The sequence below is a fragment of the Strigops habroptila genome, chromosome 5, assembly GCF_004027225.2.
Source record: "Strigops habroptila isolate Jane chromosome 5, bStrHab1.2.pri, whole genome shotgun sequence".
NCBI lineage: Eukaryota > Metazoa > Chordata > Aves > Psittaciformes > Psittacidae > Strigops > Strigops habroptila.
In genome coordinates, this window is record NC_044281.2 from 34564346 (window position 1) to 34852703 (window position 288358).

Sequence of the window (288358 nt, forward strand, 5' to 3'; positions counted from 1 at the left end):
AATCCTGCCAATGCATAGCAACTAGCAACAAATTAATTTCTTTTGCAACAGTGGGGGGGGGCGAAGGGGGGAAGAAAACCCTGCTTTGCTATGCAAAGCTCAAAAAGGTAAATAGATATTTAAAGAGAAAATAAGGTTACTCGTTCTGAAAGTGTAATCTGTAAGCAAAGAACAGAGGATTAAACACACATTTGCTCTCTTTTCAGAATCTGTGTTCTAGCCTTCTCTTAATGTATTCAGCTAATTAAGGGCTGCAGTGACCTTGTGGCAGATTTTGAAGTCTAGGAATTTCTTTTTTTTAATTTATTTTATTTTTATTTCTTTAATGCTGCCTCCCCCACAGAGCTTAATGCAATCTGTTTCAGGTCAAAGTCTGTTTATGTCAGCAATGTTCATACTACACAACTAAAATGTTTTAATGCATTTATCAACTGGAAAATATTGCAAACATTTCATTTCCTTTGATACAGACACAAAAAACCCTCTGCCTTCATTGCAAATTCTTGTTCATATGAATCACTCTGAGTAATATTTGCTTTAACTTTCGTGTGGTTCTACAAACAGCCTTTATATGGCTGGACTTCAAAGCTGGTAGAAATAAAGGTTAGAAATGTGATAGGAGTAATCTATTATTAGGCATGAAACATTAAACCACTTTTAGTTATAAGCCTTAAAACCTGAATAATCTGGGTTTTTAACTTGCTGCATATTTATTGTGTTTTCAGTTACTTAAGTCGTTTAGCGTGGAGGGACTGTTTTGAACAGGAATATTTTCCATAGGGATACAAACCACAATTGGGTTTAATTTTTCCTAATATTTAATTTAGAAAAACTCCAATATTATAACAGACGTCTCATATGTCAAAGCTGAAATACTCTGCTTGGTGTTTCTTGCACTGCAAAATTAATCTCTTACCAGCACACTGACCCGAGAGGCAGGTTCTAGTAAAATAGGCACAGGGTGAAGGGAGGGGGGTGGGAAGCGAAGATAAAATCTGGTTCTCCAAATAGCAGGGAGGGAGGAGGGGAAATAACGCAGAGGAATGTCACAGCCCACCATTGACATCAGTGACAAAACCTGACCTAAATATGTGTGTGAGAAGTTTCTTTGACCCAAACACCCCACGCTATGCGCCATTCATCCCCAGCTGCCCCGCGTGGGGATGGTCATTGTTAGTTCTGCACAGGGGCGTTGCTTGGGCAGGAGTGCCTTGGTCTGAGAGCTAGATGTCGGGGGGAATCGCAGTGGGGTTGGGGGACTTCGGACTGGTTCAGCTGATCAAGCGGTAGGAAGCACATTCCACGTTGGCAATGTTTTGTTCTTGGTGAAGTCTGTGTACTAATACAGTAGATTAAAAATAAGCCTGACAGTCAAAAACACATAACAGTTCAAGCCAAACAGGTCAGCCAGAAATAAACCACCATTTGAAATCCAGATTTTTAAATCCTCATTGGTTTGGGAAAGCGCAGGGGTGCAGCCTGGGCCCGATCCTGGTCCCACAACACCAGTGGGAATTTTACCATTGACAACGTGAGCCACACTTTTTTTTTCTGTTGATACCAAGCCTAAACAATTGATTTTGTTTCCACAGGTCCTGCTGTGCCAAGTAACAACGACCGCTGGCTTTCTGGCTGCCCTGCACAGGGTGGGACAGTGGGATTCGCTTACCCCTTCCCAGGAGGTATAGCGGACTCAGCACCACCATGGGCCCCAGCCCCTCATCAAGACATCAACTGCCTTGGGTCACATCACCAGAGAGACCTCATCAACATGGAAAACCAACCCAAACCATCATGCTGAGTGGATAATATTCAAATTTACAGCATGAGCATGGCGCAGGCAGTGTCTCAGGCTGCCATGCTCTCCCATAGGCATCATGGGATTTTGAGGAATTTGGTGGCTTCCCTCACAAGTGCATGTATGATGGTCTCCAGGCAGTCCCTGGGTCCCCAGGATGGTCCCCAGGGTCCCACCTGGACCCAGGTCTGAAGGAGGGAGGTGTCTCGGGACTTTTAGACTGACTGGGCAAAGTCATCTATGTGTGAAAGCTGGGGGAACCAAGCGAGTCCCCTATGGCATGGTGTCGGAAGGGCTCCCTTGGCAGCAGTTGTCCCGCTGGGGAGTGGAAAACTCTAGCTGGCTATTTATATTTTGGTCAGTGGACGAAAGAGGCCACACCCCCCCACCTCATTAGTGTAAAAAAAGCATCAACAGCACTGTAGTCTCCACCTTTCTTTCTCCCGTGCTCCTGTATCGCACCTGGTCCTGAGCCAGCCCAGTTTAATAGGTTATCCTGCAAACACGGAGACTGCGGCGCTGTGCAAGGTTGCACATTCACATGAAGCATATGTGCACAGAGCCGTAACAGTAGCAGACTAAGGAGCGATAGCCCTGGCCAGCAATGGCAAGAGATGTTAATATTGCTGGGGAAGGTGGAAACATAATTGAAACCATTTATTTGGGGGCATGTGGGATTGGATGAGGCGATAGTTTCTGAGCAACAAATATCTGTAATTCACTTGTACCGGTCTTACAGACTTTTAATTTGCTCTACAAATTCGGTTAGTTGGAGAACATGTAAACACCAAGAACTGTACAGGGCAATCCATTAAACATTAACTTATTGTAGACTTAAAAAAACCCCAACCACTCTTATGATATTAAAAACATAAGGGGAAAGAGATGCCAGGCTAGTGAATGAAGCCAGCTGACTGCTGAGAAGAGGCTATGGTTTTGCTCCATAGCTTTGCTGTTTTCAGTAATCTGACTCACTGAGGTATTTTTAGACACAGTAACAACCTCCATTGTTAAGTAAATTTCATTTGAATTTTCCTCAAATTATGCTATCCTCTTGGCCCCCAAATTCCTTTCTTCAGTGAGATAGTGCTGCCCTCCACGCCCTGAGGAGGAAGGGGAGCTGTGGGAGGACTCTGGTGATTCGGACCACATGGTGGAATAAGATAGATCTCAGCATCAGGCTGGCAGGATATTTCTCTTTCTTCAAAGGTCTCCAAACCCAGCAAGCTTTTCTTTGATATCTTTCCAAACGGATTTATCAGCATTGGGGCATACATTTGTTTAGATTGTTCCTGTAGGGTGGGACTTTCAAAAGAGCAGAAGAGTGCCAAGTGCCAAATTCTCACCAAGTTCTCCATAAAGATTTCCTTAGCTTCCTTTGAAAATCCTAGCTATGTTCCACACCACTCTGCGCATCCCCGCTGGAAAGGTGCCTATGGTACCCTCACAATGTGGGCACAAGGGATACAGGAAAGGTCGTGACATTTCAAAAAACAGGCGAAGGAAGAACTGGCTCTAGACAGAGGAAATGCATGAAAATGTGGAGGTTGGGAGGAAACAAAGAGGGAAATGGAGACCATATTCCCTAGACCCATCATCTTTCTTTTTCTTTTTTTATCCTTCCTCTCTGTTTACCATTTCTCTTGTTGGTTTTCCCCAACATGTTGTTGTTACAAGAGAGGGGAGCATACACTGTGTATTGAGAGCATGGGCAGAACTCAGATCCCACAGACACCTGCTCATGCTCTGGGCTTGAGCAAGTTGGAACAGATGCGGGTGACCTGATGGTGCCAGGCTGGCCCTCCTTTGGCCTCCTAAAGAAAAAGCAGAGGCTGCTGCACTAGGACAGAGGCCACAGAGGTTTGGCTTCTGGTCATCTTACGTACTTTTCATTAAGTAGTAGTTAAGACTGCGCCAATTTTTACGCACTACCTCAGGAGTAAGCAAGACATCTATGAGGAGCTGCATAGGAACATCCAGGCTAATAGCTACTGAATAACAAATGCACTGATCGCCAAGCAAGGGCTGCCAGAGCTATTGTTCTCCTGCCCTGGGGAAAGGGCCTGATGAGGGCTGTTTGGAAGGGATGTCAGAGAAGGAATTTTTATTTTATTAGTAAGGAGATACAGTGGCCATTTCTGATCTGTTGTAGGTGTGTTAATGATTTGTGAGCTACAGCAGGATTTGTGAGTCCTCTGGTTTTTTGGGGGTTTTTTTTCAGATTGAGAAGATCCTTCCAAGTTGTCTAATACCGTATTTGTAGTCATGTACCTAGCTGGTTTTTTTTTAAATAGTAAGTACCTAAAGATTGCTGAGAGCCACATCATGTCTTAAATCTAGTTTCTCCTTACTGCCTCTTGGTTTCCAGATAGAATTTCAGATGATTTTGCTCCCAACCCCTCATGGATTGGTCTTGGCAAGGAAAAGTGGTTCTGTTAAGATTGGTTGTAGATTACGAGCTCAGTAAGCCTCAGCACATCCCTTCTTGTCCCATGTGGATCCAAGGATTAGATGTCAGCTCCCTAATTCAGCAAGGTTGGGCACAGACCTACTACAGCAGCTGTGCCTGGTGCTTCTGAAGAGGGCAAGGGCAGTGGGGTGCTGGGGCAGGGAGGGCAGAGGGACCCTTGGGTCTGTATCTCTCACAAAGAGCCAGGGGGGCAGAGGTGAGAGCCTGGAGGGAGCTCTTGGAGAGACTCCCCAGTTTGCCACTGGGGCACTGGACAGTGCTGGCACCTGGCTTGGGAGGTTCTCAGAGCCCAGGAACTGGTGTTTGACAGTAAGCTTTGGGAAATCAGATTTATTTCAAATCAAATCCCTTTGATTTATTTCAAACATTCAGCTGCCAAGAACAAGATTGGGACGTCTCTTACATGTTTTGGAGATCTAATAAAACATACAAGTCTGCAAAAGTCCTTTGCTGTGTCCAATCAAACCAGCATTGCAAATCTATCTGAACATGGAGCTCCAGCATCAGCCTCCAGATGACATGTAATGCGTTTGTGGTTTGATGGTCTTCACTCAAAATGCTGGCTAAAATATTTTTATCTTTAGATTTATTTTTAGAGTTTATGGTTGAAAGATTTCAGCTCTGGGCAGCCCTTCCTGTGGCTTTGAGCAGCGACACTTGCAGTTGTGTTTCACATGATTAAACAGCCAACAATACTTAATGAAGAAATAAATAACATCAATAAAGTAGTAAATAATTATATGCAGGCAAACACCAAAGACATTATCCATCAGGCAACAGCTGTGAGCATTAGTTTTGATTAATCAATAATGTTGTACAATAGGAGCAGGAATGCTGGCCAGGCCTCTGGGGGAATCACCTACGCTTTTCTAAGCAGCAAGCTTTGTGATTTTAAGCAGAACTTTCAGCAGAATCCTTAATTAAATGTAACAGCCAGGAGCTACTCCATCAACAAACTCTCCACTTCTCAAAGCAGACTGAGCAGCAGGAGTTTAACCAAGACCAATTTAAAGCCTCGTCTGCATTTTGTTGGTATATCTGTGTTGGTGGGATGCTAATGGGGATCCACATCCATTAGCAAAGGCACTGTTTGGCTGAGGATGCTTCGGCAGGGTCTAGGCAAACCTTCTGGCAAGGGGCTGGCAGTGCCTGGCTTGTGCTGCCTGGGAAAAACAAGCCAGCACTTTTTGGCTGTGCCTCCACAAAGGTGCCAGCCCAGCCTGCAGCTGGTGGCTGCGGGGCCTTATCCCAGTCCAGGCAGCTACTGGAGCAAGCGCCTGTTCTGTATTTGGTTTCAAAATGTAAATACGGCTGGAGTTTTGCACATGTGCTGCGACTCCTCTGGAGCCCAGCGAGGGCAGGCTCATGCCGGAGTCTGGTTCATCTTTAAGCATCCCTCCTGGACAGAGAAGCCTTAACGAAGCTTTCAGGAGAAATGGATCTCCTCCTGAGCACATCCCTCTTCCGAGCACTCCTGCCATCAGCTCATTGATTTCTGCGATGCCACTGCCTCCTCAGGCAGCAGCCCTGAATTGTGCTGAGAGGTTCCTCTCCAAACGGCCAGCTGGACTGCGGGCTTCTTCCTTCCTTTTTATTTTTTTCCTTCTTTAATATACAGAGAGCTTTAAAGAATGCAAACCTTTCAGAAAGACTGATCACAGCATTAGATCCCAGCCTAGATAACAGGCACAAGGTTTTATAGCCCTTACCCCATTAAAAGAGAAAGAGGAGAAGGGACAGGAGGGGTTTCTGGCGTGTCAGGGACAGGTTTCAAGAACCCATGATGGCTTGTTCCTCATGAAGCCAACCATTGATGACTTTCTGGCATCTGAATAAACAGCACCACATCACTTCCACCGTAAATGCGATACTGGTGATACCTGTCTGCCAGCAGAGATGGGAGCTCAAGGAGAAAGACAGGACCAAAGCAAAGGGCTGCTGCTTGGCTTGAAAGACAGAAACAAAACAGATGTGCAGACCTGCATCTGAAGGGTCATTTTAATTCTGTGTGATGGCAGGTGCACGTACGAATGTCGCAAGCCTGAGGCACGCAGATTTGTTGAGCTAGAAATGGTGATGCTTCCGAGAGGTATGGACAGGGAAAGCCCTCAGCTCTTGTTTGAGAAATGGAGGTTTGCAGAAGACAATGGAGGAAACGTGGTACTGCTTAGAAGCCCAAACACTTCCCAAAGAGCCATCGTGGAGTCATTTTTTCCAAACTCTATCAGGGGGAGGCCAGGAACAGAAATCTTGCATAATAATTGCTGATAGCGCAACAAAACCCAGAGGGTTTCCTTACCCACTTCTCAACATGCAGGGTCTAATAAACTGCTGTGATAACATTAATACTCCTGATAGTCTCTGTGGACTTCTACCAAATGTGAATTTCATTACCATCTGCAAAAGCGAATTACATGGTGAGTGTTTAAAGGTGTAGCCTGTATATTGTGGCATTGCTGCCTGTTCACAGCCCGTCATATAATCCATTTTCAAAGCACCTGCCAGCCAGGTATGGTAGCACTGACTGCACTCCTGGGTCTGGCACAGCAAATAGGTATCACCAAATCTGTGCAAATCCAGTTCGGTCCCAGATAAACAATACCAAGTGAAATCCAGTGAAAAGTGCTCACAGTTCCTCTTCAAGATCAAAAGATACGATTACAGGTCTCCTCCTTCACCTGTAAAGGTTATTTGGCTTACTTATCCCAGTAAAGCACGTTTGGTGTAGCCATCCCCTACGATATCTGTTGTGCATCCAGGGGCACAGGGTACGAACACACATTTCTCTGTATGAACACTAAGGCTGGTGAGGATAAATTGAATTTGTTTCCTGCAAAACAAATTAGCATGTTTTAAACATGTTTAAAACAGCTGCATGTTTTAAAATAATTAATACAGTGTAGGTAATGTATAAAATTTCATGTCTTTTCCTTTCCTTAGAAGACAGGAAAGCATATCAATAAGACAAAGGTAAGGGCAGGGTTTTTTGAGTTCTTGGTCAACTTCTTTCACAGAGCACCCCCACTGGCTTCAGGGACAGTATTTATGGAAGCTATTGGTTTGTTCAGTGAGATAAATTTAAAAAAAAGTACAGACAAAGAAAAGCTTTTGGTAAGATATGGATCTCTCTCCAGAAATCATCTTAGTAACAGATAACATATTAGCATCACTTAAAAATAAATCCTTATTCTAGGTCCAGAATAAGTACCTTAATAAGTACCTTATTATTTAAGTACCTTAAATAATATTTTTTTCTTAACTGGAAAGAGGTTTTTGCAAACCTTTTTTCCCAAGCAGACAACATTTGACGTCTTGTGCACTGCATCAGATAAGACAAGTGGATGATATTCAGGTATTTCTCTGCAGTCCTGTTATTCCTGCTTTGTTTTATTGAGATGAAGCCCTGTATTTCTAAAGCCAGGAAGGGCAGATGTCAGCAGGCTGCCTCCTTTCTCACTGTCCTGAGCCTGCAGTTCCCATTGACTCTGCTCAAAACAGGTTTTCCCTTAAGTTAGTGTTTTCTGATTGTTTTTTGTACAGGGTGGAAGCGGTCCCCCCAGGTGCACAGTGTCAGGCAGCCAGGTCTCACCTCGCCCTCAGCTGATGATCATGAGGCTGCCACCGTGGACCTAACTGCCCTCTGATTTCACTGAAATTCCAGGTTTGGGAATAAGATCTTTTTGAAGAACTGCAGTTTTCGGAGCCCTTTTTATTGCAAAGCTAGGTAAAGCACCTCTCAGGATCGTTATTCAAATGTGGCATATGTTTTGCTGTGAATTTTCAGTAGAACTCTCTCCAGTGATTTCCAAAATAAATGAGACTTTGCATAGTACTTTTTCTGTATTTAACACTGCCTTCCCAGCGTGGCAGCCAAGGCTTCCTTTTAAAGGCATGTGCATGAGATTATGCAATCGTAGTATTCCGGATACCCAAAGCAATTAAAATAAATCAGGCTAGGTATAATGAAGATGAGCCAAAGCATCTGTTTCTCAAGAGGATTTTTTAAAAACACACCAACTCTATCGTCCCCGGAGGCTTGGATCCATGGTGGTTAGACCTCAGAGATCCTTGTACTTCGGAAACGTGTCCAGCACTCACTTGGGTAAGAAAAGCTGGAGCTCGAAAGGACAAAAAGACTTTCTGGTATGGCAGATACCCGTGCTCCCTGGAAACAGCAGCTGGATAATCCCATGTGTTTGGCAGAGCTGGGCTTGCAGATCAATTCCTTTTCCCTTCTAGTATTTTAGTTTGATGTGTGTACCTGAATTGAGAAGAGGAGGAATGATTTCCACGTCCTCTCCAGTGTTTACCAGACAAGTCCTGTGTTTATAATCAGTAGTTATTTCAGCCCGACTGTAGGGCCGGTTCAGCCGGAGGTGCAGAAATCACTGTCCCCTCTGACACGAGCGCCAGGGACCACAGCAACCTGGGACAGAGGAGCACTCTCTTATGGAGCTGGTTGTCCTGCAAGGCAAGAAATGGCCTTCAGAACATAGAGCTGAGGTACCAGGAGTTATTTTGCTTCGTTTCTCTCCTGCCGCCACTTGGTACCAGACGCCAATAGGCTTTTTCAGGCAAAATTCGGGAGGAGGGGAGTTGCTGGGCAGTCTCCAGCAGATTGTTTGCTGAGCTGCCTCAAGTATGTACTTAGGTAGGAACGGCTTGAAGACAGCTTAGCCAAAGGTTAAATGTTGCTAAACTGTGCTAGATGATTGACTCACCAGTTTTGTTGCATTTGTAACTCAGATAAAGGATGAAGACATGGGAATAAATGTGTAGCAGTGACTGCACACAAAGGGAAGAGCAAGGTTATGGTGCGGGACACACCAGCCCTGTGTCCTCCAGCTGTGAGCACAGGACTGGCCAGGTGCCCTGCAGGTACTCAGGGGTGTCAGGAGCCATTTCTCTGTGTCATTGTATCTCATCCTAGTGATGTTAAAAAAGAGAGATCAAATGCCCTTGCATAAACCAAACTAGCTAAAATCAGAAAAACTCAATCCCTAAACAGGAAAGCATTAGTCGTCAGAAGCTCTTAGACATGAGCAACGCATTCAAAGTCAATGAAGATGTAAAGCCCCCACTTTCAAATGAGAGCAGGGCTGAAAAAAAGCCAATTTTGAGTTTGGCTGGTGCATCCCCTGCCTGGGAAACCCACCTTGCTCTCCCCGGCTTGCTCTCTGGTAGCACTGGCTGTTCCCCCTGAGATAGCTGCTTACTCCCCTCTGGGGCCCACCAAATGTATAAAACAAAAAGAATTTTCTTTGAAAAAAGGCCATGACGGCTGAGACCTGCTGAGGGGAAAGAGGTCAGCTTGTTTACTTAAACCGGTTTAAATCTGGCACACCAAGAATAGCAACTTGCTTTGACCACTGACTTGGGTAAATACGGTCTGGCATTCTTAGGGCGATATTTCCAGCTCCAGCTATCCACATCACGCAGGGATATATATTCATAGGTATATTTTCAGTAAAAACAGTTAAGGTAAATTATTTGACAGGAGCTGGATGTGAAATGTCTGGTGTGCATTTCCTGCACATCGTTTGGAAACTGAAGCCCATCTAAAGCCCTACCAGGTGACTTCCCCTTCTGAGCTTTATGATTAAAAAAGAAATAGTTTTGGTCCAGTGGAGAGATTTTATTTGGGATTTTGTGAGAAGGCAGCTATTTTTAGCAGATAAATTAGCATGTTTTCTGAAGTGATATAAGCAAGGAAGGATAGACAGGGATAGCTGGCTGGACAGTGACGGTGTTTCAGCTTTGAAATGACAGTTCGGCCCTTCCGACTTGAGATTAAATGATCTCTGTGCCCTCGGCTCCCCTCTTTCTTTCACAGCCGTCCACACTACCACCGCACATAACAAGACATAATTTTACATAAGTAGAAGACTGTGCTCTAAGCCAATACACAAGTCATACCTGATTGAATATTGCCATTTCAGAGCCGCCATCTAATCACATTTTTCAGGCTGTGTGAACAAAATAATGTTGTTATAATTACACACACTGTTTGTGTGTATGCGCGCGTGTGTATTATATATGTATAATGACATTAGGATGATAATATAGCTGTTTCTATTAGCTCTGTGGTATTAATAAGGTATGACAGAAAGTTATTTGATACCATTTGAAATCCCACTTGCATTTTCATATTGCTCTCAGATGTAATTCAGGGACTTGATTTTTATGAGTTATGGCTCTGATGTCACTTGTATTTTTGCCCGTAATAGGTCCCACTGGAGCAAAATTCATCAGACTCAATTAACAGCATCTGAAAAGTGTATCTTGGTTAGCAACCAATCAGGCAGAAACTGCGTGGGCTCTGTTTTAGCTGACCCATCACCCTGTGCCACTACATGAAACCAGCTTTCCAGGCAGCAGGTAGCAGCCGCCTCAGCTTACTGTTACCAGGAGACTTAAGCAAATATTTTCGGGGCTGCTGAACTGCTCTTCCCGTCCCATGGCTGCATCCCTTGTTACGGGGCTCCTAATGCTCTGCGACCATCCGGGCACCCTCCTAGTTTCTGCATTTGCAGGTGATTCATCCCACCAGTCACTTTTTTACCATTAAATCTCTCAATACGCAGTGATGATTATTTTTCTTAACCAGCCTGGTCCAGAAGCCCTGGGCCAGCGGGGTGTTGCTAATAGTCCTACAGGGGAGCTTAAAAATATGGTGCCAGGACAACAAAAAGAAATGCAAGGTAAATAAAAATAACTCCAAATGCACATATGAATTAAAGGCTGGGATTTGAAAGCCAATCTCACGTGGGGTTTTATGCTCAGTTAGGTCACTCATTGGTGCTAGTGGACTTTTTGGAGGGAAGATAAATGCTCTGACTCTTGGTGTTTTTAATGCTTCAAGCTGGTGATTCGAATGTCTGAGCTAAAGGGCTCCCGAAGCAAGAGACCAATCCCGAAACCTGCTGAAGTGAATACAGAGCCTCTGGGCAACGTCAAAGGGCTTTGCATCCCACCCCATGCATGAGCAGGAGCAGGGGCTGGCATCGCCCTCACAGCTCCACCACGGCTCCAGCTCCCATCCTGAGCACTCACCGTAGAATTCCTCCATGTCTTACAGGCCTGGAAGAGAAAAGCTCCAAATAATAGAAAATCAACAAGTGAGCTAAAGCACCCCACAGCAACGCTGGCTCGCCAGCCCTGTGCCAGCACAGCCCCGCTCGCAGAGTGGGTCAGGCTGGGTTTCCTCGCAAGCATAAAACCAGGCTTGAAGACTCCAATTGCTTCCTGCCTCCCAACATGCCTGACCACAACTATTTTTAATTGTAAGGCATGAAAATAAAGTTTTCTAATAAATTAACACTTTGAATATTTTTAGTTTGACTGTTTATTAGGACCAGCCTTATGTGGCTTCTATGCATTCAATTCCAGCTACCTCTCAGTCTGATCCTCATCTTATTTGCTTCATAATCTACTGATCTTCTGTTGTTATCATTGCTGTGCTTTATGGTTTTGCATTACTTTATTGACTCGGCATAATGTAGGCTGCTTTTTTTTTTCTCCTTCCACTGAAAATAGCCTTTTATGAGAAGCTTAAGCAAAAGCCTGGAATGTCCAAAGGAAAGCGCAGAAACATTACAACATTTTGTACATTTCTTTTGGCCAGAGAAAGCTACAAAATATTCATATGAAGAAACTTATCCAGTGCCTGCAGGACAAAATCCAACTTTTGATTATATGTGGAATTTCAATTTCTGCTATAAACAGGCTGTGTATTTTTCTTATTTATTATTTTGAAGTATGAAGAGGTTTTGGGGAGGAGAAGGCTCCTACACAATTGATGCAAGAGCAATGATGAATACCCTTGCTGCCAGGAATATGTACTCCTCAGCACTGCCACAGCCTCTCTTGCTATCCCATTCAAAATGCTACCAACAGTAGAAACTCAAGCAGGATGCTGCAGGTCCTACCAGCCAGCAGCACTGGCCGAAGAGGCACCACGGGCAGGGGGCTGGAGCTGTGGGGATGGAGGGTGAACCCCTCTTTTTGCCCACGCTGGGCCCCTTCCCCTGCCCCACAGAGACTGGGTTGGGGTGGCAGGGAAGGGACCTGTGGGATGATGGATGAATGGACATACACAACTCATCCTCTTCGAGCGAAGCAAAGCTATATCTGCAGGAGACTAGGTGTCCCCCGTGAGTGGTGACTGGCCCTCAGGAATTGCCTTTTGCTGGTGTCTAAGGCATGAAGTTGGGTCACTAGCTCACTCTCGGCACCAAACCTTCAGATAATTGAAGTTTGGTGAGAAGAAACCTACCTACTCAGAGGACCTTTTATATCTGGGTCTTCAAGTGAACATCAGATTGTCCCACCATCTGATTTCTGGCTTTAGATGTAAACTTTACAGACGTAAGCTCAAGTATGAACTTTGGAGTTGAGCTCCCCAGAATCTGGAGGTGAGATGGAGTCCTGCAGAAGATCAGTTCATGCGGCGGTGGCTTGGATCTCATGCATAACCCCTGCTTCCCAGCATGCTGCACAGATAAGCAATCCCTGTAGAGAGGACCAAAATGTGCCATTGCGTGGTTATCCAGCCTCACCACCTTCTTAGTAACAGCTATAATGCCATGGCTTGGAGGGATGCTCGCTTCCCAGGGAGCAGGATTGTGGTTGGAGGGAAGGATGGGGCTCTGCAACTGTCAGAGCCCCAAGTTATGCTCCATGCAGTGGGCAGGAGCTCAGAGCCAGCACTGAAGCTGCCAGTGACGCCTGGGCCCCAGATGCTGGAGCGGAAGCAGAGAGATTCAGGCACAAATGGAGGTGGTAAGTTCTCTTTGCTACTTGATTATATATTGTGGGAAAGGAGCAGCCCTACCTGCCTGAGATAAAGAAAATGAATAAACAAATGAAAACCTGTTCGTGCCCAATATATTGCAACAATCCTTTGAGGATGGTTTTATCTGTGTGAGAACACAAGCCTGATTAAACTTACCAAGGTCAGTGAAAACAAAGGTGAATTTCTGAAGAAATGCGAGTTGTTCCTGATGGGGATTCACTGGGGGTGAAATGGAGCAGCGCTTCCCGTTCTGTAGGGATGTGTTGAGGTGTGGGTCTCACTTGCATCACCTCCCATACCTACCCAGCCTCTGCGAAACATCCTCCTCTGCTGGGGAGATTGAGCTCCCGAGCACAACGTGTCAGGCTTTAGTGGTCAAAAGAGCTGCTATGCATAACTCTCCTGAACTGTTCTGCTGGTTTTGTCCATCCAGGACACACACAAGCCAAGTGTGTGTCCAAGTGGCAGGTGAAAGCCCACCTGCCCCATCCAGTGTCCCAGCTACTCCTGGTGCTCACAGCCCAGCTGTTCTAGTGCTTGTCCTGCCTGCTCCTGCTTTCTGAAGCCCTGGGAGAGCACATCAGCTTTCCCACAGCCTGAGCTCCAGCGTCTTCACCTCTGGCTTGCCAAACACTGGAAGCAAATTCCCCCTCCCTGACACAGAAGATGCTATTCTTCCACCTCGATGCAGTACAAGCTCAGAGGCTCTGAGGCCATAGACTGGACAGATGCCCAGGGCATCTTAGAAGCACGTAGGGTAGGAAACATGAAATATTCTACAAACCAGAAGGAAGAAATTGGTATTTCTTCCAGAGCAACCAGAAGAAAAGCAGACTCCTCCTGGAGAAGCAACCAACATCCCACGGGAGCCCAGAGCAGGTGCCCAGTCAGACGTGAGCACCAAAGATGTCAGAGTGAAGTCCCTTGCCCCCCCATGGTGCCATGACAAGTACTGCCCAAATTCCCATGCCTTCTCCATACCGTCTGCCCGGGACCAGGAGAGCCTTCACCCACTCCTCGCACAGGGCTTGCTCCTTATTCCCCCTCACCAAAAATCAACCTCTGCGGCTCACAGCGGGGTGGCCCCACACGCCCAGCGAGGTGCCTAGAGTGCTGAGGCAGCACCGGCTGTTGGCACGTTACGCTCTGCTTCATCAAACCCGTTTTGCCCATATGCACAACACATGAATCCAGTTTTGTGACGCGGAAAGCGCGTTTCTGTGCTAAATGTAACCAAAAGCGCCGCGCAACGGGGCTCACCAGGGCCGCACCCGCCGAGCCACGCTGCCCGCGCTACAGCCGGGGCGGCGGCGGCCCCGCGGTACGGCGGGCGGGCGCCAGGGGTCGCCCCGGCAGAGGCGCCGCCGCCCGCACTTGTTGCTGCCCCCCGCGCCGCGCTGTGTCGTGATGCACGCAGGGCTGACGTCACCGCTGCCGTCATTATTAAGGATTTTTATTTATTTATTTATTTGCGTCTGTATTTATTTATTCCCGTCCCCGCTGTTTCGCGGCGCCAGGGCCGGACTCGGCCCGCTGCGGCAGCTTCGAGAGGGGTCTGTCCCTCCCCGCTCCTCCCTGGGAGCAGGGTCCGAGGAGGGCGGTTTGCGGGGAATGAGCCAAAAAAGGGGGAGAAAGTGCCAGTACTGGGGAACGGGGGGGAGGCAGGTCCCTAAGTAGCCGCTTCGTACCGCCCCTCCCCCGCCCCGCGGAGCCGCGGTTGGCTGCGCTGGCGCGGAACGAGGCAACACCCGAGGAAAAGGACTGAAGCCCCCAAAGTGACCCGCACGTCAGTGCGCAGGGGTGGGTGGGGGCTCCGCGGGCGCGGAGGTCTGCGCCCCGCCGCTGGCCGCACCGGCATCTACCTGCGGGGCTGCAGCTCATGGGGCCCCGATGGAAACTTTCCGTCCCCGGTGCTGCGGAAGACCCTTGCGCGTGTGCGTTGCCGGCATCGGCACTCTGGCGCAGCCGCGTGCCCCCATGGAGCCGGCAGAGCCCCCCCCCAACTCGGCGGGGCTGTCCGCAGCCGCAGCTCCGCGGCGGTTCCCCAAGCTGACCGAGTTAGCGCGGGGCCGCGGAGGCTCCGCGGGATGCGCAGAGCCCTCGGCTCTCCCCGACGGGCGGCGCCGCCGCGGCCGGGGGGGTCGGGTGGGGCGCAGGTGAGAGGCCGTCCGACCTCCGCGCCTGCGGAGCCGCCCCACCCGCCAGCCCGCGGACCCTTCCCGTCCCCGCGGTGGCGGCGGCGGCGGCGGCGGCGGCGGCGGCTGCAGCGCCCGGCGGATCAGCGGTGCCGGCACGTCCCGCTGCGCGCTTCGCGGGTGCGGAGGGACCGTGCCCATCCCCGCCGCGCCGGGACGCGCCTCCCCGCGCCCCCTCCCCCTGGTTCGTTGCTTTTTCTGGCCGAGCCGCGTCCCTCCGCGCAGCGCGGCGGCGCATGAATATTGATGTGTTTATATAATCGATAACCCACTTTTCTCCTTTCCCGGAGAAAAACGATAAATAAATTACGGACGAGCCGCCCGCTCTCCGAGGCCCACCGGGGCTGCCGGCGGGGCCCGCGGGGAGGGCCTGGGGGCAGGGGGCCTGGCGGCCGGGCAGCCCCCGCTCTCCGCGCTGCTCCGCGCCGCTCCGCAGACACCGCCGGTGGGAGCGCGGCGACCCCGCCGGGCGCGCGCGGGCACGAGCAGCGCCCCTCGCGCCGCAGGAAATGGTCTTTATATTAGACATATACAAGCAGGTCCTGTCAGATCCGCAGCGCACTCGCCCGCCCTTTCGGCCCCCCAAAAATCGCCGGGCGCCGCGAGAGCCCCCGCCGCCGCCCCGCCGGCCCCGCGCCGCCCCCCCGGGGCCCGCCGCCGCCCCGCGGCATTTTTGCCGGGCCCGGGCGGGCGCCGGGGGTCCGGCCGGCGTCGGGCGGCGGCGGCGGCGGGGCGCGGCGGGGCGGCGGCGGGGCGGCCGGGCGAGGGGCGGGCGGCGGGGGGAGGCGTCGCCGTGCGCCGCGGGGCGGGGGGCGGCGGCGGCGGCTGGGCGGCGCGGGGGCGGCGGCGGCGGGGGGCGGCGGGCGGCGGGGCCGGCTTTGCCCTGCCAGGACCTGCCGGGCTCCATTCACGCCAACAAGTTTGGGAGAATGTTGAGTTCAATCACGCCGGAGCCGCGATGGAGCGCAGCGCACTGCAGGTACCGCGCCGCCCCGCGCCCCGCCCCGCGCCCGCCGCGCGGAGCCTCCGCGCCGCTGCGCGCCCCCTCCCCTTCCCCACCGCCCTCCTGCGCGCCCGCCTCCTTCCCTCCGCCCGCCCGCCCTCCCTCCTCCTGCGCGGCGCTGCGCGGCGCGGCGCGGAGCCGGCGCTGATGCCGCTGCCGTGTTGTTGTTCCCCGCAGTGGGTCGGCGCCCCGTGCGGCTCGCACGGCCCCTACGTCTTCTACAGGGCGTTCCGCTTCCAGCGCCGCGGCGGCGGCCGGGCGCGGGTCCTCTCCCTCGGCGACTTCTTCTTCGTGCGGTGCCGCGCGGAGGAGCCCGCCTGCATCGCGGAGCTGCAGCTGCTCTGGGAGGAGCGCACCAGCCGGCAACTTCTCTCCAGCGCCAAACTTTATTTTCTCCCCGAGGACACCCCCCAGGGCAGGACCAGTGACCATGGCGAGGTGGTAAACGCAGCGCCGGCTTCCCCCCTCCCTCTCCCGCGCCCGTCCCCACCTGCATGCCCAGGCTCGGGTCCCCCCCGCTGCCCCCACCCGCGTCCCCCTCCCCTCTGTGCGTGGCGGGGCAGCGCGGAGGGGCCGCGCCGTCGGGGCGCACCGGTGCGCGCTGCCCGGGAACTTGTACGGGCGGGGGGGGCTGGGGGAGTCGGGGTGCGGGGCGCCCCCGGCCCGGCGGACAGCAGAGTGCGTGCGGGGCTCGCCCTGCCGGTGTCCGGCTTCGTTAACAAAAAACCCCTAAAACACACAGAAAAAGAAAAAAAAACCCACCAAAAAAAAAAAAAACCAACCCAAAACGCTGGGGGGGATTTCGATATTGTGCAGGGCTTTTTTTTAGTATTAGATATGTTTAAGAGGGCGGAAATTACGAAATGGAGGCTGAGGGAGATCAAAAGCTATTGAGCTGGCAGGGACGTGTTGAATAAAGTGATAAATGACAGGTACGGGAATAATACATTCAAATAACTTGCAGATATGCCTGGGCGTATTTCGGAGCCGCCGTGCGGCCGGCGCAAACACGCTGCGCCCCGGCACCCACCGCCGGCGCCCGCGCAGCCCCGCGCCGCCCGGGATGGAGCCGCGCAGGTTGCGCCTCCCGTCCCCTCCCCGGGCCGTTCCCCCCGCCCCGTCCCCGCTTCCTCCCGTTACTTGCTTTTCAGATTTATTGCTCCAGCACGGGCCGTGGTCTGGGGAGGGGGGAGGCTGGGGTATCCTGAAAGGGCTGCGGGGATGGAGAGAGAGGGTCCCCGGGAGGGGCTGGAAACCACAGGGGGGGGACACGAGATGTTTTGGAGGAACTTATGTTGGAGATGTCGGGGGAGGGGGGGGTGCAGGTCCAACGAGGGGAGGCTGTCTGCAGGGGCTGTTTTCGGAGTCGCGTGTGGCTGTAGGTGCCGACGTAGCTGTGTACCCGTACACATGCGTACGCGGTCGAAACGCGTTTCAGAACCACCTTCGCTTGCTGCCACCTCTTCACTTTAATTTTCTGTGCGTGCCACTGAGATAAGGGACCCTTTTCCTAAGAATCAGGGAGATGACAGTGAGCAATGGATGCTCTGAAATTGCCCGTAGTGACTATTAAAAACTGTGCCTCTGTGTGTCTTGTATGTGTGTGTGTGTAAAATGAAAGATATTTGGAAGGGAGGGGAGTGGGGAAAGGGACACAAATCATTTTAATACGCCTTAATGATCAGCTCATGTTACTGTGGTAGGAACATCAAAGAAAATTAATCCTACCATTACGAGTAAAACGCTGCTCCGGTACGAGAGTTCTCAGCTGCATGTACCTTTCTAATAATATGCACAATTTTATTTATTTTTACATGCAAACACCGCTAGTAATTAGCCGTGTGATTATACTTGTGCATTTCATTGGGGCTTTAACTGGTGTCATTCTGCATTATTCAACCATATGAAAACAATTTTCAATTAAGATAATGGCACGCCTTGAAATTATGCAAATGTGGTCGTATTGTGCAGAATAATTATGACAAATGTAAAGCAGGTAAAAAGTTTCCTAATGCAGTTGTGTTTTACACCCCGGTGATGTCATTTCCCCTCTGGCCTAAGTTAGTCATTCATTAGCAGAGTAGCAGCAGCAGCAGCAGCAACAGCTCTGAGTGATACTTCTCTGGCAGGGAGCCTACAGAAACCGGCACTGAGAGCCAGGGCCTAGAGAGGGCAACATAACACTCCCATTAAGAAATGTACTTTGTTTTCGCTTACTCCATTAACTTGTTTATAGACATCGGAATGATTTTTTTATTATTGATTTTTAATAGTTTGGAACGATCCAAGTTGCACTCAGGGATGCGCAGGCAGGCAGCTGAGAGACAAAAGGCTGGGTGCTGTCTGGCGCTTTGCAAAGTGCTGTCTGGGTGGGGATAACGGGCTTCATCAGCGCACAGGGTGCCCGGTTCACCTAACCACACCGCGGGCAGTTCCTTACGTAAATGACATCCATTTCTGCCCCCAAAGCAGCAGCAGGGTCGCCTCTGGGGTCACAAGGGCTCCTTCTGCGGGAGGAGACGCGGCTCTTGAGTCAGAGGCAGCTTATAGCCATCAGGGTAGACCTTATTTGTGGTGTGGGACTGCTGACAGGGTAGAACTCCTTGTCTTGCATTCAGGGAGCGGGGATGGAGTGAGCCAGTGCTTAAACATGTATTGCGAATCTGCGGTGTCCGAGGTGAAGGGTGACAGGGGCGCTCGCTGTCGATAAAATTGTTAGTGAGGGGAGCGAGTGGTTGAATCACAGGCTTGTGATGGAGCCCACTGGAGATTTAGGCATAGTCGCTAGCAGCTACCTGTACTAGCAGCATGATTAATAGAAGCAGCTCGCTGCCTGTTTTCTGTAATAGCAGCATTGACACTGTGACAATATTCAGCTAGTGGCTGTGAGGAGCAAGGAGAAGCGAGGAGATACGTAATGCTTCTGTTACTCAGAAATTTCTGATGGCGTATTTTATCTGATTGCCAAATGTTTGAGCTAATCAGCGGTAAGTGTAAATACAGGTCTTTTTATAGCTACCTGAATTCATCATCCAGATTTAAATATAACCCCAACTGCTGCTAAAACCGGATGTTTCCATATGCTGCGGACCAAACCCTGCAAAGGGTTTAAGCCCAGGTGTGCTTCTGCCAAGGCACTCCTCCTTCCGCCTCAGTCTCCGCATCCCAGTAAGCATGGCAGAGAAGCTCTCCTTCAGCCCCAGGAGCTGGCCGGAGGTTGCTTCCTGGGGCATCTCAGTGGATGGCAAACTTGGGATGGGGCTGGTCGCACACTGTGGGTACAAGTGTGCCTGGCCCCAGTTGATGCTCATCACATTCTGGAGCAACAGGCTGGGACCAGCTCTGGCATCATGCTCAGACCAGGAGTCTTGCTGTGCAGGAGCAGCGGAGACATTTTTGTGAGAGCAATGGTGCGGTAGGGGACACTGTTTGTTAGATGAGCTAGAAGAGTTTTCTGCTCTTCTTCAGTGAAAACTTTGTTGCTGCTTTTAAAACACAGAGGCCTGGGTGTGCTGCTTCTGACCTTGCCATCAAGCCCAAACACTGCAGCAGGTGCAGTGCTCTCCCCCTTCCCTCCAGGGGGGGGAGAAGTGGCTCTCCTCCACTCCTGGGGGAGCCACCGCTGAAATGGAGAAAGTGTCTGTTTTGCTGGAAGAAGATGCTACCTTGCCGTGGTATTCTCATCTGCTCCTGGGCCAGCATGGTCCTCCATGTCCCCTCTCACACGTGATGGGAAGACCTCTATGACAGCAGGCGCCTGGTGCAGGGTTTGGAGGAGGATGCTGGGGGTGCTGTGAAGGTCTGGAGGGAGTGGCTGTGAGAGTGTACTGTCGCTCCTGAAACAGTTGCACAAGGTTTGTGTGGAAAGCAGACCCCCAGCTTTTCTAGTGCCTACCTATGAGAAGTAGATGTGAGCTGTCCACTGGCAGAAGGCCCCTGCCCAGTCCCCTCTTGCAGCACTCTAGACCTGCGGCACACTGGGGGCATGAGGTGGTCTCAGCCCCAGGCCCTACAGCCCACAGGGTCCTGGCTGAACTCTTCTCTGGCTCATTTACTCCTCTCTGCTCCAAGGGGTAGCATGAGGCTATGGAACGACTGACCTTTGCAGAAGCAATTCTAGAGCAAAATGCTTGTTAGTGCCTTGTATTTTCATGTTTTTAAAGGTGTTGGCATTAATTAGACTGGGCTTAAAAATATAGATCAGAGCTTGTGCTCGTTAAATCCAGGGATGGTATCTGATGTGATGTGTACAATTTCTAAAAACCCCCAAACAAGCAACAAATTCATTTTGCATGGTATGACATTCCCTGCATTGCCCCAAGTTGTCGTGAATGCTGCTTCTGCTGAGGCTGGACTGTCAGTAGGGATCTGCCTTTGGTTCATTCATCAGCAGCTAAGTTTACTACAAACTCATGTTGATTTCATCTCTTCTCCCAAACTGGGTATCTGATGCAATGCTTTTCGCCTTGCAAATAATCCTTACTCGTGCAAGTAATTTACATGAGTAAGCGTTGCTCATACAGAGGAGAGGAGAGAGCTAGTTTCCTGTAATTATTTCCCTAGCAGTGTTTTGCATTTTCAGACTAATTGGGGGAAAGAAAAAAAAAAAAAGTCGCTCCATAAATGTATGTCATTTATAATTGTAGAAGAGATTCTTCCAGAAAGTTAAGGGAGGCAGCAGGTTTGCTCTCTTCATTTCGGGACAGCTGCTCAACAGCATCCCTTGAAAGCCCGATTCATTTCTGAAGGGCTCTCCGTGTGTGGGAGGTCCTACCCCAGTGCATAAAGGTAGCACAGGCTGGCCCAAGTGTGGTGTCTTACGCTACTAGAGCTTATTGCCACCCCCATTGAAAAATGTGCTACTCCCTTTGCACAGTAATAGATTTTTTCGAGAGACGTAGGAATATGTATGCTCTTATTTGAAATGAGAACAGCCCCGTTTTAGTCTCCACGGTGTGTGCCTTATGCTTGTATCTGTCAACACTGGTAATGACAACATGTTTCAAACATGCAGATTATGATTATTAAAGGGTGCTTTAAAAATCATGCTAATAGCATCAATCTCCAATGTACACTTGCTCGAATTAATTCAGCTTTGGAAATCAGGCGCACTGTAATAGCAGTGTTAGAGAAATGGCATTCGTCGTAAAATATCATGGTTTTGGTAATTGCATATCCACTCTGTATATTTTTATCTCTCTTTGCCACCGGTAGCATATGCTGGCAAAGCAAGAAGAGGGCAATGATATTACTCAGAGAAGCCACATGTTGCTAGCCATTAGCCAGCAATCTGGCATATCTGGTCACTTAAGGCAGATTCGCTCTTTTTGTTGTTTTTGTTGGGGGTTTTTTTCCCTTATCCCTCCCCTTCCCAGTGCATTCAGACTGTAAAATACACCCACTGCTCTCCAGAGTTGCTGTTCCCAGTCTGATCAGTGGCACTAAACATTAAACTCTTGTCTTTGGAGAATAATAGGCCTCACATGGTACACCCTCAAGCATGTTGAGATACTGTGCAGGCTGGAAAATAAAAATGTTCTAATTGTGTCTTTTAAATAAGCATAGGAGTGAATTAATTAGACTGTATTTTGTCTTTAGTTGCTTAGTTACACAATACTATTCCTAAGCACAAGTAAGATAAATTGGCTCTTTTTGTGCTGCTTGTCCCTTAATCATAATTACTGTATTGCTCAGGAGAGTAACACATACATAGATTTTGCATTTTTAATAATATTCAAACAATATGCGAATGATATAGAAAGTATGTTCTGATTCAAGCTCTTGTATGCTTTTATTCGGGAAGAAGTTCTACTGCTGTGGGAGCAATATTTGCATTGTAGTTCAGAGATGTAGTTCTGAGATGTAGTTCTGGGAAATACATAATTGAAATATTCTTGCAATGCTTGTTCTGGCCTTTTCATTCGCATTCAAAATAACAATGCCTTAAGTCTCTGAACAGTCATCCACTCTTGATTTAAGAGCTTTTTTCTTTGTGTGTTTGTGCGTGTGCAGTGTGGGTTCACACCCAGCATTAACCCTGCAGAGCCTAGACGCTCGCGTGATTCATAGTGTCGTATCAAGTTGAGCTTTTTATTTTGTAGCTAAAATGCAGTCAGAAGGTCAGATGAACATCGGCATTTTATGGCATTAATCCAATGACCTTAATGCTTGGCACGCGTCCATGCTTCTATGCGAAGGTGCCAGGGTTATAGATAATAAAAGAGTTTGTTTTCATTTTCTGGACATTTTAATCTTTCTTTGCAAAGCATCGTCTTGGGTTTGTGGGGCTTGGGGCTGCTCCTGGGGTCCAAAACTTTAATGTCTTCCTGGGTTGTTGAATGTTAGCTGCTAATGATGGGCAGATTGATACAGATACTGAACAATGGAAGGTTCTGGCAAGAAACCCCCTAGACATGCTCAGTGGATGTATGTGAAAATTGGCTCCATTGTTCTGCTGTATGAAAAGCAAGTAAATTATTTACAGATATTTGCTAATTAAAGCACATATTGTTTTACCAGCACAATAGAACACAATATAACAAAAGACAAAAGAATAAGCTTGCATAATTTAAACCTGCTAATGCAATGTACTCCTTGTTAAGAAAAATATAATTATGTAATCTGTGAGGAAAGCTTTTCGTACTGTAACTGTAGTAGGCAAAATTAGGAGTGAATTGCTTGTCAACTTGCCTAAACTAAAACAGCTCTTCAAGATCTGTGAACTATCTGATGGGAAAACATTTTGACTGAAGCCTATTTTCTCTGTGGTCAGAACTTCTATCTGCAATGACAGATATAAATTCAATTTGAACCTCTGCTCAGGAGTGGGAGGAGGGAGAAAAATCACCCCAGAAATGAAAGAGGAGGCTTACAGTAGAAATGTCAAGTGTAGCTGCTCACAGCCGGCCATTCCCCTGTGTGCTCTATCTCCACCTCCCTTTTGGCCCGAATGTACCACTGTCCCACAAAGCATCCTACAAGAACACGGTGCTGCCCTGCCCCAGGGCATTTTGTGTGCTTTGCTTTGGAAATACTGAGTCGCACACAAAAAGCTGGTTGCTAATACAAGGGAAAGCGAATACCATAGGAATTAACATGTTTCACCTGCATCCTTTGTCTTGGTCTCTTCTTTGGGGTTTTGGACCCCAGCAGAAAGGATGAACATGTCAGGATGTAACGTTCTCTGTCAGCATGAGTTTCAGACAGCTATACACAGCTGTGCTTAGGCTGGGGAAATAGTGCAGTAGGCTGGGGAAATACCTGTCACCTGAATTTAATAATATCATTATAGCCCTTTAAAGTAATTAGTGAAGAATTAACAGATGAAAGGTTTTGCCTTGGCCTCTTTAAAATTTTCCCATGTGCCAGGTAAGTTCCTGGGCTGTGCGTGTTTCCATTCTCAAGGCTCTCCTGTAGGTTGATGGGTGGAGAGTGGTGGTCTCTGTAGGTTCCTGCATGCTGGCAGCTCTGGGGAGCATTGCAGGCTCAGACCCCAGTGGCCAGTTCTGCTTCACATATCCTTTGGGACATCTCTGTTTGCCCTGGGCTAGGAGATGCATGAGGAGACAGCACCAAATGAGGCACTCAGGACAGGTAAAGGGGAAAAGAAAGCTGCCCTGTCTCATGCCAAGTGCTGGAGCCTTTTGTGAGGCTTCCCCGTCACTTGGTGATCCCACCTGCAGAACGGAGGAGTGGTTCCCACTCGGTAGAGCTGTGCCCTAGCTACCCAGCTCTGCAGCCTGCTTAGAAAGGTGTGCTGGAAGAGCAACATGTAATAAGGGAGTGTATGGCAGTAGAATTCTTCGTTTTCCTTGTAGGGTGGCTGAATGGGGCACTTCCCAGAGCCAGACCTTTTCTGTGACTCAGCCACAATTTTTTAGCTAGTCCGTGATCCTGCAGTCTTTAAAGATCCCATGTATACACCGAGTCCACAGCAGGCAGCAGGGTAATGGGACCATCTTACTCTGGAGAAGGGCTCTTAAGGCAAAGCAGTCCTGTACAAACATTCTCTGCCTCTTTTGGGCTGAATATGGTCCCTGGAGGAAAGCTTGGGAGAAATGCTGCTTGTAGGAGATGACTCTGGAGACATGAGTTTAGGTTCCTGAGTGACTTTTGGCAAGTGGGTTAGGGCTGAATTGAGATGAGCTGGTCTGCACCACTGTCCCAAAGCCATGGTAGCATCTGTATGGCAGTGAAGAGTTCTGGACTATAGACTCTGCTAACAGGGCCTTTTGGTTGATGATGCTGTCAAGTAAGGGCAATGGTACTTGCCTCAAACACCCAGGTAAGTACACTGCTGTAGGAGAGGTGCGTATTGGAAGTAAGCCCCCTCTTTCCTTTCTCCACCTCCACAACATGACTTTCTGCTTCTCAAAGGGATCTAGAGCCAGCAACTGGATTCCCAGGGCAAGGACTGCATTGTTGCACAAGGTGTGGGAAAGTCCTTTTCACCTAAATCGCAAAAAACTAAAAAATACATGGAATGTAAAAAAAGCCCATAATAATAGAGGCCTTTATGCCCAAATGAAATATGCAGTTCTATTATCCTTGGTGAATGCAGTCCATAAGAGTCGCACTGTATTTTTTGCTTCTGTGGATGAATGTGTTTTTAGCGGCAGTGTACTGGGTTGTAAAATATGTATCCCCAACTATCTAGTGTGCTAAAGGTTTCAGTAAAAAGGCTCGAAGATGTTTTCTAATGCAAATTGTGCTGATCAGATAAATGACACACAGTGTCTCCTGTAATTATCAGCAAGAGTTTTTACAGTATGTCTCCTGTTTCTCTCTAGGTCACATATTTGATGTTAGGAGACAGCCAAGCAGGTGTTCCACTCACTCGTGCCCTCCAGAATTCCTTAAATGACCTCTGGAAGCACTGGAGTGAAAACAGTCTCAGCACGTCAAAATTTTGAGATATCTCAGTTGCCGTAATTCTTTTAAGGCTGCCTCGGCATCTCTAAAACATAAATCTTTCCTAGTTATTGGCAATGTGACGTACCGTATGCGGGTGTGCGATCAAGATGTACGACCTCCCTGTGCTGCCCTGTGACTCCCTACCTTGTAAGAGTTAATATTTCTTCTAAAAAATAATTATCTGCTTTAAACTATTATAACTACCTGACCCCTTTCCCTGAATGTAAGTATTTCAACCATCTGCTGAGTCAGGCAATATAGCATTCTGTGCTTTCGGGAGGCTGTGATGGTTGCTTAGACAACAGTGACATAATATTTAAGCATAACGGCTCTCAAGAAGATGCTATCCCCTTCTCCCTGGATGACTTCTATGAAAATGCAAATCTGATATGCTCTTAGAAAAACAAGAGAGGGATGAGAAGGGTTTATATCGCCATCTTGCTTATCCATCTTCCCATTTCCCGCTTGATAGGTGAAAGTATTGCTCAGGAGTCTTGTGAGATGTGCTAAAATTGCAGGCTGACTAGATACCTGCTTTTATAGAAACAGAAGAAAAAGTGCCTCTTTTTATAGTCAGTGCTTATTTAGAGATTTAGACAACTTTGTGGCTGGGAAAAGTGTTACCATTGGTCGGTCAGCGTCCAAAAAAGCCCATCCAAGATAAATCTCATTCCTGAGCAGAACTGAAATCAGTGCTGGCTGTTTCCTCCTGCAAACCTCATCTTACTGTAGCAGGAGAAAACTGCAATTAAAGACTTAACCATGCAATGGAGTCCTTGTAAACATATCACTTCAGAGCATAGCTAATACACCATCAGTTCATTTTTGTATAGATATATATGCAATGTATGCGATGAGGGTGGTTTTTCATGTTTACACAGTTATAATTATGAATGACATGAAGGTTATACAACAGATTTCTTTAATCTTCTAAAGGTTTGTTAGTCATGTGTCACTGTGTACCTGGTTTTTATTTATTCAACATCTGTATTCCTTTGTCATCTTGCTGATAGTGTTTCTCTATAAGGGCTGCAGCAGTAGGTGCACAGCAGTTGATACCAAATGGTTATAAGGGCTCCTCCAGCTGGCAGAGCCCTGCAGGTTCCAAAGCAACTTTTGTTGTGACACAGGTCTGCGAGACGTTTTTGTTAACAAAAAAGGAGAGGGACCCTTTTGTCACCTGCTGCTCCAAAAAAAAAAACAAAACCAAAAATGCCCACAACTCATAGTTTGAGTCTGAGCGCTTGGAAAGGTTGCTTAAGAATGTGTGAAAGCTTGGCAAGGTGCATCGAAATCCCGGAGCTGATGAAATAGTTGGGTGACCTCTGGGTGGCATTGGGGCAGATGACCTCTTGTGTTAGCAAACAGCCAAGTTGTGGGAAAGACAACCTCTCTGGAAGCTGGCTGGCGTTGGGCTCCTCAGAAAGAAGGGGCCAAAGCTACCCACTGTGTTTTGCTGGGTGACAGTGTTTGTACGATGAGGTGCTGGGGTGAAAACATCTCTGGAGATGTGGTCCGTTCACTAGCAAGATCAGAGTTGGCAGTGGTGCTCTCAGGTGGACCGTGGTCTGACCCGTGACTGCTGTGGTGTATGGGCAGTTGGGGAGAACACGGATGGTTGTCTCTGAATTGGGCACAAAATGAGCAAGAGCTTAAAAGTTGGGTGGTGAGAGAGAGCAGGTCTACTCAGTCCCACTGTGTACAGGGTAAGGCAACCTAAGGCAGGCCCCAAAATGTATAGGGTGTATTTTTGGAGGGGTTTTTTTGGCTAAAAGTGAACTCGTACGTATTTCCCTGGTGCAGCTGTGGTGATCACTAGTGGGTACAAGGAGAGGACACGAGGCCGCTGCTGGTGTGGAGGATGGCTGAGCACTCCTGGGCCCTGGCCTCCCTCACAAGGCGCTCATCCTGCAGCCATGTCCTCTGCATGCCAGGCCTGGCCTTAGCCCTGCTTCCTTTGGGGCAACCCAAGATCCCACAGAAATGTCTTTAGTGTTAGGAACAGCTTTTGCTTTTGGGGGAGTTGATGGCAATGGAGTTGCAGTTACAGCAGGTTCAAGATGGGCTTTCTTGTCCCAGAAGCCAAAAAGCAGGTGCTGCCGTTGCTTGGCAGTGGCACAAGGCCCATCCCAGCAGCCATGAGTGCCAGGCTTGTGGTCACCTGTCTTCCTGACGTGATCCCAGCTGATTTGGGGGCCAGCCTGCTGCCCCTAGGGAAGTGGCTGTCACAGGGATGATGGGGATTGGTGCCTTGGGGACACAGCTGCTGCAGTGGTGGCAGGGCAGCCCCAGCAAGGGGCCATTGCCTAGCACAGCCTGCATGGAGGGGTTCGGCCCACAATCTCTGTCATGCTGCAGTAACAGCCCAAACTTCTATATTTTGTATTCATGCACTCCACTTGTATGGTTAGCTTCTCTGTGGTGCCATTCTGGGTGCCCCTTTGCACCACGGTGGCTGTACTTAAGAATCGCAGTGCCATTTTGTGAAAGGCTGAGGCAAGTGCACAGTGGTCTTTTCACAGGATGTTTTCCTGGCCCCTCGCATCAGTGTGGGGATGCTAAACACCACAGGTTTCCATGGCCATGCCACTGCCACAGAAAGCATATGGCCGGGGTATGCTCTCCCCTGCCATCCAAAAGCTGCTTCTCCTCCTGCCCCAGCCTCTCCTGTTCCCCCTCCATGGCAGCCTGGGCAGAGCCAGCAAGTGCGCCAGCATCGCTTCACCCTTGTTACAGTAGGGTTTCTTTTTTTTGCCCCTTCCTTTTTTTTTTCCCCCTGTGTACACATCATGTGCGTGTGTGCGAAGGTTGTATTCTCGAAAACAAGTTTATTCATTGATGATGTAATAGTGATTGTACTTTTCTTTTGGTTAATAAATTGTCTGCTCAGCTTACTTTGTATGCTAGCCAAAATTAGTCATACCAGTTCTTGGAAAGGATATGAAGAAACTAGTAATTGAAATCATAATCATTTGGTCATGAAAGCTATTTGGAAAATAATATTTTAACCAAAAACACATCTGATCTCCAAGTCAGGTTGGTTTGGCGTTGGTTTGGGTTTGTTGGGTTTTTTTATACTGCTGCTAAATAGATTTCTCTAGTGTTGAATATTCGAAATCATGTAGTAGCTGATGACTATTCAACATTCTAAAAGAGAACTTAATCCAGAAATTGCTGAGACTGTCTGCAGGCAGGCTGATATTTATATATATGTTGGGGTTTTTTTTCCATCCTGACATTTAATGATCACCATGTAATAGCTATAAAATGCATAGCAACTACAGCTTTTTTATTTCAAGTGGATGTTGTAATGAAATTGGGTGAAACCATCCATTGAAATTGTACTTTGTAGTACCCAATGCTTGTTTACAAAGTATTGACGTTTGTCATAAACAGAGATTTAAAACATCACTGTTATTGTTTGTTGTTCTGTGGAAGCTCTTATGCTGTGCAGTGATAAAGGAGAAGATTTTATTACAAGCTTGTTTAGCATATAAGCATGCCATTTGTTTCTGACCAAATATTTTTTATTACACTAAATGTAATGAAGGTACCTGCTTATAAAACAATTTTGTATTATATAAGGGAGAGTGCAATATCAGATCTGCTTTTTTTACTAGAGATACTTCAGGTTTTGTATTGTGTGTAACTTGTCACAATAAAGATTTTTTTTTTTTTTTTTTTCCTATTGAGCAGTGTTTTATTTCCTGAGGAATGTGTTCAGTGGGGAAAAAAAAAAGCACACAGAGAGAATCAGTCGTGCTTTTCTCTTTGTTTAATAACTCAAAGAATTTCTCTTCCCTTTACAAATACTTGTGTTTATTTGAGGGAAAAACTGGTTTCTGGTTTATTTATTTCAAGAAGCTGTAACCTTATTTAGCGCTAGAAATGTGCGGTGTGCAAGGTGTGGTGTGCACCCGGCTCTCATTACAACATAAATTATTTCTGCTGTTCTAACTAAAAAATCAGGAGTATCTCTTTCTGGATATGTGTGTATGTTTGTTTATTTTTGAGGCTTTCTTGAGCTCTTGCTCACTGGAGTCAGCTGTAAACCATTGTGCTTATTCATCATGACTGAGAGGAGCTGATTGTTTCCTGGAAGGTTAAAATCCAGCAATTAGAGCTGTTTAATTCAAGTATATGTTCTGGAGGCTAAACTAAGTTTAAGTACTTTTTTGAGAATGTATGTTTAAGAAGGGAAAAAAAAATTACAGTTCTGATTTGAAAAAGGTTTTAAGAAACATGAGAATGTGCAAGTTACTTTTGGTGGGAAGCACATAACATTTATGTAGTATATCTTTTGGGATTACATCACAGTTTTATTTAATTTTTAGGACAAAAGTTAAATTCAATATTTGTGTATAAGCCAAGGGAAAATGTACCATAAACACAGGAATTTTCTGGTGAGTCAGAGTTCCAAGAATCTGAGACTTACTTAGTCCATTTATTTCAGGACTAGCTATAACCATTAGTCATCCAGCCATGAATTTTTACATTTGCAGCTAATTGCACCTAAAAAACAAACTTTCCCTCAAGGCCTTGGGTTATACAGAATGTGATTTGGCAACCGGCATTTCAAATGCCTTTTAGGATCATTGCGTCAGTCCTAGAAACTGTCTTTAGATCATGTGTATTTGCTACAAGTAAACAACTAATATTTCCACTTATGTGGCAGGAGGAATAAATGAAGTACTAGCTATTCTGTATTACAGAAAAATTAACCTGCCAACAGCAAGATAGGCTTTTCCAATAGCCTATGGCGGGGTGGCGTTACGGGTTTATCAGTCATCATGGAGCCCTGCGTGACATGTCGTATTTTCATTTGTCCACTTCTTGCAGGATGAAGTTATTGCTGTTTCAGAGAAAGTTACTGTGAAGCTTGAGGACTTGGCAAAATGGGCACAGTCCGATTTCTCCAAGTGGAAGTGTGGTTTCCGGGCTGAGCCGGTCAAGCTGATGGATGTGGGGAAGAATGGGCAGAAGGAGGCTTTGATGAGATACAGACAATCCACGCTCAACAGTGGCTTGAACTTCAAAGACATCCTGAAGGAAAAGGCTGACCTTGGTGAGTATCCCACACTTTCTCCCATGGGGAGGGGCCTGTGGGTGCATGTCTTTCGAAGAGAGATGAGCCCAATCCTGCCAAGCCGTTGCTGATTCTCAAGGTATACCTGCGCTTCGGGCGGAGGTGTGGTGGTGAGATACCCGAGCAGTATGGGTGGCGGTGGTGGTGAGCTCATCACAGGCTCCTTTGAGATTAGCGTGGGGTAGCTCTGTGATACCTGTCTGCTCCATAGACATGTCCCTGAGCACTAAGGCTTAAACCCTGAAGATGAGCACACAGATAATTGTCAAGGGCTCTCCCTGGGGCTCTGTAGGCTGAGGGATCAGGTCAGAGCTGTGTACTGTGGGGAGCCTGAGACGTCTTCCTGAGTCCTCCTCTGGCAGGCAGAGGAGAGCAAAGGCCATTCACTTCTCGTGTCCCACCTTCGGGAAGCGCAGCACTGTAAACTGCTTCTGGTGCTTGTCCTGCCTCCATGTGGTTGGCTTTGTGTCTCATTCAGTAGGGAGATGTCCCTTCCATAGCTTTCTGTAGCATGTCCGTGTGAGCTTTATGTTATTATACAGCATAGGCCTCTGTGAGCAGCTCACTGTTCTCTTCAGGTAGACCTGAGCTTTCTGTCCATTTTTAGGGAGGAAAACGGTTTGCAGACAGGCTTGCAGCTCTGGGGCTGTTTTGGTGTGTAGACACTCACACCTCTAAAATCCGGGGCCCAAAATCTGAGTGAGATGGGTCTCCCGTTGATGAATGTGCCTGTTTATGATATTAGGACCTTAGATGGGTAATAGCTGTAAGAGATGGCACTTTGAAGTGCATCCCAGGGATGTTTCTCTGTTGTACCAAGCTTTTAACAAATGTTCAAAGTTTGAAGAGCATCAAGTTTAGGCCCTAATGGGTGGAAAGGTAAGAAATTAAAGCTAAGGCTGATGCATGTGAGGAAATGCTTTTGTTCCTACATGAACAGGAGACGGAGGGCCAAGTTCAGTTTTATAATGGCATGACTGTGTTGGCATCGAAGCCAAGTTACACTAAGCTGAAGATCTGTCTTGGAGGATTTATCTTCTGCATCTCCGTTTTCTGGTCTTATCAAATGGTGAAGTGATTTTGTCGATCTCACATTTCACCATTAGATATGTAGGTTGGAAGATTAAAGTACAATTGGAAGTTGATCTGATTTTTCATTGCATCTCCAAGAAAAAAAAAAACAACAAAAAACCAATAACCATGCAATTCTTTCTCTTTTCCTTTGCTTTTCTGTGTGGTTTCTTCTGGATCATAATTACGTGCAGTAATTTTCTCTGCTATTGCCCTGGCATCTTCTTTACGTGTTAGATTTATTTGCATTTGTTTGTTGTGTCACAAGAATCTTAATGTTTTTCAGACAGAACTTTTGTGTGTTAGTGTTTTCTTGGTTTTGTTTTTAACAAACAAAAAACCCTCGTGGTAAGTTATGAAATTGCTATTATGTACATTAGGAGCCAAAGAAAATTATGTTTAAGCCCAAAGCTTATAGTTGCATGTTAAGCCTTTGAAAGTAGGGGTTATACTGAAAACATGTATGGAATGCAAACTGTATGGTATAATTTTGATAACCCACATTCTGGTGTTGCTCATTTTCAGTTGGTGACTCTGGCTTTACTGTTGGGTCCTTCCCCCCCCTCCCCCCCCCCCCGATAGAAAAGGGTATTTTGACTGATGTTTGATTATGATAGCTTTTTTCTTTATCATGACTGGTTGGCAGGAATGAAACCAAAGGTTCAAGAAAACCTCTAGCTGATTAAGCATGTTGATACAGATAACTGATCTAGCCTGTTAAAGGCAATCACAGAAATTTCTTAAATCTAGTACTGAGAAGTATTTTTTACTATTTGAGAGACCCAGGAATTCAAGCATATTTTGCTTCCCAGATCTGAGAAAAACTCAAAATGGTGATATTCATTGCTTGTGAAGCAGCCCTATTTGGTTGTGCCCTGTAGGCAACCCATGAGCTCTTGTGTTTGGCTTAACTATGGGATGGAGGTTTATCACTTTATCACCCACCAGAAGATTTACTTCTGTCATTCAGAGTCAAGATTGGCATTGCACTCTAGGAACTGTCATCTCCCTACCTGTAGGGAAGGGCAGTAGCATAACGTGCAGTGTCCAAGGTGTAGAGATCTGAGCTGCCGGAGTTGTATCTTCTCTGCTGTCAAAATGGCAGGTTTACTGCCTGTTACAATGTGTGCCCGCAGACCTTTTTCAATACTCTGCATCTTGCCAACACAGCAACGCTCAGCTGCAGTGATCAAAGATTTATTAGTAATAACTTCTGCAGTAGGTCTCCAACACAATGGGATGGGGTATTTTTTCCTCTTAAAATGGGGTTGTAAACTGTGAGAGAGTGCGGTGCACTGTCATGCAAAGGTCCCTCTGGTGAGAGCGTCAGCACAGCTATATTAGCAAGGCCTGTCAGCCCCAGTGGAGAGGTGATCTGCATATCCACCACTTCTCACCACCACAGCGTGGTTCCCCTCCTAATCAGTTACTCAGTGGTACATGAATGGGGATATTTCATGAAGGGCTTCCTCTCTGGGCAGAGTGGGGTGGCTGTGACAAGGCAGACCACTCTGTATAGAACTTGGATCTGAAGGGAACAATTCCCTTCTTGTGCTAGTCTGGCGGGCAATGCATGCGTCTGTAGTGATGGCCACATTTAACCCTGGATGTAGATGAGGAAGTTGCTGAACCAGGTGTTGAAAAGGCCTAGATAAACAAGGTGATCTCCTGGACCTCTTTTTTCCTATGAAACAGCATGTTTCCATTACAGAGAAATCCCCTAAAGGTGAGTAGATTCTGACATTTTGCGTCCTAGATGTTTTTGAACTAAGCTGTAGAAGGTACTAGGAAATTATTTCCCTATCAAAGAGCTCAAAACAACTTTATGGAAGAAGCAAAATCAGTTTTCATACACTATCCAGGAGTGGTGAAGGGTGAAATAACCCGGATGAAATGAAAACAGGACTGCTACAGAACCACAGAAGTGGCACTGCACAAACATATTTAATTAAACACATTGCTCCTGGGAGCAGGGCAGCTTTAAACAATAACCAGGCAAAGTAGGGCCTAGTCTGAACAGCGTATACTCTGTGCCATACGCTGTGTGGCACTTGCTTAGCCAAAACTAAGGTGACACCAGCTTAATCCGCAACCTGGAGAAACCATGCACCCATAATTGAAAGTTGACCCTAATTCAGGCTCGGTAGTTTTTTTGTTCTTTTTTCTGTTCCTTTTTTCTCTTCTCTCTCTCTTTTTTTTTTTTTTTCTTTTCTTCTCTTCTCTTTTTCCCCTCATCTTTTTTCCCCTTCTTTCTTCTTTTCTCTCTTTTCTCTTTGCCTTTTTTTCTGCAATAACAGATACTCTTTTTCCATAAAATGCCATTGTTTTTTATCACTAGTGAATTATGCAGAACTTTTCCTTAGGACTGTATTAAATAAAAGATCTAGCAATGGCATTTTTTTCTGCGAGCTTCAAGATTTCAGCCTGAAAAATGATTCTAAAGAACTATTTCTTTCTGCCTGTTGAGATATTTATGTTATACATTCTGTCCCTTTCTGCAAATACGTCAATATTGAATGCTAGCAGTTTATGTCTTAAGACTATTTATAGCTTTCTGAATATTTCTTTCAAATATTGAGAAAAATAAAGACTAACAACAATGCAGCATATAAAAATAGAGTTGCTCAGGAATGTATTATTCATAATGAACATGAGAACCTGTTTTTCCAGAAGAATTGGTCTGATAAAATCATTCACTACTAAGGCCACTAGTTATGTATTTGTGTCTTTAGAATTATTTGGGGGATTTTTCTTTGTAATAAATGGACTTGTATACCCATATTTGGTAAACCACTGAGAAGTCACCAAATGAGGAATTATTTCATTTTACAAAATTTTTAGCAACTAAGCAATGTAAACACTATCGGTTAAATATGGCAAAGTTGCATATTTGTATTCCTTGGGCTATAGTTTGAAAAAAATTCAAATTATTTTATATAACACTGCTTCTTACAGACTTCCTTTAAGTGAAGTATGAAAGCTGCAGTGTAAGCTTTATTGGCCTATAAATATGTCATTATAGTTGGACTACATTTATATGCTTTGGATTGTTGTTTAAGCCAAGAAAATATGTCTCTACAGGTTGACTTTTTATTGAAACCCTTTGAGGCATACAACAGAATGTATTTTAGGCCAAGGTTATTAAAACAGCATTTTCATTTTTGCAGCAGACTCATTGTCAATTATGCTGCCACAAACTGTCTGTGGATAGGCAGTTATGAATGGTTTCATCTCTAAATGTGTCTTTAGAAAAAGAAATAAAAGATAGAGGAGTCAGAGCTGAAATTGAGAGAAGAGGCTGAGGGGAAAATGACTGAATTTAGTGCTCACTGGCTCTGTTGGTTTGAGTTAGGCTGGGCTGTGGTGCTGCCTGGGTTTAGCAGAGAAACAAATGGCCCCTGTGCCTGCGCTGGGCTGAGGAGGTGGGAGCTCCTGCTGCCCTGGCCGGGCAATCTGCATCCCTCTGACACATGAGTCTGTCATGACAGAGGTCTAGGTTTGGTCCCCAAACTGTCATTGCCACTCTTTCTGTCTTTCCTCTATGAGTCTTTATCATGCCAAAATGGATGGTTGAGGTTGTTGAGCAGTGGATACTCCCATTCCTGCAGCGGCAGCAGTAGTAATGGGGATGAGCACGTTCTGGTGCTTACTGAAGAGGGTTTTGCTGCAGTTATTGCCTGTTTGTTTGTTTGAGGGGGAAGCCAAGGAAAATTTAGCAGTCAGCCCTGTCCTGTCTTTCATTCTCCACTCCTCCACCCCCCACATTTGGGGCTGTAGAATCTGGATCTTTGTTATCTGAAATCCAAGAAAATCAAGTACACTTCTAGCTGAGATTTATATTTGGGCAGTCACCCTTTTCTAGTCTATAGGTGGTGTTCCATCAGTTGTTTCCTACTTCGCTCTCTTGAACCTTCCAGCAGAGCTTGCTGAGCAGGGGATGGATGCTGCAGGACCGGCTCACCCTCTCATTTCTCTTTCTTCTTTACCAGTCTCATAATTTGCATAGCTTCACCCAGGAGATTGCAGTTCCTTGTCGGATCTTGCGTTGCTGTATAAATTGGCCAATCTGCAACAGATTGCAGAGAGTTTGGAAGGAAAAGCAGAGCAGGGATGAGCTATCTTGCAGGAAGGTGCCCACTCCTCAGTGACCAGCCAGCCATGGTGCCTAGCCCCAGCAGGCACTGGCCTGTTACATGGACCTTCTGATTTTGCTTGCCGGTGGCCTTGCAACAAGCATGACTTCTCCAGATGAAGATTATCAAATTGTAATGTAGTCAAGTCATAATATTATCGAAACTGATAATCTGCAGCTGTAGTGTGCAAGAGACACTTGGGGTGACTTCTGAACTGACGCCGACTCTCCTTTTCCATTGTTTGTCGTGTGCTGCTGAGTTCAGGCTTGCCTGGCTTAACTTGATGCAATAATTTTCTGACCAACTAATTGTTAGCTATTCAGAGTACAGCTACTTTGGATACTTTGTGCCTAAGTCATGCCTCTCTCTTCCCCTCCTCATCTTCTCTGTCTGCACTCTTTGCCTCTTCCTTGTGCCTTCCTGTCCCCATTGCCCTAGCTGAATGCTATTTTGATCTTGATAAAGCTCACGTAAGTGTCCCATTATCCCATTTGCCCCTCTCTGCCCTTGTGCACTGAATGTTGTTTTTTGTCTTGTGGATCAGAGTGACCTAACTCATTTTAAGTAGCCCAATTGATACAGCTCTTTTGCTGTAGATGAGGCTATTACGTGGCTTGTCTGTTGTGCTCCCTGGAGCCTGAATGGAGGAGGATGACTCCCTTGGAGAAAAAGGAGTGTGGCCTGGCATTTTCTTCTGTGTTTGTGCAGCTCCTAGCACATGCCAGCACTGCTCCAGCAGAACAAGAGCACCAGCAGGCTGCGGAGCAGCACTGAGAGAGAGGCCATGGAGCAGGAAGGCTTCCTTTAGTTGTACATCTTTTGCTTTAATTACCGCTTACCTTTAATATTAACATGTTTGGGATCAGAGATAACCTGAGGTGCTGAGCAGGCAGACAATTTTGTCTGGCCTTTCATGAAGAGGGCAAGATAAATGTTTATTTTTTTCAACCATTTGGTTTAAGATCACTAATACTTGCTGGTTTCAGTGGCTGCCTGCCTTTTAAATGCTAAAAGGTGATGCTGTTGTTAGGTACAGTGTATCCCTAATACTCTTGTGATAGTGACATATTTTTTTCTGGAGGTGGCACCTATCTCCAGTAGCGTTTTTGGGGTTCCTTCCTCACTTGCCTCTCTCTCTTGAGCCAGTGCTTCTCTCCTCTGCAGCTTCCCCAGCTTCCTTCGGAGGAGGCTGGTGGAGTCCTCAGGAGATTGTCTGTAGCCACCTGGTCCTTTCTGAGGCCACGTGTTTGCCTGAGCAATGCTGGGGTGATTTAAGTGTTGTTAATTTCTTCCTTTCTCTGGGGATAGCCTGCTTCATTACAGAGGAAACATATGGGGGTGACAAAAACATTTTAATATGCAGCACTGGCTATGGAAGCCTCTCATTCGCCACTGAATTGTGTTGAGTCTCATCTGTTTGTTGCTCTTGAAAGGAGTTTTAACACCACACATCTCAAACTTCAAGCATGCCTTATCAAAGAGGTAAAATTTGGATTTCTTCTCAAACTTTGACCCGCCTTTGAGCTCTTATAAAAGGGGGTGGCAGTGTTGCCCCTGGGAATTTAGGAGGTGGGTATTTTGTTCTTTGAAATGCAGAAGATGTGCCAAGAAATGTAAACAAAATCCCACGTAACTTCTCTCTGGATAGCCCCTAAATCACAGTGCCTGTTCCCCACCCCCACTGATTCCTGCAGCAGGAGCAAGCTAACATGATTATCAGAATTGTGCTGATAGCAGTTGTCACTGTGTCAGCGTTTTCAATTATGAATTGATATGACAGGGCACTTTGTTGCTGGTATGGAGCACAGCCATTTGCAATTACAGTTCTGGTATATTCAGAAACATCAGAGAAGGAACCACTGCTGCAAAATAAGAGGAGGAAGAGTTAAATTTTACTGCCTTGTGAAGCTAGAGGGAACTGCCCCACGTTCTCCTAAAGCTGAAGTTGCAGCATTTTGCACCATCAGTAAAAGTTTTGTTGCAGCCTCTGGTTGGAACAGGAGTAGCCTCCATAATTACAAAATAAGTAGATAAAAAACAAGGACCATTCACAAGCAGTGTGAGAGCAGCCGGTGTGGGACAGTGTCCCTTTAAAAATGTTTGACGCTTTTCTTATTTTTGTCTGTTTTTAGCACCGAGATTGACCTTGCCAGGCTGTGTAATAACCCACATGTGTCTGCTCTCCAGGATTTTTTCCCTTCTAGTCACTGTTGGATCTTGCATTTAATTCTTACTGACCATGAGGTTTTGTTCCAGTAACTGGAAACGTGTGCCTCCTGGTGCAGCGCTGCTGTGCTCTGAATCTGACTTTATCTCAATGTCTGCCCTTTTTTTCCCCCTACCCCCTTTTTTTTATTCTTTTTTAACTTTCAGGTTTGGAGGGTGCCGTTTTCCTCCCCAGCCTTCCCTCTGGTTTCCGTCCCTGTCCCACAGGGACCCAGTTTGGAATGTCTATTGTTTTGTTCTGTGCTTCCCTTGCCCAGCACCATGGAGGGAGGTGATCAGTGGTCTCCTCTGTGTGCCACAGTTGATGGTTAGAGCCATCAGTCCCTCATAGATCATCAATGCCTTTTTCCTGCATTGTGTCCTTTCCATGCAGCCAGCCAAAAATTGGCTGACTACCAAGATCTGTAAACTGAATACCTATGTAACATGGTATGGTTGGGTGGGCCCCGAAGACATCCTCCTTCTCCTGCCTGGCTGCTTTCCTGTGTTGTAATTCTGCTCTGCTGGAATCCAGGACTTCGAGTCCTGTAGTCATCTTTGACTCTGAGCGCTCCGTTAATCAAGTTGAAGCTGTCTTCATACCAGCTCATGAATCATTCTGGCTTGTGACCTGTGCTGCAGTGCTGAGATGCTCAGACTCTGTGGGTGCTGTTGACACCATGGCCAGACCTGGGTGTCAGTTCCTTTCCAGTGGGGAGGAGAAAAGCCAGACCAAACTTACTCACCACCTTCTTTCCAAGTTGCTCTTCTGAGTTGCTCTTCATTACTCCCATGCCCTGAAAGATGACTTGACATTTGTTTACAGGTGCACTGCAGCATGCCTGGCCCGTCATCGTCTGTCTTCCTCAATATCTTAGTCTCATTCTGACTGCTGTGTTGCAGAAGGGCTAGTGCTTGTTCTCTGAGATACAGTATTCATCTTCTTATCGATGACCCATCTTGTGCTATGGTAGTTTGTCAGAGCATCCTTTGTGCATCTGAAATTGAAGGAGGAGCTTGCTTTTTCTCCCCCTTCTCCTTTTGTTTGCAGAATCATTTTCTATGACAGAGACACACAGGAGTAAAAGCTGGGCTGCCCCTAACCTGTGTGGGGCTGTAATGCCAGTGAATGGGCATGTCAGCATTTATGGGGTCTTCAGCAGGAGGAGGTGGAGCTTTGCTTGGGCAGGCAAGGGAAGGTGGGAGATGGGTAGGCTAGAAAGAGAAAGAAGGTGTTGGGCAACAGTGTGAGAAGAGTCTTGGCTCCAGCGGCTGAGTGGGCAGTAGCAAACCTGCCTTCCCAACATGGGCAGCCTCAGGGTTCTCCCACAGCGTTTTGTGTCACCTTTGTGAGCACCTAGAGGGGCTGTATGGGTACACTGGAGAAGAGTGTGGTTCTGGCATCCTTGTCCTTGTTAAACTGGATTTTAAGACTCTCGGTGTCAGTATTCTGACTGCTTAATCTCATTTGGTTCATGCTTATCTTTACTGGTTTGGTGATCCTTGCATGATGAGAACGCTGATGAGGATATGTGAGAAGGGAAGGGTTAAACCCAGTATATGTATACATTGGAGTGCAGTTTGTGGGAGTGGGTGATAGAGAAAGCATATATTTTAAAAATGTAGTAGCATGAATTGTAACTTACTGGATAGGTTTTGTATTGGAGAGCATTGTGGCACAGCCTTTATTTACTTCATTTTGTAAAATCTGTACCATGTAAAATAAGTTCCTCCTTAATTTTACTGCTAATAATAATTTGCTTGTAGAAACGAATCCTCAGCACTGTAAACCTTCAGCTTAGGTCTTTCTTGCTCTGTTACATTGTGAAGGACAAATGATTAACACCATAAAGAAGCTTTTGTTAGTGATAGATAATGTGTATTATTTTAGCAGGAGTATATTTTAGCAGCTTGTGAAAAATCAAGGTGAATTTTTACATCTGTGCACTGCTGCATAATTGATATATGTAGAAGCTGAAATTCAAAATAAGCTTCTAGAAGAGCACACATTTGATTTTCCTAAACATTTAAATATATGTATCACGCCCTCATTTTAAGATGCTGGTTAATGACTTTATGAGCATGTTGGCAGCCAGAGCATTACATGTGGTTTGAGAAATGTGTCTGGATATGCTTGGTAAGCAGTATTGTTCTGACAGTGTACTAAAGGCCATCTTCAATTTGACTATGCTCTATTTTGTTATGCTGTGAGAGAAAAAAATAATTCAGCAGAGCATTGTGCTGTCGGCTGGAGACGCCACACTTCAGAATACAAATATTACTAAGGATAAATGAATCATTAAAAGAACAGTAGCATAAAATATCTGATGAATGAACTCCAGGAGTCTCTGCTGGAATAAATCTAGCATTCACGGACGATACCATAATATGTGAAATAATAGTATCAGTTCTACATTCAGATGCCAAAAACATTTATGGACCCAGAATAATTGTGAATTACAAGGCTATAAATACATAGAGGGGATTTGGTGATATCATAATAAACCATGAGACATTCGCTAGGCTGGTTTCTAATGTTACCAGAACCTTGAGATATATTTACAACCTTGTTCACACTCCTGCGGTTTTAGGGGGCAATTCTCCTCTCACAACACGTTCGTCATTCCCATTAGTGCCAAGGGGAGTTATGCATGTGTGTCATGAGTGGAATAGATCCACACATGTTGTACAATTCAAGGATCCTATAACAAATTGAAAATCTAATTTAAGAAAAAGGTGGGAAATGTTCCCTCTCATCTTCCTCCAAGTTCCGCCATGTCCTGGGCTGCTCCTGTGAATGAGGCTAGTGAGGGGAAGACAGGTAAACGATCACAAGGTAGCTGCTATGTTCCTGATTGTTTTATCCACAGCTGCATCTTATTTTTTTTTTTTTCACACTTTATTACTGAGAAACAAAACAACCAAAGCCCAGATGTTCTGGTCCCAGGTTTGCTTAAAGTGCAGGGTAATGCATTTTAAAAGCATGTTGTAAATACCCAGGGAAGGGTCAGCCTGTCCACCAAACGGAGGCTTTGCTATTGTGATACCAGATCCATGCCTGATAAGAGCAGGTAATTAGGAACTGGGGCTGAACCTGACGTGATATTCAAGAGCATATTCAGCTTTCAGCATGTCCCACATCACCTGTTTGTAATTAAGCCTGGTGTCCCCTGCCTTCCTGAATTGGGGCAGTGACAGAGTCTCCGCAGGTACTTAGTGTCGGTTCACACATCTCAATATTAGCTGGGTTACAGCCCTGGCGCTGCAGGACCCCCTCCTCTCACTCCCAGGCAGCTGTACAGTGTTACTGGCCTCATCCTTCTTGTAAGTCATCAGCAAAATATGCATGTTCAGCATGGTGCAGAGCAAGTCTGCTCAGTAATTCCACATTCCTTAGTGTTGCAGGAGTTCTTTTGACTGACCAAGCTGCAGTCTTTCTGCTCATCCTTCTTGCAGGTTTACACTCCTGGCTGTACACCCAGGCCTTCCAGGGCATTTGTGGCATTCGCAGTGGGAAGAGTCTATGGCTTGGTTGACATCCCTCCACACAATTCCTGTTTTACTTTTTGTGTCTTGGTAGACTAACCCCCTAATATCAGCAGATGCATCACATCTTTGAGGTACATCCTGGATCTTCCATTCTTGTCAGCTGATGAAGCAAGTAGAAGATAATTACACGACCAAAAAAATAAAAACAGTGAAGTGGTCATCAGGAAGAGAGGGTCCTTGGCAGCCTTGCAGGTGACTTGTAGGCTTTAGCATGTGTCAGTGATAGGTCCTCACCCAGCTAGTCGCTGAGTTTCCTTTGATCACTGCCAGTTTATTTCATTCTCTTTCTCACTTGAATTTGTGCATGGTTTTGCTATGGCAAGGTCATGGAATTATTGATTATTTGTTTTAGTTAACTTCTAGTGACTTTAACTTGATATTCGTAGCAATATCTGTGTGAACTTTCCTGGCAAACCCAGTAGACAGGGTGTAGTGCAATCTTAATGCATGTTTTTCTCTTTAATTATTTTAAAACCACAGTCTCCACTTTTCTTTCACACTGAGTATTTCCAGATTAAAAGCTTTGTGGGCTGGAAATTAAATGATAAGGTACTATAAAAATCTGTTTCAAGAATCTTGAATGTTTCAGCTCCATCTTTATTTTCAGTTTTCTTACTCCCTGAATGACCCTTATTTGTGACAGTGTTTGTCACTATACACTTCTAGTTTTATTGCACAGAGAAAATAGCTGAAAAAGTCCTTTTACACTTGTGTTTTTAATCCTCTGTTCAGATACTTAAAAATGTGGCCCCTAAGTTCTGTGGTACAGTAAAAGAAAAACCCAACCCAAATAATTTTGGCAGTTCAAATGCAGAAACTAAAAATAATTTAATCTGCAGTGTGAACATAGTTTCATATTTATACTAGCATCTGGCCTCAGGAATTGAATACTCCATTCTTTAAATAGCTTCACTCTGGCTCTTGAATGCTTTGTGACTAGAACATTACCCTACAGTCATACACCTTGTTTACATATTTCTGTTAAAAGGCAAAAGAACTTACAGTACTTCAAAACATTGGTACAAGTTCCCTCCTCCCCTCTCGCCTTGGAAAAAGAGAAGTTAAAAAGAAAAAAATGAAAGAGTGGTCTGAAAGTGCATTTTAAATTTAGTTCTCTCAGTTTGCTGCTGGGTACATATTTTACTGTCATTTGTATAAAAAAACTGGAAGAAAAATTTTCAAAAGAAAATGTGTGCCATTCCAGATGCCCAACAGTAGTCAAACACAAATTTATGTACACTTTGTTTGTGTGTTTGTTTTTAATCTGGCAAATGTCTTTGTCTTTAAAAACACTTTGCCTAGAGGCAGTGGATCTTTTTTGTTACACATATGGTATAAATGAGGAGTAGGTCCCTGTGAAGGAAAAATATCAGAATAATGTAATAAAAAGGTAAACAGTATAAACGGGTGGCTAATGATTAGCTTCTTGCAATCTTTAGGGACAAAGTATCTTTTTATAGTTTTATGATCGTTACCCAGCCCGACTTCAGGAGGGATTGCATTTTCAGAATTATATATTTGAAACTTCAGCTGAGCTTTACAAATTTAGTAGATCCCTATTTAGTGTCTGTTGGTGAATATAAGTCCAGCCTAATAGTGTTACTGCTATTTTTTCATTCACATGTCTTGAGGTGAACCTGGGAGCAGAAGAGAAAATATCCCATTTTTAAACCTTAATCCAGAATCCATTCCTATGAGTCATTGAAACAAAATCATAGTGGTTTGGCTAAAAAAGGTTTCATGTCCAAAGGGAACGTTACTTAAAATGCTGGCACATTTGCCACAATGTTTCTTGAATCTGTTTTATATGTCGTCTTTGTGCTATTGTAAAGCATCAAAGATTGGATCCCGTAGTTTTGTGTGTGGGAGGCTCGTGGTATTTCAGTGGACTGGTCAACTTGAACAAAGGCAAGGGGCTTACTCCCTTGAGAGCTGTTCAGCTCCCTCAGCTGCCTGCTCCACTCTTCCCTTAGGGGACCCTTCCAGCTCAGGTAGGCAGAGCTTGAAGGAGTATTTCCTTTTATTCTGGTAACTATTCAGTGTTGTACCATGGGCTTAGGCTTGCTGCCATGATGCTTGGTAGCAAACTTTGCAGCAGTATGAGTGGCAGGAAAGTCGAGTTCTGTCTGCCTTTGTGAAAAACTTTGAGGGAGGGTGAGTTGTTCTGTTTTTTCTACCCAGCTATTATATCCCTCCAGAGGAAAGAGCCTCTGGGATAATCATCTCACTTGGGTTTTGGGTGGTCAGTGCCATTTTCTGTAGGCTTCAGACTGGCCTGGGACGTGTGAGAAGGTCAGTGCCAAGGCCATACTCACCACGACCATCAGCTTTGATCCTCCCATGGTGGAGCAAGAAAGAGGTGGTACAAAGCTGGACTGGGAGCAGGAACGAGGATTGCTGGAGATAGCAATAAGGACTGCTTCTCTACGTTGTCACTGGGTTTTTTGGTGTGCGTGGCTGGAGGTTTTTTGTTAGCCTTCCCTGCAGGGAAGTTTGGTGCTCAGTTTTTACTTTAATTTTTAGATCTGAGCCTTCTGACTTGCATAGAATGAGTGTGAATGGTACAGGATTTAGCCTTTGGTCATTTTAGATACCATGTGATTCCAAGGCACAAATCGTGATTTATTGGGTAAAGCCAATTTAATATCTTAAAAGCATAGAGTAAGAGATCAGATGTGAGCATAGCAGCCTTAAAATATATTCCCTGACAACATACTTAAGAATGCTGGGGTCTATATGAAATATACAGGAAATGAGGCCAATTTTGCCCCTGCTATTTTGATGGCAGGGTGCTCAGGAGAGAGTGTGGACAGGAATTCATGTGTTTGATAACATGAGCCCAGCATATTTGCACAAATGGAATAGGAGCATTTTTCACCCTTGCTGCAGAAGCTCTATTGCTAGTTTCTCTGCCTTGTCGAGAGATTTTTAACTGGTCAGACATACCAGCAAATCCATATATGTTAATATGAAAAGTCATTCCCTCATCTCTGGCTAGTTGTGTACGCTGTTTGCACAAAGCAGTACCTCTTTGCCATCTCTGTCAGCTTGGGGAAGCACAGGGACCTGATTCTTCAAAACTAGAGATAAAGAAAAGCTGCTATTCTATATTAGACACTTTATCCCTCATCACCTTGTAGACAAAGTCAGAATAACAGTAAGAAAAGGTTTACATACTTTTTACCAAGAAAACTTGTTAAGTGTTGTTCCTGAAACAAGAGACTTTCAAGAACAGTGAAGCAGAACAGCAGTTGCCAGAAGAACCTGTAATGATTTCTGGTCATGCTAAAGACTGACCATTGTCTTCTGCTACACAAATGAAAATTTCCTTTTTTTTTTTTTTTTTACCCTGCAAGAATGTCAGACTACTTAGTATATGGCTGGCTAGCTTAAATAAGCACTTGGCTTTCTGCTTTTTAGGAAAACAACACAATTAAAGTTCTTATTTGAAGAGGAAGATTGTAACAATAGTGCTTGGAAATTTTACTGTCCAGGCTTTGAAAACATTTTGAGTGCATTCGTCTGAAAGCGTCATTTACACCTTGCTGGGCATTTTTATGTATGGCAAATTTTTTACATAAAGTAATGTAACATTTCTTGGGCAGCAGGTATTTTTAGTTGGGCATGTAACTAAGGTTTTGCAAATGTTTGGTTGGGTGAGTGGAAACTTGGAAAATACGCTGTGGTTCAGTTTTCTCTTGTTTTTACAGTGGTTTTGTCACTTGTGCTTCTTACGGTCACAGCATCTCCAGCTGGAGCACAAGCGCTCGGGAAGCAAAAGTCTTTGGGCCCAATCCCATAAAGTACTGAGTGTCACAGGTGGTGTGAGGAATGCTCTGAGTTCGTTGGGGCTGACAGGGCACTTTGTCTTCATCACTGAAGGTTATAAAGACATGACAGAATGGGATGGTGTTCATAGAGAAAATGGGACTGCAGTTTCCATTTTGTTGCTCCTTTTCCTTTGGAGCATGTCTGTGTGGATTGCATGTAGGACTGGAGTTTTCTCTGTGCCTCCTTGAGATCTTTGCCCCAGCCATCCATAAGAATTTCCTACCATCTCCATTTCCGAGTCAGTTCACTAGCTAGGTTGCCCATACTAAATTAGGACACAAGGCTCCTTGGAGTAGTAGCTACAGCGACAATCTTCTTTGTCCTGTGCATTCACCAGAGGAAGTGATACCAGTTCCGTGCCAATGGATGCTGACTCTGAAGCCAAGAAGCGCTCTCCTGTCTGACAGCCTGAACACAGAGACCAGATTTATACCAGAATGAATCCTCGGTTTCATTTGGTGCGGGAACCGTTTTGATATCTCTACCCAAGACACAGGGGCATCATGGTACCAGCAACAAAGCTATAGTAAATCCCTGCCATTGCATTCCCCATTTGTAAACTTGTAGGGATAACAAGTACCTTATGTTTGCCATCCTCACAGCTGTTGACGGCTCCCTTCCTGGTCAGAAAATCTATGTGTTGAGCACAACAACATGTTGAGGTGGCAGTCAGTGCTAGGCACTCTGAAGCTCAGACTGTCCTGCCACAGTGTCTCAAAATGAATGTGTAGAGGTATCATTACATGTTGCTGGCTAAGCGTTGTGTAATTCCCATGGAGCTTGGAGACCTGCTGCAGCAGACCTTGGGTGATCTACTGTTCCAGTATCAGGAATCCGCAGAGCAGAAAAGAAGAAAGCTTCTGCAGTATCATTCCTAGACTTGTTTGCAAGGTTGGGAGTTTGGTAGAGCATTTTTTCAATCACTGTTTAGCTGACAGAGTTAAGGCTTCCTCATACTATCAAGTGGAATGGTGTGGCTTTGCAGTCACAGTGAAGACCTCTCTGTGGCACACATTGGCTAGAGTAAGAAAAGGTCGGTATTTGCCCTTCCTCTGGTAATTGTGACTTTTCCAGATTTTACTCTCTGGACACTGTCCCTGCCTATTTTTCAAAGCCCTCTGATATCCCAGGCTTGAATTGCGTGGGGGGCTCTAGTGTTCCCAGGCTTGTGCTGGTGCATGAGAAAGCAGTCTGTGGGCCAGGAACGAAATGCTTTGTGTCTCTCAGAAATTCCGATCTCATTTGCATCTGGCATAAATGCAATTTATTGAGTTGCTCATCATGAACACCATGGTTACCATGCAATAAGTAACTATTTTTTTGCATGTTCTATTCTTCCTAGACATTGTAGGAATTAGTGCATCAGTAGAGTACTGGCAAAAATGACTAAAGGAGAGTGAAATGTTACAGGTCATTAAACAAAGAAACAACCCCACCTTCATTTTATTGAAGTTACCTATAAATCTCATCAGTTTTCTTCTTTACAGCTAGTGGGGGCCTGTGTGAAAGATCGGGCTGTTAGCTTAGGCAAGTTAGATGGCTTTAAGCAGCTAGGAACTAGTCTTATAAGGCTACCAGCCTAGTTCATTTCCAGAAAGCGAAAGTTTGAAGTAGGTCCCGAATCTGTTTTCTCACATGCAAGATCATTTTGCTACCCACGATCTAGAAACCAACAATTAATGTATAAATTACAATCAAGAAGAAAATTCTGAATTGACTGTGAGTGGAAGTTGAATAATTCCCTGAACTTCAACTGGGAAAAGAGAAAGAGATCACTGAATTCTAAAACAGCCTTCAATATAGACAAAGAAAATGTTATTTTAGTATAGATTAAACTTATGACTAAGATATAGAGGGATTATTGTGTCTGTTTCAGATGTAATTTCATGCCTGAGAATTTACATTGAAGGCAAACTGGTCTGGATCACATTAGCAAGGGCCCTGTTTTGCTGTCAGTTTAATTAAATGGAAACTGCTGGCAAGGAGACCCGAGTAGGTTTATAGAAGCAATACTATTTTGTATGTTGGAACAGGAAACTGTTAGGTCTTCCAGTTTGAAAGGGACACAGAAATGAAACCTGTGATTCATTCTTGTTTACAAACTCCCAGCTATATACAATGACCTTAGTGATAAATTAACTGCAATTACATGTTATATGTAGTGGGCTTTACAATAGCTGCAGACTTCGTAGTTATGAAAACCATGACCTTTGACAGGGAGGTTAGAACATGAAGTTTTTTCCAAACAGTGCCTAGATCTTCAAAAGTATTCATGTTTCCTTCCCCGTTTCATGTGAGTAGATAGACAAGATGTGTGGTGGGTGTTCTGTTTGCTCACCACAAGATTGTTGTCAGGCAGAAACCCCCCAAAACAAAAAAGCCCGCCCTTTGGGAACATTGATTTATCTGTTAACTGTGCCTGGCATGCTGCCTTTTGGCTTTGATTTCAGAGAGAAACATATTTGGTTACTTTAATAGGCAAAAGCACTGAACCTGACTTGTAGGGGAAAAAATTGTTTTCTTTCCCTTTTTCAGTTCTGTTTATCGTATCCTGACGTTCTGTATCGTAATTGTGCAACAGTTCCAAGTTGGAGTAAAGAAAAGTAGAACTGGATGTCAGGCTCCATCAGCCTCATTATTTGAGAGCCAGCTTTTCTGGGTGACTCAGTGGGACTGAAAATGAATGTTTATGCCGGTTAATAGCAACCCTGTGACACCAACTCAGATGGTATCAAATGCTTTTTTGTTCTTGAGACTTGTTCACGTCACCTATTTATATATCCTCTTTTTATTTATACTTGGGTTTATCTTTTAGAAATTTTTGCTGAGTTTGAGTTGACTCACCTCTTCACCTCAAATCTGTTTGTTCACCCTTTTTTGCTTCTTTTACATATATTGAAAGAGAAGGGGGTTTTCTTACTATTATTCTTTGTCTGAAGAAATTCAGGTCTTACCTATTTTCAGCTACTTCTCCAATTCATGATGTCACAGTGCGAGAGTAAAAGTTGAGAATTTCAGAACTTATGGGGTCTAACCATGTTACAGTAATTATATAATTATATAATTACATGTATGTACGTACATGTAATCATCTACGGATGTGCATGTATGCACACAACTGTGTATGTTGCTGAGCTCTGATAGCCATAAAGCACTTGGCCAAAAGAGTGTCTTAATGAAATTTTGCACATTCTTCACATAAGTATCAGAAGCAATAAAATACATTGTTTGAGACCTACAAAGATCAAAAGAGAAAGAAGGGAGAAAAAGATATTTTTAAAAAACTGCAATAGCAGCAAGAAAAACAGAACAAGAAGGTTCTTGGAGATCTCCGTCCCTGTGAATGCAATGGTTTTTTTCAGTGAAGCTGTAGGAGGAATCCATGTTTTAATATTAACTTCAGTCATACTGTAGCCCAGTGCCTCCAGTGAGCATGAAGCTCTGCATGGCTGGAAGGTAGGTGGAGATGAGATTTGAAGAACTGTTGCATAACTGTAGGTGAGGGGAGGGAAGAAATGTCTCAGCCAGCGTCAGTGCTTTCCCCTCTTACAGGAGCACAATGCAGTCCGTCCCAGAGCACTTGGTGGGGTTTTCATATGCTGGGGGAGGCACTGGAGGGCACTTGTGCTCGTCTCTGGTCCTATGCCTTAGCTGGGCAGTAGTCTCCAGAGGGCTAGCTCTTGATGGCAGTTGCTTAGCAGTAATTAAAAATAAACAGGCAGCAAACTCTCTTCAAATCCAGGGGCTGTCCATCAAAGCTTCCCCCTGGCTCTCACTTCTCTGTCCTGGGGGTAGAAAAAGAGCAAGAAAGGGTCAGTTAGTTTTGATCCTGACTGTGATGAGGTAAGAAGTGCAGAGAGGTCAGGGAGGAGTTAGTAAATTATTTTGTGCAGATAAGCAGCAAAATAATTCACATGCTGGGGCAAAAAATGCTCAGTTGACTGCTTGTGCAGCAAGGAGGGACTTCAGCTATCTCCCTCCAGGGTTTCTAGCACAACCAGCTGCCCCAGCAGCAATGGCAATACTCAGCCCCTGAACCCATGGACCACCAGGCATTTGGATGGCTGCAGGGAGCTCGGATCGCTTTGTTTCTTCCAGTCGTGGCTCCCCATTACCCTAGACTCAACAGCTGCAATGCAGACACAACTGTCATGCTACAGAGTTGTGGAATTCCTCAGTGCAGCCCTGCCAGTTGTGTTGGAAAGCTGTAAGGAGGCAAAGTCTTTCAAGGCAACCTAGGAAGGAGAAAGACTTACGCAGTTGTAGTGGTGGTGAGACTCAAAGCTGCTGAAGACTTCCAGTCTCTAGAAAGTGAAATGAGATTCTTTACCAGCTAGTTTATTTTAATTTTTCTTTTTCTGTTCTGCTTCGTGACAGAACTTCGAATAATTATGTTGATTTATGATTACAGGTATTTTAAAGCTGCAGTATGCTGAAACAAAGCAATGCCACCTTATTGTTTCTGGCCCTATCCAATTATACAATTGAGTGTAGGCATGTAATAATGTTATAACAGAAATATCCATCATGATGGATTGAATTTCATGAAGTACGACACAAGAATATTTATAGCTCCATTCCTAAAGCCATTATTGGGTCAGAATATGCCTCTTTGGTATGGCCTTTAAAAACAGGAGAAAATCTGAAACTTTTCTGTGTATGTCCCCTACCCCAGCCTACCACAGTCCATTGCCTACATGGGGAGGGGAGTGTAGGTTGATGGTAAGCAGAAAATGATAAAATAGAATAATTATTTCCGCTAGAAAATGGGGATCCAGCGTTACTTTTACAGTTACACAAAGTCATTATTTGGCTGTGCCACTGTAATGAAACAATAAAAATCATGCTTAATATAAGTATCATCTCCCAAGAGACTTCTTGCTCTCCTATACCATTTTGACGATTAAAACAAATTTAAATTGCTGGTCTAGTTTCCCACTGCTTTTTAGAGAGCGGAGTGGGCAAAGCCACCCCTCCTCCCAGCTATGTTTAAATGTAGACCTTTGGCATTCCAGAAATCTGACCTTGTTTGTAAGGAATGGCTCATTTTTCTATAATGTAATATGAAGCACTCCTGTGTTTTGATTCCATGAACTAAAGAGTTTAATGTTCCAGCTTGCCATGATAAGGGTATGATCTGATTGAGATAGAAATACTAAAGGAAATTAGCTATTGTACTATTCTTTAACATATTGTTTGCCTAGCAGTTTCATTTAGAATCATTTGGAATAATCTCAGAGTACCTTTTTAAAAGGATTTTTTCTTTTCCTCTTTTTTTTTTTTTTTTTTTTTTTGTTGGCCCGCATAAAAAGTGGGGCTTTAAGATATTTCTCCTAAAATAAATGTGAGGCCGCCTCATTTATAGTCAGCATGCCTTGATTACTTGCAGACATGCTGGAAATTTACATGCGCTTTTCTCCATTATAAAACACTGATCTGTTCAGATCATTAGCTCCCTCATGACTAGAATTTGGCAGCAAGCCAAGGCAGGCTAAATCTGTAGCTGTAAATCGTGAGTTGAAATAGCAGAAAGTGGATTTGTAACTTAAAAAGTGTAAACAGTTTGGAAAATGAAGTAATTTTAGAGTATGATTGATTGCCTTAAGATTGCACTTTAAATTAGCCTAGGATCTCCGATGCAGATATAGGCACTAACTGCTCATTACATATTTTCACTTTTCTTTGGAACAATAGCGTTGTTGGTAGGCTTCTAAACAATGTATGCTTCTCCTAGAGTGACCTTTGAGGAAATGAATAGTTTTACTGTGTGTCCATTACTTTGCCTGAAACAACATTTTTGAGTTATTAATTTGCCGTGGTCTATAAATAAAGAAATCAAAATGCAAAGCAGCTGTATTATGCTGCATACAGTTCATCAAACTTGTGCTTCAGCATCACCATTTGAGATTGATAATGCATTGTACAAATAATTTTTTTTCCTCCTGAAAAATAAGTAATCTTTTGCGTAGCCTGTAGTTGATGGAGATTGGTCCTTGAATCCTGTAGAAGCAAAAATGAAGATTATTTTTAGCACAATTAGTCAACGTTCTGGGGGACTGGCACACTGCGTTCACTTTTTCAAGGATGCTGGTTTGCTTAATTGTGTAGTTGAGTGTCAGAAATGCACTGCCAAAGGTGTCTGGAATAAGAAATGTGGAACTTATAAGGTCAGTACTCTTGTCTCCCTGTGGATCCTGTGTATGCTGGTGCTCCCAGCACCTCTCTGGAATAGGAGCAGTCCACTTGGAACCCTGCATTGCAGGGTGCTCTGTGCTGGCCGGTGCTGGGCTCTTACCATGGAGGAAACATCACTTGCCTGCCCCTATGAGCAGTGAGCGTATGCCAGCATAGCATTCCCCTGGCAGAAATGGGAGAAAGGTAATCCCAGGCTCTGCAGCATGTGGCCAGCGGTAGCCAGTGTGGGTTTCTGGGAGGCAGGCGTTCCCAGGGAAAAAGCACTGGGTTGTAGCTGCCTGGTGCTGGTGATCCCCAGCAGCCATGGCTGGAGAAGAGGAGCTCGGAGGCATGGGAACACAGTGTGGTTATGGGAAACATGAGGAGTCAGTGGGATATGGGGCTGTGGGCTGAAAGGGAAGGTGTCACTGAGAGACACGTTCAGGCGTGTGAAAAACATATGTATTAGATTTGAAGCCCTAATGGTTTAGGGCATAATCTGCCCAGCTCGCTCTGCACTGGTCGAGAGGAGTAAGTAGTGGGAGCTACAGCATGCAGATGGTTCAAGGAAGTGTGTGCCATTTAATACCTGTTGTCTTGCGAGCTCTGGCTGTTTGCAAATGGTGGCTGAAACCATTTGCTGCTCTTCCCAAAGAGATATAAAATCGACCAATTTTTATGTTCCTGCCTACCAGGGCACTGTGGTATCTAAAGTCCCAAAGGTTTCTAGCTTGAAACAACACCTCAGTGTGACTTTGTGGGTGTGGGCACATAACTTACATGTACATACGAAGCGTATTTATTCTGTGCGTCCAAGGACTGCTGCCTGCTGTCCTCGCCCGTTTGCCATGGTAGAAATTAAGAGTCTAAAACTATTTAACTGACGGTGGTGGTGGTTTCAAATCAGAATAAACAGCTGTGACTGCTTGAAGAGAATATATAACAGAAACTTACAATTTTGTATCAGAGTGGTTTTTTCATCTCTCTCCTTGTTTGGTATCTGGCATTCAGTAGATAAAAGGCTCTGTTTTGTTGCTGTTCTGGAAGATCCTTTCCCAGAGAGTATTTTTTCCCCAGTGTTTTCACCCCTCCTTGATCTTCTTTCCTCTCCCTCCACATTTGAAATTAAGATTTTGCACTTGTGAAGGAAGTATGGCTGAGAGGTCTGAGCACAGGTCTGGGAGCCAGGACCTGGTGAGAGCTAAGCTGTGACTCATTCGGTGGCCCTAAGCAAGTCAGAACATCTCTGATGAGCTTATTTCATATGTAAAACAGGGGAAATAATACTTATCTATCTACCTGGTTCATAGGAATGCCCTGAGGACTAATTACCGTCCATTAAGTGCTTTGAAATAGACAGTGCTATCTATTATTATAGCAGGTTCCAGACTAATAGATAGTACATCAGGATTGTTTTCTAGTTGGGAGCCTTCCTCTCTGCTGCATGTCCCATCCTAAGCCAAGCACAAGCCGCCTGGTGTTTTCTGGTAGATTGGCAGCACTCTGCTGGGCCCTTCCTGGGCAGATTCACTGGAGATTGACTTGTTGAAAAGTCGGAAAGAGAGTTTGCCTAGAGAAAAGAGTGGGAGGATACTTTCTTATTTTCTTCAGCTCATAGGCATAACTTGTCCTGAAATCCTTTCTCACCCTGCCTCCACCTGAGGCCTTTTCAGATAATTCAGGTAGCACAGCTTTTCCTCTTCTCCAGGAATGGTTTCCTGGTCCTGCAGAAGAGGAAGAGAAATCCTATACAAGTTCCCAGGAGGAATGTGGGGCTGGGCTGGTAGGTTCCCATCTTAGGGAGCCCTTTCATATTCAGAAGGCTGTTCCTCTTTCTTGAAGAGCAAATGCTTGTATTCTTTCCCTTCACTGGGTAACAGACTCCTCTGCAAAGTCCTTAGAAGGTAAAATCTAATTTTGGGGATAGGATACTAAACTCTGCAGGTGGATGTCAGCTGAAGTCTGGGAGTATTTTTGTCATTGAACGAGGGTTGTCATCTGACCGGCAGCTCCTTTTGTTCTCTGGTGCATCTTCTCTCACCGTGTACTTTTGTACCTCTTACAGATGCATAATAATCTAGTTCAAAGGACCCAGCCCTGTTCTCACTGAAGCCCACAAGCCTGGTCTTTCTACCAGTGAGACTAGGACTCAGTCCAAATTGACTGCAGAGAAGCTTTATTTCTCTCCATTTGCTCCTCACGCATCTCTCAGGCCATGAGTAATGTGCAACGAGACAGCAAAGCCTGTGTGAAATTTTCCAAGGGAATTTTCTGTGTTTTAATAATGTTAATGAAATTGCTTAACACTTCATCAGATTTTTCAGCGTATATTGCTTTGACTTTTCTTCAGGCACTCTGACTTGTCTTCAGTACTAAAAGACGCTTTCCTTAGAAAGAGGCTGAGGGCTCATATGAGTGTTTTGTCCAATGATTAGCCCTTAGCCCAGCAGAAACCTTTTTTTGCACAGGTATCGGTAGATACCATTTGGAGGAGGCTCTCTGCACCTCCTCTTGTGCCTGCAGGAGGGGGAAGGGATCAGGAGCAACTGGCCCACAAGTTCTCACATGCCTGCAACTAATTCCTTTTCCACAGAAATGAGGCTGTGCCACAGAAAAACCTAATGACACAACCTTGGTTACACAGGAAGGCCGTGGCATTGCTGAACTTCAGCACAATTGGTTTGTTCATTTTGTCCTATATATTGTACATTTTTTTTGTCCTCATGTCCTAGACAAGGGAGTACATTAGCTCCCTTTTCCTTTTTGCATTCTTCTGTTACTCGTCTTCAGCTTGACTCTACTTTGTTGTGATGCGGAATTGGATTAAGTGAGCAACCATAGACTTACTCATATACCTTTAACGGCTGTTGAAGCTACATGTGGTTTGTTTTTCAGAGCAACCATTTGGGGTGCAACATGAGAGGTTCAGTTAGGAGGTGGCAATCACCAGGTGGCTGGGGGAGTGTAGTGTGGGGGAGTTGGGTCAGTGGCTTGGAGTTGGGCAGCTCCCAACTGGTCTTCCGTCGTGATAGTCCTCATCCTGAGTTTCAACTCGTCACCAAGAAGGAGGGGAACCAGAGTAAGGTTGTATTGGGGAACAGGTATGTACTACATTGGGATGAGATAAAGGATAGCAAATTCTTGGGAAAAAGTACATGGTGCTAACATGTTTGTAATTGCCTTTTTATTTTTTTTTTTTTTTAAAGAAATGGCATCATGCTAGTTCTAATTCTGTGCCATTCCTGGATTTAAGAGTTATTACACTGCAGATGATAACACAAGTTTATCTGTAAAATTCTTTAACTGTGGGTTTTTTTCCCAGTTTGACTTCTTTTTCTCTTCGTCTTTGATTGGCTTCCAAAAAAGTTATTAACATGTTGCAAAACAAATACAAGGAGCCACTGAAGCTTATTAAAAATGGTTTCTTTTGTTCATATCTGGCAGTTGACAAATTGTCTTGTGCTCTATCTTATCTGCTCCTGTGTGAAAGGTTACATGAGAAAATGGCTGCAAATAAATTGCCATTGAATGTTGTTGAAAACTAAGCATACAGCTTCTCTATTAAGGACCTCTTTTAAAGCTTTCTATTCAGGCTCCCCCTTGCATGTCTCTCTAACACTTGTCTGTTATATTATGTTTGGCACAGAAGGAAACATTAAATAGAAAAGCAATGTCTGACTGTGGTGTTTCTAGACCCTATTATCCCTCTGTCAAATGTCCACATGAGAAGGGTAAAATTTTTGTCCATATTGATGATGATTTCTGAAGGTTTTACTAACTGTCTTCAGAGGGAATTGCTAGAAACAAATGAAATTGAAAAGCATATTTTTGCAGCTTTGGAAATCTTACTTAAATCAGTGTAATGAGACGCACTCAGTAAAATGTAATTATTCTCACTTCTCCATGTGTCAAAGAAAGCAGCAGTATGGTTAGGGAGCGGAGGGTTACAGTGAGCTTGTTATTTTTGTACAGAGCCAGATACTGCTTGTGTGTAGTAAATTGTAAATAGTAGATAACGCAGTTTTTATGTGTACTAAATACCCTGCAAGAATTAACGGGGTTGTTACTTCATTAAAGGTTTCAAAGAGGGCATAAACGTCAAAAGTGGAGCTCGACTGTTTAAATCACTGGACTGTTCTCACCCTCCAGCCCGCATGTCACAGCTCTGAGGCCAGCAGCTTCTGCCGTTACTATTTCGAGGAGGGCGCAGTTCCTCCGAATTTTCAGAATGATAGTGAAAGGGCCCCATGTGAAACACCAAGATGAGACTTTGACTCATGCTTTAGGGGTAATGGAAAATGAAGGCAGTTGATTTTGCCATGTGGAAGAGGTGGTGTAACAGTCCCTTATAAATAAGGCTGTGTATGCTTCTCTCTCATTTGTGATTGAATGGTGTGTGGAGGTGAAAAAGAGAGGAGACCACAGGAGACCTGGTTACTCTAATGTTAAGCCCACTTTTCTCAAGCAAACATGGATTTGTCATGAATCTCTAGCAGACAGAGCAAGTAACAGGCCACAGGTTTAAAACTCCTTGGGCTGGAGAATATCTTCAGGTAAAAAAGATTCAGTCTTGAGCACTGGATAGGGGAACCTGTTACATCCTTGTGCTCGTTCCAGCGATCAGTTGTCATTGCTGTAAAAATGTGTGTGTCCCTCTCTTGCCAGTGACTCCAGTTGCACGTTTTTCTGCTACAGCAGAGTTTTTAGTTCTACAGTATTTTCTCTGTTCAGTGCTACACTTCAGAAGAAGGGAGACCAAAACACATAATCATAGCAATAGTGATAATAATAAAGATGATGAGAAGGTGTTGTAGGAAAAGTTACTGGATGTGACCCTCCTTGTGAAGGCGCTTTAGGGAATGTGTAACTTCAGTCACAGCAGCAGTGGAAGTACTTGTGTTTGTAGTGTAACTCCCATACTCAAGTATTTGAAGGATCAGGCTTTATGTGTAAGTACTGAAGCGTAGTTCAGTGGTATGTTGGATGGTGTTCAGAGATTGCTGAAAACGGTGCATTAAATAGCACTTTGAATTGCAAAGTGCTGGTTCAGTTTTGTCTATGGGAATGATAACACTTATTATCTGATTGTTCCCTGTGCAAATCTCACCTCAGGAAAAATTAAATTATGTTTGATTTCAGCTAAAGCAAAGTATATCATTATTTCCTTTCGTTATTAAAAGGGATTTTTACTGTTCGTTTGTTAAAACTGAAGCAGCTGCCATGTTAGAGCCATAGATGATTTAAAAGCAAATACAGAGGCAGAGCCATTTACAGTACAATTGGCTTGTTTAATGTGATTTATTTCTCTTCTTGGCTTCGTCATATTACCAAATTATGTTTTCAGCCCCCCTCCCTTTTTTAATTCTTTCTTTTTGTTATCAGCAGAATTGAAGCTGCTTATCAGTAACCACGACAACCAGGATAAATACTTGTTTTAAAGCTGATGCACATTCAACCTGAATGGTCCACATGACCCAGAACATTCAAGAGGACAGGCAGCATGTGCTCCCTTCTGCAGTCAATCCCCCCCCCCGCCCCCCCATCTGCTTTAGAAAGCTGATAGGGCAGTTTAAAAACCTTTTATGTCAGAGCGGTTTTCCGTAGCCACCTGTGGCTGTTTGGACATGGGCTGCCCCACGCCTGTGACCTGAGCGGTAAGGACAGATGGAAATTTTGGGAGGCAGAGAGACTATTTCATAGCCCAGCTCTGAACTTGGCTGCGTCCCCAGCATCGGGTCACTTTTTCTCATGCTCCTCCAGCTATCATTGCAGCCGTCACCTACCATTCTATGGGAGGGCAAACTACTGCTTTGCAAACACTCCAGGAAGGGGGAATATAATCCCAGCTGGGCGGCAGCAGCTAAATAAAGTGAAGGAGTGACTAGGATTGTGTGGGACAGTGAAAATAGCTGTGTTAGGAGACAGGCCCCTGCCTGGCTCATCCCCTGTCTCTTCTGGAGGCAGGTAGGCTGGTAGGGGTGGCCAGAAATGGACAACTTTCTTTTGAGGAAACTTAGGAAACTCTCTCATCCAGAAATCCCCCCAAAAAGGACTTTTGTCTGGCCTGTTTGCTCTCTCCGTTGCTCTCTAAGTTGCTTGATGCTGTCAAATAAATCCTTTAAGCTCTCTCTGTCTCAGTTTCTCTTTCTGTGTAACGGGGATAATAATTTTTACTCATCTCCATAAAGCAGTTTGAGGCCTGTGGAAGGGGTATATAAAAGCTGGAAATGACGATTGTCAGTCACTCTGCTTTTGAGTCTAGAAACACCTCATAAACCTGCTTCCTAAGGCACAGGAGGATCCTGGGAGTGCAGGGTAGGAGCTGCAGTTAGGAGGAGCTGAATATTGGATTAGGGTCTGAAAAAGGCTGTTGAATGCCGGGTTGGAAACTTTTCCAGTATTAAATTTCTTTCAAAAACTTCTTCAAAAATTGGATTTATGATTTGAATTCTAAGTGATTTAATGAGGTAAATATTATGGAAGATTTGATGATATGGTCATACTGTCAGTCATCGAGCAACATACTCGGTTTTGTCCCTATTAAGTAGTAGAACTGAGATCCAAATCACCGACTGTAAGATGTTCAACCACGTGCTGTCTTTTTTTCTTTTTTTTTTTAATGGCCGTATTGCTGTTGGTTTGAACAGTAGTTTCAATCTCCAGTAGATTTATAAGTATTCTCTTTCTTTCAAATGTTAAACTAATCTTAGGAATTCTTTGAATGGCTGATGCTCTGCTGGCACTGTGACAGAAAACGGAGGGCTGGGGAAGTGGCACGAAATTCTGAGAATTAGCTCTGTCTCCTCCTTAAAAGGGAAGAAATATCTGATACATGCAGAAAGGCTGTGCGTTTATTCTGTATATTGGCAGAAACGGCTTTTGCCTTTTTATCAATTTAAAAGCAAAATCAGGCAGGCAAACGTCCACCTAAGAATTACAGGCAACTTGTTAACATCATCATTATCAGGTAAACATAAATGTAATCACTGCGTTCCCTATCCTGCAACATGTTGCCTTTGTTCTTGATTGCATTAGCATTCAAATAGAGGGGGGTTCTCAAAGCAAGGATGAGTAGCATGCGTCCTTCCAACAAAGCAGTATTCCTGTTGTGTCAATAATTTACCCAAATTTATTTAAACCCAAAACCACAGATTTACTGTTCCATCTCATGGGGCTAAATCATCACTGTATTTACATTTATCTGTGAGAGAAATATGATTCTTAGATTAATATTTTTAGGTCTTGTGGTTAATTGGCCAGCCAAGGCACACCAAGTGGTGTTACCAGAGTGAACAAAGGCCGTGGGAATGAAAAGGCAGGGTGGATTGGAAGAACTATGTTTGATAAGTCTTCCCTAATCACTGGAGAGAAAGTAGGTTAGTGTGCTAGAGCATACAGAAGTAGTTTTGTGACTATGATGCAGCTATCTGAACTCCTTGGCTGTTGCTCCTAGATCAGAGCAGCCTGGTGCAAAGGGACATAGATTCTTACCAGGATTCTTAGCCTTGTGTCTGCACAGAGGATTCAGTGTGAGAAGTGGTCAAGCAAGGAGCCAGACATTATTCTCCTATGATGGTTATTTCATTGGGAGAACCATCCTTTCTCGCACAGGAGTACCCAGAGATGTAGGTAATGATTGTCATTGCTTCTTGGCCAGCTGTAGTTACCTGGGTGATGATTTGGGGTATTTGGCAGGTTATGACTGTACTGTGATATGGGAAGGTGTTCTCATTGAACGATTCATCTTAAAGGTTTTTAGGTTATAAAGACCCAGTTTCTTCTTCCTCTTTCTGGTTACTCTTTCATTGTTCTGTTTCTGTTGCTTTTGGACTTTTTGAGAAGTTCAGGGGTTTTAGTAATTGTGTAGTAAGTTAATTTCTGTCTGCTGGAAAGCTGTGCTGTCTCCCTTTGTGGTGGTGTTAGAACAAGCAGCTTTGAGATGTGCAGAGCCTGCATGACCTGCAGTCATTGGTTTTGAGGGGTCAGCTGTGCATGTCTCTGTCTGGTCTACACCTGTGTTCTCATGCCCATACTGCAGAAAGACCTTGCCAAAGGAGTAGCACAAGGGAAGAACTGGATCCTATCTTAAGAGCTGGAAGAGCCAAAGTCCATTGCCACAGATGAGATCGACCTTTTTTATCTTGATGGCAAGTATGTAAGCTGGGAGGGGATGTTTTACCATGCATTTGGACCATTGCTTTGACATAGGGGAGAGTGCTTGGTCACTTAGGTAGAATTCATTTCACTTGCTTAATTTGATCTACAAGTGAAGCCTCTGGACTAAGCTAGTTGTCATAGATGAGGGAGTAGGAGTTCCAGAGAGTGAGTTGGTCCATGTCTTACAAAACAGCACATTGGAAGGCGATCTCTCTGATTACAGAGCAATCTGCACAACTTTTGTAGACTAAAACTGCATTATTGGATGAAATGAGTCCCATCATGTGTGCTCCAATGGGTTGCTGAGAGTCTTGGGAGGGCAGTGACATTTGAACACTGGCTTGCAATAGTCAAGAGACATCCCATCTTGGGAGTTACAGCCATGTTCATTCAGCACAGCTAAGCCTTGCCATTACCAATCCCTCTGGACATGTTCTGTTACCTCTGTGTCTGCTACGTATTGATGATTTGGCCAAAGCCATGCATATAAGCAATGATAAACTAATTATGATATGGTCATCCTCTGGGAGAACTCCTTAGTAACTGAGGGTAATGAAAAAAGGCAGAGTAGCGAGGGCATCGTGCAGGAGAGGAGCCTGATGGGCAGAGCCCTGCAACTTCCCTCATTTTCGCTCTGTATTCCAAACAACTCCCTTGCTCAATTTGCTACCCACACACCAAAGCATTGTCCCATTTTATCTGGTTCCCCTGATACTTCCATTGCTTATCTTATGAAGATCTGTGTCAACATTTATCAAAACAAATGGCAGGCCTGGGACCTTTTAAGTAGTTTTTTTAGTTAATAAAACCAATCTTCTACTTCTGTTATGTTAAGAGTACATTATCTTTTTATTACAAACTCTCTACAGCTCTGTCTGTTTTCCTTCTTGGCAATTTCATGACTGCTCCAGTTGATTGCTGTATGGAGAATTACAAAATCATTAAGGGTGGGGTTTTACCAGCTGACTTACAGTACAAGCCATTTCTCAAAATAACCACAACAGTGCAATACTGATGTGTAATTTACGTCACAGTATGTTTTTATGAAATAGTTTGTGGCTTATTCATTTAGATTTAGAACTGAATATCTCTTCTCTCGCTTTTTAATCATGCTTTCTTCTTTCTTTTTTTTTTTTTTTTTACTTTTTAATATTTTCCATTCCTAGGCTTGGCTTGCCTCCAATTTACCAGCTACAGTGAGGAGGAAAAAGATCTTTTTTTTTCTTTTGCCTGCAGTTTAACTGCAAGTCTGTTTTCCTCTTTGATGTATATATTTGTGTTAACTGCCTCGGAAGAGATGGTAGATTTGTGATAGAATATATTGCACAAAGCTTGAGCAGAGAATTGATAAAAGAGATGCAAAAGTTCAGAATTTCAAACCATACCAAGCGACTGACGCTATTTAGCCTCCTGCTCTAGTACATTTCCTTTTTAAAAATGACTTTCTGTATAATGTCTTGTAATTAGAACAGGAAATCATTGAGTAACTGTAAGAAGAATAAGAGCACTTAAACTGAAAAGAAAATTACCTTCCGAGAAATTATATTCACGATTTTTTTTTTTCCTTTAAATCTTTTTTTTTCTTCCCTTCAGATTAGTGTGTTGGTAATGATAGTAACAGATGTACATACCCTTATCTGTATCATTGTTCTGCTTATGTTTTCTGGGTGAAAAAAAGTCATTTTCAATAATACAAAAAATGAATGGACAGAAAATGGGAAGTGCCTAATTACAAAAAATATTCTGTGTCACAACAGAGTAGCAATTAAATTGAAACTTCAATATAATTATCAATAACAGTCGAGCCTGGAAGGATGCCAGGCGCATAAAGTTGGTGCTCAGCCTTTATGTGGTTGCTAGGAGCACGGCGAAAAGTATAAAGCTTAGAGAAAGGAATGTCTAATGTAATAAAGTAACAGAAGGTAGCATAAATCATTGTGAGAGCAGTTCATATTGACATTATTTTACTTAAATTGGGTTGAAACTAGACATTTAGTCTTACAAGAGGCACAAATTCATATTTCTTCTGCAGAAATAACTGTGCTTTCTGGGAAGAAGTGGAGTGTGCTTTCCTAGCACCAGCCTCGTACATATTTGGAATCTTTTAAACAAAAATCTTTAAATGTTTGTTTCTGTTGGCATCCAAATGCATTTGCACTAATACGATTAAAAGAACTAAAGGGCAAAATACTTGGCAGCTTTTGAAGTTGAGGTAATTAGGTACAGGAAGGAACATGCATAGTTTTTCCATCAAGCTCTATAAAATCCTGGTGTGAAGGTCTTTTTAAAGAAAAAAATGCTTACTGATGTTGAGAGTAGATTATGGCGGTTAGCAATAACATTATAGGCTGATGTTTCCGAAACAAGCAAACAAAAAGCACGTTAGAGGTTTTTATTTCTCTGCTCTCTCTGTAAATAGTTCTGAATCTGGATGGATTTGTTTAGAATTCGTGCTTTTAGCAGGCTTTATTTTTTTCTTTGGGGGCTTTTAATTGTCTTGTGTTACATATTAAAAATGGTTGTGCTGATTTGAAAGTCAGTTCTTGCATAGATTCATTGTGTTTGGCATTTCATGCATCTCTTACTTACAAAGACAACTTGAAGAACATGTAATCCAACATAAATGCCAGGCTGTGCCAAATCCCAGCTCTCTTTACCCCTCACAAAGGGAACTGTTGGATTACATCTATGCGTATACAGGCAGTGCTCAGAAGGCAGGGGTGGAACCTTGCCTCCTAATTACAGTTTCTCTGTTTTCAGCCCTGAAATAAATAAATGAAAAATTGACATTGGAGTGGGTTATTAAAACACACAATTATGATATAAGCATGGGATTAGAGTAATGTCAGTGGAGCCTTACAAGCAGCGTAATGTAGGTACGATGTTCTCTCAGTTGAAGCTAAAATGAGATTCAGAAGTAAAGCATCTTGGCTTTCTAAGATCTCAGTTAAATGTTTTTAGAAATTATTTCTTTTTTTTTGGTTTTAATGGAATGCGATCCACATCTTGATCGCTGCTTCTCCTAGAAGTTAACTCTAAGATCATATTTATGAAAAATATTCAGCAATATACACTCCACCATTAAACGGCACGTTAGATTTTGCTAGAAGAAAAAAGTAGTTTTTCTTTGGGCTTGCATTTTATTAGGGATTGGTCTACTTTGATTTCTCTTTTCTCACGTGGGCATGGTTGAGAAAAAAAGTCTTTGTTCCAGGAACACTCTGTTTGTCTTTCACTAAACAAATCTTCAGTTTATTCAGCCTTTGTTCATTCTTAGATTTACCTATTGAACCTGGAATGAATAAGGAAAGGAAACAAATACATCATGAAGTACTCATTGGAGTTGCACAAGCATGTATAAAAGCGATCTTGTAAAAAATGACTTGATTTTAATTTATGCCAGGGGTTTGAGTCAAGTCATCAGTTGTCAGGGGTAGAAAGTTTGTGTAATTCTGCACAGGGATTTACAGCACATTTGTCTAGAAACTAATGGTTTACTACAAAGGCACATGGAACATACATTTATATACACCCTGTTTAAAAAGCTGACCACATCCTGGCGTAAGAAAAGTGCTGTCAGATCAACAGATTCAGCTCACCACTATCTACACAAAGGTATAAAGTAGTAATAATTATCAGGCAGGCATTTATGAAACTCTCGAAAGAGCTAAAGGATGGATCATGTACTTGTTAATTCCTAGAACAGTTTTCCTGATCAGGTTTTTAGAGTTTCCTAATACAGAAGAAAGAGTATTATTCCCAGGAGCAATTGGCTCAATCGTGCTGTTGTGTAGGCTTATGGGATACTTGCTTGTTGAAAACGAAGAAAAACATGACCTTGTTGACCAAAGCATCCTTACTGACCAAAGTGGTTATAGGCCATACATTTTATTTTCTTAGAAAAGTAATGTCAATGCTGTTTACCGAAAGGTATTAAAGTTACTTTTTTTACACAATTTTTTGGATCTCCCCACCTGCATCAGGGTAGTGGGAAAAGTTCTGAGTTTTTGAAAGCGATGGCTTTCAGGAGCTGTGCTTGTGAAAACAGTACTTCCCAAGTCCGTCTGCCGTGTTGATTTTTTTTGCAGCATTTCGTTCATCTGCAGTGATGACATTCTAGGTGATATATCTGCTTCCAAAGACTTCCTAAAGTTTAGCCTTTTATGTGTCAACATTTCTATTGCCCTCGCCAAATCAAGATGAGTTGTGCCATTGTATTTAGTTGGGGTGAACAGATCTGACATTTCTTTCAGTATCTGAAGTGATTTTTACTTTAAGGGTAAGAAAGATGATTTCAGTATTGGTAATGGGATTAAATAGTAGACCTTTTGTCTCTGGCAGAAGAAATAGCTGAGTTACTCAGTAATCAGAGTACAGCAGAAAACATAAAGTGAATGCTCTTGCTTTGACTTCATTAGCATGCATGTAAAGCCATGTTCAGTTACCCCACCTGAGGAGATAAATGAGCATAAAAAGAAGCACTGTTAACTATCAGCTGCATACCTGCAACTGAACAATTTCGCATGTTTACATCTCTGGTTGGGTTTTTTTGCTGTTAGGTTTCCTGCTGGTTATCATATGACGAAACTTGATTGTGATATTTCAAAATCTGCCACCTTTATGCCTAATATTAACTAAAACCTGGGGGAATGTAAAAGTCCAAGCTCTAGATTGCTTTATATCTTGATCCCACATTTTGACAGTACGAGCTGTTTGAAAATTCATTTGCTCGTTGTGCTCTGCAGGTGTTTTATTGAGTCCTGCTGCATTTGCAGTTAATGTGAGGAAAGTTATTTCCACCTATTGGGTTAGCTTAGCATCAATGACAAGGTCACATCAGCCCACCTCCGTGGCCCAGGGCCCTTTGGTAGTTGCCAGAATCAGATACTTCAAAGGAGAATTAATAGCTGTATGCTCCTGGGCTTGTATGTTATTATTTTTAAAAGATGCTAGCTGGTGTAAACATGAGTTCAGTAAGGCCGTATAGGGATCTGAGTGAAAATGACAGATAATATTTCTATCAAAGCAGCCAAGTTGGCAAAGTAGAGAAAGCACTTTGATTCAGGCCGTTGGCCAACTTTTGCAGAGTGGTGTTTTCTTACTCATCCAGGTAGAGTCCTTGTGGATAAGCACGGAAGAATTGAACAGAAAGCCAGAAAAGAAGCTGTTTCAATAATTTTTTTTTTTTTTTTTAATTTCTGTTTTTAACCTTGCTTTTGAAAACCACTGTGCTATAGGAGATAGGTCTTGAGAAAAGATTCAACCAGTGGGCCATGGGTTTTCTGACATGCTTGATTTACAGCTCATGTTATGTATTTTTCTGACATACTAAGAGGGTGGGTTTTTTATTTTCTTCTTCCAGGTGAGGATGATGAAGATTCAAACCTGCTAATTCTGAGCTATCCACAGTACTGTCGATATCGTTCCATGTTGAAGCGCATTCAGGACAAGCCTTCTTCAATACTAACAGACCAGTTTGTTTTAGCCCTGGGAGGCATTGCAATAACCAGCAAGAATCCCCAAATCTTCTACTGTCGGGATACATTTGATCATCCTACTCTAATAGAAAATGAAAGTATATGTGATGAGTTTGGTAAGTCACGTTACAGCTATTTTCTTTTTCTCACAAGTAGAGATGTTTTCTTCTTTTTAAGTGTCCACTGATTTCCAAAGGGAAGATGTGATTCCTGTGAAATGAAACAATACTATTTTTGTTCGAAATGTAGTGTACCAAATGTGCTCTTTCCTCTGTGAGACTGAAGGCTTCTAGTCACTGGTGATCTTCATATTGCAACTTGAGTTTATCACAATCAAAGATATTGTTACATGGGTAGAGCGTGTAGCACAGTTACTCAGTATGAGTGAAAGGGTCCCTTGTCTGGATTTGAAATTTATCTACCTTAATCATTCACCTATAGCTTATGTCTTTCCAGAAGCTTTACAAGGTGTGTTGGGGTTTTTTTGAAGTCATCATTGGTGCAATATGCTAGCAAATGCAAAATAGGAGAGAGTCCCTGCATGTCCCATTGCTGTTGCAGAGCACTCGTCAACTGCATGTACGCTCCCAGGGCCCGAAACAAATGTTAGCTATAGCTGGTGTGTTTCTGGCCTTCCTGGAATGTGAGCTTTTGCAGCAGCAGCAGCTCTGCCAGTGCAAGGAACTTGATTTTACAAGTGCAGATACACTTCTGGGAGGCGACTTCTTAATTCAAAGAGTGTAGAGAATACTCTGCAGCTCCTTACAGCTGGGAGAGAAGGCTGCAAGATTTTGACTCCTGATCTCTACCAGGTGATTTCACACCTTTTTTTTTTTTGTGTGAGATCAACCCAAGGGCAGCGGATGTGCTGCTAAATGTGCAGCAGAATGTGTGTTATGTACACACCCAGGGTTATTCTAGTAATGGGTCCAGTGTAATTTCTTTAGCAGTGTGCATATGCTGTGAGAATGAAGTTTATTACCCATATCACCTGATGGATGAGCACTGCAGCTAATGCCAGCAAGGTCTGTTTGCAGAGTGATGGGTACACCTTTGCTGTGCAAGACCCCTCCATCTCTGCAAGGGAGCTCTTGTGATCTCTTAGAGAATTTCTCATTATGCATTCAAGATATAATAGTGGGAGTGAGAGGTAAGGGGTTCAGTGATGCCTGTGAGGAGAGAATAATATCCCCCTTTCATCAAGCGCTAGCATGCTGGCTTTGAACTTGGCGCCCAGTCCAGGCCTCCTTATGTTGGCAAAGGAACACTGACCTAGCTGATGGCATTGAGGCATTTTACCCTACAAGGGTAGCGCAGGACTGCTCTGCTGCTGCACCAGTCAGCTCCCAACAGGCAGGAGAGATCCTTCCTCTCATGGTGTCGTCACTGGAGCACATTAGTGCTGTGAATAGTTATAATTTTGTCATGTCAAGCTTTTGCAGGATCAGGCCCAAACTGTCATGTCTGCTCATGCTCACACAAAACATTTACTTTGAGTGAACTATGAATAAAACTGTTGGTTGCTCTTAGGGTGGGGGTGGTGAAAAAATGAATGAAATGCCCTGAAAGTTTGGTCCAATAACACAAAAGTATCATGTTGATTTTTATTTACGGTGAGCTCCAGCTCAGAATATAAAGTTCAGGTTTTAATTGACTATCCTTTTTATATGGAAAAGGTTATTTTAGGCTTGAAGGCGTTTGATGAGTGTACCATCTGCTTTCTGTGGAGTATTTTATTCAGGGTCATTCCTTGATTACAGGTTTGTTGAAATAGTTGGATCCATAATGTAAGCGTATCATGGAATATTAGTAATAGATGAATCAAAAGCATGTGGAGTGATGCAGAAACTACGCTTAGTGAACCATAGCAAGTGCTTTGTTCAGTCTCTGAAAGCTAACTATGCCATTCTCTTGACCTTTGCAAGGCGATTATCTCATTATCAAACCAGAGCCACAGAAATCTTAGCCATAGAAAGTAATAATGTGTATTTAAAATTTAGTTTGGTTTAAGAAGCAGTTTTTTAAAATGCCTATAAAACCAAAAAAAACCCAAAAACCATAGTCTTTAAAAGTATTTCTTATGAAAATAATGATGCAGTAAAATTTGCAAGCCCTGCTATATTAGGAAGAAAAAAACTGACCAATGTATGGTTCCATTTCTGTACTGCAAAGTGTATGGTGTCAATTATACTACCTTTGTTAAGGCAGCAGGCAAAGTGCTATTTTATCCTTTTCTTTGCTGGCAGGACAATAAAATGTACAACACTTTGTTACACAAACAGTTTACATTGATATCATGTAGATTGATGTCACATGTGGAAAGTGATGACTGCTAAAGCTAAACAGAGGCAGGGTGGTACAGTAGATAAATGGATTACTCTAAGGCACTGGTATTTATCAGTCAAATCTGAGGAAGGACCAGATTTCAGAAATATGACTAAAATTCTTAAAAGGTGTCTACAAGGAGATCCAGACACATTTAACTTGAAGGGCTTGGCTATTTCTTACCTTGCAAATGAAAGAAGTGTGCTGAAGGAGCAAGACAGGAACATGTATATTTCACTATCACCTGAAATTCTCCAAACTCTAAAGTGAGTACGAAAGTTGGGAAATACAGTCTACTAATGTCTTTGTATGGGAAGCACTAGCATCTGATACAGATGACAGGTCTTTTACAGAAACGCTGCTGTTGGGGAAGGTGTTATATGTTCTCTGCACGTTGGAGTACTGTGTGGCAGATATAGCATGTCACAAGTGAGACACCAGAAACACCTTTACAAAAAGCCGCGGTCACTGCAGCATGTAAGCTGTTGTCCTTGTTAGGCAGTTTTAATAGAAATGTTTTTCCAGGAAGTAGTCTCTCTACTTTTATTATATGTTTAGAACAAAACCAGCTTTTTTTCAGTTCTGACTCCTTCCCATACGCCCTCCTTTTTTTCCCCATTCTGTAAGGTTTAACGAAAATAAATAAGGAAATGAGGAAGAAAAAGTAAGTTCTGTTGACAATAAATAATGTGGGGTTTGGTGTGGGACTTTTTTAAGTAGAAGAGGGATGTAGATGCTGTCTGTGAGCTCCCGCAGAGGTGGCTTCAAGAGATGTTTTGATAGTTCAGGCAGTCCAGTGTGGATGGCTTCTCTATTTCCATAGAGCTTTGGTAAGGGTTTCGCTGCAGTAAGCTTCCCCACCAGCTTCAGCGTGGGCTACCACAGCCAGTGCACTGCAGCTGCCTGTGTTTGCCTCTGTCCTGCCTGTGTGCTGCTCTATGGCACGTGCCCAAGTACCATATATATGCAGGAATACTCAGGACTGGTTTTCTTGCAGAGTCCTTTTTTGATTTTCCTCTAGCTTGGTTCAGTGTGCCACAACATCCCCTCAAGGAGGCCGCTGGAGAAGCAGGCTGCTGAGGAATTAGCTCAGCATCTGGAAGGCTCAGAGATCTGCGTCTGTTTCTTTGGAGCCTGACGGGGAAGAACTTGCTTTCCATTTAGAAAGGAAAGACTGCTCGAAGTGGGAAGCCTCCTTCTCCCATTCTTGTAACTACTGATTAGTTAATCTATCTTCCTTGGAGGTTCCCCTCCAGAATGCAAATAGGCTTAAAAGCTTGCTTCTCTTCAGAACACAGAGGATATAAGCCATGCTTGATGTCTTGATAGCCGAAGTTCATTGATATAACCACAGTCAGACTGTATACTTACTCCCCTCCTGAAATAAGAGCAATTAGAGGTCCTCACCAGCATGAAACTGTCCAGGTGGATAATGGAATGCTGGTGTTGCTGTCTAGGAATAAGAAATTTGAGATTTTGTACCTGCACAGGAGGCTAGAGTTGTCCATGGTTGAACTGAAGCAGAAAAGCTTGATGCCTGCCTGGCAGTGCCACCAGCCCATGCAGGCTTGCGGGTCATGCTGAGCAAGGGCCACAGGGAGACCTGAGGCTGGACCCCAGCAGCAGTGGCAGCAGCGTCCCTTGGCGGCCCCACAGGCTGCAGCTGCCTGCCCAAGAGAGGGACCAGTTGGACACAGCAGGGCGGGCAAATGGGATCAGTTTTCTTCCTGGCCTCATTTTAGTTCTCTGTGCAGACTAGAGTTCACCTACGTGTTCCTTTATCTAACTGCTCCTATTAATTGGCATGTGGAAAAAACCAAAACCCTATTTCCTCATTCCCCCGCTCCCTTAAAATGAAAATAGTATGTGCCAGCCAAACAATTCGTTTCAATTCAAGATATTTTTCAAAATCTTTTTCATATATCGGCTGTTTGGGTTACTATTACTGAATAACTTCTGTAAATGCTTATAATTTACTGGCATTTGCTGTGTGGTTGTACATGATGCAAGAGAGAAGGAACGAAAAAATAGGGATCCTAATACTTTTCATTATAGACCAAAGAGATCTAGCTGGAGACAAAGCTGCCTGTGTGTCCAGAAGATGTATCGGAGGGTCACTGTGCAGACACCAGTGTGCACTTGCTGCTAGAGCAGCATGCATCGTCTGCATTTGCTTGTCTGAAGAAGGTGACTTGGCCCTCTACCAGACTCATGTCCACTCCACCGCATGGACTGAGTTTCTGGGCACATCAGTGATCGTGGATCCTTTTGCAACCCAGCTGTGGGCTATGTTGCCAAATGCACGTGGGCCCCTACAACAAGGGAGTGCAGAGATCTGTCTGTGAAGATGACCTCCACCTTCCCCAGGCCTGGGGACTTAGGACAGCTTAGAAGCAGAAGGGTCAGGTGCTTGGGTGATGGTGGATTTCTACAGCTCCATCCACTTCGCCGGGTGAAAATCTTGCACAGAAGGATTTTATCATGCTTTGCTAGATAAATATTATAAATCCTTCCAGCTAAAGATGAACCAGAAAGCGCTCTTTCATTTGTGAGCATGGGGTTGCTTTTTCTATGAACAGCAGTGGGAGAGAAAACTGAATACCTTATTTCTTCTTGATTTTTAAAATCTGTTTGGTAATTTTTAAACCATTCTGGATTATTTTTATAGCATGCTGGGTCCAATATGCCATTAAACAAGCTGTTTGGTCTCGGGTGTACTGTAAACACTTGTTCACCCCAAAAGAAGGTTAAAAGTTTTATTTTTGTATGTAAAGACCAGTTTTTTATAGAATATTTCATACCCAAAAGTAAGAGAACTACATCCTGCTGTGGTATTAATATATTTTTTCTCTGAAAAATGAAACTTGTTCGTTTTACCATAACATGAGCAATGCAGAGGGAAAAACTGCTCATTGAAGAAAATTATGTATAAAGGGCATTGCAGTCTCCACTTCCCTCCTCTCCCCTTTCCCCTGAGAAAAACCCCTTAATGCTGTATCACTTGCATTGAGAAAAGTCTTCTACATTCAAAACAAAACCAAAAACAAACCTTCAACAACTTGGATCTCCCTGTAAAACAATGCAGAAAGCAGATTTTCTCACTTCCAGGGCTGGGAGGGAGTGGTTGTTAGGAGTGAGGGATGACCTACCCATCCCTCCCAGCCATTGGGGTTTCTGAACCAAGACTTTCAGAAGGATTTACCTTCCATCTTGTCATTGACCAGGGAGGCCATCGCAGGACAGTGCTATGAAGAAGAAGGGACTTTGTAGGGGTAGGTCATGTGCCAGAAAAAATGTCTAGGTTGAAAGCTGATGACTTGAGGATATAGAGTAGTACCATTACTCCTGCAATAGCTGAAATTTGGTCTTTGCTTTCGTTACACATCTCAGTTTACACAAGTTTGTGACTCACAGATCAAATCAGTTGTTTAGGGGAAAAACATAACAAACCAAATCCTTGGCAAGGAATGAGACTTAAGGAAGAAAGAAAAAGGGGGGGGGGGGTGTGGAGAAGAAAGAATGTTTCCAGTCTACATGAAATACAGTTTTCCTGTTGGTGGCTTACTTTACTTATGTGAGTGTGAGTCAAAATTGGCTTTTCTTTTTAAACCAGCTCTGGTACAAAAATTGTACTTTGGCCTGAAATGGTGGGTTTTTGATGTTTTTCAACTGTCGTCAAGTATCAGCATTATTGCTATTGGCTGTTTTGGCTACCTGCAGGGTAATTAGTATCAGTGAAATTCAGAAAACCCGAAGTTTCCAGATAGATACTTTAGGCTTCTTTGTTTTAATGCAAATGTGATTTTAAAGTGGGATCAGTGTTAGTGCTCTTCTGCTATGACTGGAACTTTCAAGCATTTAGAACTTCAGTAGGAAGAATATAGAGGCTTTTTATTAGTGTGGATACTGGGACTTTCTTAGATGGAGTTTTATGGTGGCATCTCCAACAGTCTGAAAAATATGCAAATCTTTTCCAAGGTCCTGGACAGGGTGGCTTAGCTAAATATTTCAAATTTTAGCTCTCTCAAAACAAAAACAGGACATAGCTGGAGGGGAAGGAATGATTAATGCATGATAGTGCTATATACAATATAGATAAATGTACATATTCTCTTCCCTCCCTCCCCACCTCTGCAAACATGAGCTTTTAGCATGAAAAAGCAAATCTAGAAGTGTTCTGGATTCTGGTCAGACTTCTTATTTTGTTAATTCAACTGTGGAGTAAGATATTAATGATCCCCAGATGTTGTTTATAATGATTGATTTTTCAGTTGTGATAAAATACTTGCAGTTTTTTTAAACAATTGATATTTCATAGTGTGCTCTGCAGCGTTTGAATAAAATGTCTGAAGGCAGAGCTGTTTATGTGCCCAACATAATTGCTTCTGTTAAGTGATTTCTTCATTCTTAACATTTTTAGCTCTTAATTGCTTTTTCCCCATACATCTAAAAATAAATATTTGCAAGTTTTGCATTCTGTCACTCATTGAAATGCATAAAATATTTGTATACTGAAAGCAAAAAGCACCGATAGGGGGTCACATTCTGTCTCACTTTGTGGAGTAAATTCAAAATAACTCGATCCACTTCAGTGACTGTTACTCAAGATTTTCACCAGATAACCAAGGGCAGAATGTCACCCAATGTTAACAGCAAGCTGTTAAGCGAACAGAAGTAATGTGTGGTAAAGTAAGATAAAATACCTTTCTGTCTGCGAGAACTTCAATAGAAACAAATGCAGTTAATTATTTTTATTTTTTTTTTTGGTACATTTTCAGGAGCAAACATAGTTGTAACCCAGATAAATATTAAGATAGATATTTTTTCCACTTTATAATCAAAACTCCTTTATGGAGAGCACTGATTTTATTCAGGTTGCACATTCCCACTGCCCTCAGGAAGGCAGCTGATGCTGAGTGGAGGGGCAGGTGCTGCCGGAAAAGCTGCTTCTGCTGATTTCCCCTGGCCCCTTGGCATCACTTCTCAGCCAGGGCTGGTGGTGACTGGCTGTCCTGCACAAAGTAGCTGCCCGAGAAGCCTGCAGCGGCTGCTTGGCACCACTGTGAGAGCACAGCTCCCAAGGCGAGGGCACTTGGGAAATTGGTATGGCTCCTTACCTCTTCAGGTGCCCTTGGGTAGCAGTCCGGGAGAGAGGGGGGCTTGCGCTGTGAGCACGCGGTGCCACGTGCCCAGCTGCTCAAGGAAGCACCAGGGCTGTGAACCGTGGGGTGGCTGGTATGGCCTCCCTGTGCTGGGGCAGGAGGGGAGGTGAGGTATCCTCCCTCCTGTGAGACCCCGTGGCAGAGCTGAGAGCTGTGCTTTTAGCTGCTTCTCCTTTTTCATTTTTAATTGAGTAGTGACTGTGTGATGGTATTTTGGGGTTTACATGTTTTGTTGGCTGGAGTTTGGCAGAGAATTAATGTGTAGTTTCAGCAAATGAAGGGTTAATATGTGAGCTGTTCTTCTGTGCCTGATAAATGTAACTTATCACATGGCATTTTGTCATCTATTACACAGGCGTCTGTTTTATTGGTGTCCATTCACTAAATGATTGTAGATATAAATTACTAATTCCTCCTATATAAGATTCCCACTCAATGGCTAGTTTTATGATTCAGCTATCAAAATGACTTTGTCATTATAGCAAAAAGTAAGCCCAGCTGCATTTATTGTGAGCGTGAGCCATGTCCATCATACATGTTCTCATTTCTGAAGCCATCTTTTGGTTTCCCCCCCCATATCCCTTCATTAGAGCATTCCCAGTTGACTGTCCCCCCTGGTTTCAGTGCCTCCCTTGGACCACCGGGCCTGCCCTGATGCTTGAGCTTTGTTTTGGGAGAGCTTTTGGTACCTTGGCATCCCGAGCCTTATGAGCAGCATCCCCGAGGTGGTGGGGCTCAGAGTGGCCAGGAGCAGGGGAGACCTTTGCTCCCAGGGAAGGGCCCGTGTTCCTGCGCCCATACAGTGGAAAAGAGAAGTGGTTTATGTCAGAATATGGTCACATTCTTCTGATTAAACCCACTCAAAAAAGACAACATTGTAATATTTTCCAGTGACTGTTTATCATGAATTACGTCAGCCTTCGTTTAAATTGCTATTATTTCTCCTTAATGCTTCTTGGTGCCTGCATAATTTACAGCATTGGCAGCTGCAGGACTATGAAATAACCTTTCACAACCACCGTACAGTAGTAAAGAACATGAAGTTTTTGTTGTTAATTATTATGGGACTCCTTTAAGTTTTTTTACAAAGTGACATAAAATATTGTTGAGGTATTTATGGTTAAAGCTACTTTTACATGGATCTATTTTGCTTCTGGCTAGTTCTTAACTAAAGCAGTCATTTGTGGTTATTATGCCTTGGGAGATATTATGTCAGAACTGGTTTAAGAGTATTATTATGTATCACATGTCATATATTACATGTCAGCACTTGAGGCTGTCTTTCAATAAAAACAAATGTAATTTTAGCTAATGGTCTTTTAGGTATAGGCCCTTTGTAAACTTACCTGAGTTCATTTGAAGGTATACTCAAAAGCTTTGTTCTCCCAGAGTGCACTTGAGTAATTTCATTCTTGCTTCGGATGGAATTTCCAAAATATTTATCATTATTTCAATCAGAGGGTGCTGCCTCTAAAAAGCAAATAGTTGCCCAATACTGAGGTTAATGTACACATTTTAAGGAGCTGTAACTGTTACTCATTACTTTGTTTACTTCCCCCCCCCGAGCTCACGCTTCCCAGGTTCCCTACTGGTCAGGCTGATAGTAGTAACCCAGGCAACTAAGCCACCTAATGACGATACTTCACTGCACTGTTTAAATTAATAGTTTATACCTTCTAGATAATCTGTGGGTGAAGGGGGTATAAATTAAAGCTTGCAGATGAGTTTTGGGTTCCCTTGAAGTTTCGTTTCAAATCTGGAAAATGCAAACTTACACAAAGCAAACTTCAGATTAATATGTCATTCCCCTTGGTTCCAAATACTATGCATATTTTCCAGTACTTACTTATTTAAAGCAAGAAATGAAGCATATAGGGTGTGCCAGAATGTTTGCAAAGAATGAAAACACATAAGTGACTCATGAACTTTTTCTGATTTTCTTCTTAATGTGTAATTAATTAATTACTGCCAGGCAAAGAAAAAAAAAAAGGCATGATTTCTTCCACCTCCTCCAATGTATGTTTGAGCACCATAACAATGATCAAAGCCCCTATTTGTCTGTAGTTACATTTTCCTCCATGGGGCTACTCATTTTGGTGACTCTATTGTAGGGAACGGAAACCCTGCTGGGCAAAAAATCAGTCTTTATCCACACACACCCCCCCAAATGCTCAGGCTGAAGATGTGAAGATGCAAACATGAAATTAAAAAAATAAGCAAAGAGCAGAGTGAGCATTTCATGTGTTGTTAAGGTGGAATTTAATAAAAGGAACATAAAATGGAGCTAAACTTGCCTGGATGCTGTGAGATTTTTTTAATATTAGGCAGCATGCTTGATTTCCCTGGAAATGAGCGAGCAATCTGAATTTAGAGTTGTTTGGCAGGGGGAGGGGATGTTTCGTTCTCTTTTTTAATCAAAGGCATTTCACAAGCCGATTGCAAATGAAAGGGGAATCTATCATTACGTAAGAATGTAGCAAACTTTTCCGTTTACTGAATGAATATTAGGTATTTCAGGAGCAGATAAAAGAGGGAGACAGAGCTGAAGTCTTAGAGATTTTAATAAAGATTGAAGTTAGTAGTGAAAAGGTCAAAGTGCCATTTGTTGAGCCCCTGCTTCTGGCATGGTTTCAAAGCTCACAGTGCTGACTGGGGGACTGTGATGTGTGTTAATGAACAGTTGTGGCACTTAACTGAGATCATGGGTTGGTCACATGAATATATATAAAAGATATGAGTGAAGATTTGCCCCCCTTTTTGCTGCAGTTTGGCTGTTGGAAGGACTAAACAATTAAAAGAAATGTTTTAAATATTTGAACACCACATTAAGTCTCCTAGTCTGTAAGGAAAATGAGCTATGAATAATAGAATACTGCTCTAGTTAAATATAGTTATTCAAAATTGTTTTTAGCTACAGATGTTATGCCATTTTAGAAACTTAGACTAAATAATGTCAGATCTTGTTTGCTTTTTTAGTATGTTGTTCATTTATTGGGAAATTCAAAATTTAAAACATCTGGAAAAGGGTTTGGTGTTCACTAAGTAATCTTTAAAATGTGTACATTTCAGCCTTACTCTTATAGAGCTGTTTAGAAATGACTGAATTGTATATTATAGTTATAAAGTTCTGTAAACATGCTCTACCATGTAGATGACAGGGAAACATGAAATGGGAAAATGGGATAATTCTGGAGCCAAATTTTGTATATTACAGACTTGATAAAACAGCAAATGGCTTTCTCAATTTAAATAATTTGTAACTTTCCAGGAACATGCATGGGTGTTATGAACAGTATGCGTAAAATAGCAGCAGAAGATAATGTTCATTCTCCTTTAATTCTCCCTTTGATGTTTATGTGTCAAAACGAAGGAGTTAATTTATCTAAGAGTTTCACTGCATGAGTTGGACTGTACAAAACCAATCATGTAGAAATAATAGACTACCATTGGAAGTGCTGTACTATTGCAGTTTTAATAGCTCTTCAGTTCTGCTCAACAATTAGTCCATACATTTTATAGCTGTGTCTTTAAGAAACTGGCACACTCAGCAAAATCACAGTAATTGGGAGATGATGCAATGCGGAGAGAAATCAGAGGAAGAAAATAATTGAAAAATAATGTTTTGTTCAGATTTGGGTTTGTTTTCTTTTAAAATTTTAAACACTGCAGTAGTAATTACTGATGGGTGAGACTTCAGCAGAATTTAAATTCCACGTGGCTGTGTTTTTGTGAACTTGTTTTTACATCAAATTGCAAAAGAGGCAAAATAGGGCATTAAAATTCTTGCTATGGTTTTCTCTCTCTGAAATCAAGTGAGAGCATAAAGAGTGATCCAGAGGAGGCTTTTTTCCCCCTCTATTGACGTTAGTGCTGTTTGAGTAAGTTCTCATTACCTGTCAGATTCTTCGTAAACCAGATCAGACAGATCACGGACAATACGTGAATTAGTTTATCATTCACTCTGAAGGCAGCTGAAGAGACCTAAGCAATTCCTTTTTGCTTGTGTCCAGTGAAGAAGGTACCAGTGTGTTATGGTGTGAGCATCCATCTTCCCAATGATGGCCAGTGGATGCTGGTAGTTTCTTTGTAGGACCTTGTTTTTATGCATAAGTACTACATGCATATGAAGGCAAATAAAAAAAAAAATTTGCTTTTTTTGTAGGTTTATCATTGGCAATTAGGACTTTGTAATGTCTTTTAATAGATTTGTTGTCCGTTATAGGTTAAAAGTCAGTGAAGCAGTGAGAGTTTGCATTTCAGTTGAAGTTTGGGCCTTGGTATTATATATAGCTGTGTCTTAGTCTTTTAGTGATCAGACAAGCATTTCTTGTGCCTCAGGGCTGCAGTGTTGGTCTTAATGCCATAAATTACTTGAGGGTAATGATAGATAACCAATTGACTGGAGTAAGAGAGGAAACCTCGTTCTTAGGTGAATAAGCAGAGGAATAGTGAGAAGAAATAGAGAGGTGTTACTACTACTGCATATAATGCTACAAGAAATCATTGTCAACCCTCCTAAGAGGTAACATTTTGGTAAGTCAGTCAAATGATGACAGCTTTCTGCAAAAGGGGGTGATACAATTTCATGGGATAACTGCACTACTAATACTTACATGGATTTTTCTGAACTATGAGCTGCAGAGGAACATGGAAGAACAGGAAGAGTTTGTTAGAGAGATTTTTCCCCGCTTTCAGCTTTGTGCCCAATTCTGACACCCATGCTTTGCACATTGTATTAAAATACTGGACAGGGTGAAGGAAGGACCCAAAAAACAGTTCATAGTACATAAAATTTGCCTTCAAGTGAATGACTGTCAATCTGCTTAGTGCATGAAGGAGAAGGCTTAAAAAGCCACCTGATCATAGTCTGTTAGTATGTCCATGAGGAGAAAAACTATGATGGCAGAGGCCTTTCTAATTCGCCAAACGGATACATAGCAGAACCCCATGCTTCAAAGTGGAAGCAGATAAATTAATGCTGAAACTAAGGCACAATTATCTAGCAGCAAGGGGTAATTAGCCATGTGAACAACTTAGCTAGGAGTAACATAGATTCTTTATTACTTGAATCTTTTAAATCAAGACCGATTTCGAAAAGACGTGATCCTTACTCAAGGAAGAGATACCGTTTCATCCAGTGGTTACTCTGACATTAGCGGTATTTACTGAAAGTAAACAGAGCACTAATATCCTACCAATTCCTTCTGGCCTTTAAAAATGTTACTGTATTAATATATGTAATTTGTAGGATCTGGCCAGTAAGGGCTAGATTGTGCTGGATCTTGTGTCCATTACACAATAAAACAAACCTTCCTAAAATTTGCTTCCACTCTTATGTAGACAAGGCAGAGCTTTGATTCTGCTTTGTGGACCAGAGGCTGAGGAACAGGGTTACAGAGGAAGCTGGTGCATTAGGAGCTAAATACCAGTGTCTTCACTAGTCCACCTCACTGGCTGCTGATACTCCATGTCCTCTTTGTTCTCCTTACCTGTCTCCATCCACCATGAGCAGTTGCCTGTCTCAGCACCAACTGGGCAGCGTGCTCCTCTGCTCTGGTTTCTGGAGGCTCATCAGTCCCTTGCCTGTTCTCTTTTGCGGAGATCAACTTAGGAAGAATTGGATCTGGTCCATTTTAGGCCACTTCGGTAACTTCTACAAAGGGCTGTCTTCTCAGTCGAAGTACAGAAAATGTACCTCAATAGCATCTTACTTAAATGGGCAGCCACACACTGTGAGGTCATCTGCAGACTTACTATACCAACTTCATGAGTCTTCACTGATGGGTCCTTCACAGACATTTCCAGTCACCTTACCTTTTTGCATAATAGCTTTGAAAAGCGTGTTAATTAAAAAGCAGGTGTTAGCAACAAGTAAGTAATAGAGGAGGAGGAATTTGTTTGAAATAAGCAGTTTCAGCCCCCAGGAAGGGTAAGACAATATATGAAAATGCTAATGGTGATCATCCTGTTAACATGGGTAACACTCACAGATGCTGCTGCTGCTTCAACAGGGAGGTACAGTGCAACCTTCCAGCTCTGTAATCACCCTGCAGTGTTTCACTCTGGATTTGCAACTGTAGTAGTAGAAGTTAAACTCCCAGTGAAAACAGCTCTTTGCTGTGGGGTGGCATGTTTACTTTAAGTAGGTGTTGATGATTCTACTTCTCACTTCATTGATTAAATAAGTCGCTTCATCTTCATCTTAGTCTTACAGACCTCAGCTGAACTTTGCTGAGATGAGCCTGTGTCCCATTACATACTTTCACAGAGGTAGAGCACAAGTTTGAAAAATGGAAAAGATTATTCCCAGGGTCTTTAGCAGCTCTTAGCTCAGAATACCATGTTCAAAATTAGCAGTATCGTTGCCCTCATTCTTTTATAGCATCCTGATTTTGCAATGAACCATAATCATTTGATTTGCCAAAAAAATAATGGTTCTTCAGGGGTTTTTTTTTTGGTGTTGCTTATTTTAAAAGGCAGCCTGTAATTAAGATGAATACACGTACATTGTGAGTGTTTAATTATGGTGGAGATGGGTTTGTTATAATACAACAACAAGAACAACAACAAAAAACACCACCAAAATTACCTAGCTGCAAATTCTTGCAATTGTTTAGTTTAAACGTTTAAGTCAAGTTATGGAAGTCTGTGTTTACTGTTTTTAGAGCTTGATCATGACATTGGAATGTATTTTGGAAAAAAAAGACCCCATAAAATGAAATCCACATTTACGGGTAAGGAGCACAGAGCACTTAGGATCAGCAGTGAGACTACAGTATCTCTTTGAAGTGTAGCAAGGAGGAGTACTTGCTGCTGCCATTTTGGGTTTAGAAGGTAGTGAATTGATACACTTGGTAAGTTCTAACACTAGCTGTAACAGCAGCTGACCCAACACCATTAATTTCATGATAATGTGGATCGTAATATCCCAATGTGACAGCAGTCAAAAGATAAAACTAGATCTGAAGCTCTTCATTTAAAATAAAACTTTATAATAGAGTCAGGTCTCCTAAGACACTTCTTTTGTGCTGACCTGCATGTGAGTAATCTTGGTGACTCATCTAGCCTCTGACATACTGCAGCCATCAACATTCCCAGCCGCGAGTGTTGCCCTGCATAAAGGAAATATCCTATTTTTGGTATGGCAATGTCCTCAGTTTTAAAGAATTTTCCTCTTTTAAAGTGCTCAGACAATTAATGCCTCATGCATGTATTCAACAATAGTTGCCTAGCAACCATCAGAAATATTCGGGAGAGCAAAGGAAGCCGAGATGAATGAGCAGAAACATCAGCTCCCATTTCAGGTGAGCTGGAGAAGGTGTCAGGGCAGTGCTGAATGTTTAGGTCTTAGCATGAATATCCATGAAAATCGGACAGTCCCAAAGTAGCAAATACAAGCTCCAACTTGCATGTCAGTCAGATACAGAGATGAGACGAGTCACGCAGCCAGAAGCAGTTGCAGGAGGTTGCAGTCAGTTGGGCTTTCGTAGTTTTAGAGCCTAGACCAAAACAATGTAACAATGATTGAAATAAATTATAGAAAGTCAACAAACACTCCTTAATAGCTGAGAAAAGTTTTGCTAGCTTATGTTGTATTCCACCTGCAGCTAGAGAATGTGTAAAGTTCCCGCTTCCTTTGGTGGAGGTTTTTGGGCATGGGTCTAAATATCAGGCAAACTCCTTGCATGGGGCTTGGCTCCAACCGTTCTCTTGCATTGCCACCTGGTTCCCATGTTCTCATTTTGCATTTTAGTTTTGGTATAACTTTTACATCACAGGAGGTTTTCTCACTCTTCCGAGTCAGGTCCTTTATGCCTTTTTTTTTTTTCATCAGAGAGGTTGAAATGAAATGCTTGGTCTAGGGTTGGAAGGACTGAACTTTCTCATGCTGGGTTGACATACTATTGGGGACAGCTCTGCCACAGCAATGTTAGTGTGGCCACATCTGGTGCCTCTCCCTTTACTGGATGAGATTTGGTGCTGCTCCACAGTCTCCCCAGTGGCTGCTCTATTGCAGTGGCTCAGGGCGCTTGGTGCTCAACATGGTGGAGTGTGGGAGCACAGGACCCTGGGACCCACGGTTTAGTGAGACAAAAGAGTTTTGATCTGTAGAAGTATTTTTAGTTGGTTTCTTTTCATTAAACACATTAAAGAGCCTCATCATTGCCCATTAGTGTTGCTCAGAACGTTTTTTACTGCCTGCCCAATTTGAAGAAAATGATGAAATTCTGACATTTTCCTGTTGGATAGAAAAATTGGATTTATGACCATCTCTACTTCAAAGGTAAAGGTTAAGAGCAAGATTATGATCTCCTTTCCACTCATGTAAATCCACAGGAGTCAATTACTTTGGGTTGACAGTGATGTGATTTAGATCAGAATCTGGCATTAAAGCTTTTGGGGGTTTGCTCCTATACCCATTGACTTCAGCGCCACTTGACTACCAACTCTTTGCTTTTGGTATGTGGTGGTGGTATTTGCATGTGGAAGCGCCTCAGGGGCCCCACATAAAACATTGGTTCACTAACTTTAGTGGGGTTTTTAGATTAGATGTTAAAATGTTGAAATCAAAATATGTAGGGGGTGGTTGGGAAGTAGCAGATGCACAATGGCGATCAGAATAATATAATTTTTTAGGTTGCTAACTCATGACTTAGAGCTGAAAAAAATCCTTTATGTATCTTGGAGGTTGGAGGCTTTTACTCTTTCTGATTATAAAAGGCATTTATTTCTGGCCTTAATGGTTGATGAGATATCAAATTTAAAATATGCCATGATCCTATAGTCTGGTAGTGCTTTCTGGCACTGGTCAGTGACTAAATATAGCCAGTTTTGAACCGCTGTGATAAACCTGGAAATAATGTTCAGCAGAAAATTCTCAGACAATTCCATAGACAAATGTGGTATATGAAATGACTTTTCTGGATCGCATCTGGTTCGTACTGTATATGCTTTTGTGCCCTGTCTCTCTCATGGCCATGTTTTCCAACTGCTATCCTAAAAATGTTTTGTGGTACAGATAAATCTTGACTGAAGCATCTCAGTGGTTCATGTTGCTTCATGCTAAAGCAACAAATAACATAAAGGGTTTTTAAACCCCAGCTATTTCACGCATTCCTTTTGGCTTTGTAAACCATGTTGCTTTGTTTTTATGAAAAGAAGGTGTATTGTTAAAAAAATAAAAAAAAAAAAAGAAATATAGCATGTGTTTCCAAAAATCAGTGATTCAAACGAGCATAGTCCAGGAACATGCAGATTCTTGCATTGTATTATGGAATTAGTGGTATTCATCTGTCATGCATAATGTGAAGGTGATATTCAGAGGAGGAAAAGAGCCTTTCTGAAAGGATTTTTTTCTTTTTTTTTTTTTTTAATGATACACTCACATTTGGGTTTTTTTTCTTTTTTAAGCTCATATATAGTTCTACTAGGCTATGTTTAATTTCAAGATGGTGTCTTTGCTAGAAAGATAATCAAATGTAATGTCTTCCACAACCTCTTCATATGCATGACTGCATAAAGCTTGTGTAACAGTTTATTATTATAAAATTAGTATAGCATAGCATAGAGCAAACTGGGCCCCTGGCCAGATGAACTAGACAATGAATAGTTATATAAGGTTTTGAAGCACATGTATTAGAACACAAGCGCCCTGTATTTTCTTCTCAATTGTCTGCTGTTTGTTAATGTTTCCCTTTCAACGTGATTGCATCTCAATTTAATAGCACTTGCCATTTCAGGGTTTACTGTGCCAGCGCTCACATAGTTACATCCCCTCTGTGCTGCAAAGCCTGCATGTATATTAAAACTGAACTAGGCATGGTTAGCTAATGGGTACTTCGAGAGATATGCACTTATAGAATTAAGTGATGTATGTAATTGTTAATTTTGTGTTAACAAGTTTGAAAAATGTGTTTCACCAATAATTGTAAAGCTTTGTTCTGTGCAAAGTGTGACATTTTAATTCTTGTTGAGCAGCTTCCTACCTCTGCTCTGTGTTTTCATGGCAGGGTATTATTTTGCAATCAAGGTAAAAGCATTATTTATTAAAGTTCTAAAATATTACATTACTGGGAGTTTTAAGCTGCAGATCAATCTCCTGTTTCATAAAAGCATTTCATTGATTTTATTTTTTTTTTTTAATTGGTCTTCGAATTTAAGTTCCGCATTATGGATTGCATATGATTCCAGAAACAGAGGGATGTTTTAGTGGAGACTCAATGCAGCTTTAAATGCAATGATGTACCTGTCACAGGATTGTGACAGAACTGTGGGAAAGGCTTGTATTTGGCATATGCAGCTTTGGGACTGTCAGATCCCAGCCTGCTGCATTTTTGGCACAGGGAGTCCATTGACTTGGGCTGTGGGAAACCTACATTCAGCACTATCAGTCCTTGTGTCTTTTTCTGCGCCTCCAAAGGAACTTTTGAAAGAGGCTTCATATCTTTGGGGGTCAAGTAACTCTTCCATGCTTTCGGTGGTGCAGGACAGCCTTTCCATGATGAGAGGGTGCTCAGTAGCCTCTGGCTGCAGTAGCCCAGGTGTCACCCAGTGGAAGAGTGACACTTGCACCTGCCTTCATGGTTTTATTTGCTTTCTGTGTGTAATTCAAACAGCGCAGGAGTCCGGGTTCCCCTGCTCCCCATTGCTTCAGTCCTCCTGTTCATCAGTTCCTTGTGCCAGGCATTCATCTTTTGCCCCCCTTCACCACATGGTCCCATCGCTGTCCTCATCCCCTCCCTGGTCCCTCTTTGTTATGCCAGAATAATGCCATGAATGTGGTGGTTCATTCATGCCATTGCAGATGTGGGACGAAAGCCTACCTGTTATTTCCTCTTGTAGAGAATAAACTAATTCTTCCATCACTAGTAGGCTAACTATGAAATTGCATAGAGCAAGGCTCACATATTTCTTCCAGCTAACAGAGACTTCATTTGCATATTCTGTGTCAACTCATCTGTGGAGTCTGACCTCATGCAGACTTACTGGTTGCCATTCAGCACGGGAAGGCAATTGAAAACGGGGGGACCACCACCATCCCCCACCGAGTTCAGGAGCAGCTGTGGCTAGGATTTGACTTCCCAGTAAAGTAAGATTTTCTCATTTGCGAGTAAAGATAAAGAAAGGGTGCAGTGGGAGAAGCATAATAGGCTCAAAACACAATAAAAATAGCAAAGGAAACAAACAGTTTGTGCCTAATTTGAAACCAACTGATCTCCATGGTGATTGCAACAAATCTGTGCTATGTTTGACTGTTCGGTGAAGACAAAGGTTAGAAATAGGAGTTCACCCACCATGCTAGACCATTTGAATGAGCAGAGGAGTAGGAGGGTTGGTACTTTCCTGATCATTGAGTGGCTGTGTGAAGGTGCCAAGGAGAATTCAGGGAATAACCTCATTGAAACTCCATAAGATTTGAGTGTCTTTCTTCCTCATGCATCTTCAGAACAATCAGCCTTTATAAATTTCCTGGAGTTTTTGTTTTCAACAGTGCTGTTTTGTGGAAAGAAGAGTCTGTAGCACTGTGGCTTCAGACAAAAGTAATATGGGAGAAGACCTTCAGAAACGAGGCAGTAAGCTTGAAAACTTAAAGAAATAATAGGACTAACATACTTGCCACAGTAAATAATTGGACTATAACTTCCCCAAAATTCTTGATTGGCATTTTCTCAAAGTAATTCCTTATGTGAAACAGAAGCCTCAGATAAAATTTCAGCCTTAATTTACAGATACTTGAGACTGAGGAGGGGGGGGGTGCATCAATCCTTACCAAAGAAGAAATTCCTGTTCATGGTAGTCTGAAATACTGTCATGTGATGAGTCAGAAAGTTTTTATTGTTCACATCTTCAGAGGTCAGGGCTACTGAGTTTTGGCGGGCAGACTGGGCAGGTAGCATTTGCAAATCAACACGTCTCCTTTTGCTGAAGTCATAGGCACAGAAACCTTCCTGTTTGCAGCAGGTGTGTGTAAGTTTCTGGGGGTTTTAAATATTAATTCTAGAGGGCAGAAGATTATACTTTTGAAATCCTTAGTCATAATGGAAAGATCTCCAGAGGCAGCTGATGAAGATATTCAGAGTGCATGTTACACTACATCAAGATCTAGATTTTCTTGAGTAAATATTGACCAATTTGACCTTTGCTTTTCCTCAGTCAATATTTATTTCTTGGGACAGTGAATCTTCATATTCACGTTAGTTGAAGTCCAAGTCTACTTAACAGTGTACTTGGAAATCCAGGAGTGGTGCTGATTTGCCTTGGTGCTACTTTTATCTGTTTAAAATTGGATATACAGAGTGTTTGGCCACTCATGTCGCTTTGTCAGATTTCCTAAACAAAGCAGCATCAAGTTCATGGCTGGTGGGGAGCCTTCTAGGAAAAACCTAGATCTGGCAGCAGGCAGAGTGGAGTGGAGCAATCCCTTTATTGGAAATGAGGATGAGGATTGCCATCCAATGTCAAAGCCCTTCCAGATGCTATAAGGAGAAGGGGACTGACTGGGATTAGTCAATGAAATTCTTGCTGTGTTTTTCTTGAGGCAGAAAGTAGATGGTTTTGAGCTTTTTGAACCTCCCACAGTCTTCCAGCAGCCTAATCCCACATTACCCTAATCAGGTATTGTGTAGAACTAAAGAAAGGCACAGCCCAGGAGACCAGTCTGCAGGCAAAGGGGACAGTGGGTTACCAGAGGTCCCACCCTCCCCTGAGATACAGATGTGCTCAGGTGACCCCCAACGCTGCTGGCTCAGCGGCCAGTTACTTCCTTATTTGAAATGGCCTTTTACAGGTCAGTATTGAAGTTACTCCCCAGCCCCTGCTCCCCGCTGCTGGGCTTGTTATGTCCCCCTGGTTTGAGAACTGGGCTTGGAAACCCTGCAAGCTTCCTGTGACTTGAGAGCCAGGGTTCGGTCACTAGGGGCGTAGAGCAAATAGAGTAGCCCTGATCATGCCCTGTCAAATAGGACGCTAATACCCCCCTTATTATTTCAGTAGCAGTTTTGGGGCCCTGGCTTATGTGAAACTGAGAGACAGCTTTCCCCTGGAAAGTGGGGATACTGGGGCAGCACATGTGGCTGGAGCCGTTAGGTCAGGGTCCCTGGACACAAGAGGTCCTGGAACCTCCCTGCTGCTTACTTTCTTGGTTGCTCTGTGTCTCCTCTTCACAGTGTCCCACAGCATTGCTGGGTTCTGCCAGCAAAAGCCTCCTGTCACCAACAGGGGCAACACATTGGGGTGGAAAGCACAATTCCTGTGCTTGTGAGCTACGCTGTGAGCGTGAGAACAACTGGAAAGTGCTATTCAGGCTGTGGAGAAAGGCAGTGCCTTACAAATATCTGCTTATGCAAATCAAATAATTTGTCTTTTCAAATGTTCATTTCGCCTTTTCCCTGATGATATTTTCTGAATTGCCATATGCACTTCTTGTGATATTTCAGTCTTGTCAAATTAAGAAGAGAAAGCCGTATAATTAGCTTAGGATATATACCAAATAAAGTAATGTTTGTCATTTTTCCTGTGTAATCAGTCAATAATATTACAGATGGCCTGTAAGTTTCAAAAAAAAAAAAAAAAAAAAAAAAGTCTAACTTGTGTTTGTAATCTTATAACTATCAAAGGTATTTGTTTGGGGAAAGGACATTGAGAAAGAAGGTAATTTTAAAATTGCACAATTACAGTTGAAAAAACAGAGCAGGCAACGTCATGCGTTTCTGAAGAGCACACTGTTAAATTTTAGAGTAACAGGATTTTAAAAATGCTGATGGTACATAGGAAAGAGGTGAATAATTCTTATTGCAAAACCCTGATGGTTTGATGTATTCAAAATGTTAAGACTTAATCAGCCCTGGATTTCTCTTAGGAAAAACAGGACATTTGGGGGAAAAAAAAAAAAAAAGCAGCCATCTGAAGCAGTAGTGATTTATCAAAGCAGCATTCGAATAAAATAAAGGTTTGGCATCCTTACTTAGGATAGGCTGGAAAATGCATTTATGTTTTCATGTATGGGGTTTTTTTTTCCTGATGTGCCTGATTGACTTGTTTTAATACCGGTGTTATTTACATTTCAGGGATGGGCCTCTATTATGCAGGAAATTGTCCAAACCCCTACAGCTGTATTTTAAATTGAAATGATTTTTTTTTTATGAAGTGATTGTGCAGACTTAATTTAGTAATCTATTATTAAATTTATAGTTTCAGGCTGTATAAAGTCTTTATATAGAATGAAAATGGGCACATACGAAGATCTAGGCTATATATACACCTGGTTTTGTATATTAAATCTTTTACATATGTTGTCCATTTTCAGAAACAAATAAACTGCTGCTTTTGAAAACTCAGCTTCTCTTCCATATTAGGGAATTTTGCAGACTCCCTATGTTCCTTAGCTTCAGTATAATGCTAAATCAGTTTGTACATTAGTCTATTTTTAGTTATGAATGAACTTTATGGAGTGCAGCGCACAGAGTGATTTCAGAGATTCTAGCTCATAAAACCCATGTGTCATGTGCTGCAATTACAGCGGTAAACATTATGCAAGCTCTGGGCTTGCAGGGGCCCAAGCCCTGAAATTTCCAGGAGGGGAAAAGCATCCCCTCTTGCTCTTTTATGTGAAACGTTACACATCTAGTAAATCTCATCGCATGAAATCAGGTTAAATTTTGTGACCTTGGCTTCAGCGAGCGGCGGGCAGGCTGCCTGGCATGGCAGCCGGGTGACACTAGAGGGCAACTGAGAGTTTTCTTTAAACCAGCCAAGCTGGAGATGGTTTTAATATCAACTAAGTGTTTAAACTTGGTAAGGATTTACTTTCCTGTCCGCAGATTTCATGTAAGTAACCTCCGAGTTTCCATTGACAGCAAGTAATAATCCAACTGAAGTTCTTCTGGGGGAAAATACAGCGGGAGCAGGTCCGAAGCCTGCTTTTGCCCAAATAAGGCTTTTTTTGCAGACCCCATGTGTTAGATAATGATCAACTGACAGTCGGTCATGAGTTAATAATGCTGGATGCTGAAATATGCATACCATGTGGTATACAACAGTTCTGCGGGGAGAGACAAACACAGCTATAATTAGACATCTGAAACACAAGGAAGTGTGTAAATTGTTTAATAGTCCTTCCACTTAATTCTTTCAGATAATTTCCTAAGAAACAGTATTGACTATGGAAGAATATTGCACAACCAACTTCATATTTAGTTTAAACCCTGACCTGCTCAGATAAATTAATAGACACAACTCAGTTTTATTTGGATTTTTCTGAGTGCTAGAGATTTACTGAGGCTGTAATGCAGAGATGGGCTCAGTTTGGTTTGTGTTGGTGTTTGGGGCTATTACACCGAGTTCACAGGCTTGCACTCATTTAAACTGGGCACATGATCTTACCATCAGGACTTTAAAACCATCATTTTTCACGTGTTTTGGCAGTTATATAGATTCTCTTTCTACTAGTACACAACCTGACAAAGTTACTGGAGTTCCACCACTGCGTTTTACCAGTGAAAAAGTGCAGATTCCTCCTCTGCTTAGCACTGCCAAGCAGTATCACCTCTGCTCCCCAGCATTATAGTGCTGTGTCAGGTGTATGCAGGTCCCAGGGCCCCAAAGGCTTTGTCCCAGACTCTCTGCCAAAGCAGAATTATTCCTGAACTTCTTTATAGCTGTGTGCACTGTGACGGGATGCCTGGCCAGGCAACTGCTGCTGTGAAGTTGGTGATGACCCAGAGATGTGAATGGGAGCAGGGCTTAGGCTACAGCAGCAGCTGCTCTTGTCTCCACCTAATGCATTGAGTAGTCCACGTTGCAGTGACAGCTGAATGTAGGCATTAAGGGGGAAGCTCTCTAGTTTCTGTGTGTCACTTCATTAATATCTTCATGCAGGTTGATTATGCCTAACAAATTTTGATTACTTCGTACTGCAATGATCAAGTGCAAAGAAAAAAAAAGAAAATTATAATATTCTTACACTAAAAAAAATATAATCTTTCTTACATAATCAGTTACAAATCAGAAATGCAAGAGATTTAAATAATGTATCTGTCATTTTCACGTTGTGTACAAGTAGATGATCATTGCTTCGTACCTGCAGTTGTCATTCCTGAAATCAAGGTCTCAGGAAACCATCCATTTTATGCTGCTTGCATTAATTTCTGCCTGTTTAGATTCATGCACAATGTCCAGTCTTTACCAGTCAATTAGCCCGTCTTATCTGTCTGTCTACATGGATACGACTGGCTATGTATCTATTGTATTTCTGAGGTATGTAGGTCACGTCTCCATTGGGTACTGCTGACTCCGCTAGACAGCAATTTCACAAATGCTGGCTTTTACTGGAGAGAAAAAGAAACATTGCTGGGAAAGCCGCCTTAAGATTTGTCTTTTATTTTCTAAAGCCTTCTAATGGAAAGTCTACCTTGGGAGTTCTGCTGAGTGTTGATGAGATAGGCTGACTTGCATGGGTTTGCTGAGCATTTTCACTTCTCACTGCTGTGTTTGCGCTGCTTTTGTCTTGGCTATTACATAATCTGTTTGTGCCTCCTCAGTCTTTTGCTCTCTTTTTTTCTTTTCTCTTTTCTTTTTTTTTTAACCCAGGCTGCTCTGAGAAGTCAGATGTGCGCTTTTTGAGTATTGCTATGACCCTCCTAAAGAAACTGGAGCCCCTGTCCACCGGGTGCAGGTTTCCATGACGTGACCTTTGGGGGCAGAGGGCTTCAAGGCTGGAGATTGACTGCAGATTTCTGAGGGCAGGGGAAACTTGATCAACCCGTCTCTGATTCTCTGATGCTGCCCAAGCATGTGGTGTTTCATGATAAGATATGATGATTTCTTTGTTCAGGGCTTGAATATTTCTTTCCCACTAGTGACAGAGCTAGTTGTGTTGGCTTGGTTGTTTTCGATGCTTAACACAGGCTCAGCCTCAAAGATGTAAATAGCTCCAGTGAGGTCATCAGAGGTCTTTGCATGCTCCAGGTCTTTACAAGTTAGGCATGCACTTTGCTGAATCAAGGCTACAGCTCTTCATGTTCCTTGTCCTGCATAGCACAGTACTTTACTGTATTTGATCCTATACTCATGCAGTTTCTCACCAGAAGAACCACTGAGTCATCTAATCTGGTATGAACCCCAAGTAGTGGCTCATCGGCCAAAATTACCGGCAAATGCTTTCATCCAGTTCACCACCTTTTTTCTGCAGGAGAAGGGAAACAGCTGTTTGAACAAGGCCCACAGCCAGACAGCTGGACGCCTCCTCCGTGCAGCCAGCCAGGCTGCTGCAGCCGCCTACAGCGACGAGGCTCTCCATCAGCAGCCTGGACCTGGCTCTCGCTGTGACTGAGGCAGGACGTCCAGCTTCGGTCAGATACCTTGACAAAGACCCTCAAATTGCATGCATTTCTTCCTGCACTGTGCACACCAGCTTGTGTCTGGCTCAGGCTTTTCCTGAAAGCTGGTCATACCCCTGCCTCTGTATGTTGGCATTAGGTCATATATACAGACTGCAGTGTCTAGGCATGCCTGGTTATGCCTCCTGACTTCTGAGTGCCAGCTTTTTGTCACCTTTGAGGCACTCAGATTACCTGGTGAAGTCACTTCTCAGTCATTTTTGCTCAAACCCAGAAGAGCTTAAGTTATTCAGACTTCCTCTTTGAAGGCAGACCTTCCTTTGGCCACAGCATCTTCCTGTCAGGTGTATGTTGAATTTCCAGTGGGGGGTGGCCTGTGAAATGTCACCCTGGGCTTGTTGAGTGGTACCTGTAGTCCTTGCTCACAGGTTTCATGATGGAGCTGTACTGAAGAGCATTGTGATTGCGTGGTCCATTTTTAGTTCTGATTACTCATTTGTATGACTCAGTGTTAGCATTGTGCCAGTCCTTTTGTCAGTGTGACTGTTACTGTCAGGGACCTTATATTTATTTCACTGACGAAAACGCTGAATACTAGCCAGACTAACAGCAACCCTTGTAGAATCCCACCAGAAATATTTTCATTTGATAGAAATTCCCTACTGATGCCTGCTTGTAGCTCTATCATTTAGCCAGTTCTTAATCCATTTAATATATGCTTCAATAAAATTATGTAGTGCTGGTTTTTAATCAAAGTGTTATCTAGTATTAAATCAGGTGTCTTACTGAAATGCAGGTAAGTTCCATGCATGCGGTTAGTTTCTCTAACCAAGCTTTTAGTTTCAAAGTATAAAATAAGGTGCTTTGTTTTTCTTTTCTGTTGTTTTAAGATCTGGTTTCTGTAAAACCAAGTCAATTGACTGGCTTTAATTATATTCTTTTGCAAGCATATCATCTGGCTTTTTTGCAAATATGGAACAAATATTTACCAAACACCTCTGCCTCTTCTTGAATCATTAATAACAATCCTGTCATCTGTAGCCAGAAATAGGCCTACACTGGATTTTTATTACTGTTATTATTGTTTTAATTTGCTCTAAGGTCTACTTGAATGTCACATATTTGTCAGCCATACATTTTTCTCTGAAGTCTTCAGCTTCCCTTTTCAATTTGCCACACTTCATAATTTCTAACACATGTATAGATTTGGGGGGGGGGGGAGCCAAACTTTTTCAGTTTTTTTAAAACCAAAATTAGTCAGCAGTACATAAAGAAGCCCAGATCAAGCAAAAGTCTTAACTTCCAACTGTGCTGAAATGAAGAAAACAAGACTCCAAGCCTCATCCTGAATCTTGTCCCCGTCTTCCCTGGAAATGAAAAACATTCAATTTTGGCATAATTGGCCAACCTGATATTTGTAATGCTTCTAACTTTTCTGTTAAAAGCAATGCTAGTCTGAACTGTAATCCATGAAAAATACTACCTTTTTGTTTTTTTCCAGAGATTGTCTGGTCAGGAGGGGGGTCATAACAACAGTCTGCAGCAAGTCATGTGTCTCCACATTAATCCACACAAGGAAGTGTCTGTTTCGCTTATTTCCAAATGAGGAATGTTTTCTTTAGAGAGGTAGCAAATTGATTTTCCCCACATGGAGCATGGGATATCTCATTTCCAAAACAAAACTTTAAGAAATGGCTTCACAAGTCCGCTCTTTCTCAGTGTGGGTTAGAAAGCAGTGTAGATCCTTAGTGTTCCCTGCAAGGCTGATGGCTGCAGCATTTCCAGGTCAGGTCTGGCATGTTCAGTTATAAAGAAAGGACTAAACAACAGCTTGCATTTAGAAAAAGTCTAGTGAAAATAATATTAATACTCAAATTGTTTTATGTGCAGCTTGAGTAAGCAAGAGGTGTGTGTTCGTACGTAGGCTGTGGGACCGTCAGAGCTCAGTGAGAGCCTCAGTTCTTGGTAGGTGCTCATCACTATCTTCCACAGGTGTACTTAGGATCCTTTAGAGAGTTTCCCAAAACCAGTTGACACTGTTGTTTCCTAAACAAAGGTCTGTTTTTTTTAGTGTACTCTGATCTTTTGCTTTATTTTCCTGCTACTTCAATTTCTGACCCTTTGATGTAATACTAGGTTGGTTGCAACTTGCTTCTCTTCACCAGATCTGCTCAGTGTGCCTGGGCGATAAACGCTCCAGGCCCTCCTTCTCTGACCCTGTTTCCGGGAGGCAGAAGCTTTTAAATAAACTTTGAGGGGTGCAAGGAAAATAAATGAAATGTAAGATCCGGAACTCAGGATGCAGAAAAGAGAATGTGGTGTAGGAGACAAAACAAAGAGACGGAGACGATGAGTAAATCAAGGAAGCAGCTGGGACTCCAGAACAGTACGCAAGATTAACTAACCTTTGAACAGTTTTTGAGACGGTGCTTAAATATAGCAATATGCTTTTCTTAGCTTTCAGATATTGCAGAATGCCAGAAGCCCCCTAGAGGGGTAAGTGTTAAAACCATTAAAACTGTTAACTTTCTATTCATTACGTTTTAAAAGGTGCAACATGTAAGCATGTTTTTCAGCCAAGAGCTAACTTTTTGCCAGGCTGCTTTAAGGGTGTCCTCAGCAACCAGCTATTTGCCACCTGCTAGCAGGCAGTGGTCACTTCATGGATTTTCTGGAGATCAGGGACCATTCTACTCACCTTGACTTTGATGGTCAGGCACCTTCATATGCCACCTCCAGCTTCTGTTTGGCACCTGAATCATGAATAACTCTGTGATCTGACACATCTTGCCATTTCCACCTGCCTAAGAGGGAAAGCCTCCTAGTCTGCTCTGTATCTGTTGGTGGTTTTAGAGCTTAGGGCCAAGCATTCTGATATCACAGCTTTTGTGCGTGTGTGTGAAAACCTGAAGGCATACGAAGGACTGGCACAGTGCAAAAGGATTCTGTGAGGAGATGTTCTGCGAGGTGTCCTACGGGGGGAGAGAGCGTTGATGTGTTTAGCAGGTGTGCTGCAGTTTGCCTCTTGCAAGCACACTTCTCTTCTGAATCCAACATCACAGTACATCCCTGTTTATTAACTTCTTGCACTTTTCCCGTGCTCCACCTTTGTGATTACCTCCCTCCGGTGCACTTGCACCTCTCATGTTTAGAGTTCACTTGACTGTGTAAGCCCACCCTAAATGGAGACTCACATCTTCCACTGTCCCTTCTTTGCTGATGGCCCTGGACATTCAACACAAACAAGGGGTTTTTTGTGTTGTCATACTCTTGCAGTTGGCAACAATGCTGTTGTTCCTTCCTTTTCCTTCATCTTTCCACAGGGCAGAAACATGGTCACAAAAACAACAGGCAGCCAAAATCTGATTGGCAGTGTAAGTTGTGAGTGCATTAGCAATGCCGAGCAGCTCTCTGGGTACATTCATCAGTGAAATATGACAATAGCTGTCCTTCCCTTTTCTTTTCCTTTTTACTTTTTTTGTCTCACTTTCCAAGTGTTTCTGAGAAACTGGAGTACCAGCAAGCCAGGACCAGAAGTCATATCAGGAAATAGTTATGCAGATCAGAGAGGCCTGGAAAAGGCAAGAAATTTGATCATGGGCATAACAGTTGCTTAGATGTTGTCTGAAGTAAGTAATGTGGAGTGAGCAAGAAAAAGGTACGTGTTTTAGGCATGAGTACAGTACTGTTTACTTACATGGTTTGTTGAGCAGCCACCAAGGTCCAAGGTTATTTTGGACTCAGCATGAGTAAGTGATCCAGGTACGACAAATGAGGTAATACATTCCAGGCTCATTAAAATCTCTTGGCTACAGCACTGATTTTGACAAAGTTCCAACATGGCTTGACCTCAGCTGTGTGAAGGCCACTACTTTTTTTAACAGCCTCCCTATAACAACACGTCTTTTACATCAGCCAAAATATGTGCATCTAGAGAACAGCGTTATGGGGACGGTTGAACTCATTGGACTTCCGGTGATAATCAGAGTCCTAAAAAAAAGTAATTCTACTGTAACTAACCTGCTGAAGTGAGGTACCCCAAAACCACAACCATTGTCTCTTGACTGATTTGTGCACGTAGGGGTGGCAGTGTGTACATAGTACATTGAATTCTTGGCACGGACATAGTTCAAGTGAGGCTGACTTGATCACAGGGAGATGGTAAGTCCAGCAATCACTTCCTCTTCCTGGGGATACCGGTAAAGAAGGTGGCTGGTGGAGGTGCTGTCTTCTTGTGGCAGCCTACACTTTTCCATCATACGTAGTGTTCAATCATGGCTGACCTCAGCAGCTCCCATTCTTTGGTATGTCTCTTTCCCCTGCATAGAACTTACATCGTTGGGTTTAACTCAGAGCTGTAAGTTGTCCTAGGAGGTGAGGCTTGGAAATGCTCCTGTTTCCCGTGTCTTGCTGAGCAGACAACATCCCTGAAAGTTGAGCAGCTGAGGGTGGTAGTGGCATTAGAGCAGTGGCCTTTAGAATTTTCTGAATAGCTGTCTCCTTCCTCACCTTCTGTCCCTTTCCCGATCACCTACAGTATCCTGATGCTTGCACAGGCTGATGACAGTGCTGGAGGGGAAGATGTAATTTTTGAGCAATAATACTGTTTCATGGCTTCATGAACAGAGAAGACCTCTAGCTTCAAGAAAACATCTAGCTGGTCTGAGCAGCATTAACCTTGAGCTCCTCTGTTTTCTGTGTGGCTCTCTTGCTTTGTGGGTCAGAGCCTGACACTGAGCTTATCTCCAGCACCTGGTCTGTAATTATCTGCTGCAAGTGCCTTTGGATTCTCATTGTTCGATTATGGTGGTCCATAGGCAACTCATAAGAACAGGCTCTGGGCTTCGGGATCACCAAGTCAGCTTCTTCCTGGGGCACATTTTAGTCAGCAAAGATTTGCCAGTCTAGATCTAGAGGCTCTGGGCTGCACATAACACAGGGTTTGCATTAACCTCTCAGGTATGATGGTTGGTAGTAAAAGCGTGTAGGGCATTGCTGGTGTTTTGGCACTGTAGAGCTTAGCCACAGTTTGGGGAGGAGGGTGCAAGATACAGGTTTCCATCTAGGAGGAAGAAAAGAGTGATTAAATCTGAATTTCAGATTTTTGAGGTTAGTTACGTTACATAAGGGGCTAAATGCTTTTGGTGTTATTAAATGCAGGTGTGCACGTGAGGATTTGCCCAGAAGAGGTGGCAGTGGCAGCTTCTGCACTTCTTCTGCACTTCACCTTCCCTTTCACTCCCTACTCATGAAGGCCATGGCTGAGTGCTCCTCCTTTTGCTCTCCTGCGGGCCAGTAAAAGTTGCTTCCCCTGCCTAAACAGAAAAAGCTGAGGGCAATACTCTTCCTCTCCCTTTCACCCCAGAGCCACATGCAAGGGAGGGAACAGCTCAGCAGGAGGATTATGGCTGCCTCCTTCTGCACCCTACTGACGTTACACACTGGAGACTGGCATAGCATGGGTGGCTGGCAGTGGCCTCTCCTACCATGTGGCACAGGAGGAGTGGGCTGGGGGCACATCTCCCACCTCTCCTGTCTCTGGCTCCCCATCTTCCTCTCTCATTTCGCTGGCACGGGCACAAGCTGTTCCCTCTTTTTAACTCCCCTCCTTGTATCCCACTCAGTCATGAGTTAACATTTCGTGATCTTCCAAGAAATACTGATCCCTCATGTCGAATGGCAAGCAGCAATCTCAGTGTGATTTTCAGTCAGTACCTATTTCCAGACAACATTTAGGGACCCTTTCAGACATGGAGAAAAAGAAAACTTTCTTGTCTTTGGACAGATTGCTATAAATAATTTTCTTTTCCTTGAGAATTTACAACCAAGATAGCAATAAGGTGTATTCCACAATGGGAAGAGTTGTTAAGATACAGTTGTTGTCATGGCTTGTATAACTCTTGATACTCATGACATACTCATTTCACATGCTTTCACTAATAGGGAGCGCAAGACTTTTCCCACCATGTAGTAGTCAGCTGAACGACAAAGTCCACACCACATGCATATTAGTTAATAATCACACCTTTTGATCTTTATGGTTACAAATGCTTGTGCTTGGATTAGATCTTTGTTCATCTTGGCTTCTTGCTTGATTCCTTGTGAAACCCCATGTTACAGCCTCAGCATCCTCTGCCATGCTGGGCAGCATTGCAAGCAGTGGTGGTTGCATGGTAGAGCTAGCCGGGTTGGTAGGCTCTGAGGGACAGGTTGGTTTAAATGATGCCAGTGGATCTGCTGCTCAGGGAAGCAAGGAGTCAACACTCCGATATAGAACTGGCATCCAAGGAGTGCTGAAATTGTCCCTTTGAACTTAAAGGTAGCAGGCACAACGATGATGTGTATGAGAAAGATAGCCAGCTGAAGGTGGGAAGTGTGCCCTCATGCTCCTCCAGCTCTCCAAACAGGAGTTTTAGCTTGTGCTGTGAGCGTTTTGCAGCAGGCTGTGTTTTACCTTGGTCATACCTGAAATGTTTGCCAGGACTCAGCAGGTAAAGTGGCTTTCCCTGCTGGGCTCTATAGCTATTGCACCTACAGATTTTGTAGGGAAGATAATTTCTTGTGTGTTGTTGCCATTTTCTAAATGAACTTGCCCTTTGTGGTGGCTAGCAAACTTGGGATGAGCTGTAATCTCGAGAAGAGGCTCCTTGAGTCAGCAAGGCACAGGCGTGAGTGGGCTTCAAGTGGATGAACACCCTTTTGCTTCTGGAAGTCTGAACTTGGAGATTTGGGACATTTTTATTGTACTAGGTGTAGATCTCTCTTGACAGCCCTTCCTGGCCCTCCTGCCTTGAAAAGCAGCAGCTCTGCTCTCCCAGGGCATTGTCACCAGCTGATTGCAGGCATGGGGGTGTTCTGGTTTGCATCCCAAACCTCGAGCATACAGAGCACCTATGCTATGCTAATACCAGTCCTTTGAACCACACGAAAGTAGAGGCAAAAAAAGTTCTCAGCAGCCAATCAAGCAACCAAATGTCCCAGTGGACATTTTAGTAGCTGTTTTTCCTCCTCTTTCAGATACATCAAGAAGCGAAGAGAAAGAAAGGAAGGGGAAAAACCCACACAAACTGGCAAAAGCAAACATCTTGTCAAATGCACAGGAAAGACAGTATTTAAACTGGTTCTATGTCCTATCTCTAATACTCCTGTTTCAGGCATTTAGACTAAAGAGGTGGCAAATGAATGTGAACTTTTTCCTGTATGTATTTGTTCCATTTTTACTTTAATTTGCATTGCTTATGTTCACACCTTCTGGGAATGTACAAGTTACCAGGTCGCACTGCCACAAATGCTTTCAGAAAATGAATTTGAAAGCCATATGCACAAATGTGAAGAAATTAAATTGTTTCAGATATTCTCAGGTAGTCATGCCAGAAGTTCTCCTCTACCAGAAAGCAGAAGAAAACATCAGGTATTCACTTAGCTGTCCAGTACATACTGAACATCCAGTATCATCAGGAAAACAGTCTGGGACTAAGCCACAACATGTTTAAATTGCTTTAAAATAATTATGAATAACGAATTCAAGAAATCTATGGTGCACTCATGAATATGTCATAAATGAACCAAAACCTGAAAAAAATTAAAACAAGTATGTGACTTGTAAATTATTTCTTCGGTCCTAGTCATACTTCGTAGCTCAAGAGAACAAAATGGATATAGCTGAAATACAAATAATCTTCAAATAATGCATTTATTTATAATGTTTAGGAAGCAGATATTAATGGCTGTGTTTCAAGTGTGACTGGAACTATTTCAAATGTTTTCTTTTACGGAGTAGATACTAGAGAGAAGGACCTTTTCTTCTGGTATTAATTCCTGTTGCTACTTTCTTGTTATGTGTCTGATCTGGAATGGCTTAAAGTGATTTAAAGTTATACCGTAGGGTGTGTAGGATGGTCTTCATGTGTGCTGCAGGCAGACCTTCCCTGCTGCAGCTCCTGAGCCATGGGGAGAATGCAAATACCCCATTTCATAGTGGGTTTGTGCCAGTTCTGCCATGGAACCCTCCAATTCAAACAATGTTTATATGCAAGTTCAATATACCTGGAATTTAGAAACAAATGCCTTCTCGCTTTTAAGCTTTTAAGCAAAATACTAGGAGTGCTTTATAGTATGATACAAAATACAGAGTACAGTGCCAAAACTAAGGATAACAAGTATGTTTGGAAAACATTAAGCCTTGAACTAGTTTATTTATTAAAAAGAAAGAAAAAGTAATTCACATGCAAGTATATTTGATCCTAGCTGAACCACATCCCCCTCCAGCCACTGGTTGGACCGGGCCGGGGGATCCATTCATTTGAAGGTTAACGTTTTAACGTGTGTGCCAGAGTGTAGTAAATTGGGGGAACATTGCTGTTTTCTTTTTTTTAAAGAAGGTGTGACTGTTGGGGCTAACCGTGATTTGGGATCTGTCTATCCTTTCCAGGTCGTGTGCAAAACAAAGTAGGCATCAGGAAGACATCAAAGACAGAGGGATGAGCCGGGTTTATAAATACAGGAGGGCGGCGCGGCTGGGGCTGGCAGTCTGGCAGCCAGCACTGGAGTCCTCGGAGTTCATCCCACGCTCCCGCCGAGTCGCTCATCTCTGTTTATATGAGTAATGGAGCGGCTGGGGGAGGGGATTTGTAAGCTCAGAGCAAATACTCTTAGTGTTCATTTTGTGTAAGACTGACATCCACGCCAAGTCGAGACTTCCAGCGACGTAGTGTGCAGTCACATGCTGTAGCATTCATGAGTACAGATATAAATCAGGCAGATGTTTGTCGACTGGAATGGGTAATAATTTCTTTCTCTCTTTGTTTGATTTTGCATGTTAGCCTCAGATGACAATTTCAGAATTGCTTTCTGCTGTACTTTTCAATAAGCAGAATGTGCTTCGCTGGAGATAGATGGAGATATTTCTATAGGGAGATAAACATATTTTTATATAGACATAAATATGGACTTACACACATATGCACATGCATATATATATATTTAATTTTTTTACTGTGTGCCAGTGCTGGGGGAAGAAAAAGGACATCTCTTTTGGACTTTTGGTTTTAAACCCATGGCTTTTCCTTTGAACAGACCAAATATGACACTGTTACTCAAACTATAAAATCAAATTAGCACCCTTTATTGTGTTTGCAAACTAATTAAAATGTAAAATGTCCTGAAACCACTGGCTTACTGTGTGACAAATGTAAGATTAGAAACAATTAGAAGGCACTCAAGAGGTTTGTGGTGTTTAGATTTCTGACATTGTTCTAATCATCCCTTTAAGTAATGAAAACAATGGTTACCTAGAAATTAAAGGTTTAAAGGAAATTATCTTCTTCCGTACCGTCATTAGTTAATGATTGTTTATCATTTTAAATGTTGCTGTAGTAGTCTGAGGCTGATTTTTAAATCTGAAAGCAGGCAGGACACGTAATAATGAGCAAACATCTGCTTCATCTATTATTTCTACATGTGAACATAATTTATATTGCAATATCACTATTGAAGGATGAGTCTGATATTTTTGATGATGATCCATATCCCATTTTATGTATGGCTCAGCGCTGTTAGGATTTAGTCACTGTGTTATTTCAGAACTGTTTTATCTTAAGAATTGGACAAAACTGAAAGTGATTCATGTTAATTTGTATGTGTCGTATGTAACCCTTATGAAACAATCAATCACTTATTTCAGTACTTGTCAACTTCCAGAACTGTTGTAAAGGGGGGGGGGGTTTGATCCATTTCAGGACTCAGGGGTAATTTTTAATTTTTTTTTTTTTTTTTTTTTTTTTTTTTTACTTTTTTAGAAGAACTTTGACAAGAATGACAGAATATATAAACATTTCTTGGAGCTGTAAGGAATTTCAACATTTTAGAATATTTCCAAAACCAGATGTTTCCCAAAGTTGGAAATTGTAGTTAGCACTCTTATTTGAAGTTAGAAATAATAAAATCAGCACGCTGATTAATGCAAAGTTACCTATTAATATTCTGGGTTATTCTTTTTTGTACCATGGAGAAATATTTGTGCTTTTTCTCTGAGCCCTTTGGAGACCAGTGTTTGACTTTATATTAATTAGCTATGTGAGAGTAGAATAGGTTAGCCTTGGGGGATGTTCTATAGAAACATACAGTGTGTCAAGGTGTAACCCATGGAGGATGGGCATCTTGTAATAAGCATTTACTGTAGACAGATGTGTACATTTCTGTGATGATTGTAGTGGAAGTATTTATTATGCTTTCAGCTGTTAAGATCCAGTATAAGACAATGTGCTCAAATTGTTCTCCATTAATTTTCAGCGCCAAATCTTAAAGGCAGACCACGCAAAAAGAAGCCTTGCCCACAGAGAAGAGATTCATTAAATGGCATTAAGGATTCCAACAATAATTCTGAAAGCAAAGCTGTTGCCAAGGTAAATCACTTAATAATACTCTTTTCAGTACACTCTCCTTTTTTAGGTACAGCCCTGCCTTTGTTTCCCAGCATGCTGTTTCAAATTTAGAATGTAACTTATTTTCTTAGGGGGAATAAATGTAATTTTTTTTCAATAGTTTTATTCTTTACTTTAAATCATGTCTGTGTTCAAAGTTACCAGCAACTATAATCACCTAACAACCTAATGCTATCAGCTTGTTGGTAACTGGTAGTGCTTAAGCTTTCTTGGCATCTAGTGTTAGTTTTCACATTCTGTGACACACAAACATAGTTTGTGACAGTATCTTCGAATTAAAAATAAACCTGGGAGCAGCTCACCCTCTTACAATGTACTTCTAAATATAAGTTTGACGATAAACAGACTATGAAACAAGAGCCACTTCAGTAATGGTTTCTAAGAAGCACACACAAACACCATTACCCTGATGTTAAGATCTCAACCTTTTTAAATTAGATTAAAAAAGAAAAAAAAAAGATAAAGAAATTTAGCACAAAAGGTTAAAAAAAAATAAAAATCTGGGCCATTTCTTTAATACTTAGTGCCGAGCTGTGTGTTCCAGGGTTTGCTGAATAGTGCATGTGTTTACAGAGTCTTCTGTATGTGCTGCAGTGCTTAGCCCATATTGAAAGTAAAAATTGGATCATTGATTTGTGTTTATAGGCTTAATCTTTTAGATATTTATGGGTTTGTATCTTTTCCTTAAAATATTTTAAAGTGGAGTTTCTGTAGTGTAATTTACATCCTATTTTCTATGTTGTCTAAGTGGCTTTAAATAGGAATTTGGTTTCCTCTTTAAAAAAAACCAGCAGCACAAATGGCTCCTTTCAAGATGATTTAATTTGAAACTCAAAGATGCAAAAATGGAAAATTACTTAGAGCACTACTTGTAGATTTTTATCTGAGGCACAACTTTGTCAGTGTGATACTTTTGAGCTAAACAGCTGAATAGGTTTGCATAGACTGAATTTTTAGGCAAACTCCTCCCAAATCCATTGTTTCAATAAATTAGATAGATGTGTATCTGAAAAACGCCTCCATTGTTGTGACCATCTCTTTAGGAAATACAGTGAATCTATAGATCCATTTGCCTTGGTATTGTTGCATGCAGTGAATGTCCTGGGAGATTAGTAGGTTAAAGAGGTCAAGTGGAAGTGTTCTGCTCTCCGTTTCTCATAGCAAGGCAAATTAAATTCCACCTCCACCTCCTCTCTAGGAGTTCAGTTAAAATTGTGCCTTCTGTTGATGACGATAAAAGAGGCTGAAGTTCATGTTGAAGCTCTGCCCTTAAGTCACTGTTTCTCTTCTTTTTGTGCCCTATTGTGCTCAGTTGGAGTCTGTGCTATCATATTAAACAGGCATGGTAAAAGGCGATGGAGCCTGGTGTGTTGAGTTGCAGGCTTCTGCCAGATCCTATAGAGTTTGCCTGAATGTTGTTGCTCCGTGGAAGAACATGCAAAATCTGTGGTGTGAAAATGTCTCAATTTGCCTCAATTTCTCTTTCCCTCAAGCAGTTTTTCATGTTAAAATATTACCAGCAAACTGCAGCATGGACTGTGTTGTCAAAGCACCCCAGACTGTAGCACAAGTAGTTCTGCCTCTTCAGCACCTGATATATAGGTATTGGATAACTAAAAACAACAGTAACACTTCACACCAAATTGTTTATCCTTTCTGTTTATATTTGGGTTCACACTGCAAGTCAAATGGGAGGATATTTCAGATAAGAAGTAATTCTGCCTATTTATCTGATCGTACTGTGCTCATCATTATGCAGATATTAATAGCATTAATTATCTTGGCCAGCTTAATTTCATTATAAATAATAGACATGCTCATGGTATACTGTTCTTGCATGTAGTCACACTGACTTCACCATGGCTCTTCACATCAATCTCTGTCTCAGGGCTGTGGATATACTTTAATAAGAGGAGGAAAGTGAATCATAAACCCTCTACAACAGATGCACTGCACTTCATACAAAACCTGCCTGTGGGTTTCTGGGGAAGAAGTGTATTTGGGGAAGGGAAGGGAATGGAGATCCACCTACTGTCTTCTCACTGTTGGGATCTGTTGGGATGTTAAGTCATCATGTTGGGCTTCACCATCAGTTTTCCTCCTCTGACTATGCTGACAATGGGTCCATGGAGAGCATGGTTGAACATTGCTAGTGTAAACGGGACAAATCCACTTGTGTCAGATGCTGGAACACTTTGGCAGTGGTCCTCGCCATATTCCTGCTCCAGCTAAAATCCCTTTTGATGAGAAGCTGTGCCGCTTTCATCCTTAGATACTGACACCCAGTGTCTGACAGCAGCTTCATTTCTCATGTGGCAGGGCAACAGCTCTGATGGAGGTGCAGTGGCTGTACAGTTTGGGTTGGAAAATGGCAAAAAGGGCACTCTGAAGATAGTGGGTTTGAGCCTGTCAAGACCAACACAAGCGATATGACTATAACAACTTGCTGGATTTCACATTCTCAGCTGCCGATGACTAGAAAGCTTTGTATGTTTTTACAGCTTCATTCTCATTAGGCATGCTTACCTTGAAACATCAGCAGATCATTTTGTAGGCTTTTACCGTTACCTGACACAGAAGAGTGTTTGGTTGTGTAGGAACAGCTCGGAGTAAATTCCAGCATAGGTGGCTTGTTAAAAAGAGTGATAGCAGGACAGACAGTGTGGTTCTGGACATGCAGGTGCTGCCAGGGAAAGTGGATCTGTCATGTACCACTTACTGGTTTTTATGTCCTTGCTGGTCACTGCATCCATTTTAATGCCTCCTGGGGAAGATCCCTGAGGAGATCCCTCCCAGACTGGGAATGTAAAAGTCACAAGAATATGCGCCATCTACTGAGGCAGGATCAGCTCTCCTGGAGATGCACATATGAAGCTCTTCTCTTCAAACACTCCCAGGACTCTGAAGGCTTTCATGCTTCACGTGACGCCAGTGCTGGACAGGCTTTTGGGACTTGCAGGCTCCAGCATAACCCTTGTCATACCTGCTTCATGCTCCCAAACAGTGTTCTCAAAGTGTGCAGAAATGCACTGTAAGGCATTTTAAAATGGGGTGGTCTGACTGTTTTGAAGAGCTGAAAGGATTAACATGTTAAACATGGAAATTGTCCCCAAATAAATCTACTTATTACATCTCCTGGTGCAAATCTCTCACTTCATTTTTACAGCCAGATCTGGGAAATTCATTGCCAGGATACACTTTTCCTGTGGCCACAGGTGGCTTGGCATGCTCTCAGACCTGAAGATGTATTCCACGCACCTCAGTCATTATCCGATTGAAACTTTAAAATGCAAGTCTGTGGTGGTCTGTGTTGTGTGTGACCTCTGCCAGAAGACAAACACACAGGTGCATGCATGAGTGTTCACAGGCCATTTGTTCATGGATCATACCTCTGATGGAACACACAGTAGGAGGTGGTCAGATGTTCCCATATCAGTGCACCCTGGCATATCCATGCTGTGGTACTAGATTGCCTGTCAGGGCAACCTAGCCTTAGCCCTCAGTTTCATTTTGGAGATGTTACATGTGGAGGCTACAGTGAAAGAGCTTTAACTCCTCTTGAAGAAATTGAATGCTCCCTTTATAATGGAGTCATTCAGACTTTCTGAGCAGACAAGAAAATAGAGCAGAGCCAAGCAAAAGTCTGCATTTAGGACATTCCTCTAAATTTTTGTCCTCTAGGAAGATTCAAAATTGTGTTCTGAAAGAGAAGGGCATTGTGTGGTACCTGGTGCAAATCATGGAATCATAGAATCACAGAATGGTTTGGGTTGGAAAGGACCTTCAGATCATCTAGTTCCAATCCCCCTGCCATGGGCAGGGACGCCTCACACTAGACCATATTGCCCAAGGTTCTCTCCAACCTGGCCTTGAACACTGACAGGGATGGAGCATTTGCCACTTTTTTGGGCAACCTGTTCCAGTGCCTCACCACCCTCACTGTAAAGAACTTCTTCCTTATATCTAACCTGAACTTCCCCTGTGTAAGTTTAAACCCATTACCCCTTGTCCTACTGCTACAGTCCCTGATGAAGAGTTCCTCTCTGGCATCCTTGTAGGCCCCTTCAGATACTGGAAGGCTGCTATGAGGTCTCCACGCAGCCTTCTCTTCTCCGGGCTGAACAGCCCCAACTCTCTCAGCCTGTCTTCATACAGGAGGTGCTCCAGCCCTCTTATCATCCTTGTGGCCCTCCTCTGGACTCGCTCCAACAGCTCCATGCCCTTTTTATGTTGAGGACACCAGAACTGCACACAATACTCCAAGTGAGGTCTCACGAGAGCAGAGTAGAGGGGCAGGATCACCTCCTTTGACCTGCTGGTCACGCTTCTTTTGATGCAACCCAGGATACGGTTGGCTTTCTGGGCTGCAAGTGCACAATGCTGGCTCATGTTAAGCTTCTCATCAACCAACACCCCCAAGTCCTTCTCTGCAGGGCTGCTCTGAAACTCTTCTCTGCCCAACCTGTGCCTGGGATTGCCCTGGCCCAGGTGTAGGACCTTGCACTTGGCTTGATTGAACTTCATGAGGTTGGCATTGGGTCACCTCTCAAGCATGTCAATGTCCCTCTGGACAGCACCCCTTCCCTCCAGTGTATCAACCGAACCACACAGCTTGGTGTCGTCGGCAAACTTGCTGAGGGTGCACTCAATCTCACTGTCTGTGTCACCGACAAAGATGTTGAACAGGATCTGCAATCGCTGTTACTGGCTTTGAAACTTTTATGCTGGATTTACACCAGTGTTACCCAGAATGTCATTTAGGCCTTTTGGTTCTCGTTAATCATTGGTCATAGCATTCATCCATATCTCCTGTCAGACAGTGGGGAAGCTCCAAAAGTGAGGCTTGTGCCTCGAGCACCGAGTGGATGGAGCACTGCAGCCTTCATCAAAGCTTTGTTGAACCTGACACTGCTTGGAGTCCATCCATTGCATTTTGGCGCCTTTGAATTCCACAGGCACTTTGACCTCACTTCTCTGTACACTGGAGTGAAGGCAGTTGTGTGTGACACTGGGTTTTCTCACTCCTGGTGACTTTTTTAATCTTATTTCTTTGTTTCCTTTTTTCTCCTTGGAAGTAACATCCTTTACCATTAGTTTGCTTGCACAGCAGTGAGCTTTGATTTCATTTAGCATTCATGCTCTGCATGTCTTTGCACACATAGTTCTGAATTGTCCGGTTTGAAAAAGAAAACCCATTTAAAAGATTGATTGATTGATTGATTGATTGGTTGACTTTACCTAGGTTGACTTTACCTTTTCAGTGACAAAACTGAAAAATTGTTCCCAGGTCCCATGAATTTGTTCCAAGTTTTAGTTTGCAACAAATTTGCAGCTCAAATTAAAACCCTTAAATTTATTTAAATCATGGTTTCATATTGGGAGTACTGACCCAGTCTTTGGTATAGCACTGAAAACTATGACAATGTAATCTAAACTTTATAAGGGGAAGCTGTTAAATAATTTTGTGAGGAGCCAAAGTAAAAAAGTCAAGGGATTTTCTGAGCTGAAAAGTGGATGAGGAAATCCAAAGTTAATTTAATAGGAAAAAAATTGCATTAGCTCCATTGAGTTTTGGATGAAACCCAGGATCTTTATAGAAGTTTAATCAACAAAGATATCTATTACTAAAAGGCAGAGCATGGTGTCTTATGCTGTAAGAAGACAATATCTCTTGGAACCGTACAACCAGAGAATATTGAGCAGTAGAGCAGACATACTTCAGCAGCAAGTGATGAAGAAAAATCGTGCAGGAAGACCATTTCCCTGTCCCTGCTGCGTTGCCTGGGAGGCATGAGCCTGTACCCTGCAGTGTCTAACAGCGAGATTTTTCAGCAGCATTGACTACCTTGGAAGATTTTGGCCACTTCCTTTGGTTGGGAGTTGGTGTTGCTTTGTCTAACATTTGTGGAAAACTATGGAGGCAGCTATCCTTAAGTGAGTGCTTTCTGCGAAGTTAATACCATGGAGGAGTATAAAAGATTTTTCTTTCCCTGAGCCTGAAACACACAGTAGCTTTATTGAGATAAAATAAGCACATCACAGTCTTTGCAATTACATGTTTGTTGTTTGCTTGCAAGCACCCATGTAATGCTCTTCATAGCACTTACTTCCAAAATGCCAGTAAGTTCCCAGGAAGCATTTGGTTTAGAAGTGACAAGAGTGAAGGAGAGTCAATGGCTTACTTGACCAAGAGCTCCTGTCTTGTTCAGCAAGATACCCTGCTTTCCGATGCTGTCTTACTAAAATACCAAATACTGGCTCTTACAGTCTTCCTGCTCCCTCTGGGAGCACAAAGGACATGTCTTGGGTGGGGTATGGAGCTGCCAGAAGGCTCCTCACAGCACTCAAATGCATTGAAGGAACAGTGCAAATCCAAAATATGTGTAAGCATCTCCACTACTTTGTATTAGAAGACTTCCAATATTTCGCTGGAAATGTATCCGGTCTCGGTCATGGAGAGCTTTTAAATATCAGGTTGCAAAATTCTGCTCTTTTTTGTTGTTGTTGTATGCATAAATTATGGGAACGCTTGAGTTGTAATTTGCTTGATTCAGTGAGAGGATTATCTTCAGGAGGACTGAAGGATTAAGCCAGTCTTGCTGGATAGTTTTCCCCATGTTTGAATACTGATGAGGTAAAGTGGTTCCAATTTGTTGGCTTCCTGACTGGCATTCATCTGCTGGGGAGGCCAGTGGGAGACCTGAAGCTCTGGGACTTGTGTGCATTGGGGCCGCTGATGTCTACCAGTAAAGGCTTCGGCTACTAGCCTCTTCCTTCTGCTAAATACTTAGGGCTGTGCTTAAGTTTAAGCAGATGCTCAAACCCACTTGCCTTAAGTCTGTGCTACAGCAGAACCTCCACTTGTGTGTGCTGAGAGCTCTGCCTGGGTAAGGCCTGCCAAGGTTTGCATCTATTTTGATGGGCCAAAGGAGGGGAAAATGTGTCATTTCAGAGCTGGCTGCTGAGCATTCCTGGAAGGGGCTGAGCACCTTCAGCTCCAAGGGTTGTCTGTGGGAGCTGACAATGCTCAGTGTCAGTCCTGGAACGAAGGTTATTATTAGACTTGCTAATGGCAAGTGTATGTGAGAGATGGGAGCTGTCTGTGACATAGCGATGTATAGTCATAAAAATGCAGATCTGGAGAACATTACCAATGGGTTATAATGATTTAAAGATGCGGCTATTTAAAAATGTTGTGACTAAGATTCAGAACAAGACATTTAGCTCTATAAATAGCTTCCTTTGTTTCCCCTCAAACACAGTTGCATGGTTTGGCCTTCATTTTTTTTCAACAACACATTCTGCTAGGAGAAGATATTTATTCCTTAAGTGAAAACTAAAGGTTACCCAGATCTGACATGACATCTTTTCTTTTCCCAGGTAAAATGTGAGGCTAAGTCAGCTTTGCCCAAACCCAAGAGTAACAACAGCAACTGTAAAAAAGGCTCAAGTGAGGATAAATCAAAGATTGCCATAGGTGAAGAATGCAGAGCTGATGAGCAGGCTTTCCTTGTGGCTCTTTACAAATATATGAAAGAAAGGAAAACACCAATTGAACGAATACCCTATTTAGGTTTTAAGCAGAGTAAGTATCTTTTTTCTCACTTTCTTGTTGACATTTTAGAATGGTTTGGCTTCTCTGGAGAAAGCATTTGCACGCAAAACCTAATTTAAAGACTTATGGATGGGGGGGCCATGTTTATACCTACACATTTTCCAGTCCAGGCATTTCACTGTCTTATGCCTAGATTTTCATCTCTTCCTTCTTGGGGTAGTTGCTGCCAGATATTTATAGGTTTAAATCTGCTGATTATGACTAGAAATAGCATGGTGAAAACTCTGTAGTTTTCTGTTTTGTAAATCTGCAGCATCTGTAATGCCTTTCTTCTGAGTTAATAATATGACGTATCTTTATTGTGTCCAGATGTTCTTTATGAAAGGACAAATATTAAAGGAAGACATTTAAAGGTGGTCAAGAAAGGCACAAAAGGGGTCATATTTTTAAGCCCCAAAATGTGTTTATAGTTAATAAATTACTGACTTCGGAGAATATAAAACCAGACTGTATCTGTTTAATACAGAATGCAATGTTTAGAATTGATTTGGCATGTACAGTTTGTAGTGACACAATCTGTAAAGCAGTTGTAGGTGGAGAAGATGCAGTTGCAACTAAATTTTACATAAATATTGCAGTGCAGTGCAGATCTTTCAGAGTTTCCAACAAAAGCTGTAAATGGGGATATTTTTCCTCCTTGTCTATAGAGCGAATGATACTTTATTTCCTTAAAGGGAAACTCCACGGATTGAAATATTATTTACTCTAATTTATCTCCCAGATTAAAACCATGTGTTATTTTGATGAAGAATGTCAAACCTGTATGTTTTACATAACAATTTACATACCTAATAGCAATTGGCACTGATTGCAACAGGCCTCCAGCAGCCATTATAAACTTAAATAACTCCGAATGATTACAGTGTTTGTCTGAAAACTGGCTGCTTGAAATGGAAGTAAAATTAATGTACTATGAACAGCGTCGTTGCATTATGCATTGATTCAGATTAAATCAAGGCCTAAGCAAAGCTCTTGATAGCTTTGAAACAGTACAAGGTTCAATGAGGCTTTCAGAACATTTTGTGTTGAAGAGAGGATCTCTCTCTCCCCCCCCCCCCCCCCATTTTATTCTGCACTCCCGCAAGCATGGGGACAGGGTGGGCTTGAAAGACAAGCTGAAGTAGTATTTCTAAAATTCTCCACCAGGGGTGGGGCCCTCTGCTAATATTTCGCTGAAAAGCACTGGAAGTTGCCTGACATACGTTATAAATTAGGGGCCTGATCCGGCAAATACTTACATGCCAAGAGTAAGTATGCTGAGAAGAGTAGAAGTGTTTGCAGGACAGGGCTCTGTATTTGTCCAGCAAGACTTGTGCAAACATTGCCAGTATAAATAGGTTAGTGGGAAGAAGCAGTATGTACACACAGTTGCATCCCCCCATGGCGGAAGAGATCCTGTCCTCTGTGGTCCACAGCATTATTGCTGAGCTTAGCCTGAAGTATTTGTAGTCCATCTATGGGGAATCACTGTTAGTGAAATAGTGCATACACTTTTCATAAAGCACAAGATATTAATTTTTCTCATAGCAATTAAAATTAGAATAAAATAAAATAAAATAAAATAAAAAAATAAAAATAAAAATAAAATAAAAAAAAAAATGCCAGCAGCAAGCAGTGCCCCATGCGGCAGTGGGCCAGGATGAAAAGCACATTGGAGGGGAGGAGTTCTGCGGGAAGTAAGAAGAGTTAACACATCTTTTGGATTGAGTTGCCTTTGCTTCTCCGACCCCACAGCCATGGGCAAGGCACAACCACTCATACCATAACTATTATGGTAATTTTCATTTGTGCTCCCTATGGGTTCATTCATGCAGGACCTGTTAGAACACAGCTTATTGTTTATTGATTATGGAGGCCGTTATCTGAGCTACAGTAAATACTGGATATTGTTGTTTGATCAATAGGCTTTCTCTGTTATCCAATGCGTGGCTCATGCTTGCTTGCTGATGAAATCAGTATTAAACAAATAATTAAAAGCAACATTCTTCCCAATGAGTAATTTTTATTATCAAAGATATGGAAACATGCTACAGTCATTACATCGTGCCTTTTATCAGCAAAGTCAAATGAGCCCATTACCTTTGTCTCAGTGTATTTTTCCAATCCCGTTAAGGAATCTTAAGTGTGTTCTCTCATATGTAATTAAAATTATATATAGTATGGGCTAATATTTACTCTTCAGATTATGTAAATACCTCTTTGGAAAATGTTTCACAGATGCTTTTTCAAGGGCTGTGAGCTTTTTTTCTCTATTTTTCTTTAAAAAAAAAAAAAAAAAAAGTTTAATTTTCATTTCTTTGAAATATGTTGATTAATGCAATGCTTATCTAAATACTTATTGTCCCTCTAACAGTTAACCTTTGGACTATGTTTCAAGCTGCTCAAAAACTGGGAGGATATGAAACAGTAAGTGTTTAAGTAACTTAAATGAAATAATTGTGCAATCTAACTTTTCCCTGTTAGAAAAAAAAATGTGAAAGCAAACAGTCATTTGATGCATTTTAGGCTAGCTGTACACATTGTGGGTTTATTGGACCGTTTTTGGAAACAGTCCCAATTAGTTCCAGGTTTGGCAAAATTGTAAACTTGTCGTAAAAACTACAAGTGGAAAACATATGTAACTCTTCCCTGTCAAGGAAATTAGTTGGGTCTGTAATTTTTTCCCATGTTGAGAAAAGGCTATTATTGTACAACAAGCCAAGATTGCATAAAAGAAATTTCACTTGGCAACATCCCTGACATCTGTTCATGTCTAATATGGGAAATGTATTAAAGGCTTTCAAAAGTAATCAGCATTGTCCATTAAGGAATAGTATGCTGCAGTATCTTCTCTTATTCCAAGTGTAAGAGATCTTTATTATACAAGGGTCAATACCACATAAACAGGAAGTTATCAGAGTAATTCAGAAAAGTCTCTGACACTTTTTATCAGCTAACCATATCTGACAAGAGCAGTTTATTTTTAGCTCACAGGAAAATTTGATGGCTGTGGATTTTACAGCATGTATTTTGAACCAATAAAATATTAGAGCAACAAACTTAGATTAAAATCTTGAAATGGGAAGAAAGAGCTGCATTAATATGGCACATCGAGATGACATCTGTAATAAAAAACAATTGACATAGGAAGATGTCGTCATTGGAAATATTTTCTTTGCACACAATGATCAGATTAAGTTGTTCAGTTCCTGCCGCAGTTGGATGAAAGAAATTATTTTTGCTTTGTTTACGAAGTAATCTAGGACATATCTGTGCTGTAGAGAAATGACAAGAAGAAATGCGCTATCAAGAAACTGAAAGTCGTTTGAACCAAAATACAAAACTCACTGTTTTCCTTCCTTACAATAAAGCACGTTGTTCTGTAAATCAGCAGCCCAGGTTGATTAGCATGGGTGTGGCTGGGATTTTGTGAAACATAAAATCTAACATTCTCAACAAAAATCTGTGCTTGATTTGGCTTTTATTGTTCCTTTATCTTTCATTAATCAGCACATACCATGCTTATGTACAGGGGTGTGTGTAGGTGTGCTCTCGGGTATATATGAATGAATAGCTACTGTAGATAGATCGTTGCAGCAATTATGAGCCAACAGTAATTGCTGTGAGTTGTAAAGTGCAATGAAAATGAGGGCTAAAATCTTCAATTTGATTCAGAGCACAAGGGAAGGTTGGGAGGGAGATCGAGAGTGTCGTGTTTAGAGTGCACAGGGAGATGGGAGGTTTTCACAGCAATGTTTCAGATCTGCTTGAAGGGACCAAGTAGAAAAGCAGGGATGCCAAAGTGGTGACTTGCTGTAGAGAGCTGAATTTTAGTGCCAGAATGAGAGGGAGAGGTATGTATTTAGAAATGCTGGTGAAGGTGAATCTCTGTGCCTGGGGCAGAGCAGGAACAGGATTGTGAGTTTGTGAATACAAGGCCAGAGAGCCAAGTCGGATAGCAGAAACATGAGAGGTTTAGAGGGGAAGGATCACATATGTGAGAATGTCATCCAGAGTAGCATCAGTCCACGCTTGCCTCAAAGCTCATGTCCTTTTCTCAGTGACAGATGTTCTCTGTTGTTTAGGGGCATTTGTCACCTTTGATGAAATGTACCAGTGTTGCTTATTTCTTCATAGAGAAGAAACTAAGCAATTGATTGCTGGTCAGTAAATGGCAAGGCAAGCCTATCTGACACCCTCTGACACATCTGGGAGGCCAGCTTTCGTTTGAAACTGGCTGAAGTGATGGGCCTGATACTGTTTTTATGATGTGAATGGCATCTGTGCTCTCTGCAGAAGAGCTGAAGTTGGGAGGACCATTGTGATGTAATTCAAGTTGTACGTGGACCATGAGGTTTCCTGACCTCATTCTCTTCTGTTAACGGTCTCATCCTCAATTTTTATCTGCCTTTGCTTTACATTCCTGGAATGTTAAACCAGTAACTATTGCAATACTTTGACCCGTGCACACCCTGGATTTTATTATTTTATGGCCAGTTGATATTCATTGAGTTTGCCAAGCTGTATTTGTTCGTATATATTTTATCATGGCAAGCATTGCTAAGAGGCTTTTGTGTTTGATTCATGATTCATTTTTCAGCAAGACAGTGGATGACTGGGGTGACATGGACCTCAGTATCATTTCCAGAATCTTAGGCCGGTCTGCTTAGATATAGAAATTTTGAGTGAGTGCTGTAATTCGATAATGACCAGAATCCACCACTCAGACACACAGTGCCAATATCTATTGATGATGAGAAGTCATGTGCAGAGCAAAGGCTTTCTTGAACCTATTCTGAGTAATACATGTTTATCTATGGACCCTTTCATCTGACTTGAGCAAGTGATTTGTCCATTAGAAGAGCTTCATCATCTTTAACTTGTTTTAAAACTTCAGAAGTTTCCGGTTTGGGCATTGAGATAGAAATGGGTCTTTTCTCTTGGAAGTATTGTAAAGAAAATAATATTTGAAATTAGATATTTGGCTTCAGCGTGTGACAGCTGTTTTACGAACAGGAAACAAAAGACTGGTTAAAATCACATATGGGATCTTAGAGTGGCCAGATGACTAGTTTTTTACTAGTAAGTGTAGAAACCTTCCCAGTTAAAGTAGTTGCAAACTTTACAGCCTTGTGTTTGGTAGAACAATGATAGCCCATTTTCAATTTCATCTTGGCCCTGTCCACCTTGTCCATGTATAGATGCTTCAGTGGAGTTTTAAAAACATCTTTGAGAAATGAGCACAGATTATGTGCAGTGTTTTCCAGCTTCTGCCCAGATTACAGAACAGTGCAAGACCTCTGAGTCCAATCCTGTTGGTTAAGGATCTGAAAGTGAATGAAAACAGCCAGGAAGTGGATTTGAAATGCAGAGAACAACTTTCTTAGCCATCTCTCTGACTTTCCCTTATTATCATGTATCAGGGGCTGGAATGGATCCAGTGAGGCTTGACAGAGAGTATTACCTGTACGTATGGGATATACATACAGGATATCTAGTAGTGTCAAGTCATGATTGTGTGTCATGTTTAAAGGCTCTCCTGTTAGAGTACTTGTAAGGGTCATTTCGCATCTGTCTATTATCTGTTTGATTGCTGATTCTTAGTTAGCTGTCATCTGTAACTGTGTAATACCACACTCCTATGCGCTTCTTGTTGAACATAATACAGGCTTAATAAAAATAGCAATCCATACAAATTGGTTTAAGTCCTTAACAGATGAAGCTGTCTCTTTGGAATTGGTGGGATCATGTTTCTCTTAAACAAAAGATACATGAAATGAGCATCTTTGTTACTAATAATAGAGTGCATTGGAAAGCACTGTATAGCAGACCTTCACAGTATGAGTGATTTAAAATGTCCCCAAATCCCTGGATGAAATACAAAACAATGTCCCATTCTAGGGGGCTCAGCTGCAGTGGAATTTAACAGCCATTACCTGGAATTTTCTCAGTCAGCCTAAGTCAAGTGAGTATAAGGTTCATAGATGGGAAACTTCCAGGACTTACCTAAAGAGTTGTCCTTGGCAAGTCATGAAGTATTTTTTCTTTAGAACCAAGACAAAAGGAGTGCCTTGGCATGTTTGCAGAAGGCTGCGGTGCTGAGTGGACTCTACCTGGAGATATCTTAGAAAGATGAAGGGTAAAAATAAAATCAGGTGGAATTTAACCTTAGTGTGTAGCAGCTTAATTTTTTCAGAAGGTCAGTGGGATCCCATTTAGCTACTGCCTCCTGGAAGCAACAATAAAGGGCTTTAGTTTTTAAAAATTAATGATTGACATGTACAGCAGTCCTGCATCTGGGCAGGCCCAAAGAAACTGATACATCAGTGGAATGCAAAGCTACCTGGGTTTGTTTCATACAGAGCTAATACCCAGAGCTCTGTTTCAAAGTGTTGTGAACATCAGATACCATGACCAGAAAATCCCCCATTATATTTGCAGCAGGAAATAAGCAAGAAGCTTTTTCATGAGGAAGGGAGCTGGGAGCTGGGATTGCAGTATAGAAGACCTTAAGATTTCTCAAAGCAGAAGACATCATTGAAAGCATATGTGTAAACAGTCCTTTAATTGATAAGATCATTGCTTTTATTTGGTTGTTCTTGAGTACCAGTCGCTGCCTAATACTGTGCCTGTAGGAACCAGATCAGATCTGCTCTCAGGTCCCTGGGCAGACCAGTCTCTTGCTTAACTCCAAATTCTGCTGATTGAGAAAGATGTCATGGAGGTTTTCAAAGTTCCTGGCTTCCAATGGGCCCAGCTCTAGAACAGTGAGGTTATAGGTTGGAGCAAATTTTGGGAGGGATCTGCAAAACAGAAGACTACTTTAAAACTAAAGCCATCATCAGAACTGGAAGCTGTCAGAGATGAGACTGGCCTGTGCAATTGCCTTGATTAATGTGTGAGCCTGCACTTTCAGAAATGTGGCAGGCAACTGGAAGGGGTGTGTATACTGTATACTGGTAGGAGTAGGGAAAACAAATTGGAGAACTAAAGCAGCAAAGGTTCTTTGTGTTCTGTATGTTTTCTGCTGGAGCGGGTCAGCTTACATCAGAAAACTGAATTAATCAAAAGTGTGAAATGAAAGTGGTGAGGACATTTGTTAAAGCTTTTGCAAGATCTTGGTTGTCTTACACCACTACAGCTCCATGGCCTTAAAAAAACACCACTTTGCTCCTGAATGTTCAAGGGGAATTCCCTGCCAGACAGCTAAAATATATTACCATTTTCATACCCTTTGTTACCTGCCATTCTGTTCCTCATGTGGCCTGGTCATAAACATGTTACTAACCAGGAGCACATATGAGCTCTTTCAGTTACAACCGCTGTGTAAGAGAGCCAAGACTGACATTTTTGGTAGGAACACTAACCATAAGCAGAGTACTGCCAAGCACTGCCCTTTCTGGGGTCTTCAGAAAGTTCTTTGTCACTGCGGTGGCTGGGACAGACCTGTGCGAGAGAAGAAAGCAGTCCTCAATTTAGATGTGGCCAGCATGAGCATCCAGCTTGAGCAGCGCTGCTCTGCAGGACAACTGAGAAGTTTCCACAGTGCAACATTTTGCTTAGATTGTTTAAGGATGTAATTTACCAGTTACTTTAGTCCTTTGAAGTTTATTAAGCATAAAAAATAAACGTTCCAGAGCAGAGAAAATCTCAACCCCAGGCTTTGTTGAGTTGAAAATAACAATTATTTCAGGGAACGCCAAAATCAGGTCTGTTCGTGGGAGGGCACAGCTCTGCTAATTGCCAAGAAGTTCTGGTCTGTTGTAGAGGCATAATTAGATAAAACTTGTCAAATGTTTGTGCAAATACTATTATTCTAAGCAGCACAGAGGAAAGAAACACCAAAAATGATGCAGGCATTTCAAAGGCATTCACTTTTCCCATTAAAGTTGATTGTGTTTACTGATGTTCCAGCTTGAGTATCGACTCTTGAGTCAGCTCGTAGTTAGTGAGACCTGGGCTCTAAGGTTAACATTTTCCTGTTGAAAATAGAGACCATGCTTCTTAGTCACATTGGGATGTTTAAAAAGGGGACTTGCAGTAGTCCTCTTGCTGACTAATCCTTTGCTTTCATTTATAGCTTCTGCACAGCATCACTGTACTTATCCAAAGCATCAGATTCTGGCCCACAGCCTTGCAAGCCAGGCAGGCTGTGCTTGCCAGAGGGCTAGAGCACAGACCACAGATTGGCTTTGTGCATCTTTGTTCCCCTAGTCTGCAAAACTGCAAGAGACTTACTATAAAACCACTTGCAGCAGTCCTCAGGATATCTGTGATTTTTCGGAGCTACAAGAAAGCGAGGGCTGCCTGGCCATGCCTCTGCCCTTTGCCTGTCCCAATAGTTGTGGGAGGCAGGACCAGAAGTAGCTTCACATCCAGGCATTCCTCCACAGCAGGGTACTTGGTCCAGCCCTTTTTGTGACCTTTCAGGTTGCAGAAGGAGTGTCTGTTCATATTCTCAGAAGGTGATGTTCTTTACGGTTCATTAGGGCTCCAGTTCTTCAAGCCTTTTAGCAGTAATAATAGGTAGAAGTGTGGGTAGCCTGGAGAAGAGGCAGCATAAGAACTTAAACAAAATAGACTTAAAATTAACCTGATCCTCAGATGAGTGTTTGATTCATGCGTGAATAATTACTTTGTGCAGGATTTATCCTTGAATTGCGGTCCCTCTCTTGTGCCTGTTGTCTTTGGGTTGGTTACAGAAGACAGAAAATAAAATTAGTGAATGCAGTCAGTCCATTTTGCTTTAAATAAGGTTTAAGATAAAATACTTTTTTTTTTTTAATCCATAGGTGCTAACTACATACAGGTGCTAATAGTGAGTTGGAGATGCTGACGTTTTCTAAGGAAAACTGTATAAACAATAAACTTGAAGAAATCATAACGTTATCAAATGATAAGTCTCCAGCCATGCTTTTGGCTTTGGAGAGTAATTTCTGCAAAGGAAGGGTTTTCCTTTTATATTGAGTGAAAAAGAAATGCCTCTTACCCTGTAATATTTAGTGATGGTAGCTATCTCCTCTTGTTTAGATTAAAATTGCAGGCCTCAGATTGCAAGTTGTAATATTTGTTTTTTCCTGATTGCTGCCTTTAGCTCCTCAGTAAACGCCATTGACTGCTCTGTGGGTAACTCCAAAGAAGCCTCCGGGGCTGAATATATTAAAATCCACAGCATTCCACAGAAAATGACAAAATTCTCCCCAAATTGCCCCCACAATTTTCCACTGGCCTTCTTTATGAGCTGCAGGCAAAAGAGGGTGATCTGTTGTGCTTGTCTTATTCCTGTTTTTCTTCCTGTTTTAAATATAGCAGAATATATAAAATAATGAAGTGGTATTCAGAAACAATTCTTTTGCCAGGTCTTCCATCTGTTATTCTGTATAATCCTAATTTCTGTACAGAAAAAACAGAACCATGGTATGCAACTCAATATGTTACAAGATGTTTATTTTCATCAGCATGGTCCAATAAAGTACATAGCTCAAATATTAACATTGGAGTATGTTAAGATTTCATTACTATTTGATCTATATATTTTACTGACATAAATGGATAAAAATAAACAGCTTGTAACATATAGAGTTACGGACTATGCTTTTGTGGATTTACAGAATTCTGTGGTGGATTTGGGTTTTGCAGCAGATTTATTTTCTCTAATTCAGTTAAAATAACTATGTAATCATTATTTGTGCTGAGTATGGTTTGAGGTTCATTTTCATAATTCACCGTGGGATTTGTCTGCATAACTTCTGATGGTTAATGACCCTGTATTGATTGAGATTCCTTTTTGTGAGGCTGTATTGCTTGTGACTTGATAATGAATCAGTCAGAACACTCCATTTTGGAGAGAAAGAAAATAGACATAGTGCTAACTTACATTATTAAAAAAAAAAAAAAAAAGACACCCAAAGCTCTGTGTACGCTATATATTCTGTAGGGACTTTTATAGTGCTTGTAGTACATGCTGTTCTGAAAGTGTCACACATGCATTTGTTGTTGTGAACTCAAATGCTGTAGAATCTGTAAAGATGCAAGATTAAATTTTCCATTGCCATTTTTACAGATAACAGCCCGTCGACAATGGAAACATATTTATGATGAATTAGGTGGTAACCCTGGAAGCACAAGTGCTGCTACATGTACTCGCAGACATTATGAAAGGTAAGATAACAAATCTGAAATGCTTGTTTAATAATGAAAAAATTAATTTGGAGAGCCTTCAAAGCGTTTTATAAAGAATTAGAGAAAGAGAGAGAGAGAGAGAGAGGCTTCTTAAAGATACAGTTAATATTCTCCCAACAGTTTAGTCAGATAATCCATTGTAATTTAAACCAGAGTGTATGTCTCCAGCAACAAAATAAATAAAACAAGCATCTGATTTTTCTTTGGTACATATCTTAATTTTTATGACAGCTTTCTGGTTAAGCTGAAAAATTGAGCAAAACATACTCAAGGAAAAATAAGAAACAACAGCTAATTGATGCAAGCACTTGTCTTCTGTCGTTTTTGAGGAATACCAATTAAGCAAATTGTGGTTGTGATCAAAATAATGGGGTGGCCCACAATGCAGGGTGCTGTTAATGTTGTAGATCATGCAGAGCGTTGCATTCGTCTTCTTCATCGCATTCCTTCCCTCCTCCCTGCCTGCGAGCTGCTGCCAAACACTCTTTCTCTGCAGCCATTGTTGCTGGTCAGAACTGTTGATTTCTTATTCTTCCCATGTAGATAATAACTTCCAGGGCTTGTGAAGCCAGCACGCATTGAATAAAATACTGGAGCTGGAATGTTATTTTGGTTTGGTATGGTTTTTAGAAACAACTCTCCCCCTCTCTTTTTTTCCCTTTCTCTCTTTTTCTTTTTTTTTTTTTTTTTTTTAGTTTAGGCGAGCAGATGTTAGTAAAAGCTTTGCAATTTCAGGCTCAGATAAGGAAAGCCCAGTCTTTTGTTCGTTGATCATAAACAAGTTACTTTGCTGGGGTCAGGAAGAGATTGTATTTGCCTGTGCACAAGGTGGCACAGCAGAGCTGAGCTCAGTGGGCAGTTGTTCACCTTCTTTTAATGCCTTCTGTCCTGCTCATGGAGAGGAAGGTTGGTCACCCTCATTTACAGGAGATGTCTCCAACATAAGAGGTTGGGTGCACAAATAAGTTGCATGTAATGCCACTATAAAAGTTAGAGTTAGAAGCTTTCTGGAGGTCAAGCCAAGCAGCAGAGCAGATTGAGTGAGTTGGTGTGCATGTCAGAGGGGGCTTTTCCCCGCCTTTGTGTTGCAGAAAAATGTTATAGATTGTTTTAATTGGCTCATCAGATCGTGCATATTCGGCTCCTCCCCTCCATCATTACAGCCCTGAGAGTCTCAGGGCTTCCTCTTGCACCCAAGCCAGCTGATGGGTTTCCAACTGGCAGTCTGGGTCTTCCCTCACCAGATGCGCTTTGTAGGATGCTGTTTATTTGACGGAGGAGACTCGAGCATGCGTGAGAGTTAGGTCTCTGCAGGCTTAGGTTGCAGAGGGAGCAAGCACTGCTGGGCTCTGTGTTGAAATCCTAGAGTCACCGAGAGAGCTTATCTCTTGTAGTTTTGGAAAAATAAATAAGCCATTCACAAATACTCCGTGAACTCCTGTCTCTTTCTTCTGCTTTCATGATAGTGGTGTATTTTTTTACATGCAAAAACCTTGGATTGCACTCCTCTTTGATGCATAGAGACTTGTCCATGTGATTTACTCAGCAGTTACTCAGGGGTATGCTATGTGCTTGAAGTGCCGCAAAGCCCATTGTGCTCACTAGAAAACCTGAGCAGATTCATGATGCCTTCGAAATGGAAAAGCCTTTCCAGGCTACCCAAAAGCAATTCTGCTTGCCTTGAGCCAGTCTGAGGAAAGAGTCTTTTCGTTTATGGTTGGATGGGTCTTAGCACACCAGAGAGCTCAAATCTGAGTTCTTGGATGCCAGTCTATTTTGTAGTTCTAGGTTAGGTCTGATATGAGGCAGCACCTATTTTCCAGTTCTCTGGCAGGCTGTCAAAAGATGGCATTTGGAGAAAAAGCCTTGAAGGATTTCTAGGTTAGCCCTGAGCTTACCTAAAATATGCTTTACCAAATCTGGTCTGAAAACCAAGACAAGTATACAAAAAAAACCTCAGTGACTGGTCCAATCTCTAGATATCTAGTGTTAGATACTTCTTTTTTTCCACCACAGGAAAGCTGTATTAAGCCTCAGACTTGGGAAAAAGTAAATGAAATTGTCATGGTTTGTTTCAGCTGGTAATTCTAACTACAGCACCTGTAAATGTAAAGCTCATTTATAGCCAAAGTGCTCAGATGACATTTAATCTAAAACTAGAACTGCAGTGCAGGAATACACATTCATGATTCAGGACACGCATTTTCTAACTTGAAGGTGAGCTGTAAAGCTAAACTGGAAATTGAATTAAGCTGGGAAGTAAATGTTGAATAAACCTCATGATTTTTCCTTTCTGAATCCCACTGGCCTTTCCTTGCTTACTGGAGGCAGAACTGGCAGTTCCCTGACTTCACTGATCCTGTTGGTGTTTGACTTAGCTGTGCCATTCATCTCTACAACTAGATCTCAAGGGCATCCATGTTGTGTTAATTAGCTGTCTTCCAAGATGACAGAGAAGCTTCTAGCTGTTTGCACCAGCATTCACATATCAAGGCTGCTTCGGTGGCAGAGACCTTTCAGTGAGATACTTAAGGTGCTGAGGCGTGGAATGGCACATATGGCCCATTCAGGTACTGCATCCCACCTTCCTGCCCTCTCCATGTTCCCTTCTGCAAGGTGAAGTTTAACATACAACTTCTAAGGGCAAAAAGGAGGGGGAGAAAAAAAAAAGGGGGGGAGGAAGGGAAAAAAAGAAGAATAAATTGGGAGACAGAATTGGCTCTCTGTCTGACAAATCCCATGAAGAAATGTTGCTTTTCTCAAAAGGTGCTTATAACCCCTAAAAAGCCAGCATGTTGCTGCAGATCCATGGTACGAAGGATGGCACAAGCTGAAACAATGCCAAATTTAAAGGCTGTGGGGAATGCTTTGCTCCCCTCTCCACGACCCTCTGTCTGGCAGGGGTTGTGGTGGTCGCTGCTGCTGTGCTAGAGGTAGGCAGAGTCCTTCAGTCAGTGTGGTGTTGCTTTGTTTCCCTGGTAAAAGGGAAAAAAAGATTTTGTGTGCCCTATCAACTGATTTGTTTTTTATGTAGTATGGTTTGTGTTTCCAATAACTGGTTTCATTTTAAAACAAGGCGAGCCTGCCAGTGTTTCAGTAAGTGTTATTTGTATATTAGTTAGACAACTTTTGTTTTATTAATGAGTATAATAATGAAAGTGCAGGTTGCTGAGTAGAAGCAATGGGTGTTTTTATTTAAAGCATAGCAGGCATCGTATAATGCCAATGAATGCGTTATTGTCACTGTAGGCATGGCTGGTCTGAACCTGCCTCTGATTGGGTTATTCCAAATAAGCCCAAGCACTTCATAAAAATGTCTTTGTCAGCCTAGTTTTCCTTCCAAACCTATTCATCTCTGTCAGTTTTTAATATTAGTACCAGGCTCTTGGCTATAGTCCATTAGTACTGTACTTAATTGCTCATGTTACAGATGATTACCAATATAAAAAGCATTAATGTTTTCCCATTGTGGGGCTGTTGCTCTGTGCACAACTCAGACTATACAGAGCTTATGAGTTGTTGTTGTTGTTTTACTCGTTACTTTCTTCATTTGTGTTCCTTTAATGCACTTACCTTGTATGATCACAGACAACTAGAGTCTACCAGCTAGGTTGGTATTGGCTGATTCAGCCTGAACCTTTCCTGTGAAACTCTTACAGCCCTTGTCAGTACCCTACATCTCCCTCTCTCTTATCAAGAAACCCTCAGAAACGGCTACTTTTCTGCGAAGCACTCTTCTCCATGCTGCCTTCCCCTAATAATGCAGATGTGGTTTTCACATACAGCGTTTGAGGTTTCTTTTGCTTTTACACAAAACACATGATCACAGCTTTAATTTTCCAGCGTGAAAGATGATAGTCTATATTTCTTCAGTGCTCATGATGTTGTTGTTAGGGATTTTTCATAAATATTACACCACCACCACCCCCCCCAAAAAAAAACCCAAACCAAAAAAACCCCAACATGCTGTTTTGCAGGGTATATAAAGGTCCCAATAAAATGCATTGAACAAAACAAATATTACAAGCAATTGCCTTTTTCTGACTCCAAGTCTGGCTGTGATTCATTTTGGTTTCCTCCAAAGCAAGCCTTGGGCACAAGCTATGCACAGCCATACAGGGGATGGGGAACTGTGATGTGCAGTGGCATACAGTAACTCCTCAGCTTCTTTGCTGGACAGACATGTCGATGTTCAAAGACATCATGGCAGGCAGCTGGACCGTCCCATAGAGCAATAGCCCTCCTGGCCTCTTCAGGTGCAGCAGGAAACCTGGGTCCCTGAGGGTCTCCAGCATGGATGGACCCAGAGCATCCCACAGGCTGTCCTGCTCTTCAGCAGTGTATCTCATATCCTGGCCCTCAAGAGTCACTAATGCCTTGAAAACCAGACAGTCCTGGTCAAACTCATCTGGAGAGGTGTTTGCTAGGCTTTATACACTCATCAAATTCTGGCAGCTGAGTGCAAAATTGTTTTGCAGAGCTATGACCAGATGGGACTTGATGAGGAGCAGATAGGTGAGATGGGTGCCCAGAGTGGTGCCCAGAGTGGTTCTTCACAATCTAGCAGGTTGGCTGTGCCCTGGGTTTTGGACACAGACCTGCGGAGGGTTTTACTCTGGCTGTAAATGTGGCCTCTGGGCACTTGCAGAGCACCATGCACATCCCTCTGTTGCCAGGGGACTAAATGCTGGGAGATACAGTGTCTTGTACAGTTCACACCATTTTTCTGCCTAAAGCGCTTGCACAAATATTACATATTATCAGAAACACAAGGCAGGTCAAAAGAAGTCCCTTATATGGTTTCCCTTTAACAGCCGTAAAGTCTCTCTACCCTAAGGATATTGCACAGTAATTCAATATGCAAGAGAGCCCCATGTTCCATGCAAATGCTGTTTGGTTTTGTTAAAGCATTTGGATAACTTTGGTAACATGTAAGCATTTCAGTGGAGTTTTGTAGGAAATAGCAGCCAATCTTTTAGAGGGAAAAAAAATTAGGAGGCTTATATAGCATCTACATGAAAATGCTTATGATTATCTTTTAATACATATCATAATGTAAGGTTTTGATTTACACTGTTAAGTGTGAAAACATCCTCAGGCAAAAATTAATCAAATGTTATGTCATGCTGTAAACTACAGCTAGCTCTTTGTTTGACCCAAAAAAAAAAAAAACAACTTGCCAAGCAGCAGTTTTTTCTTGTCATACTAACTGGGTTGTTTTATTTTTGTCTTCACCCCACTTTCCTGCCTCCCTCCTACTTCAGCTAGTCCCAGACTCCCAGAAAACTTCGCAAGTTGCAAATTGTCTCAATAGTTTTCCATCAAGCACGAATTTAAGCCTGAAGATAGATGAGGTGTCTCAGTTCTCTCTTTCTTTTCCTGGGTTTTTGGTTGGGGAGGTTTTTTTTTCTTTTTGATAAATAACAAGAGGTTTCTACTTATGATTTTCTACCCTCAGGGCTTTATCATTAAGATTAAATAACTGTACTCTCAAGCATACCACTGAACAAACATCTTTTCAATTATGTGAGTAACAGATGCTTTAACAAAGGAACTATTGAAAATTCAGAAAGCTTCCCCCTTCCCCAAAATTTAAAAAGTATCAGATGACAGAGGAATGTAATTGTTTACCATTAAAACAGATCCTTAGCTGTCCATTCAAAACATACGAAAACACACAGGTTTTTTTCAAAATTACAGGGTTTTTAGTCTCAAGAGACTTACTGGCCAGCACTTGAGTCAGAGGGAGTCCTTGGCTGCAAAAGTGCTAGACAGTTGGGCACTGCCTTGGATCTCTCTCCTCACAGGGAGTTGTTTTCCCAGTCACATCTTTCTTTCCACCCAGCAGAATTGGGTGATGCTGTGTGTTACCCAGTGCTCCTGGATGGGTTGTCACCCAAGCAGAGAGAAACTTCCCAGACGTGCCTGCCGTACGCATGCGCATCTACATGTACTGGGTGCTGAGGCTCTGCAGTGTGCCCAGTGCTCTTGAGGTCCCAGCACTCCTATCAGCTGAGCTGAGTGCTTGTGGTTGGTCAACATGAGGTAAAGTGCATCTCACAGGGCAGCCGCATTTCTTGACATCCAGGGGTAGGGACAAGCCCATTTTCCTTGCTGGGAGTTGAGTTGCCCCAAGAGCAACTGTGGGTGATGGGAGATGTGCCATTCTCCTTAGCAGGAGCAGCACCAGAGGTGGAAAGTGAGATCCCCCTGACTCCCTTCAGATTCTCCAGGTCTGCTGGGAATCTCTACCTTATACTGTGCTTACACTGTTCTGTAGCAGAACTTTGCTAACATGGCAGGGGGTGTCCCTCGTTTGTTCAGCTTTGTGCAATGAAGATGTGGCCTAGAGCTCTTAGGAGAGGGTCAGCAGGATTTTGGAGTCCCTCCAGGAGACCTGCATCCCATAGGCTATGCAAAATGGCATCTGTAAGCTTTTCCTGATCATAGGGACCAACCATTTCGGGGACTGTATGGACTTACCAAACAAAATGTGTGTCTGCCTTTAGATGTAGAAATGGTGGCTGTGACCAAAACAGAGGCTTGTAGCAATTCTAGTAGAGTGACCTGCGGAAGCTGTTCTGCCCTTGTCACCCTTCCTTTGAATCTTTCCCATGCAGTAAATCTGCACCAAAGGCAAAAGACTGGGGTTGTTCATCTCCCCCTGCTGAGCTATAGGATTGAGAGTGCCTGAGCTTCCCTTGCCTGGCTGTGCAGCTACAGCTACAGCTGTGTTTATAATGTCACTCATTTCCAGTTTACTTAAAACAAAGTGTCTTTGAATTCTCTTACAGCAGTGCAGTTCCCACCTTTCAGCAGTGAGCCATTCTCATTACCCACCAGCACTCCCAGTGGGCTGTGAGGAAAGTTGTTGATGAAAGGATGAAAGAGCCATTTCTTTAAGGAAGGAAAGTTCTTTGGGAAGAAAATTGAACTCAAACATATTTTGTCTTTGCTGATAAAATACATGCCAGTTTTGTACTTCAGACAAATGCAAATAAACCCATTGCTATTGTGTTCTGCACAAAAGCACATGAGGCTTGCTTTCGTAACCCCTGGATTGTACAATGTGGTCTGGAGAAATCAGGCTTGAGGAACATACTGGTTGATTTCCTGAATGTATTTTATAATTTATAAGGCTGAGACCTTAGAGTTTGGGTTATTCCTCTGCCCTCTGCTCTGCTGAGAGTTTGTCACTGGTACCCATGAGAACTGCTTCCTGGTCCAGGCCATCCCTACTGGCTGATTGCTGTTGAAGGTGGCTTGCTTCCCTTGCTCACACTGAGAGCACTGCTCCAAGATATATGCCTTTTGAAGAGCATCAGGGTAAAAAAGACAAGACTTCTCTTGGGATCAGAGCTCAGGCATTCCTGCTGTTCCCTTAAAGCAACCGAATGCTTACCCACTGAGTTTCCAGGGGACAAGAATCAGGTTTCTCTCACTGAGGTTATCGATAGGGGCCCCTTTGCACTGCGGGGGCTGTTGCTGGAGCTGCCCCAGCTCGGCAGCCACTCATCCCAGCCCTGCACTCAGACCCTCTGGCTGCAGGGGTGCGGGCATTTCTGCCTGGCTACTGTGAGTACCTATTGAACCAGATGGTTGCCCTATTGAACCAGGCAGACCAGCTGTCTCGTCCTCCAGCTCCAGCAGTGCCTTCAGAGGAAGGAGCAAGAGCCACTGTGGCATAGTGTGCCCAGGAGGGAAGTGTTTTCCAAACTCCTACCAGTAAAGAGATTTATTGCCTGTCCGTTTTCAGTGGTTTTGAAACTCTAAGAGCTTAATGTTCTCATGATTTACATTAGCATCTAATCCTTGCATAATCTCACTAATCCCTTGGCCCCAAGATATCCATTGGCAGTGAGTTCCATGGGTTAACTGGTTTGCTGTATTCATTTGGTGGAGCAGATTTAAATCTTTTTTTCCATTCGCGTTGCAATCAACCTTCTTAACCTTCTGGCCAAGCATGGGAATGGGTCAGCATCTCCCAAGGAATGAGCTTCGGTATTTTAAGTCCTTCCAAGATTATTCTTGTGGCTGAGAGGCTCCATTGCACACTGTTTCGTGTTGGGCTTGGAGCCCTTGAGAAATCAAGATGATGTCAATGGGAGACGTACTGGAATATTTTATTCTGCCAGAAAGAAAACAAAAATAAACAAAAAGCAAGCGATATAAAGATTATTGTAGGGATTGTGCTGAACTGCCTCCTTCCCTCCTTTACCCTGTGTGTCCTGGGCATATGGTTCCTGCCCAGCCTGAAAGCCCCGTCATATCCATACACAGTGGGGAGAATTAAAGAGGAAACTGGCAGCCTTAACATTTAATTTCCTTCCTCTTTCTGGGCTGGTCAGATCCTTTGCATTATTGTAACTACTTTTTTATCATGTCTAAAAATAGATATGCTCTCATATGTCCCGTGAAGTAGAGTCTGGCCAAAAGAGTCATTCATTCTGCATAATCAATACATGAAAATGTAGTGGTTACTGGCTCAGATGAGATCTTGTATTGTTAGTTCTGTAGCTGGGAAAAAATGTTGACTAATAAAGATGAAGGGTGCTTTTTTTTTTCCTCTTTATGAAATGCTAATGATGAAGACATGTTTGATATACTGTGAAATACATTTCTCTAATGTGAAGTTTCTGCTTTTTGTTGGGAGAGAGATGCAGTCCTTGAAGGATTTTAGAATTTGTAAATATAAAATTATCTGCTTCAGTGTTTTTTAAAAAAAGGTTGGCAGAAAGCCAGATTACTTACATTACTGTAATAGATTTGCTGACCTCTGACATCTGCTGCAGAGAAGTACATTGAATTTTTCATAATATCAGATGATGCAGATCTAAAAACTCAGTACACTCTGCACCATTATTTAATTCAGGACTTAGTAAAGCTAAATCTTTTTTTGAGTAGCAGTTTATACGTGATTAAACTTAATATTGCCGATTGTAATAAATCAGGATTAGTATAGTACTGATTTGTTAATCTAACTTGTATTGATTTTAAGTTGTCTTTATTTAAAAAAAAAAAAAAAAGAAAAAACTGGCTTTTCACAGTGACTGAATTTAATAAGAAGCCCTGTGATAGCAAAGACTCCCCTACTGTTTCTGCTCTTGGCTGGAAAATGTTATTCTTGTATTATTCCAGGAAAAAAAAAAAAAAAACCCTCATGCTGCTAAAAATCTGCTGCCTGTGGAAAGATTTTTTAATACACTAGTGCTTACATATTCTATTTATGTTAATTGACTTATAAATAATACATTTTATTAATCTTAATATTGGAATCTTGATCATGATAAAGACCCTTTTATTTGGTCTCTTCGCAGGCTTTACAAGTAAATATTCTTTAGACCACAAAATATTCCCCCTCTTTTCCTTTTTTATGAACACTTTGATACTTCCCCCCTGCCGTGAAATACAGCCACAGTTCAAAGCCACTCAAAACATGGTTGTTGTTTCCAAAGTGTGATACAGTCAAGGTATCTGGCTCTGGTTTTTTGGACGTCGTCTTTACCTCTCCTTGCGCAAAGATTGATTAAATCTTACCTGTGCTGCAAATATTTGTCAAAAAAAAAATATTGCGTGCTGGTTTCAGACATGTCGCATTCTGTTAAACTATTTGGCTAACAGCAGATCACATTCTTCCGGTGTTGGGCAATATTGACCTTAAATTGGCTAAGCCAGCTGCTTTCATGGCATGTGAGCCGGCTGCTTACATGTTCTGAGAGCTGTATTAGCTTTATTACTCCTGCGCTATAAAAACTTCTAATAATCAAATGATAAGATCATATCCTGTGGGTAATTGTGTTGTACCATGACAGGATAACTGAAAAAACATTCAGTGAAAATTGCAACCGACGGAAATCTCTACGTGTAGCGGCAATTGTTGGCATTGCTCGACTTGGTGCTGCTCCCCGGGGTCTCGCAATCCGTGTTCCTGCCCAGCTTCTCTCCAGCTGCCCCCAAAGGCCACCTCGGCAGCAGCAGGGAACGGCAGCCTGCTGGCCCTCATTTCAGACGAGGAGGAGAAAATCCTAGAACAAGCCGTGCTTGTGTTTTGATTCAGTTTTACCTTAGTCATGCCGCCTCCCCGATACACGAAACATTTAATTCCAGATTTCCTGCCGCTGGCTCCGGGCCTTTGACCGGCTATGTGAAATGTATTTTTACTGCTGTCGGCCTGCCAACTGCTGAGCTCAGTGAAAAATAACTAAAATGAAAACCTTGTACTCCCACATGAACCCTTAAGATCAGAAAAGGAAATTTAAGCCACAGTTACTAATTAGCACCAAAACTAATGAGTTCTGGTGAGGTGCAGCAGGAGGAGGAGGAGTTTGTGTCCCATGTTACCCTACAAGGCTCGGTGGAGAGCGCACGAGCAGTGATTAATTGTGTCAGCCTGGGCCTTGCTCCCGTCCTGGCCATAGCCATGGGGTTAATCACACGGCATCATTGACGGAAAGGCCTGCTCGTGGTCTGGGAGCGTCTCCGTCTCCCATGGGGCACGGGACAGCATCTGAAACCTTTACGGATGGAATATGTAGATTTTTAATGGGCGACGTGTTCCCATGGAAACAAAACAAAGTCAAACACTCCCCTCACAGTGCTAACAATTATTGTAATAAAATGTGTTTTTATTAAAAGCAATTTTAGATACTTAACACATGGCAGAGCGGCCTCGACGTTGCCCTGTGTGAAACCCAACCCTGTCTCTAGTGAAGTCCAAAGCGCTTTGTGCAGTGCAGGGAGGAATTCAGTGTTTTCACCAATATTGCGAATGAAATGCAGCAGCCTCAAGTATGAACAAGATTATTTTTTTCCTTATTCTGCTTAGTTATGCTTTTTATTATATAAACATTAACTGTAATATTACAGTGGGAAGCAGGTATTTGGCAACTACGTATTATTTTGCTAAGTTTGCATAGAGGGAGCAGTTTCCAGTTTTAGCAGCTGTAACATGTTTAAACTCAGTTTGTAATGGGATCTGAAGATGAATATTCCCTGTGGGCTCTGCTTAGCTTCATTACTGGAGCCCTGCCAAATTCAGGGCTAGAAAGTATTATTCACGCCTCTTTGCACATACCATGTCAGAGCATGCTCAGTTAATGAATTTTGTTTCTAATATAGCATAAATTAGGTTTATATTTTAACATAATTTATGTTGTATTTTATTAAAATGTAAAATATTATGATCACGAGCAATCTAATTTCTGCTCTCCTTAGCCCAAACTGTGTTTGAACATCTAAGTATGTAAATCAAAATTGCATGCTTAGAAACTGATTCTAGGATAACAAACGAATATCTGAACCAAAGAGGTTTTTGCCTTGGAGTCTTAGATTAAAGATAATTAAGGATTCCTGGTATTTGAACAGATTTATGTTGTTTATAAGCAAAGTACATTTTCTTCATACAGTCATCTTGTCTTTTTTTTTTTAACAAATTATGTTTGTTGTATTAAAGTTTGTATTTTAAAAGTCTGAGTCTTGTATTAATCCCACAGTGAGTCATTAATCATACCAAACACATCATAAAAACTTTAATCACTGAAGTTGAAACTGAGATTGTAATGCGATCCATCCCTTTTAATTATATCCTTTTTTTTCCCTTTCAGATCAAGAATTGCAAAGGGAAAACATATAGATTAAAACTCAGTGTGTTTGATGCTTTCAGGCGAGGATATTTTTTTGTTTGTGTTTCTTACTTGCTTTTTAAAAGCAATTTCATGCACTTTGTGGAGGACAGTTATACAGTGAAAAAATCCTCTTTTAACTCTTTTCCTCTCCCCTTCTTCCTTAAAAATGACTCACTGGCGAAGGCAGGGAGCATGGTGACTGTCACCATATGGGTGTGTTGCAAGGGTGGCGACGGGCCGGTGCTGACTGCAACTTGCTGGGTGCTGTGCCCACCGCTGTAGGTTTCCTGCAGCCCTACTCTCATCTTCTGCCAAGTTCCTCACACTCGGCCTTGCGCTCAGGGGAACCACCAGCCTGGAAATTGTGTAGCTGTTATCAAGTTGGCTGTGGCTTTGTAGGTGTTTTCCTGGGGTTTATTGCATGCGTTTAAGGGTAAGGAGGGAAAATAAAAATAAATGGTGGAATTTATTTTTTAAATCAGTCTAAAGCATAGTGGTTCATATCTGGCACAAATTGGTGTAGCCACACAAACCACTGCAGCATTACTGACAGCCAGTCCACACCAACCCCACTGAATTTATGCCGCATGATAATCTTGCCAAATAAATTGATTTATCATACTTGGATTTATAAATGTAGAGTTTACACCATTGCTTTTATGGTATGGAAGAAAATGGATTTATTAAGTAAGCTGCTCGTAGTAGATACATTTTGTTCTTTGCTAGAATGACAAACCCTGATCAATTATTTGTTCCTTAATCCCCTAGATTAATCCTGCCATATGAAAGATTTATTAAAGGAGAGGAAGATAAGCCACTGCCTCCAGTGAAACCTCGAAAACAGGATAACAGTTCCCAGGAGAGTGAAGTGAAAACAAAAGTGTCTGGAACAAAACGCATCAAAAATGAAAACCAAAAGAGCAAGAAGGAAAAAGATAATGCGCAGAAACCCCAAGATGCAACTGAGGTTGGTTGCTTTCCTGCTTTTCAACTTTTCAATTAAAAACATACAGCTTTAATCACGTGAAATCCAATGATAAAATACATAATTTAAACTGGAGAATTCCAGCCAGTTGGCCTTTGAGTTTGTTCAGAAATTCAATTGTTGTGGTATTGTCTGTGTTGGGATTTTGCTGGCCTACAAACGGCAACTGGTTAGCTCCATACCACACAGCAGTGATGGCAGAATACCAAGCACTGGATGTAACAAGTACCGTTTCTGCTTATTGTGTTATACAGTGGTCACCACTAAAAGATCAGCAGCTGCCAAAAGGAAACCACACAACTACCACAATTATTTCCTAATCTAAGTATAGGGTGCGGGAACCTTTAATACTGTTGATAATACTGTGGTAACTGTTGGACACAGCTGATTTTTATAATGGTAACCTCTGGATCATCCCTTCTGTGCTCACAGATGTATGCATGTCTGTCAAAAAACATATGACTTCCCAGGATTTTTATCATGTTATGCTAAATTTCTCTTTAGACTAAAAGGTCAGAGTTTGAGGGAACCACCTTCCAAGCCTTAACTGAGACTGACTTCCCTCTCACATGCCACAGATGGTTTTCAGCTGAGGTAGGGTTTCTAGTCTGTCACCTCCTTCACCTGGGCAGGCCCTGGTTTCTGCATAAAGCCATGTTACCTGCAGACATAGGACAGCCCCTAATAGAAGAGATTTTATATTCACAGCCTGGGGTAAGACAGATCAGTAGAATTCATATTCACCTGCAAATAACGGTAAATTTCACATGTTGTTAAGTGATACAAATCAGTGGAGGTTTTGCTACGGTATTTATTACTTAAGCACTTTCTTTTGCACATCCTGCCCACTCTCTCCTGTGCCCTGCTTGCGCCCTGTGCGAACAAGGCAGTGAAGTTCCTCACACACAACCCCTACACAAGACATTGCTTTTCCTGTCTCAGTCTGCCAGATCACAGCTGCCTTCAAGGCGTTGCAATGAAAGTAAGTATTTAAAGAATGTCGAAACACATGACATGCCTGGCAGACTATGGCTGCTCCTTTGACTTCATTGCTGTCTGGCAGGTACGTAAGTCCTGTACCTAAACCAGTTTAGTATTGAGTCAGCCACCAGCAGTCCTCCTCCTCATTGTTTAAAAAAAAACAAACAGTGCAGGACCAATAAACATGGATGCCTCAGAGACACTGCATACCCAGTTTTGAGGAGATTTCTATTTTCAAGTTCCACTACCTCTTCAAGTTGTGCTTACAAGGACAATTTCAACTCCCATCCAAACCAGAATTTCTGTTTTAAATTGCCTTGATCAACAGTACCTTTAATATCTAGTGTAAGAACATTCCACAGAGAGGGGAGGTATTTTTGTTTTCTCTCCCACTGTAATTTTAAAGCAGGGAATCCTGTTGGGGGAAAACCTCTCAAATTCTGAAGAAAAATACATAGAGAGGAGAGTGTGCACAAACCTGCTTCAGTGACTGGAAGGTTGCAACACAAATTGCCCAAAGCAGGGAGATGTACAGTGAAGACTTGTGCTCCCTTCTCCTGTCATTCCTTCATGCCCAGTTACTTATTGAGGGGTCTTGGATCAGCAAGATACATTGCACACTATCCATACTGCTACTGCTAAGCACAACATAACGAATCAGCAACAGAGCATCAGCCTTAACTTTGAATTTCCTTGCTTTTGTTGTTCCCTATCTCAAACTTCCTGCTGCTTAAACTGCAGTTATTTTTGTGTGGTTTGCAGGAAGAGCTCTTAAGCTGTGCTTATCGGAAATGTAGGAAGCCTAGACGAGACAATAAAAATGTACAATTACAGCAGTTTCCTATTGTAAAATGGTACCTTTTATAGCAGAATTCACATCTCTTCCCTAACTGGGATGGAAGATGTGTCCTGCCCCTCTTTAATCAGGGTGGGCTATCAAGGACCTCAGTCTTCACACAGGTCACCACATAGGCAGTTGGTCACACGACATCCAAGCAGCAAAGGGGCCTGCAGGGGTGGCTGCTTCCACCCACGGTGGGTGCAGGGCTGCAGAGCTCATTCAAGCTGTGCCATAGGGAGGGCTCCCTGCCCAGAACATGACCCTCATGGGGACAGCAGAAAGGAGACATTCAGCTTCTTTGGGTGGAGCAAAATCCAAGTCTGCTGGAGCCAGGCAGAAAGTTATTTGTTCCTCTCACCCCAGCCGACCCCCAGCAGCGGAGTCACGTGCCAGGCTCCACACTTGGGTGCAGTCCTCATCCAGGCACAATAGTGGTGGTGTGCTGCTCACAGGGAGCCTCTGTAGCCGCACGTGTAGATGTGTGGCCCCAACCAAGCCACCACTTACACCATTTTTGCATGTGGCCTAGAAGCTGGCTGTAGCCATGATCTGTAAAAGACTAATCAAGTTACAAAAATGTACAGTCCTCTCAATTGCGTGCTCAATTTATACGCTGTTAAGAAGTCTGCAGAGAGAAAATAGAACTTTAATTTATTAGGGTTACATTTGCTTTTGTGCTCTTCACTGTTTTCCTGCCATCACAATGACATTGTCAATGTAACGAGATACCAGACAAAATGCTATTAGCCTTAGACTGCACGTTTCCTCACAATAGCTGAAACTTCAATCAAAATGTTGCTTAACAGAAACAAAGAGTAGAATGTATAGTTATTAAATATGATTACTCTTTTCCTTCTCCTTGCTTTGCTCATCTGTCTGGTATTTTCCTGTAATTTTATAAGCTCAAGAGACTAGTGATGGTACTTTGTAAAGGACCTAATGATGGTATTTGGCTGCAAAAGGCAGCTATGAGTTTAAAAAGAAATTAGGATGACTAACAGATACTGTAACTAATAGGCCAACCAAACAGACAGGAATATTTAAAAGCAGCTGTGAAGAAATAAATCTCTGAGAGGGTTAGATTTGTTAGGACCTTCTCCAATCCCCCGCTCCTATGGCAGACCATAAAGCAGCATTTAGATAATAGCTTTCTCGACGTATCTTATCTTTACAAGGAAGAAAGAAAGAAAACAATAATAATAAAGGACTCACACAATGCTGCTGTTTTATGACTGTCTTCTACCACGACCTGTCAGAGGAGAGTGACAGCAGTTTTGAAAAGGGCTGTCAGTCAGCTGGATCACAGATGGGACGCTCTGGTGACCTCTGTGGGTCACAGTTCAGCCAGCTACATAATGGGATGAATAGTGTGAATTGTGCACACAAGCTTTATTAATGGGGGAGCAGAAAGAGCTGCAGTCCCATTGACGATAATGTATAAAAGCCATGTTTGTAATAGCAGGCACACACACTTACTGAATGTTGACAACTTCATTTTAATCCTTTAATAAAAAAATGTGTGTCCTAGTTAAGCTGTGGCAGTTATTTGCTGCCTACAATAGGGATTCCTAGTATGCCATTTCTATCATTTTCACACTTTAATGCAGAGCTGGGTGTGAATGATCTCCTCTGTGATCACTGAATTTTAAGATAGCTATGCTGGAGAGACTTTGTGTAAGAAAAAACATGGGAATCGTGTCATTTTCATAGGTGAAGTTGACTAGCAGGATAAATTTCTACAGCTGTATCATTTGTATTATGAAATCTGCTCTCCTGCATTTCCTTAACTAATTTTAAAAGAATAGAACCTCGGTGTTTAGCTGTCTGCTTAAGCTCATCAGGTTACAAACATCTGCTGTTCTGAAATGCCTTATTGTGACCCTGGCAGGGGTGGTGTATTTCTTAATATTTCCAGGAGGTACATCTCTTTGTTTGAATCTGATACCTGGTGTTGGAGCCTTCACGTTGCAGCAGGGTGATTGACAAGTACTCCTCTAAAAGTAGCCGATGGTGTACTGTGTATAATCTTATGAACAGTCTGCCAAAATGCACCACATTCTTATTAGTGTCTGTTGAATCATTTTATTAGGTTTCATCAGAACAAGAGAAGGATCAAGAATCAGCAGACCAGAAAAATTTCCCTGAACACCCTACAGTGGGAGAGATGAGACAACCCGTGCAAGGCCCTCTGTCTCTTTTACCAGAGACAGCTCGGCCACTGCCCCTGGAAAAGACAGACCTGACAGAAAACAGCATGAACAGTGAGAAAGCTAAGGAGGAGGTTCAGCACTCATCCTCTTTCTCAAGTATATCCGTGCCCCCAGAAGAAGACACCTTGCTGGATGCCACCATCACAAAGCGATTACACCCCCCAGCAGATGCCCTGGAAGACAAAAAGCCTGAACAAAGACTACACAAAGCTTTTACTGACAGCTTAGAAAATGAACCTGCAGAAATGCCCTTCACACCTTTCCCAGTCCAGCTGCCCACTCAGAGCGACATGGAAGATGACAAATTGCCAGAGATGGCCGATTACATCGCAAACTGCACAGTGAAAGTGGACCAGCTGGGAAACGAAGATATCCATAACGCACTAAAGCAAACACCCAAAGTACTGGTGGTGCAGAACTTCGACATGTTCAAGGAAAAAGAGCTGCCCGGGTCAATGAACGATGACTCCACTTTTGGTTACACACCGCTGCTTTACTCAAAGGGTAATCCAGGCATCATGTCACCCCTGGCAAAGAAGAAGCTACTGTCTCAGGTCAGTGGGGCAGCCCTGTCGTGCAACTATCCTTATGGTTCTCCTCCTCCTTTGATCAGCAAAAAGAAACTGAACAGCAGAGATGAACTGTCCTCAAGCATGTTGCAAGGTCCCCATGCCCCTAATTCTGATCCTGTAGCAATTAATAGGCCCTCAGTCATACAGCATGTACAGAGTTTTAAAACTAAGGAAGAAAGGAAATCAATTAATGATGTTTTTAAACATGACATGCTCAGTAAACCGGATCCTCAGCGCTGTGATTTTTCAAAACATCACCTCAGTTCTCTTGCCGAGTCATACGTACCGAAGACAGACATCCAGGACTGCAAAGATAAAATGAGTGAGAAAAGGGGACTGCAGCACTCCCATGTGCCCACTTTCTTGGCAGATTTTTATTCATCACCTCATCTGCACAGCCTTTATAGGCACACAGAACACCACCTTAATAATGAACAGACATCAAAGTACCTCCCCCGGGACATGTTCAGAGAGTCTGAAAATATTTCTACTTTTACTCAACACAAACACCCAGAAAAACTAAATTTAAATTATCGCCCATCTTTGCATCAGCAAGAAAAAAAGGCGGCAGTGGAAGCCTGTTCAGATGATCAGCCAACAGATTTGAGTCTTCCAAAGAGCATACACAAACAGACTGCAAAGGCTCTGGGCTCCAGCCTCCCTCATTCGTCCATGGCCCAGCAAGAAAGCAAAGGTATCTCCCCGTTCCAGGCTGCGAGCAGCCAGGCGGTGAGCCTAGACTGTAACCCCAAAGCTTGCCGCGTGTCCCCCATGGCCATGACAGCCCCGAAAAAACACAGCGAGTTGCTCCACAGGTCTGGGAAGCAGCAGGCCCAGAGGCTGGAGAATCTGAGGAAGATAGAGGGGATGGTGCATCCTATCATCAGCCGCAGAACAAGCCCTCAAAGTGTGGGAGCTGCCCGGCCTTTGAAACGGAGCCTGGAGGATTTGGACAAAGTCATTTCTGAAAAAAAAATCCGAGCTGTCTCACCTCTGCACTTACCAAAGGAGACCCCGGCAAAAGACAAGGTTCCCGACCCAGAGGGGGAAAGCAGCAAGCCGGTGCATGGCCTCCATTCTGGCAGCATGCTGGAAAGCCACAAATATCCCCTTTCAGCCCCCATCTTCCCAGGCTTGTATCCGGGAAGCCTGTGCACAGGGCTGAACAATCGCCTCCCGCCTGGGTATTCTCATCCCCTGCAGTACTTGAAAAATCAGACCGTGCTCTCCCCACTAATGCAGCCTTTGGCTCTTCACTCCTTCATGGTGCAGAGACAATTCCTCACATCCCCTGCAAACTCTCAGCAACTGTACAGACACTTAGCTGCAGCAACACCTGTAGGAAGTTCCTACGGTGACCTTTTGCATAACAGCATTTATCCTTTAGCTGCTATAAACCCTCAAGCTGCGTTCCCACCTTCCCAGCTATCCTCTGTACATCCGAGCACAAAACTGTAAACCCCCTCGCTCACAAAAGGAGGTCTGAGGAGAAAAGTTATGTTAGCGACATTCCTCCCCCTGTGATGATGTCTCGCAGATTTAGTGATCTGTATTTTTGTCAAAAGGATGCAGTCGTGTCTTGCCTAGAGGAGCGCTTCAGAGTTTGGTGGAGACAGGACTGCTGCTTTAAATCTGGCTCCCACATCAATCCCCTCAGCCCTTATCCCTGCCCCAGAAAGAGAAAACCAACAAAAACAAAAACAAAAAAAAAAAAAAAAAAGAGGAAGAAAAAAAAACATTGGATCTTGCATATGTGTTTTCTGAAAGGACTTGTATATGGTAAGAGCAGATGTTCAAAGGGAGCCATGGAAATGCAGGCCCAGTCCTGAGCTCACTGAAATCCCATGGGAGGGCTGCATTTGCCTTTCACTGAGCCAGGGACCAGAGGCCGTGCGTTGTTGCCAGTGAGTCGAGGACTTGAGATGAACCTGGAAAGGAGAAGCGGGCCGAGAATCCGTACAATCAGTGGATGTGCTCTTTTGGGTAACTTTTCCTGACTTTTAAAGATTCAATCAATGCAATGTATAGTAAAACGGCAATAGATTTTTCATTTTAACACTATTAGAACAGAAGGGTAAGCACTGTTTAATTTGACTGTACATATCCACTTCGTAAACTACCAGTGTCACATTTGGTCACAATAATTTATATAGTTTTGTTTGTCCAGTATATTCTGTGCTCTTTATGTTTGGTTTTTGTTTTGGGTTTCTTTTTTTTTTTTTTTTTTTTTAATTAAACGGTATCATTTTATCTGCAACTTTTTTAAAGGCTGTGGCTGTCCTGTTTTTTTTTTTATGTGTTTGTAATTTTTCCAGTTTCTTTATACTTTTGAGCAGCATTTTTGTTTCGTTTTTGTGGTAACGTTTACTGTTTACAAACTGAAGCAACTGGTTCAGATTAATCTTCATGGTTATAAACATACTGTAGGTGATGTTATGGTGCAAGGGTGCCAACAAGGTTCCTTTCCCCACGGTCCGCCCCTGTGAGGTGCAGAGCACCTCTTGCCCTCCTCCCATAGTTGTGATGGCTCCGACGCCACTTCTCCCCTCCCACCTAGCTTTGCTTTCCCGTATCGTGGTCCGTGAATTTGTTGGGCGTTGTACTTAACCTTACCTAGGCTGTGAAACCCTCCTGCCTACCAGGGAAATGGTCTAGAAAACAAAACCTCCCTGGCATGAGCTGCTGGATGACAGAAGAGCCCAGAAAATGGATTTGTGGTTTGTGAGAATGTCAAGGATTTCAGAGATCAGGACGGGGACCGGTGTTGATTTGGGTCAGAAGCTTACAGGTCCTGTGCCTCACGAGTGGGCTGGGCTCGGTAGGATGGGTAGGGGATGCCGTGCAGTGGTTGGGATGGTCCTTCCACAGCCCCACGGGGATCTCAGCCTCTCTCTGGGCATCCTTTCACAGGGTGAAAGCTCGGGTGTGGAGGGGCTGGGTTTTCCTAAAGAAAGAGCTTCCCTATGGCTGTATATTCACTTTGCAGGACATCACCACCATGAAGCCGAGCATAGACATCGATAAAGCAAAGTGGGACCTGGAGGCTTTTTAGAATGTGAAAATTGGTTGTGATTCAAACCATCTCAGTTACTGTTCAAAGACAGCGTAATCGATACGAAAAGAAAAACGGAAACTACTAAGAAACACTTTGCATGCTAGGCATGTCATTAAACTTTCCCGTGATATGAAGCCAAATACAATATATAATGTATCATACTTAATATCCAGAGGTGGAAACCAGAATAATATACTTGTCTACTGTTAAAGATCCAGCTTCTTCAATTAAATAGTTTATATTCCTGTGGTAAAACTATATTTAAATGATCGATAAACAGACTAGTAGAACTTAGAACATGGATGTACCAGTGCAGAGCATCCTGCTGCTCCACAAATCGTACAGGAAACAGAACCACAGGCTCATCCAGGCAGAGGCCACAGTGTGGAGGACATCTCTAGTAAAGTTGCACTAGATCTGAATCACGTGAGAATCAGAGGTTTGGGGATAGGGAGGAAGGGGGGGGGGGAAGGGGAGAGAATATAAAGATCTACAGCAAATGCAAACAGAAGCTTGTGTGTTTGGTAAAGCAGATGCTTCTCTTCCGTCTTTTGGTTGTGTGTTCTGGAATCGTTCATTTGTTTATGCAAATTGTCCAATTTCCCCTTTGGTCGCATCCTGTTGGAGTTCCATGGTAGGCTTTTCGGAGCCATGCTGGGGCAGCGCAGGGCTGGGGGACAAGGAGGGGAAGAAAGGATCCTCGTTTGCCCCACGAGGAGACTGCCCACTGCTGGCTGGGGAAGCTCATCATATACTGGGCAAGTAGTAAGGGCAATGGAAAAGAAATGATAGCATAAACCCCAACAGAAGCATTATTTGTTTAAAAACTTTTACCAGAAATCTTGGAAATCTTTCAAAGGACTATTGAATTCTCTATTGGCTGAAAAGTCTTCTTTTTTTTTTTCTTTTTTAATGTCTTAAATGGGGCTTTGTTTGCATTGTTTGAGTTCAAGGGGCCTTATTATTGAATGAAATTGCACAAGCTTTTCTTTGTGCAATCAAACCATTGTTATTGGTAGGTTTGTAAAGGAAACTGTGGAATCTAATTGGCAATAGAGTCATAAATCTATTAACCGGGAGCCAGTTCCAAGAAATGTTGCAATTGAAACGCACTGTGTCCGGGATTCATTAGGGATGCTGAAGGTTGTGAGATTCAAAGGAAAAGGCCCGGCAGCAAACAGCTCGCGTGTAGCTTCTGGCCGCATGCTGAGCTGGACTTCGTGGACCGTGTGGGAAGTGGGGTCCGACTCCCAGTAAAATCCAACCCCGTTGCTGGGCTGGGCGGGAACAAGCTGCGTTTTGCAGCAGGTCTGGCCTGGCCGCGAGCTGGCCTGGCGCGAGGCGTCCCCCCGTGGCATCCGCTCTTAGGGAGCGGTTAGTCCGGGCTGCAGAGGTCATCTTGGCAGCGCCCAGAGCTGGTGCAGGGGCAAGTGCTGCGCCCACCTCCGCCGGCACCTCCGGCCTGCCCGGGGCAGCGGGGCTGCTGCCTCCGAGGGCACCGCTGGGAGCCCCCCAGCCCCTTCCTTTGCGGTGGCCAGCGAAGGAGGTCGCGGCTGGCCCGGCTGTGCAGTTGTCGTGGCTTTAATGATCAAGGGGACTTCTTGCTCTGGTGTGAGCGCGCCGTGGGTGTTTGCTGTACGCGTGGTGGATATTTCGCTCATTCTCTTCCTCCTCCTCCCCTCTCCCCCCAGCCTCACAGTTTTAAATATGTTCTAACAATGGCAGCATACTCTACTAGCTGTTTATACTTTTTTAATTTTCTTTTGTTGTAAATATTGTATACTTTTTGTGATTCAAGTTATGTAGCCTATATGCTCTGTAAGGTGATGATTTGTATATATAAAAATGGCCCAGTAATATTATATAGTTTCCCATTTAAAAGGTTATTGAGTAACCTTTGCATTAGTTTAAACACTACCAGAAATAAAGCTGAGCCAACTATAAACACTCAATTTTTGTATGTTTTCCAAATTGTACTTATTAATGCTTTTGATACTGTATTATGTGCCAATAGTTTCCCAATCACATAGCAGGCAAAAGATATTTTGTACTTTTTGATCCACTGTAATATTTAATAAAAAATGTTACTATCTGTTCCCTTTTGTGTTTGATTAATAATTCTGTAAACAGCCCTTATCGCAATGGATTACATATTATCCCATCCGACCTTTCAGCCCTCTTATATTGGCTTTTCTAGAGAAAGTATCTCCTCCTGCAAATGATTAGATTAAAGAAATGGAAGTCTGCAATTTCCTAAAGGAGGAAGAGAGAAGATCTTCAGTCAGTGCCCCTCTGTTTTTGCAGTGTGCTCACATTAAAGTGTGGCTGTGGTCAGGCTGACTGGAGGAATAGCTTTGGAGGGGATAACATCCATGCTTAGCCAGTGGCTTCAGCAGCAAATTTGCTCCATTTGCATCTCAGAGCAGCATTCTTTTTCTGCCAGTGCCGCAGGCTGGAGCTGGGATCTGAAAATTGCCCCATTCTTCCCAGTGCGACCATGAGTAAGATTTTGGAGTTGGATGCTAAGTAGTAATTTTGCAATCACCAAGTAAACTTCATGTGTACTTTGTTCCTTGATGGGTCCGAAAAGCCTCGCTAAACCTCGTGATACTTTGAGGAGCTGTTACCACAGCAAGCGCTGTCTGAGCACTCTTACAATCCTGATCTACATAGATGAGAGATCATCTGTTTGCGTGTAGGTCAGAACTGGTACTTGACCTCGCCCAGCACATCTCGGCTGTGGGGCCAGGGCCGCCTGGTCAATCCCACATCGTGGCCTAACTCTGTGGTCCTGGGGGAGTGTGTGCAGGGAGTCCTTCCTCATCCCTGGGGGTCCCAGCTGAGTGGCACCGGGTGCGTGGCTGAGGCTCTTTGCCACGCCAGACTTGGCTGGCACCCAAGGAGCTCCTTCCCGCTCGGTGCCTGTGAGGGCAGCCCGGGTCCCGGGAGCAGTCCCAGTACGCACCAGGGTCAGGGACCCACTCCCAGCCTGCAGGGAAGCACGGGGGCACTGCACACCACAGGGAAGTTTCCACCCAACGCTGCTGCAGCGGGGTGAGCACAGACCAGTTTGACGTCACCATTAGATGAGGCTTCCAGATACGTGCTGTGGTTGAGGGAAAGTCTCAAGAAAAACCTCATTTCTTGTGTGTGCCGGGAAATGAGGGGAAACACCAGTTTGGGGAAGAGCAGCCGTTGGGCGGGCGCGAAGCAGCACGGTGCAGCTGCGCACGTGGGGCGGTGTGGATGCCCCCGCTGGGTGTGCCCGAGGGAGGCAGGGTGACGCCTGCCCGCTCCCCGCACGCAGCTGGAGCCCCGCACTGCCGCTCCAGGGGAGGTGGTCCGGGAACAGGACAGGCACCGGGGTGTGGAGTAGCACAGCTCTCACCAGCACAGCTCCCAGCAAGGCACTTCCTGAGCCAGTGAGAGGGTCGTCACTGTGCTTTGTGTCTGAGTCCTCGTTCAATCCTTTGCTCCTCAGAGCGGGCTGTGCCAGGCCTGCCACGGTTTCAATACGCGCAGTGTGAGCAGACAGAATAAACCTTCCTCTGGTTTAACCTGCTGCCTGGTAACTTCCTTTGATGCTTGCATTGTGAGAAATGGTAAATGATTACGCCATACATGTTGTCCCCACAACAGCAGTGAAGCTGTGGGTGAAGATGGGACCCTCTAGCAAATGATTTCCTCCATCCACTTCTGTCTTTGCCAAGCTGAGGCATTTTCTTCTTCTCATATTGAAATGCTGCCTGCTGGTGAGCACCTGAAGGAGGTGGGGGTGAACACAGACACGTATGGGTGCTGGCCTTAGCAGTAGCTGCAGAGGTGGCCAACACAACTTGGTTTCCAGCACCATGCTTGCTTCCTTGCATTTTTTTTAGCCCTTCCTAGTTTGTGGATTAACGTGAGCCAATGCTGCGTGTTCCTGCTGCGCAGGGGGGTGTCTGTTGGGCTGCCCTGCCCACACTGCAGAGCATGGCTAGAGGAAGACCCCTGGGAGCAGCACACTGGAGCTTTTCACACCCAGATGAGCCTGGCCTGTGACAGCATCGAGGGGTCGCGGCACCCTCCCTTGGTGGGGCTGGGAACATCCCGGTGGGTCTGCTGGGTCACTTGGGTGTCGGTGAACCCACACATGTGCGAGCGATGGAGCCGAGGAGTCTGTGCTATCTCACCCCAAAGGGCTTGCAGGGGAATACAGGCACCCCCTTGGGGCTCGGTGGACCCCCCCGTGGGCTGGTGAGGTCTGCAGGAGGTCAAAGCCGCACTTCGGAAGAGTTTGTTACCATATTGGCGACTCGCAACCACTTCTGGTTTTCAAAGTGAAATGTCCCATGGTCTGAGTGAGGACAAGGGGTGCTGTGCCACTGGCTTGTCACCTTGTCACACCAGTTTTTAATTCAGCTGACAGCAGTGGGAAATGAACAGTTTTGGGAGCCTGAAGCAAAGCAGAGATGCAAAAGGTGGTGGCGCTGACTGCAGTTTAGTTCTGAGTTCTGGGTCTGCCTCTTGCTGGCTGCCGTCCTGCGATCGCACAGCGATGCCCCATGCCATGCTCCTTGCAGTCACAACCAACATATGAGAACGATCTAGAACAGTTCTTCTGGTTTTCCCTGGTTTCTGGGCCGCAGCAGCCTGCATGGGTGCGCCTGATGCACACCCCTCCTGGATACCCCGCAGGACCTTCATAACCCTTTCACCAGCAGGCAGGGCACGGAAGGCTGGAAGCAGACTGAGGTCCTGGGGCAGGATCCTCCTGCCCTGGATGGATCCCAGGGTGTGTGGCTGGTTGCAGATGCTCGGCCAGCAGCTGCATCTCCCAGCAGCCTCTTAGGGCGCACCCTAACCCCATGGTGATGCTGACCTGTTTAGAACGGGGACTTCTTCCCCCCCTGTGCTGCACCAGCAGTGCCTCTGCTCTGGATGTTTTGAGGAACAATTTTAGCGAAGTTTCTGGTGCTGCCAGGAGCAGATCGGACACAGACATCACTGGTGATCTTTGCTGGCACCGTAACTGCTCTGGGAAATGCAGTGCTTGCCTACAGGCTTTCCAGGAATATCAGACACCTTCGGCTCTTCCTGGAGCAAGAAAACCTGAGCCTGTATCTTTGCCTTTCCCAGGTGAGGCCGGCTCCCAGCTGAGGTGTTATCAGAGCATGCTGCCTCCCCAGCCGAAGGGAAACCTGGGAGTGGCCTCGAGGAAAGCAAAAGGAGCGGCCACCAGAGCATCCCCTGTCGCCCTCGTGTGCTCCGGGGCCTGTGGCTGCTGGAGCTCTGCGTTTCTGCAGGAGAAAGCTGTGGCTGAGGCCGGGGCCCAGGCATTGCCGCTCCCGCCCGCTGCTATTGAGGCAGCGCATGTCCAATGAGCAAGCACGGATGCAAAGGGCTGCTGGATACAACTTAATCTGTGTTTTCATTTAGCTTTTCAATTTATCCTTTATGGGATTAAAAAAACCCCAAGTATTCTCGATGTTAGATGCTCCATCTAGCGTCTCACCTGGGGAATGAGCCCCCAGTGCCACGGCGAAGCCTGGGATGGGACATCCATCCCCTGTCCTTGTGCTCGGCCTGGACCCTCCTTCCCTGCAGCGGTGAGGTGAGGTACGGTGAGGTGAGAGCGGGCAGGCTGGGGCGCTGGGGGCAAACGTGTTCGAAACTGGACCAGGCAAATGCATGAAGACTTTTGTGGCTGCTGAAAACCAATTGGTCAGGTACAAATGCTGCATTCCAGGGAACCAAAAGTCCTGAGTTGTGCAGCTGCGAAGACCTCTCTGTGCTCACCAGTGGGCAGGAGGTGCTGGGAGGGGTGGCCATGGGCCAGGACGCGTACCTTGTGCTTGGGTGCTGCACCCAGCTCTTTTGGGGGGTGGAAGGATGATGAGCCTAAAAGCATTTAACGAATTGCTGATTAGCCAATAGGCATCTCATGGCCATCACCGTGGCTTCCAGCCCAAGCCTGGCCCCACAGCCAGGGTGCAAACTTTGCCTGCACACATCTCGGGTGCCCCCCAGAGCCCACCCAGGGCAGGAGAGGGAAGGGGCTGCTCTTGGGGGAAAGGAGGTGGCTGAGGGTGCCCACCCCAAGGGCTCTTCTTTAGGAAAGGAAAAAAGGGAGGAAAAAAACCCCAAAACTTGTCGATTTTATTCAGTTTGCTCTGAAATTTACTCAGGAAAGAAAAAAAATCCCCCTAATGTCTGGGGCAGTCCCATCCCCCAGAGCACGTGTGGCCATGGGGCAGTGGTGGTGAGCTCCCTCCTCTGCCACAGGCCATGCCATGAGGCAACACTGCTTTGCGATGATACCATGAGGTGATGCCATGCCATGAGCTGATGACATGCCATTAGATGATGCCATGAATGAGGTGATGCTGTGAGGCTGTGCGATGCCATTAGGTGATGCCATGACATGAGGTGATGCCGTGAGGTGATGCCATGCTGTGAGCTGGTGCTGTGAGGCAATGTCATGCCATAAGGGTGATGCCAGGCTGTGATGCAGTGCTGTAAAACTTCATATCTTGTACAAGCTATGAGAGATGCTCTTTAGCCATTTTTGTGCCAAACCACTTGTTTGTTCAAACAGCCAGTTTGTCACCTCCAAGCACCTGTGCACTCAGCAAATGCCCCCTCATGCTGGGAGAAAACAGAATGATGAGCAATGGCACCTGTTTATTAGGGCCCCCCAGAGTGCAGGAGCTGCAGTGCCAGTGGGCAATGCCGTGCCCCCAGGGCCGGACACTGTGTCCCTCACATGAGGAAGCCACAAGTGGGGCCAAACCAAGCGGTACTTGGAATTTTTTCTGGTGGTTTTCTAGCCTGCAAGCTCCCTAAAAAACAGTCAGGCAAAGCAAACTCTCCCCCTCCTGCCCCCCCCGCCCCAATGTCTGTGGAGCTCTCAAATGAGGAATAAAGCCATTTGTTTCTAATTATATTTGGCAGCCACTCAGAGAATTTAGGACTAAAGCACGCAAATTTTTTTGCTCCTGATTAAAGCACTTGACCTCATAAGCAAAAAGCAAAGATTTCAACACACGCCCACAAGTAGGCTAGGAACAAACTGCAGAGAAGAGACCAGAAGGAAAAACTCCTTTGCTCAGATACACAAAATAATCCATTATGAAACAAAAGGCAGAATATTTAGTGCATAACTCCTCAAGCCTGCCCAGGGCTCGGTTAAACACCCAATTACTGCTTTTAAAGCAGAGAGCTCTTACTCTGAGCTAAGACTTGCGCAGCGTAGGCCCACATGCTCCATGGGCCCATGGCACGAACGTGACCGAGACCCATTTGCTGCCCATGGGGAGAAAAGCATCTTCCATGGGATGGCTCAGCTCGCTGGGCTGGCAGGACAGCGGGGCCGGGGACAGGGGGTGTGTGAGTTGTCATCAGCTTTTGGGTTTTCATTCCCATATTCCCAGGCTGAAATAGTTTCTGCCCATCAGAAGAAGGATGCAGTATCCTCAGTGCCTAATTTCAAGCTGTGGCTGCCCTGGGGTGCCCAGGACAGCAAGGCAGACGCTCCTTCCTTCCACCCATTGACTCGGGGTGACCAGTATCCAGCTCTCGTGCTTACTATTTTCTCCGGCTTTAATAACCATGCAAGGATGTGTCGCAACTGTAGAAGAGTCAGCTGGCTCCCAACCAAGAGAAATAGCAATGATCTTGATGGCACCCTTTAAAATAGCGGAGAAAATAGCTCAAACAGAAATTAACTACCCTGCGAGGTTCTGTGGTCTATAAAATGCTTCCCCTGGCTCCATGGTTTTAAAATAACATGAAAGAAATACTTTCCATAAAAAGTAGTTAACTAGCTTTTTTTTTTAGTCATAATTCTGAGAGTCATACCCAAACAAAATAGTTATACAAGCATTAAATTATACATTAAAGAAGGCTGATAAACGCAGTGAATTACAGAGCTACCATATAAGTTTTCAGCTATACAGATAGCAAGCATTATTAACATTTCTATTAAAGGTGACCTACAAAAGAGGGGCAAAAATAATCTGCACCACTTCTGATTTCTTGTGATGCAGGAGAAAGTGAATGTGAAACGTCTCCAGCCCAACTACCACCTAGTCCCCCTGTCACCATCCCTGTCCGCCTCCACTCTCCATCCTCTTCCCCAAAAACTAACGAAGGAGAGCAGAGGATTGCTTTCTGCTGGGACTGCAGATATGGAACTGCTGACGTTCTCTGTCTGCGCTGGGAAACTTGCTCAGAGAGCACAGAGTGGATGTTTTTCCTCGGCACTCACCTGGAACAGTGTGATGGTGGATTTTTAGCAGCGGGCAGAGCTGGTTGCAGGGCTGGGGAGGCTGCCTTCTCACGGGTAGCGCCTCGCAGAGGGCTCATTCTGCATGTACCCTCCAGTGGTTCTTCCCCTGGGGGTTCCCCAGAGCCTGTGAGGGTTGGTTCTCTGCTTCAGCTCTCCCTGGGGAGGGGGTACCAGCTGCCTCCCCATCCAGCCACCTGCAGGGTTTCATAATGGCTGTGGGCATTAGGAAATGTGTAATTATAAAAGTATATAATAAAATACCTTAAATATCTATCTAGACAGATAAAAGTATATATAATTTCTTTATATATAAATACATAATGAAATATATAACAACCTCCGAGACTGCTGCTCCTCCAGCCCTGCTGGGTGGAATTGTTTAACAGGTTATGTGGTTGCTGTTAGTTTCAAAATGTATTTGGAAGAAACCAAGGAACAAATTGAAATGCACAGGCACACACGGAAACACACCACAGCTGCATAAGCAGCATGTCTGTAGGTGATCAAGCTCACAAAATGAAGCTGCCCAATGTATTTGCTTTTCCCTGCAGCTGCTGGGCTTGGCTGTCGGGCTGCCGCTACCGTCCTGCCCAGGTCCCCCCCAAGCCACCCGTCACGTTTGAAGACCTGTGGATAGATGGGAGCTGAATTTCTGGTGGAGAAAACAGTCCATAAGGAGCAGAAAACATTGATTTTTGTATACAACACTAACATACAGAGTGTGTGTGCATGTGTGTGTGTTCAGTGCTGCTACTGCACGTCTGGAAAACTGTGTCCCTCTCAGGGTGGCAGGAGCTGCTGTCCTTGCCTCACGTCAGCTGGATGTGAGGGAAAAGTCATTTTCTAGATGTTTCAAGCAAGGAAGTGAAACTAATACAAAATACTGCAGAAAGGAGGATTTATTTCTGTTTACCTCTAAAGTTCCAAGGACTCAGCATTCTCCACCAGGGCAATGAGGTTAACAGGGTCACTGGTGGGTTCGCACCTGAATGGCTTTGTGCGAGGAGCTGGTGACGGTTTCTTGGGGTGACATTGCCCAGAAATCAATCATTCAGCTCTGGTTTTCCTGATCTTTCAGTACAGTTGGAGCAGGGCTGGGGCTGGGAAAAAGCCAGTGGGGAGAAGGGCTGGGAGAGGCAGCTCCCATGTGAGGCAGCCATCGGACACTGGTGGTCACACAACCATCTGTGAGCGGTGTCAGCCCTGCTCTGTCACTGCAAACTGAGCACCTTTGTCCCATCAGGGAAATGCTTGAAGCCGGTATCTCGCTCTGGTGCTTGGTCTTTGACAGCAAAGGATGGAGAAGAGTGGATTACATTTCCCACCTGGAGTTATATTGCAGCCCAGCCAAACATTAGCCAAAAATTACCCACATTACATTTTATATCAGTTAGATATAAAATAAACTTCAAATAAATGAAATAAAGCCTGACAACAACTCACTATACTATGAGTTTGCCTCACTGAGATCAGGCAAATCCATTTCGGTGTGGTCAGGTTTCCGATCTGAACCAGGTCTCCTGTAGGGCTGCTGCTGATGCTACTCTTCTCTAAACTAGTACAAAACATCTAAGAAGGGTAGAAGAGTCTGAACTGCAGCAAAGGGACTGGCCTCTGAAGCAAGACTGGGAAGACAAGGGTGTCAATCGTTAAAGCATTAAGTATGTCAATGGGACATCAATTTTTCTTGCAGTAACTTAAAACATGGATGAAAGGCATTTGTTCAGGTTCCACCCATCTGCACTTCTCGCAGAGGCAGACCCTGACCTCCCTTAGTCTCCATCGCCATGCCCTGAGCTGCTGGCTCTCCAGGGCCGCAGGCGAGCTCTGAGAAAGCAGCCATTACCCTGGCAGTCCCCCCGTCTTCCCCTGCACCTTCTGCTTTCAGCTGCTAATGGAGACTGAGGAACAACTCCAAGAGTGGAGCCACCAGTTGCATTTTCCACTGGCTGCAGTTGGTGTGTGTTTGTTTATTCCCTTCTCTCTCCACTGGTGCATGATAGCTCTGCTCAGAAGGAGCATCTGTTCTTCATTTACAGCCATCAGTAAGCTACTTTTGCCACAGGATTGATGGAGGCAGAAGGAGGTCAAATGATTTATCCAAGTTCAGAGGGAGTCACACTAAATAGCTCATCCATAGCACCTATCGATTATTGGTCCTCCTCTGTTCAGAGGAGTTGCATGGACCAAAGAACTGAAATGAGCATGGCATGGAACAGCAGTTCCCAGCTCTGTCCAGATCCAGCTTTTCAGACTGGCCCTTATGAGGTTATGTAATGAAAATCCCAGAGAAGGCAGAAGGAGCTATATCCTATTAGAATTAGGCTACATCTCCATATGGACCAGATGCAAAGGAAATACAGCTGCACGCTGCATACTTCAAACAAAGCAACAAGGTTATTACATGGCCGACAGGTTACAGTGGCGCCTCCATCTCCAGTGGGCTGGCTGGGGCTTTGTGTTTCGCTGCATCCTCCTGGTGCCACCCCTCACCTTGGTGCCATCCCTGCTCCTCAGCACTGCTCCCTTCTCTAACACAGCAGGGTTTGGATACATTTTTAATCCTCATACTTATTATACTTTCAAAAACAACTTTCTTTGAGAATTCCACTGTACTGCTATATGCATGGTTGCTTCACTGGCTCTCTACACAGTGACTCTGGGTTAGACAGGGTGGTATAGCTGTGCATCACTCTAGAAGCAGGTAGGATGACCAAAAACTTCCCCAAAGGTACCCATGTTCTAAGCAGGCACAACAAACCACCAGTAGCCTCTAAGTGGTGAGAAAGAAGAGAGGGACCAAGAGCACAGGCAGCAAGGTCAAAGCAATAAATTGTGGTGGAATACTTCAGCAATGGAAAATAACTTGGCCAAGCACCATGGGGCAGTGATGGTTTCCTTGTACGCCCCATGCCTGCCCCAGGCAGACACACACACCCAGGTTTAATGGGCAGTAGAAATGGGCACTGCTTGATGGTTTCGTAGCTGAAGCTGCTCTTCCCCTGGTCTTCTGTCCTGGCTGACCTTTCTGTCCACCAAAAAACGCATACTCCCCGGTTTTCCCCCTTCTGAGGGCTTCCTTTTTGTCTACTTTTTTTTTCCCTTGTGTGCCACATCACTTTTCATTTTAATCTCACTCTTATTCATTGTGAAAAGGACGTTTGTCATTTTCTGTGGACGAACGTCTCTCCTCAAAGCAGGCAGCCCGGTACCTCTTGCACTGAGAGCGCACAGAGCAGCTTTGCCGGGTGGGAGCAACATGGGCAGCAAGAGCTGCTTGCTGTTTGCTCTGCTGGTCAGGGGTGCACCCATAGCCAGGCCCCCACGCTGCCCAGCACTGAGCCTTCTCTGTCTGATCCGCTTGGGTAACCAAGCTATGCAGCACAACTCTGGATTAACAGCATTAACCAGGCAGTGGAGCTCCTGCTTGGGCTGATTCGGCCTCCTCAGAGCAGACTGTATTTGATAGAACAGAACAATATGTGATGCCGTGTTGGCTACGCTGCTGCTCCTGCCCAGGCTGGCTGCTCCTCATGGCCGTAGCTACTGTCGTGTGCAAGATCACTTGGAGCTGAACCGGGCACCGCCACCCAGTACCCTGCTGCAGCATGGGGACCTTGCCTCGCCTCCACCAGCATAGAAAAGGCAGCTGGCAAATTAGCAACAGTGCCCCATGGCTAAGTGAGAATTGCTTCATGGACACAGCTGTCTTCACCAGGTGAGCAGCCCGCAGTTTTGACATTGCTGTAACCTAAATAGATGGGCATAAGAATTGCAAAAATTCTGTTTGTGCCAGTTTAGTTTATTTTATATTCCTTACTCAAATGAAAAAGTAGGAAGAGGGAAAAGAACTAACGCCACTGCTTGGACTCATCTAGCTGAGAAGCAATGGGCAGATGCAGAGGTTGGGTGTTGCGTTTTACAAGCGCTAGGACTGCGATGCAGGGCAGCCTGAGCCCCACGAGCCCCAGCTGCCCAGGTTCCCACTGTGTGCATCTTAACAGGCTGCTGCCGGCATTAAAATTTACACATACACATGTGTGCACACAATAGACAGCACAAAGACTTTAAAATTTTAACCTCAAGTTAAGGGTATGATTATTATCTGGAATAAATACGGACGCAATCTGCAACCCCACACCTCCTGTTCACAGCCCCTGAATTACACTCTGTGTACTGAAGCGGCAGCTTCTTAAACACTCTGGTTTAGGTCGCAGTAACGCATAACATTTTGGTCTGGCTGCTGAACCTGTTCAGAAAGGTTTGCAGTCTTTGGATAGCTGTAATTCTAAGAAGATAGGTTTAGATTAGATATTAGGAAAAACTTCTTCACTGTGAGGGTGGTGAGGCACTAGCTCAGGTTGCTCAGAGAAGCTGTGGCTGCCCCATCCCTAGCAGTGTCAAGGCCAGGTTGGACGGGGCTTGGAGCAACCTGGTCTAGTGGAAGGTGTCCCTGCCCATGGCAGGGGCATGGAATTAGATGATCTTTAAGGTCCCTTCCAACCCAAACCACTCTGTGATTCTGTGCTGAGGAGGATGATCATGCTGCAAAACTCTGCTCTTCTGAGGAGTTCAGGTGTGATCTCTGCAAAAACTGAGGTATTTCTGTGCTTAGGTATTATCTGTACCAACTATAACCAACTCTTCTGTCAGTTATCCTGCAACTTGTGAGGTGGGAGAGCTTCTGTGATCCACCCTGAACAAACGTGACCTCATGCTGCCCACAAAGATAATCATGTATGAGCTGTGTTTCGTAATGACCTGGCTTCTCCCAGCTTGTACCATATCCAAATTACCCTGGTGTTAACCCTCTTACCCGCTCACAGTGATAGAGGGAGTTTGGTGGTGAAGGGACACTGAGAGGTGCAGAGCAAAGTTGAGCCCTTAGAAGAAAAATGCTCAAGCACTTACTACTACTGTCATGGAGAGTGGAGGGATATTATTCAAGTTCAGTATTTTATATGAAGACAATTCATTGCAAATGTCTCTCAGCTGAGCCAGGCTGGACTCTCTCCAGGAAAAAAGACCTGCTAGTGAACATGTGCTCCACTGATTTCTAATTTCAAGCAGCTTGGAGGCAGCCTTAATGCAGTTTGGCTGGTGCTTACTGCTGCAGGAGCATGGGAAGACTGCATGTCCACAGCCATGGTGAGAAACCTGACCGACAACATTTCACTGACTTCCATTAAACTGTGAAGGGAGTAGGAGGGAGACAAGTGCCTGGCAAGTCTCTCCAGGGCTTCACTGAATGCTGCTGAGTGCGAGCTGGGTATCCTTCCCAGGGAAACTTGAGTTTACCCAAATAACACACTTCGTGGAGTTGTGACAAACCAGATCTCACTGTGGTGCCCGGCTACATGTCCCTCCTCCCCGGCTGTCCCCATGCCGGGAGCTGTGTCCTGTGTGGCCCCTCCAAGCTGTGCTGCAGGCAGGAGCCACCCTTCACAGCCAAAAACCTCCCAGCTGGTCCTGAGCTACTTGGGCCTGGCTTTCTGTTTTCTCCTTACGTGTGTGAACAGGCCTCGCGCTTAGAGCCTCCGGGCATGAAAGCATAAACACGGCTATTCTCATTAATAGATGTGCCGAGGACCGTGTGCTGCAACTTATGCAATCCTGCTTCGAACAAGTGTGAGGAATTCATAGAATTCTCATAAATCTTGATCGCTTCACTTTCATTGAGGGGTTTTATTATTCCTTTTTTAATTTTGTTTGCTCTTTTTTCCTCCCCCCATTAATCATTCTCTTGTTCAGAAGTTTCCTCTCTCCAGCGACAGAGAATTAAAAAGCTCTGCTTGGCAGAGCTGGTGAACCACACCAGCTGCATACTAACGAGGATGAGGATGGCTCTTGAGCAACGTGTGGGCAAAGAAGGGATGCAGCCACTCAATCCAGCATGTAGCCTTCAAGGGAAACCTGGATGCTCTTTGTAAGCAGTGCAGCTCTCTGAAGGAGTAACCTGGTCCTAACCTTGGTCTCACTGGCTTGGGGGATACCACTGCAAGCATCATGACATTTGGCCATCTACATCATGCTCCAGCTTCTGGAGTTCTGCAGTTAACCATATTTTTACGTGTATGATGTACCCTTTGGCTAACCTGCTCACTTTTAAAAGGTTCAGTACCTTGAAACACTCTTCTAGATAACCACTGTCCTTAGATACCACACCAGGAAAAGCAGAGAATGGCACACAAATAAGTTGGAATCAGAGGATCCCACTGTGACACTGGGAGACAACCAGGAGGGAGATGAGTGGGACAGGCCCTGAAGTAAACTACAGAGGAGATGGGGCTAGAGGGATGCTGGAGCAAACCATGGGGTGAAGCTGTAAGTGTGCCAGCACTGAAGCATGGAGAGTTTTGCTTCAAACAGGCAACTTGTGGGGTTTTGTCTAAAAACACGACGTTCATGAGTCTCACCTTTCATTATGAAATAGCCTTGGAGGAGAAAAGTCCCTGAAGTGTGGCCTACTGGACTGAATAGCCAGAATGTCAGTACAAGTAATACTCTGTTACTTCTTTTAAAGATAGCTGCCTCAGTATTAGGATCTGAGGTTGGCCAAGACCTCGTTATTCTTAGCAAATAGTTGTACTTACAAATCTGCTTTACGAGCACATACCTGGTAGCCTATAGTACCGGTCAGACACTCGTCTTGAGAAAGACACTGAGAAAGGAGCATCAGACTTGAGTCCTGCAGAAACCCAGCAGCGCCATTGCCCCTTGTGCTGGCAGAGCAGCCCCAGAGGTGGGAGCAAGGCTGTGAGGGAGCCCACAGACTGCAGCTGCCCTCCATCCTCCAAAAAGCAAAGAAAGAAAGAGCATGTTTGAGCTATAAGCAGCAACAACCCCACGGCCTCTGACCACGCAGCGTATCACTAGTGACATGGCTTTGATGTGTCCCTTGCCCCAGCATTATGTGCCCTGATTATTTTATTTTTAATAGTAGTTGGGTGGTTAATTACCTGAAAGTTGCAAGTGAAGTCTTGTTTTTCATACGTGACTAGTAATTAAATTACCCCAGTTGCTATTACATAATGTAAGTAACAGCTACATGATTTTAAAAGAATAGTAAAATTTGGCAAACAGTTTAGAGTAATTTCATTTTATATTTGAGCCTAACGTGAAGAGATCGCACAGAAAGCAGAAGGCAGCTGCCTGGAATAGCTTGAAATTAGCGTGTGGTAACCAACAACTATTATTATTGCATTACTGCTTGTAATTCCCAAGTGGAAAATTAAATTTCTATAATACAAGATACTGTTTTTAACAAAAAAAAAAAAAAAAAAAAAAAAAAAAAACAAAAAACCCCCAAACAAACAAAAAAACAAAAATTTTATTTCTGGTAAGGAAAATTCTTTTAGGAAATGATACCATTGAATGCACCTTTCCCAAGTGGGAAATGAGGGGGGAAATACCCAACCTTGCCAGATTCCTCTGCACAGGGCTTTGGCTTTCCGCAGATGCCAATGCAGGATTGTCTCAGATTTCTTCTAAAGGGCTGGCAGAAAGGTAGATGCATTACTTTTAGAGAAGAAAACAAGTCACTTAGCTTTTTGAGCTGTAATACACATTCGCTGTTACTCCATTTAGCTTGGAATTTTGCATTCGCTTGCCAAAATATGAGATATTCCCTCTCCCCTACAAACTGACGAGCCTGTCAACATGCATCTGACCAAGAACAGTACAGGGAATTACAGGGCTGGTACTAGGAACACAGGATCACATTTCAGGCTCTTGGAGCTTCATATTGGCCAGTAAATTTTTGACCTTAGTTTTAATAGGCTTTTACTTCTGCATGTCAGTTTACATGGGAAGGCTGGCTCAGGCATGGGGACCTGGCCACCAACCTGGTCCCCAGTCAGACCAACAGTAACTCAAACAATCAATGCATCTTTAATTTGAAATGCTTGATGACTAATCTCTTGTTTTCTTTAATTAACGATCTACAGTTAATCATTATGAATGGTAAACAGTCTATTTCAGCATTGATAGCAAGATTTCCTATGGGAAAATCTTCCCCTATAGCTTTAATTTAAATATGCATTTTCACATCGCACTTACCAATTCCTTACCTTTATGCTATTGCATGATTACAAGTCCATTAACTAATCACATTTGACAACTTGTTTATTGAGGGGAGCAACTATTTTACATCTCTTGCCTGGGAAAGAAAACACTCTAACAAACAATTATTCAGCAGCTGCAATCATGGAGCACTGAATTAATCGGTTTGAAGATCTCAGTCAAGAAGATCTTGATAAAAATCAAACATGTTGTTTGACAGAATGCATGAATGGGAGTGCCAGGAGGGACTCTGGCTACAGAAGCTGCAGCCCTGCTCCAGGGAGTACTCAAGGATCGCACCTTGAAATGCCAGACTCCAACAGAGGAGAAGGCAATGGAAAAGCTCATTTGCTTGTTTGTTCTTTTATGATTTAGCTTATCAAAAACCAAAAGTCATACATATAATTTGGTTATAGGATCAGGATGGTGCTAAAAGGGCAAACAAATCTGAGCACGCTCAGGTTTATAAAGGCTGACACATGGATATTCCATGCATGCAACCTCTGTGGCTGACTTCTCTTACCATATAAGTAATCAACCCAAAGAGTATTGTGAGGCTTAACGATTATAAAGCACTTCAAGACTTTCTCCGGAAGGGAGCTGCTGTGATTGCACTGGCGTGGGATAAAAAGCAGAGCAAGGCATGAGGCTGTCTTGGCTCTGGACCTGGCTGGGCAAAAGTGTCTCAGTGCATACCAGTGCTTGGAGTCAGGTGCTGGGGAAAGGCAACAGTGCCAGTGCCATTTGCCCTCTGCCATATGTCCAGGGTGGTGTCAGGGGAGTTTGCATCTCAAGTGTGCGTACTGGAGCTTTGCTAGGACTAGAGCATTGTGGAAAACAGTGGGATCATTGCTGAATGAACATCACTCGGAAAGGAGTTTCTGATCTTTCTTCAGCTCCCTTGGCTGCTGGGCATTCACTGGTGTGACTGCCGCTCCTTCAACAGCACAAGGAGGATCACAGTGTCTCACAGGAGACAGTCCCAAACTGTTCTATGGACAAGCCACAGCCTGCAACACTGGCCAAACACAAGGCCTGCTTTCAGCTGCTGTACCTCATGTGCTTTGCATGCCAGCTGCGATGAAGTGTGTTCCTGCCAGATAAAACTAATTCCTATGGTAACACTGAAAGGGAAGGAGAGCTTAAAGGTTCAAAACCCTCTGTTTTAAGGGGCTTAAAAAGTGAAGTACAAGGACTAAACAATATCATTTCTGAATGTCACTATCAAAAACTCAAAAAGTTGCCCAGTAAGCTGAAGGACAGTCATAACGCCAGGCGGCTTTGCAGAAAACATCCTAATTGAGCTGTGGGTCACATGAAACTCCTAACAGTCAGCTTTTCAAAACTGCCCTGTTCTTACATTAAAAATATCTTTGTTAGTGTCATCTCTCCAGAAATGGGGAGAGCTTGAATTCTTTTCTCTTTCCTGCATGCTGCCAGTTTAGAAGAGTCTGTGAGGAGGACAGTATTTAGGTCACGGCCATGAAACATTGTACGGTTTTGCCAAATCCAGCACCACAAAGGACTAACGCCTCAAAGGTGTGATGGAAAATAGTCATGATTGTCCCTATTAATAGGTGAGGAGCTGAGAAGCTGTGGCCCTTGCATTGGCTCTTGTTCAATATAGGTGAAAGCCTATATTGAACAAGATTTATACAATGGGATTTATACATTTGCAATTATGTATTCCAATTCAAATAATTGTTTCTGCAGTAACCTCTTGGCTCTCTTTCATGCTTCAGTAAGAGACAGATGGAGCCTAACTAAATAATTGGCTCTATCTTTTGGGTTTTTTTGCAGGTATGGTTGACAGAACTTGCCCTGCTGAAGGAAATGCAGAAAAAGAAAAGTAAACAAATTGTTGCTAAAGTTTGCATTAATCACTCCAGCAAGCTGTAGAGTAGAAGACAACTGATACATTCTGGTTATCCTTATGAAAAATGTAAATAGTAGGTTACATATTAATGCTTGAAAATCACAAACTTTATTTGCCAAGGAATTATACAATTACTTTAAATGGATGGCTGGAAAAGTGTGCCTCAGTATGTAGGCTTAACTGGCTATTGCACGCGCTGGGATAGACCCGAATTAATCCCAAGACAGCAGACCTTTACTGAAGGATAATGATCAAGCAAATATTTAAGAAACTTTCTAATGAGGTCAGGAGTAAAATGTGATGTATTATTAGACACACAAATGAACTCTTATTAAAATAATAAAAATTGACATATTAAAAGCATGGTATAATAAATCTAATTTGACCTGCAGCTGCGTGTGAAATACCATCATTAGGATTTGTCCTTAATAACGAGCTTTCCATTTACTTAATAAAATTTAAGCGAGACTCTCCTAACTCTGAGCAAAGTTTCTTCCATGTTTGAAGAGCAAGACTGCCCCATGCCATTTCAAATGGCCTATGCAAGTGAGATAAAGCTATGCTGGTGAGCAGAGCAGCCTCGTCCTCTGCGTTCAGTCAGTAAGTCTAGATTCAGGAGAAAGAAAGGCAAAGTTGTCATAGGCCCTCAATTTTCCTACATCCTAAATACAGGGGCTAAGCATCTGGCAGCTCAGTACTTCGACAACTGTGGCTCCGGCTGATACATCCACTCATGAGAAGGTCAGTTAAAACGTGCTCAGTTTATTTTAAAAGCTCTCAACCCTTGCATACAGACATGAGGGACTACAGAGTAACGATCATTCAAAACCAAAGGAAGTAACGCAGCTGCTGCCACCTGAAAAACAAAAAAAAGTGGCTTCCTTGTGCCAGCTATGCCTCTCTAACATTTTTCCTGCTGTTGAGAAAGTCGTAAGTCACATGTTAATCTCACCATAACAGCGCTAGGATCTTTTCTTTCCTAAGGTGCACAGACCATTCTGTCCATAGAGTGATGGCTAACAAAGAATGAGCAGCTAAAATGGAGACAACACTAATGAACATATTATGTTCTTGTAAACCAAGGGTACCCTTGAGCTAGAAGTACATGTTCAGCTCCCAGCTCAAGAAAGATATCGTCAACATCCATGTGGGATTTCAAAATAGACAGTAATTAGAAAATGGAAAATATAACCTAAAGAAAGATGGAAAAGACTGGGACTGTTTGCCTTCAGAGTAAAAAAACATTAACAAAGATATTTGTATTTTGGTGCCACCTTTATAGCCAGTGACAAAAAAAAAGAAGATGATGGACCATTACTGACTCTTTCCATCTTAGCAAAAGAAAACATACAAATTTTAAAGTTTGGAAAGAAAACTCTTGTGGCATATCATCAAACTGCAAGTTCCATGAGGCAACAGTGATGCCAAGATTTAAGTATATTAAAAAAAAAATACGATTTTTTACTTTTAACTGCCACTATGAATTCATGTCCAGACACAGACATGCAGTGAAACTTTGACAGGATAAAAGGCTTCCCATGTCTGCATATAAAAGAGCCTGTAATTACTAAAGGGCTAGGAAGAAACTATTTGTGTGTGAAACACAACTCCACAACTTCCTTCTGCAGGTATTGCTGTATCACCTTCTGACACAGGTGACACTGGACAACACCAAAAAACCCCTCAGGTGAGACAATGTATATTACAAATTATGTTCTTTCAAAACTATTTTGGAAGAAGTTTATAGAAATGTGAAGAAAAGCCTTAACAGCATAAAAGAGGCTTCACTAGTTACTATAATTTTTCTCCCTTTGGGGAAGTACATAAAGAACATTTAGAAAGCTATCTTGAGATAACAATCTTGAAAGATTATTTTTTCCCCATGAAAAGCAATTTATTTTGATGTCTCGCAAACAGATTTTTTCTGTGGATATACAATATATATATGGAAAGATTACAGTTTAACCACTTGCTAATGGTTATACGAAGAGATCATCATATCTTACTTTACTATGATCCCTTAAAGCAAACTGCAGCATAATTTTCATTAAATCACTCAGCTGCATTGGCTTGCCTTGCAATTATCAATCACACTGTTTTTTTCATGGACTCTTAAATCAGTCACATAGTCTAAAATTAAAATGTCTAACAATTCCTTCTACTTTTATTACCGTTCTTTTACGATAATTGGGCCAAAAGAACACTTTACTTGAATGGCACAGTTGGTTTTAAATTAGCAACGCTACACCGAGCTCTAGCCAGTGAGGTGAACAGGAGTTCCTCTTCAGCACAAGGGTGCCTATGAAAGAAAAAAAAATTAATGGATGGTATTAGTAGTGTCAGTGACTCATTTATGAAGTCACCTTACAAAGCACATGGAATTATGTAAATCTGCTTCACACATTTTCTTGTAAGACTATGAGAGAAGTAAAAAAGCACCTAAACCAAAACGTTTAGGCACATTTGTGGAAACAAGGTGCAGCTCATGTAACATTTCTAACTTTACAGATTTACACAGAAATCTGTTGGATACATTGGACAATTCATTGAGCGATCACGCTAGCTGCCAGATGGGGTTTTTTTTCTCCCTTCCTCCAGTTTAGAAAACTGAGACAAATACTGTTTGCTACTGTCAGCACCAGCCTAGAGGGATACATTCAGCAGGCCCAGCAGAAAAGTATCTACCCATAAGTTCTTACTTTACAGCAGCCATCACCCATGGTTTATAAACCAGAGTAAAGCTTAATGCAGTTTTAGATTGAAGAAAATTACACCAAAAGCCTTTTACTCTAGGAACTTTAATTTCACTTGCATATTTTAACAGAAATACATTATGTTAGCAGCAAAAGATTTCTATTCTAACATTTCACAATATGTTAGCGCCCAAATCTGCGTTTTTCTACCAAGGCAATCTACATTAATTGTAAATCAACTCTGACAGTATTTCCAAATATGTGCACACCACTGAAAAATAACTATTAAATATAATTACCATAGAAAAACATAAAATCACAATACTAGTAAAAATGTAAACATTTTAAGCTAATGTCTTTAAAATTGCAAAAGGTACCATCTACCATTCCAAGATCAAGTGAACAGCTGAAGACATTAGGTGTAACATAAAAAGTTACTAAATTAAGTCTTCGTTCAGTCAATATTTCAAAAGCTGTTCCTGTTCCGTGAAATTTATATTCGTTTGGACTAGCAATTGCTTTCAAGTTGTACTTTCTAAAAGAAGAGTTCAGGTTGACTATTGTATCTACGTGACTTCAAGATGGCAATCCTACTACTTTTTAATTCATTCCAGCAGTGAACAAGCAGGTACAGTTTTCAGAGCAGGCCTGACATACTCCTCAAAAAAGTACCTAGTCACACATGTAGTTCAGCAGTAGCAGATGCTACCAATGTCTTCACCATGCTACACTGGGCAGTCTGAGCTGCTCATTCTGAGTGCAGTGACTCTGAACAAACGCTGTTTTTCCATGGACTCCACTGCCAGTCAGCAGCACACCAACTTGCCTGCACACATGTGAACATGAGGCAATGGGATGCAAGGTCTGTGAGAAGCCACAGGCCTCCTGCTGTCTTCCAAGCTTTGTCCCAGCAGGAGGCTGGCTAATATCACCTGCACCTGTGAAAAATATTTCCTGTTTCAGCACTTTTTATACACACTAATCAAGTAACTTCAGGGTTTTGATCACTGGTATTTTGACTCACACAATTAAAGCACCCTCATGACTGAATGCAACTGACGAGATGGCTTAATGGGTACATTCTCCTTCAGTGCCAAGAGGCAGCAGTTTAACAGTTTCCAACATGTCCCATAATGAACAGGCTGCCTTCTACTTCTCTGCTTCTTGACTCCCCTTCACCTCCACTCTGAAGGATGGAAGCTAACAGCTCCCCAGCCCCACGCACTACCAACAGATGGGCTTCAGTGGCTGTCTTGGGCCATGATCTTAAGACAGCACAGCCTGGGAAGCAAATCAGTGCAAAATCTAAAATGTCACTGTACCACACTGCAACATAGCTGCCTTCCTCATATTCATATAGTTCATATATTCCTCACATAGTGCTTGGATACAAGCAATGTATTGGTTTTAATTCCTGTTTTGAATATTCATCATTATAGTCAGGAAAACTTGGGGAAAAAAACCCCAAAAACAACCAAACCCAAACAAACCAAGAGTTCTCATTTCTGAGCAAGCCTATGCAATGATAAGGGACCAGTATCAGTAATAAAGTATTATAATTTGTCACTATATGAAAAAGCCAAAAAAAAAAGACCATTTTCCTCACAGATATATCTTCTAATTACACTCCTGAAATTGTGTTCTTTTTTTATTACTAATATTTATGTTCTCTTGCATAGACAAAAGCTGAGTACAAATATATTTCCTATAACTGACTTTATTGCATAGCTAAGATTTGCTGGTAGCCTGCAGTTTTTATCAGTTAAACCAACTTGCTTAACAGAAGATTCGAAGGCAATAATAAATGGCAACACGGAAGGAAAAAAAACCCCAAAAAAACAACCCAACTGAGTCAGTAACAATAAATACTAAAACCTGAAGTCAACTGATGCTTCATAATAGGGATTATATAGTGTTTTTTTAAAATAACAGAAACTACTTTCAGTAGCAGAAGCCTTTCCAGCTATAGGAGCTTAAATGTGCAATTAGTTAAACAAGTCTCAACATTGCCATGACATTTCACAGGACTGAAAGAACAGCACTGTTGTTCTGAAGCAGGATGATCCAGGTAATTAATGGTCTGGTTTGCTTAGTGGGGATCAGGGTGATATAGTGAACTGGCTCATATGAGTCTAGTCTAAGGATAGATATAAAATGTCAATCAATACAGCTTCCTGGAGAATAGGTCTTGAACAACAGGTTGCATTTTACTCTTTGCTATAGTAAGCTCGGCTTGCAAAGACACCTGCACTGAGGTGTTACCCATAAGAACCCTAAGTCACGTACTGAAAACAAGATGAACGTGACATTTTTTTTTTTAAATATCAGTACCAGATCAAATCAATATAGAATGTTATGCTGAAGACAGAAAACTAATTTCAAGATACAACATTAACAGGGAATCAGCAAGAACTACAGTTGTTTTCCATCTTGTTCAATTTTTTGAAGGTTCTGGGAAAAAAGGGACACAAACTCAATGGCTTGTCTGTTTGCTTTTCCCCAACCCCTACCCATGTCACTGATGTAATAAAAACTTATCACCTCTCTCTACAAACCTTGCCTTGCATTCAATTTTAAAAATCAATGATCTGGAAGAAACTATAAAAATCACTTGCAATAAATTTGCAAAGGACATGCAGACTGCTGGAGTAGTAAAGAATGAGGACAGGTCACTTACACAGAGCAATCTGGATCGCTTCATGAGCAGTATTTTAATGCTGGTAAAATACAGTGTAGATTTCTAAGAAAAAATAAGGTAGGATAATAAGAGGATGATGTACCGCATTCTTGAAAAAGACTCTGAAGAGGACTTTGGCCATAAAAGTCAGTATCCAAGGCAATGCTTCCATAAAAAAAGGATAATACCACTTTTGAGGGAAGAGGGGAAGGAGCTATTAATCAGAGTAAGAGGATCACATTATGTCACTATATAGTCCTGATGGATCACTATTGACATGTGGCATCTAATTCAGATGTCACACTCAAAAATATTTCAATACATGAGAAGTACAGAGAAGATTAATTAGTCTTGTATAACATCCATTGCCATAAGAAAGTTAAGGAATTCAGTGCATCTCATCAGAGAAAAGGTTAAAAGGGACATAATCATGATTTATAACTACACACAAGCAATTAGAAAAGCTGATACTACAGAGATCAATATAAGCAACCAAATGCATAAAAAGACCAAAATAACTTAAGGTGGAGCTACAAATGCAAATAGAAAATCAAGTGAAAAAATGTACCTGGGGTAATTAACTATTGCAACAGGAGGTATGAGTGAATTCTCATCACTTGAAGGCTTTAAATTAATATTAAATGCCTTCCTAAAATATGTATGTTCAGTTCAAAACAAAGCCACTGAATTTAAGAGAAACTGGTTGTTGAAATTCAATGGCCTGTCAAATTTAAAAATAAATCCTCATTACGGTGCCTTCTTGCCTTATATATTTATGAGATTTACTTTAAAATATAACAACTAAATGGAAGGGGATTACCAGGAAAAAGGTATTCGTTCTTTCCAGAGCACAGTAACATTTAAGGCTAGATTTAAAGCTAAGTAAACTGCAGCTGCATTTTGGAAAATATGGCTTTTCTTCCCCTCTTTATTTTTTCCTATTTCTTGTTCAGTCGCACAGTCCACTTAGTCGACTGTGTCTGATTTACATAATCATGTAGTTATTCTTCAGTTTTTCTGTTCCTATTTATAAACCATTCACAAACCATACACTTAAGCAACAGCATGATTTATTGTAAGAATGATTATGGTTATTTTAGAGGGGAAATGGAATGTGATTAAATGAAGAATGAACAAGGACATTCTAGAAACAAAGGGCTCTAATCCTGTGAAAGGATTTGTAAATGAAACCTGCCTCTCAAGCCCCATCCCAAATAGGCAATGAACTGCTGAGGGAATTCAGCAGACACCTTTACAGCTGTGCAGCCAAGAGCTTAGCAGAAGACAAAAATTAGATAAAACAAACCAACCATGCACACAATATCTTCTGGAGAAAGAGTAGAGGTCCCAAAGCCATCTGCACTTTAGAAAAAAAAAAAAAAATAATAATTAATGAACCGTATGTATACAGTTGCTCCTGGATAAGTTCCAGCATCTGACATAAATGCATCAACCAAGCAAAGGGTTGGATATTTAAGTTGTGGATCCAGGAGAACAGAATCTTTTCCTTTTGGAATAGATGTTTTGGAGGTGCCACAGGAACCCTAATAACCCATTCTTTCTACAAAAATGGTAAGTCTAGATGGAAGAATAAGGTGGAAGAATATCAGAGTTCAGTATTTTGACCTGAAGTACTTACTCACTGCTATTTCAGAAAAAAACAAGTGGTGAAAAGACCTTACCATTTACAAGTAACACGGCTGTGTTTACAAACCAGGAACAGCTGAGAGGCTCCACAAAGGAGAAGCTGTGCTACAGAGTCCAATTTGTAAAAAAAAAAAAAAAAAAAAAAAAAAAAAAAAAGGAAAAAATCCCAACCATAAAAATGAAAACCTGAATAGGTGTTAATATGCAGTACAGCTTTTAAGTGTTCACGTTAGTCTGAAATAAGTAGCAGTGAAGGATCACATTCTTGCTCATACACAGATAATCCTGGTCTACTTGGACAGCACATGCACCAGCAAGAATGCAGGCGATCCCACACTAAGTTGACAGAACTGTTTCAGAAATTCATGCAGAGTTACAGAGCTGTTCAGAAGAGTACAGTAACTTTTTGTAGAATATCACATTATAAGGAGTGGTTCCCAAACAGTGAGGGAGAGAGAAAAATATTTTAGGTGATGCCAAGCATGGAGCTCAGGAAAATCAATTTTGTGAGATCTGTACTGAATGTGTGTGAAATTCCCACTTGGACTAGCCTGAGGAGCTGCAGATGGGCTAAGCTAAGGGTCTGCTAGAAGGTAATGGTAACAACCCTGCTGCACGGATACTGAGTTACCCTGAACACTGCAGTTTTTTCAAGGGGAAGGTACTGAACCACTCCTCAGAAGTAGCATCATAATTTCAGGTAGAGATAACTCCCCCAGCTATTAGTGCAATTATTTAGACGTTAGTGATACTGAGTACAGCTGAGATTGCAGCTAGTAGTAATGCCCTGCCTAAAAGAAAGAAAAAAAAAAAAAAAAAAAAATCAAACTCAAAACCAAAACCATCTCAGCCTCAATACTTACAAGCTATATGCTAAAACCTATTTTCACTCAACAGATATAGAAGAAGGCTGAGAAACTTAAAATTCCAGGCACTTTTCTAAACTAATTATGACGTCTATGGCTGCAGCCAGGATCTAGGGTTTAGCATTTCTCTGATGCATTTTTGTCTAGGGGTTGGTACTGGTTTGGTTTCAGACTCAGTCTTGTTAACCAATGAAATGGGATTCCTATGGCCAGCTAAACTGCCCTTTCTACAGGGACCAATTTTGCGAGGAGCAGCAGTGGGTGTCTGCAACTGCTGCAGTTTTGCAGATAACTTTGGATCAAAGGAAGAACTATTAGCAGGCGTGTGGTGAGACTTCTCCCAGCTTTCCTTGCCCACTTGCTCTGTGTTCACCTGTGCTTTTGCACTGTAGGGTGACTTATCCGAGGGTGGAGGTGGAGCTCTCCTTTTCTTTCCTCTGCTGTCATTAGGACTTGTAGTATCTCTTTTTGGGCTCAGATGTATATTTTTCTGAACCACCATCTCATGAGATCCATCGAAGAATGAAGCCCATAGGGAAGATGCAGACTCTTTTTGCTGGCCAAGCAGGAACTCACCATCACTCTCCTCAATTTTTCTTTGTATGATATCAGCTAAGCCCTCATGTTTCACTGGAGAATCAATGCCTGTAATTTTAAGGGACAGCAATTAACTCAGATTAAAATGCTACCAATGATTTTACTGCTACCTATTTCGTCATTACTATTCAGAATACAAAACTGCATTAACTATGTCTTGTGAAGTCCTGACTACTATTGAGAGTATTAATGGATGAAATGGAAAAAATTACATATGCTCTAAGACTGCTCTGAGGTAACACGAGGGAACTGTTCTCATGACAGCTGGCATTCAGGCAACAGTGTAGGGCATTGGTATTTCTTTCCAAGTAAAAGTAGAAAAAATAATGTGCTATTAGAAAACCTGTATGTATTAGATATTAAACATATTTTGTTGTATAGTGCTTTGAAATTTTCATTTCACAGAAGGCCTATGAAAAAGTCTATGACTAAATATTTTTGTTCTTCCAACCTGCAAAAATTGGGATATCTTGACATACATAATTTTTCTTTATGTGCTTTAAGACTGTCTTCCCCCATTTCTTATCCATCATACTGAATTTTCTAGGTATACTGCAGTAATACTAGCCTCAAACAGCAGCAGTATTTTTTCTATTGCAGGCCACATGTTAACAATTTTCGGCACATTTTTAAACACAGGGTTTTACCTATAGAAGCATAGAATCGTTTAGATGGAAAAAGACCTTTAAGATAATCAAGTCCAACCGTTCATCTGCCACTGTCCAATCCACCACTAAACCATACCCATAAGTCCCATAACTACACGGGTTTTGAACATTTCCAGGGACGGTGACTCCACCACTTCCCTGGGCAGCCTGTGCCAATGCTTGACAGCCCTTTCAGTGAAGAAAATTTTCTTAATACTCAATCTAAACCCCCCCTGGCACAACTTGAGGCCATTTCCTCTTATCCTATCACTTCTTACTTGGCAGAAAAGACTGACCCTCACCTTCCTACAGCCTCCTTCCTGGTAGTTGTAGAGAGCAACAAGGTCTCTATTCAGCCTCCTTTCCTCCAGAATAAACAACCCCAGTTACCTTAGCCACTCCTCATAAGATGTGTGCTCCAGACCCTTCACCAGCTTTGTTGCCCTTCTTTGGGCCCACTCCAGCACCTCAATGTCTTTCTTGTAGTGATGGGCCCAAAGCCAAACGCAGTATTCGAGGCACACCCTCGAATGCCAAGTACAGGAGGACTTTGAGTACTATAAATATGTAGGAAAATTTGTATATTAAGAGTTAAACAGAGTATGCGTGCTGCTTCTCACTGATGTGCTTGAGTGTCAGTAGAATTATGCTACCGTGTTACCTTTCTAAAATTTCAATATAGGTGATTTACTGCTTTTCTGCTCTGCATTCATAGCTTTGATACGACTCTCTTGATTGTTCAGTGTTCTAGTGCACAGTAACTCGATGACCCACATGGCATTTTGAGCATCTTCACAGTTCCAATCTTTAGCAGCAAGCAGTCAGGCATTTATAGTTATACAGCGTTTCTCAGCCAATACTGTATCAGATCCATTAAAACAAAGTGACCTACTTTTTCTAGTCTGTAAATATTATTTCTGTAATGAAACTATTAAAATAATCCTGCTGCATACCATTTTGCTGTGTAAAAATACAAGTCTCAAATACATGCTAGCTAGATTTTCCAAGCGTATTTTCCAACATCATTATGAAAGACCAAAAAATTTGGTAAGTTCTGTTAAGTAAGCCTTTAAATAGCTTTAAGAACAGCAGGTTAATTTCATGCAACTAGTTAAAGACATTATTAGTTTGTAGACTGGACTATTTTACCTTTATGTTTCTTGAGCTTTATATTACTGTTACGATGAATGTTTACTTCTAGTGACACCTTTTTTTAAATATGTTCAGGGCTCCCTAGTTATAATTCAGATTACAGATTTTTCTGGCTCAAGGTATAAGAATGTATTCATTATTTGTGCTATTAGAAATTCAGATTTATTATGTACTCCTTGGTATGCAATTTTGTTGCTCTCTCATTGTCTGAACTGTCCTTGAAAAACTCAGTGTTTCAACATCAACACCAGAAGCCATCTGAATACAGACAACGTTGTTTCTGTTACCCTGCAACTTGAAAAGACAAATCCCACTTACTCATATCATGGTAGACGGAGGTCGCTGCTTTTGTCAAGAACAAAGGTGGTTTCCGTGGTGACATAATCTCAATTTTCATAAGTTCTTCACAACAATGTTTCCACTGGCCTGAGAAGGAAAAAAAGAACAATGACTGGAACTTAAACACTTCAGCTTGAAAAAAGTTGATGTTATTAGGTTGTGTTAGGAAACTGTCTCCAATGCAATGCTAATCAGTAGGCATTTACTTTTGTTTAGCAGAAACGCTCAGGATGCATTTTTATTTTCAATTCTGTACTCACTCTCTTAGCACAAAAGTCTACCTCTAATTTAAGCATTCTAGCAGTACTGTTATACTGTGGAGGTTAAATATCATAATTTGCTTTCAAATCCCCACACACGGTATAAATCACTGATAAAAAAAGGCTACATGAAGTTATAGGGGACATCTCCAATATACTGCAAGCCGGATGTTATACAACTATGTTACAATGTTCTAGCAAAGGAACGTTCTGTCTTTAATAGAGGATAACTTGCCTTTTATCCGTTAGTAGACAAGGAAACCTCTTTTTCTATTAATAGATTTTGACCTTAAGGAAAACAAGACACGGTAAAATAACTTTGTTCATACCAATCATTCCAAGTTTTCTGAGCACATTAATTTTAAGGGAATTTTAGAAGCAGGGAAGAAAAAAGGCATTTAAATGCCAAGTGACCCATTTTTTTCTGAACCTAAGGAAAATGTCTCAAAAAATCCATGGGTATTCTATCTATAATGAATAAGAAGTAGTTCTTTTACCCCACTCTATAGCTAATTTAAAGATGATGCCCTAGTTTTTGCTTGGTGTGTTTCTTTAATTGATAGAGCCTTTTCTCATCGTAAATCAGAGCTAAAAAGGACTAGAAATACAACTACAATACCAAGTTTTCACAAGCTCAATTCACTGATTTTATTGGTGTGGCCTCTGACTAATGAGTAATATTTCATTCATTGATCTGGTTCTGTTTTTTTGACCTGATAAAAATGACTATCAGGAACCAACTATACCTGTCAATGTCAGCACAATAACTGAAACTTGTTCTCTACTCTCAATAAACCTGCGAGTCAAACTACTAAAGCAGAGGAAAAGGAGAGGAATTAATCTATATAGTCGTTATAATAAATATTTGGTGTTAAACAAGCAACACAGTACACTACTTCTGTACCATTTCACTGTTTTACACCAATAAATGAGTTTCTTCTCTCATGAAAGAAGAGTGTTTCTCCAGAGGCTAGCCAAACAATCAGGGTATCAACTTTTCATCTCATTCATATCACTTATTACAAAGCCTCAGGTACAGATTTTAGCAGGTTCAAGAAGTATGTATTTGCATGACTGGACTGGTGTGTGGCTGGGTGAGTATATTCGTGTGTGACAAGGGGTACCAAAACCTTAGAATTACTAACAGAATCAAGTAATCCCTATTACAAAAATTGTGATTTAATTCAGCTATTAAATTTGCTGAGCAAGGAATTCCCCAATAGATGTGCATCCTTGCAAGGGCTGGCTGAATCTGCATCCTAGTCAAAGTCCAAAATGAATCCAGCATGTTCACCACTTCTCACTAAGGCTTCCATGCCCAAAGGTTTCATACTTGCAGAGTCTCACAAACCAACACAACACTGGTAGGATGCCCAGGCAGAGGAGGACTCTTCCTGCTACAGTGGAGGAAGAGATGGAGAGAATTTAGCAGTCCTTAAAACAAATTAACTAGAATACTGCTAAAAGACACCAAGTTCATTTGAGATTGATGGGCATATTCTGCCCGATTTCCTACAAAAACCCAGACCAAACACGTGGACTTTGGTTAGTCAAATATTTGCCTTCTAACACCTTAGACCACCACTCAATATTATCCCAGAGAACATTTTTCTTCTCATCACTGCAAACAAAGGCTTATGAGGCAGTTCCAATTCAAATTGTTCAAAGATCCCTTTGATGTTAGGTAACAGCCCACTTGGAGGGCACACTGCCAGCACTGCCTGCTTACTTACTTAGGTCATAGAAGTGCTGCCAGAAAGCCTCCATCCACTTATGAAGTTCATCCCTACTGTCAGGAGCAAAAAGTTGTGTCACAGCCTCTCCAGACACAGGGTTGATAACAGAGAAGTTATTAGTCCTTCTGTTGGAGTCCTTATCCACAGCTCGAATTCTGGTTTCCTAGGAACAACAAACTGTGATTAATGAGTTATTGCTTCAGCTCCACACTGGTATCACCTTATGGCCAATGACACTGTAAGGGATGCATAATTTGTCTTTTCATCTAATCCGTATTAATTTCCAAAATGACGAACAAAACAAACCACCCCCCAAAACTAATGTCAGGAACCACTTATGAAAATATTTTCCCATAAAACTATTAAAATGGCATAAAATATGAAAAATAAGGGAATGAAGCACAATTATTGCTGTTTAGTTTAGAATGTACATTTTATGTTTCCCCTCCCCCTGCCTTCGCCAGCTCATCTCAAACTGCTCATTCTTCTCCACAGTAGTGCAGTGAATCTAAAATAAAAGCAAGTAGCTGCTTTTCTCCAAACTCTTCAGCTAGACAGCCACTATTTAGGTCTCCTACTGTACTTCTGTGGGCCGCTGATTATGCGGTGTATTCTAAACTCTTATTATTTTCTGTTCATCTTGGTGAATCAGGACATTCAGGGCTCATACTATAATGACAGGGAAGTTAAAAATAAACTTATCTAGTCCACATTTAAAGAAGCATTTGTAGCAGTTACCCATGCAGTTCTGACAGAAGAAAATTCCAGCATGAACAACATTTTGCTATAATATAGAAAAATCCCATTTGTCATTTCAAAATAGACATTTTTGGTATGCCTTAATTAGGGAGAGCTACAGAGAAACAATAAAAAAAAAAGTATATATGTGAGGAGTATATCACAGGTCTATCAAATTTCTTCAGCTAATGTTAGAAAGACTTTCAGATTACACAGCAGCACTGTTACAGCCAAGGTTTCCCCTTCTGTTTGGGGATGTAGTTCGATTGATTTTTATCATCTAGACTAGATCCAGTGTTTTTTTCATAATACCTAGTTTCTTTGTTATGACATTGCTACAATATATAAGAGCATCCTTAAGTGGGGAAAAGAAAAAAAGAATTCATATGTAAAATACTGAAACATTTTGGTAAAAGTCTGATAAAACACAACTGAAAAAATTACCAGAACACAACCGGCCAACACTGTTGCTCATCACAATCTGATGGACAAATTAAAATAATTAATGTTACTTTATTTACAAAAGTAAATGCAGAAACCCTGGGAATATCTTTACATATACAATTCAACCTGACTGAACAAGCAATGGCCTATTACAACATGGCCCTTAAAAGGATTTTTGGCATACCCAGGAGAGCAGCATAATCCCAAATCCTGTTGGGATGATGAGTTTCGGCACCAAGGAGCCAACTAGCACCCTACATCTGGCCAGCCCTGGAGCTTGGCAGGACATGAGGCTGCCTAACACATGTTAAGGCCACACAGCACCCTCTTGACACACAAGGGTGTCCCCTGGCATGGGGAATGCCCCAAGTTTTGAAGGACATCTCCTGTCTGGAAGGACAGCGAATCTGACCACAAAGGTAGCTTCGGGCATTCCTCAAAATACAGTGGGGGCAGATCAACCATGTTCCTTTTTACACAATTCAACCGAATGTCAAACATCTGCTAAAGACGTTAAACATACACCTACAGAAATTAAGTTTACACATGGGATCCCATGGGGATAAGCCTAGTTCTGAAAAACCAAAAAATTATTCTACAGAACAATCCTCAGATTTTAAATGCATTACTGAAGTAACCATTTGAAATACCAACAGCTGCTTGTAGCATATCTGATGGATATGCTCATTTAAATTCTTCTGTCTAAAAATAGGAGATGAAGTAATTCATCCATAAGTGCTCTATATCCCATTAACTCAGGTAACCATAGATACCAGCAAAAAACTAAATCAAATAGATTAACATTTGACAGGTAAGAACTTCAAGCATACCATACACACAAGTTTATTTAATGATGTTTGCTGCAGGTTTTATCCCACAACTACGGTATTATTCAAAGGAGATAAATCCTCAAGCAACGATCTATATCTGATGCTTGAATATTTAAGGAGCGATACTAGATGCCATTACAGTAATGGGCTGATGAATTTACCAAGCTTGGATGAACTACACTACATGCCCAGTTCCACTTAACCACAAAACGAAAAAAACACCACACCCAAAACAAAACAAAACCAGAGAGAGAGAGAGAGAGAGGACACTTTTGTATTGCTGAGATGCAACACTTTCCTGCTAAGCCAATCCCGACACACTGAGAAGCAATGGTTATAAAGGTCATTTTAAGACATCAAAACAAACTACAGTTCTTGAGAAAAATACTAAATAACCTAAGATCCAGATCTGTGTATTTATTGTAAGATTAAACAAATCAAATCACATATAACAAGCTTCCTTCATGTTTTTAGTACCAAAAAATAAGTCAAGAAATAACAACACAACAGCGGAAACAAAATATAATCTGTTCATGTGTTGGTTTCTGCTGTAATGTTAATAATTTCCATGGGTTCTCTTTTAGGCAAGCAGGGAAATTCAGTTAGATTTAAAATTATTGGCTTTCAAACACATTAATGCACAAGAGTGGATTCACCCTATCAGCTATGAATATTTCCTCCTTTTACCTTCATTGTTTTGTGAACTTGTATTAACAGAACATCTTTGTGGCCACTGGATGGTAAGTATTATGTGTAAGTATAATAAGGAAAAGCAATATTAGGATTTCTATGTTATTTGAGCTATCTTGGGTACAACGCAGCAGCTAAAACCAGGAAGAGCTGGCATTATATGACCAACCAGCATTCTGTGGAGCACCTGGGAGCCATAACACATAGTTTCCAAACCACTCAGTTTGAGCATGTGTGTTATAAGGTCCACCGTGCGGGATGTGGTTATTATATCTGCTTCCCCTGTCCACATTCACAACCTTTTTCAAGCAACTGCAAGACTAAATTGAGCAATATGATGCGAGATACCAGACATTTGGAGGCACTTAACCAGGCTGTGCTTTTCCAAATTATTTTCACATGTATGAAGGCTTGTTCAAGCCAACCAGTGGGACAAAGTCTTTACTACAGAGAACATTGATATTCTCAGGGCTGCTCTCGTTTCACCATTGCTGGAGATCCCTGATGCACACAGGGAATATTGTTCACATTGCTGGTTCCCTAAATGTTCACATGGTCAAGAACTCAAATCAATATACTTCCACTCCAGTCCAAGATTGAACTCCCTGGTTGTCTAGAAGTTACACTGCTGCAGCCATCGCTACCCTTTCCAACAAACTTCTCTACCTGACCTAGCCCAGAACAGATGTTCCAACAAGAACTGTCGTTCCAGGTAACAGTTTGCTGGAATCATAGAATGGTTCGGGTTGGAAGGGACCTTAAAGACCATCTAGTTCTAACCCCCTACCATGGGCAGAGATGCCTTCCATTAGACCAGGTTGCTCCAAGCCCCATCCAGCCTGGCCTTGAACACTGCCAGGGATGGGGCAGTCACAGCTTCTCTGGGCAACCTGTGCCAGGGCCTCACCACCCTCACAGTAAAGAATTACTTCCTAATATCTAATCTCAATCTACTCTCTTTCGTCTTAAAGCCACTCCCCCTTGTCCAATCACTACATGTCCTTGTAAAAAGTCTCTCTCCAGATTCCTTGCAGGCCCCCTTAAGGTATTGAAAGGCTGCACTAAGGTATCCCCCAAGCCTTATATTCTCCAGGCTGAAATACCATCTTGATTTTGCCCTTTCACTCCTGCTACACTTGTTTATCAATCAGTCTATGAACCCTGAGCCCATGGCTGCAAACATTTGCTGTTTCTCATCCTGTCGACCTCAACAATTAGCATGAACACAGATAGCTCTGGGCCTGCTGCACTGCATGGCACCACAGCAAAGACTGCACTGACAAAATATGGCAGGAAGGAAATCACAAGCCTATGATAATTTGAAACGACATCCCAGAATTCCTCAAGCTTCAGGCATACATAGCACAAAAAAAAATTTTTATAATCTATGACCAGGATACAATAGAATATGTATTCCAAATACTGAGCCACTAACGTGAAATGCTGGCACTCACACCTATTTGCTAAGCTATCAGGTATAGGCAAGGCCTTTATTCTTCATTTCAAACTAAAGAAAACTTGAAAAAATATCAGGAACTGGCCCACAAGGAATATTTCTTGTTCAGATTGGATTCCAGCAAATTTTCTTTGCTACAGAAAAATATAATTTCTCTTTTCCTACTTAGTTGTGCAATATAATATGTTATAATCACATTTAGCTGGAACAATAATAGTAACACTTGAATAATAGGAACTGCAGAACCATTCTTGCTCAACAGCAGTAGCAGTGAAGTCATCTGAAGTTGAAGTAATGACTTTGCTGGTCTTAATGGCTTCTTCGAGTCTCAATTCAAAAGGAATGGGAAATAAGGCTATCAGTGTGAATATTTTCCCAAGAGTTTCTCATAAATCCAGATGATTTCATTACTTTTCAGAAAGTATCTTCCAATTACATGTAAAGGATCAGCTCCACATTACAAATGAAAATGCCACATATGCAAACGGAAGAGATTTTAGGTAGAATGTCTAGAGTTGATGTTCAAGCTCAACTTTAATTTTGAAATTGCTGTTTCTATAACACCACATCACAGACAAGCCCATATTACTAGTCTGCCTTCATTTAATCTGTAAGAGAAATTTCATAACAAAGGAGTCAAAAAATATCAGCAGGCGTTAAGTTATTTTCAAGAGAAACTGTTTAAGTAGTAAAGTATCCAAATACATTTAAATTGATTTTTTTCCCCCGGTTTTAATTTAAATTGAAGAAGGATTTGCAGTCATATTCTCCAGCAGTCTAACATTTCTGTAAAATGATATGATACATTATTTTTGTACCTTCTACATGTTAGCTTTAAGGATACTCTGCAAACATATGGACAGTTTCTAGGCAAAGGCTTATTAAGCTGGATTTTAAGTTCCGAGCATATTGGTAACTTGGAGGGAGCAAACTACCTCAGTAGAATATGGATGCTTTAAAAGGAAAAGCAAAACTAGGATATTGACCAAAACAGAAACAATACAAAGATAGATACGAGGCAGCCTGATAGATACTTTTTAAAAATAATTACTGTCACATTTTAGAATATGGATTTAATAAATCTATAATTTATTAAAGTTTACCATTTCTCAACTCATATTGTGAGCAGCTGGAAAACAGAATTATGGCAAAGGCTGAGTAGTGCAATTAAAAGTGACTGAAGATGTATGCAAGTAAACCTGCTTAAATAGTATCACTATAGTGACAGACATTTATTTAATGTAAATGCATAAACAATTGGAAGAAAAAAATACTTTATTAATAGATACAGCACTAGCAGAATGGTGGTTTTATTTAAGGAATCAATTTGAACCTTAGCGCATTAAAAAAGAAGTCCTAACACAAACAGGTTACATTGTTATACCTAGTTTAAATGTTAGGTGTATATACAAGTCTTTGTCTAGGTAAGAATACAGTCATATTTTCCAGAAACTTTAAAGCCACCAAAAGCTGATATTGCTGTTGCACAAAGCAGTTCTTTATTATCTACATTCCTATGCATTCCCAACTGTAGCCTAGCCCCTTTCTTGTACCACAGAAACATTTGTGTAGGCATGTAGTGAACTGGCTAAGAGAATTTATCAAAATGAACCACAGTTGAAGTCAACCCTCCTCCTGCACCCAAAATGAGTGAATTTTAACCCACACCAGTTCCCTTGTCCAATTTGTCAGCCAGCTGCTCTAATGCCTGCCCTGGGTATAAAGCAGCGCAGTAGCGTTAACAAGTGACTGGACAAGAGGAATGTTTCTTTCAGAATTAGTGTTGGCATCAAGCATCCACAGTAGCACAGCAGCAGAATCCAGATCGACCTGTGCTTAACACAGTTTCCAAATGTGTCTGCCTACTTATGTAAGATGAATCCAGCTATGTCAATTGCAAATAACATTAAATCCCTCAGCTCATACTTATGTGATATTAACTCTTGATAACTGCACCAAAACCAGTTTTTGAAAGCATCTGTTCACTCTAATGCTTACCACTCTAAAAGGTCCTTCCAATAACATTCCTACCTTGAACACTTAAACATTACTTCTAATTAAATACTTAATGCTTCTTTAGCCAAATAGTAAGTAACATTTTAACTTTGCATTTTAAACTTAGCCTTTCTAACCAGGGCATGAAAAGGAGCAATAACGTCACCCTAGGGAGCAGAACTTCCAAAGTTATTGTGCCTTATAAAAAACACTATTAAGAAAAGCAGCTTATTTTAAGGCACTGAAATATTTTGAACAATTTTCCAGCTCTCCTTCTAATTAAGACTGTGGCCAAATAACACAAAAAAAGCTTTTGTTAAAATTCCAACTTGCTGAGGACAAAATTCTACCAGAGCTTTGGTAGGGGACTGTAAGCAATACATTTCCAAGGGATGTCTTATGGACTGTCATATAAGAAGTTGCCACTTTTCCTAAAGAAAAACATTCTCTTTTTTACCTTTATGTTAACCAGTCTAATGAAATAAAAGGAACTGAAGTGCTCAGATAAGAAATGTAATATAATCGCTAAAAAGTTCAGTGACTGCAAATTTCACTGAAGCATACCCCAACCCACTGAAGCATACCCCACCCCCACCCCCAATGCTACCTATAAAGCATTCTGCATACTAGCAGCTTAGAGCCCAAATGACAGTATGCCTTAAAATAAACACCACCCCACCCCAATAAACACCAACCAACCTCCCCCAAAATAAACAACACCCAAACAAAATAAAAACCCCCATACAAAAAATTTTACCTTGTTGATGGGAACTGTCAATGCTGGCTCCAGTTTAGCCTCAATTTCTTCTGGAGAGTTATAACAAAAGAGTTTGCCACCTCTTAGCACGCAATACAGCCTCCTCCAGCTAGTTAGACTTCCTATCATTTGCTAAGAGGAAGAAATAGTCAGAAATTGCCAAACATAAACTACAAATTAAAAACATATTATAAGGTTCAGATCAACCCTGTGTGAATAAAACTTAGCCACACCTAATTCTTTCCTAAAACAAAAACTTTCTGTTGCAGAACATTTCAGAGTCACTGATTTTTGAAATATTAGCAATGCTTTAAATGTCTTTTGGTGTTTTACAGTTTTTGCAGAATTATTGCCATGTGACACTAACAATACCGAATTTGCTGGTTCACATGGAATGAGATCTAGAACTGGTGTCTACTTTAAGACAGAAACCACCTTTTATTAGCTATAGCAATTACGCAGTAAGAGAAATAAAAGGAGTATCCCACTTTGGAAATACACAGTACATTCAACAAATGTCAAAGACATTTGTCTAGAATTTCCACTTTCTCAAATGAATTTTATGAACAGCTTTCACAAATGTATTATAGTTTCACAACAACCTTAAAGCCTGTGATTCAGCACTCCTAACAAATTACCCAGCCCCTCTGGCCCTCCACTATCACCTTCTCGTTTGCCTAGTTGTGCAATGAACCAAAATAGAGAAGTAAACTGAGTTCACATAAATAATTTTTGAAGGGATGAGTTTAAATATGGCTCAGTTCACCAGTCAGATTATCCCATGCTGTGATATGAACTCTTGTGCTAGCACAATGAGGGGTATATACAAGGATGAGAGCCATAGGTTTCTTAGGACTGTTGCCATCAACTACCAGCCTAAACCAATTCTGAAACAACTACTATACTTGATCTTTATGTAACAGCCTAAATAATTTTACTGATAAGCATGCCAAGGAAACCTCTATTTCTTCACACTTAGCCACTGAAGATACTGTTTGTGAACAGTGCTTTGAGATAGAGTTTTCCCCTTGATCTAGATAGAACACATGAAAAATAACAGTTCTCAAGAAACCACTTCAGATAAAAGCAAACATTTTAACAATTGACTCTTAGTAACAGCTATTAACAGAAGAGGATGTAAACACAAAGTCTTCTTACCTGTTGATTAAGAAAACCTGCCATCATATCCCTAGCCATGCAGGAAGGCTGAGCCACTAAACGGCAACACATGTTTCCGTACAGGGGCAGCCAAAAAGAGGATTCCTCTAGAGGAAAAGACCAGGCAAAAGAAATACAACACTTAGTTCCAAACATTTGTCTTGAGTATATAATTTGACTTTCTCTATCCATTTTTACATTAAGGTCATGAATGTAAAAAAGCATTTTTTATATTTAAAGAAAGAGTTTTCATCCTGTAACTGAAAACTAAAAATCAGGTTTAGTCTAATTCAATTTTTTTTTTATTAAAAAAACCAGTCATGTAAAAATGAGATATTATTCTACAAGAACAAGTTGTTCTTACATAAAATATAGCTCTAAATCTCATTTCACAGCTAGAAACATTTCGAAAGATAAGCACAATGGCCACCTCATCTAATTAGGATCCCTGAGCCCATCCCATCACAGTGCACAGCTACATTTAAACATGAGCACTTTGCTGCAGATTGTTTAATTAAGGCTTAGAATTTGTATCTACTTCTGTCTTAAGCACCAGAAGAGCATTTAGGATTCCAAGGACTTTCTAATGAATTACAACATCCCTCCTCACTCAGCTCTGCCATGCAGTAGGCTCTCTCTTCTGTAATTAGAAGTAGGTAATACAATGTTCCATTGATACTGCTGTCTTTGGCCGTGCTTTAGAAATGCTTGTAATGAACCAAAATTTCCAGGTATGTCATTTCTCACCAGACTAAGTTATGTAAATTAATGACAGAAAAAGGAATTTGAAGAAGGAATATAAAGTACTAATAAAGGGTTACAAAGATACTTGGAATTATTCCTCTAACCCTTCAAGAAACAAATGCCCTATAAATCTTCAAATCTGTACTTATTTAGAATTAGTGCAGTGTAAAGAATGAAATTCTCTTTGAGGTCAAGTTTACCCAAGTAAAAGATTAAGTTCCCAGAAGTTACAGTGAAATACAGTGAAAGTCCCATGTCTGAAGTTAACAGTTAGAGGGTGGCTTATGGGAGGGGCCATCCTTTCAGAAAATGGACGAAGTATCAAAAACTGTACTCTTGCTACTTAAATCATTAACTTCAGTTGCAGCATAAACATAGTCCCTGTGTTAGCACCTAGCTTGACTGCTGCCAACTTGTGCTGTTCCAGAGGTTAAGTACAGTGATCAGCACAAAATGAAAGCACGCATGCTTACATCCTGTGCTAAATTTGGGCCTGAAACAACTTAGCTGAACTGAAGCTATTCTTCTACTTTCTTCCTGACTACAGAGGAAAAAAGCTTTTTTTCATTCTGATACCCTTCCTTGGTTGTGAGGAAGGGGAAATAATTTGTATATAGCTACAACTCACATAAGACCAAGATGCAAATGACAGAAGAAACTCTCACAAGAATTAAATTTTCAGCTGGACATGAAATTTTATTCAACTTATAGTTTATTCAGCTGTGTACAAATGCCTGTTTTAGAGCTGTTAAATATTTTATTAAAGTTATTCTATATTAAGTATCAAGAAAAATAATCCCTTTAAGCCTTTAGTTTACAAGAGAGAGAAATGCAAAATGTTACTGTTTTTTTATTTCTTTAAATTGGTACCACATGTACTTACCATTTCCTGTAATGGTAAGGTTGTGGGTCCTAAAATTGTCCTCAGCACTCTCCAGCCCCAAAGTGGTATATGCTAGCATACTGTATTTTGCTCCACTAAATGTTAAAGAAAAGGCACATTTAAGACATTTCTGCTTCACGTTGCTTGGGCAGTAATTAAAGGGAGTCTAGACATTCCTGAGGTAACACATTTGGGTACTAGGGAATGCCAAAGGTGCAAGGCAGCACCTGTCACTGACCATAGAGTGCCAACCCCCCAAAACCTCTTCCCACAGAACTCCCATATCGCTGGTTTTCCTCGTAAACCAACACTGCCTCACAGTCTGTTCACTGCTTCCTATAAGCTTATCTCCTGCCTCCACTCAGTGCATACCTCTAGTTACCTCCCACTCCACAACTTCTAGCCCAATGCTACAAGGCTCCACCAGGTGGCTCTTTCCATAGCCTTCTCTTGGACCTGTCTGCCAGGAGACTTTGGACCTGGGCTGCCAAACCCGGGTGTAAAGGCTGTGCTATCCAACCTCTCTGCACCCCGAGGATGCTAAACGCATTTCTCTCCTCTAGTCAGACACCAAAAAACTTTTAATAACTTTACAGCTTTTATTCTTAGGCCTAAAGCAACTAGATTTGGTAATAGGTTCAAAAACTGCTATAGTGCATAGAACAATGGACGATGTAAACTTTATCTGAAAATACAGGTTAAAAATTAAAAGGCTTTATACTGCTCCTCCATGTTGCTCTGCTCTTCTACTTTGCCTGTGTAGACTATACTTTATAAAAGAGTTTGATTATATATGCATTTTCTAATAGTATCTAACAGCTTGATCCTTTGCATGCGGAAATCTGTGCAGAAAACCTAGTCAGTTTTGTAGCATAAAGGACTCTTTCACTTGTGCTTACAGGTTTCAGAATATTATATCTTTGGTTTGGATTTTGCTTAGGGGAAAAAAAAAAAAAAAAATCGCATTTACAATTCAGCACAGTGCATGTGGAATGTAACTCTTGGAATAAACTAGTATAAATTTGGTACATGTTTAACCTCTTCCCCCAAATACTCATCAGGCCAAGTAACAGATTTACAGTCCAGCAATGCAGTAAGAATTCCACCTGGCTAATGGCAGTTTAAACAAAATTCACAAGAAAACAAACCCCTCAAAGTTACTAACTACTCTCCCTAACAGCATCTAGCATAATACCCTCAAGATATCCTCAGTACACCATAAGACAGCTTAGTGGTATAAGCTGCACTAACATCACTAAAAAAATAGTTTTCTACTGCAATATTTTTCAAATGTTATTTTTCCTAGTAGCACAGCGGGAACATATGGTTTTAAAATCTTTGGCTCTTCAGAGGAACAAGGCAAATGCCTACCTAACCCTAATGAAAGAGGAGAAGGAAAGTAGCAAGTTTGTTAGCAGGCAGATCTGTTACACATCTATCTCAAGGGAAGAAAAAGAAAATTAAATATGATATAACATTCTGAGAGAAAAAACACTATTGTGAAACACTTCAAGAGGGCAATCCGAATGAAATCTCATCGGCATTTGTATATACTCCCTGCTAGACTGTTCACTAACAAAAGATTCTCCGCTGATTATGTTTTGCTATGCAGTTGAGCAATACATTGCTGTTCTATTTAAACTATATCAAAAAGTTCAGTTTCTTTTCACAGATGAAACTTGTGCTGACTTTAAACTTACTTTTTTCCTAAACCATGACTAATTACCACAACAACCTTGCCAAAAAAAAAAATAGCTACTTCACTTTTAAAATATGCTTCACACTAACATTTTCATTCTAAAATATAAGCCACTCCTTTCAGCCAGCTGCAATAGAATTTAGAAGTTTCATCTGCAAATATTTTTCAAATTTAACTGGCTACTCAGGATTGTTGACTACGTTTTGCCTCTACACTTCACAGTTTGTAAATGGCAGTATCTCTGTATAACAAAGAATAATCTGCCTGCTGCATCTTATTCAGTGCTTTGCAAATCTATAGTATTCTTCCATGTAATAACTTTGTTAAAGAAAAAAACCAGTTTATCTCTACAACATGCCTGTGGCAAAGGCACGTTGTTAAATCTTTTTACTGATCAAGAGACAGAGGCACCAAAGTTGCCCCACAGACACTGGCATGGGAAGGTGTAACTATATCACCCTTTCTATCAGTGTGCAGCAATACACCTCAGATCCCAGAATATTAACCCCAATATTAGAAATCCCAATGTTAGTTCACTCATCCAGATACAGAGTGGAGGATTTGAGTTTAAAGGAGAGAAAAAAAAAAAAAAGTCTAAAAAAAAAAAAAAAGTCTAATATGCTCACCTTTCAATCAGATCTTAAATAATATAAGGCAAAAACAAAGATAACCTTCAGGTACTAGAAAGAACCCAACTGTAAAAGTGAGGCCATTAGAATAGACTATGTACTTCTAGAAAAATATCACTATGAATTTGCCAATTCAAACAGACACCAAAATCATGCCTCCAGCCCAGTGGAGGACAATGCATTTAAGGCAGTAACAACAAGTCTATGCGGAGGCCCATTCTGGAAGTGAATAAACATGCACTTCATGGAGTTTTTCTAATGATTCATCCAAAGAGCCACCTAGTTAATCAGGAATTCAATAGTATAACTTCACTATGACAAATGTAAAAGAAAAAAAAAAAGGCTTGAATAGAAAAAATAAACAGGCAATAGACTGTTGAATCAGATAGAAATTAAAAGACAGATAATTAAGAGTAGAGAAAATATTAGTATAATGGAAGCTAACCAACCTAAGCAAGCATTCAAAACACTCTGTCACTAAGGTTTTACAAGAAATTACAAGGCTGACAGTTTCTTCACTAACCAGGGAGATCTCTCAGCTAAGTTTCACACAGAGGGATCGCAAAGTTTTTGGAAAATGGAGAACTTCACCCATGTGTGCTCTGAAAAGAAAAAAGCTTGTACAAATGAAATCTACTGAGAAAAAATGTTAATATAACACAGAAAGTTCTTTTTTGTCCCAGTTGAATTTCACCTGCTGGACTAGGAAAGCACTCTGGGAACACTTGAAAGATCTCCTGTAATCTTGCAATCTCTTCACTTTTATAAGGGCTACATACGAAGGTCTTACTAACACAAATCCTAAGGAAAGTCCTTAAAAAAATAAAAGTTAAAAAAAAAATTGACAACTTATTGTCTGCCTATAATAACATTTCAAGAATCTTTTTTAATCACTTAGCAAAGCCATCATTAGACACATCACTGTTCATTTAACTTTGTTAAACAAATAACAGCCACTGTGACATGATTATTTACAGTAGAAACAACAAAATTCAAGATGGAGGAAAGCAAAATGCAATTACAATCAAGAAACCAAAACCTAAACAAAAGGGAAGAGGCAACTATTTAGATTATCTACTGATACTTCTTCCTTAAAAGACGGGCAATCTATATTCTAGCAAGTATGGCCAGAAAAAAAGCTAGTGGTTATATCTGAAGCAAACTGTAATGATAGTGTGTCATCGCCCAACTGGAGCTTGCAGAAAGCACAGTGACCTGAGATGATGTAGATTGAAAGATACATCATCTTTCATAGATTGAAAGATTGTCATTAGGCGGAACACATTGGAAAGTTCGCAATGAAATTTGCTTTGCTCTGTGGAGCAGATCTCTTGGATGTGTATTTTTGATTGAAACAGTAGTATCAGTATACAGTAATATCAGTTTGACAAAGATAGAATATGCTTGAATGTTTCCTTTTAAAATCCAGGCAAACAGACATACGAAGGTAGACAAAAACTACATTCAATACCTGGCAAGAATTAAGCATTGATTCTTTATTGTTCAGCTGCCAAAAAAAAGTAATTCCTTGAAAACACTGCTTTCTTTAAAATAATAATAATAATTTAAAAAATAAGTATCATTAGTATTTACAATTTAAGTACTTGGCCGGCTTAAACCTTAATGAAATTAAGGTAGCTAGGAAATATTAGTGGGTAGTTAGCTTCTTTAAAAAAAAAATGCATGAAAGACTCAAGATCGTTTTTAAAAGGAAACAGGTAAATTACTGGGAACAGCACTTATTTCTACAAACACTGAAAACCAGTAAGCCATTTTAAAATGTTCCGTGCTAAAGTCAATTAAGAAAATTCCTGTTAAGCAGCTTGTAACTGTAAAGTGCCCTTGACAGTCCAGTTTTACTGAAAAGCCAGCAAGTGGAATGGCCCCCATGTGCACAGCATATACCCCAGGCACAACAAAAGAACTTGGTCAGCTTCATTAGGGGAGAGGGTATAAGAAAGGGTTCTCCTGCCTACAAACCACATTTCTTTCTTTGACACAACTTGTACACTCTAGACATGTCTACCTCTCTGCCAAGTATGAGTAAAATTGGCTAGGTGCAAAAATAATACTGGGGAGGGAGTAAATGGCAAAGGAAAAAGTAGAGGTAGATAGACAGAGGGACCCAGACAGACAGATTGTACAAGCTCGATTTCCTCCAGAGGTCAAACTAAAAATACCTTTTGTTTGCAAGTAACAGTGGATTTACCAGCTATTTAGCTGTATAGCAGAAAAATAAAACCTACTTCTGTGTTTCAAGATCAGAACCAGGTCCCAAGGCTGAGCAACGTGACTGGAATTCACACCCTCATTTCCTATTTAAAATGTAATTATTTTCTTTTTTTCACTTGGGTAAGTACAGAAATAAACAATTTATTGGCAATTCGCCAAATTATTACAATACATTTGGCTTATTTCTATTTTAAAAACAATAAGAACAGAATATCAATATATATGGCTTACTGGATTACAGGGTCAGGAGGCAAAAGGGATTCAGTGCCATCTTCTTCCAGTGAAGCTTTGAGTTTCTTCCCTGTAGCTTTGCTGAGGGATGTTTTAAGCTTCTTTGCTAGTTTCTTAGGTGTATTTGTTACATATAAAGACTCCTCTGTACAGCAACTATACACTTCAACCTTCATCTGGAAATCTGGTCTTGCTTCATCACTGAAGGAGAGGAGGAGAAAATTTCAGAGCATTTGTTAATAAACAGAGTATGCAGGCAAGGAATGCTGCTGCTACTATATATACTAAATAACATGTCTTTCTAATCAAGGGAAGGAATGCCATAAGATTCAGGAGAAGACATACATTAATATGGAATTAAAGACTAGAGTACACAGCAGTAATTCAGTGCTGAAGTCACGAGATGAATGTTATAATTAAACCATAAACAACTGCAAACAGGAAATTCCACGTTTAGGTTAAAAACTGAAAAAACCCTCCATGTTATGGAAATACACAGGCAAGACATTCAAACACACTTAAATCTGCCCTCTACTGTTACGCAAAAATCATGATTGAAAACCTACCCATGCCTATGGCCTTAAATCAGATTGAGCTGTTTTAAAGATATCTTAGTTGCACCCCATTCCCTTCACATTACTTCACATTTATAGGAAAAAAAAAAAAATCCTATCTCGCTTACAACCAGCAAAAATTGCCATTCATAACTTCTGTCCGCAGCTTATGCTTTCTCTTTTCATTTCTATTGATTGTCTTTTCTCAAGCTTAGTCATCAAACTGGAAGCCTAACCTCATCTTTCAGGTATAAATCATGTCATTACACAGATGCCCGTAATGAAATAATCCCAAAGGCTTTTATAAAAGGTCTGTCTTTATTTTGGGGATACAAGGCAAGTTAGAGTGCCTCTTCTGCTTTTGTTGCAGTATTTCACAGAAAATTCTAATGGTCAAGTTTCATATCTTTGAAGAAAATCTGATTTAAAGATCCACTTTCTCTCAACCACTCAGTTTTCAGGATCTTTCTTTAAAATTTTCAGTAGTTTTAGCTTTCCAGTCAATCATGTGTGGTCAAGAGACCACATTTAAATTGCTAATATAAAAAATAAAGGGGGGGGAGGGGAGAGAGGGCAGTTAAGTACCTCTCAGGACTCTATTAAAAATTCTAAAGCCACAAAGAATTACGAGAACACCTTTCTACTGTTTTCCAGGTTACTTTTAAAGATAAGTGAATAATTTCCTTCTAGTATTCTTCATATTCTTCAACTACAAGGACTGTGGCTGTAGCACATGTTCATATAGGTGTAACAGAACATGAAGTGTGGAAAGAGATCATAGCCTTCTGTACAGAATAATACTTAAAACACTGGGTGCAACATCCATGCCTATACTTTCATAACGCCTTCAGGTTCTAGTAGCAAATTAATTCTGTCCTTGAGATACAAGTTTGTTTATCTCTTCATATAAAGAAAAATGCTTCAGCATAGCAAAAATGAAAAGAAGTACAGTTCGAGTGGCACAATCAGCATCATTATGTACATGAAAACCAACCTTCCAAAGAAGGGGTTCCACCATCCACTGACACTAACGGGACCTCTACTGATTCCTTTGTCCACAGAAAAACTTAGTGGACCTCAGGCAATCTTACTCATGGTCATACCCACTTTCAAAAGAAACAGCAATATTCATACTTCATTCAACAGAAGTAAATTATACTTACAATATGGTTACATTTTCAAAACAGAGATCTGTTATTGCTTTATCCACAATAGCCACCTCTGTATCAAAAACCTCAGCTCCCATTCTGAACAAACAAAAAACTGCATAGCGCTGTGATTCTAGAGAAAGCCAAAGAAATGTTTTATTAGCCATATTACGCATTGGAATATTAAATACTTCCAGTAAACAAAAGTAGAAGAAATGGTAATTCTGACCTCTAAGGAATTGCCCTCCAATTCCCACCATAAATTTTCATCACTGGATTTTATGATAATTGAACTATCAAAGCTGCTGTGAAGGTAAAGCAATATTCACAGAGAAAAAAAAAGCCTACCTCTGCTCAACTTTTTCTGATAATCAGTTACAGTTTGTGGTAGCAACTTCAGAAATGTTAATGAAAATGTAATTTTGTTAAATAAAGCTAATATTAAGCAAAAAAGCTCTAACATTCGATCCAAAGCCTTTATCATTTTATGGATATACTATATAGGATTAGACTATTTTGCCATGCTTCGCCCCTCTGACCATATTGAAAAATCAAAGTGAAATCAATGCCAGGTGACAGCTGGAACAGATTTAAGGTTAATCTCCATGACACAGCAAAATGCATGTACTTGAAGACTATCCAATAGCATATTTAACACTAACAGACAACTTTCATTTAAACTTCTCACTGGAAACAGACTCAAATATACTCTCTGAAGTGTAAACAAGACATAGAACAACATGTTTAATCAGAAGTTTCTCAGCTATCCATTTAATAGCAACACTTGTCTGTTGCTTCCTCTGGAATTTCTCCTTAGGAGGACTTTTTAAAGACTAGGGTCTAAACATTCGAAACCACAGGACTTTGAACTAACTCAGCTTGCCACAAGCAACAACTTCAAGAGCAACTACACGGAGTAAAACATGGACCTACTGAAAGGTCAAAGAAGGGGTTAAAATGAGTATAGACTTCCCCATCAGTTTAAATTTACAGGCATAAGCAATTGTTTACCACAGTAGCTATTACATCTTACATACTTTCTTTATTGCTGAAGTGATCAGAGCCTTTCCACATTAATGGTATTCGAATATCTAAAGAGAAAAAAAAAGGTAGGGAAATTAAGTTATAGCGAATACTGTAGATCTGTGATCAAAACAAATTACAAAAAGTTTCTTGTTTCCTTTACTGATGTTCTGGAGGTAACAGGACCTTCTACCCAAAGAACAGCCTAACTATTTCAACTTTATTATCCATTTCAAAAGAAAATTCATCAATTAGTTCACCTCGAAATGTCATTTTCTTTTAGAAATGCTAGGATAAATAATATTTTAAATCTCATTTGAAAGTACCTGAAATGACATTTCATAGTGGCTGTGTAACAGTTCTGAGAAAAAACAGAAGTTCTGAGCCCATTATTATGCACAGATGTAAACTGAAACTCTGCTTGCCTTGTGCTGGAAATCATTCATCCAACTGCAAGAAGAAAAACTTCCTGTTTTAATGGAAAGACTGGAATACTTATACTGCAAACACTTAAGTCTTGTTTTGCTAACCACAGAGAAAATATCACTTATAATCACATTCCCCGTTAGAATTGTCTAAGTTGGCATAAAAAGTTTAGATTTTTTTTTTTCAATTCAAATATCCTTCTACTTCAGAACCAGACTAGAGAGGCAATTACAGACCATTATTTTAAGTCATGCTTGTCATTTTAATATTAAGAAAGTATTTTCTTCAACAAATTTTCCAATTTATCTATTCAATCCAGCAGAATAGAATGACATTTTCCTCCAGTTTCAAGCACTCAAGTTTAGCCATAATGTTTCTTATTAGTCCCTTGTTCAAAGACAAATGCAGTGGGGCCTTTATAAATCCAAAGTTGTTTTTTTAAGTACAACACAGTGCTGTTTAAAAGTATATGTAATATATTAAGTGACACATGATGGCAGCAGTGAACAGCGCTAGCTCAACTGTATTTCAGTAAAAATCTTTAATAATGTTATAAAGAAGCATTGCTGACTCCAGTGTTGATCTTCATATGAGACTGATGGAAAAATCCACATTATATGGGACTATATACAGCCCAATATATACATATAACTATATATATAGTCCAACATATATATAACTATATATAGTCCAATATATATGGACCTGCTATATGATAGTATGCTAAGATGCAAAATGGTATTTTGGCATGGTTGTCATGTATTCTGACAGGGTTTTAGCCACAGAAGTTATTGTTGATTTAAGTGAAACTGCATATAGTCAGTCTGTTTCAGAAGTTACATTAAATAAAAAAATTGAAATCAAAGCTAATTTTGGTTATGGGACATCTTCTTGTACACACTATTTCAATTTTGAAACTTGCAAATTCATCTGTTTTTAAGTGTTCATGAAAACTAACGAATTTTCAAGAATAAGTTGCCAGTATACAGCTTTAGACTGCCATAACTTCCTAAAAATCAATACATCGCCACATTCTCAAACTGCCGTTCAAAGACACATTTGCATAGTAAGAATTTCTAAAAATAGTTAGTTCTTTAGACTAAGGAAACAGAAATAGTTTCACAGAATCATAGAATGGTTTGGGTTGGAAAGGACCTTAAGATCACCTAGTTCCAACCCCCCTGCCATGGGCAGGGACACCTCACGCCAGACCATGTCACCCAAGGCTCTGTCCAACCTGGCCTTGAACACTGGCAGGGATGGAGCATTTACCACATCTTTGGGCAACCTGTTCCAGTGCCTCACCACCCTCACAGTAAAGAACTTCCTCCTTATACCCAAGCTGAATCTCCCCTGTTTAAGTTTAAACCCATTACCCCTTGCCCTATAGCTACATTTTTATGTTTTCATTAAAACAGTTACAGAAGTCTCTCTCAAAGTTTAAAAACATACATGTATTTATCTCTGCCAGCGACAAAGCACAGAATGTTTCTCTCCTGAAAGACAAAGATCTTAAATTTACATAAATGTGAAATAGAGTTACAACAAAAGCTTTTTTTCACCTTTAATCATAGCAAACTCTGAACAACAATTTTAATGTGCTCAATAGGTCTTGTTAACAATTAGAGTACTAAATTAAAGATTACTTCTGTATGCCATTTTCAATATCATGCGAGCTGAAAAATTTGTACCTTAGAAAATCATCAGGCTACAGATAGTCAATTGCTTGAATAAGTTTCCAACATGTTACTTGTAAATCAGTTTTCAATTCATTCTTGGATTGAAAGAGCTGCCATTTATCAAAAACAAAGATCCATTTTCACACACCTTTATTTCAGCTACCATTAGCTGTAAATCCATGTGGATTCAGATTGAACACATTCAAAACTACAACTAATCAGATTTCAAGCCAATGATTCCTTTTTAAAATTACTTTAAATTATGATTATGCTTTTTGATCAACATTTAATCTATTATCTTCTGACAAAATAATTGATAACATAAATATATAATTTATTCACACATGTGGGGGATAAATAAGTAAAAATAAAACAAGTGTGAAAATCTGCAGATTAAGGAATGTGCTCCCCACACAGTATCTGACATACAGTTGCTTTCTGTGGGAGTACATTCCTCAGTACTCCTGCATAGCTGTTCCTGAACTTTCGGTGTTGGCCACATGATCGTACTTTTTTTTGGTAATAGTTTAAGCTTCTGGCATGTACTAACCATATGATATGCTAATATATTTATAAGTAGATGGATTACTTTCCCCTAAAAAAAAAAATTCTGCATCTTCAGTTCTTAAATTACATGTCCTGTCGTATTACATGGACTACCACTCACTCCTTATTTCCAGCCTCTCCCAGACAATTCAGTCACGACATCTCCTGATTCACGCTGCTTGTATTTGCAACTGCATTCTCAACAAGGCAGGCACATGATGCACACACACGTGTGCCTTCCAAACATGCAGGGCAACTTCAGTTGCAAATACACTAAAGCTGCCAACAAGAGAGGAGAAATGCAACATGCCAGTTTGCTACACAAGGATTGGGAAAAACAGGGAAAGAATAATAATGGGACATTACAGTATGTGAAGATACTGCAGTTGTGGAAGCAGACGAGACCTGGTTTGGAATGCTAAATGGACACAGGGTAATGGGTCAGAGGACAACAAAAGGAGGCACCAAGGAGGCATTTTAGTAATGTCATCTCAGGATCTCCCAATCACCTATCTTGCCCAGAGGCTCCTCCCTTGCTAAGCACAAACAAGCCTGTCCCCACAATTACCTCTCATGTACCCCAGTTCTCCACTTCTTAGGCAAAAACCTTGGAAAATGAGTTAATTACAGATGATCTATAGAAAGCATAAATCTCTCAGCAGAGGTCAAGAACATAATTTAGGCTTTCCTGGTGTAAAACAGAGCTGGCTAGGCTTCCTGGCACAAGTATCTGAAGAGGATGAGGCATGGCAGCAACCCAGCACTCACAGATTTGAGTTCACAAGGTAGTTGGTCTCTCTCTCTGCTCTTCACCTCAATCTATGCCATACTTCTGAGGATTATAACCTCCAGCTTGAGAATCACTATGTTAGTAACTGGACAGAATCATTACCAGACGGCATATAATAGAAAGTGGTGTATTTCAACCTTCTGTTCTCTTGTCCCATCAAAAAAAACCTAGCTAAATGTTTCACATCTTAAACAAATTTTTCATACTAAAAACCACATTCCTTACACAATTCTGATTTTCTATAAATAACAAAAGTGTATTATATGATCCTAAAGACTTCACTGCAGATAACTATAAATCCAAAGAAAGGTGCAACCACAGCACAGACAGACAAACAGCTGCTTTCATTCAACTATGACAAGGAGGAAGGACAGACGCATTCTGCAAACAGCTGTGCTGGCAGAAAACATTATTGAACCATGTGCTCACCACTCTTCTACTAGAGGTTACCTTGCTTAAAGATATGCCAGAACATGCAGAATTAACCTAAACAGTTTAAGTAGTGAGCCCTCCAACACTATTTTATTTTTAACAAAGCAGGTCAGGAAGCACAAACAGATCTGTTCGCAGAGCTAGCATAACAGCTACAATGAACAACTACAGCAATGCTGAATGTAAAAACATCCACTATTGGCATAGGCAAACAAAATGATAAATTCATAGTGCTGAAGTTCGAGAACTGGCTAAGAAATAGTGTATCAGCCTACTGGAAATGACTGCTAAATATTCTTGTCACTAGTCTGCATGGAAGCCATACCACTATACCTTTGCTGTAGTAATGTAATCTGCAGTAATTAAATAACATTTGCATACTAGTTATAATTCTGCCCTCAACTGGTTAGGCACACCCTGTATGATCCCTTCAAAGTTTGTCTTTGTTAGGAGAAAAAAAAAAAATTATCAGCACATTCACACTTATTTAGCTTTGAAATGTATTCAGTATCTCATGACAAATAGAAAAAAAAGTATTTCCCACTGTGAAAGCCCCTGAACATAAAATGGAAATACTAGATAGGATCTTCAAAAGCAGGTGCGTGACTTAAAAGCACAAGTCCCCCTGAAGCACAAGATGATTTACGCCCCCCACATATACACTTTAAAAATACAATCTTGTTTGTACAGTTTGTATTACAAGTTACTGTCCAGCCAATTAGCTCCTATAATTAAGTAAATAGCCAGACACTTACCTGATATAGCAACCTTTGCTCTGCATGCCATCCGGTCTTTTCTCCCATTTTCTGAAAACCTGCCAAAAAGAAGAAAAGAAAAACGAGGTTTGAGATCTATGCATTTAGACTTCTAAAAGTCAACCCTTTAAACATCAAAAAGTGTCACGGTTTTCATATTATAGCTCATTTCACTGCTTTTCTTTAGAGTTAAATTTGGTATCTCTGGTTTAAGATATGAGTCATTAAGATTCTTGAGGATAATCTGGAAGGAAGGTACGTCAATTTTCTTAATTCCCTAGAAGATTTTACTCCAAAGCTTATTTAACCCAGGTATTAAAAGACAAGTAGATTCATCTTCCTTGTCTTTTCCAGCTCCAACAGAATTAAATACATTATCAACTTTTCTCCTGCTGCACACATCAATGAATAAGCAACTTAATTTATCAGTTCTATTATTGGTTAGAGAATTGCCACCTCCTCTATAAATACAGACTAATTATAAAATGTTGCATTGTTTCTACTGTGATTTTACATGAAGGCAGACAGTCTGCTAAGTAGCCGGAGTGTAGATCTCAAGGTCAACCTTAAATTGAATCAAAACAATCTGTAGATAATGAGTAACAATAGAACGCTCTCCTTATATCTGCTACTGCTCCTAACTCCTAACCAAATAAGGTGAAATGAAAATTTTTAGCCGCTACTAATATCCTGACTTCCAGAGGCAGTTCTAATATCTTCTGAACTCACAGATTATAGATGCACATAACAAGAAACAGGGGCAAAATTCACTTGAAAACCCTAGAATTTTCTCTCTCAGCCATCATCATCTTATCTGGATTAAGCTTTAGCCAAATTCCAGTCTTGAGCAAATGCTGAAAGAACTGCAAATGCATTATCAGCTATCAAAGCTACGATAGAAATGGCAGAGAAATAACTCTATAGCATGCACCTCTTCTTATGACCTCCACTGACAATTCAAAGTACCACTTACGACAGAACTCTAAGCAATGCATGACAGACACAAGTCAAGTAGAAAATACAGCTCAATATTACTGTGAGAAAACAATACAGCTGTTCAGATATATCTTCAAGTACCTCTGCCCTGTTCTAGATGTGTTCTAGCCATCAGCATTCTATGGTCACTAACATCAAAGACAGAGGGGTGAGTAAATACCTGATATTATTCCATCATTAAAAACATAAATTAAAGATGAATCGCTATAAAGATCTTCATCTTAGTAGAAAAAAGCAATATAGCTGTGATAATTACAGAACACCACACATTATAAGTGCTAGTTTTCAAAATCAGCTTTCATGGTAATGGTTGATGTAGACGGAAAATGCAGTTCTTTCCTTCAATAGTCTCCTATAAGACCACATTTGCGAAAGCAAAAGTAGCAGGACTGCTCCTATAGATACAATTAACTGGATCTAAGCACGTACTCAAGGAGTTTCTATGCTAAAGTGCAATGTAATATTTCATTAAAGCAGTAACATGAGAGCAGTAGTGTCTCTGCACCATGATTCCAACACTGTACCCAAAATATATTTCATTAGGCAAAAATAACATTATTCAAATAAACACTCTTCATTCAAGAATTATAATGTAAGAATCTTTTCAACTAAACTGATTTTTCTTCATATTTGTTGTTATTATTACTTCGCTGTAGTTAACAGAAGTGGCCAGCAGAGGGTAACAATAAACCATGATGCTTCCATCATTAAAGTAACCTTAACAACAAAGAGAATGAAAAATAGGTGTATTCTTGGACAGTTTTGTTCATTCAGATTTGGTTACGTTCCTTTTTGTATGCTAAAGGTAATCAAGAAAATCTGGCTGTTACCTGATATTCAGATGCTGAATTGTAGTTTAATTTCACTAATAAAATCTACCCAGAAAAACATGACTTGTATCTCATTTTCTAAAGTAAAAAGAAGATACTGCAACGGTCTTATGAAGTAACGTTTTAAGGCAACAGTAATGTATGCTTGTATGGGGGAAGACAGAAAGAAGGGTTTAAATCCAGCTTCCTAGACAGGCTGCTAAGAACCCACGTAAGCAAAAGCCTGCTTCATAATGTTTCATTTGAATTTGAGCTATTACTCACTGTTCTTTGGTTCTGCATGAGATCAGCTCTGCTTTCTGGTTCTGTAGCTCTGTCCTGTATGCAAGTATACGAGCATTGCAAACCATCAGGTTTTTAACCGCATGCAAGAGTTGGTCTTTTTGTGTGCTCACTGCAAGTAGTTTACAGATGCCTTCTCGCATGCGGATTTCAAAGTTAATTTTCTCTTGGATGTCGCACTCCTAGATATGCAAAAAAAACAACGGACCCAATAAAAAAAAAAAACCAAAACTAACAGTATCATGAATTTTTAAACAAGTTCTATTTATTTCACAGTTGGAATAGAAAACCCTATGTTTTAATTATATGCAGCCATTACAATGGTTACTAAACATGAAACAACGCTTCTCTCTTCAGGAACAGAAGAGTAAAACACAGGATGTAGCAGATTGACTATATCCATTATACGTGTAAATTCCAAAGCAGGTAGCTAACCATGGCATCTAAAAGTTACTAAAAATTTACATGCCTCAATGTGTCATTCATAGGATCATAACATATGGCTCCCTCATATGGTCACTGAGCAAAGCTTATAATTTAATAACCCCTTTTTTATAGTGATCCCTACAAAAATAAACCCTAAACTCCAGAAAAATATCAGAAACATTTTAAATTGGAAATTCAATCTCATTACTTCTCTGACCATCTTAAAAACGGTTAAAAAAACCATGGGGTTTATTCACTTCTGGTTGATAGAAAATTCAGGTAACACGGAAAGAAAAAGATTTAAAAAAAAAAAAAAAAAAAATCCCAATACTTGACTGTTTCAGGCTGAACTGAAAGCCAGACAGCTGTGGTAGCTTCAACACCACACAAGCATCTCGCCCTGCTTGGTGACACAGCCGTAGAATCATGGAATGGTTAATGTTGGAAAGGACCTTCAGATCATCTAGTTCCAACCCTCCTGCCGTAGGCAGGGATGCCTCACATTAGACCATGTAACCCAAGGCTCTGTCCAACCTGTCCATCCCTGGCCTTGAACACCGCCAGGGATGGAGAATTTACCACTTCTTTGGGCAACCCATTCCAGTGCCTCACCACCCTCACTGTAAAGAGCTTCTTCCTTATAGCTAACCTAAACTTCCCATTTAAGTTTGAACCCGTCACCCCTTGTTCTATCATTACAGTCCCTGATCAAGAGTCCCTCCCCAGCATCCTTGTGGGGGATTTAAATTTAAAAGCGCTTTTTCCACGTTCACACCAGTGCAGGATAAAGCAATGCACCAACACCTCCACATCACTCGCACCTGCTTCTCTGTCCATACTTTTTCTCAGCACTTGTCCCTGAAGGGAAGCAAATAGCTTCCATCAATCTTATTTTATTCCAAATCAAATCTTACACAGCTATGGAAAGCTAAGCAAGGATCACACCTGTCCCTAGAAATAATTACTCATTCTTTAAGCCTAAACTACTAATACCTCAGCTGTTACAAAGCTGAATTTCATTTCAGAAGAGTAAAACAGTACTTCCTCCCAACATTTCCCAGGGCAACAGGCCTCTGAACTGACCCAGTACAGGCCATGGCTCCCCTCCAGGTCTATCACCTGGTACATAATTATGGTGAGGAAATAAACTCTCACAGTTCAGGGCATCTCCACGTATCTGTACCAGGACTTTCAGAACTATGCAGAGAATTTAGTCCATGCTTCATCTCGGCCAGGCTTACATAAAAAATTCTGGACTAGCATTAAATGGTTGTTGGACCATAGCTTAATCACACGATATAAATCTCATCTGAAGGAATGACTTAGCAGCCTGATTTGGACAGTATGAAGTTCTTCATGTCTACCAAAAAAAAAAAAAAAAAAAAAAAAGGGAAGAAAATTGGTCAGCTTTTTTTTTGTTTTGTTTTCAGTTTCTTCTAAAAATACGAGCACACCATCTGGACTCAGAGGAATGACACAGCACTGTTTTGCCATATGCTGTCTGCTAAGGCACTGTTTCCCTTGTGGTCTCCATCCTTCCCCCACCAGTGGCAGCATAACCCAGACAAGACTACTAAGAGCTGTTGAGATTTCCAGCCCCACACTCAGGAACTGCCTAAGCAATGCTTTCAGGAAGAGTCTAGGTATTCCCCACCTAAGTGTACCTAGAATATAAGAAATTTTCAAGGATTGTTAGTTTTACACAGTGGTGGAGTCACAAAACAAACAAAAAAATCCAACAACAACTAAGAAAAACTATATGGCTACTACTGAAGGCAGGGCAGATTGAAATTTTACTTTATTTGATATCTTAAAAACAAGCTTTCAGAATCTTATTCCAAGGTACACTTCTGATTTATTAACACTGTCACGTACATCTAAACCCCATAGGTCTATTATATTTATTTAAAATAAGCAAGTCAGGCAGCAAGTATTCTTCTAAAACAGAGTGTGAAGGCAAGATACTAGCTCGGGGACTTTTCCAGCTAGACACAGGAACGAGTATTTGTCACAACTGACAGCAGTAGCTTTACAGATACAGTTGAGTACAACTAATTCAGGTTTTCAAGTGATTCGAGGTTTAAGAAAACCCTCGTGAAGAGGAAAATCAATGGCTAAAAGAGTTAGAAGGCATCAGCTTCACGCCCCGAGACCCTAAGCAGGGTGCGCAGGGAGCTCACCCCACAGGGCAGCACCACCGGCAGCTTCCACCTACCACCACCACCACAGACAACCGGCAGCTTCCCCGCGCACGCCGCGCCCTCACCGACCTGCACACCTCCGCTGGGGGACTGACGGACCGCGCCAGCCGGGCCCCGCCGGGGGTCAGCTGCCGCAGGGGCCGTGCTCCAGCCGCACGGGCAGGCCGCTACCGGAACGGACGCGCCGATGCCGGGGCCATCGCAGGCTCCTGCCCACCCAGGGCCGCCCTGAGCCGCGCAGCCCCTGGCAAACCGCCCCCAGAGCTGCTGCGGGCCGCCGGCCGCTTGCAGCAGGAGGGGGCGCTCGTCGGCCTGAGACGTTAGCGGACGGCACCGGCGCGGGGCCCCGCGGCGGAGCACCACCGGGCCGCGGGCGACCACTTTGTCCCGCACCGCCACCCCCGTCCCATTCGTCCGCCGCCGCCGCCGCCGCCGCCCGGGCACGGTACACCCGCGCTCACCGGCTCCTCGCCGCCCAGCACGCACCGCCACATCCTCCTCCGCGGCGCCGCCGCTGTTCAAAACTCCCGCCCCCCGCAACGGCCGCCGCGGCCCCGCCCACCGCCCGCCCACTCCCCTCCGGCTGCGCGGGGCCGGCCGCGTTTTGCGGCGCCTGCGGGCCGCGGCAGCCCACGCGCGACAGCAGCGCGACCCGTGGGCAGGGGCGCGGGCCGGCAGCGGGCGCGCAGCGGCGTGGTGCCGGGGGCATGCGGCGCTGGCTACTCGCTGTTAGTGGCGGTGTAACTGAGTGCCGGTTGTTTAGCTACAGTAGTGAATCATACCATAGATACACTGCCTTATCGCGGCAATACCTCTCTCGGCTCCCAGCTGCTTTGTTCTCCGTTGATTTACTTTCGTGAAAAAGGCCGATGACGCTTCTTTCTGATGAATGTTCTTCAAACGAGCGGGAAGGAGAGGCTGGGAGCCGCTTCCCCACCGGCTGCTCCGCACGCAGCCACCACTGCTCTGAAACCAGCCATGAATTTTTAACCATGTTCTCGGGTTTCTGCAGTTCACTTAATTATGCATCTTTAATATGATGGTACTTCAATAGCTGAGCTAATAGCACGGATTGTGGAAAGTATATTATACTATGATAGATTAAAATAAAAGCGCATTAATTATTCACTGGATTGACCGGAGAGGAATGGGAGCCATCTCTCTTGTCTGCTGTCAGTTCTGCAGCTCTGGTTGTCTTCAGCAAATACAGCAAATGAGCCAGAATCATGTCTTCCATCCATGCCTCATCCCTGATTTTGTGGCTTTCCTCCCTGAATTCCTCCTCGGCGGGTGATGGTCACAAATACGGATCCTTGTCACTTCACACATGGTTGTCAACATTTGCAAGAAGTGAATGTGCTGGAACAAGTGAGATACACAGTGTTGCTAACAGCTTTCCACAGAAGACAGAAGTCTCCTGGCTAGCATATGCTTATTTAAAATATAAGAAAATGCAGTTAGAAGGGAAAATTTGAAAAGCCTCTGCTTAATCAGGATTTCACATCCTGGCAGCTCTGCTTGCCCCCTGACATTCACAACCAGGGCACAAATGCAGGAGGCTTGCCTTCAAGGAAAATCATGAACTTCTGGACCAAAGGTATGTATTCCTTGGTGGAATGCAGAGAACAGGGAGCTATGCTTCCCTTCAAAGTGTTTGAGCCTCACCTCAAGGCAGAGATAGCAGCAGCAGCTGTTCAGCAGTTCCTGTTTCCATCTTGGGCCACGTTCCTGAGGGTAAGGAGGCATTCTGATATTTGTGAAATACCTTCATACCATGCTGAAGTCTTCTGCATACCACTGGCAGGACGCATGCTACAGCTGGGAAGCCCTACCCCAGGTTGTATATTTAGAGACACTACAGTTTTTCCCATTTTTAGATACTCCCCCCTGTTCTTTAGCTACTGCAACTTTCTCAAAAGAAGTCTTTCTGCGCTACATCCAGTGGAGAAATCCTGCCAGGAAGCCAAAAGGCTTTTGCTTATTCAAGGTATGACCCTTACAAACTGCGTATGGACAGCCAAGATACCAAAGAGTGGTTTTGAGGTAAATCGAATGTAATCCTGGTGCTTCATGCATCCGAGCAGAAGCCTCACGTTCTTGTCTCTGCTAGAGTTCAGGATTTCAGACACATCAAGGGAGACCCATCAAAAGAGAGGAGAACAGGAGATGCCAAAGCAGAGTACGCTTTTGCCTCGCAGTAAGGCATGCCTCTTAAGGTGAGGTCTGGCCTCTCCTGAATCAGTCAAGGATGGGATTTGAGCCTCAAAGACCTCCAAATAATTTTCTGGTCTACAGAGGAAAACTAGAAACAGGAACATGTCATGGAAAGACCGTTCCTGGAATTGAAACCAAACACGTGAATGTTTCAAGTTAGCTGAATTGCATTATCGCTGAATCAATGCTTGACAAAAGTAAAGGAGGAGCTCCAGTCTCAACAAATATCAATGGCTGAGTTTTACATAAACTATGTGGAGCAGCTGGAAATGATAGCATTAGCGTAGAGATAAACAAATAAGGAAAGAATCCCTGTAATTCTGCCAACCAACATTCATTCACCTACTCACAAGATAGTGCGCTACTGCAGAAAACTAATACAACATGTGAAAAACACACACTGAAACACTTTCCACCCAAGTGGTTCATCACTCCAGGTTAGACTAGAACAAACCACTGGTTCAAGTTTTCCAGAAGCACTCCTCCCTGTAAGAACAGCTGTCTCAGGTGTGCACCAAAAGGGCTTTGTTAAAAGCCAGCGCGGCTGCCATGGATGCAGTAAAAAATCACTGCAAAAGGACAAGTTATGCCCCAACCTATTCCAGGCAATCAGCATCTCTAAAGCCATCTTTGCTGGTGGTGTAGACAGCTCCCAGGAATCTGTGGCAGCTTTCCAAGAATTTTAGATGCTAATTAGCATGGTTTTGCAGTACAGTCTGTTCAGAAAATCCTAGTCTTAATAAGTCCCACAATGTGACTACTAACAGCGTAAAGAGCCCGTGCCTGCAGCCCTTACACATTCCTACTGACATTGACTTGAATTGGAACCCTTAAGAAATCAGTGGGAGTTAAATGTGTAGGACTCAGCCCTAATTAACTTGAATAGTATCTTCTCAAGCTCAGTAAATATCTGCTCTTTAGCTGGTTCAAATGCCCGGTTTTCCACTACATTAGAAACATGTTACTGCAAAATCTGCTTTTCACACTCTTGCACCTGCTTCTTCTTTGGTCCTTCTTTGCATTCACTTCCTAGAGACATTCAGTTTTTTCTCTGTAAAATCAAGCTTCATAATTCACTTGATCTGTCAAATGCTTAATTAAAAAATTAAACATTTCACCAAACTTCTAGTCCTTTCTCTTAAGGGAACATGAGGCTTAGGCTTTAAACAGCATTTCTGCAGGTGTTGTACCAGGCAAGATGTTCTCTCCACACACCAAGCCTAACTCCAGCTATACTGTGCTGCTGTTGCAGCGCACATTCAAACTAGAAATGAAGAAGGCTTTTATGCCATGTACATTATTCAGAGATTTGGGATTAAGCTAGCAACTATTCTGCTCCCTAATTTACGAGTAGTCCCATCAGACAGCAACAATAAAAAAGGAAGCATTGTAACTGTGTATTCTTCTCCAGACAAGCCTCCACCAAGGGGCAAAGAAACACAAGGCACAGCCTACAAAACAAGGAAAAACCTGCGCAGTCACTACTTCACTAGTGCAGAGAAGACAGAAGGGGGTAGGGTGAATTAAATAGGGGATCTATATCCTGCATTCTGGGATTTCTCAAGTGAAGAGTTTTTTTCAGATGAATCACACCTTCACACCATCCTTTTATTTGCCACTCTATTTGCATTGCAAACCATTTGGCTTCCTTCTAGTATTAGGGAAATTCAATAGCAGAGGAAAGATCATTGTCTATCTAAATCACTGTTCTGCTTGAGTGTTACATCAGCATATTATTTTAAATGTTAGGCCCATCATTTTGGTTTAGCAGGTACAAAATGTCTACACCTACTCTTGACAGCACTGCAGTATTTTTCTTAATTTTTTAGTTCCCACAGCTTGCTACACCTACTCCGTGAATATCATCGGAGTGTGCCAGTAGAAATCTATTCAGTTCCTATTCAGATTTATCCTAAGTGGAAATATATGAAGGTTTGTACTGGACACATGGAAAAGAATTTGAAAGGCTTTTTATAACTTACTTCTACTTATTTAATTTTAAACTGAAAACCAAATTGTTGCCATTGATTGCCACTGATTTTGATTACCATGACATATGACCATTATAGATTGGATAAATGAGAGAGATTGGGTAAATTCCAGAGACTCTGGAATTTAGGCTGTTTACCTGAATGCTTACTGAGGCTAGGGGTAAGTTAAAAGGCAAGATGATTAGCCTTGGTAACTTACTTCTTCATTTCAGCCTGCTGAGGTCAGTTGAAGTCTTTCCACTCACTTAGCTGGGGCAGAAGGTTAAGATGTAGTCCTACAAAACATTAAATATGGATAACTACCTTACTACCATGCGCTTCTGATTCAGTTTGGATAAGGTGAAAATTAATCATCTGTCCAACGACAGTAAGCTAAAACCTAACCCTATCAAGGCAAAAGCAATGGCAAGAGAAAAGTCTGTAGGCTCCATTTTACTTAACTGAGCAGTGTGAAGTAGCTGTCTTCTCTAAGGTAGTCATGGAGTCAGTCATTGAAGATGACAGCTTAAAACATGTGGGTGCCTAAATTAGCTAGGCTGCATCATCCTCATCTTTCTCTGATAATTAGACACAGAAGCCAGAATAGCTTAGAGTAAACTCTCATTATTTCAGGTGTTTTCAGATTCATTTTACCCTGAGAGTTTGCTCATCTTCTGCTCAAGGGTTTTTAATACTCTGCAGTCCTCCTTCAACTGCTCTGGTGCTCCAGATTGCACTGGGGCCATGTCTCTGTGTGATGCCATCAACAAAACATTGATACCAGGTGCTTCAATGAACTATTTTGTTGATCATTGTACATGTCTGTAGAATTTCTAAAAGAAACTGTAAAAGGCTGAAAAAGTGCAAGGAATTGTTTTTCCTTTTTTCCAGATAAGAGCCCAGAAACCAGCTCCTCCCAGTATTCCTGATGTCTATCCCTTCTTGAAATACCTCCATACTAAATTACTTTAGCCTCTTTAAATCACCATATATAAGGTAAATGCACTCAAAATACATTTCATAACAGAAATAGTAAGGTACAAAAAAATCGATCCCCTTTTGAATTTGGAAAACAATTTCTGAGATTAAACCTAAAACCTTAAAAGTCAAATTAAATACTGCATGACTTTAAACTGCAGTTTGATGATCCTCTATGTCTTAAAGTTGCTCAAGTACAAGACAAGTTATGAAGTGTGGTTAACTCAGGTAGGCCACTCACATGTATTCTTCTGTTTCTGCTTTGGAGACCAGGGGCATTGGTTTTGAAGCCAATTCACGTATGGTTCCTGCATAAATACAGAATCAACCCCATCAGAATTATCCTGAGGACAAGGATCCTCATAGGTGATTGACAGCTTCACTAGAAGCCTTCCTCCAGCTGACAAGACACTTAATGTGGACACACAGTGTCTAACAAAGCATGAGTTTTGCAGCCTTTCCCTAAGTTTAGAAATTTATATGGTCTCTCTTTTTTACGTGACTTCCTATCTCCACAGCAGTTGAAGGAACCAGATTTTCTCTACTTCCTCTCAACATCAAAGTTGGTTGAAATTGGCTACTTAGATCCATTGCTAATAGGGGACATTTGCACACACAGAGAAATCATGGTCATACAAAAATGATGCTGCTAGGTAAAACCAGAGAGGTCCTTTCAGCTCGGTATTAAAGGGATGTTCATTAAGAAACGGATTTCTTAGAAGTTCTACAGTATCATTCCGGTATCATACCTTTATACCAGGATTTCTCTGTTGGGTATACAGTCCTGCTTTGATTTCTTGTGCATTTACTGCAGGTGGTGTTTGGCGTGTAAAATACGAGATGGTTGCATCCAAATGTTGCATCCAAATGTTTGCTGGGGAGTCTGCTTGGGAGGCCACCATTTTGTATCATGGGAGAATCTAACTGAGAACCATAAGTTCTGGTTTTAGGGCCAGGTCTGTTATGAATTTTTCTAATTGATTTTGCACAGGCAAGTGAAATGTCACTGGATCATCTAATGGATTGTCATTTTGAATTTGAAACATGAAGTGCACTGAGAATATCACAAATCTAAAGATAAACTCCTATATGAGAAAGTAATGACACAAAATCACCTTCTTTTTGATTGCCAGAGGACTACCATCTATTGCTGGCAAAGCAGATGTAACCCTACTTCTGATAGCAGTCTCCCAGGAAAAAGGAGTGATTCTCCACTTAGCTCTCAGAATCGGCACTAGTTTTTTGTCTGAAGGTGGATACAGGATGAGTATTTGCAGATGGTCTCTTTATTTTTTAAACCCCATACAATTTAGAATATCTCTGCAGAACACAATACATGACAAATGGTCTCTGCCTGAAGTGAGTGTGTAGTCTGGTCTGATTTTCCAAGCTTATAAAAAGTGGAAGCGAGGACAGGTGGCCTGGGAAGAATACATGGATATTGTCCAGGAAGCTAGGGACCAGATCAGGAAAGCTAAGGCCCAGTTAGAATTAAATCTGGCAAGGGATTGAGTGCGCCCTCAGCAAGTTTGCTGTGACACCAAGCTGTGTGGTTCGGTTGATGCGCTGGAGGGAAGGGATGCCATCCAGAGGGACCCTGACACGCTTGTGAGGTGGGCCGATGCCAACCTCATGAAGTTCAACCAAGCCAAGTGCAAGGTCCTACACCTGGGTCAGGGCAATCCCAGGCACAGGCTGGGTGGAGAAGGACTTGGGGGTGTTGGTTGATGAGAAACTGAACATGAGCCAGCAGTGTGCGCTTGCAGCCCAGAAAGATACCGTATCCTGGGCTGCATCAAAAGAAGCGTGACCAGCAGGTCAAAGGAGGTGATCCTGCCCCTCTACTCTGCTCTTGTGAGACCTCACTTGGAGTACTGTGTACAGTTCTGGTGTCTTCAACAGAAAAAGGACACGGAGCTGTTGGAGCAAGTCCAGAGGAGGGCCATGAGGATGATAAGGCGGCTGGAGCACCTCCTGTATGAAGACAGGCTGAGAGAGTTGGGGTTGTTCAGCCTGGAAAAGAGAAGGCTGCATGGAGACCTCATAGCAGCCTTCCAGTATCTGAAGGGGCCTACAAGGATGCCAGAGAGGGACTCTTCATTAGGGACTGTAGTGGTAGGACAAGGGGTAATGGCTTCAAAATTAAACATGGGAAGTTTAGATTAGATATAAGGAAGAAGTTCTTTACAGTGAGGGTGGTGAGACACTGGAATGGGTTGCCCAAGGAAGTCATGAATGCTCCATCCCTGGCAGTGTTCAAGGCCAGGCTGGATGGAGTCTTGGGCGACATGGTTTAGTGCGAGGTATCCCTGCCCATGGCAGGGGCATTGGAACTAGATGATCTTAAGGTCCTTTCCAACCCAAACTATTCTTTGATTCTATCATACTAAGTACCAGAGTGTAGACATCTAGGGAGAGAAAAATGGCACAGCAATGTGGTCTTGAGGCCAAGCAGCATCAGCCGCCCTCCGGGCAGCCACAGGCATTCAAGTTCCTCCTGTACTGCAGCATTGCTAAGGAAGTAAATGGTGACTGTCCCTTACTGAGGCATTGTTTTGAGGTGACAGCTGTTGTCGTAAATAACTGAGGCACGATATCCCATGTCTGGTAGGACAAGTGAATAAAACACGATTTCTTTGCATTTAACACAGTTTCTGGACTGTTTTGATCCTGTCTCAAGGAGGATATTCAATGGGGCATGGGTAGGAATCTATAGTTTACTGCAAACTCTCACTTTGCCCTAAGAAATGTTTCTCATTGGTAAGCAATTGGTTTGTCTCTGTAGTTTTCCCAGTTACAGTTAGGGTTATGACTGTCTATAGCTCTGTAGTTCTCCCTGTCTTGTCACAAAGCTGTGGTTTTTCTGCATTTTTCTAGGTCCTTATTGGGTACCCGCTGCATAAATGAGCATTTGTCGTATGGATCAGGCCAAGAAAGAGAGCCAAAACAAGCAGGATTAAGGCAAATGTTATTTCATGAAAATAACACAGTAAAAACCAAAATAGTAACTCATTACTATTAATATACTTTTTTAAAGCAATATAATAACCATTTGCGGTTGGAAGTTTCTACCAAGAGGTTTTAAGCCTCTGGTCCTTAAAGAAAACCTGGCTTGTGATTATGTCCAGTTTCTCACAGAAATAGATACTGAAAAACTATTGAGCAGTTCATCCACTCAGGTGCTTAAAGAAATACGTCCATGGGGATAAAAGGATTTAAATTTTTAAAACCTTCAGTTAAATTTCCATTCTGAGCATCCCTAGTCCCTGTGTTTCCAACTGGCTTCCCCCTAAATCCAAACGTGGCTCTGCTTTTCTCCTGTCAGCAGTGACTAGAGGCAAGGCAGTGCCTGCCCTTCTCCTCCCAGAGTGCAATAGCACTGTGAAATAACTTGCCTCCACAAAGCCTCAAAAGAGCCATAATGTGACAAAATGCTTTTGCTATGGCACAGCTGATTCTGGGACCCTGGTCAGAGACTGTTCCTGGGAATAAGCCCAGTGTCAGAGACTATGTCCTTATACAGGTGACGATTTTTTGCTGAATCACTCCAGTGTGGTATCATAATTGTCCATTCATATGTAAGAGTGACTAAAATACCTTTTTTTCTTAAGGTAGAAAGATCTAAGGAGAGAAACTTGCAGCAAAGGACCCTATGCCCTGTGAACGCCCCACAGCTGAGATGACAGGCAGCATAACTTCTTCAAGCTCACCACAGTTTCACTGCAGGAAGCCAGTCCAGCTATTTTTTCCTGTTACTCCAGTTCCCCTTGAAGTCAAACCACGGGGAGGGGATGACATTGGGCTATACCTGTGTTCTCGTTAATTTGAGACAGAAACACTTCCTGCTAATGATAGTATTTTGGGGCTAATAAGATGACCCATTTTTACTCACCGTTACTCACCCTGAAAAAGCAGGGTTGAGTAGCAAATATAAATAACTACATTTTACCTGAGGTTGGTTTGTCAGAGATTTCTGTTATCCTTCTAACCATTTCACGGCCTGTTAAATGAGCTGAGACAACACTTCATGTTGCTGTTAGCATTTTAAATTATAAATAACAGTAACGATAAATAGCACCTCATGTTTTTACAGACAATTTCATTTGGATGAATAAAAATAACTAGTTCTGCCTGGATGCATGCATGACTTACATGCACATATTTACTTGCTTATTTTAAAAAACAATTTGAGCGCTAGGAAGCTATTTCTAGCACTTGATTCTAACCGTGTGTTTGTATAGTGTCATCAAATTGTAACTAGACTGTTTAAAGAAAACCCAACCAACAGCAAGGAAATTTTTCATAACAGGTTCTTTAAGGAGCTGACACAGACCCAGAGGGGAAGTTATCTGGGACACAGAGGATCACCTTTTTACAGAATTCCCAAATATGTGCAAACAGCTTTTGTGCACTAAAGCCTGCAACAGGCAGTTTTAACCAACAAGTTAAAATCTCTGCCTTCTCTTATTCTTTCCCAGTTGGAGAATGGCTTCCCTGACCCCATCCATCAACAGTCTCTGCAAAACTGAGTCATCCCACTTACATATACAGGCATTAGATTTGTGAGGGAAAACATAAAAGCAAGCCACTACCTAACATGAAGACCATTTTTCTTCATTTATTTCATACTACAGCCTTAATTTTTTAAAAATACCCCTGCTCTGTCATACAGTCTTTTCCAGAGCTGTATCAACTTCCATCTTTAAAACACCAACCCAGAAGGGAGCTTTGCAAAGCATGAGTGCGTTGCTGCTCCTCAGCTGCCCTTTGTGTCACTCAAAGTCTCTCCTCAAACGTACATCTCTCTCCATACTTCTGAACATGTACTTTCACACACATATGTGTGTTGCTACATCTGTCTGCTACACAGACAAGTACACGCTCTTGCTGAATTGATTTAAACAGGCGATTGGCACCAACAGGCACTAAAACACCCAGAACTTCGTTGGCAGCTTTCATGCAGGCACTGCACTCATTACTAATCTGAACAGGTTTTTCTCATCACCACCAGAGTCCCACAAATTTTTAGGCATTCCTTCTAAATTATCTTACTACATGGCATCGCCAAGTTGGTGGAGAACAACTACATCTTTGATATTTTAGGGGTAATAACTTTCATACATAATTGGCACCATATCGGTTTACATGCCGCCAACCAAATTTTACTGGCAGTCATCTCAATAGTTGTCTGGAGAGTCATCCATAGCATAAAGGCTTCTCCAAGCAATGCCTCTGAGGGCTCAGATTTTTGTAAGGGACAAATCATTCTCTTGTTGTTAATGGTTTTACCTCTGGGCATTTCTAAAATAAACTTACTGATCTAATCAAATACCCTGAGTTTAGGATAAAATTTTCAACAGAAAATGGTAAGCTGACAGTGTGCCGTAACTCGAATCCTGGGTGGCACAGTAGCTTTCACGTAAGCCTTGGAGAGAAACTGCAGGTAAAATTTCACAGGCTGGGAAGGCTCACCGAAGTTTAACACAGGAATTAGTCAGTCTGGAGATGGGAGCAAGTCCCATTTGCATGGGAGCAATCTGGGCTCTGTTCCTGCTCCCTGTGGGAGGATCTTTGGCTGCAAATTCTATAAAGTTAACAGCCATGTGGGGGCAAGAAATCTGAAGAAAAGAGAAAGCACCACCCCACAATACTTTTTTCCTTTGGTGAAGACATGTTCCAGTTTCCAGCCTCACATGGAGCTAGAAGTGTCTAGTCACATCTAACACACCTGTTTTCGAGAATCTTTTTACATATCAGCTGTTACTTATCTTTCAAATTATAAGTGTTCCTAGGTTTTCATTGCAGATGTGGTAGTGGCTGGAGCACAGTATTTCCTAAAGACTGTGCCTTTTACTTATTTATTTTTTCCAAGGATACATATCTGAATGAGAACGCCATTAACTTTAGCATAAAACTGTTAGCTAAACCTGCTCACATGCTCACAGTCAGTGCCTTCAAAGTGGTAAATATTAAAGATGATCCATCACCTTGCTCTGAGCACTGCAGATTTAGCAATTGCAAAGGGTAGCATTCATTACAACAAAAATAAAATTGTTCTTTGAGGGACAGTGAACTCATACCTCATTTTGCACCACACAAGACATTGTTTTAACATAGGCCATTTGGCACAAAATACCAGATATAAATAAAGGCCTATTTCTGCAGCAAGCTAGCGCCTAATACTCCCACGATGAGTACCATTTAGACAAGAGCAGGGCTGCAACAAGGGACAAACAATGCCTTGCTTTCATGCTGGCCCCATGTGCTCAGGTGAATTTCATCCTCTGTGTCTAACACTTCTGTCCTTGACAAATGCAACCTGTTGCAGAAGAGGCAAAGAACTTCAGAATGGCTGTGCAGCCATGTTGCTTTTATTGCCCAGTTTGAGCTGTTGCTTGACTGTGATATGAATACTGAACATTTGCCAACAAAGCTAAAACACCGGCAAGAACCATGCTGTTTCATCTCACTACCCTTAGGAACTAGTAAGTGCTCTGTACTTACAAGTTCGTCCCTTTATTGTAGATCGTGCCCTCCTTCTCTTCATCATACAGGAATCCTGTTGGTTTAAGTGAGCCCTTTTCCAGTTACTGTGAAATCCCCACTAGTTCTCCCCATTCAGTTCCTGCCCAGTTGCAGAAACCTCCAGCCTACCACTCATTCTCCCAGGACAGCAATAGCTGATCTCCCAGACACCTACATGTAAGGCAAGCTAGTAAATGTACTGCCCATGTGAATATCAGAAAAGAGGAAAGAGGAGAGAGCATGAAGGAATAGAAGCAAATTGTCTCTAAATATCCAGTAAAATCAATGTACTCTTCTGTGTTCCTATGTGATATCTGGCGATAGTAGGAGCAGGTGGAGGCTTTGCCTGTTTGGTTCAGTGTTGTTCGTTGGCTTGTTCTGCTTTGTTTTCAAGTTTTGTTGAGTTAGGCTATATTTTAAAGGCAGATTCCTGACAACTCTGATGTGAGCTACTATCGCATGGCCTTTAGGGCACCTTTTGTCCATAAAAGAGGTGAAACATAGTTCTGCCATGTTTTCTCCCTTCTGCAGAAATGCAATTCTCTCTTCCTCAGCATGTTCCTTATAACAAGGGTACATCCTTGATATAGATACACCAGCATAACATTCCCACCCATCAGGAGAATTCCCTACTTGGTATTTGCAGGCAGCTAAATACACCCTGATATTGTTTTCCATCACACATGGGATGTGAAAAATGATCCACCCCTGAACGTGGAACTTGCTGTGCTTTCCCTACAGTACTGATATGTCTATTCAAAGCCAAGTGCAAACTCCAGGAGAAGGGAATACTTGCTTTAAAGGCAACTGGCTCTCACCTTCTTGACAAAAGATATTGCCATAAAAAGCAGTCTCCTTTGTCTCTGGCATGGATATCAGGGATGCGGCAGACCAGAGGAAGGGGAAGCGCAGCCCCACTGCTTCCTGCAGGGCTTGGGACTGCTCTCTCCCATGATTGGATATGGCAGAGGACTGACTTGCCACCACAGCTTAACACTGTTCTTTTTATGTCTCTGCTTATGTAAATTAAAAACTTTTAAAACCCCAGTGCATAGGATTAGACACCAAAGCAGCAACTTAAGATGGAAATTCTCAGCCCTTTTATAACCTTTTTGGGCACTTTTTTCAGTTGGGAAATCAGTGTGATTTTTTTCACACGTAATTCCTCAAATATGAAAGTCATGAAGTATGAACTTTTAAAAGCAATGCTCCTTACCATCCACTGTCCATTGCAGAAAGAATGGTAGCAGAATGAAATAGCTTGACATTCTGCTTTCATGGTGTGCTTTGTACTTTTCTTTCCTTTGGAGAATGTGCCTATATTTTAATAAGTCCCAGTGAGGGAAAGGCTCTGCTGTAGGGAGAAACTTTCTCTAAAGACATTCTGACATGGTTTTTGCTGTCTTTCAGTCTCTTTTTTTGAGTGGGACAGCTTCCTCCAAAAAAAAAAAAACAAACCCCAAAAAGACCCCCTCTCTGCTGCAGAATGAGTCTCATTTGAAAGAGCTCTAGGAAGAGCAATTGCTGTACAACTCTGCTCTGTTCTGTTTTCTTTCAGTGCATAAATCTGGTAACTAATCTCACAATTACTACCTGGTCGGGAAGTCACATGCTGCACAGAACTGGCTTAAGCCAGGCCAGCTTTTTGCAGCCATGTAAAACATCCTGTCCCAGTTGGAAAGCTGTGCTAGGTTTGTCCCTCACTGCCACCACCAGTGATGCTCTGACCCTGAGCAGCTGCTGTCACTTGTCCCTGAGAGCCAGACCTCCAGGTCCCAGTGCTGTTGCCAGAGGCGCTGCTACACTGTGGAAGATTTCGAAAGGCCACCACTGTGAGGAGCAGGAGTGAGACAGCTTTGTTAGAAGGCTCCAGGTCATTCTCATGCATATTGCAATGTGGAGCTTAGACTCTCATCCTCTGAGGAAAAGGCTTTGGAAACTTGGTATGTTCCTCTTCCCCTTCAAAATAAGCACCATAAAGATTAGCTCAGTTGGAAGGCAAGTCGCCCCAGCATCTCCTCTTTCAAGAGGTGTTAGTTACATTTTGGTTATCCTCCTAACTGAAGTAACTTTTTTTTGAGGAAAAATCAAGATGGTTGAAGTGCAGGCCAGACCCACTGCTGACACTCCTCCTCACCTCTTCTTCTCCTGTCTTTTGGAAAATATGCCTGCAGCCATCTCACACCTGACAGCTCTCACCAGGTATGGGCTAAATGGTGAAAATCAACCCAGAAGAGAACACTTTCTTTTCTTTTTTACCCAGAAGAGCATGCAACAGTATGGGTAGAGAAGAGGAAAGCTAAACAATTCTCTGGAGTCAGCTCCCACCAGGGGTTACCTATGGGAACACTAATGAGTTTGGAGAGTTCACAGAAAAGCTGCAAGCCAATTGCAAACTGGGCAGGATAAGGTGCTGCAGGACCCAGAGCACTCTCACAGCATGCTGCCTCTCTTGTTGCTGTGACAACAAAACTCATTTGGAAACAAAGATTTGACTTTGTTTTTTATTTCAGAATTGACTTCCAGTGATAAGACTGAAGCCCCCTCGAAAGACAAGAAGGCAACAACTAAACAGCACCAGTTATACAAACCCAATCTGTATATTCATGTTCTCCTCCTTCCCCTTTACTCTCTTTGCAAGCAGAGCGCTACTCAACCAGTATGCTAAAAATGCACCACAGAAAGTCTCTTTCCTACTGGGTGGGTCTGACTGCCTGCGGCAGTAAAATAAACTCCATTGTATGTTTGATGTACCCTGAATATATCTGCATGCAAAGCTAGTATGAATCCCCGTCTAAGGCATTATTACCCTAAGAGTCACTAAAATACTTCTTTCAAGTTTCTAAGGCCTTTCCTTAGATTTTACTACTCGCTTGTTGCTCGCTTGTTACGTCCTCTCAATAAACAGAGAGCAGATGGTAAATATTAAATGCAGGTAAGTTTCAGCAACTCAAATTATCATATGCATTTGTGGTTCATGCTCAAACACTAAGAAAAACACGGCACTTCCCAGCATACAAATTATCTGAGCTGAACAGGCATACCTATTATGGGCACAGCTTTTACAGTGGAATGGGGGGGACTGTGCTACTTGCCAGAGCCAAACTCACAACCCCATCTGCATGCAGTGGTAGAAGATGTGCAGTTGTGTGCATCTATCTTTATATACCCATACATAATTTAGTAAAACTTCCCCAGCAGAACCTGTGCAGATTCACGTCTTCTATGAACTGGGTAGATCACACACTGAAGACCTGGGTGGGGAGCACTGGCATGAAGGGGAGAGACAAAAATTTCTGACATCCCTTTTCAAAGCAAACCAGTAAACAAATGAGGGAAAACAGAGGCTGCCAAATGCAGCCAAAGTGATCGTAGTGAATCCAGTTATATGCCACATGAAAAAGGCCCCCACAAACATGTCAGCATTGTGAGCCTGAAGGGGAAAGGGGCTGCAAGTAAAAACACAACTGACTCACCTATTTTCCTTGTTTAGGATGAGAAAAAACTACCGGAAGATAAACAGCTATGGTAATTCTTGAAAAGCAAAGGTGATTTTATAAACTTCCCTTTTCTAGTCACCTTCAATAAAGTGGAATTATCAGCCAAACAAAATTTACTTCACTTTTGAAGTATGATTTTTAAGCTTGTAGGAACCTTCAAAATAGGAAAATGCCACCCAAAATCAGCAACTAGGAGACACAAGACAGCAGATACAGATCACTACCTGAAAAAGAGCTGAATATTCTGAATATTCTACCTTGCTTGCAGCGCCAGGCAGGTTAGTACATGCTGGTTTCATTTAAGTAACTTTTATCCTTCTGGAAATCTTACTGCAAAGTGTTTAAAGCAAACTTGAAAGAGAGAGATGCATGCACATAAACTGGATAATGCCTCCCCAGCACTTGGCAGAATTTCAGAGTTGAGTCATACATTATGGCTCTGTAAATTTGGGCTTTGTGTAAGTGATAGTGTTAGATTCTACCCACTCCAGATTTTAAATCACAGGGGATGAAGCTCAGACATGTAATGGTTGATGTACATCCTCCACTGTAAAATGCACACTTACTGATATATCAAAGGGAGACTGTTCCTCTCAGAATGCTGAGAGAATGGCTGAACATCCAAATAGAAGCATCAGTAGCAGGTAACTGAAGAGATGAGGAGCTGGATCCCAATCCAGCAAAACAAATAGTGAAGAGTGCAAGTAAACCTTGAGAAACCTTGAAAGAATTGCTGGGGCTAGACGATTGCTGAATTTCAGATCTAACTGACCAAAACTACATAGCTTAGGTTGCAGATCAATGGGCTCCTTCAAAGCCATCAACATATTCTGTTCCCAAGACCATGAGGGCTCTTGTTACCATCAGCTGGAGGGGGTGGGCGTGTGTCAGCTCCTCTAAATGTGGATGGAGCCTGAGGTTGCATTCCACCATACTAAGTTCACCTCACTTGTATAGCATTCATCTGCACCTTTGATCATCAGCACCGAGTACCTTCCCTTAATGTGGACGGGAAGTTAGGAAGGCAGCAGGCACAAGAGAGAGAGATAATGGAAAACAGAGGACAACAGCCAAGAAAATGGGGACCAAAAATGGGTCACATCCATATACCCAGTCCTGTCAATGCTGGTCGCCTTCAAAGACCCCAAATATGGGGGCAAGCGTAGTTCAAAACTGTCCCCTCTTGACCTCCCTTCTATTTCTTTGGTACTGCTTGATAACAAAAGAAGAGAAAATCACCACATTTAGACAAGGTAATACAGGACAACTAACTCATGCAAAACAGTTGCATCCTGGATGGTAGCCCACACACTTCAGAGATTAGCTGAAGCTCTGAATTGCAATTTGAGTAACTTCCTTTGATGTGCCATCTGGTGAATCATTTACTGGGAATGTCTTAATCACATCAAAGGCATCCATCAGTGCACATGGATTTTTTCAGTGTTCAGGGCTCTGCCTATATATTGCACTCACGGAACAGATATATTAGTACAGAATTAAGCTTTACCGCAGTGCTTTCTCCCACAGTAATAAAAAAAATCTGCAGCGTATTACCACTATGGCCTCCAGCACTGGTTTTCGGAAGAGCAATATTTCACTATAACCTCAAAAAAGCTGCTAGTCTATGATCAGCCTTGCTCGTATTTCTGAAAATTTGGAAAAATAGACACACATCTGTGGTATAAAACAAAAGTTTAGAAGCATATTCCCCTATTGAGAGGACCCACTGACAGCATGCTCTAATGTCAATTACATTGATGTAGATCTAAGGTTGGTATAAGGAAGGAATTTTTAACAATGAGGGTGGTGAAATACTGGAGGTTGCCCAGGGAGCTGGTAGATGTGTCATCCCTGGAGACATTCAAGGTCAGGCTGGGCAGGGCTCTGAGGAGCCTGACCTAGTTGAAGATGTCCCTGCTCATTGCAGGGGGGTTGGACTGCATGACCTTTGAAGGTCCCTTCCAACCCAAACTATTCTATGGTTCTATGACATCCATTCCCCATACTCAAAATGAAAATCTCATTACTACTGACTCCCTAAATCCTGAGGCTAAATTAGGGTCATATTAAAAAAAAAGGAAAAATCTTCCTTGCTACTAAATACAGTTATAAAGAGCCACACACAATTATATTCCCAGAAAGTCAAGGCCAGGTTATACCTATTTGCATATGTAAGCCTTATCTTGCTGCATAAGCACTTCCAATTGTCTTATCCTTCAGCATCTCCCCAACATACCCGCCGCAGCTCACTGCTTTTCCACGGCCGATAACAGGACGCCCTCAAAGCCCCACAGACCCCAACCACCAGGTGCCCAAGCCAAGACAGCTGCCAGGGAGGAGAACGGGAACGGGAACGGCCACGGCCCGCAGGCCTGCCGGCCTCACCCGGGCCCGGCCGCGACCCGCTGCCCCGGCCCGGCCCGGCCCGGCCCGGCCCGGCCCTGCAGCCGCACCAGCCCCAGCCCCAGCCCCAGCCCCGCCCCGCCCCGCCCCGCGGCGGCGGCAGCGTGTGTCGGCGGCGCCGCGCTCGGCCTGATTTACGGCTCTGCTGAAAACGGGTCCCCGCCGCCGCACCGCCACAGCAACAAGTCGCGTGAGTGCCGCGGCGCGGGGCGGCGACCTTGCGGCCGGCTGAGGCCCGCGCTCAGCCCGGGCCCCGTCCCGCTGCGGCTCCCAGTCCCGCTCCGCCGCGGCAAGGCCCGGGCGGCGGCCGAGGCGAGCGGAGCCGCGTTCTGTCGCCGGGGCCCTGCGGCTGGCCGTGCCTCCCCGGGCGGGCGCCTCCCCCAGCGGCGATGGCGCGATCCCCCTGAAATTCGCCGGGAAAGTTTCCTAAGTTTCCCGCGGGCCTGCCGGGCTGCCTCGGCCCCGGGCGGGCGTGGACCGCGCTGCTCCTCCCGCCCAGGGCCCGGCGAGGAATGCAACAGACGAGCCGGGATGAAGGCAGGCACCCCTGGCAGGAGCCGCTCGGCAGCGTCAGCCTCCCCTTCCGCTGCCCGCGATGCGGCGACCACACCAGGTTCAGGAGCCTCTCCTCTCTGCGGGTGCACCTGGAGTACAGCCACAGCTACGAGGAGAGAAGCCCCCTGGCCAAGAGCAGCCTCTTCTTACCCCTGAAAGACGCGGAGCTGATCTCCCCGCCGGACCCTGCGCCCCAGGGCAGCCTGGGGAGCCCCGGCAGCGCCATACAGCAAAAAGGGCCCTACCTGAATTTTTTAGGCGATGCGTCCTGCGAGAGCACGAAGCGCGGGCAGCCTCTGGAGGTGGAAGCCGAGCGGCCCGTGTCCTACGTTGCAAGCTATGTGTCGGCCGACTCTCCCAGCGAGCAGCTTTCTAAACCGGGCCTCCCGGCCACTGACTCCAAAGCCTCCTTCGAGGCACATGTCAGAGAAAAGTTTAACAGGATGGTAGAGGCCGTGGACAAAACAATTGAGAAGCGAATCGACAAGCTTACCAAGGAGCTGGCCCAGAAGACAGCGGAGCTGCTGGAGGTGCGGGCAGCTTTTGTGCAGCTCTCCCAGAAGAAGCAGGAGGTGCAGCGACGGGAGCGGGCCCTGAGCAGGCAGGTGGACGTGGCAGTGGAGATGATCGCAGCCTTGAAGCAGCGCCTCACCGAGTCCGAGGAGGAGCTTCACCGGAAAGAGGAGTAAGTGGAGAAGGGAGAGCTGATGGCTTTGCGCGGGCTGGCCAGCACCTGTGCGAGCAAAAGCCCTTGGGGAAGAACAGAGGGAATGGTTTGGTCGCTTGCTGATTATGAAAGGGCCTGGTGCTCTCCAGCTTCTGATCACTGTATTTCTAGAGCTGTAGCCCATGTGACCGTGTTCCCTGCAAGGCAGGGTGCCCTCAAAGCCTCACAGACCCCAACTACCAGGTGCCCCTGCAAGGCAGCGGACAGCTCCCTGAGCACGTGGCTTTCATGCTTGACTTCCCAGTGACTAACTTTTAGTGCCTCTGTTGTGTCCCAGGTTTCATGGGTGTAGGGACAAGTAGAAGCTATCATTGGCATGTAATCTGATTTACACTGACACCTCTAATCCATCTTCTTTTTAAGAAGAGGTGGGTAGATAGTGCTAGAGGAAGTATGTAAGAATACCAAATAGCACCTTCTCCCTGAAGTTGTCCCTCCATAGTCAGCAAGCTGCCTGTGGTGTGGGGTGGTCTCCCATGCAGCAGGAAAGCTGTACTGGAGTCAGTGCTAAAAAGGCCATGACCAAGCAGGTGTTCCAGATGGACACAGAACTGTGAAACTGGAATCACTTTTATGGGAATGGGAAGCAGATGTCAGAGTCATTCTGACTAACCTAGGCCATCTAAAAATATGTTTGTGATGCATCCATTAAAAATGTAGTGATAGCTGATATATTATTTATACATGAACTACTTAGTTTATTCAGCACTTGCTGAAACCTTTCAGGCTCTTTGAAGCAACACAGCTTATTTTAGAGGAATGCAAAGAAGAGCCTTGGTAATGGAGTGCCTCTAAATCAATTCATCAGCTTACCAAGGGAAGATGAGAAGTGCTAGTTGCCATGACGCTGATCTTGGAAGAAATAAGGAAGGTGGTGTAGGAGTTCAGTGTAGGAAGTTTGCAGGGCTTTCATAATTCCTTCCTGTAGTCTAAGGACTAGAAAGAAAAGATTACGATGGCTCATATATCAGTAGGAAAGCAGAAACCATTCAGTGGAGCAAAACCAGAGTTCTGCAGTGCTGCAGAAGAAGAAAAGGGCTCATGGAAATAGTGTAAGGGGGGAATAGAGTTTTCTGGGTAGAAAGAACGGGTATGGTACGGGGAGAACAACAAAGGACACTGAGAAAAGAACAAGACGGCAAAAGTTGTGATTTTTAACTGTATTAGGTAAAGGCACAAGGAAGAGGTTGCTTACTATCAGAAAAGACTGAACACAGAATGAAAGGAGAAGTGGGGAAACACTGTCCTTCACATTAGGACATTGCTAGGCTTGGGAAAGGCGCAGGAGCTCAGGTGATTGCTGTTAGAATTCTAGCCATCTCTTAAGGAGGAGTGTGAATGCATGAGCAGATGAGGAGGTAGCTCCAAAGTTGGCAATGCAGGGAAGACTGAAGGTTATTTGACTGGTAAGAAATGCTAACCAGAAGAGGCAGCTGCACGGGAGACTTCACCTGAGTACCCAGGATTACTGCTAGCTTGCTTCAGCTTTCAGTAAAGATCAAAAAAACATGACAGCAAAAGCATCAATACGTACACAGTAGTATGTTAATCTCTAAAGGTAAATGTGCCTAATGTATTCTAGTGCATAGGACAAAAGAACATCAGCCCAGAGTACTGAGGGGGAAAAACGGGAGTCATAGTGTGTTTTGCGTGTGCCTGTGCCTAGTCCCATAGTATTACCTCTTCTAGGAAGGTGATACGTGCCAGCAGCAGGGAGGCACTGGATGGTATGCTCTAGTAGAGGGCAGAAGAAAGGATGATCATGACTTTGGTAACAGTGGTGCACTTGTCTGGTTTTCTCATGGACTGTTGGTAAATACTGAGATCTGTCTATATATTCATTGCATTGTGTGTTCAAAAACTTGTTTGGTGTGCTGGAAAAACTTTCTCCTTCAAAAAAGGAGAATCCCAAATTTGGCTTTGATTTCTGGAAGAAGTCCAGATGATTAGAAAGCCGAACAAGACTGCTTAATGGAAATTGCAGAAGCAGGAGTTCTCACTGCAGATTGTGGAAAGTGAAAGGCAGCCCTTAGGGACTGCTTTGATACTTGCTGACCTTCAGAAATAAATGCTATCATCAGTTTCTTTGGATTTTTTTTTTTTCTTTTCATAAGCAATCTTGTGAATATGGGTAAGTTTTACCAAAGTTAGCATTGGTATTGAGCCACTGTAGCTGAAAATTGTTCTTTGGAAAAAGAAAATACCACTTTCTCAGAAATACCTCCTTATCCTATTTTTAAGGAAATAAAGGAAAACGGTCTTCTCTCGGTCTTTCAGTGGTTGTCCCTACTACCAGAGATTATGGAATATGGTGATGTGAAGGCAAGAAAGGGTTCTTAATCAATATGGATTTCTAGATCTCAAAGTGACTGAGGTATGGCTACTCTAGATCAGTCTGAGAGGGGAAAAAAAGCCAAACAAACAAACAAAAAAAAAAACCACCCCACAAACTATCCAAAAAAGGAGAACACTTCTAGTCCAAATCTTAGATAAGGTCACAAAAACTCTTCTTTGGAGGCTTTTCTAGAGAAGAAGCTGAAAACTCTTATGGGATCCCTTCAAATAACTCTTAAATAATAACAATATTCTGATAAAAAAGTTACAGGTGTTTGTACTGGGCTCATTTGCGTATTCCTCCATGTCCACCTGCTCTGTCAGTATCTTACAAGAATGGACAATCCCCATAAGTGATCAGATTACTCCATAATACTGAATTTAACAATTCAGTATATTTTCATCTTTATAAAATGTGCCCTGGGACCTATCTGGGCTGTTAAGCTAGGCCTGCTTCTACATGTAAGAATGAAAGAATTAACCAAATCTGGGAGGTAGAAGAGGACGTATTTGCAGGTGGAACCATCTCTCCTGACCTATAAATTGTTTGGGGGGTGGGGAGAGGGGAAGTTGGGATTTAAGAAACTTCCTCTTTAGAGGAATACCATACAAGAAGATGATGGCAGAAAATAATGGTACAATCGCATTTTGGGTAATGGCTCTGATTTTGGAGATGATTGTGAAGTCAAATAGGAAAGCTAAGGGAAAGGAAAAATGTGCATTAGCAAGAATAATTTGGTTAGGAAGCCCTAAGAAGGCTTAGGGAGGATAGATCTTAATTCTTTGTTTAAACATCTGGTTTCCTGAATATGGAGATGATGCTCTTCTAGGCCTCGCATGTTCCCTTTGTGCCCAGCTCAGTGAAGGCAGACTTGGCACTGCTGTCTGTGACTCTGGCAGTCCTCAGCAGAGGCAGTAGATCAGAGGTCACTTTGATGTGATAGAATTTCATTTTGACCTCTCTGTTCTACCTGTAAAAGCCCACATGTCCCGAGCCTTTGCCTGGACCAAGTGCCGAGGTAGATGCATAAAAACTGTGGTCCACCAAGCAGCCACATTGTCAGAAGCTGGTTTCTCTAGTGTGTTCTTCAAAGCAAGCAGCAAGCCTTTACACTTAGATACTCTATAGGGAGTAAATTCTTCTCAGAGTTACATTGTTGCTGCTAGTCAAAGCACTAGCTTCAAATGACAGCACTGTGAGGTTTTACTGTTGACCTCTCATTCCATGAGAGGGAGGAGTGTTGGTTTAGGCCACCAAGCAGGTTTGGGGCTGCCCATTTGAGGCATTTGTAGGGTCAGTAAGGTCACTTCTTTAGACTTGTCAGTTGATCTTTTTGTTTAAATGGAGCCTATAGCAGTCCAACAAAGGCAGTGCTAAGTGAACATATCTTTTTAGTTAAATTTTAATTTTGTTCCCTGACAAAAATGATTGTGCTAATATGCATGAAGCTACATGCTGTTATATTAGCATGATGCCCTCATGGGGATGAACTGTGTTGAAGAGTAGGACAGGTGGAGGTACAGCACTAACTATACCGATACATAGTTGAAGTGGTATTACTCTAAGCATAGAAAAGTTTTACAGCAGCCACTCTTATATTTAAAAGTCCAAAGGCTGAAGCTTTTTTTTTTTTATTTATTATTTGGGGGCAGGGAGGGGAACCAAACAACTGGATGTTCTAGAGAAGCAGGCACAGCTACCAAAGACAGGTGCAAGTTCCCCAACCTGCCTCAGTTGGGCCCTGGACAGTTTGACAAATGATGGCTACAGGGTCAAGCTTTCAGCAGAGCTGCTGAGCAAAGGAATGATTTAACTAGAAAGTGTGCCCCAAAAGGGATTATTCAATACTTGATGAAGGAGAATGCAACATGAGCGAGTACCGTGATGTTAAAGATAACACAAAAGCCTGCCTAAAGGGAATAAGACTGTGTTGAATAAGATATCAAGAAAACCATTGAAACTACAACCAGCTATGAACTCAACTTCTAGAGGACACTGAAAGGCTTGTTTCTGGGAGTTATATAAGAAAATGAAATCAGTAGAGTTTGATTTTCAGCAAGTCTGACCAGGATAAGCATTTGATGTTATGGTCCTCAACTGGAAGCTATCTTCGATGGTGACATAAACAATTTCACTTTGTTTCCTTATTATAGGGTAAGAGCATTAATGTAGTACATTGCTATATCCCTGACAGTAATTTCTTTAACCAGTGTAATGCATTTATATTGAGAATGGTCATGCCCGTGTTCTGGCATAGCCTGGAATGCAAAGGCTATTTCAGAATAGCTGTGGTGGGAAGTAGTTGTTCCTGCCACTGACTTCACCTTAAATTTGCAATTAATGGAATTATCTGTGCAAGTAACATCTCAACAATGGGATAAAAAGTTGGCTTTTAAAGATCACTGCAATTTATGCTTTAAAACAACAGCTTTCCTTAAAGTACAAATTTTAGCTGTACAACAAAACAGCTTAGATTTAGCTTACAACAAAATCTACTTAGATTTTGCTCTAAGTAGAATGCAACCACAACTATGCATGATTATTCCACCCTCGGTTTCAGGTGATCCCAATCCCTCTTCCCTGTTTCCTTTTATCTTCCCACTTCAGAGATCGCTTCCCTCCAGCAGCATTGGTTCAAGTGTTAGCATGACTACCCACAGAATGGCTATGTGAAATAAAGCATTTTAATCTTCACAGTGTCACCCCAGTAAGTTCAGGGCTCAGATCTAGAGTACAGCTCACTGAATGGGTGCAACTGTTAGGACAATAACTTTCTGAGGGGAGGAGGTGTGAACCTCTTAAACTGAATGTGCTGATAGTGGTGTAGGAATTTGAAACTTAATGAATAGCAGATAGCAGCCTTGAGGCAATAACAGGAATGGGATGATGGATGAGGTCAGTGGTGTTAATACTTAATGAATGTACATACTAAATATTTTCATTAGTAAATCACTTTAGTACTTACTGTAGTAGGAATTTTCCCATCTTCAGGTAAAGTAATAGAAGTGTTTGGTTTTCTATTTCAGGCAGAGTTATTCCAAATACAATTCTCTAAGACGATTTGATACTTACGTGCAGAATCTGCGCAGAGCCTCATGCTTGTCTCCGCCTACAGAATAGTTGCAGGTGTTGAAGTTGCTGTAAATAGTCCTGGGACCAGTGATATGCATCTGTAGGAGGGCTTGGTCGCAATATGAGAAATCGGTAGCCCTTCTTGTCAGTTGTTAAGGAGCTGGAGCTGTCCCAACCTCTACATCTACTCTGTGTATCACATGCCTAACTGCTGAAAGCCATACAAATATTACGAGTATTTTCAGGGTCCACATGCCAGCAACTGCTCCAGTAAAATAGAACTGCAGCTTACTAGTCCTATAAGGAGCACCGTATGTGGTAAAGGCAGAAGAATAAATGTCACCTACTCAGTCCTATGATTTATAACTTTAGTTATCACATCTCGTTCTGGTTTATGACACAGCCTCCGTAAAGAAGGTTTCAGGGTAAGTTTTAAGGCTATCTGCAGTTTTTCTGTGAGAGCAGCTAGGCTGCAGTTGGAATGCAAAACACCAAATTACTTAAGTCTGGTTAATTATAACAGGTTAACTCGCTGGCAGAGTCAGGTTAAAATAAACACTTTGATAGCAAGTCTTTCTTGCCTAAAGTGAGTCCTTCCCTCTGCACTTGTTTTTTCTGCTGAGCATCTCTGAGTTGCCTGCTGCGCTGCAATGTTTCCCCAGACTCCTCTGGCTCTGGGAAGGTCTCTTGTCCAGCAGTTTGGCAGTACAGGCACCTCCTGCTCCTCTTGGACACCTCCCAGGGTGTATCCTCCTTGTCTTTCCCGCTCGCTTGCCTCACCCCATCTCCACAAGCTCCTGGCAGTTTGATGTATCCTCTGCTTTCTGGGCAGCAGAAGTGATCCCTCTTCCTAAAAGGTTTTGTCTGTCAAGAGCACCCACGACAAAAAAAGAAACCCACCTTTTTCCCTGCTGCCCAGTCACAGCCCTTTAACAAAACATTTTGCTATAGTACATACCTTAATATTGGTATAGTAAGCTATGAGCAAACATGAGATCACTATTCATTACAGAGATGTACAGAGATCCAAGCCGCGCTAAGCATCATCTACTCCTCAGAAAATTTAGTGTCAGGATCTAGAGCTTACAGTGCTAAAGCAAGTGCCAGGGTGCAGCTGAGCGAAAAGGGGCAGGAGACTGCAGACTGGTGGACAGAGAGCAAATGGAGGAGCAGAGCAGAGCAGAGTGGGAAAGAGATGATGCTGAGAGCAGAGTAGTTCACAAGGGGAGTTAATAATGCTACATAACCTTTTCTGATAGATCAGCAGTGCTCCAGATGTAGAATAGTCGGCACAGGGTAGCAGAGGCCTCTCATTAGAAAGGGCAGTGCTTCAGGTCTGAGCCAGGCTTTAACAAATGATTCCTGTTTCAGGTAAGCGCTGCTGGCAGGGCTGTTCTGTCAAGACACAGAGCCCAGCGGGCCCATGCTGCTCTGTCTGGTTTGTGCCTCTACCAAGAGGGCCCCACAGTATTTATGGGCTCAGCTTTCCCCTGACTTCATGGGGAGCAGCATTTGACCTCTGTGAACATCCATCTTTCCACAAGCAGAAGGGCAGAGAGTAAAAGATAGAAATTGTATCACATAATCCCAAAAAACTTGGCAGAAGCCTGGAGAAATAAATTGCAAGTAAAATAAAGAATGCAAACAAAATATCATCACAGATATCTAGAAACAGAATTGAAGGGACAAGGTCATCAGTATGGCTAAGAAAAAGTCTGGGAAACTACAATAGACAAGAAAGGCAACTAAACAGATGAACAGCAGCTTCAGGAAACTACACAACTTCTTTGAAACATTTTCCTATTGTTCATGGTGGGAAGAGGGTAAAATTCTTAGAACTCCCTTCAGGTAACCAAGGCATAGCTGTGCACAGAGCAAGCTCTCTGAGGAAGAGGTGTTGGAGCAAATAGAGAGACTTATTAGCAGTCACTCTTCAGGGCTTGATGTTGTTGTTCTGAGAGATGAGAATGAAGTGGAAACAAAGGAGGTAACTGAACTGACAGAAGTGCTGCTTATCAGGACAAAGCATGTGACTGAGACCTAGTGGGTGGGTATATTTTAGCTCCTGTCTTTCTGAAGGGAATTTACAGAGTGCAGGTACCATTCCAGTCCAAAGGAAAATTTTTAGATAAAAGTTATTAAAAGCAGTTTTATAGACTGTACAGAGGCAGCTAAACAGAGAAAAATTATGGAAATGCTGCTATTGCTGCTAAAAACAGTTCCTACAAATAATGACATGTAGGATGCCAAGTTATCTTGAGTAGTCTAGAAAGCAAGGAAAATACTAGGGAATTTATTGACATTATGTGTCTGTTTTCCTCTTGATAGTCAGCTAAGTCTTCCAAAAAAAACCACATCTTCACCCTGTGCTCCTTATGGCACAGCTGACTGAGGAGATATTTGAAGGAAAGGAAAATTTGTGATTCATGCTGTGGAGCAGGCAATTAATGAATGCTTTTTTATTACCTTTGTTGAGATAATTACAAATGTTAGCATTCTTGAAACCATCACCCTTTAAAAAACAAATAGCAGGTACTGAATGTATGTGGCCTCCCTCTGCAGGAAAACACACAAGCTGATTGTGGCCCCAGGAGGGATGTCCTTGTGGTATCCCAGGCTAGCGGCTCCCAGCTCTGCCCAGCCTTCCCACGTGGAGGGCCAGCAGCCTGGCGGGCCACACGCAGTTCTCCTTCCTTACCCAAGGGGTAAGGGATTTGGAGCCAAACTGCTGAGTTCCTGTCCTTTGGAGCTTCCTGTCAACAGTAAAAGAGGAGCCTGACAGAGTGCCAAAGGCTTCAGGTTGCTCCTATGCTAACACAAAACCATAGTGGCATCATGAAATCAAAGAAGTTACAATGATTTAAGTGTGGTGAGAAGAAAGCCCCAAAATTGTCCTTAATGAGTTTAGATTGGCTTCTTCCTAAGGATTGCTCAGTGGCTTTTTATTGGCAGGTTGCTCTGGCAAGTTAATAATCACAGAAACTGTACAGAGCCTTGAAATGGAATTGATTAGCTAAGCTTAACAAGCAAGGTACCTGTCTGTTTCTTAAGATAGATTTTGTGGGTGAGTTAATATAAAGTAAGATTCATCGATTTGGACTTCATCCAAACAATACATGCTTGTTTTCACCTCATTCCTACCATTAGATCAGCCATGCAGACAGCCTCTTCCTGCACTATGCTGTGGTGTAGCTATTTCTGCGAAGCAGTCATGCCCTTCCTCATTTGGCAGGCATTGGTTCCCCCAGTTCCCACCCACTCAGTTTTGTACAAAGCAAAAATTAACATGGTTCCATTGGCAGAGCAAGAACTGTTTATCCAGGCATTCATTAACTGGGAAGTCTACATGCTCAGATTTGCCATTTTTCATAATACATGCTTCACTCTGTAACCAAACTTATCCCACCCAGAAACTCCTCTGATATCAGAGGGCCAAATGGTGACCCAGTTGCTGACAGAAAACTGACAGTATGCAGAGCACTTCACAATGAGCTGTGTCTCAGTACAGAGCTGGGAGCTTTCACAGTCAGTGGTGCTATCTGTTTCCTCCAGTTGTGTTACCAAACAAGGAACATTTATAAACTTCTGACCTAAAACTTGCTCTTCCCACGCACATACTCCTTGGTCTATAATCTGTAGATTATCTGTTAATCTCCCGTGTTCCCACTAGCTCCGGATCATAACACTGCACTTTGATGTACTTGCAGGATTGCAGCCAAAATTAAGTTTAATGGCCACAGTAGCTCTTTTAAGTTAGGAACTACCTCAGTAGCAACCTTAAACTACCACTGTAAGATTATGATAAACCGGGAAGATGAATTTGGGGGTTCATCCATTTCTCTTAATGTTTCAGGGCTGATATTCACATGGGCAAGTTAAAAAAAAAAAAACAAGAAAGAGAAAGTGGCTGTAGTTGTCTCCATATACCTCAAGAGGTGATGCTTAATGACATTTCTACCCTGTGGACCACTAAAGACTATTTCTAAGAGATGTAATAATGTGACAAAAAAACCCAAACCCATTGCCCATAAACTCACATTTAGTATTCAGGTTTCCACATAGTCATTGTGTCCACAAAAGGGTTGAAATCTTTTAATAGAGGTGAATGAAGGACAGTAATTAGCCACCATGAGCTATCGCTGTGAAAAAACGGAGAAACATCAGTAAGTTTTTGACAGTGGTGAGACAAGGGCCTTTCCCATTATTTTAATGCGGCCACATTGCAATGTTTCTGTCTTGCAGAGAAGTTGTTACTTTCAACCACTTCCTGGAAGAAGCAGCAGAAAAAGAAGTGCGGGGAAAGGCCAGGCTCCAGCACTTCATCGAGAATCTGTTGCAGCGTGTGGATCTGGCAGAAAGGCAGCTAGAATATTACCAAAATCAGCAGATGGTGTGCAACCACACCGATGTCAGCGAGCACGTGGTAAGCCAGTGAAGCCCTTCCCTTCATTGTCACCCTCCACCAGAAGGAAAGTACTTGAGTTTGAATACGGGTGGAATCAGTGGCTTAGGTTAATTGCCACTCCAGACAGATCTGGGTTTGTAAAATGTTTCTTTAGACATGTTTTACTGATGTTTTATAGTGCCACTTTACGTGAGTGAAGGGAGCAGGGACTGTAAGAGCAGCAATAGCCAAAGATGGCAAAGGCAGAGCAGAGAATCATGAAATATTTGCCAGGATTTTTTTTCCCTCCCAGCTTTGGCTACTGCTGCTGTTACCTTTGCAACAAACACTTTCCTTCATGTCACTGAGTGACTCAGCAGTTTTTTGGAGATGTCTGAAGATTTTCAGGAAAGATGTGGATCCCTACAGAGGACATGTCTGCCTGCTGGCAAATCGTCCTGCTTTCTGTAATTACCTATTGTGGGGCATTTAGAAATGGTGAATGGATTCCTACAGGCCTGTACCTCACTGATTAGTAACCAAAGCTGTCTGAACACTGGTTTTTAAACTACATAATTTCTTTAAATGCCCTCATTATTAATACTTACCCTAAATATTTTCCCTACAATGCATTACATTTATATGGCAAGTTTCAGCCACATGACTTCCAAAGAACATTTCAGTTTAAATGAATACCCCATGCTGCCTATGCTAAATAATTGCTCATCCTGGGATGTGAGAGGAAAGGCATTTGATCAGGCACTGCACTGAATAGGTATTCAATGGTGGAAAGAAAAGTTCCAAAAGAGCTTTAGATAAAGACCTGAATAAATGTAGATGTGCTGAAATCTAGCACAGGACAGCTCAAACAGCGTCTGTGAGAACATTGAGGGGGACTGTAAAGATGAGCCTCAGTATTAAGTCATCTCCTCTGCTCTTGATATGTTTACTGGGATCCCTGTCTCAGCAGTGTCCTTTGGAGAAGACACTAATTTTTGAGGCAGCTGCCCTGCTTTCTGAGTGACTTCAGCATTCCTCTAAGGTCACGCATCCAAATATTGACCAGCCTGACCTTCAGGAGGTAATTACAGAAAAGCACACTATGAGGTGGCTCCAGACTCTATCCAAGACCGATGACAAGCAGCGTTAGGCTGGGCAAAAATCCATCTGCAAAATGTGGACAATAGCAGGGACAGAGGGAACATTTAAAAGAACAGAATCATTTTCAGATGCCAGATCTGACTTGCTTGGCTCAGTGACTTCATTAAATGATATTCAAAGGCTCAGTCTAGTTGCACTGATGGGAGATCAGTACAAAGAGCTGATTTATTACCCAGACCGATGAGAGCTGAGCTGGCATTAAACACCTCCTTTCCTCACCCCCACTAAAAGAGGGACTAGACAAAGTGTTTCCACACTATGAACCAAACTGTTGTAAAAAATGAAGTCATGCAAAGTTTTGCTGGCACTGAGGCTATGCTGTCCTTAGCTGGTCTCAGGATTTGGGGTGGAAAGGGAGAGAAGTGCGTTCTTGCCCTCCACCCCCCAGTGCTGCTGTAAGCAGAGCCAAGGGTTCATAGCTGAAGTTTCCTAGCTGCTTGTGTGAAGGAAATGTATCATTGCAAAATTAAACACTCTGAGAGAAAGTTAATTTAATACAGCTTATTCAGGCAGTGTCCCTTATTAATTCTGTTGAACACAATAATTACTTCACATTGTATCCACACTGTTTAATCTAATGTGAAAGATCGCTGTTCAGCCCACACTTCTTTAGCAATTTACTTTGATTATAGTTATGATAAAAATAATGGGGAAAAAAATCCAACCACTAACAACTTATACATTACAAATTTTTAAAACAGATGTAATAAGATGGAGGAGTAATAATCTGTACAAGTTTGTGGGGTTTTTTTGAGTTTCATGAATATTCTACTAGTTTTAACAGCAGGTGAAAATGGAAATATGATTTTGAAGACTGCTCGTATTTTATCCCTGTGCTTTAATTACTTGATAATGTAATATTAGTATTAATAACCTGTTTCTGTTTTCTTTGCAGCTTGCAGACATTTCATTAAATAAGAAACCCAGATGCCTGTATGTATATCTTTTTATTTTTCTCTTACTTAAATACACTAACTTGACATACTTACATTCCTGCTTTTGCATTTCACCTTCTCCGAAAGCCTGAGTCAGGTTGGGTTTGGATCAGGTTCTTTATCTGAATATGATCTATATTATGTCATGTAATGGAATGAAAACAGACTTCTGCTAAATCAAAGCTAAAATCAGATATTCTTTGAAGGAAAAAAAAAGGAAAATAGTAATTTTCTGTTAAATGAATGACTCCTTCCTGCTGACTGTAATAGCCTATTGCAAAGCTGCGGTAGTTGAACCTTTTCAGCAAACACAAGCTAAGTTTCAGATTAAAATATCTTTATCATTCTGTAGGTAGGAGAGAGACAGTTGTCATTTCTTAACTGACAGTAATACTGTTGCCTTAAAAATCACATGTAAGCAAACAAGTGCCCCAACAAAGCATGAGCACCAACAACTTAATCTCAAGTTACTCAAACTCAAATTATTGAATCTCAAGTTACTCAAATAGCTGTCCTGGGAGCAGCAGAACTAATTGGGGCTGGTTTCCCATGTGTTTGTGACTTGGTCACGCGTCCCAGTGACTGGTTTGGAGCATCACGCGTGCTGATGGCAACCTTTCTTGGTGGGGACATGAGTTTGGGTCTTTTTCCCATTTCCATGAAACTTGTTGCATCACCACAGGTCTGGGACTTCTATGTCCCAGCCACATTTGTTTGTGTCTGACCAACAGGTTCAAGAATTAATGGAAGACTGAGACACACATGAACAGATGGATGAGCTGGAAAATAAACTAAATACAATGTATAGCTTACTGGGAGGGGGCTTTTTGCTCTTTGGCTGGTTTTTTTTTCTTTTTCGTGTATCTTAGTCCTAGCAGGCAACTGGCCAAGTACCCTTTTGCTCATAAGCACTGTTTGCATTAACAGCATGGGGCTTTAGCTTTGGGTTTTCTACTTTTTATTGCTTTTATAGCTTTTTTTTTTTTTTTCTTTTCTTACATACTGATTTGAGATTCTGAAAAAGTTGATTGTCCAAAGTAGACTTTGAGTTAGTTGACTGTGTATACACTGTTCAGGCTTCTAGATGCCTTAATATGATTGGAATCAAGGAAAATAGAACTGATATATAACTAGTGACTTGGTGAGATACTGACAAGTCTTTGGTCAAATATAATGCCGTTTGGTAAAACCCAGTAATTGCTGGCAAATAGTTCAAAGGCATATATGAAATTGTTTAGAGGTTTCTATTTAACTAATGATACACTTTTCCTTTGAAAAGACACTTTCAAAACTAGAATTCAGTAATAGCCTTTATTTGAAGTTACCAGATTAAAAATACCCCTGCTTGTCCTATGAAGCAAGGAGTATAGAGGAGAGGATGCTCAGAGGGGTAGGAAAGTTTTATTTTGCTCTGCCTGTTCTATGGATGAATCCAGCATTTGCATTCACCACATCAAATGAGGTTTTAACTAGTTAAAAAAATTGGGAAGTGTTATTACCCATCCAGAAAATTCAGTGTAATCTCAGGGGGTTTGAGGCCACTGATGGCTTACATTGTTTGGGATCAAGGCTGGACTTGCAATCCCTCTTGCTTCAAGGCCTCCACTTTGCTGCCCAATTCCTCTTCTGCACTTTCTCCTGGCTGTTTTCAGGAAATGCCCTACTGAGGGCATGGCAGTCCTTTGCTGTTGCTCACTAGCTGTTTCTCAAAGGCACTGAGACTTGCGACACATCTGTGCCTAAATCAACTGCAAACGCCAGCTCCCATTGTGAAGAAGCTAGGGACTGGGTCTCTTCAGAATCATGAGACTTGTCTTGAAAAATACTTAATGTTTGTGAAATGCAGCAAGAATAGGATTGTTCTTAAGTGCCTGTGGCAATAGGGTGCATTTAGTCACATCATTTCAGTCTTTTTCCATAATGTGACAGATTAGGAATATGTTTGAGTAGAAGTTCAGGCTCTCACAGTCACTTATATTGAGGAGCTGCCACTTTCAGGCAAAAACCACTTCCTACACCTGGAGCTAGCAGCATTGCATTTCCTGTGCATTACTTGCATCTTCATCCACCTTAGATACTTTCTTACCCTGATTGTGAATTAGAGACAGACATCCATCTTCTCTACCATAAACTCATTCCATTTAAATACAGTTTAGCTCTTTTAGACAATCCCCTCTGATCATACTAACCTTGACCTTCTTCTGGTTTTAATAGCATCACTCAGTGCAGCAGAAGAGTGACTAACACCATCTGCAATCACCTGCAAGAATGCCTGCATGTGCTTTGGGATGTAACTTTTTCACCATAACAAGATCTGAGAAAAACAGAGCAGTACACCTTTTAACAACTAACAACACTACTAGCAACTGTAACAAACAATGCCCAAGAAGTGATGATAAACCATAATGGCCAACCCTTGTGCATTTACACAGGTCATTTCTAACCCCCAGGAAGCAGTCAGAGCACAGGCCTGCACCAGGCCAGCATGGCACCGTGCCTGCAGACTCCAGCTAAGACCTGCATGACATTTCCCTCCACCCCCCGACTTTCCTATAGAGAAGTCTGGTTGTCAAAGCTGCCAGGCAGGTAAAACTGTTCCGTAGGTAAGGCTCGGTTCCTGTGCCGTTGACTGGCTCTCACTGCCTTCCACCAACAGACACTTTCATGACACCCCTCTGGTCTTTTTAAAGAGCAGGAATGCACTTGCGCTGCACAGACTTGAACAAAAGTGCTTTTCCCAAAACTGGCTCTGTCAAGTGATCAATATTGTTTCACTTCCAGAAGAAGTAATAGAACAGATACATGGTTTCCAGAAATAATGAGCTATGGAAAATAGCCCGGTGGGAACCCTTAAGAGATCAACTTGTACATCAGCACATCTGTTCTTCACTTCAGTCACAGTAGCTGGGCAGACATGAGCTGGTGCCTTACATTTGTAGTGCTGCTGTAACACTACATACATCTGCTGTAAAACATTTCAAGATTATGTTAAAAGAGACTGTAATGATCTTACTTAGCTGAACTGTGGAACTGCAGTTTCAACATAATATTTCAGAGTAAGAGGGCATGGTTCAGCCTTTGCAGCACCAGGCACTGTGCTGTCTCTGCCTGAGCTCACCAATTTCAGGAAATCCTGCTGGGCTTGAACCATCAGAGGAACAAAGAATTCAGCTTACTTTGGCCTTTAAGCTTTCATACCCCTCTTCCCACCAGTACTGCACTCTCCTCTTCTGTTTTAAATCAAAGCCTGAAAGCAAAGCTAAAGTTTCCCTAGGTGGGGGGCTAACATACAGGTAGACTGTGGTGTTTCCTGAGCTATTTGCCATTAGTAGCAGCAGTTCCTTGGGCCCTGGCCACACGCCAGGGCAGTTCTGAGATCCCACCTAGAAGTTCCTAGAGTTCCTGTACTTCGTACTGTTATTGGTACTCTGTGGTCTTCCAAAGACCATGGGATGTTCATTCTTTGCAGAAGGTTGCTGTGAACATGGGCATCTTTAAAAGCCCTTTAGATCACCAAATTATGAGACTATACACCGCAGTAGGGTCTCAGCACTCCAAGATCAGCAGAATTCTATCTGAATAAAAGTGTAGATGACCATGCATAAAGAGTCCACCAGTAACACGTGTAGGAGTTCTTGCAAATCTGTTTTTAACTTTCAGCCTGGTCCTGTAAAACAAGGCTATTTCTGTCTTTAAAAATGTATGGGTTTGGAACATTTTGGGGACCTACCACTTTGCAAGACTGAATAATAGTTAATAACTATTATTAATTTCAGGAGCCGAGGAAGTCAACACGCTTCATATAACATCCCTGACGCAAAGCCTCATTCCTTTCAAAAAGGAAGAATCTTGTTGAAAAAGACAAAAGATGAAAAAACCAGCTTGCAGCCAGTGAAGTGCTTCTATGAACCTATTGATTGCTCAAGAGAAATATGGAGAGCACAAAAGAAAGGTGAACCAGTCTGCTCTGCCAGGAAAGTGAGCACAAAATCGAAGATGGGTAAAAAGGCCAAACCGCTATAGGAATGGTTAGCAATATGTAGTAACACAGGAGCTTGGCTTCAACCAAACAAATACTGAATGAAGTTAGTCATCCTACTTTTTCCTATCTGGCCATGCCAAAACAGATCAGTTATAATATATAGAAATATATATAGTATGGAAGATTTATATTATTTAGTTATGCCATTCCCTCTTTGGGCACCATAAGAGAAGGGACATTTTATTCAGTTTACATGGAGGTTTTTCTATTTATTTATTCATTTATTTATTTATAGAGCTTGTTTTAAATGACTGCAGTTACCTTGCTGGGCAGTACTGTGGCTGGACATTTCAATTATTTTAGTGGCAGCATGTGGCTTGGTAATGTATTTCCATCTGTGCTGTTGCTGAAGTTCAGAAGAATCCGTTTAATCGGCACCTAAATATTCAGTCTTTCAGTTTAGGTAGGTATAAGATCAATGATTAACTGTTACCTGCACAGATATACTTAGATGCAAAGCGTCTACTTGAGTTGCTTGAAGGCTGTTTACAGCAGGTAGATTGCTATCCTTGATTTTCTGCCATAGGACCAGTTGGGCACATTTACATATTTTATTACATACATTAAACAGCTCAATCCTGCCAGCAGCTTCATTGTCTGTCGGTACAGGTTTGGGCTGCTTTGGTGTCTCAAGGATAGCTTTCAAATTCCAGAAGCTTTATGGCTTTGTCATATGCACCAGCCTCTGGTGTCACTTAGCGAGGAGATCAGAAGCTGGTACCGTGGCCCTGACAAGCATGGACTACATTGAGTCAGAGGAGAAGCTTCAGTACCAAGCGCCAGCAGCAGGTTATCATGTGGCACAGCAAGTGAACAGCTAAAGCAGTGTATTACATTGCATGGTACCACGTTCAATGCCTGTGCTTGGTTTTAGGCATGAGAGGCCTAAAATGGCTATGATCATAACTGAAGCCTTCCACGTTTTTATCTCTGAAGAATCTTTACAGGGCCAAGAGATCCCTGAATTTCAATTAAAACCCGAGAACAAGGAAATTAGAGATGACTGCAGGATGGGAATGCACATGTTTACATTGCTTTGTGCCAATTAAAAGGATCCTTATTTATCAGAGTATTTCAAGATTTTTTTTGTGTGCACAGTTTTTTGGTAACATGAATCCTCATGCCATGTTTACAGATATGAACATCCTGTCGATGTTACTGATGAGATTTGTTTTCTCAAGTAAAAGAAAGGATAGGTGAGACAAGTCTGTAATTTATTTTTTAAATGCTCATAACAGATGTAAATTGTTTATGTGGAAGGTGATTTTTACAGTATGTGTACAAAGATTTGTGAGAAATGTTTTTCATTTTTTATAACTATGACTGTAAGCAGAACTGAGTATTAGAAGACAGTGTATCACTATGATTACTGCTGCAATAAGCACCTGAGTTGCAGAAGATGACCAATCAGTCAGCTAGGATCAGGTAACTACAGATGTCACACATTTGTCAGTGTACAGGACTTCCAGAAAGTAGCAGAGTGAAGAGAGTAGTATTCCTCACTTTTATTTTAAATATTGTATATGGAACAGTCAGATAGATGTTTAAAGTTTCTCAACACTGTTTCAGTAGAAAGTCACAGTGTAAAACCAATTCAGGTATTTAGTTGTAACGACATTTTCATACTTATTTAACTATGTCACAAGGCCATGCTTGGCCTTACGCTAGGCATTGTGTGTGGTGCAAAGGAGTTGTTAATTGTGTTGCATGGGCTTGGGTCAGATCATGTGTTACAACTTTCTTAGGCAAGCCACAAACTAGAAACATCCTTGATTTTTTCTGTTGCTTCACACATCCTTTTACAAACCTGAAAAAAAATCACCCTTTTTGAAGATAATAAAGGTGAACTTTAGGAAGATAAAGTAAAATATTCATGTTCCTTTATCCACTTGACACTGAAAGAATATTTTTATTTTTAAATGCCTATCTACGCTGTTAGTCACCAAAGTTAAGTTCTGAACTACAAGTTCACAAACGAGATGTTTATTTTATTATTTATCGCGCCAAAATCTTGACTGTAAGTTGTCCTTTTGGGGGAGGAAGAGAAAAAGAGAGTAAAAGCAGTTGCATGTTCTTAAACTTTTCAAAGCCTAAATTACAGTTATTTGCTGAACAAATGCCAGGTTAGTTAATTGAGAGAAATTGGATTGTACTGTAACCCCAGATAAAAGTTTTTAGAATATAAACATTCTAATAATAAAGATATATTTCTCAATTACTGTGTCATTTAACTCTGTGAAATACAATGTTTCTTACAAAAGTCTATCAACAGCAGAGAAAAAGACAAGAAACAGCCGCCCTGCTTGGACTTCTGTATATTCCTCAGATAAAACACCATGTCAGTGAAGCTGGGCTGTGATCTATCAAAGCATTACAAATTAACCTGAAAGACAGCTACAGCACCTGGCCCACACAGCTTGCATGTCACCTGCCCCTCTCCTACTCTGATGATGCATGCAAATTGTCCTTGAGGTAACCCACACGGTCAGATAAGCTGCCCAAAGCAGAGGTGGTAGAGCGGAGGGAAGGGTGAGGCAAAGGGAATTAAGGGCAGAAGGGATCCTGGGAATGTAGGTGGTAAAGTGTCCCTCACACATTGCCAGTTGCTGAGTCATCATTCCATTGGGTGTCTCCCTGGTTAGACTTGGAAAGAGAGGTTTTCCCATGGGGGAACCAGGTTCCTGTTGAGATGATAACCCGTGGGAGAGGTGCTGTAGAAGGATGGATGAGGAGATGAGGTTCTTCTGACACCCAAAAGCCTGGATAATGTTCATCAGGAAAAAAAACCTCCTTCCCAGACATGTTTACACAATTTACTAGCTCATTTTTAAAGTTAATGTCTGGTCATCAGCAGAACTTGATTGCTGGATGTGTGTATCATGTCTGCACTACATGTCCCATTAATAAAAGTGGAATGCTTGAGAAGGATCAGTAGACACACTAAGCTGAATGTAACTGATGTTACCTTGGGCGTACTTTATGAGGAGGTAACACTGGAATCAGAAAAGGTCAATTTTTAAAAGATTTTTTAAATCTGAAAGTTGTGACAAAGTTGACCACTCATCTTTGAAAAAGAATTTGAATTGCAGTAACTACATTTTGCCCTTTGACACACTTAGAAGACATCTAGGTGGGTTGTCTGCCTGATTCAAAGCGAAAATCGGAAGGACATGGATGCCTCGTTACCACATACTTTTTTTAGATCACAGCTCATCTATAACTAAAATCTGCATCTCAGAGCAGTATGTATATTGTCTGGTTCCTTATAGGTGAGCTTTCTGCTTAAAACAAAATGTTCTGACCAACATGTAACATTATAAGCCAGGAAAACAAGAAACTAATTGAAACCTAGACATTTATGTATGTATATGTATATAGAGAAAGCAATCATTTTGAGATGCTCCTGCCATTCAAAGAGAGAGCATGTTTTTAAAGCACTTGATGGCATCTGACCCCCCTCTGCCTCAGTAGTAAAAAGCCTCCCCCTGCCCAGAGATGAGAACACGTTTGTTTTGTTTCCAGGAGAGTTACTGGAAATATTCAACAGGATATTCATATTCAAAGGGATGGCCACCAATTAGAGCAGTTAGTAGGTCAAACAAATTACCACTTCTATCATCCCTAATAACCCTTCCAATGCCACCGGCTCTTTCAATCTACTTGAGCAAAATCCTGCTCTTCTCTCTCTTCATTCTGCGTCACCAGATAGTTGCCTCTATTTGTTCTTACCTCAGACTAATGCTGATTGTTTCCATATATCCTGTCTGAAGTGGCTGGAGTGGACTATTTTAATGCTCTCTGCAGTGGGCATGGGCATTATTTTTTTATTTTTATCTTTCTTTTTTAGAAAAAATAATCTCACAAGTGATTTTATGACATGAAACATACAACAAGCTCTTAAAAATAGATCCTGTTGTGACACGAACAAAATGTCCTTTCCCGTTTTGTTGCTAATGCCACCCTCTATCTAGCCATGCTTTTTTTATTCTGGTCTCTTGAATTTTCATTTGTACATCTCTCCAAGGAGAGGGAGAAATAAACAACATAAGTTAAATGCAATCATTGGATTGACAAGCCTTTCCCCCCTTGCTGTCTCTGTCCTAGCATTGCACACTGCAGGCAGGTAAAAGTTGGCTTGAATTTTTAATAAAATCATGGAAAAAACATAAATGCAACAGATTTCGGGTTCATTATAATGTTATGAAAGACGAAGAGGCTCTTCTGAGCTGAGAGAGAGAAAGAGGAGGAGAGATCCTCTGCTTGCTTGAGAAGTCACTTTCAAAGGTAAATGTGGGGGGTCGGAGGAATTTACTGTGTGCTGGTGTGAGATGAAGGAAAAACAGAGTTACACATATGGCAGCAGTGAAAGGATGGGGGACTCATTACTCCCTGCTGTCTTAGAGGCTTTGACCTACAAACATCAGAATATACATGGCCTGACATATTCAGTCCTTAAATCACACGTTAGACACGCCTCTAAAGCCTAATTTCTAATTTCAAAGTAACAGACTTTAGGACCAAGCTTCCAAGAAATTCCCCCAAGCATTGTCGACGGTGTTTGTTCAGACCACAGTTTGTTGGCTTACGGTGGGTAACCTGTGCTAAAGGGGGGCTTGTCAGCAGTGGGGATTTCTGTGTGCTTTGGCTGCTTCCTCTCTCCCGTCTCTGCTCGGTGACCAGCAGCTCTGCCGGACTCTACCCTGGCTGACTGTCAGCTGGTTCCACGGCAATGCTTTCCTTTACTTTGCTGATTTTTCTATCTGCTTCCCAAAATCCCTCCCTCTTCTTTCTGCCAACTCAGTACGTTCAACAGCTTCTCTCATGCAGCAAGCACTTTTCCTGGGTCTCAGCCTGCTAATAAGTCTCTGCATCGCACCAGAGACACTTGCAAAATGCTTTCTTTGGCAGGCAGGGGCAACTGCTGCACTAAGATGGCAGATTATCCAGCTGTGCATAGCATGGCTGCTTTGCTTCACCTCACCAGGTGGCCAGAGGAGAAGGAGCATTACATATTACACCGCACATACAAGATACTGGCATTTATTCACACCTCATTACTCAACCTGTCTACTCCAGCCATGACTACACTTTCACATACTTTTAAGCCAATCCAGAGAGCAGAAGGGCAGGGAATAGTCTTGTGTTTAGGTTAAATGCACTTTTGGGCCATATAGACAAAAGGCATTGTGTGAATATACAGCTGTGTGCAGTGCAAGAGATCTCGACCTTACAGCATGCAGTTGTGTGGTCAGCTTCAACTACCAGAATGATAACTCGAAGCCTTGCATGCAGGCTGGATGTGTTGGAATAAAAGAGGCCCTGCCTTTTACCAATGTGCAGAGTTGGTGCTCTGGTGCTGTCTGCTGCAGCCACATCTCTGGACCAGATGGTTGCTCAGGTTTTTGCCCCTGACATAGAATCCCACTTGCTCTGCCAGCTTTAAGCCACCCAGGTGGTAAGACCGCCTGTTGCCATTCACGCTTCTCATGCCTGTTTGCAAACAGACAGTAGACCAACACAGGAAGGTCAAAGGTGTGTGTTTATGAGAAGACACATGCATCCCATTGCCCCTCAGCTGGAGAATGAGGGTAACCTTGACTGACCATCCTACACTTCAGAGGTATTTTCACAAGAATATTATACGTATGGTAATTGCCCTTCACTGAAGTACAGCTCAGGCAGGCATCACAGACCTCTGCTCCCAAAACGATTTCTGATCTCCCACCAGCCAGCACTGTTCGAGGTACTTTTATGAGAGAGGGGAGGCTGAACATTGGTCATTTGAACAACACGGCGTACATGCGCATACACATACATACAAACTACAGCTCAGTTACGTGCACTAGGAGAGAGTCAAGAAAACAACTTAAAGAGACTTGGTTTTGTTCTGATATTACAATCAATATTACAATCATTAAGATTGTATCACTATTAGATACCACAAATTAAACTTTTCAAAATAAAACTACCATTAAGCTAGTCCATGAATTGTATATACACCTTCCACTGAAAATCACTTTTGGCATCACAGAACATATTCATCTGAAGCAAATTTTCAGCAATTTCCCCCCCTTGCAGAAAATAGTAGGCTGAGAAGATATTTTTTAAATTTTTCTCATGGGGAAATAAAAAGAGCCAGAAAAACTGGAATAGTTTATCATGGACCAGCATCACCTCAAATCCATGAGGCTTGTGCTGAGAAACTCACCCACGGGTGAGATTATAATTGCTCCTGTGTCAGCCTGCTTGGCCTACCAACCATCCCAAGGTCCATCCAACCATCCAGAGGTGACCTCCTGAAAATGACATGATTTAATTATCCCACCCTCTGAAGCTTTGTGCAGGCACCTGTTAAGAGGAGCACGTGAAAGTCACTAGTTTTGCATGCCACCAGGGTATGCTGTGGTGTTTGTGCCAAGCTATGCCAGGGCCACCCCCGGGGAGAGGCCCGTCATGGGATTAGCCTGAGGAACCAAGAGATGGATCAGGCATCACTCAAAGCCTGGCAACAGCAGCCGAAGCAATTTAGATTTATAGGAACTGAAACCATTTCTGTGCCAAAAGCCATGACTCTCCAGCTCCTTGGCAAGCCTGTGGCTGCCAGCATGGCTGCGTACTTCCCAAGCCTGCCTAGGCTCCACACCAACCCTACAAAAGATTTGGGGTAATGTGAGACATGGGCATACGTTGAAAAACTCTGTTGCACACAGCAGCTTTGAAAACAGGGTTTAAAGGCATGGAGGGACCATCTCAAAGGGCACATGCAAGCTCATCCTGCCCTCCCTGGTCTCCCAGAGGAGTACTTCAGCCATGCTGGGAGCTGACTAGTTTGGAGAAAGGGGAGAGGGAGCCTGCTCTGCCAGCAAACAACCTGCTGACGTATTCTTAACAGCATGTCATTTTACCCATTTGTATAAGGGTGTCAAACATTTTATCCATATGCAAATCACAAAATTAAAAGGATAATCATAACTATAATGAAGGAGCCATAACTCCTTTCTCAGTTAACTTAATTGCCATGATGAGCACACGGAGCTTGTCAGGAGTAAGCTTTATTGTGGAGTCTTTCTCTAGCTGGAGCAAATGTGGTTACCAGACATTATCTGGATTTCACCTGCACTCTCCCCTCCAAGGGGGGCAGCTGAGGGCAACAGGCATAACAAAAAAACCTGAGTCCCAGTGAAGCAGGAAGAACATTTGCCAGGGGGCAGGCTGAAGTTTAAGCTTCCAGAAGCATGGTTGGGAAGAATGAGAAGGAGGATGCATCTGATGCAGTTGAAACAGATTAACACGGCACGTGCTAAAGAAGAGACCAGGACAGCAATATAGCTTCTATTCCCATCTGTTCTTTATGTGGGTTTCAGTAACTTCGGAGTTTTGTTTACCACTTGTTAACAAGGAAATAGAGGTACCTGTACCACCTCAATACTGTATAGTATTTCCACCCTTGTTTTCTAGGGTACACCATTAAAGGACTTGCAAGAATCAGATGATTTTTTTTACTTTACAGACAAGGGCTTCTGTTCCTTTTGTTGCAAGTAGATGAAAACCTACTTCACGGATCCCTCTCTCCTTGGATTTTGGTATTTGGGTTGTATTATGTGTGAATCTGGGTGGTGTAAAAGGTCTGTTCACCTCCCGGGCAAAAGCTGAAACACTCCCATTTTATTCATGTACACAGTCAAGGTGTCTAGGAGGCAACACACACGAGTCAGTTCAGATGCCAGTTTGCACAAAGCAGAAGCAGTTCCCTGCATAGAAGGAAATTTCACGTTGTCATAAAAGCCAGTGTGGGTCCAAAATCAGCCCAGTAAACGTGTGCTCTATCTGAAAATTCGCTTTCTAGGGTAAAATAAAAAAAAAAAAAAAAAAGCCTTTAAAGAGACTTTAAGTTGGCAGATGAACCCAGACGGAGCCTTTTTGCCACTAGGTGGTGATGGCTGACAATGAATTGGGGCAGCGTGTTATCCGTCCCTGTCCCGGCGCAGGGGAGCAGTTCACGGGAGCTCTCCTCACTGTTCACATCCCTCTCGGGAGTTGTGTGTGTGTGCCACCTAAGCACGCTCTGCTGTTATCAGAGACAGCCCACTTCATCTGACCTCAGCTTGAGTTATATATTAATTAGAGGACTTACCAAATACGTGGAAGTGTCATTTAATTAACTAGAGATGGTGAATGAAGAGGAGACCAACAAATGACGTGCTACTGGTGGTCAGTTGCAACAGGATGCTAGCAACAAAGGTAGTGCCAGTAGCTGAGCCAATCCCAAAGTCACACAAACTGAACATAAATGGTCAAAATTTCTTTTTCTGACAGAGCCAAATTTGGACAACATCCACCACAGTCCACTGGCCACAGAGTTTCCTGTAACAGTGGCTGAAAGCTGAGGTGCAGGGCAGGCTGGTTAGGCACAGGGATTTTGGCACATGGAGATAAAAGCATTTGTGCCAGAAGAGGCCAAGTACACCTTTCTGTGTCCTCAGCAGCAGTGGGCAGCGACTCTCTGGCCACAAACCCCTTGGGCTGCGAGGCACCCATGCAGCCATCATGGTGAAGGGCCATACTCTGCACCATGCTACGGCCAGCCCCAGTGCCCCTTCCCCATTCCATCCCCTTCTGTGAGCTTTATAGCTATGCCCTTCCTATTAAGGACATGATATTCTGCTTCTTCATAATTGTAATTAAGGAGTTTTATTCTTATTATAGAAATTAAGTCTACTTGGAACAAAATAGCAATTTTCTGTTATAAAATGATGACTTTCTGAAAGACATAAGAGGACTAATGCACTCAGCCGTGGCTAATGACTACATGCCAAATGGCCTTTTGCTTTTAGCGGGCACCTATCTGCTTCCTGATGCTGTGCCATGGCCTGTGTGTTGGAGCCTACTGAAAACCATGCAAGCCGGTAAGGGTACCTCTAAAACAGGGGCTGCAGGGGACTCATCCCCTCCACAAGGAGACACCTAAGACCCCCAGCCTGCCCCAGGGCAAAGGGTTTGCTGCCCCTTGCAGGGCAGTAAGGCATGGGAGAAAGGAGGGAGAGGGAGAGAGGATGGACCATGCATGGCTGGGAGCCATGGTGGGGGAACGTTCCCTGCAGTCCTGTGCCTGGCGGGCTCCTGCTCAAGTCACAGGCAATGCCAGGGATGCAAGATGACCCAAGCTATGGTGAGGTATTAAAAAATTCCATATACTCATTATGCCCATCATTATTACACTGATGAGTTCAACACGCATACAAGCCTGACAATCAGCTGTTTCCTACCCCAAGAAAGTTTCAAGGGGCTTAGTGGTTGCAAATATGTATTTAAAAGGTTAGGTTTTTTTCCCAAACAACATTAGATGACCTAAAAATGTTTTAAACTAGATGGCATAGCTCCTCCTTCGCTCCAGAAATGACTTCCACTCTCTCCTGGAGTGTTTCAAGAGCCACCCTACCTGTCCATGCCTCAACCACCAGCATCCAAGGAGGTTGCATGAGCAGCAACCTCATGCCTGGCTGAACCGACCAGTCACCCACAAGCAGTGCCAGAGAGTGACACTCTGGTTAAAATGCAGTGTTTGCCACTCTCGGAGCAATCCACAAGTAGAAATGTGGTTTTATGAAACATTAGTAATTTTAGATAACAACAAATCAGTACAAATCCCATATTCACATAAATTACCAGCTCTGAATAGCTGACCCACTTTATATATAATCTTGGCACAAAATCTTGACTATGAAATTTGAGGCAGATTGGTTTCACTTTGGTCAACTTGGGAAGAAAGAAATGAAAATCGTGTTAATATGGGCTCAGCATGAGGTCTTCTTTCCACTGTAACTCAGGCTGTCTTGTTCATCTTGCAGTGATATAGGGACAAAAATCTTCTGCATCCTGTTTAGATTATCTGCAGCTCAGTTTACCATGGAAGTAAATTCAGGTGACAGACACAGCTTGAACCTGTCCTTTGAGCACTGTACTAGGAGTGTGGCAAGTGCTGCTCTCCTTGCCACCATACTCCAAAACCTGCATCACAGGGCTCCACCAAGAGACCGTTCAACCCATCGCATTGTGCAGGTACTCATGAGGCAGTGCACAAATTTCTGAAGACTGCATTAAGGAGAGAGGTAACCACTCTGTGCTAGGATATACACATCTTATAGCAAAAGCTTCATAGCATTTCTAATCTGATTCAAACTACCCAATCTCTGGGACCACAAGTCCTTGCTGTTTAACAAGCCTTTGTGGCTGTTGCAGGGTTGTATGGGCTGTCCTACGTTTTCAAGGAGCCACAGCAAACCTGGCTATTGCCAGGTTGCTTCTTCTTGTAGAATTTGAAACCAGAGCCATAAGTTTTAAATATATGAGGTTTTTTAATGAAAGTACAGATAATGGGAAAATTAAGTTATATTCTAGTGATGTTACAGATGAATTGGAACAGTAGATCTACACCCCAAGTTGGCCAAAAATTCAGCTGAGCACCTGACACCTGGTCCAAGCCAACACCAGCTTGCATCAGCATATAAAACTCAGCCTTAAGGAAACCAGATGGAAACCAGACTCTAGTCCATCACCCAATCCTTTTCGAGATGGATACCAAGACACAGTGCCGTGTCCTCCTCTCCCACCTCCAGCTTCAAAGACACATACGGCGGAACCACAAGCCATCAGCAAACTTAACCTCCACCCTTTGTGCTGAGGATTCAATACAAAATCTACACAAACTTCTAATCAGCAACAGCAGTCATGCTGTATGTAGAAGAACTTTTGTTTTTAATAGCACACAAAAAGAGGACTGAGAGCAAAGCCATTGATTCACTGCAACAGAACAGCACGCCTGTTTTACAAGTGTATAATTTCTGGTTGGTAAAGATTGAGGTGAAGGAATACAAGAGACAACTCCCAGGTAACCAGAAGGGAGAACTGCACACAAGAGACAGGTCTAATATTCAGAACACCTGCAGACATTAACAATGTAATCCTGTCACTAATCATAGCTTGTAATGAGCAGTGGCAATGGGGTTCTTGGGAATTGGACAGACTCACATAGCTTGTTATTTTAAATAAATACCATAATGGGTATGAAATCCCAGCAACTGAAATATGAAAAACAGTATGAACTACCAGTCTTTATGGGACAGAAAGAATTATCCACAGCTATCCAAAGGCTAGTTTGGCTTTCATATACTTGTATATAAACCATGAGTCACTTTACATCATCTTGCTTCCAACTCTTTGCAAAACATAGAGGTTTTGTTAGTGGTGTTTAAGCTAACTGCAGGTATTCTAGGTTTAGTTTGTGTGGGATGGAAAGAAATACTAGCCTTTTGCTTAAAATGAGGGAAAATGTAGATTTATATTGATAGGAGAACAAGGCAAGGAAGAGTACATAAATAACTGCATTATGAAATTCTTAATATCAAATACTAGAGAGGAGGACTATGGGTATTTCTCTTCTTACAACAACAGACAGAACCAGCCCCAATCCCACAACGGGAATATGGTTGATCTTACCTGCAACCCCTACAAGAAGGCTCTGCAGGAGCCATCCCTGCACACGGGCAAGCCAATATTCTAAAGCTGTGTGCTGTGTACAGACCCATAGTATGTACACGAAGACTGTTCAGAATGCACACGAAGGCTCCTGCCTTAGTCAGTGTCCCTCCTGCTTGCCCAGGTTTTGTACCTGATGCCCCACAGGAGAGGCACGGAGAAGCTTGGCTCCTGCTGCTTACCCCCTCCGACAGGTCACCACAGTTCTGTTTCACTTTCCCCACTTACAAAATTAGAATAACAAATACTCCTTTGACCACTTCCAGCCCTTTTGATGGAGGTTGGTATAATCACAATCACAACATCACTGTTGCAGGATATTAGATAAGCCTCACTACTCTGTGGTGGAGTGTCCAGGTGAGTAATTTGTCCATTTTACAGACAAACTGAGATGCTGAGATGCTAATACAGTAAATTGGCACGAGAATGGAAAGAATAGGTGATTAATTTTCAGTTTCCTCCCTTAACAGCTACCAAATGCTCATGAGAGTACAGAGGGTCCATCTTAACAGCTAGCCTAAATTTTAAGTGCACTCACTCATTTCAAAGAAATTTGTAATACTTCTCTGCTAAACACTGTGCATTTTCAGCTCCTAAAACTGACACCAACTCCAGTGCTTCACAGCAACCTGCCAACAGCTGGCAGCGAGCTGGCTGCTGCCTCTGCCAAAGAGGATTAATGCCGAATAATGTTGACTGGAGGTGAAAAACCTAATTCTATTTCTAGCTGCACTGGTATAAAACAGGGGTGAGTAATGTTGTTTACAAAAGATGGATGCAATGGTGTAAAAGGATTGCAGCTGGAGAGCATCAGGCTCGGAGGAATTGTTGGTGTATTTTTTTCAAGGACATACCTGTTCGGAAATGCTAAATTCTATAAAGATTTCCAATGGAAAAGTAACATTACTACCAATATAATCTTAACTGCTGTGAATAAATGTAATTAGGACACATTTAAATTTGTTTAATAGTTACCAAAAAAGGTTGTTTGCAATCTGTAAAGTAATATGTCCCTAAGTGTTAATGGTAACATGATTTTGTTAGAAGCAAAACAGGCAAAATATATTGCAAGCTGAAATTCCTTCTTTCCCCCCCTCTAACAAAAGCACTCCTAACCCCTTATGCTAGAATTGTTGCGGTCAAAAAAGGCCTCTAAGCAGTTTCCTTGGATTTTGGTGGTTCTTTTTGTTCGTTTTTTTACAGAGCAGGAGACATTTCGCAGTCTACTGTGTATCATTTCTCTTTAGACAAAAGCACAAAAGGACATTCACAATTAGTGGAGTAATTACAAATGTTAACAAAAAAAAAAACAACCAAAAGGCTTGCAGTAGCTGTAAGTACTGCCCAGAGTCCCCCTGAGCCCCTGCTTGCTCTCCATTGGCAGAGCCCTTCTTCACACACTTTCTGAAGAAGTCAAAGGCGTGAGGAGGCCAACCATCCTGCAGCTTCCTCCGCCCGAAACCCAGGTGCACTTCCCATAAGTGAGGTAGGCAGGTAGGACATAGGCAGGCACAGGATTCTCAGGTGTCTGAGCAGGTCACTCTGGCTTCCCTGGCACATTCAGACCACAGAGCACGGTCTCACCGCACGTAAGCATCTCTGTTAGACAGAGGAGCTGTGCTGGGAGCAGGGACAGGGCCAAGCTGACCAGCTCAGAAGAGCAGCTGATTGGGCCAGCATCTGCAGTCATCTGGACCACCCTCTTCCTCAGCATGTTTCTGGAGCTTTTTAAGGAAAACACTGTTTTGTGAATTTACTGCGACCTAATTGCCTTTCCTTGAGCTGCTCCAAAGCAAGAACTTGTCTTCAACATGCCCTGGCCAGCTGGGAGAAGCCATAAGCCTGGCCAAGTGCTTCTCTGATTTTCGTCCTTCCTTACTAGGGCAGAACAAGGCTCCCATAGCAATGCTGTCTCTACGTGTGAAACTGGGACTGTATGTATGGCCACCAGATTACAAATTCAGGCTGTCTGTCAGACACATCGCTATGTATGGGCTGAGACTGCAGAAAAAGAGACTGCAGTTTTGCTCTCACCGTGCTTTCTGCTGAGAAAGTGGCCATCCTCTGGGAGCCCAGATTTTGGGCCGAACCAGAACCAGCTAAGTGTCAGTCTGGACATGAAAAGGCAGACTGACTTCCTTGTAGACAAATGATTTGGTGGTACTTCACAGTGACCCTTCCCTGCTGGTAAACTAAATGTAAATTATTTCTTCAGTTTCTTTTCACTGATCAGCATTGGGCTCAAGAATGTGACGGATCATGCAGAAGATCCGGACAGAACACCCAATGCCAGGATCTCATCCAAAGCCAACAGTGCAGCCTTACAGACCTGCCATGGATGTGACAACCCCAACACCCTGAGTGACTACCACAGAGTAGTAGTACAGAGTGTGGGATGTAAAGCCTTGTCTTCCCCACCCCAAATATTTTCAGTATCAGGAAATTAATAAAAATGAATACAATAAAGAAATACACAAAGGACTACAAATATCCCCTTTGTTGTATCTGATTTGGACCTGGAGTGTTTCCCAGCTTCAGTCTAGCCACTTGATAATCTGAAGTGGGGAATGCTACATAAATTACTCATTATTCCCACCAGATGAGCTGTCAAAGGCTGCGGAAACTAGTTCATGTTCACCTCACCTCTCTCTGCTTGCTCTTTGCTGTTACTTACTTTCCACTCTATTAAGGTCTGTTGTTAAACACTTTTGTCTCAAGATGCTAAGACAGAGAAAAAAAGGAAAGAAATAAAGAAACCTTCCGCCAGCATCCTGGAGTTTTACTTTTGAACAAAAATCCAGAAGGACACAACAAAAGAGAAAGCAATTGTTCTTTCTCCGTGAGCTCATCCTTACACCCCACAGCTGTCAAACAGCCTTCACAGCCTCACTGCCTGCCTGGGGTTACCACCAGTGCAGATACAGGTATTCAGCTCAAGAACTGGGGTAAAACGTAGATTAAACTCCCCTCTTGCTGGGGATGATTTGTAAGAAGAATAAGGCATCTCTGGAGCAGAGCTTGTGCATTTCTTGAGTTGCAGCTACTGCAAAGCAAATCACAAATGTTGGGATATTGCATAAATACCAAGTGCTACGGCTTCACTGCAGCTGCAATACCTGCTCAGCACACCTAGGAGCTCCAGCCTCCAGTCCAATCAGCTCAGAGCTTGACACGACAACTGAAGTAACACCTCACTTTGATTTTTCTAAATTAATTATTAATCTTTGATGTTTCCAGTTAGTCACTAGAACCTATATTTCTGTTTGAACCTCATCCTTAAGGTTTCCTGTTGTTGCTTCCATGCTACAGACAGCACAAGTGGCAGAGCGCTATTGTTCTTGAAAAGGATGTTTTACATATGGCTCTGCCCCAAACACCTGGAAGTACTTGCAGACCTGGAAAGGCAAGCCCAAATACTGGGTGGCCCTGGAAAGCAAAATGTCACTTCAAGTTTGCAAATGCTTCCTGTCATCACTTTCGGGCCAGACCAAAGCCCTGGAGCGAGCCGTCCCTAGGGTTGAGAGAGACAAAGGTTGAACCTAGGATGAAATCTGGCACCTCAAGTCCCTCTTGCATTATCCTGATGTTTCCGGCATGCCACTGGCTGGCACGCCCCAGCACAAGCTGCCTCTGGTTTTCTGTGCTGTGCAACATCAGGCAACACCTTCAACTTTTCTGCAATTGCAGCATGGTGCATTACTGTCAAATGCTGTACAACCCAGACCCACCAGCAAAGAGCGTTCGGCACAGTCAGACACCATGGCAGCCCCCTCCAGCCAGGAGGCATCCACAATCATAGGGCTCAACAAGAAGCCTGGAGGCTGGGGTACCAACCCAGTACTAAATTCCTTAGGGCAGCAGCAGTAACAAGAGGACAAGTGACCCAGGAGGGAGCCCTACATCTCCCTGTCTCCCCAGCAGAACAGTTACAAAAACACCAAGTGATGGCTGGGGCTGCGCTGCTACTTTCTTAGTACAGAAGCTTCAACCATTTGGGGACACCAGTTTGCTCTCAATCCACCATGAGCTGGCTGGATGCATGATAGCTCCAGGCCATGCAGGATCAAAGAAGAACAGGGTTGGAAAGACCTCACGGAAGTCATTTACTCCAGTCCCTCATCCCCAAGGCAGGATCGATTTTCCCATCATCATTCTTGGCAGATTAAAAAAAAAAAAAGAATAAGGAAACCAAATTTCAGGGAATTGGGGCAGGCTAAGTATAATTATGAAAGTGTAGTCTGAATAGGAATAAGGCTGAATGCACTTATTCTAGAAATCCATGCCACAAAAACAGTGTCAGGAACTTGAATTTAATTCTTATTTTTTAAAATAAACAAGCAAAACTGGAAGCTTTAAAATCCAGGGTATGGGTTGAGAACTATTTCACAATCCTTAGTCACCTACACAGTCAGCCAATGCGGAAACGCACCATATCACATCCTAATAAGCAGTATGCAAATATTTTTGTAATCTAGTGCTAATGACACCAAATATTATTAATATGTCATTTGGCACACTATTGTAAAAATAATATTTAACAATGTATTAACTGAAGTTGTAGCAAATGATGTATTTAGCTAATTGAATGCAATTAAATTAGAATTAAAAAGGGGATGTTTCATAATCTTCCTTGCTTTTCACTAAAAATCTAAGCAGGAAATTCAATAAATGAAAGCTGCTGGAAAATCATGTGAAGCATCAAGCGCTGGAAGATTAATATAGCACAAGGCATCATATGTTGTTCATCTAACTTTTTTAAAAACCCCACCAAGTTTATATCTTTGGACATTTCACTCTGAGCTGAACTTCACTCCCTTTTTTTTTCCCTGATTCCTCATCCTGTCTGTTGTATTACCCAGGCTTAGATCTGTTGCATCATTATATCCAGAAACGCAAATTAAAAGGAAAACAAAAGAAATCATATTTATGTGATGAAATGCCTGCATTTGGACTGTGGACGGAATGCAGATCCAGTACTGTACTTCATCTTGAATAACTTCTCTGTGTAGCATGCACATGTGCTCCTTGCACTTTTTTCAGTAACTGGTAATGCACGTGGGCAAAAATACAAGTGTTACGAACTGCAGCTTGGTTTCTGTTATGAGTCTGTTCATTGCTGAACCACTGCTGGTTAACAGTTTGTGTGAATACTAAATGCCTGGATGTGCTCATGCTTTTGGAGAGAAGGACTGGGAACTCATCCTGTGACTGATCGTTTTTGCAGCTAATTATTGCAAGGGTTACTCTGTGGGCACTGCTCCAACTTTGTACATGCAACCACTCCTGCAGTACTTGTAACTCATTAACAAGGACTTGTGCATACAAATTTGGCTGCTAAGGATACCAATGAACAACTTGTCTGCACATCTAAAATAGACAAAACCAGTTGCTTGTGCAGCACCAAATCCTCACTTTCTCCTTTGTTTTGGGAAACGCTCAAACCTCTCTGAATGCAGGGTCATATGCCTGACCCTACTTATGAGAGAAGGCTTTGCATTCGCCTTCTCTCTCTCACAAGGGCAGCCCTGCCCCGGCTCCTGCTGCAGTCACAAGTGGTATCAGCGCTGACTGCAAAGGAAGCTAGATCAACCCTACACGTCATGCATTTTAGCTTGCGTAGATTCAGCATAAAGCTTTGGCAACACATCAGGACTTTCTTCCTAATGACTCCAGCTGCTGTTTCTACAATTTCACGTAGGCATCCATATCCATGGAAAGCTTTGGAAACACATATTGACTTTTGTATGAACATCACTGATTCCATCTACAGAGATGGAAACATCTGCAAAGATCCACAGCCTTCCCTTACCCCTGTCTGATTCACTGAAGAAGACAAGTTTGCTGGTGTTTGGTAACCCACTGCCTGCACTCAGAGATTCCTTCTCAGACCTAAGGAGGAGCAGAAGTTTATGGCAAATGGGTTGTTTGTCTGCTCACAAATCCTTATTTCCAGTCCAAACTCACTGAACACTTTTTCCATGCCTGCGCTTACTACCTTCCAGAGGAATAAGGCATGATGGGGAGGTTGGAGGGACAGGCATTTACACAGCAGGAACCTACAGATGAGTCTTCTTGCAATCCCTACCTCCATCCATGTCTGCCGAGGTGGGAAACTCGAGCCTCTGCGTGTGGGACCCCAAAGTGCCGGGAAATGAACAAGCATGGGGACCACCTTTTTCTCAAGCTTTGTCCCACACTGCATGGAAAGCTTGAGGTTCCCTTGTTTTAATTCATTGTCTGTAAAACCTTTATTCAGATACCAGGGACCAGATCTGTTCTCAGATGCTCGTAGCCAAACTCAATTTTCATTTCTAGCCTAGTGGGCATATCGGAGAGTGAAAGTTAAAAACCGTATTTCCTATTTAAACAGAGAAACTTTGCTTTCATACAGTATTGTGGTTATCAACCGGGACCTGATGGAAACAGAGGGAAGTTTCCATTGCCTTGCCAGTGCTGGCCGGGGGTCCCAGCTCTCAGCACCTCCTGCCATCCCCCACCTCATGTTCTTCAACATCCTTCCATCCAACAGTAGAAACTCAATGAAGCACTGCCACAATTTAAATAGTTATTTGCATTTAATTAACAATGACAACATTTATTTTAATACAGTTAAATCAGAGTAGCATTTAATTTAATTTTAACAAGATAGTTATTAAGCTAACCAAATATCAATTGATTGCTGAAGAAACCACATTGTGAAACAAATAAGTTGAGAAATAAATCTTGTTGCCAGGCCATTAATGAAAAACCACATAAATAATAAATGTCTAATTAGGTTCTCTTTAATGAAGAGCTCCAACTCTTCATTGACATTCCTTGGGAGGGCTGGTGCCTTCCCAGGTTGGCTACTGGGAGAGAGAGGCCTGATCCAAGCACTCAGAAGGCTATACAGACTGACCCACGTTGGGCAGTTGGGTTTAAAGAGGAGCTCAGCCCCTCCACATGCTGCCTAGCTGGGACAGCCTTGCTCCGCACCCCTCAAGGAGCTGAGTCTCAGAGATCTGAAGCACCTCGCTCAGGTGTGGGTGGGATGCCAAAAGTCAGGGAGCAGGGATACACCACTGAGTTCTGCTCCTGCCAACACCATGGGACTGCAGGGTGTGGGGGTCATCCCCCCAAAATCACCACGTCTTTACCCTGTCCCTCTCAGCACGAGCAGTTTACCATGCTTTCCTGCAAATCGCCCTGTGTCTGGAGCACCAAAAGCTGTCAGTTACAGCAGACATAAACATTTCCTTTTCTACTATTGCTAAGGACTTGTAATTTTCATCCATTTGTACGGGTGCATATCATTTCCAGGAGGTTTGTTTGTTTGCTTATTTAAACACAGCACTCTTAGGGGGAGTTATTTTCATTGCTTTTCTGACCATCTGCTCTGTCCAGCTGCACAAAACAGACAAAAACAATCTCACTCAGGCAACTCCGAATCAAGTCTGCAAGCTCTGCTACAAGCCTACTACAGTACATGCAGGCTCAGTTTAAAGTCCTCAAGTGACAGAAAATCCACTGAATCCCTACACAAGTTGCTCCGATGGTTAACTATACCCACTGTGAAAAATGTGCACCTTTCTCTGAGCCTGAGTTTGTCTAGCTTTAATGCTTACTCACCAACTCTGCTCGTGCCGCCTTCTGCCGGATTTAAAAAAAAAATAATAAAAAATATCACTAACAATCAGAAATAAATTATTTCATCCTGAAAAGGATTAAAGTATAAACAAAGTGAAAGCAAACCAAAGAGGTTCATCTGGGTAGAGACAACTGCCACAGGTGGCCCTTCCATTGCCAGTCCCAGCACTCCCTCAGCCTCTGCCTGCCATGGGAGAGGGCAAAGGCTCTTCTCTCCGCCATCATGTCTATAGCAATTTCAAGGAAACAGGGTCAGAAAGCCAGTTTACTAAAATGCATATTAGTCCCACCAGTAGAAGCTTCCCTTTTTTAAAAAATAAGAATTAATCCACAGTCCTCGCCTGAAAAGGCGAAAAAATAATCATACAGTCCTCGCCTGAAAAGAAGACTACACACAGGCTATGCCCTCAGATAACCCCCTCAAAACTGTGCTTCCCCCAGAATTTCCTATATAGGCATATAACCTCTCTTGCAACTGGATCACTTGAGGAGAGGGTGTCGTTTTCTGTTCTGTTGTATATGTTTTTAATAGGCACTGGGCTGTGCATATTAAAATTTGTTAAGTGCCCACTGAAAAGCTGCTGTCTCCACTACGGTTGGGGAAGGCTCAAGAGAGCTCCTCTGCCTGAATTGCACTGGGGAGGTGCCACCAAAGGACCATCACCTCCCATGGATGGGCACTAGCAGTGGGGACAAGGGCTGGGAAGGGACGTGGGGAGGCTCAGACCACGCATGCATGGCCCCTTCTTCTCTACAACCCCTGAGGGAGCTTTACTGGGTAAACTGCAATCCAAAGTAAACCATGATGGATTGGTCATGCCCATTAGATAACTTGGACCTGCAGAATTGAATTCTTCCAGTAAATGTGGCTGTGGTTCACATCAAGGCACAAGGGCCCATATAGCTGAAAGCACACTTCTACTAAGGCAAGACCATCTGTCCAGAGGATCAAGAACTCATCCAGGCTAATTTTGCACAATTTTGCTGTACCATGCTAATGCAATGAAGCCACTGCAGCCTTTGACAGCAGTGTCCCATCTCCACACGACCCTGCTATGTGACATCCAGCACCAAACCCGACTCCCTCCACTGGCTCTCTCCACCCTGCTTGCTTGGACACCAGGAGTGGGCCTTAACCAGAGGCTGAAACAACACAGCGCATACATCCCTAATCATAATAAAAGCAGTGACCTGGATTTGTTGGTGTTATGTTACACAGATCAGAGGCTGTGATTTCTATGAGGGAAGCAGGTGTTTTGGAATATGATCTATTTTTCCAGGAGGATGCGATATAAATATTTTTCAGCTAATTATTTTGTGCCAAAGCATAAAGAAGTCATCTCCAAATAGGACTTGTCAGCTTGGAAGATGCTGAGGACTTTACACATCATTTTAGGCTTGACAGTGATCATAAGGCAGGTTGAGTTGCGGCAGCAAGGGATCCAGCCTGCCTCAGATGAATCCCTACACCAGCAATACAGCTTCACTTGTAGCCAATGTGCAGTAAACCACACTTACTTTTTTTCTTGCATCTCTCCATGGCTGTTTTCCAAACAAAGCAACTTAAACACATTCTGGGAAGAAAACTAAGCAATTAGACAGAAAATGTCAGGGACCTTGTATGGTATAGATGAAATAGCTGTTGAAGACTGGCAGAAATAGCCAGAGGATGCATGTGGGCATAGACAGTACTGCAGGCTGGGGAGAAAAGGTTGTCAGCCACAGAGCCAAAGACCATGTGACAATTCCTTCACAACCAAAAGATGTTCATTTTGTTAGGTCATGGACATCCATCACCCCTAAAATGACCAGCATGCAACAGGTTAAAGCGATTATGCTGAAAGGGGAGAGAGCCTGCAGTGCAAATACTGTTAGCACATCCGTCACAAAAGAGTAAATTATTAACTCCTCCTAATTAGGTGCCACTCCCATCCCACCTCTAGGTGTTACCGGGCTTTGAAAGGATGGAGACACCATGTGAGGAGGTTTAACAATGCAATCTCCTTGCCACATGACTAAGCGGGTCTGTACCAACACCACCCTTCCACCAGCTCTTTTGGCCATGGCAGATGAAAACTCACTTCCCCTGTTTACCATCTTGCGATAAACCTCCAACGGAAACATTTTTTCCTACAAGTGACAGAATTTTGAGAAAACACCCAAAAATCCTTCCCCAGGCTTTTGTGACAGGCCCGAGACACCCCTGCCAACGCCTGCCAGCACAGGGGGCATCTGTGAGGGCTCATGCCATCACTTGCGATTACATGGTGACCTGCATAAAGAGCCACCACCAGCACACAAGAGCCATTTTCTTTCTTGTAAGGAAACAACAAATAAGAAGCCTGAGTTGATGGTAACAGGACTCTTAGTGTAATACCCTCCTATCTCATCTTCTCCCCATCACTTGCATGTGATTCTCTGCCATCTGACCAGCACTGTTATCTATTTATTATCCAGGAGCAATGTGTCTCACGGAAGGGTCTCACGGAAAGCAGGAGGACCTGCCTGCTCTCTCCTGTCTCCGATGCAGGCCCACCTCTTCTCCCAGCCACAAGGGGCACATCAGCCACTGCAGCGGGGAAAGGCAAAGCAGGAGGAGTGAGGGAGACCCAGGCACCCCGCCCTGGTGCACGCAGGAAGGCAGGTCCGAGTGTTTAGGAGCAACCTTTGCTCACTTAGCTGCAACGAATGCTACCGAGAACCACGTTACCATTTAATAACTGATGATCGGTAACACAAGAAACTCTGCAAGCTGAGGGCGCAATATCATGACTTAGGAATGATCTTTCCCGAGGTTTCCCTTTACAGGGCTTATAAAACCTGCTTGGCACAGCACTTCAGTTTCCAGGTACAAACAGTTTAGAAAAAAGAGGGGAAAGCAAAGCAAAGCACAGCAAGTGTGCAACATTATTGTGAGCTCAGAAGATGTTAAATGAATTAATTCAATTCATTCTTAAATTTAACTGGCAAGATTTAATGGTTCACATTGAAAGCATGAATAACTATTCTGTTCCGTGAATGACTACAGTTTAGTGACTCTTGATGTCAGTGTATTTTGCCCAGGGTAAAACTTGCTATATGAATTATTCACTGCTGAGTGGATGGAATGAATGGGGTCATGCTCATAGACAGGATGCCAACTGTGGTTATTTGACATGACAGGGCAAACTCAATGCTGACAAAGGACAATAGTTAATTTACAGTGTGGTACTGGGGCTCAGTCATTCTCCTTAAGATCTCTATAGAAAGCAGGGCACTTTTTGTCATGTACTCCACATTAAGATGGATTCTGTGTGCCAAAAAACACTGAAGCATAGCTCACTTTTTAAAATGTTCACTAGTTTAAAGGCAAAAAAAAAAAAATAATCTACCTTCCTGTCTTCTTTGGCTGAAACATTGCTCCAAAGAAAATGTGTTTAAGAGCAACTTAAAAACAAATGGAGGAACGCACCTATATATCACCAGAACATCTTGTCATAGATGCAGTAGTTGATAGCTGCTACTACCTCTCCTTGATAGAAAAGGATCTGGCAGCCTCTGCCTGGGCAGGGTCTCGAACTGGAAATAATAGCGCTTTTACCTAAGCTTTTATTTCCAAAGCCAAGAGAGAAGAGACTGGGCAAAGTTTCCACACTAAGTATTTACAGCGAGCAATCAGAGCAAGGCATTTTACCAGCCTTCTTAAAAACCTGTTGCTTTAATGCAAGCCATTTGTAATCTGGAAAGACAGGATGCAATTCAGCTTGATCTGACAAATGGGCCACAAAAGTTTACTTACGCATAATAATGATACATTCATCTTCACTTTACACTTCCCAACTGCATGCTTATTGCAAACATCTGTGTTGCTGAAATGACTGGCATTACAACTCATTTATATGGTTTAAAAATAGTGATAAATGAAAACCAGGGGGTGGCAGGGTGGTGTGTGTGAGGTGCTTTTGCCTCCCAAATTTCATAAATTTACTTTCATCTTTGAGCAGTTTTCCGTGAATGGGCTGAGTCAGTGCCCTGGTGTGTACAGAAACAACTTCATGGGTAACTTCCAAACTATCAACACTGCACAAACTTTGTGTGCAGTAATACACCTAATACTTAGAAGAAAGGTTAAAGGAAGGATGACTAAAAGGCGGCTTTGAATTTCCCTCCATGTCACACACGCCCTACCATCCACTTGCAGGAGAGGCCACTGCCACGTAGGCCAGCAGCGCCCTTCAGACAGCAGCTACGTGGCCATGCTGAGATCACCAGTAAAGCAGCTCAATTCTTGATGCCATCCCCAAATTCAAGTGTTTTCTTGCCTTATGCTAAAATGGTACACTTTCTTTCAAACAGTGATGTGCTGGAGACCATGCCTACCTCTAAAATGAGCCTGCCTGCCTGCCTGAATTTGCTGGGTTTCATCCCTCCTGACGCTGGATGATTTGGCATAAATCCTGCCTGAGATACATTTTGCATGGTTAACAGTGAAATGGGATATTTCTCCTTGGCTCCCAGATCTGTTAGGTATTGTATGTATTTCTTTTTTGACCAGATGGCACTTCTGCTTTGTAGCTGCACATGAAGTATTGAATTTCTGTGCTTACATTTGGCAAGCATGTAACATCCCTGGGGATCACAGATACAGGTTAGTACACTAAAAAAGCTCCCAAGTAGTCTTAGGAGGCTTTCTCTCCTTGTCCATCCAGGTATTATTTGACTGCCTTTGTTTATGCCATGACATTGTGTACTCTTCATCGTCACGTGGAACATCTCAGTGACCCTCTAGCCAGGCTGATGGACAACTAGGTGTGAGCATTTCAAGCTGTTGCCGTAAATCACTTCATAGCAAAGCTCTTTAAACTGGTTCATGGCTGGCTTGGTTGATTGTTTTGGTGTATCTCAGTATTTACAGTAAAATTAACAGGTCTGTTGTACTCATGCCAAGCTAGTAGAAGGCAAGAAGTCAATTTTGAACATGATGTATGATGCATCTCCTTCTCTAATAGTGCTCACATGCCACTCTGGCACAGCGCTCATGCTAACATGCACTGGGGACACTGAGACCACAAGCTAAGCAGTGTAAAAAAATCTCCAACTGTTTACAAATGCTTTCCACTCACACGAATCCCTGTCTCAAAAACACTGGTCAAACTTTTCACGTGATTCCTTCTGCAAGGCATTTCATTTTATCACCTCTTTCCTTAATTGTTGCTAAAGATTTAACACCAAACTAAGGGCCAACTCTGCCTGGAGGAGCAATGCTTCGAGTCTCACAACATTGCTGCTCTGTGCAGAGGCTACCCACCAGCTAATATACCTGCTTTCTACCTGCCTCATGCTGACGTAGCCCCAGTCCTCTTTGCTGTTTCTCTACTAGCACTGCATGAATCACCAAGAAACTTGAATAAACTTGGCCAAGTGAATTTCAAATCCCAAGAGCTGCCAAACTGAGTTTGTCCTTTCACATGTGAGCACTTTTGAGATTGTTTTTGTGCATTGTGGGTCAGCTGATAGACAGGGGAAAGCTGCGTACATCACAGAAGCTACTGCAGCAATTTCCTCCCTGCACATTTTCTCTGAAGGCAGTGAGAACATTCTCGCAGGTGAGACCCATGGCCATCTCAATTACACACTTGCATTTGACATGACTGCGTTATACTCACACATATCATTGTTAAGTAAAACTACAAGAATAAAGAAATAGACGAATTAATAGAAAAGGTAAAAGCAAGAGCCTATTTTGCAGATACCCATTTCAGCAGCCCCCTCAGTCCAGCATGGCAGCCAGCATGTGGGGTTCATCAGCTCAGTCCTGAGTTGCAATATATCCCCTGCCATTTCCTTGCACACCCTTCTCCGGGGCAGGGGGGCTGAAAAAGAAGCAAGCAATTCTCACCCTCCTGGCTCCAGCTCTGGTAGTCATTGGAGTGGCAGGATGGGCGTCTGAGGTTGTTTGTACAACCCCACAGGGAGAGGATAGAAAGGGGCAGCATGCAGGGCACAGCAAGAACTGTGGGGTGTCTGCTGCAGCCATGGGGGAGGTTCTGATGCCTGGAGGGGCTGGCTCCAACCTGCAGCAGAGGGTACACCAGGCTTTCCCTCCAGCACTTTTTCACCTGCAGGTATGAGGAGGCCAAGGGGGAAGACAGGGAGAAGGAAAAAGAAAAGAGCTGACAAAGAATGAAAAGGAAAGTAACCAAAATGAATGCAAAGAAAATAAATAAATAAATAAATAAAAAGCCCACTTCCCTGATTAATTTTGGTCTCATCATTCACTGAAAAGGGCTGGATGGTGCAGCAAAAGCAGGGCACACGGCTGTGTTAGGAGGAACATCTGAATGAAATTCTGTCTCACCACCATCTTCTTATGAACATGCTCTACAAATATGGCCCACTTGTGGCACAGCTGAACATGTGCAGCAGGTCGCTGCACTTACACAACGGCACAACTGGATGGTGCACAGGGAGAATTGGCTGCTCTTTTGCCCTTTCAACAAGAAAAGCCTGCGCCACTATGAAGCCTACAGTTGAGAAGCTATTAACTTGAGGTATGTTTTCCAACCCCTGCTATGTGATTTTCAGGGCTGACTGCTGCAGACTGGAGAATACTTCCTCAATTTTTTCTCTTTCTGTATGTTCTGAATGTTTCCTTCGCGTAGACATTTGTCCAATTTCAGATAATTTCGTGTCTGGAATGTCTACGTAAGTCAGTATGTGGGACCATCACAAGGCAAAAATAAACATTGTTGCAGGAATTGCTTCTTAACACCAAAGACTTTTCATGGAGATTTGTGCCTTGGTGTACATGTGCTATTGGCAAAAGATTTAGTGCAAGCAATGGATCTGGATTTTGTTTGTTACAATTTCTATCTGTCATGCACAGAAAATCCCTTTTATTAGGAAAAATAAGAGCTACAGAGCCCTTCACTGCTTTCTTTGTTGTCCCTCTGATTTCAGGTGCATTACCGATGAATAATATCCTATAATAAAATACAAAGATTGCAGTAATTGGACATGTTAAATATCGGTGATGCAGTGGGCCTCTGGATTGCTAGGCAGTAATTCAACAGCATCCTCTTGAAGCAGAAGCATGCTGAACTATGCCATTCCCTGCTGCTTCCAACTCCTACTGATGCTGGTAACTATCTTTCTACAAAGCACAGTTGGATGAAACGTAAAGAAAAAGGTAAAAGAGTGTACCTTGCTGTCTATGCACACTCAAGTGCCAATCAGCTAAAGGCCATCTGGGAACAGAAAGACACTGCTATTATCTTCTTTCACAGTCCATACTGCCATTGCTGAGATAGGATTTTTGAAAACACACATGTAAAGTGCATCCTGTTATTTAATATGTTTCTTTTTTTCCACTGAATTACATAGGAACACTGCCCTTTCCATACATGGATTTATTAGGTCTGTGCAGGTAGAGAATCAAACCAGATTTGCTATTTTCTAGAATCTTCTGAATTGACAGACAGAGAAAGCTCAGAGCTGGTTACCACTGGCCTCACTGATAGCACTGATAGCACAATCGGGAAGTAACAGCACCGGATGCTCACCCCTCTGGCACAGCTACAGCAAGTCATTCCTGGCAGTCATTGCTGGTGCTTCCCTGACTCCAGTTCACAGTTTATCTATTTGTTGAAAATCTAGGTCCAGCTATAAACACTGCAATAGTACCAGGCTCCAATCTGGAGGTCAGACAAGATCTTCCGAAATTTCCAATGTGCTAGGAAGTTCCTCTAAGTAATAAAGAACTAAATACCTGACACATGCTGTTTTACTCAATGGAAAACTCACACGATTACTGAATTAAACAGTACTCTCAGAATTCCTCCTCTTTCAGCCCATGTGACATTCACCTGTTATCTGTACCATTGCCCACATGCTCAAGGGAAGGATCCCAGGCTAAGCAGGAGTCTTATATCTGGGCTTGGCCTGCGTGCTCCCCAGGCAACCCATCACATCCCCTTCTTGCTGCCATGCCCCATGGAGGAGTTTGGCTTTAGCTGTCAGCAAAGCACTCAGAGATGTGCCTCTGCACATCCTTAACCCAGCACTGGGATGTCTCTCTGGTTTGAACAAATGGCCCCCAGGGGACAGGGCTGCAATTTTGTGTGTCCTGGGCCTGCTTCTGGTCACTGTGAAAGTAATCATTCTGCTCAGCTGCTTAACAAGAGGGCAGAGAATCTTGTGGAGATGGCAAAGCAAAGGTCCTAGGGTTGAAGTTCTGTGTATGCACATATACAAATATTTCTATTCCCGTCACCCAAATCTCTTGATCCACTTATCTTTCTAAGAGGTAAAAGTGGGCTTTCTTCTCACAAATGTCTTGATCTTCCTTACTTGTCCCCAGGTGTCACAGGCCCCTTGGACAACCATCACCCACCTCCTGCCTTGGGTCCTTCTCTTGTACATCTGCCTGCACCACAAATGCCAGAGCAAACATGCTAGATACAGAGGCGTTTCTCAGATTATTACAGAACCTATTTTAACAGATGACTTATGTCTGTGGAGTAATGAATGTGGGAAACAGAGATACATTTCACACTTTTAGGAAGCTTAGAAAATTGCGATACTTCTAGGAATACAAATCACATAGATTTAGGTACATTGAAAAATCCCTATCACCACCCTGCTTAATTTCTTTGCGCCTGTACTTCAACTCAGTTTCTATGTTAACTACCATTTAAATGGCTAACTGAAAAAAATCTTCAACTATGCTCATGAATATGAATAGTCCCTGGTTTCTGTTGTACAGGATTTTGTTTACATAGGGAATGGAAAGTTTGTTGTGGTTCACATACACAGAAAGTATTTCAGCTGTAAACACCAGTTGGTGAAATTGTGCATCACTCATTCAGTATGGTCTTTGGGTGCAACGGTTATGTTTAAGCACCTGCAATCTCTCTCAGGCAAATCTACCATTTAGATTTCCATTTTTTTTATTTAACAGGAGGTAAGCAATCAGCTGTAGAAGGGACATTTGCAAGTGTGAAAGCAAATGAAACTGTGGGGGAGGAAGAAGGAGGGAGAATGACGAGTGCTTTACTGAAGATCTCAACAAAATATTGTTACTAGATAGAATTTCTCGCAACAAAATGAATCAAACAGAAGGGACACATCAGGGAGGACACACACAAAGCTGTGATCTACAGGAGTGGAGCTCAGAGATGTTGTGAATTTGGACTATTCAGAAATACCACACAATAGACTCCTATAAAGATCATGGTCTACTTTTCAACAGACACCCACACACCAAAATACTGCCCACATTTGGTGAAATCTAATAATCTAGTTCTTGTCACTGGTAACTATTGGAGTTCAGGAGCTGAAATAATATTTGGTTAAATAAGTGCTATTTATTTCCATAAAGGTCTTTCTCCACTCTTGCCATTTTGAAAGCAAAACTCAAGGTCTGCAAGTACAGACGTACGACACTAAATTACACTGTGCCTTATAGCCATAGGCAGAGAACACCTATACTGAAAAGCTACTCAAATAGAAAGAGCAAGTCTCTGGAGAAGCCTGAAAGAGAAAAAGCAGCCAGCGTTGTTCTTTCCTATAAGGCAGGGATGCAACATAAGAAAAAAGTTTGAATGTCACATGGATTGAGACTTGCAGAAGGTGGGGAAAAGTATTCTCCAAAGGACATATTTTTGGAGCTGCTGCGGGAAATCTCTCTACAGGCAGATCTTGCTGTGGGGGAAGCTCACACCCTGCCATGAGGGAGGGCTGGCCCATTTGGAGCTCAGGATAAACACTTGGCAGCAAAACAAGCTCCATCAAGGATCTGTATCAGGACTGGGCATGTCAGTCCTGCAAAGATTAACACATATGCTAAGCTTTCTGCACATGAATGTTCCCACTCTAATTCACGGGTGTAAACATATGCGTGTGTGTAGAACCAGGACCTCAGCGCCTTTCTTCTCTAGCTCACATGGAAGTTTTTCTGACTGTAAACGTGCAGGAAAGGTTTTGAACAGAGTTAACTGAACAGCTTCTGCTGCAGGTCAGAGTGTTTTGAGACCAGCAGATAGTCAGAAATATGACTGGTCCATATGGCTTATTGCTATGAGATTCCCTCAACAGAAATGCCCCTGATATCCAGGAACTATTGGTTTTATTTTTTAATCTTATTTTTTGATTGCTGCTAAACTTGTTTCTCATCTGCTTAAGTGTACCTTTATTTAATGGTTCATCTAGATTTAACTACAGGTCAGTTTGTGACATATGGGAGCCATGTAAAACTAATCTGAATAATTATTTATTTTATTGAAGTTTTGTCCAAATTACTTTAGATTGTTCACACTTTCAAGGGAGCTTTTGCCTCCATATTCCTTACTAAGGCTAGCTCACTCAAGATTTGATCAGATTTGTGTCATTATCAGCCGTCTTGACAAGGGGATTCAGGACATTTAAACTCAGTGGTTCATTACACGTATTATGGGCTTTTTATTAGTATTCTTCCAATTGTGACAGTAACTTGTCTAATCACATTTTGTTATACCCTGTCTGATCTGCTGCTGAGCTGCTGGAACTTGAATTTTGGAGCAAAATGATTGCATGAGATGTGGTCAGAGTGGTCAGCTCTTTGAGCAATGATGGTCTTGGTACTCAGATCAAATATTTGTTCGTAGTTCACCAACAAATTTCCTTTATAAAAGGGATAATTTGTATGCTATCTGACAAATGTGCTGTTTATAATCATGAACAGAAAAGCTGTTCAATGTATAGCAGGAATTTCTGGGTGTCAGCTGACCACCTTAACCAAGAGCATTTCTCCCGTGTTGGGAAACTGAGGTCTCTTCACCAATTACTGCTGCCTTTTTGTAATCAAAAGGGAGGGGGGAGAACTTTGAGGCTTGGATTCCACGATGATTTGATTGAACCATGAGTAAATCAAAGGGGAAGATGAAAAGAATTCCTGGGAAAGTATTTATAAACCCGCAGGACTGAATGACAAGCATCCAAGATTGCTAGCAGAATAGAGGGAAGTGCGATACCTTGAGCAGTGATTTTTGAAAGTTCATGGAGAACAGATGAGGTGCCAGAGGATTTCAGAGCCACAAAATACAGCACTCAACTGAGTTATAAAAAGGGGCATCCAGGAATTTACTAACCAATTCATTTAACTTCAATAGCAAGTAAACTATGTAAGGAGTCATAAAGGAGCCATTATGAGAACTTAGAGCAACCCAGAATCATAAATAATTGGGTGGGAAAGGGCTTTAAGAGGTCATCTAGTAATCTCGTCAGAAATCTTGTAAGAGTAAACATTCAGCAAAATATGGTACTCTGATATACACATTTCAGCTGGCCCTTTCTACACATCTGAGGAGAGTATTCAACCATTGTTTGGGGAGGGGGACCATTCCTTGAACAAAGCCCATTTAAAGCAAGGGACTTTCTTGCCTTTTCTGCACAATTTTGTCTCAGTATTGAGCGAAAATCTCCAGAGGTGACAGGCGAAATTACAGCAGCTGGCACAGGAAAGGAAAGCTGTTAAACTTGATGATCCTCTTTTTCAAATTAATACACCCTGGACAGAGACCTAAGTAACAGATCAACTGGGGGGCGAACTCTGGTAACATAAGCAGCTAATGCTGGGGCAAAGGGGCTGGGAGGGAAAGCACTCTGGCAAAGGGATTGTAAAAGAAAGCCTCTCCTGCCAAACAGTGTAGGGCAACCAAGAAGTCAGCCTGCCTTGCCAGAGAAGTAGGAGAGGCCACAGCCAGCACAGGGGCAAGAGGAGCCAGGGTGCCTCCTAAACTCCCACCTGAGCCCTGGGCAAGTGCGAGCTGGCCATAGAGGCGTGCTTTCAGGGGTCACCACTACTTTGCCTTAAGCTGGGCATTTCTTAAGCTTCCTGGAGCAACAGCTATATCTCCTCATGGTCAAAGCACAGCTCCCATGGTCAGGAGGGTGCCCTGAGGAGGGACAGGCATCACATGGGCAGCCAGCAACCGTACAAGGTCTAACACCACCTCGGGGTGGCGGCCAGCAAGAGGAGCTCTGCCATGAACAGGGACGAGGGCAAAAGTTACTTTTCTTTAGGGCTTGGAAGGCTCTTTATGCATTAATTGGAAACTTTAAAAAGCTTTACTTCAACTCATGCTTCTGCAAATTTTTATATCATTTAAATCCTTCACTGAAATGGTAAATGATAACTTTTAGGTCCCGAATACTGTATCGAGTTTAGTTGAGTAGTTCAGGAGATCCAAAGAATTACTGAGTGACGGAGGTTAGATTAGGAAACCAGGATGGGGCCTCTAGCTCTCACCCTAAAATGCTGAATTGCAACCTGACCTTGACAGAAAACCACTAACCCTGAAGCACTGAACTGCCAGTGCAATACAAGAGCTTTGCCTCCCAGGTACAATTTGGCATCTTTCCTTCTGCTCATACACAGCTGCTCACCAAAGCCAACCAGACAAACTGCCTGAGTTCTGAATAAAGTAACAATCTGTGACTGCAAAACTTATCTAGGACTGTGCGCAGCCAGATACATGTTGATTTCCCCCATAAATGCAAAATGACATGAGGCCATTTTGAAAAGAATGAGGAAAAAAGAATAGAAGTTTACTTGTCATTAGACATAGATAGTAATAACCAAAGGCAATAACCAAACCATGTGAGGAAATTGAATACAGACAAACCACTATGCTAAATGACAGAGGAGCACAAATTATGTGCAACAGAGCTCTTATTATATGGCATTCTGATTACCTTCAATTATATTTTTTAACAGACATCCATTTTTATTTTTGCTTCTAAAACAGGTGAAGTTCCTTTCAAGTATTGACGTCAGCTAGCCTCATCAATTGTTCCTGTAATATCTCAACTACCACTACAGCCACAAATGCTATGAAAGAGCTAAGCACTCCCTGCACAAAGGGGATTCGGTTTGGTCACTGCCGCAGCGAGTATGCATGGCCTAGTCTTTTACAGCATAGTAATTGATACCGATTTTGTGTGGTAGAGGTCCTTCCCTCCATGCACTGGTCGTCATTTAAAAAAAAACAAAAAACCAACCAAAAACAAAACCAAAAAAAACCACCAAAACAGAAAAGTAAGTTAAAGACATCATGATCCAACTTGAAAAAAGTCTGATTTTTTTTCCCCCTCTTTAAAAAATACAGTGAATTTAGTACTCATCAGACGTGCTGGACCAAGTCTATGGCAGACTTCCAGCACCGTCCGCAGGAGAGCAGATCTCCGTGCGGGCCTGCCTGTGCTGCTTGGCCATGCTTTTGGGGTGCTGCTAGCACAGCAGCACAGCATGGACTTCTCTTCAGTATAAAAGCCTCCACTACTCAGAGGCCATGCAACAAGAATACCATGACTCACTACAACCTGGATCAGAGGCCACGTGGTTGCCAGTTCAATGTTCCTGAGCACATCCAACTCCTGCTGTGTCCATTCTTCCCCTTCTCTCCATGCCCCCCCCCCACCCCCCTGCCTCCAGTATTTCCTGTTTGGTCTTTCCTTCATGTTTTGACCCTTAGTTATTACTAAAGCTGCATCCTTCTCTCTCACAGGAGTCCTGGATTGCACTATTTATTTATCATTGCTCTTATTTTGTTTTAAAAGACATCCACAACCTGGGGATGTGGGGTGGGGAGAATGGATGCTACCTGAAGGACAGTTCAATGGAAAACTTCAAGCTGTGCCAGGCTAAACAAGGAAGGCCACAAGAGCTGCAGAGGCCAGCTGAGTCCAAGGGAGCACCTGAACTTCCTGGTGAAGACAACAGAAACACCAAAGTGACACTTTTGCTTCCTTCCTATTTATCAGATGAACCCAACTGGGGGTTTACTTCCAGGTCTGAAGAAGGTTTGTACCAACAGGCGGTTTCACGTGGCCCCACAGAGGAAGAGCTGGAGGTTACCCATGAGATGGCCACCCTCTGGATCCCAAATGTCAGCAGCATGGGGCAGCCCAGCAGTTTACTAAAGCCATGCAGCCACATCTAAATGACCACACAAGGCTGCTGATGAAACCTGAATCCTTGGGTTCATTTACTGCTTCTCTGTATCTGGAGAAACTGAAACATCACGGTCACTGAAACATCTTCGCTGGCCACAGATTTCAAGTGCCCTCGAACGCAGTTTTTGTTTAGGTACTGTTTTCATTTATGTCAAGTACCTTTCACAAGCACAAGCATACCTGTTTCAGCTAACTGATTGACAAATACCAATGTCAGAGACTCAGATGGCAGCTGACTTCTACCCAAGCTTTACAGATAAAAACAATTGTTTTTGAAGGTCCGTTGGAACGTGCTCTCCCACAAGATGTCCAGCATCTCTTGCTGCAGCCTGAGCTAAAAATATTACAAGTATAGTTCAGGCTTTTGTCATTCCCACTGCCCACGGGAGCAGGATGTGCAGAGGCAGAGGATCAGAGGATATAAAAAGTTCATTCAGTAGTATGTGTTTTCTACATTCTTAAAGTGACCCCAAACACTGTAAGCTTCCCATTCAGTTTTGACCGGAAAGTTTGGCTTTTTCCTGACCCTCCTCTGGCCAGTGGGAAGCAGGAGTTGGGTCTCGAGCTGTCACTTTGATGCTGCTTTCCTGCAACTCTAATAGATCTTCTGGTTCCCATGCCCACAAATTGCCCATGACTCCCCATTCCTGCCCAGTGGATCCGAGCGTCCCTACAGCAGGGCCACTGCTGACTGAGACTCATGACAGCCCTAACCCACCTCTTGCTGGTCCCTTGTCCCCTACCAGACTCCCAGCTGCACCTGGTGACACCAACATAAACTGTGTCCCATGACATAATGAGTAAGACAAACTGGACCTGTTGCATCCTCACAGGATCTCTCAGATTTAGGTCAGGATATTAACTGAGCCTAGCTCCTCTGAAAAGGCTATAAAGCAAGATTTTACATTTCTTCTTTCTGCTCATTTTTTCAATCTAAGATTAAAAGCATTTCTTTCTGAAGCCTGAAGTCTTGCTGATAACCCTGAAGTCCTAACCCAGGTGGTGGTGTGATTTGGAATGAGGTGGTAACCATGTATATTAGATGGAGAAGATACAGAGGTTTCATTTCCTACAAATTAATTCTCTACAAGCTGTGTAAACTTTCCTTTGTATAAACAAAGTCTTTACAGACAAAGATGTTAGGGTTTTTTCCCCTTTCAATTATTTAGAGAAAAAATAGAAATGGGATTTTGCTGTCTAGGCACTTCAGCCAGTACCAGCAGATCGAAAGCTGCTCTTGTTGCCTTCCGCAGTGCACTTCCTCACACTTCTGACTATAAAACAAATGTAAATAAACTTGCAAAGAAAGAAACAACCTTGTGCAGCCGGATATTACTAAGCAGTTTCAAGTTGCTACACTAGATTGACACCAATGTGTAGTTATCCCCCAGTACAAACACCATGATCTCTTACTACAAATGGGCAACACACTGTAAAGCCAACACAACTGCCCATGGCAATACCATGGTGTCATCTTCTCTCCCATCACTTCTCCATGCTCTTACTTCAGGGAGGCTCAAAAACTCAGCTCTAAAAATGCATCAAACAGTAATTCTGGAAAAGAAGGAATAATCCACATAACCAGCTTGGTGGCCTGACTCTGGTTCATGTGTTTGCTCTCCATTACCTGCACATGTACAGTGTGTCCCAGCCTGCCGCAGAGGCAGGGAGGGGAGCTGCCCATTTCGCTTTGCTCTCATTGTTGCACTTTGAGTCTGATGGAGCCTCCTGCAAGGAGAGGGGAATTGTCCCTCCTCAGAAAGCTCAGGGCACCCTCAGTTTGGAGGGTGAGCGTGAGAGGGAACAGAGATGACTGCAATGCCTGGGGGGCTTGGCAAGTCCCCTGGGAGGAGTGGGGAGCAACCTGGAGTTGCCAGCCTCAGTGGCAATGGAGAGATGGTGGCTTGTCTGGGGACACAGGGGAGTGGGCTGGAGGGTGTTACATAGAAGGCACTGGGCTCAAAAACAAGACTAGAGGAAGGACCTGCCCTCCAAGGGCACAAAAAGACCCTTTTATTTTAACCTGAGGTTTTTTTCTGCTTCAAAAAGTTACGCTGTGGGAGCCTGTTTTCTGAAAACATGGCGACAGGGAGTCCCTGGGAGTCTCCTCACACGCACGCTTTCAGGAGGAACGTTTGGGTCTACCAAGGGGCCTGACTCATAGGCCCATTAGACGAGGCTTTGTCAGATAGGCAAGTCATTATGGACAAATATAAAAGTACCATTAGAAAGCAGCAGTATCATCCTTTAAAAATATTCCAGAGCACTTAATTCCCACTCATATTCAAATGTCTGTAGGATCAATTAGAAATGCTATGTGCTGTTGTTTTCCTTCATTGTATTATTTCATACCAGTACACTGCATATCATTTAAGAGGAAGAGCGCTTTCATACATCAGAAAGACATTTTTGTCGCATTAATGCTCTATGCCTAAAAATAAAACCAGATGATTTAAAATGAATGTTCATGGTATTTGCCTACCCTTAAAAAAAACCCCCCAAACACCTCCATGCCTAAAGACGTGATTTCCTAGAGGAGCAGCGGAGACCTCCTCACAATGATGCTATTTAGAGCAAAAAAACCCAAAGTCCCTGGTGCTCATGGCTCCTCATCTCGGTCTAACCTCTTCTACCTTCAAACATTTTGCACAACCCCTTGGGGCGCATTCATGGTGCGCTGCCCTCGGCTGACCACTGGGGCTCAGACACTGAGAGCAGCGGTGCTGCCCTGCTGCTGAGAGCCTCTGCTTTTGCCTGCAATACCAGCAAGTGAAGGTCTCTGGGAGATAGTGTCATGCCTTACTCTGGCTTGTTCTGGGGTACTTGGGGATTCATTCTGGAGGGTGAAATTTCAGAGTGGCAACTTCTAGAGAACATAGTGTGCATCAAAAATAAAGTAACTTGAAATATTTTGTCAGTACAACCATCTGTACTTACCTGAAACAACCTCATTGGAAAATACTACTGTTACCTAGTTCTCTCTCTGTTGATGATGTATATCTGCCATGCATGACAGCTTCATGCGAAGGCAGGGCTACCTCCTTCTGTGTCACTGCTGTCTGTAGCCACGGCTTCTCCAGACAGATACAACCAATCTGCAGCTGAGAACAGTTCACAACTCAGCTTGGGGTTTTTTTGCCTTGTCTCTTCCCACTGACTGTACTACCTGTTTCTGACAGTACCAGCGGTCTGACTTTTCAGCTTTCGCCAGGAAAAAAAGACCATTACCAGCAGTGAGAATAGATGCCTTAATACTGCTGTTCCTTTAGTTATTAAAGCCAAATATGCATTGGAATCTGATCTATCAATTTTTTTTATTAGGTACTTTATCATTTAGGCTCCATTTTCCAACCTGATTTGTTACTACAAGATAAAGCAATTATGTGTTCAAATATGATTGCACTGTAAAACTCCAGCACGTGAATTCATGGCCAAATGACAGACTCTGCTGGTGACAACTGTGGCTAGCAAAACCAGATCTGTTATGCGTGGCACTTGAGGAAAGCAGTGACTGAGCATCCAGGCTATCCCTCTGCTCTGCTGCTCCCCAAATCTCCCCAGAGTTGCACAGCACCCAACTGGGTCTGCCGCGAAGGGCAGGGAGGCAGACAGCATTATGGGGCCAAATGCAATCCACACCAAAGGGGAGCCACAGGCAAGAAAAGGAAGGGGATGGTAACCCGGGAGGAAACAAAGTGAGAAAAAGGAAAGCAAACCTTTCTCTCAGGAGCTGCGGAACACTTTTGCCCAACAAACGGAGAAGCCAGCATAGCTGCTCACCAAATCCCTACTCAGATGCTCCACTTGGTCCCAACTGGTAGCTGCCCCAGCGCTGGGGTGCAGCGCCCAGCTCGCTGGCCCCTCAGCCAGTCCAGCGTGCTTAGGCTGCTTTCAAGCAGGGTGGAGGCCTCCTCAGGACCCCACTGTCCCAGAGGGAGCCCTACCTGGCAGCTCTGCCCACAGGGGGTTACGTCAGAAACAGCACCCTGCCAGCCACTAGCTCCTCACCCTGAGTGCCCAGGCCAGCCAGGAGGAAAGGCGGCTGCTGGATGCTCGCCAGCACATCTTGCTTGCTTTAAATACTGTGTTCCAACTACATGTCCTGTTTGGTATGAAACAAACCTACCAGAGGAAATGAACAGGATTTTGCTTTTAAAATTATTGTGTCAGGTACATTAACAGTTCTACCATCCATGTTACTCAGCTCTTCAGAGAGTGCTTGGGTTTCATTTCTGCTGTAATTTTATCAGCATCTTGCTTCAAGCTTTTCCTTGGCTTTCCTGCTATTTAATTTATTTTCCTTTGCGCTCATATATTGAGCCATCTACAGTGCTCTGGTGGCTGCTGAACCTCTAGAAACACATCACACCAAAGTGTTTTAGTGAGTCACCTATTGCTCTTGTTTGTAGTTTTTACTTATGCAGCAAATACGAACTCTGTGTTTAGGACCTATTACTTCAATGATTGCTCTTTTTTAGCTTAGCAGTTGCTGAGCGCAGATAGTAAAATTGAAGATTTCTGTGCTGGAAAAGCAGTCATTTGTTAGGTTTTAACAAAATCTCTGACAGGGAGGTGGCTCACAGAAAGCAAGAACTATTGTCTAGTTATTAATACAATAAAGGTGAATATCAACCCAATTGACATCCAGGAAGCAGTGAGTCATTAAGCAGGCACTGCAGCAAGCCAGTGAGCGGTATCAGTTCAGCTCCCCTGGCATTGGCGCTGGGCTGAATGTTGTTCACCCTGTTTATCAGGGACATTATTTATTCTGTGTTATTTATTGGTGGAATATGTGAATTGACAGTGATGTGTGAATGACAAGGAGCTAAGAGGTATATCAAATGCAGGAGTCATACATCATAAATGTAGATGATTTTAAAAACTTGGAGATCTCTCAGAAAAATGAGATGTGAGTTTTAACGGGGGGGGAGGGAGGAGGAAAGATGTCAGACTATACCTGGGGCAGACATTTGCAAGGGTGGATAAGCCAGACTCACTTCTATGGAGCAGGAGTGAAAAGAGGAGGTTGACTACCTGTGAGTGCTGTCACAGCCATCAATGCTCTCACAGGTAAATCAACTTCAAGAGGATGATTCTTGACTGGAGCTGGAGGGTACGCAAAGTCAAGGAAAACTAAATTTTGCAGATTCAGGGAAGAGGGTGCCAAGGCCAGAGCCATGTAGCCTGGCTGGTACTGCTGCTGCTGCCAGGGAGGAAGGGGGCATGTATTTTGGGATGGTCTGTATGTTCCTGTACCCACTCTCTACAGCGCTAGCACTGGCAAAGTGGGCAGCTAAGCTATAGCTCTTTCTCTATATTTGCCAGTGTTTAAAACAAGGCAGAAAGAGACTCTGAAGAGTAATTATTGATCCCACAGGCTCATTACAGCTGCCTTTACTCCCCCTGCAGTGATTATGAGCAGATAGGGTGTTTTAAACAGCAGGGTTGTGTCTACATGTCTGCTAAGTGACATTTGAATGAGTTAACTAGTACCTGTGAGGAGATGTATTTTTCAACGATTGCCTTTTTTTTTTCCTATTTGGCACAGAGAAAGGCAGCAGGTAGAGAGAGTGCTTCCCTCCACCACAGGTGGGCTGGGAAATACCCCGTATCTCCCTGGTGGCCCTGCACCTCACTCCTCTTGCCACCTCCTCCTGCCCCCTCCAGTGTCTGCACACTTTACCTGGATGTAAGTCCATATGCAGCAGGAAGGGCTGCAAAGGGAAGGGAAAGCATTTTGTTTGCTTCAAGCCTTGAAACAGCTTTTTCTGGTCTGGGATAATGCCGGGATCACTGGAGGATGAACTCCTGCCATCGAATTCCAAAATTCAGAACAACTTTAAGATTGTTTAAGATAGCTCAAGTTTGGGGGCCAAAACTGGCTACCCCCAAAATTAATAATTTAAAATATGTAACTAAAAGGATTTTGGCCAAAGTTAGGGGGAGCTGTCACAAGCAGATCACAAGCAACCTCTGTTTAAATGCTTTGAGATTTCTGGGTGTCACAACTGAAAGAAAAAAGGCTCCCAGGAGCCAGAGCTGCGACACAAAACCAGCCATCTTACAGAAAATGGGGGAGATATTAAAAGTTAACCACTCCAGGGAGCCAGCAGATGTTAAGTAGAGTAATTAATTTAGCCTGAAATGGGAGAGCCCTGTCATTGGAGAACTCCTGTCCCATAAGTAGGAGACTGGCATCAGCCTGACGAGGTGTCCGAGAAAATGCTTTTCATCAGGAGAGGATGCATGAGAATTAAAGAACAGGTGAGAATATCACTCAGGAAAGAAGGTCATCTTTAACTGGACTCACAACCATTTACAGGCAAAAATCACTTCACTGGAAAGAAATAAATGTAGTCTCAGTTGAAGCAACTGCAAGAGGTTGCAGGTAACACTGAGGTAACACTGAGGTCTTACAAAAGATATGAACCCAAATAAAAGACAGGATGGCAGGGGCATATCTACAGCAATGATCCTTGAGGCCTGAGGGAGAAAGGTGAACAGCGCTGGCAGGCTGTGACAGCCAAGCATGCAGCCAGGGACTCCATGCACGAAGAGAGCCTCCGTGCAGCCCTGTCCACAGCTGCCAGTTGGCTGGTGCTGAAAAAGCTCTTGCTCCAACTCAGCCCCATCCATGAGATGGGATTCACACCCAATGGCAGGGACCATGGGGAAGGTGGGTGGAAAATCTCCCAGGGGTCTGTCACAAAAGGCGGGTGGGAAAACATCTGGGAATAGACCCTCTATGGGCTCTCAAGAGTGAATTCACAGTAACAAAAGATCTCAAGAGCATCTTGTGGGGGGGAAAAAAAAAAAAGAAAGAATAAAAGGAGCCCTTCCCCCTCAATTCTGGCAGTTTCCAGATGGGAAACTGAAATGAAACTTTTTTGAATGTTCAGAAACCTTTTGAACCTCATTAGTTTTCATTTCATATGGCTCTGCACAGAAAAAAGTATATAAACCTGCAGCTCTTTTAGATGAAATGAGGTAACGTTCAGATTATATCGATCGGAGAAGGGAGGGGAGCATTCATTTCAGTAATATTTAACAAAAGAAGTCATTTTATGCAGTCTTTACAATGCTTTCTTATTTCAGGGGTCATGGGAGCTACATAACACCAGGTCTTCACAGCCTCAGAAACCAAATTACTTAATTTTGAGGAAACAATACCTGCATGCAATTAAGCTCTTAACTTTACTCATGTGAGTAGTTTGAATTAGTGCATGGAGAATACTTGCAGGCTTTCAATTGCACATGTGTAAGTTTTGGCAGGGCTTGGTCCTTAACCATGTTAATCTTGAAGTTCTGCTTTCTTTGTTTTCAGCAGCAAACCTAGCAAAACTATAAATACACTATCCACTTTGAAAATCCTGTAAAATCAATTTCAGAGACTTCAAGGAAATCAAAGGAAATATTATAAAATTAAAATGCTCCCACTTAAATAAAATTTTATTTCCCTTCCAGTAACATACAATATTTAACTAAGAGTTTTAATACATTCAGTAAAATATGAGCGTATTATTAACCTCTTCAAAATGACACGATTTACTGTAAAGTCATTACCATTCTGTTCACTCATGTCTGGCCTCTTTGTTTCAAGTCTGTTTCCCCAGCTTACACTATCAGGTCAACAGACTCTAACATAAATGAGTCATGCGTCTGGAATTTTTCCTTGCAACACCAAACCTCAGACCAAGCGCAGGCAGAAGGGCCATGCTGTGAATAGGATGGGAAGTGGCTTCAGCTGTACCTCTTCTCTCCATTCTCCATCCTGTCCCACTTTTCCTTGCAAGGGACTCCTACATAGGCTGCTGTCTGTCCCTTACTTCATTTCCTCCTCTCACAGCTCTCAGAAACAGCATCTGGACTTCTGGAAGTCCAAACCCACCCTTTCTCAGGGTCTAGTAGACAAAAACATTGCCGTGCTTCCCACGTCCTCTTTCAAAATCTGCAACTGTGATCTTGGAAGTCTCGAGGCAAACTTGTTTCTGCAAGGTGGGATAGCTGGAGGGGATCTACTCAGATAAAAGTATTCGTGGTCGTTTCTGAGGTGCTGCCCAACATTAACTTGGTGAAGCAAGGGTGTGCCTGGCTTCTTGCTATCTGCCCAAGCTGGAAATGAGTACCCTGCAATCAGTAGAGCTTTATTGACAGTGCCGAAGGTGTCACAGCGCAGAAAAATGTCAGTCTCTTACCTTGTCACTTTACATTTCTATAGCCTTCGGGTTTGGGGGAAGCGGGTGTCCTTCTGAAACTTTCTGTCAGTAAATCTAGTGTTTTATACGGATATTAGCAAATAAAACCTAAGTTGTGTGAAAAATGTCAGTTCTATTTTTGCCAACTAAAATATAACAGGAAATTGTATGCTTAACATATGTGGAGAACTGCAAAACTGAACCACAGATACGTAACCACTATTATTAAGAATGGTAAATACGGCTGCGGAGGTGCAATGGATTGTGCCGCTGGATATTTCCTTTAATATGAATTCCAGCTACGGTGTCGCTTTGCATATAAAGGTGAATAGAAGATCTTTATGACAACTTCAGGAAGCAGAATTGCATTCTTACAAATCAGTCGTGTATTTATCTAGTCCCTTAATATACTGATGGGAAAACAAATGTATTATGCTACCCAAAATAAACAAATGGTTTCTGAATACATTAATTTCAGAAATGCACAAATAGGTTTGAAAGGAAGGACCTGAACATGAATGTTTTACAAACAAAAAAAAAAAAAAAAAGAAAAATCAATCTGAGCTGCTAAGCCATGAGCTATTTTAAATGATGCCTGGAATCCAATGAACCAAAGCCCCACACAGAAATCTCAGCTCTGCTAAAGGTGTGAGCCAGCAGAAGGCTCTGCAAAGGGTGCCCAGCTGCTGTTGTGCCAGGAAGGTGGTACACTGGTGACCCCGAGTGTGTCTGCCTGCTCCCTCCACTGTCATCAGAGTAACTACGCAAGCAAGGAGTCTTAAAAACACTGTCGCCAATATTTTTATTTATCAAAAGAGAAGGGGTTTGGAAGTTTTCTGTTTGTTCTTAGAAAGCACTCATTTTCCTAAAGAAACAGCCAGGCTTCCTTCCACAACTCCAAGGCTCAGGCTAAATATTTTTCACACTAACTTTTTCCCAGCAAATGGTGTAGTTACTCCAGTAGCTAAACCTTCACTTTCCAGTTGCCCCTCCTGCCAAAGCCAACAGAGGGGCTCCGGTGGAACAGATCATATGCCCAGGAGGGAGGCAGGTAGGTTGCTCAACAATTCCACTGTCCTTTTTTAATGAGGTGGAACAAATTAGAAGCAAATACTACTTGTACCTAACAGTTCAATCAACTCAGTGTCCCAAATGAAAGGAGTCCCACTCTCAGATCCTCTGCCAAAAAGACATGGTATAACATGGACTAACAGAAGTGAACTTCTTTAAAAGGTTCTAAGCAAAGGAACATTAACTCTCAGCAAAAGCAGGGTTTCAGGCAGCACCCTTAAGAGAGAAGGGAGAATGGGGACAATATATGCCAATAGTAATCTATAAGGATTTTTCCTCCAAATCCCTATTACTGTACCCATTGCGCAGGGATGAAGCGATGCTGAGTGTGATGGTACACAGGTGGGAACTACAAGCCAGAATTGGCTGCTCCTCATGGCCAGCCTCCAGTCTTTGCTATTTTGGCATTAAGCCCATACTCAAGGCAGCAATCACACAAAAGAACCTATCTGTGAGAAAACAGAGCACTCGGCAGCCCACTGGCCACCGCTGATGCCAGCACCACAGTGTTTCCAAGCCTGCAGGTACCCATGCATGGCTGGGATGGGGATCATCTCCCCAAAATACATGTTGGGGAAGGTTCCCAGCATACTCAGGGTTGAGGGCTACTAATCTAATTTCTTTTCAGACTGGTAATTTGTGACTCACAGACAGGCATCTATTTTTAGGCATGGCTTCATCCAGCTCCAGATGGAAGTGTAATAGACTGCAGCCGCCAGCAATTGCCACCGCTTTTACAGCCCAGCTCCTGACACACGTCCCCTCAAAGCTTTGGACAGTGCAACTCAGGCAAAGACTATTACCACGCAGTATTGTAATTGTGTATTACAACCTGTGGGCCCTCCATCACACAGGTTATTTTGAACTGTGCAAGAAATGCCTTGGCTTTGCACTGTTTTGCCTCTCCCTGCCCCCTCACAAACAAGCTGGGAGCCTTTTCCAAACCACCTCGTCACCAGCACAGTGTCTTCCAGCACGGACTGTCTGATACACTCTGAGTCAGCTACATCCGACGAGCCACAGCTGGCCTGGAGCTAGGCCAAAGACTTTTCACTTCAGTTCTGTTGCACAATGTGATCTAAATAACTGGTCCCATCTAATTTGTTTCCTTCATGGGTCTAAGGAAACTGTATTTCACTTCATGAGGTCTCAAGTTAGGGAAACATGGTAAGGTCAGCGTCCAAAACCAATTCAGACAGCAATACAAATAAACATTGATTGGAAAAAGAGACACGGTTGGGGGAAAAAAAAAAAAACCACAAAACCAACAAACTTTTGTGACTAGACTATCACTTTCATTAGCATCATGCTCTGGAATTTAAGTTTCATCTGTTTCTATGAAAAATATGAATGAAGAAATGTATAACCAAGGAATGAATTCTTACTTCACTGTGTAACCTCTTCCTTCTTGCAAATTTGTCAAGACAGTCTTTTACCAAAACTGGTTTATATAAAAAAAAAAAAAAAAAAAAATCTAAATTTTTGAGTGAAACTGAGTCACTAAAACACTTTAAGGTGAACATTGCTAAAATGCTTGGAGTCAGTTGTGGCAGAGATTGCATTAAGAAGCAGACCAAGATATCTTTTTTGTTATCCTTATTTTTCTCCTGATAGACAGCACTTATTTGGAAAAGCTAGTGTATTTCAAGCATTTCTATTTACAACTTTAAAAAGCTGTAATATGGTGTAAAAATGAAATGCGATTATCCAATGACACAGAATTTTGGAAAAAAAACCCCAAACAAACAAATGAATCAAAAACCCCCATCAGCTCTACCCAAGAGGTAGCAAAACTTTTAGCTGCTAGATCAATTTTCTTTTTGGCTCAAAATTTTGAGGCAAAAGGGTTGGGTTTTTTTAATGCATGCATGTATACATGTGTATGTTTATTTTCTAGTATTCTATTCATATTCTAGGAACATCTTGCACTTTGGGGAACCATACATCAATTATTTTTAGTGTAAATCATATTAGAAAGGGAGGTCTATGTTGTGATTCTGGTAATGGAACAAGCAATTCACGTTGTTTCAAACTCTTCCTATGCTTGCAAACATCCCTGAAATCACACCCAAATATGGGGTGGAAAACAAATGAAAGGTCTTGGCTGTGCCATGCACATCCCCTTAGAGATAAGTGAACCTGTCCTGAGTGGCAGAAACTTGTGTCCACCTAACAAAAAGGCAGAGAATCATCAGTTTGCTGCCAGCACACCTGGGAGCCCAAACACAAGCAGAGGCTGGAGGAATATCCAAAAGCATGCTGCATGACACCAGTGTTTCTCAAGATTTTCTGTAGTTTTCTCCGCTGGTGTTTGGCTCCTCAGTCTTGCCCAGCCTACTGCTGCTCCATGCTTTGGCGAGGGGAGCACATTATGGACCCACACACAGGGATCCAGAGCTGCTACTCACCAGAGACACTGTGCACACTGCCTTCTGTGCAGCATCCTGGGCCAGAGGGCATCTCCTCTGCTCTGCTGCAGAGGACCTAAACAATCACCATCTAAATTGCCTTTTTGTTGCATTTTACATCCCTTTTCAAGATGCCCTTTGGAAACTGCTAATCAATGGGCAGATTTTGGCCCTCAAACTGGTGTTACTGGTGTGAGGAGGATGGCACTACCAAGGAGAGATGCTCCATTGGCACAGAGCTGCACTAGCAGCCCCTGTAAAACCCTTCTGATGCAAGATGAAGGGCACAGCCAGAGCATACTTTCCCAATCTTGAAAAGCCTTGTGATGACTCACATAGAGTCAGTGAGAGCCACTGTGACTTTGCAGGCTTCAGACCACCTTATGTTACAAGCCAGAAGACAGTCCAGGCTAGTGCAACACAGAGGCTCCCTGCCTGTCCCCCTCTTCCTCTGCTACCTGACTTAGTAAGCTCTCATGTTTGCTGCCCTCAAAGCAGCAGGTATAATCCTCTTTCTCCAGGATTTCAGCTGCACCCCAACATCAGGGTAAGAGGTTTCCATCCAACACAGATCTTCCACTGGTGACCAAAAACGGAAGAAAGGCTAACAGCAAACCATCCTACCAGGAGTTTCAAAACCCAACAGATTCCACACCAGGGTGGAGAGCTAGTTTTCAGTCTGACTGGTCCTCTTATTTATTTGTTTAAGGGCTACCCCGGCAGTGAGCAGGGAAGAATTCCTTCCCCGTATAGAAGTGTGCTGCCAAGTTCCTCTGACTTGCAACAAGACTCACAAACATTTCCTGGTTCCCTCCATCCCCGAACACTACCAAGAAGCCTATTCAATACCTCACAGCAAACAGCAAGATCTTTCATACCTCAAAGGCATAATTTAACTACGGGAAACAAATTTACCTTTTCATTGAAAACCCTACTTTGAGTATAGCCAACTGAATGTATTTCCACATAAACTGGTGATAAATGGAGAGGAGGAACTCTCAGAGAAAGAGAAGTGCTAATTTGCCTGTGCCCAAATCAAAGCAGTTGCTAGCTGCTAGCATTGGGGCAGCAGCATGTGCGGAAGCACATTGTGCAAATGGAGTTCCTATCGCAAAAATAAAAGCTTGCACATGGTGAAAACAAGGTACAAAATCTTATGTTCTTTTCCTCATTAGCACAGTGGGACAATAGTATCAGAGGTGTTAACTGGCAGGTGTGTTTGTAGATAATCGCTTGTGCCTGTTTTACAGTGCAGCAGAGAGAACAGAAATCAAGTTTAAAAGCTATCATGCACCAGGTCGCTTTTCACTGAGGTTGGGTCCTATGGCCATAATGTATTAATGCAGATAATACATGTTGTTCAATAGCTCTGTAAAGCCTTTTCTCATGGATTTTAACTCTTGCAGAGGCACAATATGATTTCTAGAGGTCAAGGTCAGTCCTTAGAATAAGGGGCAGGGCTGGCAAACTCACCACAACTTGAAGCATCAAGTTCACTGTATGCAGTAGCAAGCAGTACATGCAGGCAGCAGGTCTGGCTCACGCCCTCGGGGCTTCCTAACACACTAACATCTGAAAGCACGGCTGTGTGCTGCCAGATCCTTGTGTCCCAACAACAGCAATCAGGTGAGAAACAGTTTCTGAGGAGTCATTTCCATGATTGCAGGCTTTTAAAACCCTAGCATCCAAAGGGTCCAAAAAATCTAGGAGGATCCACTGCAATCAATGGAGATGACCACAGCGATCTTGGTAACCTGTCTCAAGGACTGACCCATTTGTTTTCTTTCTAGACGAATCACTTTTCAGACAGCCCATCAAACACAAATCTGTCTTGTTTACACACATAAGCCTAGAATTTACCGATTCATAAAAACAACAAGAAATTAACAAGTTCAGTGATCAGCCCCAAACATAATCAACTACGCTGATTGTGGCTTTTCCTCTGTCACCCATTTGTGGCTAACACGTGACTAGTCTGAGTAGTAAACACCAACTTGATAGGTGCTGCCGTGGTCAGGCTCATTTCAAACTATTTTCTTCACAATAAACCCCCGTTACATTCCTTGTTAATTTTCTTTAAACAGGAAATAATCTACAATAATTTTTGAATCAATCAAAGGATATCGCTCCTAAAACCTATGTGTGCTCACCATGGTGTGATAGAGTGCTTCACCAAAGAGCCCTTCTGCTGGTTTTGTTTTGGGTTTCTTTGGTTTGGTTTGGTTGTTGTTTGTTTCTTTGTCTTGTTTTCTTTTGGTGGGGATTTCTTGTGTTTTGTTGTTGTTGGTTTTGGTTGTTTGGGGGTTTTGTTGTTGTTTAGTTGCAGACCTGTGAGATCTTCAGATAGTATAAAGGAAATTGTTGCCAATTTGGCAGGCCCCTATACCAGCACCAGAACCGAATCTGACTCTAGAGCTTTAAAGAAAATTGGGGGAGACAGGGACACTACCCTGGGTTTCTAAAAGCCAGAATCGTACTGATTTGATGCAGCAGGCTGCTGTCACCCAGCTCCTTTACTGGCTAAGGTTGGTCACTGCTCTCAGTGGGAGCTGAATTGGACCCTTTGCTCTCTTCACATTTTGGCTGGATGAGGAATGTTTTCAATCAGGGTGGGATGGGAAAAATTAAGAGCCTTTTAGGAATGGCATATCCTGAGTTTCCAGAAGCTGTCTAGGTCAGCCCAAAGTCTAGCCGGCCAATGCGCTCATCCCCAGTATTTACACTGACAGTGGAAACAGGCCTGGAACAGCTGCAAACAATTATGCCTCTGACCCTCTCACGGTGAAGCCCTGTAATGCAGGATACTTCCATTCACACTGCACGTTGCCACAGCTAATGCTCGCTTCCGTATGAAAACATCCACGCTAAACTTATTTCATTATGGCTAATTGGTACCCAACTGAATTCTTTTAAAAGGTGTGCTTTGCAATATCTGTCATCTGAAAGCTTCCCTTACCAGGAGGAAACATCTGTCGCCTTTGCAGTGGGTTGAATGTAAAGGTCTTCTGTTTCCATGTTATATATATATCCCAGAGAGTGTCAGAACAGAGTAAAATGAGGGTTCAAAACCATAGTGTGCTCTGCTACTGCCCACAGCTGAGGACTCACACCCACCTCCATGCTCTCTTCCCCACCATCACCCTCACAAGAGCGGCTCCTAAGCCTGTGTCCACTCTCACTACAGCAACTGCCCAAACCAGAACCCCAACCTCAAGTCATACCCCTACACCAGAATCTCTTTTTCCTTCCTTATTCCCACCCTGGCTCTGCTCCCACAAAACCTACCCCTGTGTTACCAACCCAGGACCCTTCACTCGCCCTCAGCACATCCTGACCAGTCAACTGCCCAGCCTTGCTCCTGACACCTGGGCCAGGAAGTTTACACCTTGCCACTGCCCACAAGCAGAGCTGCAGGCAGCAGCGATAGCTTCTCACAACCATACTACTTTGAAGAAGCCTGATGCTGCTACACATTGCATGATTTAGGCACCTGTGGAGTAAAACCTACTAAGAGCCAGGCCTGGCATCCACCCGTGATCTCTTTCTTTCTCCTTTACTACTCTAGCTGTGCAAAGCAAAGAAAGAATTACCATGAATTCCCCCAGTATGAGTAGATGTTGGGCTGACATGGAAAGGATTGCTAGCACCTCAAAATAATCCTGGCACAGGGAGCATGTAGCAAGGTGTTTTAAGAACAGAAACATTAAGAGGAAAACAGAAACCAGCAACCCCGCTGGCATGACAGAAGACACCAAATGCCAAGTCTTTTCATATTTACAGACTTATGCAGTTTATGAGCTTAAGCAAATGCTTCAGTGAGAGAAAAAGAATAAATAGTGGAGTCACCAATTTATAATCCTTGAGACTAACGGAAAGAATGTTTGGACCGTAACAGTGAAGCCATGCTATAGTCTCTTTGGCCTTATTTTAGGATCCTCCTTCTCTTGCTTACAGACTTTTTAAGCACAGAGAGAAAGCCTGACACACAAGCTGATAAAAATACATGGAGTTGAACAGCACAACATCCCTGGACTTTGGCTGAGCCAGCAATCAGGCAGCCTACATTTTGCAGTGTTCCTTGATGGGCTGAGAGTAGACACTCATACAAGTGTTACTCTTTGTCCTTCCTGATACTGGCTTGAGTAATGAAAATGGAAACAGCATATAAAGCAACTCTGGCTATTCTGATGAATGAATTGAAAAGTTTTCCTCCAAGGAATTTGATAATTGAGAAAGCAGATTAGAAAAAAAGTGGCATAAAATATTACTATAATCTCTCTGAGACTAGAAAATGTATTACATTGACTAATAAGCAACAGGAAGAGACTTTACATTTCCCTTTACACTTACATTTCCAGTTATATAGTTACAGAAGAAATGATTAGGAGGTTATTTTATTTGTGGACTCTCAATAGAGAGGACAAAAAAAATGAAGAATGTAGAGAATTTGAACATGAGGATAAAATACAGGCATTGTTCAGGTAAAGATGCCAGCTTGAAAATGGCAGGAGAGATCAAGGTCACAGCTCACTGCCCTCTGCCACCTGATGGAAGCTCATCATAAATTGTTACTCTCCTTTCAGGACACTGTTTGTGAGGTTAACAGCAGTCAGGCATGGCTGGTGAAACAGCAGTGAGCAAGAGAGCTGTGTAACACACAGGTCACACCTGCTGGAGTCACCCTTTGACCTTAGGTTTTCTGAAGTGACCCCTGAGTCTTTGCAAGGACCTGGACCACTGCTCGATATTATCCAGAAACACAAATCTCCTCTAAAAACAGCAAACGTCTTACCAAAGTGTGACTGGGACTACAAGGAATAAGTGCCCCAGCAAAGCAGTTCATTGTGGTACTAAAATAGCAAAATGCAAAACCACAAAAGCCAACAGAAGCACTCATTTAGCTGAGGAAAAATACTATCATGAGTGCCTGGGAGTTGGAGTTGCCCCCAGTGCTTATTGGAGCTACAGCTGCTCCCAGTGAATTATTCACCAGCAAACTTCAGTGGAAATGGTGTGAAGCCCTCAGTAGAGGGTAAGCAGTGTACGGTGTGTTGTAGGGGTGGAGTGCTGGACTGGATCCTTCCAGCCCAGCTTGTGCGTTCAGTGTGAATTCCTCACATGCATTATGTGGCAGGCTTTTCCTGAGCCTGGCAGGAGCAGGGAATAGAAGAAAAAGCTAGCCTGTGATTCATTTTTAAAAGAAATTGTATTAATTTCATGCAATAGATTGAAGATTTTAGATTCAAACTAGACTTCCTATTTGAATCAAAACACATATCTAGTTTCGGTATTAGTGCAAAGGACAACTGATATGTCACTCAGTAGATTATTTGGACGTTTTGCTACTGATAACTGAGATTTTACATGCCAGTGATCAACTGTTCAGGTCCTGCTGCTCAGGAGGTTTGAGCTTTTGGATGCATTAAGTGGAAGACTGCTGAGTCCTGATCATTTCCAGTCATTACTCACCAAAATAAACGGTAGCCAGATCAATATTACTTGGCTTGATGCTGTCATAAGCAAACTATGTTTGGGCTTAGTTTGCTGTTCCAGCATTGTGTTTGGATAGAAAAATACAAACAGACAGAAGAAAAGAGACCATGGCCTTTCAAGGCACCACAATCCAGGAGGCAAGACAGATGGGACTGTCAGTATCTTGGAGGATAGGTTTGGACTTAAAAAATTTTTGTCTGCTTGCAGAAATGCTCTCTGGGAAAAAAATTCAGTGGGGAAAACTGAAAGATGCTTCTGTCAGGCAGGAAGAATCAGCTTTACAACTACAGGAGGAAAATAACTTGCCCAGGCAGCAGCTCTGCAGAGAAGGACCTGGAGATGGACTGATCACAAGGAAAACCAGGAGTCAGTTGCACCATGGTATTGCAGAAAATCAGTGCAGCACTGACACAAATACACTGAGCTAGAAGTCTACACTGCTTATGAAGCCAACCATCCAGTGCCCACAGCCCTGCTCCCAGGTCCATCTTCTCCACGTCTGTTTCCAGGGCCGGGCACTGCACCTGATGAAACATGGGAATGACTGAAAAAGGGAACAGAAGAACAATTAAAAGGCCAGAAAGTAATACCAAAAGGGAAGAGGGATTATTTCATCTAGAGAAATGAAACAGGAGAACTCATGAAAGCAGTTTTTGGACATGTAAAGTCTGTCACTTGGGGGAAAGAAAGAATCTACCTTCTAATGTCCATAAGGTACAAAAGAGTGTAGAAAGTGATGAGTTTACTGCACAGCTGGGAAGATGCAGTTCAGACATGAGATAAAGCCTCTCAATGGTGAGAGAAGAACAGTTACAACTTGCATCGTGAAGTTGTAAAATTTCCAGCATTGAATAACACTTTGGCAAGCACCCTTCAGAAATGAGAGGTAGTACTGATCCTGCCTTTGGCTGAGAGCTTTTTGAGGTCCACCTACCTCTGCAACTACATAGAAATGGTCTTTCCAGACCTCTTGTGAGCCACGCTGCTCTGAACTTTAATACTCACAGAAACTAGGGAGTCAGCTGGAACACTGCAAACAACAGTTCCAGCACATGCTGGGAAGACTAAACTTTATTTTAGTCTTACTAGAATATTGTAGAACAAGGACATAATTTAAAACTAAAGAAAGGAAATAGTGCCTTTACTTGCCAAGTTGGCACTCACCTGCATGGTCAGCATACTACTTTTTACAGTGAATAATCATCTAAATCTACCCTAGATACTGTATGCTGGAGTTTCTTGCTTTGGTTTGATTTTCAATTACAACAGCCTATCTCATGCAAGAACCTAGTAATCATGGAGTTACACACACTAGCTGAAAACACAGAGCTTGACTTGTCCAGCCCTGAGGCAGATGGGCTGTGTCTGCCCCAGAGATACTCACCCCCTCCCCATGAACATGGACAATTAACAGAGACAGAACACTTATGGCTAGAGAGAAACTTATAAAAGTATCCTCTGCCAAGAGATTAACCATCCTTTTATGAATATTTTCTAGGCATAATGAAAATACACATGTATTACTTTTAAAAGTTGCCAGACCTCAGCTAGACATGTAAATAAAATGCCACTTGCCTTACACTGACACAGGGGCATAGTGCAAAGGTACCCAGGAACCCACAAAAAAAGTGAGAGGGGTCATCTGCTGCTGTTAGAGAAGGAACAAGAGGCTCAGTTTTAGAAACATTTTTCACTGGCATGTAAGTCATTTGAGACCTTTGTGAATCTTGGTCTTAAAATACCAAGCCACCTTCCACTTCTGGCAGGGTACATACACAAGCAGCAGAACACAACTGAGACTCTACACCAGCAGTAGCCCCAGGAGATACCATTTGGCTCTCAGAGCTGCCTTTTCTCTGTGTACCTGCCCAGCATGTGCAAGAGAGCCTCAGGCATTCCCACCAGACTTTTGCAGCAGTGCAAGGTTACTGGTTTGGTTTTGATCCAAAGGTGTTTATATTTTTCCCACGCAGTTCACTTTGATGTCTTTTAAATATACTCTGAGCTTGTACTTCCCCAAAGAATAAATACAGCCTTGTTTTCATTCATATTTTAGTTGTGAAGCATTTAGTTCAGAATCATTTGCATAATAATTTAGCAAGAGGTAAATGTAGGTAATAAGAAAAACACTGAACATGTTAAAGGCGCATATTATTGTCTTGCAAAGAGCTATTTACCTTAGTAAAATCCTATATTACATTGAAAGAAACAGAGCTGAATCACAACCTCTTACAGTGTTATCTTCTACACACTTATCACTTATGCCCCACTTAAGCACTTCATTTTCCTTCAGTATTGAGCCCAGAGAAAGCTAGAAATGACTGAATTACTATTCTGCTGTCAACTGGGCTGGAAGTAGGACACTGGCAATTGACAGCGGTCAACACAGCTGGATCCACTGCTGTGCATCAAGTTCAGGGACAATCTCCCCCTATGCGTTATACCAATACCTCTTATCACATTGGCAACCTGTTACACACTCTACAGACTAGAATATCCAGCGTGTAGGAATAAAATGTTTAGATGGTGCCACAAGACAGGGCTACCCACGGCACTTTGGCCACTTTGTGTCACTAGAATACAGATTTTTATTTTTAAAATAAGTCTTCTCAAGTGCATCACCAACACAGTAATGTGTAGCCAGCAGTAACAGGCAGGCCTAGTCCACTGGGTTCATTAATTCCATTTGGCCATTTAGAAATGGTTCCACCTGCAGTATGTATAGTCTTAGCTTTAAGCCTTTTTTTTTTTTTTCCCTAGCACAAATGCCTTGTATTTGAAAAATCAGAAATAAGTAACATAATGAAGCTGTGTTAATATTAGAAGGAGTTGTGCATCAGTGGTTCATATTGAATGGGTATGGGCATTATGTTCACTGGTGCTAGGATACCATGGTGATGGGCCCTGAAGAATTACCAAAAATAGATCAGATGCATGTGGCAAGTGATAATAAGCACAAAATGTTTTCCATACAGTAAAAATGCCGCAGGAAAGCAGAATAACATATTCTATAAATCAGCTCAACAGAACAACAACTTCCAGGCAGAATACTCGGGAATCTGAATGAGTAGTCAGATCTGAACTCCTAAGCCCACAATTGCCAAGAAACCAAATTTGGCAATAGTGTCTGCACCTAAAGAAATTCAGACCGAAGAGACTGGCACAGGATCTGCTGTTGCTAGCAAAAATGTATGAAAAGAGCTGAGAGGTTTGGATTTAAAGAAAGAGACGTTAATCACTGGGTAACACCTACCACAATAACTGTGTCTTTCCAAGCTGCTGGAGTATCATCCCTTTTTGTATTGAGTCAATCAAAATACTAAAAATGTCATTCTTTGAAGCTGTGCTGAGCCAGGCTGCTTGTTCACTGCTGTATAACACAAATCACTCGAAAGAGTCTCACTGAAGCTGCCCACTGATTCAGCAGGGTGCTCATACACAGAATTAAAGACACGTGCAAGCACCAGCAGCTCGCGTGCAGGAATGACAGGAGGCGACGCACCCCACTTTCTCATTAATAACCACTGTGCTGCCTTACCACAAAGCGCATGACATCAAAGGGACATGAAACATTTGACACGGCACCGCTACTTGCTCACGACTGTCAGCAGCACTTTGCTCAAGCCATCCCTTATGGAGAAACATGCACAGCAAATCCATTTGTTTATGAAAACAACAGCTACCTAATGCCACGTTGAAAATTCATTAACTGGGATGATTTACCACTATCGAGGCAACACACTGTGTGGAGACACATATATAATATTTAGGTTGCTGCTCCAGATGTTAAGCCACCAACAACCCAAAGTGATGAGAGTTTCTGAAGCAAAATTTGTGCTTCACAGCTTGCAAGAGCTCTCACTGAAGGGTGTGTCACCAGAAACAGGTACCAGACAGCTACTGGGAAGGGATATCCCATTGCATAGTAACATGCCAGAGGCATTCAGAGGAAAGCATGCGGCGCTGCCTGACAAATGCTGGAGGAAAAGACGATGAATGCGGCCATTTGGCAAAGATGTGTCCCAGATTTCCACAGCTTTGAAACACTGGTGTTACTGGGGTCAATGCGAAACAAAACGCTCTGTGCCAATCATCCAGGCAGCTCTTCTGAGGGAGACAAGAGCAGCAGAGCCCTCCCAAGGTCAGTAGGATTTCTTAATGTGCAGGAGAGACAGAGAGATCTAATTGCAAAGTCTGTTACTAGGTGACACGCCAAGTCCTGAAAAACTGTACTGGGTGGTATTTTGATACACTGGTCTATGCAGCAAACTGCACCAGAAATCCACCTTCTACCAGCTCCACCCTCTGCTTCCTTGGATGGCTGAGAAACAAGGCCTCCAGAGCCATATGCTGAGAGAAATCTTCCGGAGACCAGCAGGTTAAGGACTCAAAACATCCTGGCCCTCTCAGTCTTTTCTGTAGGAAATGAAGGAAAAAAACCTTAAAACTGCTAAGATAGAATCATAGAATCAATTAGGTTGAAAACACCGTTAAGGTCATCAATTCTAACCCTTAACCTAGCACTGCTAAGTCCACCACTAAACCATGTCCCTAAGCACGACATCTACACATCTTTACTTCGAGACAGTGGCTCCACCACTTCCCTGGGCAGCCTGTTTCAATGCTTGACAACCCTTTCTGAATCCAATCTAAACCTCCCCTGGTGCAACTTGAGGCCATTTCTTCTTGTCCTTGTTACTTAGGAGAAGAGACCAACACCCACTTCACTACAACCTCCTTTCAGATAGTTGTAGAAAATGGTAAGGTCTCCCCTCAGCCTCCTTTTCTCCAGACTAAATGACTGCAGTTCCCTCAGCCACTCCTCCTAAGACTTGTGTTCTAGGCTCCTCTTTGCACCTGCTCCAGCACCTCAATGTCTTTCTTGCAGTGAGGGGCCCAGAACTGAACACAGTATTTGAGGCGCAACCTCACCAGAGCTGAGTACAGGGGGACGATCACCTCCATGGTCCTCCTGGTCACCCTATTTCTGATACAGGCCAGGATGCCATTGGCCTTCTTGGCCACAAGCTGGCTCACGTTTAGCCGGCTGTCAGCCAACAATCCCAGGTCCTTTTCCATTGGGCAGCTTTCTAGCCACTCTTCCCCAAGCCTGTAACATTACATGAGGCTGTTGTGACTGAAGCGCAGGACCTGACACTGAGCCTTGTTGAACCCCACACAACTGGCCTCAGCCATTTTCCAATCTGTCCAGATCCTTCTGAAGAGCCTTCCTATCCTCGAGCAGATCAACACTCCCACCCAACTTGGTGTCATCTACAAACTTAGTGACAGTGCACTTGATAAGGATGTTTTCTCCAAAATTATTTCCACCTGCTAGCAAACAGGACAAGAGACTGAAGGATGTGCAGTGAAAACAAAGCCCCAAAAAATTCTCCCAAAAGCCATGGAATCACTTGGGAAATTAATTTGTCTTAGTAAAACGATGGTCCACAGCATTTCATATATCTTTGTGGAGCAGGGAAACACTGAGAGGATAAGCATCTCCATTCTCCACGAACTACAGTCCTTTGCTTAAGCACTTCAGCTCTTAGTCAAAGGAAACAGGTTTTACTTGCTTTTTAAGCAGCGTAAAACCAAACCCCACTTGGTCCTGAGGACACAGTGTCTTTCTCATCAGCCTTAATACCTCAGTGCAACCAGGTAAAAGGAAGAATATCTGCATGAGACCTCAGAGCTTGTGGCCACCAGAATGCTGCTGGGCTTGGTCTGGCTTCAGTAATGCTCAGAGGACCCCTACAACATCAAAGGCTCACTGCAACACTGTCCAGCCTCACTGGGGAGTAAGTGCAGTCCAAGTACCTGTGAACTTGGGCCACACTATAGAAATTCTCAGGTGACTCATTCAACCAATTTCACAGTCCCTTAATAACATAGGAACAGCAAAATGAATGCAGGATCTATTGCAACAAGAAAAACTATAGCAGAAATATATATACTGTACTAAAGATAAGAAATAAGCAGAGAGGAAGATTTGAGCTTACTGCTCACCTCCATCTTAGTTATGATAAAAAACACAGTATAAAGTACAAAATATTGTTAATTATTGCAATACTTCACATTTTAACCTGAAAGTGTGACGACAAACCAAACCCCTGATGTTTGCCAAACTTTCCCTCAAACAGCAAGGCAGAAGCTTACCACTGTGCCTCAGGGAATGCCCCCAGCCCTGCAGCATGCCCCTGCCAAGCGCTGGCAGACAGCTATCCTACTCAGAGCAAAATCCTCCACACCTTGTCTTTAAATGCTGTGTGTTGGCTGAAAGCTTGCACAAATACTGAAACATATCACAGTACCAGCAAACAAGACAGGACTGTACACAGCTCAGGGCTCCTAGCTATATCACCTGCCATTCAGGATCTCTTTTCTTCCCTCACGCCTGCTGACCCAGCAGTGCCACACTCAGACAGAGATGCTGTAGCAGGGTACGTTACCACAGTACTTTGGTGCAAAAGGAGGACTTCATACCACGGTTGATGTGGTACCCACTTATAGGACTTGTTTTGTACCTGCGGGTTACCTCTGTGTGCTGCCATACTAATGGTCTGTTCACAGGGTTGATGTTTTTGTAGTACAGCAGGTAATGTCAAGTGCAAGCGCCCAACACATCATGAGAATCACCCTCAGAACAGCTTACGGAGCTGTGACTCAAGGTGACCAGAAGGCAGGGCAAGATGTTGGACAGATGGTAACTGCAGTGCAGAGCTACAGAAACACACAGACACCTTTATTATAAGATCTGAAGGGGATGTCTGACTTCTGCTTTATAATTCCCCAGCAGTTAGGCCTAATATGCTCAACCTGGTGTTCAAGAAAGCAAAGGCCTGTTACTTTTGTTATCACAAAATACTGGTCTGAGATGATACGGCTCAGTTTCATTTTCTCACAATCTTCAGGAACATAAAAGGTTTCACATGCAAATTCTGGTATTCGACATAAAATTAAATTTGGAGACAGTAACATGAGGAAAAGATCTTCTGAAATTAGCACAGATAATACTCCCAACCACATGCTTCTTAAAAAATTAGCAAACCCAAAATTTCAGGCTAGGTAGAAAAGTGTTTTGCAGTAGAGAATTTAGATCGCTGGTTATTGTTGTTATTCAGACAGACCTGATCTTCTCACTTTCAGCATCTGATGTCTCCCGAGAGCTCCTGGCTTAATCGGGGCAGCCTCCTGAACCGGCAGCGGTCAAGAGCCCTTGACTCTATCCTTACGTGAATTTGAGAGGCTTCAGAATGTTGATGAATTGTTTTATTATTATTAGAAGAGGTCTCCACTGACAGGACTTGGTTTTGAGGAAGTAACTGGGGGAAAGCAGCTATCAAGCACAGGGTTTGAAAGGAAAATGCTGCTACTTACTTCCAAGCTGCAGCCTCTCTCTGTTGTCCAGAGCAACTTAACTGAGACCTAAAATTTCAGAAGGTTTCTCTTCCTTCTAGCATACCAGATCCCTCAACATTTAGGGATCCAAAAATAAGGAGTCTTCTCAGCAGAGCTACTGTACGTACAAGCGGGAGACAAGAGTTATCCTTTGGGCATTGCTGTGAATTTTGTGTTTGCCCTGATTCTTCTCCAGCTGAATCGAGCACGTACTGTGCACGCAGGTACGGGGAGCAGGCTCACGCCATAAGCCGCGAAGGCTAAGCGTCTCTCCAGAGGACTGCACCGCCACCGGGTT

General features: G+C 42.7%; 3 protein-coding genes across 20 annotated transcripts; 2 read left to right on the forward strand and 1 right to left on the reverse strand.

The window, feature by feature from the left end:
- Positions 1-16121: 16121 nt before the first annotated feature.
- Positions 16122-140261, forward strand: ARID5B (AT-rich interaction domain 5B). Of its 4 annotated transcripts, none has more exons than XM_030487123.1 (10): positions 16122-16236; positions 16438-16698; positions 30013-30238; positions 64742-64972; positions 99970-100082; positions 107502-107706; positions 110090-110142; positions 117779-117876; positions 130290-130488; positions 134418-140261. In XM_030487123.1, the coding sequence occupies exons 1-10, from the start codon at positions 16216-16218 to the stop codon at positions 136566-136568; spliced, it is 3558 nt and encodes a 1185-aa protein (XP_030342983.1). In that variant the 5' UTR covers positions 16122-16215; the 3' UTR covers positions 136569-140261. The 4 variants fall into 4 exon arrangements, with proteins under 4 accessions (XP_030342983.1, XP_030342984.1, XP_030342982.1 ...); XM_030487124.1 differs by having other exon boundaries at positions 16125-16236; positions 110114-110142; XM_030487122.1 differs by lacking the exon at positions 16122-16236 and having other exon boundaries at positions 16408-16698.
- A 16195-nt stretch (positions 140262-156456) lies between these two features.
- Positions 156457-214034, reverse strand: RTKN2 (rhotekin 2). 12 transcript variants are annotated; one of them, XM_030488725.1, is made up of 15 exons: positions 196021-196067; positions 192915-193114; positions 190825-190883; positions 186211-186264; positions 185189-185306; positions 183472-183672; positions 178681-178775; positions 177054-177160; positions 175896-176027; positions 168983-169148; positions 166969-167076; positions 164628-164899; positions 163052-163103; positions 161742-161804; positions 156457-160002 (listed from the first exon to the last, which is right to left on the reverse strand). In XM_030488725.1, exons 1-14 carry the CDS (start codon positions 196051-196053, stop codon positions 161776-161778), a joined length of 1626 nt encoding a protein of 541 aa, XP_030344585.1. In that variant the 5' UTR covers positions 196054-196067; the 3' UTR covers positions 156457-160002; positions 161742-161775. The 12 variants fall into 12 exon arrangements, with proteins under 12 accessions (XP_030344585.1, XP_030344581.1, XP_030344582.1 ...); XM_030488726.1 differs by having other exon boundaries at positions 158581-158670; XM_030488721.1 differs by lacking the exon at positions 161742-161804 and having other exon boundaries at positions 156457-158670; positions 163052-163098.
- On the forward strand, positions 213303-232575 carry ZNF365 (zinc finger protein 365). Of its 4 annotated transcripts, none has more exons than XM_030488733.1 (5): positions 213303-214389; positions 224081-224261; positions 226279-226316; positions 230095-230270; positions 231235-232575. In XM_030488733.1, exons 1-5 carry the CDS (start codon positions 213662-213664, stop codon positions 231258-231260), a joined length of 1149 nt encoding a protein of 382 aa, XP_030344593.1. In that variant the 5' UTR covers positions 213303-213661; the 3' UTR covers positions 231261-232575. The 4 variants fall into 4 exon arrangements, with proteins under 4 accessions (XP_030344593.1, XP_030344592.1, XP_030344591.1 ...); XM_030488732.1 differs by having other exon boundaries at positions 230095-230346; positions 231235-231321; XM_030488731.1 differs by having other exon boundaries at positions 230095-232575.
- Positions 232576-288358: the final 55783 nt, after the last annotated feature.

Excerpts from the sequence above, each read along its gene's own strand:
- ARID5B (XM_030487122.1), top strand. The coding sequence starts at position 16,408 with ATGCCGCTGCCGTGTTGTTGTTCCCCGCAGTGGGTCGGCGCCCCGTGC. Across the intron at positions 64,973-99,969 it reads AAGTATATGTGATGAGTTTG|CGCCAAATCTTAAAGGCAGA; the intron begins GTAAGTCACGTT and ends ATTAATTTTCAG. Across the intron at positions 107,707-110,089 it reads CTATTTAGGTTTTAAGCAGA|TTAACCTTTGGACTATGTTT; the intron begins GTAAGTATCTTT and ends TCCCTCTAACAG.
- RTKN2 (XM_030488718.1), bottom strand. The coding sequence starts at position 196,053 with ATGTGGCGGTGCGTGCTGGGCGGCGAGGAGCCG. Across the intron at positions 178,776-183,471 it reads CCTCCTGACCCTGTAATCCA|TGGAGCAAAATACAGTATGC; the intron begins GTAAGCCATATA and ends TTTAACATTTAG. Across the intron at positions 169,149-175,895 it reads TGACAGTTCCCATCAACAAG|GAAACCAGAATTCGAGCTGT; the intron begins GTAAAATTTTTT and ends TGTTGTTCCTAG.
- ZNF365 (XM_030488731.1), top strand. The coding sequence starts at position 213,662 with ATGCAACAGACGAGCCGGGATGAAGGCAGGCACCCCTGGCAGGAGCCG. Across the intron at positions 214,390-224,080 it reads GAGCTTCACCGGAAAGAGGA|AGAAGTTGTTACTTTCAACC; the intron begins GTAAGTGGAGAA and ends TCTGTCTTGCAG. Across the intron at positions 226,317-230,094 it reads AATAAGAAACCCAGATGCCT|GAGCCGAGGAAGTCAACACG; the intron begins GTATGTATATCT and ends TATTAATTTCAG.